This window comes from Papio anubis, chromosome 5 (assembly GCF_008728515.1).
Source record: "Papio anubis isolate 15944 chromosome 5, Panubis1.0, whole genome shotgun sequence".
In the NCBI taxonomy this organism is placed as follows: Eukaryota; Metazoa; Chordata; class Mammalia; order Primates; family Cercopithecidae; genus Papio; species Papio anubis.
Window position 1 is genome coordinate 76358194 of NC_044980.1, and position 288358 is coordinate 76646551.

General features: G+C 37.5%; 2 protein-coding genes, 1 long non-coding RNA gene and 2 pseudogenes across 15 annotated transcripts; 3 read left to right on the plus strand and 2 right to left on the minus strand.

Moving 5' to 3' along the window:
• The first annotated feature begins 19502 nt into the window (after positions 1-19502).
• Positions 19503-130755, plus strand: VCAN (versican). 7 transcript variants are annotated; one of them, XM_021939521.2, is made up of 15 exons: positions 19503-20056; positions 31519-31594; positions 37997-38371; positions 41458-41632; positions 41717-41844; positions 60274-60567; positions 67456-70416; positions 85102-90354; positions 93612-93725; positions 96042-96155; positions 101472-101630; positions 103003-103085; positions 120833-120977; positions 128430-128612; positions 128758-130755. In XM_021939521.2, exons 2-15 carry the CDS (start codon positions 31525-31527, stop codon positions 128883-128885), a joined length of 10182 nt encoding a protein of 3393 aa, XP_021795213.2. In that variant the 5' UTR covers positions 19503-20056; positions 31519-31524; the 3' UTR covers positions 128886-130755. The 7 variants fall into 7 exon arrangements, with proteins under 7 accessions (XP_021795213.2, XP_021795219.2, XP_021795218.2 ...); XM_021939527.2 differs by lacking the exon at positions 85102-90354; XM_021939526.2 differs by lacking the exon at positions 67456-70416.
• Positions 130756-186689: 55934 nt separating this feature from the next.
• On the minus strand, positions 186690-270272 carry HAPLN1 (hyaluronan and proteoglycan link protein 1). 7 transcript variants are annotated; one of them, XM_021939534.2, is made up of 5 exons: positions 269454-270272; positions 221434-221559; positions 200808-201176; positions 192937-193239; positions 186690-190283 (listed from the first exon to the last, which is right to left on the minus strand). In XM_021939534.2, exons 2-5 carry the CDS (start codon positions 221531-221533, stop codon positions 189994-189996), a joined length of 1062 nt encoding a protein of 353 aa, XP_021795226.1. In that variant the 5' UTR covers positions 221534-221559; positions 269454-270272; the 3' UTR covers positions 186690-189993. The 7 variants fall into 7 exon arrangements, with proteins under 7 accessions (XP_021795226.1, XP_021795221.1, XP_021795224.1 ...); XM_021939529.2 differs by having other exon boundaries at positions 200808-201179; XM_021939532.2 differs by lacking the exon at positions 269454-270272 and adding an exon at positions 222544-226360 and having other exon boundaries at positions 200808-201179.
• LOC101010590 lies at positions 246232-247015 on the minus strand (annotated as a pseudogene).
• Positions 252565-252660, plus strand: LOC116275088 (annotated as a pseudogene).
• On the plus strand, positions 259045-260361 carry LOC103885219. The gene is made up of 2 exons (XR_648165.4): positions 259045-259284; positions 260170-260361. It is a non-coding gene; the product is annotated as an uncharacterized LOC103885219 (long non-coding RNA).
• Positions 270273-288358: the final 18086 nt, after the last annotated feature.

Sequence of the window (288358 nt, forward strand, 5' to 3'; positions counted from 1 at the left end):
ATTTGGATCGGGACTAGACTTTTGTGGCAAGCTAAATTTTACATGATAACAAGACCACCTCAAAGCTAATTTACTAAATATGCTTATGAAACATGCTTTACACACTTTATACTTGTATGAAAATTTCATAAAGCTACTTTTCTATATCCCCTTCTCTTTAAGAAAATGGAGCATTTGAAATATGAAAACTTTTAATGCTCATTTTTTCCCATAAGGAATCCTATTCTTGTAAAAATCACCGTGTTACTTTTGTTGGTAAATGTTAGGTCTATACTTTTTAGTAACAAATAAACTGAGGTCTCTTAGTTATCTTCTTAGGCAATCCCTGGTTTTACTTTTATACATTATTGACTCAATTTGTAAACATTGCATTAACTTTGTAGAAACCTCAAAGATAGTTTTCTTTTTTGTAAAGGCTAGAATTTCCTGAAGATTTTGGAGTTTCAGTTCATGTTTATTATGACTACCTCAGGGACTGATAGGAGTCTGGAAACATGGGTAAAGTATTACAAAAAGTTCTACTGAGCTTATTTCAAGAACATTTCTATCTGTGAGGACTAATACCAAGGCTGAAGCTATCGTGTTGTATTACTTTAAAGTGTGGTGGAGAAAAAGGAAAAAAAAATGGTGAAAAGGAGCATTTAATTGAGGAAGAGCAATGGAACAAAAACATCAATTGATTTTTCCATGTTCTTGCGTAACACTGAATGAGGTAGCAGCCAAATTATCAAAATCAAAATACTATGTCCCCAGAACAGTTTATCAGAATGTCCGGGATGGGAAGGACTTACAGAGCACTTAACTAAGTTTGAAGCCACTTAAATGTGATAAGTAATTTTGTCACACACTCTCCCTCCCCTTTGGAAAGAGGGGTGGGAGCAGAGCCTCTGTGTTCTGTTCAACTTCAGTTTAGCAACGAAGAAAAAATAAATACGTGACACCCTATAGAAACAGTAACAATTCTCTGGGAAAGTTACAATATACTGGCTCTTTGGGAATTCAGTTGCAACTTTTTCACAGAGTAAGTAACGCTTGAACCAGAGGGCATCTCAGGTCTGAGAAGAACAAAATATATCACAATAAATCCACATTATTGTGCTTTCACAAGATATATATAAGCTTGCTTGTTATAATCTCACTCCTGCTCTCCCTGCTCCCCAACTTCTTTCTTTTATCTCCTCCAAAAATCATGGAAATGTATGAGTATATAGATGTATATGGTATATGCTACATGGGAATAGCAGAAATGAATCCTGTCTTAGCTGCTTGAGACAGTTTCCGTCTTCTCTGAGCTTAAGTTTCTCTTCTATAAAGCTGAAATAATATCTATTTTTTTCAATATTATGAAGATTATGCTTGGCCTGTAATAGGTGCTCAACGATTGGTGGCCATTAGTATAATTATTTTTATTATTGTCATTATTGTTTCATTGGAGAGTGAATGGGAGACATTTAAACAGCTCATGTGAGAATTTAGCATCTTTTGTATATTTTGATCAAACACTTCCCTGTAAATAAAATATCTTGGTTTTGATAACAGGGAAATAATGTGACAATTAGATGTGTCACTAGAATAGAAGGCAGATATTAATGCCAACCTTGTGTATTTATACCACTAGAACATCTTTTTAAAAACCTAATGATAGTTACCTTATTTGAAATTTGAAAACTACAACTAGAAACTTTTAAATGTAACCATACCCAGCATTTTTTGTTAAAAATCATTCTAAAATCATTATTTTAAGATGGCTAAAGGTACAACCCCATGCCAGCCACTAGCAGCCAAGTGAGCCTAGCCCCATATCGCCTTAGGGTAGAAGTCTTCCTGCTTCCCTTCCAGCCCTAGGAATAACTAGAGACCATCTCAGCCTTCAAATGCAAAGCTGATGTTCAAGCAATAGTAGTTGAAAATACCTCTACTAATCGTGACATATGATATAGTAATACAGTAAGGTTCTGTTTGCAGTAATACAGCATTAAATATGGGTAGGAAAATTGAACCAATGAAGAATGCATGTTTTATAACTATTCTATTTCCTGTGGAACTTCGCTGCACAAAGGGAAAAGAATTGGACTTTTCAAAGTAGGAAACAACTCCTGTAAATTAAACTATGAATCCCACTGTGCTTTTAGAAAAGTATTGCTTAGGTCTGCGGAGGCAAAATCTGATTTCACCATTGCTAGTATTATGTGCACGTGTTTTAGAGCAGCCGGCAGATAAATTCAGGGCTTTGTTGTAATTCTTTAAATATAAAATGTTGATGCTATTTTTTTGTTAAGGCTGCAGGGTTCATATGATATATCCTACTGATAAAAACTATACTTTGTACTTGCGTACTTAAGCTACAAATTAATTATTTCAGTACTCAACTGCATCTCCCAATTAAAGTCTAATTTTAAGGGCAGAAAATAAAAATTGACCTTTCAAATAAATGGATCTCCAAATATCAAGTGATTTAAGTGAACTAAATTTGAATCCTATAGTTAATCTTTCTTCGTAAAAAAAATCTTCAGTCATTTCTGTCAAAATTGGACCTCCCAAATGGAGTTACTATGTATCTATTTCCATCCTGAAACCACACATTTGGTTCACAAATCAAGTAATTAGGAGTACAAAGGGATCTTGGGAAGTGCAATCACTTTACTGGCACATGCAAGTAAAATATGGATGCTCAATTTCCATCTTAATGCATGCAAATGATAGACCCACACATAAGGGCCTTATAACCATCCCTGTGCACAGCCTTTTGCTTTGGCTATTAGGTTGAAGGCAATATCCTGTTACTCTGAGCATGTTGAACAATGTTTTGCAAGAGAATTGCCTCCAATTCTATTTTTGTTCAAATTTCTAACTTCATTTCTAATCAAGATTGATTGTCATACTTAAGGCATTCTTTTGCCTAAGAAGGTTGAGATGTTATTGTATTTCATTTTATAATGAAACCAGTATATTTTTCTTTTTGGGTTCTATAATCCTTGTAGGACCTTGGATCCAGTGTTTACTATATGTGTGGTCTAATCTTCTTGGGACCTCCTGTCCTCATCTGAGAAATGGGACTGTACTCGGGGTTGCAATGTACAAAGCACAGAGGTTGTGCACTCTGTGAAAACTGTACAGTGATAACTTTATGTTGAACTCTTCAAGGAATTCCTAGATTGTTTTCCAAAGTGGCTCCATCATTTTATATTGCTACCAAAAGAGCGTCAAGATTCTGCTTTCCCCACATTCTCACCAACACTTGTTATCACCTGACTTTTGATTTTTAGCCATCCTAGTGGCTGTGAAGTTGTGCCTCATTATGGTTTTGAACTGCATTTCCCAGATAGCTAGTGATATTGGGCAACTTTTCATGTGCTTAGTAGTCATTTGTATATCTTTTTGGGGAAATGCCTCTTCAAATTTTTTGCCCATTTAAAAATGTGATAATTTGTCTTTTCATTATTCAATTGTAGATTTCCTTATATATTCTGGATACAAGTGTTTTATCAGATAGGTAATTTTCAAAATTGTTCTTCCATTCTATGGATTGTCTTTCCACTTTCTTGAAGATGTCCTTTGAAGTGCAAAAGTTTTTTATTTTGTCGAGATTCAAATTATTTATTTTTTTCTTTTGTTGCTTATGATTTAGTATCATAGTTACAAAATCCATGTCATGTGTTAAAGTGGCACAATGACATATTTTGAGAAACCCTGGTCTAGTTGTCAGATGGTCCTTGAGTTATGCAGTTCATTCTTTTGGAATGTGATCTGGATTTATTAGAAGCAACCATCTATAGAAAGATTAGCCTAAGCAAGATCCTGGCAATGAGACATTATATTCTGTTTATTCATCCATTGAGTGACTACTGGAGCACTGCAGGCATTATGGAAATTAGAAAGAGATGCCAACTGTGGCAGATAGTGTCCCTTGGGTGCAAGTTTTGGTGGGTTTTTGTAACAGGCGGGCCCATCCTCTGGTTCACTGTAACCCTGTGCTGGGCCAATGACCTTAACTAGCAGAACTTGAGTGGGTTTTCAGGCTGTGCTCATCTCCTTGGCCTGACACATTTGTGTAGTACTCAGACTACGCACACATATGTGCCCACACATGCTGGTCCTGGCCACTTTATTGGGTACTTTATTTTATCATCTCATCTAATACTGACATTAACCCTGTGGTGTAGATACCATTTTGTCAATGAAGAAACTCAGTTCAATTTGTTTTCCTTAGTTGAAAATGAGTAAATCACAGAGCGGAGATTCATACCCTCTATGTCTTCAGTTCTAATATTCTTTCCATTATGCCTCTCTCTCACATTCTAAGGACACTCAAATTTTGACACCTTAAAGCCTATTAAATTCCTTCAACTGAAACCACCTTAGGAACTGCCTGACATGTCAGGAACCTATTTACCATGCTGAAGTCTACACTCAGTGTTCTACTCCCTTTGTGTTGCTTCCCTGTATCACACACCTGGCTTTTCCATTCATGACTACCAAGTATTAGGCAGTGTTTCTCTTCATCTATTGCCGAACTGTAGCAAGGTCTCTTTTACATCTGTGAAGTTGCCAAAATACTATGAGTTGGAGGAAATCCTGAATTTGTGTAGGGGATTGCCTTATCTCCAGAATGCCTGGAAGTTTTTATTCAAATGTGAATGTGATGGTTAATGTTAGGTGTCATTGTGACTAGACTGAGGGATGTCTAGATGGCTGGTGAAGCATTGTTTCTGGGTGTGTCTGTGAGGGTGTTTACAGAGGAGATTGGCATGTGAGTTAGCAGACGGGGAGCAGGCATTATCCAATCGGGCCAGTGAGCTAGAACAAAGCAGGTAAAAGAAGGGGGATATTCAGCTTGCTTAGCTTCCTTTTCCACTATCTCTTCCGAAGTGAGATGTCTTTTCTCCTCCTGCCCCTGGACATCAAACTCCAGGATCTTTGGCCTTTGGATTCTGGGACTTGCCCCAGTCACCTCCTGGGGGATCTCAGACTTTTGACCTCAGATTAGGGGCTGCACTGTCAGCTTCTCTGGTTTTGAGGCTTTCCAACTTGGACAGAGCCACACTATGGTTTGTTTTTTTTTTTTTTTTCCTCATCCCCCAGCTTGCAGACAGCCTATTATGAGACTTCATCATTATAATCAGGTGAGCCAGTTCTCCCTGATAAACTCAGACACACACACACACACACACACACACACACACACACACACACACCTCTTTCTCTCTGTCTCTCTCTCTCTCTCTCTCTCTCTGTGTGTGTGTGTGTGTGTGTCTGAGTTTGGTTCTGTCCCTCTGGAGAGCCCTGATTAATACAGATTTGAAGCACAGGCATAAAAATACACAAGGACATAGATAGAAAGTCAAGGGGCTATGGCAGAAGAGACTAAAGGAGAGGATTTTATAATTTCTTTCTTTGTAGGGAAATCTTTTTTTTTGCTAAAGAGACACATGTTGCTGCATTTTGGAAAACATGCTTTTTTTTCCTTGCCAATATATTTTGCACTGCCTTCTACCATATTTTATTCTTCTTTTGTGGAGGAGCCTGCCTCTTTTCTCTCTTTTCCTGATGGGAGAAGTGAAGAAGAGACTCCAAGAGAATATTTCATAGATGATAAAGATGTATGTAAGAAGTGGAGCTCAGCATATCTCCTCAGGAAATGAATTTGTCAATCATCCTTGCACCTATCTGAAAAGAAGTAAAAGTATTTGAAGAGAAGTGACTGGAAGGACAGCATGGGTAGCCTGTGCTCCCCCTGTTTGGTCAGACAAGTATAAGGATTGGCGTTTTTCATTTTAAGGGCTAAGTGACAGAGCCCTGCTCATTCCCCTGGCCAGATACATTTACGCAGTACTCGGACTGACAGAAACTAGACTAAAGTGGCCTTGCTCTTGTCCCAAGGGTGGCCTATTAGAGGAGGGGACTACAGCAGCAGGGGATATGAAGCATGTCAGCTGGGGTAGAGTTAAGGAAGACAAAGGAAGAAGAAGCATGGTTGCATTTCCTAGGGCAGAAAATTGTATAGCAGGGATATGTCTTACGTGTTTCAGGAAAGTGCACATGTGTGTCCTCCAGGTGATCAATACTGGGACATCTGCCACACTAGCAGCATTGGCTGTGAGCACTGTTATCCAGGGAAGAATCTATAATTCCAAAGTGGATTACAGCAGCTGCCAGGTAAGTAAGAGAGTCCTGTCCCTTTCATTTGTCCCCACTTTGCTACTTCGTAACAGAGAAGTTGAAGCCTAGGAGACTGATATCAGCAAGATAGGAGAGAAGGAGATGCCAGCTTTTATCCCTCCACAGAAAAACAAGTAGACAACTATTCACAATCAAAAATATCCTTGGAAGGGATCCAGGTTTCAATTACAAACCAGCAGCAACACAGTGGAGCAAAAACTGGAGAACGACTGCACAGAAGGGATAGCTGGAGAGACTGGCATACTTGAGACATCTGGAGATGGCTAGGTTCAAAGAAGAAGAATGGGGGCTATCAGTATCAGTCATGTAATGGATTCTACCCTTGTCCCCTGTAACCTGCTTGGCAGAGGACACCAGTAGCTTTCACAACGAAAGTAACCTCCAGATAGGGAGATGCTGCTGAGCTTGCTACACTCCCCAAGAAGGAGTCACTGTTGTGCCTATATGCTGCCTTTCTCAATCCTGTGTGTACTAAAGATCCTTAAGCTGTGGCCACCCCATGCATATCTGCACTCCAGATCCTTGCTCTGTGGTCACACCACATGTTCCTTTGCCCCAGACACTGGAGCCACTACTGCTGCAAGCTTGCCCATCCCTTGAGCTCATAGCTGAGGCCACTCTGTGTGCATCTGTACTCTGGACCCTGGCTCTGCCACCTGAGAGGGTCTGTACCTCAGATGTGGAAGCCACCACCCACACCTTGGATCCCATAGTCAATGTCACTCTGCACACAACTGTCTTAGACCCTGCCTCTGTGGCTGCTGCAAGAGTACTGGCACTCTAGATACCAGAGCTATCACTACAGCAGGTCTATCTGTGTCCTGATCCCTGGAGCAGCAGTAGACCTACACGTGACCATGCTGCAAACCCCAGTCTCCACTGTCACTCCACATGTACACAAGCTCCAGCCCCTGACACTGTGGCTACTCTATAAAAGTGCACATCAGACACCCGTGCCACCCTCACCATGAGCATATGTGCAAGCCCGACCTGGTACCATGAAGGATCCCCTTGGCCATGAATTCCCCTGTGGGAAAAGTAGAGATCAAAAGAATCTCAGTAGCCTTTTTCATCGAAAATTCCAACTGCCCTCACCACCACTGTGGATATCCTCAGTTGTGATCACCAAGGACTCCCACAGTTTCTGCTGATGCCAGCTCAGCTGACGGAATCACATGAAGGCTATGCCTCTGCACCCTCACTGGAGCCAGAACTGTTGCACCCTATCCATCTAGCACCTTCACACCAAACTAGAGGTGAAGGTGTTTTCCCACTGAAACTAGCCCATAAAGTCTGAAAGAGGTGAAAACTCCATTAAATTCATAGATACCTATGTAAAGCAAGAATAACCATGAAAAACCAAGGAAATATGTAACTACCAAAGGAACAATAATTTTCTAGTAACCAACCCCAAAGAAATGCATACCTACAAATTGCCTGACAAACAATTCAAAAATATTTGTTTTACGGAAGCTTAGTGAGCTACAAGAAAACACTAATAGGCAACTTAATGACATTAGGAAAATAATACATGAACAGATGGGAATGATATTAGGAAAACAATACATAAACAGAAGGAGAAGTTCAATAGAGAGAAATACAGTCTTGAATGTAATGTATGTGTGCATGAATGAATGAATGTATAGTCTTAGTGACAGGGATACATTCTGAGAAATGTGTCATTAGATGATTTGGTCATTGTGCAAACATCATAGAATATACTTACACAAACCTAGGTAGTATAGCCCACTACACACCTAGGTTATATGGTATAGCCTAGTGCTACTAAGCTACTAAATATTGTAGTCATCTGTAACACAATGGTAAGAAATCATGTGTCTAAACATAGAAAAGATACAGTAAACATATGATGTAAAATATTTAAAATGGTACACTAGTATAGGGCAACTCCATTATAATCTTATGAGACCGCCATTTTATAAACAATTCATCACTGACTGAAATGTTGGTATGTGGCATATGACTGTAATAAAAAAGAGCTAAACATAATTCTGAAGTTGAAAAATATGATGATTGAAATGAAAAGTATAATAGAGAATATAAACAGAGGAAATAATCTGTGAACTCAATGACGGGGCATTTATAAATATCCAGTCAGAAAAGAAAAAAAAAGAATGAAAAGGAATAAAGAAATTCTTTATAGGACACCATAAAAAGTGCTAACATTCACAGTATAGAATTTTCAGAACTAGGAGAGGAGAGAAATGTACAGAAAGTTTATTTCAAGAAATAACAGCTGAAAACTTTTCAAATCTGAGGAAAGATATATACATGAAACTCAAAAGTCTCCAACCAGGTTTAACCCAAAGAAGACTTCAGAAAGACATACTATAATCAAACTGTCAAAAATCAGAGACAGAGAGAGAATCTTGAAGGCAGCAAGAGAAGTTCTCACATGCAAGTGTACCATTATGAGGCTATCAATGTACTTTTCAGCAAAACCCTTGCAGGCCAGGAGAGAGTGAGATATTATTTTCAATGCACTGAAAGAAAAAAAAAAAACTGCCAGCCAAGAATACTTTATGTGGCAAAATTTTCTTTATAAATGAAGGATAAAGACTTGCCCAGACAAACAAAAGCTGAGTGAGCTCATTATCCCTATTCCTTCCTTACAAGAAGTACTAAAGGGAATCCCTCAAGCTGAAATGAAATGATGCAAATCATTAACATAAAACCATATGAAAGCACAAAACTCACTAATAAATGTAAGTATGTAGACAAATTCAGAATATTCTAATACTGTAATGGTGATGTATAAATCACTTACATTTGTAGTCTAAAGGTTAAAAGACAAAACTATTAAAATAAGTATAACTACAATAATTTTAATAGATACACAGTGTGAAAAGATGTAAAATGTGACATCAAAAACAAAATGGAGGAGGGAATTAAAAGCATAATTTTTATATGCTATCAAAATTAAGTTGTTATCAACTTAAAACAGACTGTTAAAACTATCAGATATCACATATACATCTCATAGTAATCACAAGGCAAAAACCAATAATAGATACACAAAAGGTAAAGAAATCAAAACACATCACCACAAAAAATCATCAAATCACAAAGGAAGACAACTAAGAAAAGAACAAAGAAACAAAGAATCTGAAAAATAGTCAGAAAATAATTAACAAAATGGCAATAATAAGTCCTTCTAAATTAATAATGATCAGGAATGTAAATTGGTTAAATTCTCCAATCAAAAGACATAGAATGGCTGAATGAATAATGGATTTTTTTTTAAGAAGAAGAACACCCACCTATATGCTGCCTAAAATAGGCTCATTTAGCTTTAAGGACACACACAGATTGAAAGCCAAAGGATGTAAAAAATATTCCATGCAAATGGAAACCCAAAAAGAGCAGGAGTAGCTAGACTTAGGCAAAATAGACTTCATCAAAAACTGCAAAGAGAGACAAAGAAAGTCATATGTAATAATAAAAGAGTCAATTCATTAAAATAATATACAATTATAAATATATGTGCACCGAACAATAGGGTACCTAATATATAATGCAAATATTAATAGATATAAAGGGAGAACTTGACAGCAATACAATGATAATAGAGGACTTTAGTACCTCACTTTCAGCAAGATTGATCACCCAGACCAAAATCAATATGAAAACATTGGACTTAAACTACACTTTCCTTATTGATTTATACTACATAAATGCTGCAAATTCTAGCCAGAGCAGTTAGACAAGGCAAAACAATAAAATATATCCAAATTTGGCAGGAAGTACAAAATTGTCTGTTTGCAGATGATATGTTCTTACACAGAGAAAACTGTAAAGACTACACCAAAGAAACTGTTAGGACTAATAAGCAAATTCAGTTTCAGTATACAAAATCAACACACAAAAACCAGTTGGGGCTGGACGTAGTGGCTCACATCTGCAATCCCAGAACTTTGGGAGGCTGAGGTGGGTGGATCACCTGAGGTCGGGAGTTTGAGCCCAGCCTGACCAACATGGTGAAACTTTATCTCTACTAAAAATACAAAAATTAGCCAGGCATGGTGGCACACACCTGTAGTCCCAGCTACTTGGGAGGCTGGGAAAGGAGAACTGCTTGAGCCTGGGTGGTGGAGGTTACAGCGAGTTGAGATTGCACCACTGCACCCCAGCCTAGGTGACAGAATGAGATGCCATTAAAAAAAAATCAGTTGAATTTCTATACATTAACAACAAACTATCCAAGAAAAAAATTAAAAGGCCAACTTTATTTGTAATTGCATCAAAAGGATAAAATACTCAGGGGTAAAATAAGACAAGGAGATGAAAGATCTGTATAATAAAAACACTAAGACATTGAAAAAAGAAACTGAAGAAGAGAAAAAACCATATAGAAAGATATCCTGTGTTTGTGGATTGAAAGAATCAATATTGTTAAGATCCTCATACCACCTAAGATGATTTATAGATTCAGTACAATTCCTATCAAAATTCCAGTAGTATTTTTCACATAAACAAAAAAAGCAATTCTAAAATTCAGTGGAACTACAAAAAACCCCTAATAGTAAAAGCATTTTTGAGCAAAAAGAACAAAGCTGGGACATCAAATTTCCTGATTTTAAGTTATATTTCAAAGCTATATTAAGCAAAACAGTATGGAACTGACATAAGAATGGACACATAGACAAATGAAGCAGCATAGAAAGTCCAGAAATAAAATAACTGATTCAAATATGGAAACAATCTGTTTCCACTGAGAGATGAATGGATAAAGAAATATGGTGTATACACACACACACACACACACACAGACACACACACATATGTGTGTGTGTAGTAGTGGTAGTAGTAGAAGAATATTATTCAGCCTTGAAAATGAAGGAAATCCTGCCAGTTGTGATAAGATGGAGGAACCTGGACAACATTATGCTAAGTTAAATAAGCCAGACACAGAAAGACAAATACTGCAGGATCTTACTTATATGTGGACTCTAAACAGTTGAACTCATAGAAGCAGAGAATAGAAGGGTGGTTGCCAGGAGTCAGGGAATGGGAGAAATAGGGAGATGCTGATCACAGAGTACAAAATTACAGTTATAAGATGACTAGATTTTGGAGACCTAGGTACAACATGGTGACTGTAGTTATTATTTTCTCTTTTTTTTAACTTGACCATAGTTATTAATACTGTACTGTATACTTGACATGTGCTAAGAGAGTAGATCTTAAGTATATTGATATGTTAATTAGCTGACTGCAGCAATCATTTCACAATATATATGTATAGCAAAACATCACACTGTACACCTTAAAATATATACAACTTTTACAAGTTAATTATACCTAATTAAGACAAAAGAAAGCAGTAGAAGCCTAGAAAAAGCAAGAGCAGAGGTCCCAGAGCAGACTGCCAAGGCCCCAGTCCCACTCCAGTGTTGGGGAGGGAAAGGAATTGTAAAAAGCAGACTTCTCTGCCCAGTTCTTCTCCTCTGAGCCACAGGCATAGAAGCTTTGCTGGAGGGAAAGCCTTAATTAGTACATGAGATTAGCATTTTACACTGTAAAAACAGGCATTTATTAATTAAAAGTGTTCAGATAGTTATGGAATCTATCCAAGATTCAAGAACCTTAATCTCAACAGAGGAGATATTTGACATACCAGTTTAGGCAGTGATTAGAAAGAAAGGAAATTCCCAGGTTTTAATTATTACAACTCCTTGAGTGGGATCTACAAAATAACCTGGTTTTCAGCAATCTGAAATTTTTACTCAGCTCTGCTGTTTCCTACTCCCTCCCACGGCTTGCCAAATATCACCCATGCATCTGTTCCCAACATTGTCTTCTCCTCAGTTTTTCCATTTGCCATAGAAACTTTCAGTCTTGATTAGGTATCTCTGGGTCATCTGAGGAAAAAATTTCCAATTGTAATCAAATTTTTAGCTCATTCCTCAGGTTCATACATTCTTGAAATCTCCTTCCTGACTTCTCTCCACCTCCTTCCAAAAATGCAACTGTCTATGCCACAGTGTATAGGTATTTTCTATTTCATTTACAGCCTAATGTACCTATCTTTATGAACAGTGGTAAATTGGTCTTTTAGACCTGAGAATACGTTGTCTCAAGATATCAAATCATGTGAAGTCTATTGGTTAAGAATGTGCATGAGGACTACAGAATTAACAGTATTATTGCTTAAGACACTCTCAGGAAAATGCAACCACAGTTACCACTTGGGTTGTTAGGGCTTTACCTCCCTCAGCTGCAAGGGGAAAAGAGACTTTCTTGGTCCCTGGAACAGGGGCTGAAGAGGAGCCTGGGCTGCTGGTGGCACATGGTAAGTACCAAGAAAAGGAGCTAGGTAGGGCTAGGGTATCCTGCCTACCTTCTACATTTTGGTTTCAGCGTTCCTTGTTTCTTCGGAAATCTTGGTGTATTGGTCCCTTTCGTCTTCCTTGAACTTTCCCCGTCATTGCTTTTTCCCCTTCTTAAGCCACTGCAGGACACACTGCCTCTTGGGAATTCATAAGGGTGTTTATTGATAAGAAATGAAAAGAAGAAGAAGAGAAGGAGAGAGTGGATAAAGGGTACAAAATGAGTACCATTTCTACTCCCTTCCCATCCTTCTTGCCTTTGATCATTTAAACTTTTAAATGTTACAATTGGCATCCCTTGGGTGGGAGTCAGCCCACAGACTAGTTTTGTCTGGCCTGTTTAACATTTTAAAAGCTGGAAATACTGGACCAACAGCCCACATTACAATTGGCTGGAACTAAGCAGTAATGAGTCTTTAGATGAAGAGACTCCTCTCTATTCTCTATTGTTTACTTCTCTACTTCACTCTTTTATGATATCCTCATGGCCTCAGTAAGTCATTTGAGTTTGCAATGTTTCTCAAAGCAGAGAGTATATTGTATTCCTGTTTTCATCTCTACTCTCTAATGAAATTCTCAGGTGTAGAGCACTCTCAAATGATGTAGTCATTTTACATTTTATCTCTCTCTCTCTCTCTGTGTGTGTGTGTATACACACACACACACACACACACACATACACACATATCTGAAGTAAGAAGACTTTGGACTAGGGTAATTTATAGCCCTTCTGGACCTTAACTATCATGAGTTGAAAGTTCATTTATGATTCCTGGGACAATAGTTTTCAGGCCTTATCTGGATAATTCTTCCCAGGAATTGAGATGAGAGGGAATCAAACTAGGTCTCTGGGAGGGAGAAGAAGCACTGAGACTCAGGCTGGGGATTTAGCTATGAGGCAGCCCTGGGTGTATGAAGGTAGCAGTAGGGATGATCCTGGTGGAGGAAAGGAGCTGAGAGAGGAAGGAGTTGATGGAAGAATTCATACTTATCTCCAATATCCTAAGACTTGTCACCTTATCCTCCTCCAACCAAGGTAGCAAAGCCTGCAACCCTAACCAGGCTTGGTAGTGATGAGAATATTGGGAGTCACAGCAGATGTGATTGGTACCCCACCTATAGTCCCTCACCTGTATCATTTTTGGGCATGCTAGCCCAAGTTCTAATTGCAGCCCCTACCTACATCTTTTAGCTTATTGCTTTCAGTGGTCCCTTGTCCTTTGTGGAAATAAATCAGAGCCCAGTCTGCCTGTGCACAGGACAGAAATTGGACAGGATAAACACTCCCTGGAGAAGCCCTCCACAAGCAAGTGTATAAATACTTCAGCTCCCTCACCTCTTAGATGGGATGCTTCTGAGGTGCATGTCTGTTCTGTACTGTTCCTGAGCATTTCTAATGGGAATAAGCTCCACTTACCCAGAGTGCAACCTGCTGGAAATGCACCTTTTGCCATCCTCCTTCCCTTCTCTGCCTCATTCCCCACTTCCTTATAGATGGTTGTTGATCTCACCTCTCAAATAAACTATTTGCATTTGAATTCTTCTCACAGGGTTTGTTGCTGTGGGAATCCAAACTAAGATAGTTAACCTTGTGAGATGATATGGGAGGGAGGAGGCAAGAAAAGACAGCTGCCACAAGACCGAAGATAGAACAAAAAGTTACCAAATGAGTTGTAGAAATGGGGATAGGAAAGGTCATTACACATTCTCAAGTTCTTTTGTGAGGGAAGCTTATAGATTGCATATTATATTTTAAATCATATTATTTTAACTTTATGATAACTAAGGAGGAGAGTTTTTCGCACATTGTTCTTTTCTCTTGTTTTCTAGTGACTACATTTGACACTGGTGCCCAGTAGTCAGAGACCATAGTACCCTTAGAGTGTTCAATTTCCCTTAGCTTCTTTTCTTCTTAGGATGACAATCAATGTTTTTCTTTATCGTTCTCCTTTTTTTCACATAGTACAAATGTTTGACTATGTGTAAAATGTTGTCATTTTGCTAACTATATTGCATACACCAATGTATATAGTTGGTAAATATATATACCAACATGTTAGTAAAATAACATGTTGTTATTTTACCAACTATATTATAAGAAAATAAGAAACATGATTTTGTCATGTGCAATAAAGTTAGTGTGTGGGATTCAGTGTTAATCACATATGTGCATGAAAAAGATTTTCCACTAAGGGAGATAGATTTGCTGAACTATCATCCTTCCTTCATCCATTTGTAGTCAATGGGATGTTTTTTTAAATGATGTCTAGCTGAACCAGCCAATGGAGACAAAAATATTTATGTATAATTTTCCTCTAAGTTCACTAGTCATTTTGTAGATCAGTTGTAACTTTGGCTACTCCAATGAGTTAATTTCTTTCTAGAGAGATTATAAACTCCTTAAGGATGGAAAATAATTGTTACTTTTTTGAATAATGCCTACTATCTAAAACAATGCACATAAAAGGTGCTCAATAAACTTTTGTTGAATTGAAGAGAGAAAATATAAAAAATTGAAAGCAGTCTGTTTGTAATAAGTATTTGCTGAGTCTTACAGATCTTCTTCTCTTTTTTGGGGGGAATTATTACAACAAATATTTGACCTTTGATTTGTAGGGTTAAAATGTGATTTCTCATATTTTAATGGGAGCAAGCATTAGTCCTGAAATTCTTTTTGTCAATAGAAGAAAAATGGAATGTATGCTTGCTACTTCTATGTGCTAGTTGATACCCATGCTGAACACTTTTCTCACAACATAGAGGTTTCCTTGTTTTCTGTCTTGCATTCTACCTTTGCTCACCACAGAGACATTAATGATGGCATGTGTCTTTTTGCATCATGCAGCTTTCCTTATGCTCCTTGTCTCGGTCCCACTGTAGTCAATTAAATACATGGAAACTGGTAGTCACTGAAAATAAACAGCAACTGCAAAAGTTTTGCCTCTTAAGAAACCTTCTGCATTGTATTCCGCCCTGCCTCATTGATTCTAAGATCTCTACCGCTTCCTTGTGTTCAGAAACCAGACTCTTCAGTTTGTCTTGCTCCAGTCAGACAAATGCTTTATAAAAATGACCTATATTTTTCAGACTGTGGGGAGGGAAGAAAAAGACTTTGAGAAAGTGACTAAGGAGGGAGTAAGAGTGATACAATCTTTGATTCAATTTAGTTGGACTGCGTTCTTTATGCCTTCATCTTTTTCTTTATAAAAAAGATAGCGTTTTTGATGCTCTGCTCCAGGCAGCCTCCCAGGGTGAGTGCAGATGTGCTGAGCCATTTGGCTGCCTTGAGGACAGACTCAGAGAGCCTCTCTTCTCACTAATGAAGTCATCTCCTCTCGGCAGCCCGGCCTCTCCCATCACTCCATGTTGGAACTTGGCTTTGGCTTGCATAGTTCTGTCGTGATGTAGATGGTCTTTCAGTTAAGTTCTAGAGAAATCTGCTCAACCATGAAGAGGACATTTACAGCATAGGAGAAAAAAAATTCATTAAAACAAACATTTTACTGTAACATTTTGATTTGGGGATTGGCGAGCAAAAACTCAATATCTGATTTCTGGGGAAAATCTAATGTTTTATGGCTTTCTGAGGAAATTTGTCTGTGTTTAATTTATCAGACCAATTTTATACTTCAGGTTAAAGCACAAAGAGATTGCCACCTTCACCTTGCCTTTTGCAAGATTTCTTTTTTAAGAATAAAAAGAAGGCAACAAAGACCTTATATTTCTGTATTTCCTAGAAAGCCAAAGAGAATTCAAAGTGCTGGATAAAATGTCTGTCCCTAATCTGTAGTGTTTTACTTTATTTTATTTTTTTAAAATTATGACACAATCTTAGAGGATGGGCTTCCTTTTTCTAGGGTCTTTGAAAGTTAATAAAAGTACATTTTTAAATCTGTAGCATTATTGCATCATCCAGAGAGGATAATTTGCTTCATCGTGCCTAGGACCAGTCAGATCAAGGAGTTGAAACTAAGCTCTTTGTTTTCTGAATTTGAATGGTACTGGAATCTTGTCATCCCTAGAGCAGCAATAGATGATGCCATGTCTAAGAGCAGTTCACCTGATCAATAAAAAAGGAGAAGTCTGAAATGTGATCCTAAAGAACCTCAGAAGGAGGTTTAGATGAAGATAATAAAATTCCCTGGAGACACATTTGCCATCTACACCTTTCCTCTCCAAGTCATTGGCTTGCTGCCCCTGAGCTCAGCCAAGATCCCAAAGACAAGATCAAAGCAAGGAAGCAAGGCACATAGCTTCTGGCTTATGGTTTCTTTCAGACACAAGCATTGTGAATGAAGATCTTGCTTTATTTATACCTGGGATCTTGGAGTTTTCATAAAGAATATCCCCAGTACAAAGACATGATTTAAAGGGGGACTCACAGAATAAGATTTTAATTACTGTTAGATTCATACTTGAGTGTAATGGACAAATAAATACAATTTTAGTTATAAAACGTGAAAAAAATATATTTTCCCATTCAAAAACTTCTAATAGTTTTGTCAGGCATTGGAGAATCAGAAATAAATGCTCTCTCATTTTCTTTCTCTTGATGAAAGAAAGTCAGTAAAAACAGTTACATAGAAATAATAATACAACCGTAGACTCTATTCTTAATATACCCGGTATGTTTTCCTTTTTCTTTTTTATCCATTCTCTATTTTAGATAGCTAGAGGGGAAGTTCTGCCCTAGAGACAGAAAGAAGATCTCCATGGGATATAATTTCATTTTAGTTATCTGATAACCTGAAGAAGTATTTAATTTTCTGAATAATAATGTTACAAGTCAAAGAAGAGAGAAGACAGGCAGTATAAAGCTTTTCAACATTGTGCATATTCTAATTCCTTAAGTCAGCTCTGATAAAGTGCCTTTGTCCCGTAGAACTATTCGGTCAAGGGTTGTGATATCTCTTGGCATTAAAAGAAACTGTAAATTTTGGAGGACTAGAGAATCAAATTTGGCAACATAAATGAAAACATCCCAGAATGTAAAAAGTATCTAACCCATCACTTTCAACCATGTTCCATTATGTACAGATGGCATTATTTATAGAGAATTTTAACTATTAACATTTCCCAAAAAATGGGCATTAATCTGCTATTACTTGCTTGTTTCTGCTCTAGTTCTCCTTTGTTGAAAGGTTTTACTTAACTGTATCATAAAGGGACAAAAGGATAACAGATAATAAACTTTTCTGACTGGCAGATCTGTCACTCACAAAAACGCCTTGGGCAGGTTACTTGAACTCTTTGAAGCTCAACTAGATTTACTCAAATTTAAGAAAGAGAATAAAAATCCGTATCTTGGAGTGTTTCACAGAAAGGTCTACCTTAATGTCTGGAGTATTTATTTCCATGAAGATTCATTTTATTTTATTTCTCCCCCTTCCTGAATCAAGCAATCTTGAATCTAAAGTTGCTATGAGAAGCACTGAAAAGACCACTGGACTATTAATGGTGTGACCTTGGGACAGTCACTTTCTGCACCTTAGTTTGCTTACATGTTATACATGAAGGTTGAAGTCTGATTCTGCTCTGTGACTATCATTCTAAATATCTGATGAAATCAAATTTCAATGTTTGCAATGGTAGTACAATAAATTTACTAAGAATAAATAATTCACTGCAAAAACAAATCGATTTCCAAATGATGTAACTGATAGTTATGTTACTCACGGCAGTGAGCTGATAAATAACAAAAGAAATGAAAGATGCACATTGTGAGACCTGAAATCATCCTGACAAGTCTTCTACCTGTTTATCACTTAAAATCAATGACCACGCTGAATGCCTACAAATTACAAAATATAAAAGAAATCTTATAAATGTGCATGCATAAGAGTCTAGGTTACTACAAGTTTTAAAGTGTAAGTTTAAACCAAACTAATCAAAGGAGTTGAGAGGAAAAATTGGCTTTCATCTGTAATCACTACTGTTCTGAGGTCCTATGTTTAATATAATTTTCTAAGTAGAGGCTTCAGAGAGAAGAGTTGTGAGGATGCTTTCTTATTTGTGTAGAAGGAAAAGTTTGCCACCCATTCTAGTATCCCTAGTGTTATACTGATGTGCACCTTGGATTTATTTTGTTCCTATTGTATAAACTCATACTTGACTTCAAAGAAAAGGAAAATCCAAAGTCCCTCTTTTCTAAGGGGACAGAAATCCTTTGTATCAACTGTTTGACCCTTTGCTCTATAAGGTCCTATTGGAAATCTTTTGTAGCACAATGCACGGGACTCTTCTATGTGTTGATGCCGTTTACACAGTGGGATGGGCCTCACTGAAGAAAAAAATCGCATAAACGCATGAAAGATTATGGTCTTATTTCCTGACAGCATGAAAGGTAATTGATACTTCCAAGAAGTCCCTGTTACTCAGGAAAATTATCAAATATTGTACTCAGAGATACTTGGAAAGACTGAATGAAAGGAAGAACGAAGAAAGCAGAATCTAGACTTATGTGGGAAGAGATTTGTGGCAGAGGAAAAGTATTCTCTTTGAATTCGACAAGGGATTTGCCTGGGGGAATTTCCTGTCCAGCCCTTTATTACCAGGGTCTTTTGACGCCGGGCTCCCCATTGGGCAGTTCCCTGGGAGTGCAGTGGGGAATTCTTACACTTTCCCTCTAGGTCTCCGAAGGATCTCGTTTTCTTAGTGTCTCTTTCAGGTTGGCAGGAGCCTTGAGCCTGACACTTCCCTTTGATGGGACAGGCAAGTTCTGTGGGCGCGTAAACACGCTGTAACCAAGTTCTTTGCTGATTTTACAGTTTTGTATGCTCCCGAGAAGAAGTGATCGTACTCAATTGTCTATTGCTGGCCTGCCCCCTAAGAGCCTGGGGGCTCCTTTCCCCTAACCCAGAACTAGCTGCACTGGGGGCGCGGAAGTGGGGGTGGGGAAGGAGTGGGAGGGCAATGGTTTCCGCGAGCAGAGCGATGTTACTGAGTGAGTGCCTGAATGGGGAGTGCTGCTGTCCCCAAGCCGATTGGTACTTCTTGTCAGGAAGAAACGCCAAGAGGTGGGAGTGCCTGGGGAGGGAGGCAGGCGGTCCCTACCGCAGGCGCGGGGAGCTGCCTTTCCGCCCCTCCGCCTGCTTTCCAAGCCTGGGCTCTTAGGAGTGGCTGAAGCTGTGGAGCGCTTTTGGAGCCTGTGAATGAACCCTCCTCCTCTCCCTCCTCCTTCTTCTCTCTGAGTCTCCTCCTCGGCTCTGACGGTACAGTGATATAATGATGATGGGTGTCACAACCCGCATTTGAACTTGCAGGCGAGCTGCCCCGAGCCTTTCTGGGGAAGAACTCCAGGCGTGCGGACGCAACAACCGAGAACATTAGGTGTTGTGGACAGGAGCTGAGACCAAGATCTTCGGCCAGCCCCGCATCCTCCCGCATCTTCCAGCACCGTCCCGCACCCTCCGCACCCTTCCCTGGGTCACCACTCTTCCTATGTGACCCGCCTGGGCAACGCCGAACCCAGTCGCGCAGCGCTGCAGTGAATTTTCCCCCCAAACTGCAATAAGCCGCCTTCGAAGGTAATCACGTTTCTTTTGTTCCCCCCTTAAAAAACAAAACCAAAAAAACTTATAGAAAAAACCCCGCGATCTTAGAAAAAAGAAGTACATTGCAATTGGTAGAAGGCTTTAATTAAGGCAAGGAGCTGTAAGGCGAAGTTAAGAAAATGTAGGCACTTAAAAAATGCAGGTAACTTTCAAAAGGGCTTTTGGGGAGAGGGATACAGAGGAACCTTGGTGTTGAAAAAGATTCAGACAAAAGAAACGCAGGGTGGAGTGGGGGTAAAATGACTAACGGAATTGGGGGAAGGGAGGGAATAAATTGTAGAGAAATCATAGAAAAGTGGTGGGTTCTTGAGCTGGAGAGAGGAGAGGGACCTTTGGCGCTTTGATTTTTTTTTTTTTTTTTGTTCTTAACACGCTCGAGGCAAAAGTTTGAATGGGGACTACCAAGACTTGCCACAGACAAGTCCCCGAAGCCGCCTTGGTGCAGGCCACCTGGTTTCCCAGCCCCTGGTGTGTGGTCAATGCCTGGTGTTCCTGGAAAGCCACTCCCGGGCAGCTCCTGACAGTGCGACCCGGCGCCCAAGCAGCCTGGGACCTGCGCGGACCTGACCCCTTCAGACCGCAGGCAGTCTGGGAGGAGGTCTGGCCGGGGGAGGTGCAGGATCCCCGCCGTGTCTCTTTGACGACTTGGGGACTGTCACGGTTCTCTCCCGGCGCCCCTGGGTTCTTTTGTCCTGCGCGCGGTGCGAAGGGGCCAGCAGGCAAGGAGCAGAGGATGGGGGGTGGGGTTGTTGGAGCCCCGCGGAGGTCTGGGAGGCCCCTGGGCGGGAAAAGCCTGTTCTGAACCGGTAGGGATGTGCAGTAATTTTTCTCACCCTGAAGAGCGAAATGGGGTCTGTCGCTCCCATCTCAACAAGCAAACCGGCACCCAGAGAGCACTGCAGACAAAGGTGGCGCGGGGACCCGCATCAGGGGCCTCTAGGTCCAGTGCTCTCGCCCAGACTACAGGAGTCCTCCGTTTCCTTACATATCCCCCACCCCCTCCTAGTTCTCCGCTCTAGTTGAGCAACTTTACTGGCAGGTCTAGCGGCAGCGGCGCGCGCGTGTGCCGGGAGCCCCGGGGGACGTCCTTGGCTGGAGCGCCCCACTGTCCTGCAGAGGCGTGGGCGTTGTAGGGCGACATCCCCGGTGCATGCGGACCGAGGGCATCCGGGTTGTCCTGGCTCGTGGTCTGTGTCACTGGGCGTGGAGCGGTCTGGGTGTTAGGCAACGGAGAGCGGGGTACAAAAATAGTGTCATAGCCTAAACTATTTGCTCTCCAATCCAACTGCGTCTCGGCAAGTCCTGCATGTCCCTGGAAGATGCTGCGGGAAGGGGGAGAAATCTACACGGTGCCTGGAGAGTTGTCCTGCTGCGCGCACACCCGCGGCAGAGTCTCTCTCGGTCGCGTTTCTCATCTTTGTGTCTCCCTCTGTCTCCATCTTCTCTGCCTCCCTTCCCCTCTCCCAGCCTCTGTTCTGTCTCTCTAGCTTCTGCGTCCCCTCCCCCACAGCTGACAAATGAATGGCTAGTGTGAAATCCCTGCCTTCCCCGTCCTCCAAGGCAGCAGGGAGGGAGGAGCGAGGGAGGCGGTGCGCTCCTTCGGATCTGCCCCCAGTTCAGCGCACAGGACTTGCAGAACCTAGATGTCTAGGAATTGGGAGTTTTGCGGCGGGTGTGGGCGCCCCCTAATGGAGAAGTCCCGCACGGGTTGAGAAAAACGAGCCCCCCAGACCTAGCGAGCAGCTTTCACAACCTTGTGTTCAAGGATGGAAGGCCCTAGTTTCCCCTTAAGTCATTCATTTTGCACTCCACAATCTGCGGCGTACATCTAGGGGTTTGGAGGACCCTGAAAAAAGGTCTTGGTACGTGCAAAGTGCAGAGACGCCTTCTCGCGAATCGGCTGGAACGCACGCGGCGCCCTGAGTCGAGTTCGCCGCTTAGTGGACTAACGCACATGGCCTGGGTGGGGCCAGGTTTCAGAGGTCTGGACGCGCCACCCTGTGCATCTTTAAGAAAGATAATACAAATGCCGCGCTCTCAAAACCCATAACCACTTGAACCCAAGGCTAGGGCCCCGCCCCAGGATATTGCAAAAGAAGGGCTTCTAATCCAAAACTTAAACTTCCTCAACTTAAGGGCGCGCGTCAGACGCGAAAGTTGAGAGAAGGCGGGCGGCGGGAGGAAAAAAGAAAGGGAAGGAAGGGAAGTGGAAGGAAAGAGGACAGTGGAGGGGAGGGAAAGAAGAAAGGAAAGGAGATGGGGCAGATGGCATTCAAACAGCCAGGAACGGATCGGAAGGGTTCGTTTCGGGGTTTGGGTCTGAATTTTGAGACTCGTTTTAGGATGCTCTTTTTTCTTTCCCAGCGGCAACAAATGTGACTGCAGAGGCGTGTCGGGATGGAAGGGTGGGAAAGAACCAGACGAGCGGAGGTGGGCCAGTCCCGCCCAAAGGGGCTGGGTCTGGGAGCCGCCCCCACTCGCTCAGCCCGCGCGAAGGGAGGACCCGCAACGGGCGCTACCCGCAGCGGCTGGGTTCGCCAGCCGCCACGTGGGTTGGAGCTTCGGCTCCCAGCCCGAGACGGGTGTGACTTCCTGGGCTCGGAGACAGCAGTACAGCCGCACAGGCGGTCGGCGCAGCCGAGGCCCCCACCCACCGAGGCCAATGGGGGCGGGGCGGGGAAGGCGGGGCGGGGAAGGCGGGGCCCGGCTTAGCCGAGAGAGCCGAGGGGCCTCGCCCGGAGGGCTCCGGGCCGGCTGCGTCTGGAGCTGACCCGAGTTGCATCCAAACCGCGCTAAACACTCTTATTAAAAGGCTGTTGAAGGTTTTTGTTTTTGTTTTTGTTTTTGTTTTTGTTTTTTTTTTTTAAGTTTTTTTGCTTGCTTCTTGGGAGTGGTAGGAGGGGCATAGTGCTTTTGTTTTGAGGCAAGGGAGAGGTTAAAATTTACTCCAAGCAAACTTTTATTAAGAAAAATGAGACGACTTTGTACTGTGTTCCATTTGTTGACTTTTTAAATACATTCACGTCAGTCTAAAGATCATTTTTAGTCAATTAACAGATTAATTTAGTTCCAGACTATCATAAAGAGTTCGCCTGGAATGGCAAATATTGCCATTCGACAAGACTAATAGAATTTCATGGGGACAAATATGGAAGGGCTGCGAGTGTCACTGAGGTTTCTGTGCGTCAATGAGGAGCCTTAGCGGGGACCTGGCAGGGACTGGAAGCTCAGCACCTATTTAGGGAGTGGCTGAGCTGCAGACCTGGACAAGCTTGGCGCAGACGAGACGGTGCTACTTAGAGCTGCATTTTAAGTCCTCCCATTTTGCTCTATATTGGAAAAACTGGGTTTTAAAGATCTCTTCTATCACCTCAGATTCTGTAGCTAACATCCACGTCTTTTTCTTTTTGTCTGCTGAAAGCTGTGACCTAATTGTTTTAAGTACTTCTTGACAATTTTGCCAAACCCATCCTGAAAATACATAAAGTCCTAAAACAGGATGTTGTGAGTGTGATATAAAAATAGGAAGGTACCAATGGAAGCAACAATTAGTGTTCTGAGATAGAAGCGGTTCCCAGTTTGTAACTTGGAAATGTTAAGAGCAAGTACATCAGGGAGAAGGTCTCCAAGAGTCTGACTTCTTGCTCTGGGCTCTGAGTAAAGAAAGAAGTATGTTAGAATTGTATTGTCTGCCCGCACTAATATTGCAAAGGGTTCCAATGGATTCCAATGTGTTTGAGCAATTACTTCCTCCAGCACCAAGTCCACAGTCCTTAATCTTCTTGTGAGAAGATTAGGTAGGAAGCGGGATGAGATTCAAGACAATCATTTAGGATTTATGTCAGAACTCAAAGTTTTGTTTCTTTTGGTAGATAAAAACAGAGTTGGTTTTAAATTGTATTTCCTGCTTTCAAAAAAACGAGGTTTGAAAGGAAACCCCCTAGATTTACATAGGTTTACAGATGTAAGTTTCTTCTTTTTCCCTGTGTTTGCAAACTGGAGGGAGATGCCTTTGATATTCCAGAATACCTGTATCTATACACTTGTAAATTCTGGTTGGAAAGGACTGAAACAGCTAAACCAAAGGTGACGATGATTAATGTTAAAGATACTATTCATTGTTCTCCTTTGTTGCATTATTAGGCTTAAATACTTTGGAGTTAATGATTGGTCACTTAATTGAGTAACAGAACCTTTGAGAGCACAAAGATCAACTAACTATCTCCCAAAGTCTGGCAACTAAGCCCTCTTTTCCTGGTGGGATTTAAACACTTTTGTTGACGTCATTCATGGACAAACATCGGTAAACACTGTATTTAAAATGGGATATTGCCCTGTGATGGAGCAGAGCTTCTCAAGACACACGGTTCTTTTGAGGGAAAGAATTAATGACTGTATGTAGTAAGGTATTTTTTCACCACCCACCTAGAGAAACCAGTTAGGACTGACAAACACTCATTGTTGGGAGTTACTTACTCTGGTCTGAGAAAATATACTGATTGTTACATAGGTCTGTATTTTACCAGAAAACACAAAGCATGTACTCTCCCTGATTTGGAATCAGAAAAAGGGGGATTAGAGATGAATGTCTTGGCCAAGCTCCATTTCAATTAGCGAATTTTTGCCAGTTTCCTCTTGTAGCCTAGACTTGGTAAATTACATATATATAAAGTCTCTCTCTCTTTCTGTGTATGTGTGTATGTGTGCGTGTGTGTATGTGTACAGGGTTTTTAAACACTGCTAAGTTCTTACCATTGAATGTGTTAGAGGTGGTTGTATTTCAGAGGTCAGTACAAAGAATCTTTGTTTAATGTGTCAGTTCTGTTTTCTGAAACACACCTCTGGGTAGATTTACCATCTATAAAAGGATACAAATGTATATACTTTCCACATATATATACATCCTACCTCATTCTTCTAAGGATTTTAAGAGGTGTTTATGTCTGTAAAATGAGATTACATATTTTACAATAAACACATATATTGATACAATATTTTTATTATTAAATTATTGATTTGATATTACTTGAGGTATAGTGGAATGAGCACTGGACTTGGAATCAGAAAGTTTGAGTTGAACTCACTAGCTGAGAAAACCAAGCAAAGACTACTTTTGGATGTTTAATGTCATAATCTATTGAATGAATATGCAATTATAAAGATCAAAAGAGTAAGTACTTTGAAAAACTATACAATAAAGGGATGATAATATATTGTGTCTGTGGGATTCATACTGATCTAATTCTATAATTTTAATAATAACCGCATTACCCAAGCCATGTAGTTTCTACTAAATCTATAAAATAAATCAGAGAGGGGCATATTGTTTTAAAAATTGTTCAGTTTCATTAATCAGAAGACAGATTCCAGAAATTGACTTAAATGAAGTTGGACATTCAGTGGAAAAGAAGAATTATTCAATAAATGGTTTCAAGACCATTGATGGGTCCATGCAAAATAAGAATCAGTCTCTACCTGATTTCTCATCGTAAAAGAAATGTAAGATGAATCAAATATGAAATGTAGGGAATAACTTTTTTAAAATGATAAAAGAAAATCATGGGATTAAAAAAATAAGTTAGGAATAGAGAAACCTGTTCTAAGCAAAACATGAAACCCAGTGCCATTCTAGGAAATATTGATAGATCTAAGTAAAAATTACACAAAAGCAAATAACACATTTGGAAAACATCTATGACATATGAGAGACAAAGAGCTAATAACTCTCGATAGTCCATGGACTTTTATAAATAACTTTGAAAAGTTCACATCTATCAAAATATGAACAAAAAATTATGTACAGGTAGTGGCAGAAAGAGACATAGAGTTTTAAAATTATATTAAAAATCACTCAGCCTCATCTGTAATTAAATAAATAGTAATTAAAACACCAGTGATATGCTACACCATTTTTTCACCAGAGGTGTAACAAAAAAATAATTTTTTTTCTTTTCTTTTTTTTGAGATGGAGTCTCGCTCTGTTACTCAGACTGGAGTGCAGTGGCACGATCTCAGCTCACTGCAACCTCCACTTTCCAGGTTGAAGCGATTCTCCTGTGTCGGCCTCCCTAGTAGCTAGGATTACAGGCACCCACCACCATGCTTGGCTAATTTTCGTGTTTTTAGTAGAGTGGGGTTTCACCATGTTGGCCATGGCGGTTGATCTTGAACTCCTGACCTCAAGTGATTCACTCACCTTGGCCTCCCAAAGTGCTGGGATTATAGGCGTGAGCCACTGTGCCTGGCAAAAAGAAAATAAAAAAGTTTGATGCAAGTTTGTGTTGGCCAGGTTGTGGAGAAACTGGGTCTCTCATATACTATTGTATAAATGTAAATAGGTTCCTCTACTTTAAAAAATAATTTGGCAATCACATGTTTTTGATTCTTTATCAAAATTTTTAAAAAGATGTAGATACTCTTTGATCCAGCAATTCCACTTCTCAACATTATTACATGGATGGATATTGGTACCAATGTCACCCAAGACAAATGGACAAGGATGTTCTTTGCAGCATTGCTTCTAAGAGCAAATATCTGGGAACAGTGTAAAGGCTTATCATAGGGAACTGTTTAAATAAAAGTTGCTGTATTCCACCTAATGGAAAACTATGCAGCTGTCAAAATAACATGGAAAAATTGTATTTGCTGATTTGGAACATTCTCCAAAATATAATGTATTTTAAGTGAAAAAATTGATAGACAAAACTGTGTATATAGTATACATCTAATTATGTAAAATGGGTGTATATTCATTCTTTTAACAAATATTTACTGAGTGTTCTAGGCATTGTGGATACAGGAGTGAACAAAACATCAAATACTGCCCTGTTGGAACTTTTATGATGGTAGGTAGAGAAAGGCAATTCCCAATCACATATGCAAAATGGTGATATGTGCTAAGATGAAAACAGAGCATGGGAAAGGGAATAGAGTGCAGTATGTCTTAGGTAGAGTAATGAGAAAGGAGTTCACCAGACAGAGAACAGAGGAGTGCTAAGAGGTGACAATGTGAAAAAGCTTAGCCAAGTCCAGGATCAGGAATCCAGTTTCAGGTTAGTAATAAATTCACATGATGCTATTACTTGTATGAAGTAAATTCATGAAATTTCACACCTAAATCATGTGATTTCTCTCTGCATTACAATGATTCTTTCTGTGAGAAAGAACTGAGGAGCAATATGATACATGATACTCATTACATCTACTTTGTAGCTGAGGTATCCTAGAAAGTTGGTTGTCTGGGGTAACTAGTTAGCAGAATGGTGGACAAAACCACCGTGTGTCTGTGTCCTTAAGTCACCCCTTGTCAGCTGATCTTCCCCCAAATCAAGGGAGAATACTAAATATCGATTTAATAGAATCTTGGCTTTCTCTCTGAGGCTGCCCATCCCTGGTGTGTCCCTTATCCTCCCTGCAGACATTTCTCATGGATAGGAGTTCTATTGACCTTGTCTTTTATGTCTCCCAGGCAATTAAACAGTCTCAGTACCCTGTACCTGGATTGTTCAATGACTTTCTTCCCTTCTCAATGACTTCACTGGAGTAGAAGGCTAAATATAGGCATTCGCTCTCGTATCTCTCCGGTCTTTCCATGCAGACAGACTTGTTATCACTAGTAGACGGTGCTTATAAGAGGGACATGGAAAAGTGGAAGAATGGAAATAGGGATTTGGAGTGGTGCTAAAAACAAAGAAAGAGGCTTCTGAAAGCTTTCCATTTAATAAAATCAAACATAGAAGACACAAGATGTAACTTAATGACCAAGGATAGGGGCATAGCCTTGAGAAAATTAGAGAAGTGGAATGAATGCCTTGGACTCCAAGGAAGAAGGAATGGAAATGTAGTTCTGAGGCAGCTAACATCAATAAAGCCCTCTGATATATTTACTATGGAAATAAATGATCATCTTTTAATTCAAGGGTTGCAAACTTAGGTGACTGCAGGGTCGAGGCATGGAGTGGAAATGGGTAAGAGACTAAGTGGGGGCAGCAATGGCCGTGAGCACACAGACTCAAGGGGAGAGACTGCTGCTTGGTTAATGCTCATGATCAGCCAGCTGAAATATAGACTTAATGTTGCTAGACCTTCTGAGTTTTTGAAAGAAGTTAGAGATCTGATATTTAGTGTAAACGGTCTAATTTTTAAATTGAGTAACTCATTCAAACATATTTATGCAACTTAGTCAAATGTATTTAGAGCATGTCTGATCTCTTCCTTGTATTCTTACCTAGTCTTAGGGGTAATCTTAGGAAAAGTGATGTGTATACTTGTTATACCTATATAGATGGAGGACCATTCTCCTGTCCCCAACAAAAGACACTTTTATAAGGATTGAGTGTGGCACAAAGAGTTTGTTTTTAGTATTTAAATTGAGTAGGAAACTCAAATGCAGAAGAGCCTTTCCTGGGTCACACCTTTGGTTTTTTTATATGAGATTTGACTCTCTAGATATTGACAAACATCATATTATTGGGTCATGGTAAATCTTCAAGTGGACTGATTCAAAAGCATTCAAAAGTATTTCAGGTGTTAAGGAACTGTTAGCACTGAGTTTCAAAGGTGTTTCTGCATAAGAAATAAAGGCACTGATCATGTATTTGATTTACAAACATTCCTCAAGGATCTATTCTGAAACTGGCACTGAAGAAATATTGTGGGAGTTATTAAGTTGAATGAAGTACTAGCTCTGCCTTCCAGAAGCCTACTGTTCTACAGAGGAGATTAGACGTGTTTACAGATAACAATTTGAAGTACATAGCAATAAGTTATAGGATGATTTATTCCAAGCATAAAGTGTATAGTGCTACTATAGTGGTAACCTAGGTTATAATTTTCAAATGTAAGAGCCCCAAATGCTATTCTTTTTACTCTTAGTGATATGAAACTATGTTAGAACATCTACAGAAAGTCTGAATTAGTAATTTTAATAATAAATATTGCATACGGATATATTGTATATGACTGAGATTTATTTTATATACATTATTATATCAATTCCTGTGATCACTTCAATAAGTACTAATTTTCACAACTAAGTAGCTACAGAAAATGATGTTTAGAAAGATATAGTATTTTACCTAAAGTCACACAATATAAGTAGAAAATGCAGAACTTGCATTCTGGGCTATTTGACAGTGGATCCCAAACTTTTAAAATTAGGCTTATAAAGATTTCCTGGAAAAAAAGAAAAATAAAAAATAGAGAACAAATTTTCCTGAAGAAAAGTAGGACATTATTATTTATAAGTATAATTAAAGAAAGAGTTCTTATTTGAATTCAGCCAATACTCATGGAATGCATTTTCTTTAGCACCTTTTTATGATAAAATACAATCTTTTACTTTGGCTGTGCAATTGATACCTTTATTTTTCCTTGAAATATTGTAATAGCATAGAGATGTGGTGTATACTTCCTGCTTGCTGTGCTGTCTTATAAGAAATCCAGAAACGTAGAAGCATTATGGCATTTCCCAGTTAGTGTTTAACAAAATCTATCACTAGATCCTAGTGATTATATGATAAATAACAAACTTAATTAGCAGGGTTAATTTAAGATTATCAACCATATGTTTTTCATTGTGAATTATCAGTTGGTCTATAGATGGAAAATATAGGATGTATAATGTATTAGCTTTAAAAAAGCTCTTCAGGAAATATCTAGAATTATATAATTTTAAAATTTTGTTTTGAAAAGGTCTAATTTTCATTTCAAAATATATGAAGAAATCAAATGCAGAAAAATATTAAGAAAACAGGTCTTAATTAATTAAATACTGTACAAATCCAAGCCCAATTTATGTTCAAGTGTTCAAGATCAGTTTTGTAATTTATGACTAATTCAGCATTTGCTTGTTTTCAATCTAGGTTTGCTAAATAATATAGAATTTATTTTCCAAGGAAGTTATTCAGGGTCCCAACTAAAAAAATATATATCAGTTAGGATGCTTTCAGCTGTAAGGAACAAAAAGTCACGATTTTATTGGGTTTAAACAATAATGACATTTATAATCTCATATAAAATGAAGTTCAAAGGCATGGTCCACTTTGGGTCTAATCCTTAAGGACTTACGCCTCGCCTTTGCTGATTCTTTCTCAGCTTCATTTCCAGAGGTATCTCACTTACTTATGGATGCAAAATCCCTACAACAGTTCCAGCAGAAATATTCCAGCATGATAATGTCCAGGGAAGAAAACTGACCACCTCTTCCTTTGTTCTCTTCTCAGGATGAATCTATCTTTCCCAGGGGCCCTTCCCTGGAGGAAGAGATCCCCTCACATCTCACTGGCCAAAACTATATTATATACTGTTCCAAATCCAATCATTGGAAAAGGGAATGGGACCTCTGTAATTGACTTAGGATATCAGGATCATCCCTTGGGCTGCGGTTTGACCCAGGTCCTCCAAAGTATATGGCTGAGGGTAGGCACTAGAATGGAACCAGAGTTGTGTTAGAAAGGAGAAACACATGGCTATTATAGAATAGTTCTAAATGTTACCAAGGAGGGCACAACTGTGGAGACCAAATAATCTTTTGCCATTCTTCTGAAGTTGGCACTTTGATTTCTAGATGGTTCCCCAACACTGGTACTTATCCTCCTAATTATAGCTGCCTTGAAATTTGAGCTTGAAGGGAACACTCTGAGACCCAGATTGTTAAATGTCTTTTCCAAAGTCATGCAATAAATTAAATGGCAAAGCCAGGGCAGTTTCTTGACTCAGTACAGGGTATTTTCTTTCATTCTTTAATCTTGAGACTTTAGAACTGTTGGTACCACTTAAAAATTCATGGCAAGAACTGGTCACTTTTGTAATTAACACCTCCTTATAATACATTTATTTTGTTTGTTTAGCCAGCTAGAAACTACATGGAGTCTGTGCTTTAAAAAGTCTGTGCTGAAGTCCTTATTCTCTGGTTTGGTATTATGTGCATGAACCACCAGTTGGTTTCTTCTCACCTTACACTTGATGAAGATGTCTTTCGTTCAACATCTCTCTCTATTGCTCCCCATCTTCTTTTGCTCCATTTATGATCAGCTTTCTGTTTCTAAATAGACTTTGTGATCACCCATTTCTCTTTGTGCCAGCTCCTAGCCACTAGTTACTTGAGCTGTGGTCTCTATTGTTCTTCCTACAGCCTACCTACTTGTGGTTGTCACACACACATCCACATTGTTATATGTTCCCAAACTGTATTCTGGAATGATTTTGGCAATGGCTGCATTGGATGAGATTCAAATTAATAAAGCGTTGAGATAACTTCTGCTATTACAAGTTTCCTCCTGTTTTTATAGTCCAAGAGGAGCTACTTCTTCTACTCTTATTAGTTAATACTTAATACTACCCTTATTACATACAATACACAAAAAGCGTGTAATTTATTACCTGCTCTAAACCTGAATGCTGGTGATTTACTTTGTGTTTTTCTTAATTTCTAGGCCAAGATGTTGATAAATATAAACAGCATCTTATGGATGTGTTCAACCTTAATAGCAACCCATGCGCTACATAAAGGTGAGTGTGCTAACAACTTCTTTGGTGTTAATTGAAATAAAAATGTAAGTGCTGGAGGATGAAATGGTAATGTGGAATCACTGGAATAAAAGATTGATTTTTAAAATCTATTAAGTGCTGAAAACTATTAGTTAAAATATTATTGGACTAAAAACATTAGTTTTAAATAAATAAGTCAAAACAAAATAATAAATAGGATGCTAATGATGCAAGTGAGCTTTCAGTAACTTCCCTGATTACTTTTAGGCTTTGCAAAAAACCTCGTATATGGTATTGGGCATATATTAAAATTCTAACACTATTTATCAAAAACTTTCCTATGCAAAAAAAGAAACACTATTAAACACCCAGTGGGCTAGAATTTGAAAAGAATTGAGAAGATAAAGAGAAAGCTCACAGCCATGTTTTTGCCCTTACTTCCCTTAATTTTCTTTTTTTAAAAAGCAGTTGGATATGCTTATGCCCTAGTTTTTTAATTTGAAATTTTATATTCTTCCAATGAGGGTTCTACAATTCCAAGTTTATTATTTAATATATTCAAAGTGATATATCAAGGAATTTGAAGAAAGATACTATCCAAGATTTTCACTCATCTGCTTCTGTCTGTCTAATGTACCTCTCCAGACTCAGATTCCATTTCCTCCTCACACTTATGTGTCAGACTCACTTTTTATGGTTCTCTAGATGAATTCCTTTTGCAAAAGTTTAAGTATCACTCTATCTATCATCCATCTATTTATTTACCCATCCATCCATCCATCATCTATGTATTCATCCATCCATACCTCTAGCCATCCATTCATCTGTCCAAAATCTTTCCATCTGTTCGCTTATCAACATCTATCCATTCATCCATCCATCCATTCATTCATCCATCCCTACATTCATCCATCCATCCATTTCTCCCACTCACCCATTCATTTGTTCACCCATTGATGATATTTTTTGAATACCTTCTTTGTGCCAGATATTATTCTGGGTATCCAGGAATATACACATGAAGGACTCAAAATTGACGTATCTTTCATTAACTTATTTCTCTAGTTATAGGAGACCAGCAATAAGTAAACAAACAGTCCAGGTACTTTCAAATTGATGAACATAAAACAGAGTGACATCATAGAGAGTGGCCTGAGTTGGAGGAAGTTGACAAGACCTCCTTGAGAAAGTGACACTTAAAGTGAGATGAGAATGATGACGAGGAACCAGCCAGCCAAGACCTGTCTGTAAATTAGGAAGAAACATAGTGTGCTTGAATAGCAGAAATGTCACTATAGTTGAAGAGCAGTGAGTGATCAAGGGGAAAGTAGGAGACATGAACAGAGAGATTAGCAGAAAACAGCTCATCTAAATAATAATAACACCCAACACTTGAATAGAACTCCCTATGATCCAGGAACTGTTTTAAGTGCTTAACATTAACTTACTGAAACATCCACACCCATGTATTCTATTGAGGAAACTGTGGTACCAAGAGAGACTAAGCAGCTTGCTCGAAAGCCCATACCCAGTAAGAAGCAAATCTTGGAGATGAACCAGTTCATGGGAGTGTGTGCTCTTTACCACCATGTTATACTTCTTATCTATATGGAACATTGTAGAGTTTTAAAAAGTCTAGATTTTCTGCTCAGGAGGCTGAAGCAGGAGAATCACTTGAACCCGGGAGGCAGAGGTTGCAGTGAACCGAGATCGCATCATTTCTCTCTAGCCTGGGCAACAAGAGCTAAACTCCGTGTCAAAAAAAAAAAAAAAAAAAAAAGTCTAGATTTTATTCCAAGTGCAGTAGGAAGCATTGAAGGGTTTCAGCAAAGAAAGATGTGAGTTGATGAATGTTTTACAAATTCTATTTTTGATAATCTATGCAGATTTGATTGTAGGAGAGCAAGAGTAGCAGCAGAGATATCATTTAGGAGGTTATTGAGGTAGCCTGTGCATGACATGGGGGGACAGGGGTAGTTTAGATCATGTAGCAGTAGAGATGAAGAGAAGTGAATTGGATATGTGGAGATGGAGGAGTCAGATCCACTGATGGATTGGATGAGGTGTGTAGTGAGGGCATGAGAGGAGTCAAGGACAAATTGACTCCTGGGATGGCTCTCCTTCTCCTTTTTGCCTCCGGATTCCCCTTTCTAGCCAATTTAAAAGCTCCTCCTTGGCTGGGTGCAGTGGATCATGCCTATAATCCCAGCACTGTGGGAGGCCAAGGTCGGAAGAGAGATTGAGCCCAGGAGTTCAAGAGCAGTCTGGGCAACACAGTGAGACCCCATCTCTACAAAAATTTAAAAAAATGATGGCTTGGACTTGTAATTCCAGCTACTGGGAAGGCTGAGGCAGGAGAATTGTTGATCACAGGAGGTCGAGGCTGCAGTGAGCCCTGATCGCACCGCTGCACTCCAGCCTGGGCGTCAAACTGAGACCCTATTTCAGTAACTAGTAAATAAATAAATAAATAAATAAATAAATAAGTAAATAAATAGATAAATTCCTCCTCCATGTCCCCCTTGTCTCCTGTGCTGTTACAGGTATAATAACATCTACCATGCTCTTGGGATAAGTAATTGCTTTTCTTCCCAAGTAGACTACTGTAAGCTGCAAAAAAGCCTTTCATCTTCTAGCAGAGTGCCTGACACCCTGACAGCACTTAGTCATTTTGGGTGTTGACAAAATGAGTGAATAAATAAATAAATGCCACAGTGGATCACCCGGATGGTGTTTAGAGTCTAGGCTCCACCAACTGGATCATGAAGACACACTAATCAGATGGTGAAGCCTAAGAGTTGTCTTCCTCAAAGTTTTTGGGAGGTGAAGGTGAAGGTCACAGAGAGGAAAGGACAACAGCAACCAGCGAATATGGAGAAAAGGATATGAAAATGGGAGTGGCATTTGGATGGGCAATATTGGAAGGGAATTTACAGGGGAAGTAGTAGGTGACCATCCCTCGGCAGAAATTTAGACTTTCCACTTAAAGAAAGAACTCACACAACAAAAAACAACTTGTGGTGTAGCTCCTTTACAGTGTTTACAAAAATAATTTTGATAGCCAACAACATTGAGTAATTTCCGCATGTCTGTACCTATTCTTTGTAAATCCATGATCACTGTTATTAGATGTAATTAGTTTGGGACTAATTTCAGGAGAATTTTTTTATACGAGAGGTGAAAGTTGCAAATATACGATCCATGTAAAACAGATATTCTGGATTTATAGTGGAAAACACAGTAGTAACTGGTTGTTGAGTCAAGACAAGTACTTTCATCTTAAGGTTTTTTCTGTTTATTCCCAGTCACTGACGAGGTCAACGACTAACATAAATGAACACCTTGTCTATTGTTATGGGCTTTATTTTAACCCAGGAAGAACTATTTCCTTTAACAATACACATTATATTATCTTATAAACTGTCCTAATCTTTGATTATCTACCATTGACCTAGTTATTTTGATGTTCCCCTTATAGTAGGAAACAGTCATGCACAGTTATGAATAAGTGAATGAATTAGATAGTGATATTTGTCACTTGAAAGGGTGATAAATTCCCATATTCTCAATCTGACATTTATTTGGCCAAGATCTGTGGGTGTGTGTTTGCTCAAACTGTGCAGATGGAATTTACATCATCTTTACTCTGAGGAATCTACTGACAGAGAATGAGGAGTAGTTGCTTATTCATTATTTAGTGATTTCTCCCTTACTGTACTCATTTGGACCACAAACCATCGGTAACAGCCAACGTTTTGTTAGGATTCATTTTTATTACTTGAATTGTCAGCGTTTCAGACAAATTCCTGCAGGTAGCAGATTTCTTTTAAACATGCATACTCTGTAAACATTATACTCTGAACTACTGAATTTCTTTCTTAAAATATTTAGATTTAGTGAATTTCATTTTTGTGACCCAGTGCATTAAGACCGGAGATTTAATACACAAAAGATTTGACCACACAGCTTTTTGTTAATCTTGTTAAGATTGTATTCACATGAGTATATTATTTATATCCAACCAAAGCTTTTAATTTTCTTATGTATATAAACATCTAGAACAATAAACAGCCCTTGGGAAATTGCTTTTTAACACTATTTTGTTCCAACATACCTTTTCTTTACAGCACAGTTGTTTAGCAATACTCTATGTTTCAGAAACCTCCCTATTGGATAGATTGGGTTGAATCTTATGTCTGCCCCTGTATACTTAAAATTGTGAAGATAAATATAATTTGGTAAGAAATATTGAAGAATTGGAAGACATTTATTTTAAACTAATTTTAAAGGACACGATAAAGAGTTTCAAAATTCATACCAGAATTGAAGTTGATGATAAAGCTGTTTATTTTTCCATTTAAAAATAGTACTTTATTTGTGGCAAAGTTAGTCATCTAAATAATTCTTCAGGAAGGAAGATGAGATTTCCTAGAACATATGATGAATATAAATTTGGAGATTTTTAGATCACAAAATTCTCACCCTTTCTCTTCTCAGAACCATATCTTTGTGTTATCATCATCTCCCTAATTAGGTCCAAATTAAAGGAATATGAAATAGGTAGAAGGTACTTTCAGAGAGTCCTCTGTGAACCTTATGGATTTATTAAAAAGATCATGAAATTACTAAAAGATTTCAGTTCAGATAGTAATTAAATACTTATAGAAATAGGATGCATCCAGACTTTGAAAAGGAACTGAAATGAACACTTCTTTTGCTTAATTTAGGGGCAGAGGAAGCACACCAGAGCTAAAAGATTCCTTGATTAGGTGTCAGGAGGCATGTGTTCTGACTCAGGTCTCTCAGCAGCCATCTGGGAGCTTATCCTTCCTCTCAGTGGAGCATCCTTAATAAGGAATTGGACCAGTTTTACTTTACAGTTGAGCTAAGTTAGAAAATTTACTTTGTAAGCCAAGGAGGCCATTAAAAGTGGAATTATTCCCTTGTAATGATATTCCAAAATGATAACAGTCTTAGCAATATTTCAAAGGATAATTTACTACAGCTAATAGCACACTTCATTTTGTTTTTATTTAATTTCATTAAGTGCCTTAAGTCTGTTTTGGATAAGCTATATGTAGATTAATAAAATAATAAATGCATGATGACAATGGTTATTATACATTTGAAATAAATTAATGATTTATATTGTAAGTACATTAAATATGATACTATATTAATTATTTTGGATTTATTTGCATCACATGAAATATTTTATAGGCCAATCTTTTATTAGGTTAAAATTTTAATCTTTAGCAACATAATTTTTTTTCTTAAAGGGTATAATATCTCCATAGTATCTTCTTGCAATTTTCAAAATGCTTTTCTCCAACTGTGTTTACATTGAGAATCCAGTGTTTACATCGAGAGTGATATCATTTCCAATGCATGCCCATGTTGAGATGTGTGTTTCCAATATGTTTGACCACTAGCAGAGTGTTAGATATACATCATTTCGTTGGTTAAAAATCATTATTTCATTTCACCTAGAGGCTACTATTAACTTGTTGACCATATTTTCATGAAGTGAGCATTGTTTGTGCATTATCAACAGCTTCCATTATTACTAACATGTTGTCTAGCTTAATTAATAGAGGCTGGAAGATAGAGAGGAGAGTGGGAAAGAAAGGGATGGATTACTCTAAGAGTGAAAGAACGTTTATTTTGCATGTAATGGTGTTAAACTGTAGCCAATATATTCTTTATCATTAACAGTTTAAGAGTTTAAACAGAAGGACATTCTGCAGATAAATATTTTAGGAGGGTTAGGTGAACAGAAACCAACCTTTCCCCACTGTATAATTGAAGGTAATATCTCACTGCAAAGTGATGGTAGCTGGATTTGTTATAATTATGAAAGCCTTTGGTTCCAACACAGGACCAAAGAGCATCCTTCAAATGTTAGACTTTCCCTGGTTCCAGTCCTATGAAGCACTTTTTATTTTCACTTCATATTTGAATTTTGTTTTCATTTCCTCTATGGTAATGTGGCAGTTATCGTAACAAACATTTTTTGTCTTTTGACCTGTAGACATAATTTTCATCTTTCAGCTGCTCTTCTTAATGTTGGTCCAGTCCTTTAAACCTGCCCTACGGATTCTAGTCTGCTCTTCTTTGCCCTTAATTGCTTGATCTCTTATGCTTGCCTTATTTTATTGCTTATTTTGTTCATGTTAAACACTAAGTTAAAAATATTTTAAAATGAATGATGCGACGTACATAGAAATGAGCATTATTAATCCCTGTTGTTGTAAAACATCAGTGAAATTGTATGCTATTCTCTTTATATAAAGTCATTCTAATTATTTCACATGTTGAAGATGTAACCAAACTATTATAAGGGCTGCTTATTCATTCACATATTGAATAGATTCAGTTTGGGTTTTTTAAGATTGTTAATTTGGTATTTTCTCTTTCCTCTAGTCAAAGTGGGAAAAAGCCCACCTCTGAGGGGCTCCCTCTCTGGAAAAGTCAGCTTACCTTGTCATTTTTCAACCATGCCTACTTTGCCACCCGGTTACAACACCAGTGAATTTCTCCGCATCAAATGGTCTAAGATTGAAGTGGACAAAAATGGAAAAGATTTGAAAGAGACTACTGTCCTTGTGGCCCAAAATGGAAATATCAAGATTGGTCAGGACTACAAAGGGAGAGTGTCTGTGCCCACACATCCCGAGGCCGTGGGCGATGCCTCCCTCACCGTGGTCAAGCTGCTGGCAAGTGATGCGGGCCTCTACCGCTGTGACGTCATGTACGGGATCGATGACACACAAGACACGGTGTCACTGGCTGTGGATGGTAAGGCTTTTAGTATCTGCAAGAAGGTAGTATAACATGACACCTGGTTCAGAAGCATTGTGAAATAGCACTCAGAAGTAACTGTTGTTTGAGGTTTGGACGAGTGGAAAAACACCCATCAATTCAGTAGCCCATGTCTTTCACCAAAAATGAACTGGTATTCATTCAAAGGTCAAGGCAGGTGCATTTTTGGCAACCGCTTCATTGATTCCATGAAGGAAAGTATTGTGTACTGAAAATAACGAATACCTCAAGGCATGACACATAATTTAATAATCATTACTTCAGTGTTGAGTCTTATCAGTGATTCTTTTTCAAGACTCTAAAGGCAAATCTACATTTTAAAAATTATTACATATGTGTGTATGCACATGTACATACATATACACACATACATATACATATATACATGAAAACCCTTTCCCCCTTTTTTCTCTCTTAATATGATCATTAAACTATTTGAGTTTGCTTTTAAGAAATTCTATCTTAACTTACATTGAAGAAATAAGGTATTTAATAAAAACCCTGGTACATATCAGAGTCTTAAAAAGGCCAAGACTTAATAAATATTTGAACTTGATCAAACAGAAATTTAGTATATTTTTTAAGATTAATATCCTAGTTGTTATCCATTAAGTATTGCAGTGAGACATTTTAGTTTCACCCTCTTTTCAGGGGTGGTTTATATGTCATTTGAATTTAAGTTGGGAGACAAAGCAAAGAAAAATTGCTTTAATTGGGTACACACATAATGCTGTAGCTCTTGGAAGCGTAATATTTTGGCAAGTTATTAAGCAAAATTCTAATACCCAGACATGATGGAACAGATTTTCTTCCAATCCTCCATTTCCCTATAAAATATTTACCTTTCAGAAATATATACAAAGGGTTTTATTAAAAGTCTTTCTTGTGTAGCCAAAAGGAAATACTTTGAATTTCAGATGCAACACATTAACTTTCTAAATACCCTTTTATATTCAAATTCTATTGCTTCCTCCTATAAATCTATTTTTATGTTGTCTAGGCATCCACTAAGTATCCTGGGTTCTTCTAACCTTTTTATCATTTATTTTCGTTAGCCTCACCACTGTGATTTCTCTCTCTCTCACTCTTCTGTTTACATATCACTTTTTAAAATCCCCAAAGGAGTTTAACAACTTCTTACAATTTTTCATCATTAAAGAATTAGCAATGGATTTGCCCCTTGCCCCTCTGAAACAATGAAAATCCTCCACTTAATCTCCTTAGCTCCATGGGGTCTTCAAATTATTCCAGCAACTGCAGATACTTATACAGATTGAAGTTCCCTGCCTTGGTCGAGGAGGCCTCTTTGTGCCCCTTTACTGCCAATCTTCAGTGCACATGGAAGATTTTTAATTACCAAGAAGACGATTTGAAGCTTTGATCAACATTAAACTAATCTAAATCTATTCAAATTCTTGCTTAAGCCTTAGAGATCATTTTAAGCTATCTCTTATATTCACCAGATAGCACCATATGTATTTCCTGGCAATTTTAGAGAGGTTCTATGAAGGTACAAATTGCCATTTGATTATTATTATTATTTTTTTTGGCAAAATCTCCTATTTGAGTCATAAAATATCAGAAATGAGAAAATGAATGCTAGTTGTCATTGCATCTACTTAGTGCCTGTGCAGGTCTTTTTGTGTTGGCACTGATCTGAGGTACTTATCTATGAGATGGGTAGTCTTTTCCCCTGTAGTTATATTACTGTAGTAATATAACTTGGAAGACAGAGACGATCTGATGACAGAAGGATGAACACGTGGGAGACAGTCTTATAGCTAGAAGTCAGGCTGCAGAAGATAAACTGTTGTCAATCCCAGGAAATTACTAGGGATAAGAAGAGCGGCATGTATCTTGGAAACCACAGTTTATTCCATATAACAACAACAAAAAGTGTTCTTAAGTGGGAGGACTCTTAATAAAATCTCATTCATAAGACCTGGTTGCCTCAGTTTCTATTTTTCAGTGACTTCTCTGGCACATTAGTTCAATCCACTTTGATGTCTTGCAGAAATGAGTCATCATATTTACTCCAGCTAAAAATGGAGAGACTCTTGTTGACATGGGAAGAGAGGATCCAGAGCTCCACCCCCTTGCTTGCTCTATCCTCATCCCTTTGAAAATTTCTTGAGCCTTGGAGCACAATTCAGAACCACTAGTTTATACAACCCCTAAAATACAACAAAGTGGAATTTGAGGCAAGTATCAGGAGCTTCTACTAGGAAGAATTTGATAATTTATTTCAGGCTTTCTTTGGATAAAAATTATACATGTTATCTGTCATAGCAGAGACGCTACATTATGCTGGTCAGGTAAAGAATATGATAAACATTTGAATGATACATGGTGGTCTACTCAACATTTGAAAATCCTTTACCTAATTTGACCTTCACACCAATCAAGTAACATACATATTTTTAGTTCCACCTTATGGGTCAGGAAATTAAAGCTCAGAGAAACTGACTTGTATAAAAGTAAGGAGCAAATTAGGGATTGGAACAAGTCTTCTCACTCATAAATAGTCCAGTGTCTTTCCCACTCTGGTACATTGTCTCTGAAGGTAAATATCTCAGTGTTTTATATTTGGAGGAAGTGGTGTTAGTGAATATTTTTATGAGACAGGTGAGTGTTTCATGCATAAACATTGGGTTGACCCTGGATAAAGTCCTGAAGTAAAAGTTGATCTTGTGGTCCCTTTAGGTCTTTGTATCTTCTGCAGAATCTACTCCCTTTAGGTATCTGGTGTTCCCATGATAGACTGAATACTACCTGCAATCAGGACAACTATTGGGATTCAGTGACTTAAATCTCTTTCTTGGATCTAGGAGATCTGCTAGGAAATGTTCTGATGGAGCAGAATGGGATGTCTACATGAATGGCATTTTTGGAGTCCCTCAAATCAACATGATTTTGCATAATGCTGCATAAAGTAAAAGTAAATGATTATTATGATATTACTGTGTATCCAACTAAGTTGATACATTACTCCAATGAGAAATTTTGCACAGTGCAGTGGGAGATTTGAACAGGCTGGCAATTGTTTGCTGTTGTCTTTGCAGGGGTTGTGTTTCACTACAGGGCGTCAACCAGCAGGTACACACTGAATTTTGAGGCTGCTCAGAAGGCTTGTTTGGACATCGGGGCGGTCATAGCAACTCCAGAGCAGCTCTTTGCCGCCTATGAAGATGGATTTGAGCAGTGTGACGCAGGCTGGCTGGCTGATCAGACTGTCAGGTAAGAGGTCTGGGGGCCACAGGCCTTCATTATTAACTTGAGAGTGAGAAGAAAGTGCCACTAACTAGCCATTTATTTCCCCAGATATCCCATCCGGGCTCCCCGAGTAGGCTGTTACGGAGATATGATGGGAAAGGCAGGAGTCAGGACCTATGGATTCCGTTCTCCCCAGGAAACTTACGATGTGTATTGTTATGTGGATCATCTGGATGGTAAGATGTTTGAGTTTCTGTATCTTTGTATGAACTGAGAAAATTGAGGGAAGACCAGAAGTGCATTGGAATAGAGCAATTCTTCGTGCTTGTTTGGATTCCAAACGGTGGCATTTTGTTTATACGACTGTATGATTTTGTGGTAAAATAAGCCGAAATTAAAGTGGAAAGGGAAGGAGGAGTATGTAAATGGTTATGCAGGTTAGAAATGTCTTCAGTTAATGGCAGGTTTTCTTACAGTCATGCTGCTCTTGGACTGTTTCCAATACACTTTTAGAGCATTGAGAATAGAAAGCTGTAAGGGTGGTACCTATTCTGGTGAGAGCATAAGATAAAAATCATATGAAGACAATCCACAGTGAATCCAAGTACTGATAAACACCCCAGAGCTAACTAAATAACTCCGTAAATTAGCCCAGCAGGAATTTTCAAGTTTCACTTCCTGTTTATTTTGTTACACTAATATTCAGAGCAATCCTTCCTTCATTCAACCAATCAATACATTAAACCAGTTAACACATAAAAAATCACCTGCTGTGATTTTTATAGGTACTCTGCTAGTTGTTAGAGATGTGAAGTCAGTTAAGATATAGCCCTTCCTTCTAAGTTGCTTACAGTCTGATTTTGGCACTGTCATTTCTCCGTTGCCTGAGTTAGATTCTTAAAGACAAATTTGAGTTCAATAGTGCTGACATCTAAAGAGCATGGTGCAGCTTTATTATAAAGGCGCAGGGGGGCGGGCATAGTGGCTCACGCCTGTAATCCCAGCACTTTGGGAGGGCTAGATGGGAAGACAGCTTGAGTTCAGGAGTTTGAGACCAGCCTGGGTAACATGGTGAAACCATGTCTCTACAAAATACCAAAACTTAGCTAGGTGTGGTGGCATGTGCCTGTAGTCACAGTTACTCAGGGAGTGGAAGAAGTGGGTGGGGGACAGGGGGGCTGAGGTGGGAGGCTTACTTGAGCCAGGAGATAGAGGCTGTAGAGAGCCGAGATTGTGCCACTGCATTCCAGCTTGGGTGACAGAGCGAGACCTTGTCTCAACAAATACATAAATAAATAAAATAAAGGCACATGGAATAGAAGTTTCTACAAGTTTTTATTTTCATTTGTATTAACAGCTATTATTAGAATCCTAAAGGTATAGATAATAGTGTTAAATTAAATTATACTTTTAATTTTGACTAGGTGCACATAAAAAGAATGATCTGAATTTTCTTATGTTTAAAATGAGGAGGCTGGACTAGATAATTTCTATGGTCTCTTTCAACCTTAAATTTCTGTGGTTCCCTGATTCTGTGACTTGAATAAGCAACCTTAGAGCCTGAAAGCTAGAATATAAGCAGCTGGTATTTTCCTAATGTCTTGACTAAATTTGCATCAGAAGGCCTGCTTTCAAAAAGGGTGCTTAGGTGTGGTTCTCTAGAATCTTAGCATTCTTATTTTCACTATCACAGAAGATTGCCAGATGTATTTTCTAAACCAAAAGTGCAGATGTGAGCAAATCTTATTTTTGTATATAGGAAAAGGGAAAACATAACATCCAAGCTATGGTTGAAATATATAAAACTAGAGCTTTTCTCTTGCGTTTATTTTAATTGACTTAAAAAAATATAATAGAAGATGGTTGGTAGGAGAATCTGATTAAATAATCTAGGAAATAAATTGGGTTGCTGCTATTTTGGTAAGGTGGGAATTTGTATCACTGTTGTTTTAACTTAGTGTAATATCTGCAAGGGTGATAGTTATAAATAATATCTGAAATGCTAGTAATACTAGAAATGATCCAGAGGTAGCTTTTGCAAAAGTATATGTAAGATCTAATTAGCCTAAAAGCTCTTTACCAAATATTATTTAAATGGTGGGCTTTCATGGCCTGATTCAAATATGAATAAGCATCCCAAGCCAGATCCCTTGGTGGCAAGACAGGCTTATGTACCCAGGAAGCTACCAGCTAGAGAGCTCTAGAGAACCCCCGTGTGTTTTTCAGTTTGCTCTGATAGAGGTACTATCAGCTCTCAGCTCTCTAAAGCTATAGACTGCCCACATTCAAAATTATTTTTTCAAGCCCAGAGAGGGATTTTATAGAAGTCCCAGAAATTTCAGGGCCTCTGCAAGTATTGTTTGAAGAACTTTTGACAAGTCTTGGTGGTGGGAGTCCTTCCAGGGATTTCCTAGTCACACTGTCTTCATTGAATGATGGCTCCCCACAATCTGCTCATAGTATCATAACCAGTGTTCAGGAACTGGACTCTGTCAGAAGAGGAGCTCTGAGGATGAATGTATATCTCCCATGATGAAGGACTTACTAGTCTTATAGACATCCTCTCCCAGTTCCATAAACACAGTCACTTCTAAGGAAGCCCGTTTATGTCCCAATGTAACCAAACTGTAGTTTATAAAGTTATTTTGGATAAATCTACATATTTGGTAACTGAAAACTTGTAATGTGGAATATAGCATGACTTTACTTAGGGTCTTTATACCAAATCAACAGAATTTTAATCTTTTTGTTTTAAGATGTAAAACTTGGAAGAGAGCCGGGCGCGGTGGCTCAAGCCTGTAATCCCAGCACTTTGGGAGGCCGAGGCGGGTGGATCACGAGGTCAGGAGATCGAGACCATCCTGGCTAACATGGTGAAACCCCGTCTCTACTAAAAATACAAAAAACTAGCCGGGCGTGGTGGCGGGCGCCTGTAGTCCCAGCTACTCGGAGGCTGAGGCAGGAGAATGGCGTGAACCTGAGAGGCGGAGCTTGCAGTGAGCCGAGATCGGAGCTTGCAGTGAGCCGAGATCGCGCCACTGCACTCCAGCCTGGGTGACACAGCGCGAGACTCTGTCTCAAAAAAAAAAAAAAAAAAAAAACTTGGAAGAGAAATATAAAAGAGTCAGTTCAAATATTAATTCAAGCACTCGCTGAAATTTGTGTCAGCAAAGTAACAAGGCATTTATTTGTTTCATAGAAGAAACTTGACAAATCTGGAGGATATTCACCATGTTTACAATAACATTGTTCCTGACATTTTTTTCCTCCTTGTTTATTGACTCTTGGACTAAGTATCAAATCTTTGGACACTGCTCTTTTCTTTCTTGGCTTGAAAGTGAGCAGGAATGGGGGTGAAAGGTAACTTTTATGGCTGATGAGGTAAGAGGAAGATCATGAAATCATTCTTGTAAGGCTTCTTTCATTTCTTAACTGAAGTATATGTCTTCCCTTTTGAAGTAAAGACCATTGGCTAATCTGTGAATTAATAAAAAATTCTTGTGGAAAGTTGACTACATAAAATTACATCTGGTATTTCAATTACCATGTTGATAAAAGATTATTTGAAGGTGAGTCAAGATTCCTTGTAAGAGGCATTGCTAAATTCATGAGTCAAATAATTCCCACCTATATTTTATTGTATTTGGGGGAGCCAAGTGTGTGTGTATGAGAAATGGTGGGGACAGTAAAAGATTTGATGTATTCAGAATGCATGTGATGGAACACACACACACAGGAGTTATGAACCAAGGTGCAATTAATTTAGATCAGAAGCCGTATATCCCAGATGGTCTGATGAAAAAGCCAATTAAGTATAAAATGAAACCTTGCTCAAAAAGGCAATTAATTTTCTGTTTTAATTTAATTATTTGTTGTGAAAGATATATAGTTGACAGAATGTTGACCTGTTTTTTCTCCTTTCTTGTTTTATAATGTCATATTTTCCTGACATATGTGTTTCTCTATAAAATTTAAATAATTGCACTAAATTAAATCCTGCCAGTTTTGGGGGAAAAATCTAGTAGAGTTCTTTTCCTAAGGTGGTGATTATAACAGTTATGCATATTCAATGAATACTTAATTCTGCTTTTCAAAATAACCTATTAAGTGTTAAAGAGTAATTACATTAGCTATATTCACTAGTAAACATTTAAATATCAGCTTGTGTTCTTAGAAATGGTCTGGAAATTATGATGGCTTATTAGACATGATTCAATCAGTAATATAATGCTATTATTAAGAAATTAATGAAATTAAAATTTATAAATGAGAATCTAGAAATTAAGATCCACAAAATAATCCTTATTAGGAATTTTAAACTTTGTTTCCCAGTAAGACAGATTTGGAAAACATTGGGAGGGTTTTAAGGTAGAGTTGAGATGATTAAATGGCTCAAGAAATTAGGTAAAGGATCGGAATTATTTAAGAATGAAATTAATAGACTGACTATTTATTTGGCTTCCTGATGGTAGCAGGTACTTTAAAAAACAAGTTTCTTTTTTAGGCATTTAATTTACCCCACAGATAAATTGGAGGATTGCAGATGAGGTCCTACTACCTTCTTTCATTGTTGACCCACTTAGTTTCCTTGCAAATGAGTCAATACTTCCAGTCTTGTCCCCAGACCTGACAAATGGTTGGTTCAGGAGTTTCTTTCCCTTATGACATAGGCCTATCCTCTTATGGCCTGCATTTTCTATATAGCCCTGCCTTTTGGTATTTACTTCACCTGGGTTAACTACTATCCTACTATTCCAATTCCCTGTTTTTTTACACAAACTTCCCAGCACTTTGACAGGCCTATACTGTGGGCACTCTCTTTCATCTCATATTCCCTCCTGAAGACCTGGTTGATTCTTCTCATCTTTATCATCTCTGAACCTTGAATGTATGACTATAATTACCCTCTTGCAAATATTTGCTTATACTTCTTTCTCTCCTACTAAACTATGGATTTGGGGAAAGAAGGAAACATACAAGTTCATTTTTGTATGCCCAATATTTCCTTAGCATATAGTAGGTGCTCCATAGGTAGAGCTGAATAAATGAGTGAATTAATGAATTAGCTTCTAAACCATTAATGCCTCCCTACTCACCTTACTTTACAATTGCTTTCTGGATAGTTTCACACTTCTCTAGGCTCCATCAGTATCTTACCAGCTTCCTGATTTTTTTATTGCTTTAATTTTCTTATTAGTTTGTTTAATTTCATTTTTGTTCTCTTATACATACATTGTAAGCCAAAAGTCTTGTGGGACCTATGGGGCATGAAAGAATACCAAAAGAACTAATAAGTGAACAATGAAGATGTTAATTTCTAGTTTTGCATGTTTAGCCCCCGAATTCTCTTCTGAATTTCATACCCATATTTCTAGTTTGTGAATCACTTTTGAGTTTCATTTTTGGTTTTGGTTGTCACATATAGTCCCCATCACTTTAAGAGTACTTCGGGGGATCTGTTTTACTACCATCAAAACACTTAAACATCATTGCCATGTAATTCTCCTACTTAACGTTGTGCGTTGGTTTTGTTGGCTTCATCCACAAGCATATACTCTGCCTGGTCTTCAAAGCCTAGACCTGCTCTACTGCAATCTATTCACCCTTGGTTCCCACACTCTTCAGTGTGACCCCACACACGTGCATCTTGCCCTTCACAGACCCTTTGCTTGCTCCTGCTTGCAAGTCTGCTCTGTTCCTCTCAGGGAACACACACCCGTCATCCCTTCAACATTGTGATTTTGCCTGTGCTTGAAGACTTACTGCTTCCAGGATCCCCCTTTTGGCTATTGCAGCTCACACTGAAATTTCTTGACTCTGAACTTCTACTTTACTTAGAGTTAGTTCCATGTGATTTATTGCTTAATTGCTTTCTGGTTTCTTTGTGTTCATAAAATATAAAATGTTATATGTTTGTTTTATTTCAGCAAAATTATTGTAAGCTCTAGTAGAGATAAGACCGTAAACTTCTATATCTTTCCCAACTGCAATCAAGAGCCTGTTCCAATCACAGACACATAATAGTTATCCAACAAATAGTTGGTGGTAATTGTAGTATTTTTCCAATCTTTGTCTCTTCTGGAAACTGCCTTCCACCACCACCTTGCCATTTATTTATAACACTTGAAAAAATGCTTTGCATTATTTACCAAATTCAAAAAGATCTACTTTTTACCATTATTTAATCACCATGATACTATTTTTTTCTCTTTGTATTTCTCCTCTCACTCTTTTCTTTGATGTCTCTTAGAAATTACTCCTTCCCAGAGATACTCCTTTCTGGCCTCTCATGATAATTTATTTTCCTTGCCTTCCATTCCTTCCCAGCAAATTGTCCTCTCTGGGATTGCTTTTCTTGTATTAATACCTATTCATCAATTATAGGTTATTATTTTTACTGTTTCCTGATGTCAAAGTCCAAGATGGCTTTGTCACCTCTGTGACTTACCTAATGCCTCCATATCATTCTTGTGACTCACCTAGAACCAAAACAACTTTTGCATTTTTGTTACTTTATGAGCTCCTTTAGATATGAAAATCTAAGCATTTAGATAAACATCATCAAGTAGGTCTTAAAGCAGGGTTAGTTCTAGCTTTTTAGAGGTTTTGATTGAACCAAAATCAGATATCAAATCTGGAAATTGTGTAATTTTTTTCCTATAGATTCTCAGATTGCCTATTAATTTTAATGAGATTTATAGTATGTAATCCACAGAATACTTCACTGATGGAGGTTATTTAAGAATTAGTGATTTGTGTCCTTACTGGGCTTATTCAGTTAAAAAGCCACATATCAGCTTGAAGAGCCTCCTGCACACTATGATTCCGCTGATGGTTAAAATAGTGATTCTTGATTTCAGAATCTCTTCACATTTGTTGCAGTTGGGCCTAGAAGATGCCGAAAACTTTTTATGCTCTGTAGCTTCCTATATAGACTTTGGAGATTAACACACCTTGCTTGGAGTTGCTTCTGTGTACAGTGTTTGAACAGTCTACCTAAGAGCCAAAGAGGAAAGCAATTAAGCACAGCATGGGGGGAGCACCTCTGGAAGATGATGTCCTTATTCAGTATAGTGACTTCAGTAAGATTGACTGTGAGGTAGCTTCATGAGTAGAATGAGGAAGGAAAACATCTACTGTATGGTTGGAGTATTATTTAACTTAAATCTTATGAAATCTTTGTCAGGAACTTTTTAAAAGAAACCTCACCTTTGCCTGTAAGGAAACTGAGGCACAAACATTAAGTGATTGGATATGCCTTTTTTTCTTCTTCTACTGCCATAAACTCACAGGACCACCAAAGATTCCCCAGTAGAGCAGCAGACAGTCTTGCAAGCCAAGAAGATAAAAAAGTACCCTCAAAGCTCCCCCAAATCTCTGATATCTCATTAGAAAAAATCATAATTCTTATTTGAGCAATGATTGCATTACAGATAGGATTACAATGATTGGGATTGCTGGGTCAAATGGTAACTCTACTATTAACTTTTTGAGGAAATTCTAGGCTGTTTTTCAATGTGGCTGTACCGTTTTACATTCTCATCAGCAGTATATTAGGGTCCTGATTCCTCCACAGTCTTGTTAACACTTGCTATTATTTGACCTTTTGTGTAGCCATCCTAATGAGTGTAAAGTAGTATCTCTGTGGTTTTAAATTGTATTTCTCTCATGGCTAATGAGCTCCAACACCTTTTTATGTGCTTGCTAGTTATTTATCAATCTTCTTGGTAGAAACGTCTACTCTGAAACTTTGCCCACTTATAATTGTGTTGTTTTTTTATTATTAAATTGTGAGTGCTCTTTGTATATTCTAGATTTGCATGTCTTCTCATGTAAATGATTTACAAATAGTTTTTCTGATTCAGTGAATTGTCTTTTTACTTTCTTGATAAGGCCCTTTGAAGCACAAAAGTGTTTACTTTAGATGAAAAGTCCAATTTGTCTATTTTTAAAATTTCTGTGCTTTTGGTGTCATATCTAAGAAAACATTCCCAAATCTCCAGTCATGAAGATTTATCTCTGTGTTTTATTCTAAGAGATTTGTAAGTTTTAACTCTTTTGCTTTTATTTTGATCCATTTGGAGTTAGTTTTTGTATATGGTGTGAGGTTGGAGTCCAAATTCATTCTTTTGGATGTGGTCCCAGCACCATTTGTTGAAAAGATAATTATTTCTCCATTTAATGACCTTGGCACCCTGTTGAAAATCAATTGACCATAGGTAGATGGGTTTATTTCTAGACTCTCAATTATATTCCATTGATCTGTATGTCTATCTTTATGCCAGTACCACAATGTCTTTATTACAATTGCTTTGTAGTAAATTTTGAAATTGGAAAGTGTGAGGCCTCCAACTGTGTTCTTCTTTTTCAAAATTGTTTTAGTATTCTGGATTTCTTGAGTTCCCATATGAATTTTAAAATTGGCTTGTCAATTTCTGCAAAGAAGCCAGCTAGGATTCTGATATAGATTGCAATGCATCTCTAGATCAACTTGGGGTATATTGCCCTCTTAGCAATATTATGGCTTCTGATCTGTGAACCTCAGATATCTTTCGCTTTTTTAAAGATATTCTTTCATTTTATTCAACAATATTTTGTTCTTTTCAGAGTATAAGTTTTGCAGTTCTTTTGTTAAATTTACTTGTAAATATTTTACTATTTCGATGCAAATGCAAATATAATTTTCTTAATTTTGTTTTTTGATTGTTTATTACAAGTGTATAGAAATGCAATTGATTTTTATATATTGGTCTTGTATCTTGCAACCTTGCTGAACTTGCCTCTTAGTTCTAATTGTTTATTAGTGGATTCCTTAGGATTTTCTTTATACACTCTCTTTCATTTTATAATCTTACTTTACATAAGTAGAACGGTCTTGACATAAACTCCTTGAAGCATGTGACAGTCATTTGCTTTAAGGTTTTTATGTCAGGGTCTCCTGGTGTTCTGAATCAAAAGAACTTCTTTGGAAATACAGTCGCCATTTACCTCCCAGCTGTGAAAAGCCAAAAAAACCCAAACTAGGCTGATCCTCCTGTGTTGACCTGAGGTCATTCTGTGCCTGTCAAACCAAATAACACGTTCAATCTTTTGTATATTTTGAAGACTCAGAAACCCAGAAATTTTTAGAACCTCTTTCTCACTCTAATTAAAACCTACTGCTCTGTCAATGGGAAAGAATGAGTCCAGACATTCTGAAAACCGTACAAATGTGTTTACGTTTTAGTGGGGGCTTCCTGTATCTTTAACCTCTTCAAATTGACATAGGTAAGATCTTGTGTAATAACACATTTGCAAATATGCAGATTCATTTTCAAATGAATACAATCTGATTTAGAGAATATTAACTGACTATCATAGTAGACTATGGATAATTCTCTAATAATTAATTACAGGTTAACATTTTTAAAACTCAAAGACTATGCTTTAAGTCACATTATGCTCTACTTTAGCCTAATACAAGGGAGAAATTTGGAGGGGGCCCTCCTAGCTTTCTAGTTTCATTACTCCCAAATTAGAAACATTACCAGCCTAACACTAACTGTGGGGTCTAAAATGAAGTTATTTTGGCAGCCCTAGAGTTTTCTTGTCTCAGTTAACAGAAGATTGGCCTTTGTGCAGGTTAAATAATCAAATCTTAGAGGAAATTGACTTGCTTTTAAATTATCTACAAATGTTAGCCCTTAAAAGATTATATAGCCGTATATATTAGCTGTTAACCAATCTATGTGAAGCTGATGGACTTTGTGATTCAGTGGATAATAAGCATTAGTTTTTGCTGCTTTGATCTTATGTTTATCAATACAGACCAAAATACGACAGAGAGAGAGATAGACAGAGAGATAGAGAGACACAGAGAAGAAAAAGAAAGTGTTGAAAAAGCTTAAAAGTCCAACACGTCAAAGCTAATCATTTTGTTGAATTGTTGCTATTACCTTGATACTTGATATATTCTGTTAGCGATTTTATCATATGGGTATTTAGAAGTTCATTTCATGTAACTACTTCCTGCTTACTCATCCCATTTACTTTTGCATCCATTTATTACTTATATACCATTTTGACCCAGATAGCAAGGAAATGTGAAAACATTTAAAAATCTTGAACTTTTATAGTAAAACAACAACAACAACAACAACAACAAAAAGCCAAAAAACCAGGGAGTTCTGGTCCCAAATTTCCAAAAGGAAATTATAAATTAGTCTACAAGAACTGATTTTTAGACCAAATAGTGCAGTATAGTAGAGCTATAAGCACCAATGAACAGAAGAAACATAATCATGTATCACATCACCCAGCAAATATACTCTGCTAGAAAACTGGTGAGATCTCAGCTTTGACTGCCACAGAGAGCAGCCCATCTGCTGCAGTCCAGGAAAGAACTGTGTAATTATCTGTGATTAAGTCCTCCTTTCACCTTGGTGATTGCAAGAATTGTCAGTGGGGGAGAAAGATCCTATCCCAGTTTTACTCTAGACTCAGGCTTTTTAATCATATTGTTGAGTGACTCCTGAGTATAAACTAGCTTTTGAACACTTTGGGTCATTTTTAATGTTTTGATTTGTTTTCATCATTGCTTGCCATTTCAGTATGTGTCATGTTTGAGTCAGTCAAGAAGCAGCTTTTCCACTTAGCAAACAGAATTGTGAAAAAAATATACATGGTCCACTTTCTAGGGAGTCTTGTAGCAGCTATTGGTCAAATTAGAGTATTTTTTCTCTTAATTTCTGATGTTAATTCCCACAATTAAGATAACTTTAGTTTGTGGAATGTCATCAGATATTAAAGTCTTACAACATGTCTCCCAATTTCTTCTAGGGCATCCCTGGAAAGTTGAAATAACAGGAATATGTCAAAGCTATATGTATTTAATTTGAAATTTTGGAAAACTATGGCTTAAGATACTGCATATGCTTTCCATATGAATATGCAAATTATCCTATGCATGAAAGGCTCTGTTATATATCATATTTTATATGTACACTAATCTGAATATATATGTATGTACCTTGATGAATTTTTTTTTTTTTTTTTTTTGAGATGGAGTCTCTCTCTGTTGCCCAGGCTATAGTTCAGTGGCACGATCTCAGCTCACTGCAACCTCTGCCTCCTGGGTTCAAGCAATCTTCCTGCCTCAGCCCCCCAGTAGCTAGGATTACAGGCATGCACCACAACGCCTGGCTAATTTTTGTATTTTTAGTAGAGACAGGATTTCACTGTGCTGGCCAGTCTGGCCTCGAACTCCTGACCTCAGATTATCCACCCACCTTGTCCTCCCAAAGTGCTAGGATTACAGGCGTGAGCCATTGCACTCATCCTGATGAATTCTTATTATAACAATTTAACTTACTTTAAACCTGACATCTTAAGTAATGCATCACTTTGTTTATATAAAATATATTTGGTATATTTCCTGATGTATTAGTCCATTTTCATGCTGCTGATAAAGACATACCCAAGACTGGGAAGAAAAAGAGGTTTAATTGGACTTACAGTTCCACATGGCTGGGGAGGCCTCAGAATCATGGTTGGAGGTGAAAGGCACTTCTTACATGGTGGCAGCAAGAAAAAATGAGGGAGAAGTAAAAGCAGAAACCCCTGATAAACCTATTAGATCTCATGAGACTTATTAACTATTACAAGACTAGCATGGGGAAGACCGACCCCCATGATTCCATAACCTCCCCTGGGTCCCTCCCACAACACATGGGAATTCTGTGAGATACAATTCAAGTTGAGATTTGGGTGGGGACATAGCCAAACCATATCATTCCACCCCTGGCCCCTCCAAATCTCATGTCCTCACATTTCAAAACCAATCATTCCTTCCCAACAGTTCCCCAAAGTCTTAACTCATTTCAGCATTAACCCAAAAGTCCAGTCCAAAGTCTCATTTGAGACAAGGCAAGCCCTTTCTGCCTATGAGTCTGTAAAATCAAAAGCAAACTAGTTATGTCCTAGATACAGTGGGGGTACAGGTATTGGGTAAATACAACCATTTCACATGGGAGAAATTGGCCAAAACAAAGCAGTTACAGGGCCCATGCAAGTCCATAATCCAGTCTGGCAGTCACATTTTAAAACTCCAAAATGATCTCCTTTGACTGCAGGTCTCACATCCAGGTCATGCTGATGCAAGAGGTAAGTTCTTATGGTCTCAGGCAGCTCTGCCCCTGTGACTTTGCAGGGTACAGCCTCCTTCCTGGCTACTTTCATGGGCTAGCATTGAGTGTCTGCGACTTTTCCAGGCACACAGTGCAAGCTGTCAGTGGATCTACCATTCTGGGTTCTGGAAGATGGTGGCCCTCTTCTCACAGTTCCACTAGGGAGTGCCCCTTTAGGGACTATGTCTGGGGGCTCCAACTCCACATTTCCCTTCTGCACTGCCCTAGCAGAGGTTCTCCATGAGGGCCCCACCCCTGCAGCAAACTTCTGCCCGGGTATCTAGGCATTTCCAAACATCTTATGAAATCTAGGCAGAGGTTCCACAACCTCAGTTCTTGACATCTGTGCACCCACAGGCTCAACACCATGTGGAAGCTGCCAAGGTTTGGGGCTTCCACCCTCTGAAGCCACAGCCTGGGCTGCACACTGGCCCTATTCAGCCATGGTTTGAGTGGCTAGGGCACAGGGTACCAATTCCCCAATCTGCATACAGCATGGGGACCCTGGGCCTGGCCCATGAAACCACTTTTTCCTCGTGATGGGAGGGACTGCTGTGAAGGTCTCTGACATGGCCCAAAGACATTTTATCCATGGTCTTGGGGATTAACGTTAGGTTCCTTGCTACTTATGCAAATTTCTGCAGCTGGCTTGAATTTCTCCCCAGAAAATGGGTTTTTCTTTTCTATTGCATAGTCAGTCTGCAGTTTTTCAAAACTTTTTTGCTCTGCTTCCCTTATAAAACTGAATGCCTTTAACAGAACCCAAGTCACGTCTTGAATGCTTTGGTGCTCAGAAATTTCTTCCACCACATACCCTAAAACATCTTTTTCAAGTTCAAAGTTCCCATAAATCTCTAGGGCAGGGGCAAAATGCTACCAGTCTCTTTGCTGAAACATAACAAGAGTCACCTTTCCTCCAGTCCCCAAGTCCCTCATCTTTATCTGAGACCAACTCAGCCTGGACCTTATTGTCAATATCGCTATCAGCATTTTGGGCAAAGCCATTCAACAAGCCTCTAGGAAGTTCCAAACTTTCCCACATTTTCCTATCTTCTTCTGAGCCCTCCAAATGGTTCTAATCTATGCCTGTTACCCAGTTCCAAAATTGCTTCCACATTTTCAGGTGTCTTTTCGGCAACATCCCACTCTACTGGTACCAATTTACTGTATTAGTTCATTTTTACACTGCTGATAAAGACATACCAGAGACTGAGAAGAAAAAGAGGTTTAATTAGACTTACAGTTCCACATGGCTGGGGAGGCCTCAGAATCTTGGCGGGAGGTGAAAGGCACTTCTTACATGGCAGTGGCAAGAGAAAATGAGGAGGAAGCAAAAACAGAAACCCCTGATAAACCCATCAGATCTTTTGAGACTTGTTAACTATCATAAGAATAGCACAGGAAAGACTGGCCCCCATTATTCAATTACCTTCCCCTGGGTCCCTTCTACAACATGTGGGAATTCTGGGAGATACAATTCAAGTTGAGATTTGGGTGGGGACACAGCCAAATCATATCACTTGACATTTTATTTACTGTTTTCAATTAGAGAAAAATAAAACATTCTCTCATGGATAGGCAACATTTAGAAACAAGTTCCAAATCTGTGCTGTAATTACAACTTTGATAATTGTCCTATCAATTTAGCTGCTTTGATGAGGCTACTCCTGGAACTTATTAATAAGATGCTTGTTTTCCAGGAGAGCAACTATCCGGTAAATCTAAAAGTACATTAAATTCTTCAGGAACAAGTATCCAGGAGCAGAGAGAGAACACAACCTAGTTCTATGCTAATAAAATAGGCATTTTCTCTCACTGAATGCTGTGCATTCCCCGTCTAACTCTAAAGGTTGTACTGTGATTAAAAACTCAGGAAGAACTTTTATTATTCTCATCAGTGGTAAAAAGGTAGCTTTACGATACCCTCTGGGTAGGAGCTTACACAGCTGGGCCAATTAAATCATATTGAGAAACACCAACTAAGCAAACTTGCCTATTTGATTTGCCTGATTTCCCATGTTTGCTGTGATCAGTGGCTTTCTCTTTTGTCCATTCCTTGGGTTCCTGATTTGACTTTCCCTCTAGGCATTAGATTTTATCTTTGGAGGCATCCTTCTATGACCATTCATTTTTGGACCAAGCCTGGATTTACAATTCTGTTACTGGTCCAGACTTCATTTCTATCCAGTTTCATTCCACTGTGCTATAGTTTACAACATATAATTTGACTTATAAATAATTCCTGACTATGGATTTAAAGACTGAAAATAGATCAATAGAAACTTTGAAAATGTTAACATCTTCATTTCTTTTCTCAGTGTGGAAATAGATAATGTTTAGCTTAAAAATCTGCATTTTTTTTGTGATATATGGGGTTGAAAGACTTATTCCTGGAATTTATTGTTGAGGAGAAAGCCTGTTGCTATCTGCCATACCTTGGTTTACTTTGTATAAAATGAGCTTCTTTTTAAGTAATGAGCTCTATGTTCAGCTTAAATTGCTGTCTTAGACCCTTCATCAGAGTTCCCTGCTCTGCCTCATTCCCCTTTTTGCTCACTTGCAGTCTTTGGCATAACCCTGGGAGGCAACTGGCATCATATATACTTTGCTTTGTTGTCTCCTGCTTCAGTTCTGACTGGGTACCCAGTCTGCTCACTTTGCTTCTATCTTAAACAGGTTGAGACACACCAGAAACTTAGTACCAAGTTATGTATGTTGTAAGTTAATTGAGATTCCTCTTCTTGATTAAAATACACGTCTTTAGCGCAGTGTTTTCCAGAATATTCCATAAAACAGATTTGTGTACAGATGTCCCTGCTTAATAATAGAGGGTTGATACATGGAAAGGACAGAAGTTTGGACATTTAACTTATCACATTTGGTATAGATTGGGTGTTAATTATAAGAGATTAAAGGCATACTCAATTCTATAGTGTAAATGCTTCACTGTATCATTAGGTTTTTGAGGTGAGCAAGGTAATGTTCGCACTAAACAATTATGATTTAGGAAAGCTTAGATAGTTATTTTTTAGAACATAATTTAAGTATTTTTTTCCTTTTCTCATTCTGTAATAAAACAATAATTATTGCTGAATAAAATAACTGACCACACATTATCTTAACAGAGTAATTATTTTAATCCTCACCTTAAAGTAACTCAATTGATTCTGGTTAAATCTTCCTTTTTTCATCAGAATTATAAAAATCCCAGTGGTAATGTTTCTTGCAATATGTTTTATAAAAATTTTATTTGGAAAGTTTGAAAAATTTCTACACATAATTGAAAAGATAAGTTGGGCACAGTGGTGCCTGCCTGTAGTCCCAGCTACTCAGGAATCTGAGGCAAGAAGGATTGCCAGAGGCTAGGAAGTTGAGGACAGAGTGTGCTATGATCATGCCTGGGAAAAGCCACTGCACTCCTGCCTGGACAACTTAGCAAGACTCCATCTTTTTTGAAAAGGAAGGAAGGAAGGAAGGAAGGAAGGAAGGAAGGAAGGAAGGAAGGCAGGCGAATGGCATTGGGGATAACAATTTAATCAGAGTAGTAAAATGATCATTCTATGGGTATCAAACAAATAATTGAAAATTGTATACTTCAAACAAGTAAATTAAATAATTGATATTCTGATATAAAGTCAGATTTAACAAGAGTTTCTACATGAAAAGTTTTGTAAGTAGGTCAGAACTGATTTACTACTAATAAGAGAATTCTCTTTGTAACAGGCCAGCACCTACTGAAGCCTTTCTTTTAATACTGCAAACATGTTTGCTGTTTAAAACTGGGAAACCAGCTATCCATGAAATCATGCTGCCATTTTTTCCTCATTAGCCCTTTGGTCTGGTCTTCCTTGGAGAAGTTGATGTCCCCCAATAGATAGACTAACAGTGCAGTTGGAGAAGCAGAGTTTTACTCAATTAATTATATTTATTTGCCCTGCTGTGGTTGGCCAATCACACTTCTTACTTCAGAGGAATGGTAGTTTTGCCTTAAGGTAGGAGTATCTCAGGAAATGCAGGAAACTAAGGCAACACAACTAATATTCCAGCTGTAATAACAAGTCCAAGGGTTCTACCTCTTAGGGAAAACTATTGGCACACTGCCTTCTTTACACTTGCAGCCCTTTCAGGCCTCAGGCAAGTGTTACTCTGAGGTGAAGGAGGCTGTTCAGGGTGACGTAATTTCTCTGCCATTCTCCATGTTGCTTTGAGCCAAGTCTATGGTGAGATAAAATGCCTGTTTCAGGCAGCAGCCATCTCTCCAAAGCTTTGTAGCAGAGTTAGCTTTATTTAATGTGCTGTTAGGAAGGATGGGGGAAAAAAGAGACCTAGCTTCTTAATAAGAACTTGAAGTGCCATTCATTTAACAAATCTTATTGAATACATACTATGTAACTGGCACTGTGACCCTTATGCTTTTAAAATTTATTTGGAAGGGAGACACTGTGAGAGCAGGGAGGGGGAACTTTTTCTTTGAGTGTATTGTTGTATTTGAGATTACTGTCCTTTGCCAGACTAGATAATTAAGAATAAAAAGCTATGTTCACCTCTACCATTTCTTTCAGTTAGGTGAAAGTAATTTCTCTCTCCCTTCTTCAAATAGCTCTCACTGAAATTTGGCCTAGTTTCCTCAATAGCAGTTTTAGATATATAGTGAGAAAAGCTGATATGTGTGCTTTGGCCATTTTCCCCATGACTAATTTTTCTTGTTTTGTAGTGCTATCACCCACTCAGAGAAAGTAATAGCACTATTCATTTTAAACAATTGCTTGTTACATCTGGATTTAGTCAGATGAAGATCCAAATCTTGACAGCTCTTTGGATCCCAGTTGTCTAATATATCATAGAATCAGAGGTCAGCCTCAGTGAGATGGAAATAGGACTCTCAGCTACAATAGTGGACTATCAACATTTTAACTTTCTATTTCAGTTTTCATTTCTCCTCTTGCCTGCAATATTGGCTTAGGTATTCTCTAATTCTGCCTCTGTCTTTGGTTACTTTTGCTCACATGTGAAAAACATAATTTAATTTGTGTTGAATTTATTTCAGCAAACTGTTATGTTAATTAGCTAAGTAAAAGTCCAATTTAATAAACTCTAAAATTTCCAGAATCTTTCATTGTAACATGTTAAATGATAATGAATATACCCTCTGCTAATTAGACTTAGTAATAAAAAAAGCAACTGTCCAGCCTTTTCTTGTTAATCAGTCAGCAAATTAAAAAATCTGTTTAACCAATCGCACCACTTTGGGAGGCCGAGGCGGGTGGATCAGGAGTTCAGGAGTTCGAGACCAGCCTGGCCAACATGGCAAAACCCCGTCTCTACTAAAAATACAAAAATTAGATGGGCATGGTGGCAGGCGCCTGTAATCCCAGCTACTTGGGAGGCTGAGACAGGAGAATCTCTTGAACTCGGGAGGTGTAGGTTGCAATGAGCCCAGATCGTGCGACTGCACTCCAACCTGGGCGACAGGGTGAGATTCCATCTGGGACCCGAGCGGGTGGCGGAGGGGGGTAGTATTTTTTTTCTCTCTCTCTCTCTTTTTTTTTTTGATACGGAGTCACGCTCTGTCGCCCAGGCTGGGGTGCAGTGGTGCGATCTCAGCTCACTGCAACCTCTGCCTCCCGGGTCCAAACGATTCTCCTGAAAAAAAAAAAAAAAAAGTATCTCGACCTAGTTGAAGCCCCTGCTAGCACTTGGGGTGTCTTTGTAAGAATTAGCAAAAAGTGCTCCCTCTGCGCAGAGCAAGTGAAACAAAGGCTTTCTCCAAAGAGGCTGCAATTTCTTTGGCTGGCTGAGAGGGAGGCGACCTTGGCCCTCCCTACACACTGGGCCCGGTGCTCCTGTGCAGGCCACAACCTTCCTGACCATCATGGCAGCCCTGTTCCTGGTACGGGAAGGCAGGAAGTAGAATTCCGTACCGCTCTGAGCTCTTTCCATCTTCACATTTCTGGAGGTTTTCTTATTTTTATTTTTTATTTTTATTTAATGGCGTTAATTCTTTTTGTTGGTAGTTATAAATGAGAAGGAAAGCCGGATAATTACGATTGGATTTTAGGATAAACGAAGTGGAATAACCGTGGTGGCAGTTCAATGCAGGGTTTCCCCTCCAACATGCAATGTTAGGAAGCACATAGCAGGCTTTAAAAAAAAAAAAAAAAAAAAAAATTCCTGGATAGTAATCTAAAGAATCACTCAGAAGGATTTGTTTATTTTTAAGAATGTATTATAAAATGTTATTATCAAATGACTGATTCTATGGCCAATACACACACACGTACAGAATAAAACTTCTCTGGTATGTGTTATTTATGATTATGTATTCATAATTACAACGAAGCTAAGTCACCATTATGTTTTCTGCTTTAAAGTATCAGAAGCTGCTACCTTGCCATGAAAAAGTATTACATGCTTCTCCAATTGCTCCCCCACCATATTTATCCAACAGGAAAGGAATGAATAATAAAACTTTGGGCTTTTTTTCCCCTCTTCTTTTTCCAGGTGATGTGTTCCACCTCACTGCCCCCAGTAAATTCACCTTCGAGGAGGCCGCAAAAGAGTGTGAAAACCAGGACGCCAGGCTGGCAACAGTGGGGGAACTCCAGGCGGCGTGGAGGAACGGCTTTGACCAGTGCGATTACGGGTGGCTGTCGGATGCCAGCGTGCGCCACCCTGTGACTGTGGCCAGGGCCCAGTGTGGAGGTGGTCTACTTGGGGTGAGAACCCTGTATCGTTTTGAGAACCAGACAGGCTTCCCTCCCCCTGATAGCAGATTTGATGCCTACTGCTTTAAACGTAAGTGTTTGATACCTTTTTAAAAATTACAGATTAAAAAAAATGCTTCGAAGCATGCATTGATGTTCAACTAGCCGTTGGAATGGATTCCATGTCTTGCAGTTTGTGCACGGAATGGAAACAGTTCAGTGATTTTCAAAAGCAAGCAAACTGAACAGCAGTGATATGGTTAAAACCACAGGAATTTTGACAAATGGATTTTTAGAGGGGTGAGGAAATATCAGGTTAAGCTTTAACTGTGCTCTGTTCTGTCCAGAGCCACAGAGCATATTTCTGAGTATTTTATATTAATTGCAGTCCCTAAATTTTGCAATTTGCTTATTGGTGCTACAGTGCTGAGGCCAAGTGAGGCTGAGTTAAATCCTTAAGATTGTTTATTTTGTCTTTGGTATCACTCTCTTTCTTTGAGATGGCAGAGAATTTAAATTTTAGTAATTACAGGTGAGTACTTGAAGCTGACATGGATACTCAAAAAGTCGTAACTAAAAACGAACTATACTATCAATAAAAATCTCCATTTATTTCAAGTAATGGAAATTCATGCCTTCTAATCATCTGTAATATCATATTGAAGTACAGTATGTGTTCTTTGCAGCCTATAACAGAGTATCTTTAGTTAGGTTTACTAATTAACATTGTTTTTTTAAATAATGTTTCTCAACATTCATAATTATTTTAATTTTCCAGATGTCCTCAAATAATGTTAGCAATAGTCACATGATAAAGTATCATAATTGTAGTATGCAAATTAAACGAGCAAGTAATCTAGCATCTCATTGGAATATTTACTGAACCATCTGTACTGTGCTAGCTAAACAAAGATCTCCCAGAATTTTGGTGACCTTGGGTATATCCAAGACAGAGTTAGGTTATGTTGAAACAAATTTGTAAACAATTTTGACTAAATTTCCAATGTATCTTGTTACAGCAATATGTCACTAAAATGAGTACAAAATGTACTAGCTTATTATATAATTGATTTCTAGAGTGAAATACAAAGGCATTTTTAAGCAACCAAAAAGACACAGACTGTAATGTTGTAAGTAGTCAGTAGAATGGATGTTCGTGCAACCAAAAGGTTTGTTTTCACACTTTTTATCTCCTACTAAGAAGCCTCTGCTTGGATCTCCTCCCTTAGACTCAACTTGAGTGTTAAAGCCATGTGTTGTGTATTAGCTTGATACAAGCTGGTCAATCCATAAAGGCTGTAGAAATGCTAGCTTTTGTTCTCAGGCCCTGAAACAACAGAATTCTTCCTTAATCATTTTCAGGAAAACAACAACAACATAAACCTTATCTCTAAAAGTAGACAGATGTACATTCCTTTAAGCCACATTGTCACAACAATGATTTTTCAAGTACTTCAGGCTCTAAAATCAGTTTTACATTACGTGACTGACATAATTAAGGCGCAAAATGAGATTGGTATGCTGTGGGGAAGGCTTGGAGAGGTTAAATTAGGGAAGGAGTAGAATTATCCAGCCTGACTTCCTTATTTGATATTTTCTTGTGCTTTATTAATAAAACTGGCACCGGAAAACTTTTAAACAACGTTTTTCGTCTCTCTGTGGGTAAAATTTAAATCAAAGCCTGTCTATAGCCACAAAGACTATTATTAAAGAATTTATCCTGATGTGTTTTAAATTATTTATTTAATTGAAAAATACACATGAAATAACAAGGTACTTATGTTTAAATAGAGTAACCACCTACTAAAAATCTGCACAAAATTCAAAAAATGTTTAAAAGTTTATATTCATTTTTATCTCTCTAATTCATTTCATGTATATAACTTGTAAATATAATGGATTCATATTTTGCTTTCTTCCCCACCTAAGCATGTGGCTAGATTCTTATTTATTTCCTACTTAAGATGTTATTATATTCAGAATTCATTCAGTACATAGAAAGTTAAAAGAGTTTAGCCATATAGAAACCTTTCTCTTTTTTTTGAGACAGAGTCTCGCTCTGTTGCCCAGGATGGAATGCAGTGGCGTGATCGCTCACTTCAAGCTCCGCCTCCCGGGTTCACGCCATTCTCCTGCCTCAGCCTCCCGAGTAGCTGGGACTACAGGCGCCCACCACCACACCTGGCTAATTTTTGTGTCTTTTTTAGTAGAGACAGGGTTTCACTGTGTTAGCCAGGATGGTCTTGATCTCCTGACCTAGTGATCCGCCCACCTCGGCCTCCCAAAGTGCTGGGATTACAGGCTTGAGCCACCGGGCCGGCCTAGAAGCCTTTCTTAAACCACACATAATGCCAATAGTTTTCCAAAATTTCTAATTTATTTTTCAAACTTTTTTTTAGTGTGTGGGTATATATATACACACACACATATATACACACATATATATATACACACACACACACTTTTTTTTTTTTTTTTTTTGGATGGAGTTTTGCTCTTATTGCCTAGGCCGGAGTACAATGGTGTGATCTCAGCTCACTGCAACCTCCACCTCCCGGGTTCAAGTGATTCTCCTGCCTCAGCCTCCCAAGTAGCTGAGATTACAGGCATACAGCACCATGCCCGGCTAATTTTGTGTTTTTAGCAGAGATGGGGTTTCACCATGTTGATCAGGTTGGTCTCGAACTCCTGACCTCAGGTGATCCACCCATTTCGGCCTCCCAAAATGCTGGGATCACAGGAGTGAGCCACTGCTCCTGGCCTAGTATATATTTTTAAATAATTTGAAAAATATTTTCGAAATGACTTAATTGATGTCCACCTTTCCCACATAGTCAAGTAGTGACTAAAGGGTAAAATTCGTAAGAGTCATGGCCTCAGCTACAGTTCCAAAAGTGATTTCAGAGATATACAGCTGGCTGGTTATGTAGAGGAATTTAGAAATATAACCATATTTTTCTTGTTTGCTTCTACCAAACGTAGAAAGTGTTTTTTAAGTCACTTGGTGAATGAACAATGCCAAATCTTACTTTGCTTTAATTCCCTTTACCTCACAAAGTCACTGACTAAAACATTCACAACGACAGATAGAAAATATAAAATTAGGCTTTATTCTTTTCAAATAAATTTGAAAAGTAGGCAAAGTAATGTATTTGTAAGATAAAGTTTTCCTGTATATCTTCTCCTAATGATTAAACAATTTAACGTATTTATTTTTTTGACTTCAGAATTTAGCAAGTTCTGTGAAAGTTGGAGAGTTATACAAGGCTTTGAAAGATCATTTCATACATCCCCAAACTTAAGTGAATCAAAACCGTTCAAGACTCATGATCATCTCTCACCGAATGTTATTAATTATCTCCAGAGAGGGAGATGGAACATGTTTCCTAGAAAACTCATTCTAAAATTCCATGACCTGCACTCTCAGATAATTTTTCTAATTAAGTACTTTGCATTTGAATTTGAACCCATGTTTTCATTTTTGAGTTGGAGACCAAAATCTGAATAACAGCCCTTTCTATTGTTGATCACAATTGTTTATTTTTCCCTCAGCATCTTCTCCAACTGAAACAATTTTCTTGTTTTACAGTTTCAACCTCCAAATTTCTAATCATTGATAGGTTCTTGCTTTGAAGTTTCATCATTGTTTTTCACATTCCTCTATTTATGATTAAGCTTGGAAATCAAAATGGTGGTCCAGAGAAGGCTACATTAATTCCCACCACTTTCTATCCTATCCTACATACTCATTCGCTGTTAAAATTGGCCTGCCCTTCTAACCTGTGGTTAGTTCATTATCTTTTTTGTGTGTGCCCTAGTTCATAATCTGACCACATGTGTCAAAACTAACCTTTCCCCAATTGGTATGTTAGAAATGTTTCCTGTTTATTGAATTTGAATTTGTTAGCATTCCATCACTCATATAAGTTTAAAAAGATAGTTTGAATTGTAATTCCACCGCTCCAATCTTTACAGTTTTCTAACCATGTTTACATTTAGTTATGTATAACAAATTTAATATAGAAGAACCAAGTTAAAATTAGTCATTTCTCAATAATGTAGATAGCATGGGAATGAGTTAAATTGACTATCATGCTGCTAATAGGGGTTTTAAGTTTTATTAGGAAAATCTGTCTCATGTCTCGCAACAGAAGCAGAGAAGATGGCCCATAGGACAAAAATGCCATAAGTACAGTGATGTGAAACATCTGTGGGCAGACAGCTGCAAAGGTTGGAAAGGAACTTTTGTGGGAAAAGAATTGTGTTGATTTATGTTGGCTTCCTCAATAATAAAGTTGAAGGAATGCTGGTAGTTTTCCAGAACCAAAACGTCTCCATGTGAATGCACCTATTGGAAGGACACTGTTAGAATAACCTGGAATTGTTTTTATCTTTACAATAGTCATCATGAATACAGTGGTATTTATTCTCAAAATATCTTTGTAGATTTGTGCTTTATAAAATTATTTCCTTTTCTGGAATGGCTGAAACAAATGGCACAGATCCTCAGATACACTGACTTGTGATCAAAATCAGCTGTTAAGTTGATGAAAAAGCCACCCAAACTGAAAAGGAAGTCTGAGGTTTTCCATTCCAAGTAGTAGAATTAATTAACTTAATTAAAAGCAGACCTTTTCTTTTTTTAAATAGGGCTCTAAAATTATGGAAAACCCTTGTTTTTGGAAACAAAGTCACATAAATACTGGCTTTCTAGAACAGATTCTCTAGGACATATTGCTACTACTTTATTACACAGCAGGACTAGAGGAAGGAATGCAACAGCAAACTCCATAGTAATAATTGACAATGAAATCCAGTTATTTAGTTTTAAAAATATGAGTCAATATTTAAAACACTATAAACATATTTTCATAGCATTGTAGAACGTTGCTAGCAGAGAGCTTGGATTGGAACATAGGAAGCCTGGATTCACAGCCCCTTATGCAGTTGTACCTGTTTCTAAGTTAATTTCATTAGCCAAGGAAATACTCAGAGGGAAAAAGTAAATTTAGCTTTTTTGTTGTTATTAATAATAGTATGATTAAATTTCCTCTAATATGCTGTTTGCTAAGTATTTATATTATGTTTCCATGGGAACTTTTTCTGTATGTATCTTTTTACTATTTCCCCAAAGAATGCAGTTATAAGACAAACATGAAATTTGGCAGTTAAATGAAGTAATGGTTATGGAATTTCAGAGGATAGAGAATTGAATTAAAATAGTCATCTACATTTTGGGTTTTTAAGTTGTTCATGTCAATCAAAATAGAACAACGCTTCTTCCAGGAAATGAATGTAGAAAAAGCTTTAGTTTAAAAAGGGGAAGAAAAGGTTATTTAATGTTTTTAAACTCCAATTCTTTTTTGGTTTAGTTTTGTTTTAATATTAGAAAGATAAATAATGGCAGACTTTAAAGAATATTTAAATGTATCATAATGTAAATAACCATCAAATGTTCATGATAAAATCGGTGAAGCTGAGCTTTAAAATGGTCTGGGGGAATGACCACAACTAATAACAGCTTGTGCCAGACAAAAAATAAGGAACCTGTTACAGCCCTAGTCTGATTTACAATAAAATCATATCCTTTTATGATTAAGTTTTTACAGAGCAAATGGAACTAAAAGGTAGCCTGTTTTGTTTTTTTGAGGGCTCCTGTTCTGGAATTATGAAAAGTAAAAAAGAAGATACTATAGATACTATGGCTATTACATCTCTTTTCAGGGCAAACAAGCATTTACTCACAAAACTAGCTTTAAGTCCTATGGGATATAGCAAAACAGTAACTGCAGGTTTCTTCAGGACAGTTCTTTCGAGTTCGGTGGCAACTATTAATAGGTTTTTATTTTTAAAAATACTGATTTTTTTTATTAAAAAATAAAACAATCATTATATACTAGGCTGCTGCCTTTTCCCTGTGTTGAGAAAGAACCTTGTTTACAAACTGTTGCTTTTATACACAATTTAAATTTCTTTAAACAAGCCAGGCCATTCTCTGTAAATCTGGAGACATTCTAATGCAGCATTTTATGATGACAAGTTACTTTATATTGCCTGAGCCTGTTCTTACTGATGCTCAGGGTTGTTCTCAGTGATTTGTAATTACAGACCTAAAATACATTATGTGGGTACTTTATTTCCTGTTCTACATTTGTGTTTCAGGCTAAAGTAAGCCTGAAAACAAGATCCTTAGGAGATACAAACAGAGTGTGTAGAACATAGAACAAAATGTAGAACTACAATAAATGCCAACCAGCCTCTGCCAGGCACATTTTATAATTTATTAGAAACAAATCTATACCATGAAGTTGAAAGAAAGATGAAGACACATGTCCAACACCTGGGATCAAGTGAAGAGTGGTATTAAAAAGTTTTAATAATCCTGTTTTTATGAAAGTCTCCACATTATGGACAATGTAATGGTTTATATGTAACTTGGACACATTTGATGTGGCTTTTTTGTTGTTTTGCAATCTGAGGCACATCCTCTCCCCTGAGATAATGCACAGCAACTTCAAAAGAAGGGAGTATGTGGAGAAAGCTAGAGGCAGGGTTCAGAAGCCTCCAGAAGAATAGTACTCAATTCTCCTGTGAGGCTTCAAATTGACACTGTAGTTTCTGGTAAATAAACAATCTACTGTATCCAAAATCTGCATTTATATTTTTGGGAGCTTTTCCTTATCTTGAAACTATATAATATTAATTTTCCTTAACTGATAACAGTCATGCATACTTTTAGGTAAAAGCAATGATAACCCTTATAACGTAAAACAACTGATCAATTTATGACTATTAAGTGTTCAATTATCTGTCCCTGGGTCAATTCCAGTATAGTTTTAAGACTCCTCTCCATGACAGAACATTTCTGGGTCACCCCAAAATACTCCCTGCAAAATACTCAGGAGCACTTAACAAACACTGGGCATACAACTTTTTATTAGTGACTTATCTAATCAACTCTTTGAAATTATTTTTCTAGCTAAAGAGGCTACAACCATCGATTTGAGTATCCTCGCAGAAACTGCATCACCCAGTTTATCCAAAGAACCACAAATGGTTTCTGATAGAACTACACCAATCATCCCTTTAGTTGATGAATTACCTGTCATTCCAACAGAGTTCCCTCCCGTGGGAAATATTGTCGATTTTGAACAGAAAGCCACAGTCCAACCTCAGGCTGTCACAGATAGTTTAGCCACCAAATTACCCATACCTACTGGCAGTAGCAAGAAGCCTTGGGATATGGACGACTACTCACCTTCTGCTTCAGGACCTCTTGGAAAGCCAGACATATCAGAATTTAAGGACGAAGTGCTCCAAAGTACAACTGTCGTCTCTCATTATGCCACCGATTCATGGGATGGTGTCGTGGAAGACACACAAACACAAGAATCAGTTACACAGATTGAACAAATAGAAGTGGGTCCTTTGGTAACATCTATGGAAATTTTAAAGCACATTCCTTCCAAGGAATTCCCTGTAACTGAAACACCATTGGTAACTGGAAGAATGACCCTGGAATCCAAAACTGAAAAGAAAACGGTAAGCACTGTTTCTGAATTGGTAACCACAGGTCACTATGGATTCACCTTGGGAGAAGAGGATGATGAAGACAGAACACTTCCAGTTGGATCTGATGAGAGCACCTTGATCTTTGACCAAATGCCTGAAGTCATTACAGTGTCAAAGACTTCAGAAGACACCACCGACACTCAGTTAGAGGACTTGGAGACAGTCTTAGCATCCACAACTGTTTTGCCTTTAATTATGCCTGACAATAATGGATCATCCATGGATGACTGGGAACAGAGAGAAACTAATGGTAGGATAACGGAAGATTTTTTTGGCAAATATCTGTCTACTACACCTTTTCCATCACAGCATCATACAGAAATAGAATTGTTTCCTTATTCTGGTGATAAAATATTAGTAGAGGGAATCTCCACAGTTATTTATCCTTCTCCACAAACAGAAATGACACATAGAAGAGAAAGAACAGAAACACTAATACCAGAGATGAGAACAGATACTTATACAGATGAAATACAAGAAGAGATCACTAAAAGCCCATTTATGGGAAAAACAGAAGAAGAAGACTTCTCTGGGATGAAACTCTCTACATCTCCCTCAGAGCCAATTCATGTTACAGAGTCTTCTGTGGAAATGACCAAGTCTTTTGATTTCCCAACATTGACAACAAAGTTAAGTGCTGAGCCAACAGAAGTAAGAGATATGGAGGAAGAATTTACAGCAACTCCAGGCACTATAAAATATGATGAAAATACTACAACAGTGCATTTGACCCATAGTACTTTAAGTGTTGAAGCGGCCACCATATCAAAATGGTCATGGGATGAAGATAATATAACATCCAAGCCTTTAGAATCTACAGAACCTTCAACCTCTTCAAAATTGCCCCCTGCCTTACTCACAACTGTGGGGATGAATGGAAAGGATAAAGAAATCCCAAGTTTCACTGAAGATGGAGCAGATGAATTTACTCTTATTCCAGATAGTACTCAAAAGCAGTTAGAGGAGATTACTGATGAAGACATAGCAGTCCATGGAAAATTCACAGTTAGATTTCAGCCAACTACATCAATTGGTATTGCAGAAAAGTCAACTTTGAGAGATTCTATAACTGAAGAAAAAGTTCCACCTATCACAAGCACTGAAGGCCGAGTTTATGCAACCATGGAAGGAAGTACTTTGGGTGAAGTAGAAGATGTAGACCTCTCTAAGTCAGTATCTACTGTTCCCCAACTTGCACACACTTCAGAGGCGGAAGGATTAGCATTTGTTAGTTATAGTAGCACCCAAGAGCCTACTACTTATGTAGACTCTTCCCATACCATTCCTTTTTCTGTAATTCCCAAGACAGACTGGGGAGTGTTAATACCTTCTGTTCCATCAGAAGATGAAGTTCTAGGTGAACCTTCTCAAGACATACGTGTCATTGATCAGACTCACCTTGAAGTGACTATTTCTCCGGAAACTATAAGAACAACAAAACTCACAGAGGAAACAACTCAGGAAGAATTCCCTTGGAAAGAACAGACTGCAGAGAAACCAGTTCCTGCTCTCAGTTCTACAGCTTGGACTCCCAAGGAGGCAGTAACACCACTGGATGAACAAGAGGGTGATGGATCAGCATATACAGTCTCTGAAGACGAATTGTTGACAGGTTCTGAGAGGGTCCCAGTTTTAGAAACAACTCCAGTTGGAAAAATTGATCACAGTGTGTCTTATCCACCAGGTGCTATAACTGAGCAAAAAGTGAAAACGGTTGAAGTGGTAACACTAACACCAAGCATTGGGCCAAAAGTATCTATAAGTCCAGGGCCTGAACAAAAATATGAAACAGAACGTAGTAGTACAACAGGATTTACATCATCTTTGAGTCCTTTTAGTACCCACGTTACCCAGCTTATGGAAGAAACCACTACTGAGAAAATATCCCTAGAGGATATTGATTTAGGCTCAGGATTATTTGAAAAGCCCAAAGCCACAGAACTCATAGAATTTTCAACAATCAAAGCCACAGTTCCAAGTGATATTACCACTGCCTTCAGTTCAGTAGACAGACTTCACACAACTTCAGCACTCAAGCCATCTTCCGCGATCACTAAGAAACCACCTCTCATCGACAGGGAACCTGGTGAAGAAACAACCAGTGACATGGTAATCATTGGAGAATCAACATCTCATGTTCCTCCCACTACCCTTGAAGATATTGTAGCTAAGGAAACAGAAACCGATATTGATAGAGAGTATTTCACGACTTCAAGTCCTCCCACTACACAGCCAACAAGACCACCCACTGTGGAAGACAAAGAGGCCTTTGGACCTCAGGCACTTTCTACACCACAGCCCCCAGCAAGGACAAAATTCCACCCTGACATTAATGTTTATATTATTGAGGTCAGAGAAAACAAGACAGGTAAGTCTTTGCTTTCTAGACTGCCATTGAAGGCAATCCGCATTTTATCTTGAAAGTTACTTTTGGGAAAAAAAAAAATCAACATACCAAATGCTGCCATTAGAAGATAACTGGAGTGTGAAAAATAAATGTTTTAGCTTCATATATTTATACAAGAATTGGAAGAATATGTTAAACAATGTGGAAGAATGTTAGATACAATTTTATGTTAAAAGTCATAAGAAGCCCTGCTTTGTCATCTAATATAACCAAATCATCACTGTTACATCACTTCAGAACATGCAGAACAAAATGTTTTAATTTCAGTGTCTTTTCATACATTACTACTCAAGTGTAGCACTAGACTGTGTTAACATTCCATTGGTCTTTAACTATTAACCTTCAGTACTTACAATGTGGATGGCTAAAATGGTTTTGCATATCCCTAAGGTTAACAGAAAGATATTTAAAGGTTTGCTTTGGTTTTTCTTTTCCAGGATTTTACAGGTTTATTATATGACTTGTGTGGTGGGTAATAGGTCTCTAATGTAAGTGTTATTTTAATGTAAATGCAACATATCCTTATGCTGTTGTTTTGGGGTATTATACTGTGGTTTTATCTATTTAGAGCAAATACAGCCTAGCTTAGTTGTAGGGAGTATTATAGTTTATTGTATTAAATATAATTTCAGAAGGTGGCTATGTATGCATTATCCTTGCTTTCTAAAAACCAGGCTGTAACGTTGTTTATTTTATGATTTAATTATTTTACCGCTAGGAATATTTGTGATGTCTTCTAGTCCACTCAAATATTTTAGCTCTGTGACAGAACCCTTAAAAGCTCTTTGTTTACATTGATTAATATTTGCAGTTGTCATGATAAAATATGATTTATTGCTGTCTAAAGGTGAGACCCCACCATCTTTTACATTTGATGAGCTGAGTTGAGAATATATAGCAAATGCAGTTCAATAAATCAATTCAGGTTTGTCTCTTTCTATTTTAGAAATTAAGATCATGGTTTTTTGTTAATTTGCTATATTCTCATTTTCATATAGAATTAAATGAATAAGTATTCATGTTTTTCTTGACCTGGCTCTGAGAAGACAGAATAGAAGAATTTTTTTTTTTTTAAGCAGGGTTTCTATCTTGCTGTTGGAATATTCCCTTTCAAGTATCATTTTTCTGAAGACTGATGCTATCCTCATTAGAGTGCTCAGGAGTGCACCTATTGGAAACAAACAAGTAGTGTTATTGTCAAGTGTGTTTGCATGTTGTGCTGTTAGTGGAAACTTCATGGCTTCTATAGGTTTCTACTCTCCAGAATTTTCCGTGTGAAAACTTTCTCGTCAGTGAATAGTAGAGAAGAGAACACACCCACAGAATATTAAAATTAATCTCCACTTCCCAATATAGTTTAAAAAGGTTAGGATTTGATCATGATTTTCTTGCTAATGATATTGTTTCTTGGAAATCATAACATATTTCCTCTTTTCTACATCCTTTTCCATCTCTCGGAACTGGTGTAGGAAAGAGAAAATGAATTGCCAAGAAGTCGGAATGAGGATTGCGTTAGTAAGGCTGGAAAAGAGACAGGAATATAACTATGAAAGAAAAAAAAAAAAAAAGTAAAGAGAAGCAAAAAGTAAATGACTACTAACACTTAGTTTCATAATTCAAACAAATACTTGAATGGATATGCAGATTGTTTTTCAATTGATATTATCCTGTTAGTGGAGATAATAAGTTGAGTTGAATAGTATAAAATCCAGTAAAAATGTTCTGCATTTAAAAACTCTTCTAAGTGGGAAACTGCCAGTTAAAGTTAGGATAGTCAAATTACAAAATGGAAAAAGTGAAACTTGATCTCTCTGAAAGAATTGGCAGTCATCAGAAAAAAAGAACTAAGTTATAAATGGTTACTGGAAATGGAGGGTCTGAGTAAGCTAAACCTGAAACAATTTATTACAAAGGTGTATATTTATAAGCGAATTGTGGACTTGATTCAGCTAGACCTGGGAGACATATATAGGTGTTTCTTCTCCTTACTTCTGCTTCTAAAATGTGGAACTATAATCCACCTTCAAATTAATTTTGTTTTGTATAATAATAATGGGTCAGAAAACTGTGCAATACTTGGTTACTTCCGTCAGGCAGAATTCTAATGTGAGAGTGTGTGTATGTGTGTACAGGGGAGGGGATGTATCTATGGAATAATTACGTATCTACCTACCTACCTTCTTACCTACCTACCTACCTACCTACCTGTCATCATCTGTATTTTTATGTGTTCTGTATATGCTGTTCTCCTTAACTAAAAGCATTGTTTATTGTCTTCATAAGACAATGAAGTTTACTCACCTCTAACTGCTCACCTATACTAATATTATTTATTTTCTATGAGAAATTTTATCTTCCAACATTTTGAGCTTTGGCAAGGGAAAATCCTAAAGCAGATGTTCAATTAATGAGTTTCAAGGCAGGTGTATACCTTAATAAGGAAAAGTGCATATGTGCCTGGAGAACCAACCTTTTTATGTATTAAGGCACAGTTTTCCAGACTGGAAAGTCCTTGGTGCGTGTGTGAACTTGTATAAATCTATTCACAGGAATAGAATACACCTTTATATATACTGTATATCCAAGTAAGCAAAAATACCACCCATGCTATTCTAAACCCAGGCATTCAATAATTTTTTGCTGTACTCAGCGAGTCATATAAATCTTTTTTTTTTTTTTTTTTTTTTTTACTACTATGAAACAAAACATGCTACTCAGGACACACTTATGTTATACCTGCTCAAATGGATCTTAATAGCAACTTACGGTGCTGTTGCTAGAGGGCAACTGTAGTTAGCAGTTAAAAAAATCTGAAGGAACTTTTCAGCTCATAAAAGTTTTATGAGCTGAAAAATGCTATGGGGTGTGTTTAACAGTGGTTCAGGGGATACTGAAAACTTTACTCCTGTCTATTTCAGGAGTAATTTGCACACCTGCATTTTGAAAAATTATTGAAAGGCTTTCTTTGTGAACATGCATGAAGGCCAGAATTTGAAGGTGTAGGAAGAGTTGCTTCAACTCTAGACTTTTTTTTTTTAAAGAGCACTCCTCTAAATCATCTAAAATGTCACAAGGTAGTGGAAAAGAACTTCGAATGTTTTTAAAAACTGACAAACAGGTATTTTTAAATCAAAGAATAATTTAGAAATGTATGGATATTAAATACCAACGTTGTTATGCAAATGCTCATAGTTATAACCTTAAAATAGGCAGCTTATTACCTTTTTTAACAAACAAATTCATATATGCTACTTACTATGTGTCAGACCAGGTTGATGCTGTCTTGTTAGGTGTTCTTTTTCCTACTGGTTTTATAACTTATATCTACCCAAATGTATGTGTGCAGATGCAAAGCAATATTAAATTAAATGATAGAAAGATTAAGATGTTAGTAAAATTATTAGTGTAATGCTATTAAAGATTAATTAGATTTTGAGAAATATACAAAAAGCTAAAGACTTATTGTCTAAATATGGTGTTATGGAAAGGATAAAGAACAAGGAACATTGGCTCTGAGGGCAGGAGACATCTGGGCAGATACCAATATTTACATCATTGATTGCAGAGTCATCACATTTTTTTTTTTTGAGATGGAGTCTTGCTCTGTCACCCAGGCTGGAGTACAGTGGGGTGATCTCGGCTCATTGCAATCTCTGCCTCCTGGGTTCAAGCGATTCTCCTCCCTCAGCCTCCCAAGTAGCTGGGATTACAGGTGACCACCACTATGCCTGGCGAATTTTTGTATTTTTGGTAGGGACAGGGTTTCAGCATCTTGGCCTGGCTGGTCTTGAACTCCTGACCTCGTGATCCACCTGCCTCGGCCTCCCAAAGTGTTGGGATTACAGGCGTGAGCCACTGCACCCAGTCAAGTCATCACTTTTTAGAAGGTAATATTTATTTAAGATAGTCTCATATAATTTTTTAAAATCACATATTTCCTATTTTTATAGAATTTTATAGAAAGTTTTAATTATAGAAAAATTATTTTCTGATTTGTTATTATGAGATCCAGGTCCTTTCTTCAAACAAAATGTTATCGAGAGCCCCCGTATCTTGAACAGACAAAAGAGTAGCTGTGTTGGTTAATGTTTTAGGGGGACATGGGGAGCCTCAATCCCTTGGGACCTCCTCCTCATCTCCTGTGGTGGTTTCTAAAATAACATGTACCTAGAACACAGCTAGAAAAAGAATGATATCTAGACAATTCAAAATAAAGCAAAAACAGTGACTCATTCCTGAGAGAATTAAGTTATTAAAAGTAAAAATATTTCAAAAATTGGTCTGATTATCTATATCTTTATCTCATTATAATGATACACATTTAACATTTACCTTTGAATAGCACTATGCATGGTGCTGAATAAAACACATTAAACAAATATTGTTTCAATCTTATTGATGCCTATATGTCATCAAGATAATATATAATGGTATGTCAGAGTCTCACATGTATGTGCAAAACTAAGTCATCATCAAATTCACACTTCGGGTTTGATACTTTCAGACCGCTTTTTCTATATATTATCATGTCTAAACCTCAAAGATAGTTTGTGAGACAACTAAGACAACTAGGGAAAGCAGATAGGCAAACGAAGGTACACTGAGCCTGACATTCTTGGCATTGGGTCTAGCAGCCCTGGCCCTCTTTGGAGCATTTTTGCTATAAAGCGATTCTCTCCCCTGATGAGCTCTGAGAAAACAACCACCCCCTGCCCAGTCGCTTAGGTACTGCCCTGTCTGTCAATTCCTGAAAGAGCAAACTCTGGGAAGACTGGTTTCTCATTGGCATTCTAGTGGTTTGTTAAGAGTATATAATTTAGATTTGGTTGCTGCTAATATGGGGCACTATGCATGCTATTCAGATACCTGACATAGCAAGGAAAGCGCATGCTGAAATTGGTAGTATGTTATTCTGCAGTTCTGGGCAGCTTCTTTCCTGTAGAATTTTGGAGCACATCTCTGAAAGTGGATCGGTCTGGTGCCTGCACACTTCCATGGTTCCTTTTCCTGAGCTCCAACTGTGGCTCTCTGCCAGAGAAGCACATTTTTCTGCAGAGAATTAGGATGGCTTCCCCCATCTCTCAAGGACTGTCCCTTTTCTAGAAAAGAATCAAGTTCCTCTTCTATTAGTCGAATAAAAGGGAGGAGAATATTTGTCTTCCTTTCCTTTCTGTAGTGTTAAGAAAATAAAATGACCGTAATGATTCTAAATTATCAGTGAGCTTAACACTATACTATAGACCAAAGATTACCTTTTAAAAAAGTCCTTTGAGGTGAAATATTTTGTATATATAACAAATAGGTGCACATACAAACACACACATATAGAATCTCAATATTTTAACACTTCTTTGAGTGGTTTTACTAACCCACTAACCTTGAGGAAAAAGTTAAGAAATTGAAAGTGTTTTCTTCAAAAGTTGAGGTTTAACAATAAAAGGCGTTACTTTGATAACCAAAAGGAACTTTATCTTCTTCCTAAAATGAAACAATGCCTATTCTGAAAATGGCACTTACAGTTACAATTTGCCATTATCAAAGCTACCACTGAGGTAGGGACATTGTCTAAAACAAATACCACTTAGCATTTATTGGCAGTTACCTTGAGAGAGACCCATGCACCATCTTCCAGCAGAGCACAGTCAATCAAATCACCTTCAGGTAAAGCTATAGCATGTCTAGTCCTTTGACAGATATTAAAGGTGGTCATAAAAGAAACATAAACCATAGGCTGTGCTCCTAAGGCCTTTAAGTGCATATTGGCCAGATAACATTAACACAATCAAATACAATTGTCATACTAAAACATATAGTGACACAGTAGGTAGTGTGGTATGACCGACTGTGAATGATAGGTGAGGTCAGAAAAGGAAGGAATCAATAATGGCAGGAAGTTACAGAATATTTCATGAGAAGGAGGAGACTTATGCCAGTCTCTGTTGGAGGGATAGATTACAATCCAATTATGAGAGGCCAGTTATTAGCCAATTGCTTCCCAACTTAGGCTCACCAGTGGGGTTAAGGAGGCCCAAGTATAAACAGCTGTTTTTCTAAATAGAGCTTCTAAACAGCTTCTGAAGGAGGCCATGTCATCCCAGCACTATTTGACATGGCCTGCTTCGAAAGCTGAGTACCTTCATAGGCTTCATGCAGAAACTAGTACAGTTTCTGGAAACCAGAGTTATTCTCCCAGCTTCTTGAGGAAGGAGTGTTCTCATACTTTTCTGAGCTTCAGTGATTCATACATTTTGATAAGACAGCATGTTCTGTGGGTTAAGTACATTTACCTTTTCAGAATATATTCCCATGAAGTATCATGGTTCAGAATTACACACTTACAAAGTTAAATGGCATAAAACACTTTGTAAAAAGTGCTTACACTCTCTAAAAGGTGATTTAAAGGTTTATAACATCTCAATTCAAGTGAATACTGAATCAGTAGGATTCTAGAGCAGGTGCTGTAAGTTAGGGAATCTGGAGTCAGTCTCTCCTTTGCTTACGTGCAATGTGGACCAAGGGATTTCTCAGTTTTTCTGTCAGAATTTTTAACATGGTAAAATGGCTATTACTATATGGAATGATATTTCCTAAACTTTGACACATACTCTTTCTCCAAATCACAGGGTTTATGAAACAAAGATACACACGCACACACACCACACACACACACATATACAGATAATATACAGATACATTTTTTCTAATTTGTTTAACAGTCGAATAATGATAATATACTAACTACAGTAGAACTGGATTTTTTTGAAGTAGATTCTAGTTAATATTCTGAACCAACATGGAGATGTAGTTAGTTTGTTTCGTAGGATACATGGAAGACGCAGTTAATGCGGTAGAAAGAGCCTTTGGAAAGAGACCTGGGTTCATTGTCAACATTGTTACAGGAGCCACTCTGTATCCACAATTCTGCGTCCTCTGATTTGACCAAACATGGATAGAGAATATTTGGAAAAAAAAAAAAAAAAGCACCACAATAACAAAGAACAATACAACAATAAAAAATAACACAAATAAAACCCCAACACACTGTAATAACTATACAGCATTTATATTGTATTAGGTATTATAAGTAATTTAGAGACAACTTAAAGTATATGTATATGAATGTATGTATAGGATTCCTGCAAATACCGTGTCATTCTATAGAAAGGACTTGAATACCATGGATTTTGGTATCTTTGGGGGTCCTAGAACCAATCCCCCTTGGCTATTGAGGGATAACTCCATTTACAGTCTGTTTGGTCTTGTATAAATTACTTAACCTGCACAGGCCTCAGTGGTTACATAATTAAAAATTTATAATAATACTACAACCTCACCACATTGCTTAAAGAAGGGGATCTCAGAGTGATTGCCACATGCAAGTCGCTGGGACAGGTATTTCACACATTTAATACTCCTTCAGTGACTAGAAAGCACCAAGCACAATGCCTGATACATAGTAATGACTTAGTACAAATTCATCCCCTATGGGCTTTAAAAATTATTTCATTTCCAACTTCTAAGTACAGGAAAATATAGACTGTTTTGTACTAAATAGGTAAAAGCCAAATGATCTTAAAATTCAAGATCATTTATGCCACAAGGAGCCAAGTATAATTGTACTTTAGTGTCTGCTTGACTGAAATAACTTCTTAAAATTTGAACCTGACATAGGTTGTGTTTTTTTGGGTGGTGCCATTTTGGGTGCAAATCAGAAGCAGCTGCAGCCCTTATTTAAAATTTAAATGTAGTATTGGCTCTATAGGACCTCAGAATAGAATTTATTAGCTTTTTGCTTTTTCTCAGGTGTGAAAGTTGGGCTTATGATTTTGATAACTACCAATTTAATTTTTTTTCTCATAAAAATCATTTTACAAATTCTCGATACATTTCCCCAGGTATTGGGCCTAGCTTCTTGCATATTTATAGAATGGATGGACATTCCCTGCTGTCTTTTTGTTGTTGTCAAGGAAACCCCCAGTTCTCTACACAGGGATTACATTCTTCTTTCTTAATAGCTCTTAGATCGTTCATTTGTGCAATGAATAAAAAATGTATTCACAGGTCCAGACAGTGTTCAGAACTTTTTTGGTGGGTGAGGGGCGTAGCTAAGGGGAGAGACGTGCCTGGTGAGAGGAGCAATAGGAATAAAAGAAAAGGAAAAAGAAATGCTTGCTGAGGTTCCATTTTAATGAGGTAAAGCTGAAAAATTTATGCTTTAAAAAAGACATTGCCTATTTTTGTCAGTTTAGAAAGTGTATAACATTACTTTTCATTGAGGCCAGTGTTTCATGTACAAAAATGTTAGTTATTAAGTGGCTTCATTAAGAGAATGGTTCCAAGAATGGGGCCCAGGTTGGTGGGAGTGGGATGGACGAGGGAGTAGTGATATGTTTTAGTAGAAACTATTTTCTCATTTCTATTGAAGTATTCTGAATTTTTTACAACCTAATTGAGGTGATATAAAATACGAAAATATTCCTTCATCCTGGGGCATCATGTGGACATCTGAGAACTCACTGATTACATTAAAAATGGTGTTCCTTAGAGAGAGTGTGCCAGTATTTAGACCTTTTGAGTATGAATCAGGAGGGAAACACACATCCATTGACAAGAAGATGGATATAATTATTTTTTAAGAGTGATTTGATCCTTTGGAGGAAAATAAATTCTGGTGAACCTTCTAAGTAACTGCTAGAATGATTGGGTAATGTATCCAGCTTTTGATTCTCCATAAATAATGTAAGTCTTAAAAAGGAGATTTTAAACTAGAAAAAAGGAATCTCTGGAGTGAGAGGAAAAGTTTGATTGTATTTCAGTATCTATGTCTATGAAAAGTTGATACACGGTGTCACTGTGTTATACCCAAACTTGCTTATACACATGTATAACCAGTACACAGTAAGTACCGTGACTGGCTTTTAGTGATTTTATCTTTTTACCTTGTAGTACAGTCTCCCTGGTGTCTCACAAGGGTAGTTTACTAACTTTGGCCATGTGCTTCATACAGTAGGTTTCTGGAGGTTTTGTTTTTTTCTAAGATGGGAAAGGGAAAAGGTAATGTATTTTTCTGGAGAGTATATTGGAATATAGTATAATCATCATTTTCACTATGCTGCACTTTGGGATGGCTGTCTATTGTATTTTTTAAAAAAGAAAACAAAATCTTTTTGTTACACATTAAAATAAAATTCATTTTAATAAAGAAATGTGATCCTAATATATCTCTGCTGAGTAGACTGGTATACATTTACATTTAATTAAAAACTCTTAAACTTAAATTGTAAAATTCCCCAAAGAGAACGTGAACTTTAACCAGCTGCCTATGCATCTTAGCAACTATGTTTTGTGTCTGGTAACAGTATGACTGGAAGACTTGTGCTCTGTCTACAAAACTTTCTTATGAAGTACTTAAAAATACTTGGTGAATAATTTGAGGTCAGCTAGCAATAAAGCTTTGTGTGAAATGTCATTAAAAAAGCCTATTAACCATGGTACTGGTATATTCAAGTCAAGCTGTTAAAATACATTCATATAAACATAGAAAAGATTATGCATACACTCTGTGGAGTTCTGTGGTTTGACTCTTGAAATCCAAATAAAAGTTATATTGCTTTTTGAGTAAAATTCTAGAATAGAGCAGTCTTTTATAAGACTAAGAGCTTCATCTAAGAGCTTGGAATGTCAATTACACCATTGGGTTGCTCTGTTCCTGCGAATAGAGCAGATCACCATTTCGGAATGAGATACCTCCTCTCACAATAGCACAGGTGTACCCTCCACCCCCTTACTATATACCACAAAGAAACGTTTCTGGTTTACAATAATCTCTGTTGAGATTCTCTAATAACGTGTGTGGTGGGTGGAGGTGGTGACAGGAAATGGGGATGAAGAGGTAATTTCAGAGGAAGAATAAACTAAGGGGGCAAGTAGGATTTGGTAAGATGCAAGGGGTTAGTGACAGACATTTGGGTGACAGGGCAGGGAAAAATTTATCTGCATATATTAATAATGATAGGTTTTATATCCCACCTCTCCCTGCTATGAGATGTTAAAAGTATGGGAAGAAATAAACTATACTGATAGAATAAAATTTCGATTGTATGTATAAGAAATGTCAGCAGAAAATTTTAACTTTAAAACCCTAGGTAATTAACATTTCTCTCTCCTTCAAACTGATATTAAGGAATCCAGCCAGGTGCAGTGGTACACACCTGTAATCCCAGCACTTTGGGAGGCTGAGGCAGGAGGATTGCTCAAACTCAAGAGTTTGAGGCTCCCTGTAATGGTACCCTTGCACTCCAGCCTGGGCGACAGATCAACACCCTGTCTAAAAGAAAAATTCAATAAAACCATTTGAAAGTTGTCATGACTTATTTAAAGAATAATAATGGTTGCTTGATTGTGAGACTATTACTTTCAGAAAAAGGAAAAACATAATTTCAACTCCCATTTTGCATATTTTTTGAAATTACAGAATTCCCGTTTAGTAGACAGTTTTTTTTCTGGGGATCTAATATACGACATTAAGACTGTGGTTAATAAAATTGTATTGTATGAGGGATTTTGTTAAATAAGTAAATTTCAGTTGCTCTTCTCACAAAAAGATGGTATATATGTTAATCTGCTTCCTTTTACCATCTATATATATCCCATAACATCATATTGTAAACCTCAAATACACAATAGAGTTTATTTTAGAAAAAGAAAATTTCTATCATACTTATTAAATGAGCATATTATTTTATTTATATGTAGATTTTCTTCTCAATTACTTAATTTATTTTGATGTGCTGCCAGCTTCTTGATGAGAAACGTAAGATGAAACTGCATAATACATTTCTGTTTTCTATCATTTCGAAGGCAAATCAGATCAAATAGTTGCGAGGTGGGTGGAGAAAGGAATCCTAACCTAAATTCAATGATTGGTACATTTGCAATAAGTACATTCAGGAAGTTTCCCATTAAAATAGGGGAAAAGAGTGTAGTAAGGCCAGTTCTCTAACTTACTGGCAGGAACATTTGTTTTAGAGAGAGAGAGAGAGAGGAACGGGGCAAGAAGAGACTTGGAAAGTACACTTGGGTCTCTCTGAAGTTGACAAGAGAGTGTTTACCCTAGGGTCTGATACATAACAGGCACTTAGTAGATTTTGCGAAATCAGTTAGCGCCTGAAGAGATACTACATTCAGGGCATGCATGGTTGTGGTTGTAGTGAATTTCATTTTGTGTGCAAAAACCAAGATGAAGCAATGCTGTGTTTGTGCAATGTATGCAAAGGTTCAGTCTCTGATATGCTTGTACTGCTGTGATTGAAACATTATCATATTTATTTAGGTTGGAAAATGGAATTTACTACATCAGACAGTTGGGTTTTTGGTGCAAAATTCTGGTATGATAGTCTAAAACGGCAAGGAAGTCCTTATAGATCTATGAGCAATTGGAAGTGTTAGAGTTCTTGCTCTGAGTAGAATATGAACTAAAAGAATACTGTACTTTGTTAATTGGAGCTAAAATCAGAAACTATAAAGTGAATGCCATAGTCTTTAGTAGAATTAAGTATTCTTAATATGAGTTGATAGTTAGCTAAATTATTGTATAGTGCTGATTTACAATTAGAGTTCTTCTTTATTTTCTTTCCTGGAAAAACAAAACAAACAAACAAACAACAAAACATTTCAGTGAGCATTATGACCATCCATCAGTTTCTTACCATACTGACGTGTGACATGTTGGCATGACTTTGTGTCTTCTCTCTCTGCTTTTCTCCACCCCACTTTTTTTAGAGCCACGAACATACTTGACAGAACTTCCATCTGTAATTACTCAATAAGAAGATCATGAGATATGTCTGTATCAGTCTTATTTTTTTAAAGTAAAGAATTTACTTAGAAACCCAAGTAAATCTATAATAGGAATGAGTGTTTTTACCCTATTCTTGGCCTAGGAGTTTGTAAATATACAATATTGATCAGATATTTCCTTATTTATCCTTGTGTTTGGCTGGAGAAGCCTAGCTGAATGGCTCGTTTTAACTTCATTATTTACGAAAGGGTACAAAATATGGTAGAGGTTCTTTATATGCTTGACACTGACCCATATTTCTTACTTAAAATCTTTTTTCTGTATTTAAATGAAAGTTATGGTGTCACCAAACAGGGTAAGTAAGAATTTAGTGTATCTGTGTCTAATATTTCTTAATCATCAATTCTAGTTTTATTTAAGTCTAATGAAGCAAAATAAAAGGGTTGCTTGCATGTGAAATGATAGTATGAGCAATTTAAGATATGCACATTTTTAAACTCCAGTTAAATCCCACGAAATCGTACTGAATAGTTTAACTGAGTCTGGCTTAATTCAACTATATTCAAATAGTTTTAGCAATGAGAGACTCCTGGCTTAGATAAAAATTGTTGATGTGAATATTTCAAGAGATTCTTTAGTACAGAAGGCATTTTAAATGCTGCCTCTCATATAGTTTAAACATTTTCTTCACATTCTTTTTTCATAGCATAAAGTTTACCTTCAATGCAAACTGTATTAAGAGGATGTTATCATCTGAATATTTTATGGTGTCCTGTTTTAAAACATATACACCATGGATACTATATATAAGATCAGAGTAACAACTTTAGTGACCTAATATTGCAGAAACCTAGTCTTTTTAATTATATATATTTTTAAATGACAAGGCATTTAATCATTTCCCTGCACTTGGCAATTACTAATAATTGCAACATCTGTGTCAGAAGTAATTTGTTTTCATTTTATGTTTTTATAATACACTAGAGTTATATATTTATCTCACTTCTCTTTGTGGTAGAAATATTTTCTCATTCATTTGAATATCCATGTGCTGTAGTTTGTGTAGTTAAAAAGCTGAATGTATAGAATGGAATGGAATAGAGAGATAAGAAATGAACTGTAGTGTGTAAAAGTTCAATAGGAAGGGTGTTTAGTTAGGGTAGGAATAACCCAGTCCTACACAGAAGTATTTTAGTGAAATAATTTAGTGAAGATGTGGTGGGATACAAAAGAGAGTTTTCTTTCTTGTTTCTATTAGAATAAAAGGGATAAATGTATATGTCTTCTGATTACATAAAAGTCTTATTGTCTGGGATTTTTAATTTAAAAAAAAAATCAAGGAACTTCTGTGGAATTTGTCTTAGTAGTTCCCACACTTCTATATTTGTCTTGATTCATAAAATAGATTAGCATATAAGCAACACTGATTCCTCTTCAGTAGGGTTTTTTCTTCTCTGATGGAACAGCAAATGCTAGATATTGTTGCTTCTATACATAGAAGGAAATAGCTTCTTGCAACAGGAGCAATTCAGGAGAAAACAGTTGTTTTCTCCCCTTTAGATGATAGGGTGGGAAGCAGGGTTGGCTCCGTCATAATAGTTTCTCCTCAACACTTCTCGGGTTCAGCCTATGCATGTGTGTTATGGATTGGGGATAGTTTGAAAACGAATTCTGCAGTATTATTCCTATGGGCAAGGTGGTGAGTAGTGTGGAATTCTTTGTCTTCTTTATGGATCAGTACATCCACAGGCACATTTTCATACTGCCTTGTCACTAAAAGTAAGGCAGCTGCAGTGACAGGACCCTATCCTGGGACAGTTGAATGCCTCGATCATGAGGCCTCAGAATTTCCTCTTTCCTAGTGCCCAAGACAAGGAGATTTGCTGATGTATTTCTGATAGCAGAAAAGGCCATTGAGCTTAGTGGTTGGTACCATATGGTAATTTACAATCTAGGAAATATTCTGATGACATGTGCTTTTCGAAGAATGCTAGTTAGAATATTTAGATAGGAGTCCTGAACTTTCTTCAGAGAAGATGTTAAGAAGAAGAACTAAAATTGACCTAATCTGGGTCACATCCCATGAAGGATAAAGGTCTACAGGTGTGGAAGGCTCTTTCTGGTCCTTTCAGTGAGCTATTTCCAACAGAGCCCTCCTATCCAGAGCTTCCCACTCTTGTGCATGGGATGTGGTTAAGCTCTTGTCTCAGTGCCACAGTGGGTAGAGGATGCCATTGCAATATGAAAGGGCTATAAATAATACTCTCTTGTTTTTCTATAAAACAATCTGCTCTAGAACAGATTATAAAGGGGCCAGAAGGAATCTCTTCTCATTTTCTTATTGAATAGAGAGTGTATAAATATTCCCTTACATAAAGGACAATTACTTTTTCTATATAGATCATATATAGAAATAGGTCTATAGAAAAAGTAATTAATTCTATATGATATGCCTTGATTTTTAATTTTTAAATTGTTTTTATATGAAATACTCTTAATTTTACTCTTTTTGCAGTTCACACAAAGATGAATTCCTGCACTTCAAGATTGCATTGTATATGTGATTCCTTGCTTCATTTTAAGGACTATGTCATTTTCTTAAATGCGTTGATGAGTCTTTATAACCTGTTTTAATAATGTTAAATTGAATTCATTTTTCTTATTGTTAATACAAAAACAGCAAATTTGAAGACTGAGAACCATATAAGAGGGTGATTGCACTTAATTATGAAAAGATTTGAATCCTTCTTTTTGTGTGTGAGTGTGACCAACCTTGCTATCAATTTCTTCTGTCATACACTGCCAAATTTTCTATTTAAGTATTGTGAAAACTCTGTTTTTTTCAGGTCGAATGAGTGATTTGAGTGTAATTGGTCATCCAATAGATTCAGAATCTAAAGAAGATGAACCTTGTAGTGAAGAAACAGATCCAGTGCATGATCTAATGGCTGAAATTTTACCTGAATTCCCTGATATAATTGAAATAGACCTATACCACAGTGAAGAAAATGAAGAAGAAGAAGAGTGTGCAAATGCTACTGATGTGACAACCACCCCGTCTGTACAGTACATAAATGGGAAGCATCTAGTTACCACTGTGCCCAAGGACCCAGAAGCTGCAGAAGCTAGGCGTGGCCAGTTTGAAAGTGTTGCACCTTCTCAAAATTTCTCGGACAGCTCTGAAAGTGATACTCGTCCATTTGTAATAGCTGAAACGGAATTGTCTACTGCTGTGCAACCTAATGGATCTACAGAAACAACTGAATCTCTTGAAATTACATGGAAGCCTGAGACTTACCCTGAAACATCAGAACATTTTTCAGGTGGTGAGCCTGATGTTTTCCCCACAGTCCCATTCCATGAGGAATTTGAAAGTGGAACAGCCATAAAGGGGGCAGAATCAGTCACAGAGAGAGATACTGAAGTTGGTCATCAGGCACATGAACATATTGAAACCGTATCTCTGTTTCCTGAAGAGTCGTCAGGAGAGATTGCCATTGACCAAGAATCTCAGAAAATAGCCTTTGCAAGGCCTACAGAAGTAACATTTGGTGAAGAGGTAGAAAAAAGTACTTCTGTCACATACACTCCTACTGTAGTTCCAAGTTCTGCATCAGCATATGTTTCAGAGGAAAAAGCAGTTACCCTAATAGGAAATCTTTGGCCAGATGACCTGTTGTCTACCAAAGAAAGCTGGGTAGAAGCAACTCCTAGACAAGTTGTAGAGCTCTCAGGGAGTTCTTCAATTCCAGTTACAGAAGGCTCTGGAGAAGCAGAAGAAGATGAAGATACAATGTTCACCATGGTAACTGATTTATCACAGAGAAATACTACTGATACACTCATTACTTTAGACACTAGCAGGATAATCACAGAAAGCTTTTTTGAGGTTCCTGCAACCACCATTTATTCAGTTTCTGAACAACCTTCTGCAAAAGTGGTGCCTACCCAGTTTGTCAGTGAAACAGACACTTCTGAGTGGATTTCTAGTACCTCTGCTGAGGAAGAGAAAAGGAAGGAGGAGGAGGGAACTACAGGTACGGCTTCCACAGTTGAGGTATATTCACCTACACAGAGATCGGATCAATTAATTTTACCCTCTGAATTAGAAAGTTCAAATGTAGTTGTATCTAATGATTCAGGTACCAGGAAAAGTTTTATGTCCTTGACAACACCAACACAGTCTGAAAGGGAAATGACAGATTCTACTCTTGTCTTTACAGAAACAAATACATTAGAAAATTTGGAGGCACAGACCACTGAGCACAGCAGTATCCATCAATCTGGGGTTCAGGAAGGGCTGACCACTCTCCCAGGTAGTCCTGCCTCTCTCTTTATGGAGCAGGGCTCTGGAGAAGCTGCTGCTGACCCAGAAACCACCACTGTTTCTTCATTTTCATTAAATTTAGAGTATGAAATTCAAGCCAAAAAGGAAGCAGCTGGCACTTTGTCTCCATATGTGGAAACTACATTCTCCACTGAGCCAACAGAACTGGTTATGAGTACAGTAATGGACAGAGAAGTTGCTGAAAATATAAGCCAAATATCCAGGGAAATATTGATTTCAGAACGATTAGGAGAACCAAATCATGGGGCAGAAATAAGGGGCTTTTCCACAGGTTTTCCTTTGGAGGAGGATTTCAGTGGTGACTTTAAAGAATACTCAACAGTGTCTCATCCCATAGCAAAAGAAGAAACAGTAATGATGGAAGGCTCTGGAGATGCAGCATTTAGGGATACCCAGACTTCACCATCTACAGTACTTACTTCAGTTCACATCAGTCACATATCTGACTCAGAAGGACCCAGTAGCACCATGGTCAGCACTTCAGCCTTCCCCTGGGAAGAGTTTACATCCTCAGCTGAGGGCTCAGGTGAGCAACTGGTCACAGTCAGCAGCTCTGTTGATCCAGCGCTTCCCAGTGCTATTGGAAGGTTTTCTGGTACAGCTTCCTCCATTATTGACGAAGGATTGGGAGAAGTGGGTACTGTCAATGAAATTGATAGAAGATCCACCATTTTACCAACAGCAGAAGTGGAAGGTACGAAAGCTCCAGTAGAAAAGGAGGAAGTAAAGGTCAGTGGCACAATTTCAACAAACTTTCCCCAAACTATGGAGCCAGCCAAATTATGGTCTAGGCAAGAAGTCAACCCTGAAAGACAAGAAATTGAAAGTGAAACAACATCAGAGGAACAAATTCAAGAAGAAAAGTCTTTTGAATCCCCCCAAAACTCTCCTACGACAGAACAAACAATCTTTGATTCACAGACATTTACTGAAACTGAACTCAAAACCACAGGTTATTCTGTACTAACAACAAAGAAAACTTACAGCGATGATAAAGAAATGGAGGAGGAAGGCACTTCCTTAGCTAACATGTCTACTCCAGATCCAGTTGCAAATGGCATGGAATCTTTTACAACTCTCCCTGAAGCTACTGAAAAGTCACATTTTTTCTTAGCTACTACCTTAGTGACTGAATCTATACCAGCTGAACATGTAGTCACAGATTCACCAATCAAAGAGGAAGAAAGTACAAAACATTTTCCCAAAAGCATGAGACCAACAATTCAAGAGTTAGATACTGAGCTCTTATTCTCTGGACTGGGATCAGGAGAAGAAGTTTTACCTACTCTACCAACAAAGTCAGTTGATTTTACTGAAGTGGAACAGATTAGGAACACATTCTATCCCCACAGTTCTCAAGTGGAAAGTACCTCAAGTGACAAAACTGAAGACTCTAACAGAATGGAAAATGTGGCAAAAGAAGTTGGACCACTCGTGTCTCAAACAGACATCTTTGAAGGTAATGAGTCAGTAACCAGCACAACCTTAATAGAAATTTTAAGTGACACTGGAGCAGAAGGACCCACGGTGGCACCTCTCCCTTTCTCCGGGCACATCGGACATCCGCAAAATCAGACTCTCAGATGGGCAGAAGAAATCCAGACTAGTAGACCACAAACCATAACTGAACAAGACTCTAACAAGAATTCTTCAACAGCAGAAATTAACGAAACAACAACCTCATCCACTGATTTTCTGGCTAGAGTTTATGGGTTTGAAATGGCCAAAGAATTTGTTACATCAGCACCAAAACCATCTGATATGTTTTATGAACCTTCTGGAGAAGGATCTGGAGAAGCGGATATTGTTGATTCATTTCACACTTCTGCAACTACTCAGGCAACCAGACAAGAAAGCAGCACCATGTTTGTTTCTGATGGGTCCCTGGAAAAACATCCTGAGGTGCCAAGCACTAAAGCTGTTACTGCTGATGGATTCCCAACAATTTCAGCGATGCTGCCTTTTCATTCAGAGCAGAACAAAAGCTCCCCTGATCCAACTAGCACACTGTCAAATACAGTGTCATATGAGAGGTCCACAGACGGTAGTTTCCAAGACCATTTCAGGGAATTCGAGGATTCCACCTTAAAACCTAACAGAAAAAAACCCACCGAAAATATTATTATAGACCTGGACAAAGAGGACAAGGATTTAATATTGACAATTACAGAGAGTACCATCCTTGAAATTCTACCTGAGCTGACATCAGATAAAAATACTATCATAGATATTGATCATACTAAACCTGTATATGAAGATATTCTTGGAATGCAAACAGATATAGATCCAGAGGTACCATCAGAACCACATGACAGTAATGATGAAAGTAATGATGACAGCACTCAAGTTCAAGAGACCTATGAGGCAGCTGTCAACCTTTCTTTAACGGAGGAAACATTTGAAGGCTCTGGTGATGTTCTTCTGGCTAGCTACACTCAGGCAACACATGATGAATCAATGACTTATGAAGATAGAAGCCAACTAGATCACATGGACTTTAACTTCACAACTGGGATCCCTGCTCCTAGCACAGAAACAGAACTAGACATTTTACTTCCCACGGCAACATCTCTGCCAATTCCTCGTAAGTCTGCCACAGTTATTCCAGAGACTGAAGAAATAAAAGCTGAAGCAAAAGCCCTGGATGACATGTTTGAATCAAGCACTTTGTCTGATGGTCAAGCTATTGCAGACCAAAGTGAAATAATACCAACATTGGGCCAATTTGAAAGGACCCAGGAGGAGTATGAAGACAAAAAACATGCGGGTCCTTCTTTTCAGCCAGAATTCTCTTCAGGAGTCGAGGAGGCATTAGTAGATCATACTCCCTATCTAAGTATTGCTACTACCCACCTTGTGGATGAGAGTTTAACAGAGGTGCCTAATGTGATGGAAGGATCCAATGCCCCATATTACACGGATACAACATTAGCAGTTTCAGCATTTGCAAAGTTGTCTTCTCAGACACCGTCATCTCCGCTTACTATCTACTCAGGCAGTGAAGCCTCTGGACACACAGAGATCCCCCAGCCCAGTGCTCTGCCAGGAATAGATGTCGGCTCATCTGTAATGTCTCCAGAGGATTCTTTTAAGGAAATTCATGTAAATATTGAAGCGACTTTCAAACCATCAAGTGAGGAATACCTTCACATAACTGAGCCTCCCTCTATATCTCCTGACACAAAATTAGAACCTTCAGAAGAGGATGGTAAGCCTGAGTTATTAGAAGAAATGGAAGCTTCTCCCACAGAATTTATTGCTGTGGAAGGAACTGAGATTCTCCAAAACAAAACCGATGGTCAAGTTTCTGGAGAAGCAATCAAGATGTTTCCCACCATTAAAACACCCGAAGCTGGAACTGTTATTACAACTGCCAATGAAATTAAATTAGAAGGTGCTACACAGTGGCCACACTTTACTTCTGCTTCTGCCACTTATGGGGTCGAGGCAGGTGTGATGCCTTGGCTGAGTCCACAGACTTCTGAGAGGCCCACGCTTTCTTCTTCTCCAGAAATAAATCCTGAAACTCAAGCAGCTTTAATCAGAGGGCAGGATTCCACAGTAGCAGCATCAGAACAGCAAGTGGCAGCGAGAATTCTTGATTCCAATAATCAGGCAACTGTAAGCCCGGTGGAATTTAATACTGAGGTTGCAACACCACCATTTTCCCTTCTGGAAACTTCTAATGAAACAGATTTCCTGATTGGCATTAATGAAGAGTCAGTGGAAGGCACGGCAATCTATCTACCAGGTAAGATCACAACATTGATAAATCTGTTTTCAAACCTGGAAACAGTCCCTTGGTGCTAATATTTATATGTATATAATTTTTAGTGTGATGTTAAATCAATGGAGAGTTTCATGTTATTCACATAACAGCAGGCCAGGCCACAGTATTGAATTCATAATGAGATGAAATGACAGTAAGTATAGATTAGTTTTGGACGTTAAAGTAGACTTTGTATTTTACTGGGTTTTAGAAATAATATACAATTACAACATGGAAAAGATGAAATTATTAATGTTATAAAAATTCAATTTGTTTTTACTCACAACTAGAGTATTGCTTTGTCATATGTCTCATAGTTATACATCTTAGGTTTAAAAGTAGATAAAAAGTCCTATTTTTAAAAACCCTCTCATTGATGGATGCTATTGGTGCAGTATCAAAATCTATCAGACCTTTAACATTTGAGAGTAGTAAATAGCTCTAATAACTATTTCAGAGTTTGTGCAGTATCAATATCAGCTCATACTTGTATGCAATGTCCTTGTTTAAGACAGTTTACATAATGCATCAAACACAGTGCCTACCAGTAGTGAGTAGTCATTTATTATATAAACATATTGCCTATTGAGAGAAGTTTTCTGTTTATTTACTGAATGTATGGAAAGCATGAATTTGATACTGATTCATGTAAGCCATCTCTTCTGATTGTCACAAAAAGGCTATATAAGCCCTATGTGAAAGGGTAAGAGGTGAAGATTCAGAGAGGTTCAGTAACTTGCCCAAGGTGGCACAGCCACCTTGTGGTAAAGGTAGGATTTGAACCCAGCTTAGCTCTACTCTAAAGTCCATAGTCCTTTCACTGCTCTTTGCTGGTTTCAGTATAGTATAAAAATAAACAATTGATATTAAATAATATAGGAACCAGGAATCTTGGAATATTTACTTTGTAGAATTTATTTTCGTCTTAATCTAGCCTGAGAATGTTAAAAAATCAGTTCTAATGGTGTTTTCCCAGAATGTTATTATTTAAATTAACAATGTTAGTGGAATCCACAAATAGACATCACCAGCTAGCTGCTACCTGGAAAAAGAGAAAAAAAATCCGTACTTTAATGTCTGTCTTGGTTGAAAATATATGTTTTATTTTAATTAATATGTTTTATGCCATGACTACCATTAAAATTATTCTTCTGATCATATCAATGTTACCTTTTGTGCCACCAATGCTTTATTTTGATGTGCTTCAGAAAGAGTAAAATAGTCAGAAAGTACAATGTTTAATAAATGGCTTGAAATATTTTGAGGAAAATTGATCAAAGGTAGTTGACATTGGGTTTTTTGTTATCACTGTGTTTAATCTGTAAATGATAATCTAGTAATTTGGCTAATATTTATCGTTTTTTAATTTAGGTCAATATACTTCAGTTTGTTAAAAATATGCTATAAAAATAACTGGTAATAACTAGGTACATATAGAGTTAAGTTTGACGAATGAGAAATATGTACCAATTATCCAGTGTGCAATATTTACCAAGAATTATAGTTTGCGTCTTCATTGCAAAACAAATGGTCTCTTTAGCTTCATTCAGTAAACAGCAGCTCATATGGGATTACCTGGTCTATCTTTGCAGATTCAGCTTTCAGAGGTTAATATGAACTGTTTAGGGGCGAATAACATTCATAAAAACAGAAGTTTCCTTTTAATTGGAATGACTTCCAGTTCACAGACTCATTCAGTCCTTGTCTCATAGTCTCAGCATGGTGTCTAGTGTCAGTGGTGGGAATAGTAGTAGTACTTCTTCACATTTGTGTGGCACATCACAGTCTGATAAAGCACTTTCACATAGTGTCATTTGGATTCAGCACAAAGGGCAGCATGTGGCTATGGCGTGTGTTAACTGCAGCCTTGTCGTCCTGGCAGCGTACTTGTACTTTCAGATCCAGAAAACTAAAAGTGTTAGGGAGGTTTCAAACAGTTTTGGAACTACAGGAAAATGTGTCTTAGAAAATTCGGGGAAGTTTGTGGAGCAGTTGATGTACTCATCTGAGTTAACCTAATTTTAATGTGAATCCCAAACGTGGGAATGAGTTCCTATCCAGGTTTATATTCATCCAGAATTTACTTAACAGTCAGAATTTGAGTTTGACTTTCTGGTGTGGGGAAGCCTCAGTTATCTTTTATAGCAGTACCTTGTTTATCCTAATATTCTTTAAGCTAATGTTTCATAAGAAGTTAGACATCTTTCTTCTTTTACGTGTAATTATTTCAGGGTTTCAGGACTTAAGATTCTTGAAAATATGGGTGTATTCCATAGATAATCTAGTTTATTTCAATTATTTTGTAAAACTTTCAACTCTCATTTGGATCTTTGAACATTTGGAAATGTAAGCAGTTCTGAAACAATATACAAAGAATAAGTATAAACTCAATGAAAATACACTTACCCAAGCAATACTGCAGCGTAAAATATATGCTTCAAGTGGTATAAAAGTATTTGCACTTAGAAAATATATTTAAACTGTTTGTCCTCATAAATTTATGTCTTCAACCTTCATATTTATCTCCCAGGAGTGTCAGTTTTATTTGTATTTTAATAAGAAAATTATAATAAAAACTTGGTGTTTCATTTTAGGTGAGGTTTTTGTATTTGGGTTTGTTTTTCTACAGTAGAGTTTAATCCATGTGTTGCTTTTCTTCAAGTATAGTTTAAAGGAGTACATTTGGAACGTGTTTTTGGAAAAAGCATATTAATGTAGCAGAAGAGACTTCAGTGCACACTTTCGAAGAAAAACAGTTTCTGAGCATTAAGTGGTAAAAGGCAATAATAATTCAAATGATGATAACAAGCCAACCTGCTAAAAAGAATGCATGTTCTGTGTATCCAGCCATTTCACATGAACTAACCCCATTTAAAAGAATACATTTTCCATTCACTGTGCACATATGTGTAATCATTTTTGACTAAAATCAATTGCCATTATCATGCCAACTAAATCTGCAGTAGAATATATTAGTTGCCAGATACAGTACAAAAAATATCATTTAAGAGTAATCATGATTGAATCCCAGAAATGAATAGATGCAATTTGTAACAATTAGTTATAATGCCAAGAAACACTCCAGAGAGTAAAGTTAATGTTAATTTTTATATGTAGTAACTCTAAATTGCTATGGTAAAGCCTATAATATGGTAGCAATATGGGGCATTTTATGCTAAAATACACTGAAACATTAGAGATGGGCCTAATTGCTTTTCTTACTTTCCTGAATATGGTAGGACCTGATCGTTGCAAAATGAACCCGTGCCTTAACGGAGGCACCTGTTATCCTACTGAAACTTCCTATGTATGCACCTGTGTGCCAGGATACAGTGGAGACCAGTGTGAACTTGGTAAGATGGTACTTGACTGAAAGGGTGCAGTTCTTTCACAGAAGATATATTGGGGGAGAATTTATGTTGTTGAATCAATCAGAGATTTCAGAGAAACCCATGTGTAGATTAATTATATGTTAAATGAAGTTAAAATCTGAGGGTAATTAACTAGGGGCTGGAAAATGGGTACAGATGTTCAGTGAATTCTGTTAACATACCCAAGACTCAGTGAGGCCTGCTGAGTCTTTTTGTGGTTTTTACAGGTAGAATTTACCAATATAAATATGCATAAATATTAACAAAAATGTACATCTATCCCCCAAATCTGCATATAAATAAAAATCAATTTCAGTATAAAAATCTTTTTAGAAAGCTAGACTTAAAAATTAGGAAAATAATAAAAGGTAGAGACCTTAGTCCCTAGTTTTCGGGTAAGTTTTTCTTGTCATTTGGAATGGGAAAGACCCTTCCCTGACTCGCAGGAACCAGCCCAACGTGCCTCTGCCTCAGGGAGCTGTGCAGTTGCTGGTTCCTGCCTCTCTTTTGGTTCCAAGGAATATAATTGACCCTTACATATTCTTATTTAGGCATCCTTCTCTTTAAAGAAAAAAGAAGGCACCAGTGTTGATTTGGCTACATATAGACCTCACTTCTGAGAAAAGAATGATGAAATATGTTGTCCAGATGTTCCTTTTAGAGATATCATGAAGGTTTGCTTGATTTGCTTACAATGGTTGAGTAAAGAAAGCTCACCAATAACACTTTAAATTATACATAAATATTGAGATACAATCCCAACATTCATATTAAAAGAGTACTTAAAAAAAAAAAAAGTCAACGAGGCTGGGGCGGTGGTTCAAGCCCATGACCCCAGCACTTTGGGAGGGCAGGGTGGGCGAATCGCTTGATCCCAGAAGTTCGAGACTAGCCTGAGCAACATGGCAGAACACCACCTCTGAAAAAAAAAAAAAAAAAAAATTAACCATGCCTGTAGTCCCAGCTACTTGGGAGGCTGAGGTGGAAAGATAGATTGAGCCAGAAGGTCGAGGCTGCAGTGAGCCGTGTTCATGCTACTGCACTCCAGGCTGGGTGACAAAGCGTCTGGCACTCAGCAAGCACCATAAACATATTTGGTATTATTACTACATAATAGCATCATTACTAAGACCATTTCTTTAGGTAAGAATACATTATATGACTGAGAAATTTAACTTGCTTTGTTTATTCATTTAAAAATATTCTTAAACATTAAATTTTTAGTGTAATTGCAAAATGCTATGGAAATAAAGTCACTGATTTCATCAGGGGAGATCATATGTAGAAAGATTAGAATCTGTGTAGAAAGATTTATTTGATATAGATTTTAAAGTTGGGAAGATTTGACAGGTGGTGGAGGGAGATATGGACACAACAAACAAAAGCACAGAGGCCAAAAACTACAGAAGGCATTTGAATGACAGCCTGGATCCAGGTATGCCTACTTAGGGGTTTGGGAGAGAGAGACATATTGGGAGACAGTACCAGAAAGCAGGTTGGGTCTAGAAAGCCCTGACGGCCTAAGAAGGTCCTGAGTTCAGGATACCAAATAGTGTTACTTCACACTCTAGTCAAGTGATTCTGAGACCTTAGCAGGCATCAGAGGGCTGGTAAAACAGATTGTTGTCTCCACCTCGAAGTACATGATTCAGTAGATTTGGGGTAGAATTGGAAATGTGGATTTTTAACATTCTTAGGTGATGCTGATGCTGTGGTCCAGGGAGCTCACCTTGAAGACTGCTGCCCTGGGCAATTGGGATCCATGGAATGTTTGAAAGTAAAAGAATAAAATTATCATGACTGTGTTTTAAAAAGATGACATTTAGCAGAGTGATGGATATATTGGAGAGGAAAGGGCCCAGGGATGGTGAGGCCAGTTAGATACTTTGAGTATTCCATGTGCGAGGTAATCAGAGAATGAGCCATGATTGGAGGTGGGAAGGCTGGGGGTGTTGGTTCTTCATTCGTTTTGGGGCTTATCTGTTTCATTTATTAGCAGTGGAGACAATGACCCTACTCTGAATACCTTTGACATTTTCTTAGGGTTGCTAAATTTAGGGAATAAAAATTCAGGATGGCCACTTATATTTGAGTTTCAAGTAAAAAAGGAATAACTTGATAGTATAGGTTTGCCTTAAATATAGCACGGACATACTTATGCTAAAAAATTGTACTTTTTTAAAATCTGAAATTCAAATTTAACTGGCTGTCTTGTATGTTGTCTTGTAACCTCACACTAAATGGAATTCTTTGATACTTTTTGAAAGTATTTTGTGAGCTTTTACTATTTTGTTTCAGATTTTGATGAATGTCACTCTAATCCCTGTCGGAATGGAGCCACTTGTGTTGATGGTTTTAACACGTTCAGGTGCCTCTGCCTTCCAAGTTATGTTGGTGCACTTTGTGAACAAGGTAAGAGTGATTGCAACATTTGTGTGATGAACATTGTTGATGTTTTTTAAGCAATTTTGGCCTCAATGCATATTCTTTCCTGCAGTGGAAATTCACATTTCCTTAGGTTTCCTTATTCATGGATAGTTCAAAATATCTGAGTCATAGTGTTGACTTGATTATGGTTGTTTAGCTGATAGACTGGAATTGCAGGCAGGCACACTGAGCTGAATTTAAAGACATCCAGCCAATAGAAGGAATATTGTCATATGTATTTTTCTTGGGGACAAGCTAAGCACTGACTTTACTGTGGCTCGTGTATGAAGGAGTACTGAATTCAGTGCTAGCTGTTTTTATTTTCTCCTTCTAAGCACTTGAGACTCAATGGACTTATTTTTCATAGTCAATCATATCTGGAGAATGAGTTGATATAGTTGTTAGAATACATTTGCCTTGGCACATGCTAAGCAGAAGATATTGTGAATCTGCTCACCAGGAAATTTTCCCACTAAAGAAAGATTGACTTTTTCTGAATGAAAGAAAGCCCTATGTTCACGATGGCTTGAATCTCATGATCCCTGTAATTTGCATTTTATGGCCAACCTGAGAGTATATTTTGGGTGGTTAATGGGAGCATTTCTTGGTCCATCAATAAGAAACAGATTGCGTGCTAAGCACACTCAGCTTTGGAATGTCGATTTCCTCTACTTAAACTCGTACAGTGGTTTGGCTTTGATAAAAGTGTTCAGTGCCAAACTTCCATTCCACCAGACAAACTGAAAATGCATTAGACACTCAGGCACATTGGTCTGGTCCCACATTCTGCTTCATGGTGTTAATCTGGACATCACTGCAATGAATGCAAATCCAAAAGGAGCATGTATTGAATTGCCATTCCAAGTGGATGGATGATGGCTACATTTTTAGGTGTTGGTTTTTTCTTTTTTTATTGCATAGGGTGAATCTGTTTGTTTTAGGTTTTGAATATAAAGATAGACCAAGCAAGATCCTCTTCTTAAAGTAGAAACATTAGAAAGATGGCATTTGTTGAAGAAAACAAAAGCCTGAGACAGTTGAGACATTGCAATATGTTAAACATGATTCTGGCTTCTGTTAGTTCCAAGTACAAGAAGCAATTCAAAAAATCATTTGTTCAACATGGCACCTACTGTCTTCCAGGCACCGTTCTGGGCATTGGAGATAGAAATACGAACAAAACAAGTCCCTGATCCTGGTGACTTAGCATAACTCTTGGCAGAGAAGAAAATGTAATACTTTACAGACTATCAAATGCATCCTGGAACATTTCATTTGGTTGGCGTGGCATTTCTATGCATTAAATGGGCTAGAAATTAAGGCTCAGAGAAAAAAAAGTGATGTGTTTAATGTCACACAGCTAGTAAATCATACAGTGGGAAAAGTGAACCTAAATGGCTTAACTCTACAGCCCAAGTTTCTCTGAATATCTTCACACTTCTACAGTAACTCTCAAAGATAAACCCTGTATTTATATGTTTATCTGATGGATTGAGTAGTAACAGATTTTTGGAAGGGACTTTGGTGCTGTTGACCTTTTCTCTTTCTTTTCAAAAGAATATTGAAAGTAAAAATTGTTAATTAATTTTATTTCTGGTGCCACCTAACTTTCACGTACTTTCTATTTTATTTTCAAGCAAGTTTGATTTTCATGCACATTCTTTGCTGAGCAACATCGATCCCAGTCTGTTTATGCAGTGCAGCTGTGCTCCTGTGATTTATTGCCAGGATACTGAAAGATTTTTTTCTCCTCTTTTCAGGTTGCCTAAGAACAAATGTTTTCTTCATTAACAGCAATTTTGTTGTCTAAACAATTTTCTATCCAAAGTTCGGTGATGACCGTGTCAGTGTTCCTTCAGCTGACATTTTCTGTTCTCTGCACTAGTAACTTCCCAAGTCACAGTTACTCTGAAATGGGGGACACATTTTGGTGCAATAATTACAGATACACAATCTAGAAAAGGCTATTGGAACAGTAGAGAGGCAGTTCTGGCTGCACAAACTGCCCTGGCCAAAGTCAGTGATACAGCTTGCGTAGTGAGAAGCATAGAGGATGGGCACTTTCTTAGGACTTGACAGCTATATGTCAGAGATGTTGAAAACATTACCTGTACAGCATCAAAAGAATACATTTTTGGTGAAATTGTTTGTGATAGTTTCACCTTCTATGTTCCAGGAGCTGTGCACACTGCAATCTGGGTTTGTATTGTAATCTATCGAAACAACCTATTTTTTTGTAACCTCTTTAAAACCTATAGGAGTTTTAAAGCATAAGATGTCTTTCCATACATTGAATGATTTTTAGGAAAATGTCATCCACAAGGGTTGCCTTTTAATAAATAAAAAGAGTTTCACATAATTTTTAGGTAAGGTTGAGAAAACAAATAGACTATTTCTATGAATAATATCTCCTATCAGAATAGCATCCTGGGAGATGCAGCTTGATACATTATCCTTCATTACATATTTGTTGAATTCATGAATAATACAATTTAAGTGGCCAGGCATGGTGGCTCACGTCTGTAATCTCAGCACTTTGGGAGGCCAAGGCAGGTGGATCACCTGAGGTCGGAAGTTCGAGACCAGCCTGGCCAACATGGCGAAACCCCATCTCTACTAAAAGTACAAAAATTAGCCGGGTGTGGTGGTGAGCACCTGTAATCTCAGCTAATCAGGAAGCAGAGGCAGGAGAATAGCTTGAACCTGGGAGGCAGAGGTTGCAGTGAGCAGAGGTCATGCCACCACACTCCAGCCTGGGTGACAAGAGCGAGACTCCATCTCAAAAAAAAAAAAAAGAAAAAATATGTAAGTGAATCAATGTGGATAGTTGGCTTTATTTTTTTTTACACAAAAACTAGATATATTTATAATCATTGGGAAGCTATGATTTAGATAGTACAAATAAATACATTCTCCCAGTTTGGTTTTAACAGAAACTCTGCCTCTGTTTATTGGACCTGTGTTCTGATAGGAACGTATGCATCTGCTAACTGAGACTGGCATTGTTAGTAGTGACGTCGTCACTCATCTACATTTTGTGATCATCTGGGTTTTCTTGTTTAGGAGGAAAAATACTTAATGATAAACTATTTAGAAGACAAAAAGGGCTGGGTGCGATAGCTCACGCCTGTAATCCCAGCACTCTGGGAGGCCAAGGCAGGTGGATCACCTGAGGTCAGGTGTTCAAGACCAGCCTGGGCAACATGGGAAACACCGTCTCCACCAAAAAATACAAAAATTAGCCAGGCATGGTGGTGCATGCCTGTAGTCCCAGCTTCTAGGGAGGCTGAGGCAGGAGACTCGCTTGAACCCGGGAGGTGGAGGTTGCAGTGAGCCAAGATCATGCCACTGCACCCCAGCCTGGGTGACAAAGCAAGACTTCATCACACACACATATACACACAAAAGACAAAAAAGGGGAAACCAAACTAAAACCAACTGGGGTAATAGCAGATAAGAAAGGGTATGTAAAAAAGTTTTTTCTGATGTATTATTCAAGAGGTTAAGATCCTCCAGAATTGTACATGGTGTATCTTAAGTTAAATGATAATGTCCATGGTTAAGGAAAGTTATATGCCATTACAAATCACATTATTTACATTGGCATAAGAATGTTCTAAAAAAATGTTTGATTCTCCTCCTCTGTAAACTAATACCCTCATATAGGAAGAGCTGTGTTCTTCCTACGCCTCTCACCTTACCTCTAAATTCTTACAAATGAACTTCCCCAAAGTGAAAACACTACATCCAAGTAGCCAAAATTTGCTTCATTTTGAGGCACTGAGTGCTACTTTTATACCAAACCATCTAGTTGTGTCTTGAGTCCTTTCCTATGAGACTTGGTGATCTCCAAACAACACTTTAATAAACGCAAAACTTCCAGTGCACATTACTCAAAAGAATTAGTCAGCTGGCTGCAACTAAACAACAGGCCTGATAGACTAAACTGAAATAAATACTGCGCTCAGATAAGCTGCATCTGTTGTGTGAGTATGGTTTTAATCACTGAAGCCAGGAAAGAAATGAAATCTTTCAGAATTCATACTTTCCCACGGTTATAGAAAGAGGAGTACCAGGAATGAGAGTCAAGAGACAATCCGAGTTTCAATCTGGCCACCAAAACTAACATATAAAGCAAACATTAATTTAGTACAGTCGTGTTTTCTTCTATTAATCAGCATATTTGGGTGGGGGGAGATACTTATTAGGTCCCCTGGAAGGTTTTCTTGGTGCCTGAAATTCTATAAACTTTGCAGTTTTGTTAGTTTTTATATGCAACAACTTCAATATAATTGTGGGGTGTATTTTGTGAAAGTCAAAATTATTTCTACTGATTATGATTTAATATATAGTGTAACCCCACCTGTGGATGAGTGATTCTGTGGGAAGACTGCCAGTGAAGAATACAGTTGCTGTGAACAAGGCTACTTTCCTGTGGAATTATGTAAAAATTGGCAACCTAGAAAGTGTAGCTGATACTGCCAGTGTAAAATTTAGATATATTTGAAAAATATTTTCATCTCACTGGAATATCAGTTATAGTGTGCTTATTGTGAAACACACACACACACACACACACACACACACACACACACACACACACACATGTATATGACCTGGTGGAATAGGGGAATGAGTTAAATAATTTAGTTTATTTTATTTTTAATAAACTTAAAATCTTGATGCATTTTCATTGGGCGTTACCTATTTTACCTTTCTTTTTAGGAAGAAGGCATACAGCTCTAGTTATATCCCAAAAGGTACCTATTCATAACGGATTTTTTTCTCTTTGTCAGTTTCCTATGACAAGAGCCTGTGACTTCTCAGATATCTCTTTGGGAAGTGGGAGAGGACTACTTCCAGAACCTTTGAAGTTGTTATGCAAATAGGGCATTCGTAATCCTATTAGCCGGAATTCTTATCTATCACTTGAATGAGTCTCTTAGAAACGTTGTGTTGGTAAGGAATTAGCCCCAGTTGCTTCACAAGTAAGTCAGCCAACACTATAGCCGCCCAAGAGATTTTGGCTGGCCCCTCTTCCAGTTTTCTCTGGCTTTAATCAAGGAAGTTGCTGTTAGATGCTGCCTTTGCAGTCCAAAGATATACAGCCATCCACTTCGCACGAATCAATTGGGCTAACTTTATAATAATTTCTTTGTCATCATGACCAAATTTTATGAATCAGTTACTTCAGGGACATTGCACAGATACTGGCTTGGGTATCCTATTAACACTTGGATCAGAGTGCCAAGTTTGAATGATGTGTGTGTGTTTAATAAGCTCCTGCCTGTTTCTTCTCAGACACCGAGACGTGTGACTATGGCTGGCACAAATTCCAAGGGCAGTGCTACAAATACTTTGCCCATCGACGCACATGGGATGCAGCTGAACGGGAATGCCGTCTGCAGGGTGCCCATCTCACAAGCATCCTGTCTCACGAAGAACAAATGTTTGTTAATCGTATGTACCAAATAGACATGAGTTTCCGGGAACTTCACTCTTTCTCATCACTCTCTTAGTTTTGTCTGCGTGCAAGTGAAAAGAAGTAGCTTTTTCAGTCATAATACAACTTATCAAATCCCTCATCTGTGGGTTACTTAAAATCATCTCGCCTAAGTCCCCCATTTTGGGAAACATTCAACTATAATATATGTAGGCATTGGCTAGTCGGCCGGCAGTAATGGTTGAAACACTTGCTATAGGTTGAATCATAAGAAATTGCTATTTGATCATTTTTAAATTTACAAAAACAGCCAATTCTTATGGCTCAATAGAATTCTTACTGTGGTTATACTTTCATAGTCTCTATTTTGAATATTTATATGCCTGTCTAAAATTACAGTTACTTTCAGTTATTTTTGTCCTGCTAATTAAAATTGAATTGTTAATAATAGTACCCTAATCTTACCTTTTGGGCATATTGATTCTCATTCAAGTTTCTAAATATTTTAAACTGTGGAAAGTGAGCTCCATCCTAAGAACTTGAATAGGTGGAGATTGAAAGCTAATGAAACGTAATATCAGAGCTGTTTAATAACTCCTTCAACTGCAGCAAAAAGGAGGGCAAATGGTTTTCATGTAGCAATATGTAGAAATTTGTTGCTCATAAAGCATTTTTTTAGGAGATAGTGTCTCACGATATTGTCCAGGCTTGTCTTGAACTACTGGCCTCAAGTAATCCTCCCACCTCTGCTTCCCAAAGTGCTGGGATTATAGGCGTAAGCCACCATTCCCAGCCTCATGAAGCATTGTTTGATGTTCTATTAAATATTTTCTCATGATGCCTACTATCTTTTAGAAGTTTGTTAATTTGTAATCTGGATAGAGGTTCATTTAACTTTACTGTGTGATATCCTTGCCAGTGACTCACCTTGTGGTAAAAGTAAATATTTTTGAGGATAAATTTGTAGTACTGTCAAGGTGTTCACTAATTAAAATGCTTTGAAAAAAAACACATGGCTTCCAAAATGAGGGTAGCATGGATAAGATCTGGCACATTTCACTGGGCCACTGAATTTTTGCCAATGGCATCACTTAACAACAACAACAGAAAAATAGAACGTTTCTATCATGATTGAGGATGGAAAAAAAATTAATTATAGTAAATTGCTAGGGAAATTATTGTCTATGTCATACTTTAATGCTTTACAGTGTTTGCACATTAACTTTTTCATTTAAAGCACATTGGGCAGAAGAGCAAAAGATAGACTAGGAGAGATTTTTATGAGCAACTAAATAAACATGATTCATCCTGAAAATAATTTTCTTTGATATATTTTCATCCATATATGGAAAAGTAGTACCAATATCTGTGTGGTTTCCTATACCTTAGGTGTGGGCCATGATTATCAGTGGATAGGCCTCAATGACAAGATGTTTGAGCATGACTTCCGCTGGACTGATGGCAGCACACTGGTAAGATGTCCTTGAAAATGATGTCAAGTTCTACCTTCTGGAAATTTGGTACTGTGCACTGATTGCACATTACAGAGGGTGCATTAGACTGGAGACAAGTGACTTGCTCAAGGTCACTCAGTGAAACAGGGAAGGGTTAGAAGAGTTCCAAGCTAACTGATCCAACATCCAGTTCTCTCTTCGATGGTTGTGGTTCTCTTTAAAAGAGGAGTGTACTAGATTTCCATCAAACCAGAAAACCAGACAATTAGTAGAATTACCTTGGGTCTGTCTTTCAGATGGTTATCTTTGCTTTTTCTAGCTTCAGAGCAAGAAGAGAAGAATAAATGTAGTAGAAAAGTCCTTTTAAAAAAATACCGTTCCCTCTTAAAAATGGCATTGGAAATCTGCTATAAGGCATGGCACATTTCCAAGCAAAAATATGCATTTATTTTTATCTTAAAGAAGATTGTTGATATGATCTTATGAATCTCTGCTGACTAATTACGTATTTCAACTGGTTTTCTATATTTTGAAGAAAGAAGTGACTTGGAAATGCTGGCCACAACTTTGAGAAGGCTATAATAGGTTCTTAGAACAGGTGAAGCTGTTTTGAGTCACTTCTACTAAACTCAAATAAATCTAATTTTTTAGAAAGCGTTCAAATGCGATTGGCTATACTAGTGGTACTCAGTGCTGGCTGTTCATTAGAATCACCTGGAATATGTAATTAAAAACTGGTGCTTAGGCCTTATCCCAGGTCCATTACAGCAAAACCTCTAGCCGCTGTATTTTCTCAGTGTTCCACAGGCGATTCTGAAATGCAAAGTTGGGATCCACTGGGCTAGATAGTAAGTGTAAATTAAATTCTAAATTAGAAACAAAGTGTAAAAAATTGAAGATAATTTTAAAGGCCTTTTTGTGTGTGAATTACTTAGGTACTTCAATTTCATTCATTATCTGCCACTTGTTTGGATTTAATGAGTTTGGCAAAATATAAGGTTCATTCTAAAACAGATGCCAAAGTAATCTCTGCTTTTGGAAGTTCTGCTGTGTCTTAAGGGAAGCTGCTCCGTCATGGACACACTACTCACTTTATCTATGTGTTAGCCACTGTATTAAGCCCTTGCATATGTTTATTCCCCACAATAACTGTTACAAGAGGCATTGGGTTTTCCTTCACCTGTTTGACAGGTGAAGAAAGGAAAGGTCAGTTAGACTGAGCTATTTGCCTGGAATCACAAAGATGTTAACTGATGAAGCCAGAATTTGAACTTAGGCTTGTCTCCAAAGCCACAGTTTCATCTGACCAGTACCTTCTTGGCTTTAAAAAGAGTATATCCTTTATTAAATTTTTGCTTCGAGCAACCCAAAATAAGACCTGAGTTTCTCTCTCTGTCACCACTGTTTATGTTTAATCAACAGTTTCACTGTTTGTCATTGAAGTTCTTAAGTAGGTTCTTTGGCAAGATGTGAGAAAAAGAGGGAAAAGTAGGTTGTTCTTAAAATATGTTCCCAGTAAACTATAGGAAACACAACCTTAGAATCAGTAGTCTCAGTTTCTTCTATTGATAATTGTCCTGGCTGGATGTATTGGATGTGTATTTGCAATTGTTGCCTCTTTATGTTTTCATTTTGCTGTACTTAGGGGGATAATACTGGTCCATTCCATTAATAGCGATTGGTATGGCATGAATCTTTACATTACATTCATTTTAACTGAAGATAATTTTGTTCTTATTAATTTCTAAGTGAACATATGATTGAGATTATTTCTATATATTATAAACTGTTTTTTATAATTTTATTAACGTATATCATACAGTGTATACATTTAATGAGTTTTCCTTGTTAAATGTGTACTTCATTCTCATGGAATACATTGGGTTTCAGGGTGCCACTATTACGCCTACCTCCCACAAATTTCTCTTATTTATAGCCCAGTGAAAAGTGCAGGGTTTTGTGAGCCCCCATCATGTATACAGAAGCTGACTTGCCCAGGACTCAGCTGGCCATTTCTATCTAGTTACTACTTACTTGTGCTTTGCAGATGCAGCCCATAACTTATCCCAAAGTGTACCTATTGTCTGGGTTCCTGTAGATTCCAGCCCTGAGCCTAGAATAGCTGCATTTGACCAGGTGGAGTGTATGAAAAATCTCTTTTGCCTACACATTGACTTGACTGAACCAAGTCCCGTCTATTTCTAATCTGTCATTGGTTACACAGATTTGATGTGTGTGTTTTTATTCTTAGCATGTATGTGTGTTACTAGATGTTTATTCTGGTCTCTCCCTTAGCAGTTCACGTCTTTCAAGAAGTGATTCTTTTCCCTGCTTTTTATTTTTCATGGTGTCTGAGATAAAGTGTTATCCTTTATTCCTGTGTGCTTGGTTAAAGAGACTTCATATTGGTCTATATCTGGCAGCTATGTGGGTTCTGTAGAATATCTTAGGAAATTTATCTTCCCTGCCAAGTGCCATACAGGTGAGCTTGATTCATCATATGTCATTATTCCTCTATGCCAAAGCAAGGCAACTCAACTAGTTTTTGTCTGTGGCCGTTAATTTTTAATGTAGGTACACAAATACTCTGAAAAACATAACAGTTACCATTTCCATAGTCTAGAATGGTCCTAAACGTGGTAAATTAGTGAGCATTGCACCTTGTCAAAAAATAAATATTGATTTTCCTCTGAAATTTTCCTCTGAAACTTCCAGAGGAAGATAACATAAGCTAATATAGATAATTATACAACGTAAACAAGAACTTTACTCTTAATTCGTTGGCACTTTCACTTGAAATGTAAGGATTATGGAGAATGCACCGAGGGCCTCAGTTTGAAGAAGACACGTGATGAAATGTATTAACAAGCAAAGTTTATCAAAGAAATGACACAAGTAAATCCAGAAAAAAACTCTGACAGACCCTTGGTTTCTTCTTAATTCACTCTTTGTGTAAAATAGAAGTGTGCTAAGGAGTGTCCCTTAACTTTGAACATTCTGGAACAGAACAGACCATCTGTCCTAGAGCCTGTCTCCCTCGCATTCGACTGATCTCCTGCCCACTTTCTTGCTTTTGTAACCACCCTTTCCTCTATCCTTTTCCTCTCTGACACAGCCTAGGTGTCCCTTAAACTCCTTTGTAGTTTTTTCTACAGTCACCATCCCCTTAACGGGTTCCATATGTGTGCAGGCCTTTGAATAAAATCCTTCTGCTTTGTTTCGCTGTTTACTCCAAGGTTTTTGCTTTTAAAAATATCCCTAACAGTGAAGTCTTGGTCACAGGGAGCGGTATCTGCTTATACGTGGAATGGTGTTAACTTGACTGTGTGCAATTTTAAGGACTTTGTTTATGTTTTGGAGTGATTTCTCTCCTCTTCCACACCCTCTCTCCCTCCATTTTTTTCTTTGAAAGATTTATTAGAGCTTCTCCGTCTTGGGTGGTAGAACAGTATTAAAACAAAAAGAACCTTTCATATTTACCTTAAAGTATCTTTTGATATTTAGCCTTACAGTCCAGTAAGAACAGACAAGTTTATATTAGGTCTCAATTTCAACGATCCTTTTTACTGAAATAATTAAACTTTGCTTTCAATAAACTTGCAGTATAAATGTATCATATTTAATGTTATTATGCTATACAGCTAGACTAATTCAACTAATATACTAAATTAATGATGTTGTTTGGCTAAATGATCTAAATTGCCCTTATTCTTGAGATTCTGATGGATTCATTCCACATTACTGGCCACTATAATAGAATGTTGTTATCATTGATAAAATGCCAAATTCTTATTTCTGTTATATTTTAAAAATCTATTAATTTTTTTATTTGGGGTGTTTGCCCAATAAATTTCACAAAAGTGACTTCATGAAGAAAATTGTGTCTAGCCTTATCCTTGTGATTTATATTAAGATTATTTTCTTTTAATACATTTCAGTTTTTACTTTGTCACTTGGCTGTCTCCTAACCCAGTTACTCTTTAACTTGACTATTGTAAACTTGAGGATTGCTCTCTATAGCAAAATGCACCTACTGCTTTATTGGAAACCCTAACAAATAACTTCACTAATGAATTGCTTTGCTTGTCACCCAAGTAATATCTTCAAAGACACTCAGTTAAACCATCCAAGTTAAATATACATTAAAGCTGGCAAACTTAAACAAACTTTTCTTATCTAGCTTATATACTATTAGCTGACTTATAAGTTCTTTCTTAAACCAACTGTTAAATGAATGACTAGTCAGAGTGTTTTCCTTCAAATCTGTTTTCCAGTGCTAATGACCTCTCCCTTCCCTGGCTATGAACTCTTCTTGCTCCCTTAAACTTCTTCAGTGTCTGCTCATTGCCTTCAGTATCAAATTTTAATTATTAGTATGGCAGACAAAGCCAATCCATTCCGCCTGCCACTTCCTAAGTGATAGCACCTCAAAAATACTCTCAGTTCCTGGAGTAAGCCATGGGTTCTCACTCCTGGGGGGCTTTGCCTGTACTGGCCCTAGTGTTCAGCATATTCTCACATCTTGTCCTAATTTCATCTCACAAATAGTCAAATACCCTGCATAGCCAAGGGTCTCCTTCCAGGAAGCCTTCCTTGCTGGGTATAACTCAGAGCTCCTCTTCTGTGCTCCCACATCTTTTCTCTCCTCTTCCCATCTTAACTTAGGCCCCTGTGAAATTGACTTGCTGACACTGAGCCTTCTGAGATAGGAATTAACTTTCATCTCTGTTTTTTCAGCACCTAGCAGAGTAGTTGACATAGAATAGATATTTAATAAATATTTGAATGAACAAATGATAATCAGTATACACACATTGCTCAGCCAACTCTACCTTTTGAATCCTGAAATGAACACATTATGTCTTTTGGCTGAATCTCTTTGTGACATTTTTGTTTACCTAAATTAAAGATTTTATTTAAAGTTGTACCAGTATGAAAAACATCAAAACATAATAGATGGGTTTTATGGTGAAAAGACCAAAAAAAAAAAAAAAAGATATTCTTTAAAAATAGAAGTATATAGTCGAACATAGTGCATCTTATAAATGTATCAACCCAAAGGAAAACAAGTGTTTTTACTAGAAATGATGACAATTTTGTCCATGGTTGTCCTAGAAACAACTTTGCAATAAACTTTGGGAATTAAAAATGGAAAGTAAACTTTCAAACTCTGCCACCCCTGCAGGTTTGAGTTATATCAGGGCTGGTTTTCCATGAAACTTTAAGAAACCAACAATTACTCAAAACTTTGGAGGAGGATTTTTTTTTCCAGATAGGCACATATTCCGTAGGTATACTTTCTGAAGAAAAAAGAGTTTTAGAAACCTTATTATTTATATCCAAAATGGAGTGAAACATGGAAAAGGAAATATCACTCCCAAATGTTATCAGCTCATTTTACTTTTTATAGATGCTTTGGCTAAGAATGGTTTGGTTGCATAAGATGGGATAGGGCTTCATTTGTAAATCCACTATCTGAGGCTGTTTATTCAAGTGCAGAGGAAGCCAGACAGGCAGGGAACGTTATGGAATCATTTATATTTATCTATCAGTATACCTCCTGGCAAAATGATTTCACAACACTGTTTTCAACTAAGGACTATAGTGTCTATGGGACAGCCCAATTAAAGAGCTATCAGAAACTCTTACATGCCTTCATCGTACTCTCTTGTCTGATAAACCTCTCCAACAAGTGGTTTAAAATCAAATTGTGGAGCTCAGACATTTAAAGCTGTCATATTGCTTCCTTCTCTCTTGGACCCTCTGGAGTAAGATTCTCATGAGGGGATTCTCTGGGCTCCACATGGCTCCTTACTTGCCTTTCTTCAATGATTCCCCCCAGCGCCATCAAAGCTGACCCCTCCCCACTGTACACTGGTGTCTTCAGTGGATCAGATGCACTTACTTCAAAGGGAACCATCACTTTAGATGGCCATGTGTAGAGGTGAGGACTGAATAAAACTGACATTGCCATTCCATTTTTAGAATATTGAGGAGCTTTTGGAAGATTTAGTTTGTTCTGCAGAAAAAGCCCTGACTTTATTCCTAAACATTTTAAAAATCATTTTCTGCATCCCCTTCACTTTTTTTACTTCTGTCATCTCTATGTTGTCAGGACTCAAATGTCACCCCCCATGAGGCTGCTGGCTTCCCTGCTTCCTGGGAAGTTGTCACAGCTTCCTTCTTTTCACTTTCCATTCCACAGTTGGGAGAAAACAGAGAGACTTTCTCCTCCATTTGTCCAAATGTGGTCAGGAAGTTCTAGAACAAATTACTAAATCACAGATTCATAAATATCTTATTTTCTAGTTCTAACCAACTCATCTTGCTATGGCAGTTATGATATAAACTAAAAAAAAACCTAATTGATAGGATAATTAGTACAATTAATTGTACAATTAATCTTCATAACTTAAATTCTTCTTAAAAATATTTCTGGAAGATAACTCAATTTTGCATTTTGTTTTTCATTTTGGTAAGCATAGTTCAGCTTTGGCAACTTAACACCTACAATTTCCAACACCCGCTTGTCCCCCTTCACCAGTTGATTCCAGTTGATGCACAAGAATAGCTAGATGTGTGGATTTGACTCTAAATCCAGAGGCCCCTTCTTCTTTCATAAATAAACACATCAGTCTGTCAAGCAAAGTATTGTGAGAAAAGCCAACTTTGAAAAAGATAGAAACAATAAAGAAATAGCCCTTAACCTAGGAAGAGACACTTAAAAGGGGCAGAAAAAAGGGAGTAACAAATCACAGACCATAAACCATTATTCTTTTCCTGCAGCAATGTATCATTATTACCCTTTCATAAACACAAACGTTCCTATTCCCCTTCCTCTCCCAGATGTCTTGGACATTGTAAAGAGAATATGGAGTATTAACTAATTCCGGTGCTTTCTAAGCTTGTTTGTAGGTTTCTGCTCGTTTGAAAGAATTTCACATGATTTGGCAGAAAAACAATGCAAAACAGAATCTCCACAACAAAAATTTAAATTTTCCTTTTCCTACCTGAAAATCTTAGAAGACTTTCTATACAATGTTTGCGGATGGATGTGTGTCAGCTGTGGTGTGACTTTAGCTCTAAGTCAAATACCATTTCTCTGTGAACAAGTCACACTGCATATCAACATTAATTTAATTACGTTAAACTTCACAGTCTTTATTGTATTAAGCCAAAAGCCAAAGAAAACATATGCTCATTTCTCATCCTTTAACACATTACTCGTGAGTGGAAGAATTCTCAGATTCCTTTCTGCAAAAGACTACTGAGTTCTTAATGAAAATTTCGACTTGTGTTGTAGTTTAATTTAATTTGGAATCAAGAACTGATTCTTCCGATTCTAAATATGAGATATTGTGAGTCATAGAGTAGTCCTAGAACACAACCCTACTCTCTGCCTTGTCTTTCAGTTCAGACAACAAGTGGTGGGTTGAACAGCTGGCAGAACCATATTTACTCACTACTGGAAATTCATTTTATAATTGACAAGATTATTATAAAGAATAAGAAAAGGAGATTTAGTGCAGTAGCATCTCACAGATGCTTTTCCAACAGTCTTCTATGCAACCTTAAAATCACGTGCAGATATTTAAATCTAATTGCTAATTAGTTTAAGGCAACGCATAACCATGGAAAAGGCCAAAAAAAAAAAAATGTTGAATGAGTTTTGGCAGTCTCTCCTTACATTTGGATCGTTAGCCCTTCATGACTGGAGACCTGTGCAAACAAGCTTGGGGTAAAGGAGCCTACTGGCACCATTCATTCTATGGATTAAATGCAAGTTGCTCTGTGGGCCTCTGCCTGAGGCCCCCTCTCTGACAGTGGTCTCACAGTGCGAGTAACTCACATCCTTCTGAAAATGCGTTGATAATTACTGCTTTGTAGGGCAGTGAGCTCACACTATTACACAAGATTAGTGCTGTTCTCAAGAGCTGGCCAGATTGTCTTTCCCGCACAGAGGTTTGCCAGCTAGGAAAATAATGGGCATATTGCCACTTTAACAACTATCAGGAGACCCCAAGTTAGTTTTTCTTCCCTTCAGCATATTCATGTTTGTAGGATCCAACTCCAGGCTGCCAGCATAGGGTAGTGACACCAAAACAAACGGCTCTTTCTCCTTTAAAACAAAGCTGCTCTTTTCTTTTCAGTTGTCGGTCAGCGAATTACCCTGTTCAACTAAAAGACAGCAGCAAAACCATAACCTCCCTTAAAATATAAATAAATAAGGACCCAGACTAGACTAACCTTAAGCAAGTACAAGGATCAGAAGAAGGTTTATCTTTACCTTGCAGGGAAGTCATTTGCCCCTAACAAACAAGACAAACTTAAATGCCCACTCCCCCTCCAGACTGCAAACAAATGTCTATTGTGTACGCCAGCCATCTAGGGATAAAAAAGTCATTTTAAAGTTACCAAATGTTTTGATTTCTGTAATAAGTAGTCTTCAGAGCCTCTTTTCAGATAACCGTTTGACCTGTGTTCTGAAAGGCTGGTGCTAACCCCAAGTGGTTATTCTGTTTGTTATTTAATGAAAAGATGGTTTCTTATCGGCGTATGTTTAAAACAGGTACCTGTCCTCTTGGGAAAGTGTTTTCTATTTGGAATTTGCTTTCCTACTTCGGCGGTTATCTGCTTGCCCTTGGCATCCAGTGTGTTTGGATTGAATTTTGTAGCTCTGGGAGTACGGCAGTGGCCCAGGTGATGAAAAGAGTTTGCACACAAAGAAGTCAGCTCTTACTGCAGGTGTCACGTTTTCATAGCTAATCTAGACAAATTGTTACTGAAAAACAAACTAACTGTGATTCACACTGCAGACATTGCATTTGTGTGCTTGGGTGTTGATCTATGATCTGACCTGTCCTAAGGATTTTAGGTGGATGTTACACATTTGGCTTTGGTTCTGATGCAATTTCACCATTGATGTAAATCACCTGATAATTTTAAAAGACAGAATGGAAAAGAATCAACTGCTGTAGGTGAACATTTTAGTCAGAAAGAAAATCCAGATTATAGATAGAATGGACTTCAACAGAATAGAATGCAGTCAGGTTGGTAAATACTGGTTCACTGAGGTCTGTCTGCTTGCAAAGTGTTCTCTTTGTGTTTTCACTCACCAAACTGAAAGAACATATCCCAGACAATCTTTTAATTTTTTTTTCCTTTTTCTTTTCTTTTTTTTTTTTTTTTTGCTACATGGAGTACATAATCACGATTTGGGGGGACATATTCTAAGTTCTCTTTTGTTAAGTGGTGTAGCTGTTAATTCATAATGTAAGAATAGATACATATCACCACCTAGTGGTCGTATTGTATTTTGTGTTTCAAACCGCATTCGCAGAACTCCACCCAGATACACACAGGAATAATACTATCTGTAAATCAAGTTCCTGTAGCTTTGAGTAGTTTCTAAATTCTAGTATAAATTGCATGATACTGTGATCCTGAAAGTTAAATGTGAAATGAGAGGATTTTTCAAACGCAGCATGAAACTAACACATGTAGTGCTTAGTAAAATCCTAGCAACTAAGGCATATATTAGGACTTATCTGTCCAGTGTTTTCACTTTATACACAATAGTAGAACCCTCGAGAAAGTTTTCCTTGGCCAGTTTCCTTGGGAGGTGAACCGAGAGGGCTTTTGCAGGGTTTTTATAAATGAATTTTTTGGTTTTTTTTACTGTGAACTAAATTAGCACTGTTTGGAGGAAAAGAGAGTAAGTGAAGAGCAGTGACTGAACCGTTCAAGAGAAGAACTTCCAAATCATAATTTGAAGTTCAGTAAGTTCTCCTGACAATTAAAATAATATATTGTGAATGGCTTGACTAGACACATGTCAAGAATGGTTTTTCCCAAAGGGGTGTGCTTAGCAAAACCCATAAAATCTGTACAACATCATCTTTAGTTGGTCATTCAAGGTAATCTAAACTATGGCGAATTTTAAAAAACAAAAAGTGACTGCATCTAAGCTGAAAAATTGTAGATAATATATGGATAGATAGAGAGTTGGAAAGTAGGCCCTTGGCAGTTACAGAGTCAAGATTTGCAGTTTCAGTTATACATGAGATCCTGAAGGTCTGCAGTATGAAAACATTTGTACTTTTTACTCAGGCACAAATTTGAACTGTACCCAATGACTGGCTAGTGTGTAAAAACTCTCGGTGAGCTCTCAAGTCTGCCTATTGGACAGCTCAGTTTTCCCATTGCAAGAAGTAGGTTGCTGTCTACTCTGCTGACCATTTTGGTTGTTCTCTACTGTATTTATGGCAGGAAATTATCTGCTACACAGATGTGTGTTAATAGAAGCATTACCAAGTCTTAGGTCTTAGGCACTTCTTTAATGCCAAGAAGTACTGTATGTGTAGGGGTGTGTGTGTGTGTGTGTGTGTGTGTGTGAGTCTCAAATTTATGACTCACAAAAATAAGGACTTTAATTTTGTCTAGTGTCTATGAAAATTCTGTCTCTTTTTATTTATATTGTACGATTTAGGAGCCAGTAGAGAGGAAAAGAAATAGAAAGATTCTAAACAAAGACTCTGACTCTTCTGTAGAACCAGTGTTCATTGATTATTTTTTGTGGTTATTTGACCAAGTTAAGGAATTGTGAAACCTCAGTGAAAAGAACTTGAAATGGGTTGAGTATTATAAAGAAGCGCTAGTTATTGATTAGGTTGTGATAAGAACAATTGCTCTTAAAACTTCTTAGTCTTTTGCTCATAGATGAATTTGCTTCTCTGTGTGATGTGCAAGGGCCAGCTGGGACTTGACTGTGACAGCAGTGACTGATACTGGATGGTCTGGTTTCCTTTCTTCAACTGAAAGTAGTGCTAAAGATGAACCCAAGAAAACTCATTTTTTTAACACAAAGAAGGAAAAAAAACTCCTGATTTATTTCTAAGTCTTATCTATTTCTGAAAAACTGCTTTTGTTTTGTTTTGTTTTGTTTTGTTTTGAGATGGTGTCTCACTCTTGTTGCCCAGGCTGGACTGCAATGGTGTGATCTTTGCTCACTGCAATCTCCGCCTCCCGGGTTCAAGTGATTCTCCTGCCTCAGCCTCTCCAGTAGCTGGAATTACAGGTGCCCGCCATGACACCTGGCTAATTTTTTGTATATTTAGTAGAGACGGGGTTTCACCATGTTGGCCAGGCTAGTCTCGAACTCCTGACCTCAGGTGATCCACCTGCCTCGGCCTCCCATAGCGCTGGGATTATAGTCGTGAGCCACTGCACCTGGCCCTGAAAAACTGATTTTTTTTAACCTTTGCAAAAAGGCAGTTATCCATCACTGCATAAGGAAAAGGTCTATTAGTGTACATTACATTTGCATCATCAGTTTGTTTTGTTCATGCTTGTGATGCTAGTTATCTGCTGAGATTTTAGGTCATCGATCATGGCTACCTGGTACGTATTTTAAAAGATAAAAGATATCTCTGAATGACAATTGGGACTTCCTAGACACTGTGTAATTAGAAATTCTCCTTGAACAGATGTAAACCCCATCTGAATTTGGTAGATTGTTGGTAACTTTCAAAAGCAGAGACCTCTCTCCACCCACCATCATCTTTTTTTCCTTGGTATATTGATTGAATTAAGTTGGAGACTTGCAAAGAACTGGGAAGGAGAGAAATAACTCTCCAATCATTCTGAGTGAGAAAAATAGTCAAATCACTCTGAGACATGTAGAATTGAGGTCACTGTCTGACGGTTAAGGATGCTGGCATGGACAGAAGTCATGTGCACTGCAGAAGACCTGCAGGATGAGTCTTCTCTTTTGTGTTATTGTGAGACAGAAATAAATTTTTGACAAATACAGATTATTTGGAACAAAATAATCGAAACATTTAGAGTTCAATAGACTTCGATGAATAGCTTCAGTCTGCTCTGAGTTTTCACCCTCTGTTAGGATTGGTTCACAATGAGTTCTCTAGTTTGTGGAGAGAATCACACTTATTAGCTGTTAGATTTTGTCCAGGGTTTTTTGAACCATTTTATTATTTTGGCAGCTGATTTGCTTGAGTTCAATTGGGGGAAAAAGAAAGAAAAACAATAGCTGAAAAGTGACTGATTCCTGCTTAATTGAAATAGTTGCCCTTTTTGGCATGTTATTACAGACCTGGAGAACTAGTTAATTAATTGGACTCTAAAAATAAAGCAATTTTATCATATATTATCCAGCATTAAGCAGTTATATACTAGATATAAAATCATTATCTCTTAATAAAATGCAAGAAAAATGTACATCTGAGATGGCTTTCCTCTACATCAACTATTTGCTTTTTTTTGTTGTTTGTTTTGAGACGGAGTCTTGCCTGATCCTCCAGGCTGGAGTGCAATGGTACGATCTTGGCTCACTGCAACCCCCGCCATCCAGGTTCAAGTGATTCTCCTGCCTCAGCCTCCTGAGTAGCTGGGATTACAGGCGCCCGCCACCATGCCCAGCTAATTTTTTGTATTTTTAGTAGAGATGGGGTTTCACTATGTTGGCCAGACTAGTCTCAAACTCCTGACCTCGTGATCCACCCGCTTCGGCCTCCCAAAATGCTGGGATTACAGGCATGAGAAGTACTGGGATTACAGGCATGAGACACTGCACCCAGCAACTCTTTGATTTTTATGTCACGATTTCCTCTGCCATCAGAAGAGAGTGAAAATGCAAAGTAATTTTAGGGTTCTCTTACAGGTATAGTAGTGATCTAATTCTTGTCCCTGGGAGGCAACAAGAGTTTGAGGTATGTAGCTGAACTTGAGTCCCTGAGGCACAGACAAACATGCAAGGGAATGACCAGCATTTATTTTTACCTAAGGGGTTAAAATGAATCTCCCTAACCCATGCTGGCTTCTGGGAATAATTCTTAGTTTACACATTCAGCCCTAGAAGAGGGTTGATCCAGGATAGATCACTTAGGATGTTTGCTCATAATTCCAAGTGAAGAACAAAGAAATCCAGATGGGAGGTATTGAGTTTTCCCCTGCTAATTCCAAGAATCTGTATTCCTATATGTTTGAGATACCATATTGTGCGAGAAGATCTGTTACATTCTTATAACCCATAATTGATTCCCTGAGAAGGGATTCCTTCTTAACATTTAACTTTAGTGAAAAGAAAAGTACATTATTGAAGCTAAAGTTGAATATTTTTTTTTATACTCTCTCCCTGTAAGTAATGTTAAATAAGGCTGTAAAGAATTCAGAAGGACACAAAGAAAGTTGTTAAGAAAACTGGAGTTTTCTTTGCTAAGTCAGTTTGGCAATAACATGAAGCAAAATCAAAGCATCCTAGCCAAGATAAATCTGCACAATGGAATGATCAGATATGAGGTAATAGTGTGACATGCCTGTGGGTATCAGACATTCTTGTAAAAACCACAGAGCTAAAATTTAGTCCTGCACCATTAAAACACAGCTCTGCCAAGCAACAACAGGAACACTCGTTTTAAGTCATTGCTGCAAGCCAAATGTAATTCTCACCCAAAACAATTAAATCTTTTACCAGAGGCCTGAATCTGGGCAATTTGAGCCCTGAGAATCACTTTAGTGGCATGGAATCCGAATCTCATTTCAGTGTGAAAATGAGATGGTTATTGTTCAGATCAGGAGGAAGTGTCAGCTGCAAAATACAGGGCAGTCAGGTGACTTTAGTAACTTGAAGTGATATTTGTTAAGACTAGATTTAAAAATGATTAGCTAAGAAATTTGTATTTTTTGTGAGAAATGCACATATCATTTTATAAAGTTCATTTTTAGCAATTAGAAAAATAATGCTCACTCTAGAGAACTTGGAAAATATAAAGAGTAAGAATATATAGAATAAAATATTATCTCAGTCTCATATCACTCAAACATAAACTCTGGAAGATTTTGCCGCATTTGCTTTTGGTCTTTTATATGCACACACACATGCAAACACAAACATGCACACATACATCCACCCATACACACAGCTGTATCTGAGAGCATGAGTAAACTTTGGATCATTATAATATAATAATTTAACACTTCTTTTTACTCTCCCCCATTTCTTCATTTATTCTTCAAAGAAAATGTTAAATGGTGATACAATATTCTATTTGTCTGGCTATATCAATTTATCGAACATATGTTTACTCTATAAATTGTTTTCCCTTTACTGCTAATAAACATAGTATTTCATATAAAATGTCATTCACATCTCTGATTATTTTTTAGTACAGAATTTTAGAAGTGGAATTTTGGAGTCCAAAAGCAAGAACTTTTTGAGGCTCCTGATATGCATTGCCAACTGTTTTCCAGAAAGGTTATTTACTTCCACTGGCTATGTCTGTAATTGCCTGTCTCACCTATTTGCTAGCAGCAAGTAGGATGTTTGATTAGGGATTGGTGTGGATTGGGAAGAATGAAACACCCTCTGTGGTTCATTATTTCTAAGTATCAAAACTATTTATTAAACAACTGGCCGGGCGCAGTGGCTCAAGCCTGTAATCCCAGCACTTTGGGAGGCCGAGACGGGCGGATCACAAGGTCAGGAGATCGAGACCATCCTGGCTAACACGGTGAAACCCCATCTTTACTAAAAAACACAAAAAAACCAGCCGGGCTAGGTGGCGGGCGCCTGTAGTCCCAGTTACTCGGGAGGCTGAGGCAGGAGAATGATGTAAACCCAGGAGCCAGAGCTTGCAGTGAGCTGAGATCCGGCCACTGCACTCCAGCCTGGGCAACAGAGCGAGACTCTGTCTCAAATAAATAAATAAATAAATAAATAAATAAATAAACAACATAAGTATGTGCCAAACATAGTTTCTGGCACTGAGGAGACAGTAATGAGCCAATGAAACCAAAGCCCTGTCCTCAATGAGTTTACATTCTACTAGGGAGAAAAAAATGCAATCAGTGAGTAAATTATATAGGATGTTAGAATATGATAAATGTTATGAAGAAAAAGAAAGTAAGAAAGGGAGATGGGACAGTGTAGGTTGGGACAAAGAATGAGGGAATAATGGACAGTGTACACATAGTATTAGGATGTTGGAAAATTTTCCACCTTTGAGGACATTACTGGTTTCCTGTAAGAGACTAGTTGGAAAGTAAGCTAGAAAATATTGAGCTCCTAAATCCAAATTTAATATTCGGCGAACTCTGGAATCGTTGACCATAGAGAGTACTAAATATAGATTTTGTTAGTTTTAGTGGATTCCTATTCTTTGGTTTTAAATTTTTATCCTACTTTAACTCATTCATTACAAACAACTTAGTTCTGTATCAGCAACAGGCAGAACATGACATATCTCTGCTTTGTTGATTATCTACTAAAGGAGAGTATCAAAAATGTAAAAAGGAGGCTTGGTGAGTGGAGGCTGAGAGATGATGAGGGAAATGAGCAACGAAAAGGAAAATACGGAAAGAATTAGAAACCCAGTTCAGAGCCAAGGTGAGTTCCTGGTTGCAGGGAGACCTACCAGTCAAGGAGTACCTCAGTGAGTATGGTCCCCTGAGCATCTTTTCCGGGCCATTTGGAGAGTAACACAGTGGGACCATTTAGGCTGTAAGTTGGATTTAAATTTGCCTCACTTCTGGATTAGGTTTTCCCCCGAGAAATAAAACCACCCTTCATGCTGTATTTTGGCAAAAAAAAAAAAAAAAAAAAAAAACTTCCTTAAGGGTCTCTTGGTTTTTTGCAAGTTTATCACTCTTCAAAGACTCTTTTTTTTACATAGCAGTGATCTCTTGTCTCATGTCTTAATTCTGGCAGGGTTGAGGAGGACACAATCTAAAAAGACAAAAAGCTAGAAGACTGAAAGAAAAGCAGGTTTTCAAACTTTAGGTCTTTTCACAAATTATTTTATCTAAGATCTAAGGTTTTTTGTTTTGTTTTTTTTTTTTTTTTTACCATATTTAAAAGTTTTGAAAACCACTTGTTCTGAGAAGAAAGATTACAGACATCCTCTAGTATATTAATTATACTGTTTTGGTTTTTAAACTAGAGTTTATTGGTATACAAATCTCAGTTTCATAGGTAGGAGGAAAAGATTTAAAACACAAAAGAAACATTTGGTATTGAAAACACTGCAGATAACTAAGTATAGTACTCTGGTAAATACAGTAAAATGGATCAGACATATTATATATTTTAAAAGACATAAAAATAGTGATGGTGCTGTTGGGAGGAAGTAGGTAGTAAGAGTGATTGGACCCTCCTTTTTTTTCATTTTTGCATTCACTGATGCTCTGAATTGAGAACAGTTGCCTTAAATCTTATATACACTTTAATCTCTGACTTTCTCTTTGCCAAATAAAGTCACTTAACTTATTGTCCCAAACCATAAACTTACTTTAAACTTAATTCAAGGAAAGACTAACAGATCTGTAGGCCCAGAAAAGACAGTCATATTAGCCATTGTCACATAAATTTAAATCTGCATTTCTAGCGTGTTTTGGAAGTTTGTCACCACTAATGTTGTCATGCTAGACATGATAAAGCATGAGAGTAGGCAAAGCATGGTGAGAAAGTGATGCTCAAATTGACCCAGAAAGGCACTGAACAAACAAACTTGTCTCATACCACATTCTAGTTAAGAGGACCCAGGACTAGGAAACTGGTCTCTTATTTATAGGGCAATATTATTTTCGTCTTCTCAAAGTTTGTTATTTTTGAATAGGCACAGCGACTATGTTTTTTACATAATTATTATTGCCAGGGAGGCAATCTTTTAAGTGACAAAGAAATGAACCTAAACCAGAGAGTCCTGGGTGCGTAACATCTCTAAGGTCCAAATAATTCCCTATTGTGCTGGATTGTGGTAAGAGATAATGCATATTAAGTACCTAGAAAAGGGCTTCATCTATTGTAGATGCTAAATGAATGACACATATGATGGAAGGCAAAAGATATTTCCAATTGTATATTATTGCTCAGAGTAGGATATATATATACACACACACACACACACGTATATATAAAGGTAACCAGCAGAGAAATGTCAAACCCATAAAATCCTTTTCAATGATCTCAACATACATTTCACAAAAAAAAATCTATAGTAAGATCTACTTTTGAAGGCGTATCTTTTTATATCAATATGCATAAATGTCATAAATGTTTCTACTAAAAACATTTCATATTAAATCATAAAGGACAACTCAACTGTACGGTACAGATAAGAATCACATCTAAAACAAACTAGCTCTGAAAAGCTGTATATAAAATGATTAGCATAGGTATGTCAGATAGATACAAAAAATAAGTATTGCAACTATCTCAACTTTTTTAACCAAATAGATGAATTTGGGTGAAAAGCAATTACAATAAATGAGACAAAGGTACTTTATAGTAGTAAAGATAAGAAAAGACAGGCTGAAAATTCAATTGAACTATCATCACAATTATATAAATTTATATGTGCACATAAGAGGTAGAAGAAAACAAGATTAAAATGATGAGATTTTTTTTTCTCTAGTTCTACTTCCATTAATTTTATTGAATTAATAATATGATGAAATTTCCTAAATTGAGGGTTGATTATATACTTAGAAATCTAGAATAACTAGACCAAAATTTCTTAATGATATCTCATTGCCAAATTGTAGACATTTGTTGAATTAAAGACTTTGAGACACATATATTTTCTACTCACAGTTTAACAGTCTTTTTCTTTACCACCAAAATAATTTCAGCTATATGAAACAACAGAAATTGTTGAGTCTATTGCAATTAGATTGTGATATAATACCGTCGTTGCTCTTATGTTACTATTTGACTAGCAAGTAGTTACCTTCTCCCTCCATTTTGACAGCAATACGAGAATTGGAGGCCCAACCAGCCAGACAGCTTCTTTTCTGCTGGAGAAGACTGTGTTGTAATCATTTGGCATGAGAATGGCCAGTGGAATGATGTTCCCTGCAATTACCATCTCACCTATACGTGCAAGAAAGGAACAGGTAATGATTACTCCGTTAATAATGTGTACTTAATCTTCATTTCAGTTATAAAGATAATTCAGGAATTTGTGATTCAAATTCATTGTTTGAGACCTAAACTGGGTATGTCCATGTATGTCATCTCTCGTTGCTCTGGAATAGTTCACTCTTCCAAAACGATTGAAAAGTTTGTTTTCAGCAATGTTCTCACCTTAGATTTCAGGTCCTTAAAGATAACAACGTGGCATTAATGTAGGAATGCTGCCTGGTAATATCTTTAAGAAGAACAACTGCCAGCCCAAAGGACAATAGACCTTTTTATTTTTATTTATTTATTATTATTATTATTATTATTATTATTTGAGATGGAGTCTCTCTCTGTCATCAGGCTGGAGATCTTGGCTGGGTGGTGGGATCCTGGCTCACTGCAACCTCTGCCTCCCGGTTCAAGCAATTCTCCTGCCTCCGCCTCCCAAGTAGCTGGGACTATAGGCGTGCACCACCACACCCAGCTAATTTTTGTATTTTTAGTAGAGATAGGGTTTCACCGTGTTAGCCAGGATGGTCTCAATCTCTTGACCTTGTAATCTGCCAGCCTCGGCCTCCCAAAGTGCTGGGATTACAGGTGTGAGCCACCGCTCCTGACAGAATTCTTTTTTTTATTTTGATGAGTAGAACATTACAAAATAAAATGCTTGTCTATATTTTTAAAATCTAGATGTCTAGCTTTTTTAAGAAATAAGAAGACCTGGTACCATGTGGCCCATATTCAAGTTTGTCAGTGGTTTCAAGTACTAGAGCTGAGAACCACTGCCCTCCCTTGGTTGGGGCTGCAATCTCCATTTATTGCAGTCCTCATTGAGTCCTTCCTTTGTTTTATGTGAGTCTGTGCCCCAATCCTGAAAGACACAATCCCAAATGCCATAATCCTAAATGCTGAAATCCCAAAGGATTAAAAGCCTGAAAATAGAGTTCTGGAAAAAAACAAATTTTAAAGACATTTATTTTAAAGAGAAAAAAATTTTAAGACATTTATTTACATTTTAAAATGATGATTTATTAGAGAAACATATAAAAACATGACAGCGTGCTTCATAAGCCACTTTAGACAATAAAATAAATAGACCATAAAAACATACATATATTTTCAAGCATAAGCACTCAGGTATACTAATGGCAGTTGGGGAAAACCCAAAATGTATGAACGCACATCACTCTGGTTGTAATTATGTGCACCAGCTTTATAACGGTGGTCATGTGAAATACTATGATGAACAACATAAATCTTTTCACAAGATTGATAAAAAACTGAGATGGGTTACCACCGCACGTTCAGTCGCTCAAAGAGCCAAGATCTTGAGAAATCTTATCTTTCATAAATGGAGATGTACAAAAGAACATCTCTTCATTTATTGAGGAAGTTTCAACCTTTTTATGTTGAGAACCAAGGAAGGAAGCTGAAGCCAGTAGTGTAACTCTCAGTCTGAGACCGAAAGCCTCAAGACCTGCGGGGCCTCTGGTGTGTAAGTCCTGGAATCCAAAGGCCAGTGAGCCTGGAATTCTGATGTCCGTGGTGGCAGAAGTCTGTCCCAGCTCTCAGAGAAAGACCAGCTCACCTTCTGTATCTGTTCTCTCTGGGCCCTTGGTTGATTGGATGATGCCCATCAACAATGAGGGCAGATCTTCCCCACCTCATCCACTCACACTGACACATTAATCTTCTCTGGAAATACCCTGAGACATGCCCCAAATAATGCTCTCTTAGGTTTCTAGATATTCCTTAATCCACTCATGTTGACACCTAAAATTAAGTCCACAAGTCTACCCCTTGCAGCTTGGCACCCACATGCATCTTGTTAAACCATTATTTAAATTTCCAAATAAAGACAATGACAAGGTAATATAATGATTCCTCCTGACCTGATATAACTATCCTGCATACAACCAAAAATGCACTAATCCCTTCCCTAGAATTTGGCTTTCAGGATTTCAACATATTTCAGAATTATGATTTTGGGGACTTTAGATGTTAGGGATTTTAACCTCTACGGATTTTGGTCTTTAGGAATTTCAAAATTTGGGATTATGACTTTTGAGATTGTATCTTTTGGGATTATAATTGGCACTGTTTTTTGCCAATTATAGGCATTTGAGTTTTTTAATCATTCCCTTAGAAAGCATTTGAGTTTTTTAATCATTCTCTTAGAAGTTTATTTTATGCTTGTAAACTATGGAACACAAATGCCATCCTTATATCTGTAGTTGAATATTTATAAGATAAAACAAGAACATGTGTAATGTAAATTTTATGAGAATTGTTTAGTTAACATTAAACAGAAAGTATTTTAAAAGCTAATTTTTTAAAAGGTGTGTTTATCATTGGCCAATTTCTAAAGCACGCTGTACAGACTTTTTCCCTAAACAAATAGAAATTCTGTAAAATATTTTAACCTATTTGCAATTAATAATGGTGTTATCACATGAATATTTAGTCCCTAGACCCAGACTTTTCAAATAAGAGTACAAAGTACAAATATAAAATATAAACCTATTTGATTCATTTGTCTTTGGATACAAAAATAATAAAGCTAAAAATCACAATCTATAAACATTTTAGTAAAGATTTAAACCCCAATAATGAGAAATTCTATTAGAAGAAAGAGAACACTAACATACACAAAGCCTGAGTCTCATGAAAGTCAGCTGTTAGCAATGAGTACGTTACTCTGCTATTTTCTCGCCCAAGGTAGAACGTATTCTCAATACCTTTTCTACATGAGAAGCTTTCCTGACCATATCCCTTACTTCAGCACCTTTGCGATGGGATTCGTAAAAATAGCAAATCAAGTATTTTCTGTTTTTCTTTTTCCAGCATAGAAAACTTTACTAAATTGTTCGTCTCTGTCCAAATGTCATGTTTGCCGTTTGTCTCCAAATGGTCCCTGGAGTCATACTTTTCATTTTATGATTTATACATTCTTACATTTCCTATTTTATTTTTTCCTATAGCAGGGTTTCTCAACAGCAGAGCTATTGACATTTTTGGTCAGATAATTCTTTATTTTAAGAGGCTATCCTGTGCATTAAAGCATGTTTAGCATAATCCCTGCCCTTTATATACTACATGTCAGTAGCACTTTTACATCCCCTCTGCCTTGTAAAAGGCAAACATGTTTCTAGACATTGCCATATGTCTCCAGAAGAGGTAAACTGCCCCACGTTGAGAACCACTACCCTATACCAAAAAAGATTCACAAAAACACCATGATTGTTTACATTTCCCAATGGAGAACAAATTTTATAAAATACTGATTCTACCTCATTAAAGAAGAAGAAGAAAAAAAAAAACCCTATTTTTGTATTTTATCTCCCCTACTCACTGATTTTTATATTTGTGCAGTCAATTCTTTGCTAATCAGTACTTTGGGGAAGTTTGGAAATGTTTATAGGCTTTTTAAAAAGATACCCTTTTCTGTTTTTAGATATTTTAAACCTACAGACCTACGTAGTTCTCCTTTTAATTAACTATTAAATACTTGCAAAGAATTATAATATATATACAAAAGGCATATTTTTTAAAAGAACACCTCAATGCATACTCTCCATACATCTGTGGAATATCCCTTGGGTTCCTCTCAGTCCCATCCATTTACTTCTCAACTCCCACTGAGATAATGACTTAATTCCCTTGCTTTTCCCTTTTCTATTATGATATACACTTGTTTCACTAAACAATAAATTATTTAGTTTTTTACATTTTTGAACTTTAAATAAGTGGAATCATACTATATATATTCTGTGCTTTGCTCTTTTTTTGTTCAGCATTATGTTTGTGAGATTTATTCATGTTGATGCATGTAGTGGCATGTTCTTTGTTTTCATTTCTGTATTGTATTGCTTGTATGACTATACAACATTTTACTTATCAATTCTCCTGTCAGTGGACACTTGAGTTATATTCACTATTTTTGCTTTTATAAATAATGTTTGTATGAGCATTCTTGAACTTGTTCTTGGTCAACTTTTGTGAGTTTCTGTAAGATATATTTCCAGGAGTGAAGTTGCTGAGTCATAGGATATGTGTACCATAAAATCTACTTTAAAAAGCCAAATTTTTTTCCAAAGTGGTGGTACCAATTTTCACTCCCACCAACAGTCTGTGATAGATCCTGTTGCTCTACATCTTCTCCAGCATTTGGCACTATTGGACTTTGAAATTTTTGCCAATCTGGTGGGTATAAAATGTAATCTCTTGTGACTTAATTCACATTTTTTGATACGTCTCGCTGAATATCTTTTCATGTATTTATCAATCACCTGAAGATCTACTTTTGTAAAGTTTCTGTTCATATCTTTTGGTTATTTTTGAAAATTGTTTACTTATAATCTTATATATACTAATTTGTAGGAGTTCTTTTTATATTCTGGTTACTAATCCCTTGACAATTTTATATGTTGCAAATATGTTCTCCCAGTTTGTCACTTGAGTTCACCCTTACCTTATATTTTCTGATGAACAGAATTCTTAATTTTATTGATTTTTTTTCTTTATGATCTAATCTTTTTTGTATTTTAAGAAATCTTTACCTACTGATAACCTACAGGTCACATTGGCAGGCTTCCAAATTAATCCACCTGGGGGAGGTCTTATGATTCATGGTTTACATCCTGTCCCTGAGTAAACAGTTTTATCGTGAGTTCCTCAAATCTTATCATGAATTCCTTAAACTGTTGACATACTGATTAATATGTAGCCTACTGACACTGGAAAAACACTGATTTGTTTGTGAATCATGAGGTTTTACTGATTGTTTTGCACATAGAGCATTTTAGCTTGTATTTTGTAATCTGTAGCCAATGATTATAACCTCTGTATTGTACCCTCCAATGAAAATCATAACTCGGGTCTGAGGAGTTGGCCTCCCTTCTGAACTTCCCCATAAAAGCCTTCCAACCTGTAGCAGATTCTGGAATATGCCCAACTTTGTGTTGTGTCTTCCCAGGTAGATCCTCGCATTTGGCTTCTAATAAACCTTTATCAAATTATTTCTGCCTCAACAGCCTTAATTTTGGTTGACACTATCCTGAAGTCATAAAGATATTCTATAGTTTCTAAATGTTTTATAGTTTTGCCTTTTGTGTTTATATATTTCAACCATCTAGAATTTATTTTTAATGTATTCTCTGAAGTACAGAACCAAGTTTATTTTTTTCCGTATGAATACACAAGTGTTCAAATGAAAAGACTACACTTTCCCTCTGCTCTGCCATGTTGCCTCTTTCAAATATCAAGCATATATGTATAAATCTGTTTCTGGTCTATTTTCCTGTCCTTGCCAATACCACACTCACTGAATTATTTTAGCTTTTTAATAAGTCTTCATATTTAGGTTTAGAAGAAATCTATACAATTATTTCCTCAAAAGTATAAAAATGACTTCAAATTTGTTAGCACCAAATCAAGTATACTGAATTATTGAATTGATCATTTTTAACCTTCTCTATCACTTTGGTCTTATTCCATCTGATACTTGCTATTAGCTGGACCCTAGTATAGGCTTTTCATATTACAATAAAAGAAGTGTGCACCATGGAATACGATGCAGCCATAAAAAGGAATGAGATCATGTCCCTTTCAGGAACATGGATGGAGCTGGAGGTCATCATCCTTAGCAAGCTAACACAAGAACAGAAAACCAAATGCTGCATGTTTTCACTTACACGTGAGACCTAAACAATGAGAACATAGGGACACAAAGAAGGGAAGGACAGACACTGGGGCCTACTTGAGGGTGGAGGGTGTGAGAAGGGAGAAGATTAGAAAAATAACTATTGGTTATTAGGCTTAGTACCCAGGTGACAAAATAATCTGTAAAACAAACTCCTGTGACATGAGTTTAGCAATATAACAAGCCTGTGCATTTACCCCTGAACTTAAAAGTTAAAAAAAAAAAATTGTGCAGGTATCCAGATTGAGGTCAAGCAGAGGTAAATTAGAAGAAGCAAACATTTAAATTAAACCAAAATTTGTCATTGCAAAAGAATATGGTTGTAAACAGTCTTCTGAATATGCAAATATATTTAATAACTGTAAACTTTTAATATTAGAATGTTGGCATTCAAATGTTTGGTACCAAGGTTTCTGATAATCATTTTCCCACTGAATATTTACAATATTTCATGAGAGAATGTGGCATGTTTTTGTGGGCCTGTGGTGTCAGAATTCTTAAACAATAGAAATTTCCACTTAGGGAAAATTATATTTAAGTTACATTCATATTAAAGAGATAGAGGAAAATACAATAATTTAATCAAAGTTGACTTTTTAAAAGTATATCATTTAAAATAAGTGTGCTAATGTTGAATAAAACTATGTTAACACAAATTCAATTAAATCAATTTTCCAAGTTTTTGAATTTTAAAATGAAGATATCTTTTACTTCTACTTCTTTTTTTACTTATATTATTGCTGTTTGTTGATATTTATAATTTTTCATTGTAAATTTAAAATGATCGTTAAGAATTCCAAGCTTTACCCTCATTTACCTGTCTCAAGGGTTTAAATTTATATTCATTAAGGTATTTATGACATTCAGGCATGAATATTACGATCTCTTTTTCTTGTACCAATACAGAAGACAAAATAGAGCAAATAAACGTAAATGGAACTAAAAGATATTTGTATTTAGGAGTCTTTGTCCATATTTAAAAACTATAATGTTATTGTAGATTGTAAGGTTTTTGTTTGTTTGTTTTGTTTTGTTTTGTTTTGTTTTTTGAGATGGAGTCTCGCTCTGTCTCCAGGCTGGAGTGCAGTGGCACAATCTTGGCTCAATGCAACCTCTGGCTCCTGGGTTCAAGTGATTCTCCTGCCTCAGCCTCCCAAGTAGTTGGGACTACAGGTGCCCACCACCACTCCCGGCTAATTTTTTGTAATTTTAGTAGAGATGGGGTTTCACCATGTTGGCCAGGATGGTCTTAATCTCTTGACCTTGTGATCCACCCCCCTTGGCTTCCCAAAGTGCTGGGATTACAGGTGTGAGCCACCATGACCGGCCTGTAGATTGTAAGTTTCTATAAGGAGGTAATAGTAATAGTTAAATTCATTATTGTCCCAATGAAGGTAATTAACAAATAAAAACTTACAGATGGTGATGAAGACAATATGCTTTTTAATTTGGAATTTTCGTCAGAAAAGTGGCCCTTCCAGAGGGGTAGACGAATGTATGACCATTTAGCCCTATGGTTGTTTAATAAAACAAATTTCAAGATGGCATAATCTGAGATTTAAAGTAGGCCCAGAGCCTCAACATTAAATTTTTTTCTTGAAAAATTTCATATTCTTAATTCTGAAAGATTGCTTTTGATGAAGTTGCTTACTTTGGTACCATAAAGAAAGAGAGAAAAATAAGAGACTCATATTAGCTGAAATACTTAGATTATTTGGAAGTAACCCAATTTGCTTTCCTTTAGTTGCTTGCGGCCAGCCCCCTGTTGTAGAAAATGCCAAGACCTTTGGAAAGATGAAACCTCGTTATGAAATCAACTCCCTGATTAGATACCACTGCAAAGATGGTTTCATTCAACGTCACCTTCCAACCATCCGGTGCCTAGGAAATGGAAGATGGGCTATACCTAAAATTACCTGCATGAACCGTAAGTGGTCCTTTAGAAAGAATGGACTACCGTGCTATAACAACTACTAGACACCTTCATTTTACGGCTGTGGTATCGGCAGTTTAGGGTATGGAGCAAGTAATATTGTTGTGTTTTCTTTTTTTCTTTCTTTCCTTCCATGTAGCATCTGCATACCAAAGGACTTATTCTATGAAATACTTTAAAAATTCCTCATCAGCAAAGGACAATTCAATAAATACATCCAAACATGATCATCGTTGGAGCCGGAGGTGGCAGGAGACGAGGCGCTGATCCCTAAAATGGCGAACATGTGTTTTCATCATTTCAGCCAAAGTCCTAACTTCCTGTGCCTTTCCTATCACCTCGAGAAGTAATTACCAGTTGGTTTGGATTTTTGGACCACGTTCAGTCATTTTGGGTTGCCGTGCTCCCAAAACATTTTAAATGAAAGTATTGGCATTCAAAAAGACAGCAGACAAAATGAAAGAAAATGAGAGCAGAAAGTAAGCATTTCCAGCCTATCTAATTTCTTTAGTTTTCTATTTGCCTCCAGTGCAGTCCATTTCTTAATGTAAACCAGCCTACTGTACTATTTAAAATGTTCAATTTCAGCACCGATGGCCATGTAAATAAGATGATTTAATGTTGATTTTAATCCTGTATATAAAATAAAAAGTCACAATGAGTTTGGGCATATTTAATAATGATTATGGAGCCTTAGCGGTCTTTAATCATTGGTTCGGCTGCTTTTATGTAGTTTAGGCTGGAAATGGTTTCACTTGCTCTTTGACTGTCGGCAAGACTGAAGATGGCTTTTCCTGGACAGCTAGAAAACACAAAATCTTGTAGGTCATTGCACCATCTCAGCCATAGGTGCAGTTTGCTTCTACATGATGCTAAAGGCTGCAAATGGGATCCTGATGGAACTAGGGACTCCAATGTGGAACTCTTCTTTGCTGCATTCCTTTTTCTTCACTTACAAGAAAGGCCTGAATGGAGGACTTTTCTGTAACCAGGAGCATTTTTTAGGGGTCAAAGTGCTAATAATTAACTCAACCAGGTCTACTTTTTAATGGCTTTCATAACACTAACTCGTAAGGTTACCGATCAACGCATTTCATATGGATATAGACCTAGGGCTCTGGAGGGTGGGGGATTGTTAAAACAACACACATGCAAAAAAAAAAAAAAAAAAAAAAAAGAAATTTTGTATATATAACCATTTTAATCTTTTATAAAGTTTTGAATGTTCATGTATGAATGCTGCAGCTGTGAAGCATACATAAATAAATGAAGTAAGCCATACTGATTTAATTTATTGGATGTTATTTTCCCTAAGACCTGAAAATGAACATAGTATGCTAGTTATTTTTCAGTGTTAGCCTTTTACTTTCCTCACACAATTTGGAATCATATAATATAGGTACTTTGTCCCTGATTAAATAATGTGATGGATAGAATGCATCAAGTGTTTATTATGAAAAGAGTGGAAAAGTATATAGCTTTTAGCAAATGGTGTTTGCCCATTCTAAGAAAGGAGCGAATACATAGAAATAGTGTGGGCATTTCTTCCTGTTAGGTGGAGTGTATGTGTTGACATTTCTCCCCATCTCTTCCCATTCTGTTTTCTCCCCATTATTTGAATAAAGTGACTGCTGAAGATGACTTTGAATCCTTATCCACTTAATTTAATGTTTAAAGAAAAACCTGTAATGGAAATTAAGACTCTTTCCCTAATTTCAGTTTAGAGCAACTTGAAGAAGAGTAGACAAAAAATAAAATGCACATAGAAAAAGAGAAAAAGGGCACCCAGAGATTGGCCCAATATTGATTCTTTTTTATAAAACCTCTTTGGCTTAGAAGGAATGACTCTAGCTACAATAATACACAGTATGTTTAAGCAGGTTCCCTTGGTTGTTGCATTAAATGTAATCCACCTTTAGGTATTTTAGAGCACAGAACAACACTGTGTTGATCTATTAGGTTTCTATTTTTCTTTTCTCATTACAATGCACATAATACTTTCCTGTATTTATATCATAACGTGTATAGTGTAAAATGTGAATGACTTTTTTTTTGTGAATGAAAATCTAAAATCTTTGTAACTTTTTATATCTGCTTTTGTTTCACCAAAGAAACCTAAAATCCTTCTTTTACTACACTGTGACTGGTCTGGTTATTTACAACTTTAAATCCTAATGTGCACCAACATTTTTACATTCTGGTTCCATCATGGAGAGCAAGCTTCTAGCCTGGATGAAATGATTCTGTGGCAAGCAAAGAAATGATTATATATATACCCGCAAAAGTTGCGATAATAATTCTGATAATGTTTTTATCTGAATACTATGTATTAATTTCAAATATGAAAAATATGCAATGGAAAAAGTGATAGCTCAGATCACAGAAATCTTCCTAGGAACCAAGGCAAGTGTTTCACATGTAATATATCACAACAAGCTTATGAAACAGGGGTCATCATTACTGATTGATGAGGGATCGGGCATAGAGGGCTCATTATTTGTCCAAAGTCATGCAGTTAGTGTGTAGCAGAAGCAGGAAATCCCTACAGCCTACACAGAATTTCCAAGAAAAATATAAAATATTATATCCCTGATTGTTACACATTTAAGAGGTTAATTTACTGGTGAGGAAATCATATGGAAATAATTATCAGAAACTGTCAAAAATATAAAGTTATCATCCATTCAGATATCCATCCATTCCTTCAGTTTTCATTCATTCATTACTTAAGTATTTAATGTGTGCCAGGCACTGTAATAGGCTCTGAAGATTCACCAGTGAATGAGGTAGACAGGATTTTGCCTACATAAAGTTTTTATACTGGCTGCATCCCATTGAAATTATCATAGAACCATTCTATTCAATATCTTTATTGATAATCTGCAAGAACCAATCAATACATTTTATGCTCTGAAGTTATAGCAAAGATATAAAGGTCAAAGGTGAGCTGAAAATTATTTTAAGGTTCTTTCTAGAAATGTCAAAAATATACAGGGAGTTTGGCATGAATAAGTGTGGAAGAGAAGAGATTATTTTCCTTTCTGAGCTTGTCCTTTTAGTGTGCACTCTGTCATATCTTTTACATAGAATTTAAATATGATCCAAGGGAATATGTAAGAATTTATATTAATTGTGCATATATACCCTTCTTAGATTATTGCTGGATCTAGGTACAAATAACAGAATCTCTGGGATGTTTAGAATACTGGGACAGAGTGAGACATTAAAAAAGAGTTACACTAGTCAAAGTCAGCAAGAAGTAGTTCTTTGTTCATTTTTAAAGGTTAAGTGTCATATCAGAGGGAAGAATGTGCCCCTGCGTTGGAGGCTATTTAAGAAAAGGTGGTCTTCCAGGGTAGCTGTATTACTGAAGAGGTAAGAGAGACTGTATAAGGAGGGATGCATCATTTTAATGTGATAGTAAGTAGACCTTTGCTGATCTTAAGTAAATTTTCAATGTAGTACCAAGAGTAGGAGCTGAATTAGCCTTAAGCTATTTGCCCGGAAATCATATATCATGTACAATAAACTCATGGAGCTTGCAAATAAAGAGAAAAAAAATAAAGTAGTTGTAAAAAGGTTCAGGGTTAATTTTGTGCATGACTTGTTCATGACTATTTCCTATGAAAAGAATCTGTGAGAGAAAATATATTCTAGATAAGGGCAAAAGATGTTATTATCAAGTGACTAAAGACTCAGTGATGAATACAACATTTGTAAAGTGTTTTCCTTTATGTTTCCTAATATTAGAAATGCAGTGAAATTGTTTCTGGAAAAAAAAAAAGGTCAGCAATGTATCTTAGCACTGATATTGGTGCATCTTTCTTTTTACTGTATTGCAACTTGCATTTGCTCTAAACAAATCAGAATTCACCCAAATGATTCTTTTCTGAAACAAGTCTAAACAGAACATTATAAAGGTCCTTGAGTGAGTCATTCAAGATTGTATAATCTTTTCCCATTATTACTCATTTCTGTATGTTTAGATCCCAGCTGGACAAGAAAGAGCAAATGCCAAAATAGAACAAGAATGGTTTTGTTGAGGTGTTTACAGAATAAGCAAAGCCTGGGTTTTAATTGGAATTTAATTCGGAGTTCTGTCTGAGTCTATCAAATGATCCCTGTTGAAGATTAAAAGTTTACTGCCTTAGGCAGTAAGTCTTAAATTATTTTTGATAGTATTTATTCTAAAATTTTAAAAACTGTGTACCTCTCACAGTTTAAGTTGTCAACAAAAATTTTTTTTTCATCGTAAAGTTAAACAACGATAGAGGATGTAATTTTTGACCTATTTTAAATATTGCCATTCTAAAGCTATAACATCACTTTCAGATATGTTCAGTGGAATCTAAATAATCTAAATATCATAGTAGTTTGACCCCCTACATCATTCTTTTAAAAATAGTCTTTATTAACAGTCAAAAATTTTTTATTTTTACTTTCTTAGGATTAATTTTAAAATTTAAGTTCCTCTTATAGAATGTTATCAAAAATTATATATTTATATGCTTAGAAGTCTTCTATTAAGCCATCAAACTTAAGTACATCAAAATTTGTAATTTAAAGTTTAAATTTTTTTTCCTTGTGAACATAATCCTATAAAAGTTAAAATTTTCCTGAACTGAGTTATTTTTGTAGCTTACTAATATACAATTGATCAAAACAATATAAAGCTATTATAACGTTTGAAATATTACACAAATTGTAAAATTTTGTTGGAAATATATCTTAATGAGATAATTAGGGCTGTTTTTCCCAGTTTGCATTTCCATAGGGAAATATTCCTTAAAATTAGAATGTGGCATAGCTTAGCACATTTCACTCTCATTTTGTTTGATAGATTTAAATACCGAGAAAATCTGTTTACATAAGTAGATGAAAATGATAGTTTTATTGTGCACTGCTACTCATTTTTTAAAGCAATTTCTGAGTTATATGCCAAAAATCACAGTGATCTCTCAAAAGTTATTTTCAAATTACCTCTCAGCTGACATGTCAAGTCCTCCTTAATTTTTTTTTTGTTGTTGTTTAATAAACACTTGGTTTGAAAAAGGATTTGTCACACTGGCTTCAGAATTATTCAGTGTGAGTTGTCTTTTATTTGTTCTAATTCTTGCATTCCATGGCAATGTATCCTAAGACTCAGAATGGATAAGAGGTATGTTTCATGTAGTGGTTTATTTATTTATTTATTTTTTATAAAGTAGTAAAGGAGCAATTGTCTAAAGTATTGGTCCTCAAAGTTTGTTCCCTGGAACAACAGCATTAGTTTCACGCAGGAACTTGTGAAAAATGCAAATCCTCAGACCTTGCCCTATTGAGTGAGAGATTATGGGAGTGGGGACAGCAGTATGGGTTTTTGCAGACACTCCAGTGATTCTCATGCATTCTAAAGTGTATGAGAACTGGCATAAAGGGGGATGCAAAAGCAGAAGCAGGAGCCTCCACCACAGACACCTCCCTAGGCAAATGAGTTTTAGAAAAGCATCCAGGTGGTAATCAAAGTTCTGGAAATGACTTCACTTTTGTATATCCCTTGGAAAGTCTTAGGGCACTCACACAGTAGGAGTACTACCCTGGGAGTATACTAAGTTTTCCCCTGGTTTGGAGAAAGCTGCTTTAAGATACAGAGTCCTTCAAGTGCTTTCTGATTTTTAGTATGTCATCTGTCCATATTTATGACCTATGTGTTCTACTAGTCTGGTGGTGATTACTTCCCAACCTTTTAATGGGCCTCTGGTTTAAAAGAAAAATGTGAGAAAGGTTTTCTTTACAGGAAAAACTGAATAAAGCAGCATGATTAAAAATACTAATTTCTTAAAGACCTGAAACAAAGTTTTAAATGTAGGAATTAAGAGAAATTTAAAAACAGAAATAGAAGCAAAGAAGATATATTGTAATCTCTCTTCAAGAGCCAACCAGGAAAAGGAACCTCAAATTCAATGATGAGCCTTAAAAGAGGCGTAGGTGGGAGAATCCTTTGGAGTGCACTGATCTCTACATTGCTTCAGTTCCCAGATCACCTCATCCTCTCCTATATTCATAAGCCAGATTAAACCCATTTTTCATATAATAATACATATTGAGCACTTACCAGGTTCCAGGCAGTATGTTAGGTGCTGGGGATACTGTCATAAACAAGATTAGCTGAGTTTCTGTTTTTAGGGAGCTTACAGTCTGATGAGAAAGATTAGTAATGGCATTAAAGTAGGAAGAGTCTGATTTCTCAAAATGCGAAAGCCTCTCTTCTTGACCATCTTTTTTTTTCCACTCTCCATCTTTGCCTGATTCCATTCGTAACTGTAGCTTAAATCCCTACATGATTACTTCCGTGTCCAGTTGGTTGGATTCTATAGGCACATGAAGATCTTTATCTTTCAAGTTGAACTATTATCTCTCTGTCTCCCCCAACCATTTTTTATAACTAGTAGTCATTCTGACTCCTAATTTAATGCCCATGTTTAATCAATTGCCAAATTCTGTAATTCTACCTCCAAAGCCTTCTCATATCCATTCTCTTCTCTCTATCCCAACTGTCCTCAATATCTCACATAGCCTTACTATCTCTAGACACACTGCTTTCCAAATTACCTTTCAAACTACTGCAGAGTATTCTTTAAAATGTGCACATCAGAGCTTGGCATTCCCCAGCACAGAATTCTTCAGAACTTAATGCCTACAAAATAGAATCTAATTTCATATGCATAGACTTTGCCTACTTGTCCAATCTAATATTCTGCAAAATGCTGTGAACAAAACCCCATACAATTTGATTTCATGTCTTGATTTAGAAATCGTAAGTGGAAAAACTATCGAATTTAAGTTCTAATGTTTTTATTTAATTGATCACTTTGGTTTCCTGTTCAGTCTCTGATCAAATGTCAGACTCTTCTTGTAGCAATTGTATGGGAGGCAGAAATGGAAGACTGAAACTGCCATTTGACTCAGTAGGACATAGGTGTGTCTTTCCAGGTAAACTCTGCACTCTTCTCCTGCTCTGTGCTCTGAGATACTGACAGTATAGACTGCTCCTATTGGGTTCAGCCATGGAGAGCATTGCAGGAAATCAGTACCAGAGAGGATAACTTTATATCAGTGTGTAGCCCCTTGGCTCCTCCCAGTCCTGTGGGATTGCCATGGGCTGGTGGTACTCTATAAATAAAGTTATTAGATCCTCCTGGGCAGCAGTCTCCACAGAGTCCTCTTTGCCTCCTGGTTCCACAGCTTCTCATAAGACCTTTCAGGACTGGCCTAGTAGGAGCTCTCCACTGTTTTTGGCCCCACGGATACTGTATTATGAAGTGTGATTTCCTTAAGCTTCTCACTTTTGTAAATAATCCCTTTATTAAACACTCTAATTTTATTCGTGTCATGTATTTCCTGTTGGATTCCTGGCTGACAGTGTTATTTGATGCATTTCTTCAGGGGAAATGATGGAAGTAACCCCATTCATTTAGTTCATAGGATAGGCATACTGCATTGCACACTGGTTCCCTTGGGTTACTTCTAAGGCGTCTTATTGTGTACTTATATGAGGTTATAGCTTTAATTCCTTTCTGGTAACCATTATACACAAAGCATGTGATTGTTGTAACTGTCAGCCATTTTTCTGCCTCAGCTATGCATAAACATGGCCACACTGCAGACTTCTTGGTCTGAACGTTGTGTTTTCTGGCTTAAATTTCCAAAATAAAATGTATTACTCCTCAACTTGAGTTCACAATCAAGGTCAGTTTTCAATGCTTGTTTTATAATTAGGAGGAAAAAAAAGAGGAGTGAAGTAGTATAGGTGCATAACAAGTTTCTCTGAGACTAAATTCCAGTATTTTTGGAACTTTATGCTTTATGGTTACCCACAGAGAAAGTAGGATGAGAAGGAAGGAAGACATTGCTATTTTAAACCTGACAACAGATATTGTTTCTTTGGATAGAAGTATGCCTTTATCCTTCAGAAATGAATTTTTCCCTCTAGTTTTGGAGAAGTCATCACAGGGGAGGTCTTCAAGTTACACAAATTTAAGACCAAGTTCATACTTTGGGATGAATTGGTAAAGGAGAAACTGAGCTGCTCTGCATTAAAAAGTAGATGTTGTTCTCTTCTCGTACAAAATGTTGTATCTTTTAGATGAAACTTTAATACATATTCTGTTCGTTTTTTCTGGGGTCTTGATGCCAGGGTATGATAAATTCTTGGCCAAGGCTTTCTGTGTTGAAGAGGAAAGCTGAGTCCAGCAACATGGTGGCAGATGTGCTGAAATCAAGAGAAACCTCTCCTAGAGATCTGTGCAGAGGCCTATACACTCTGGAAGTAGTCTACTAAAGTACAGTGTTTTAAGTGTGGCTTGGTTGTGTTAGAATTCTTTACGTTTCCTTAAATTCTCAGGATAATTTAGTTAAGTCTTGACTATGCTTTTCAGAACTAAGACATGGACCATGGCTTCATTTGGGTAGGGTTGAGCAATAATAGATCAGCAGCGGTCTTGGTAAGCCTCATAAAGATGGTTGGGAATCACATGCGTGGTATGCGAAGGCTTGCTGGGGTCAGAGTGATGTGCAGGGCAATTTATGGAATAGGGCAGCGTTCCTTAACAAAATGTGCCAAGAATATTTTGTGAGAGGGGCCTCATATGATTTTTAAATTTTTGGCAGGTAACGTGTGTTTTTGAGAATGCTGTTTTAGCGATAAAGGGAAGTGCAACTTCTTAAAACTAAATTTGGGAATATCTATATGATTCAGGCTTTCTTATAAGTAGTATCTTCATTGCTTAATATGTGGCAATATTTTGACTTTTAACTTTGAGTATCTTCTCCTTAAACATGAGGTAAATTAATAGATAATTTCATTTTGGATAAGGATATGTCATTCAAAAAAAGTGATTAGGAAAATTGTTAATGAACATAATAAGTAAAGAAAATAAAAGTAACCCAGCAAAAGAAGTAGAAGAAAATTAGTTCCAATGGTGGGAGAAAAAATAAAATAGAAAATTAGTAAAGTAATTCCAGACGAATGAGAGTAAAACAACAATATCATTGTTTTGGAAAAAGATTGAGGAAAGAAAGAAGACTTTCAGGGATTTTAGAGGCTCTAATAATCTAGGTTGAGCCAAAACATACCATTAAAAAGCAGGCTTTGGGATTCAGTGATGCTCTGATTATGAAAGGAGGAAAGATGAAAATGGTAAGTGCAACATTTAGCATACAGAGTTGAGGAAAATAGAAATACTATAAAGCATTCATGTCAACACAGTAGACAGTTTACATGGAACACCAAGAAATATTGGAAGCTCGCTACCAAAAGGACTAATGTTAGTGAAGGGCTTGGGAATTTCGGATTTTATAAGAATGAAACAAATTTAGAATTATTTTTTATTTAAATGAAGGTTTGAAAATACAAAAATAATAGCCCTGCTTATCCACAAAGGAGGAAGTTCAGGATAGAGATTAGACCAAAGGACGAGAGATGCTGAAACAACTGAGAATGAATGGGCCACTGTGCTAAAGCTGGAAAATATGCAGCTAGGCTGAAAATAGCATGGGCAATTAGTACTTATTGAATATTGCCTAAATCATAACTCTCCATTGCACACCATGAAAACATTCCAGATATGTGCTAAATTATGTCCTTGCTCTTTTGTTGTTGTTATTGGTAATTTATTGGCTAAGTAACACCTGTTCATTGTAAACTTGTGGGAAAATACAGAAAAGCACAAATAGGAAAGTAAATACTCAAGAGACTGTTTCCTTCAGATCACTACTTTTAACCCACATGGATCCAAAGAGTGCTCAATAACTGTATGTAGAGGGAACTATTTATTGGGTGCCAGTCACTCTCCTAAGTGTATTGCCATCTGTTTCTTTTCACAAGAAAGTAAACTCCGTGAGCACAAGGCCTCCTCTGTCTTGTTCATCACCATGTTCCTAACACCTGCAATAGGGCCTGGCATGCAGCAGGCACTCAATAAATATTTATTAAATGAAGGACTAAATCACCTCTTCCAGTGTTCCTATTGATTTTATTGTCATGCCTATTTTTTGCTGATGAGGAAACAGAGGTACAGAGAGATTATGCTGACTTCCCAAAGCTGCTTAGTGATGGGAGGTAGAGCTAGGATGTACACCTAGAAAGTTTGACTCTGGAGCTCATTAACGCATTTGGTTATTACTCCGTAGGTAGTGGGGAGTCGGTAGAAAATAAGGTCAACGTGATGGTATTAATAACATCACACTGGGCTGGGCGCGGTGGCTCACGCCTGTAATCCCAGCACTTTGGGAGATGGGCAGATGACGAGGTCAGGAGATCACGACCATCCTGGCTAACACGGTGAAACCCTGTCTCTACTAAAAATACAAAAAAAAATTAGCGGCCGGGCGCGGTGGCTCACGCCTGTAATCCCAGCACTTTGGGAGGCCGAGGCGGACGGATCACAAGGTCAGGAGTTCGAGACCACGGTGAAACCCCGTCTCTACTAAAAATACAAAAAAATTAGCCGGGCGCAGTGGCGGGCGCCTGTAGTCCCAGCTACTTGGGAGGCTGAGGCAGGAGAATAGCAGGAACCCGGGAGGCGGAGCTTGCAGTGAGCCGAGATCGCGCCACTGCACTCCAGCCAGGGGAACAGAGCGAGACTCCGTCTCAAAAAAAAAAAAAAAAAAAAATTAGCTTGGTGTGGTGTTATGCACCTGTAATCCCAGCTGCTCCGGAGGCTGAGGCAGGAGAATCACTTGAACCTGCGAGGCGGAGGTTGCAGCAAGCCGAGATGGCGCCACTGCACTCCAGCCTGGTGATGAAGCGAGACTCTGTCACAAAAAAATAAAAAATAAAAATAAAAAATAACATCGCACTGAAACTAAAACAGAAACCCCTTACCTCCATAAGACAGGTATTGTCAATAACCTATTACATTATTCATTGAGCAGTTCTGTCAACCAGCAGCATCAGAAGCTGAGGACAGAAAAAGAAAACTGTAAAGCCATTTGTCTCTCACTACTCTGCTCCAGAAATACGCCATCCATGGTTGTCTGGCACCTAAATTAGTGGCTGAATGATTTAGCAAATATGAATCACAGAGCCTGTTGGGATTTCTAGAAGTTCACATAAATGAATGTTTAGAAAAAATATAGGTACAATTTGTGTCTATTTAAGACTGCAGAGTCAGAGTGAATGTCAGAGTCATTTCATTCTGGATTTCAGCACATTGTGACTTTTGTTGTTGCCTATTTTACCAAAATAAATATTTGCCACTTATTTTGGGATGCTAGGAACATGCCAGGACATCAGTGGAAATGTCTAGAACAGAATCGGAAGTTGTTTTCCAGCAAGCTGTGGACAAATCTCCATGCAGCCATTTTGCATGATCCTGGAGATCAAGAAATGCTTGCATGAATTTTCAAATACAGTTTACATTTTAGCATTCACAGGAGTCACTGATATGCCTATGGCATACCCTAGTTCACATAAGCATACAAGTCTGTGAATTTCTGAAGTGAATGGAGATTAAATAAAACAATCCAACTTTTACTTTCAAAGAAAATGTAGCAGAAAAAAATGACAACGTGTTCTAAGTTTTGATAAACCTTAGGAATGTACTTCAAATTAGTCTATAAATGTAAGAGCACAAATTCATTCCTTTGTTCATTTAGTTTTTCATTCATTCACAATGCTTTTTAAGCACAAACTACATTTCAGATATTATTTTATTTCTGAGATTCATTTCAGACTTTGTTACATTGTTACTACAATAGGACAAGACTCTTCTGCGTTTTAGTAATTGCTCCTCAAACATGAAACATTCAACCCTCCAGAAACGACCTGACAACATCCAACACTTATACTGGCACACTGAAAAGATATGTTATCTGTATCAGGATTAAATACATCACAAGGTAAAGCAAGCTTTGTTGGAAACTAGAAATAGCCTGTGAGTTCAAGTTGGAAATAAATGTTTGGAGGCAGGAAGGAAGATTGGTATTCAAGCAACAAGTAGTTGTAATAATAAGTTCGTAATAATTCTGTGCCAAATAGGGACTCTCTATTTGAAACTATTGCCTCAAATATTTCATTCAATGTCATGTCTTATGCCTTCTTGTAAGTTGATTTAAGACGTACTGAGACAATGTCAAAAAACACAATGTTCTAGCTGAACTTTCTTTTCTTGTGTCTTTCAGTTCCTTGTTTAGGAGTTGGGAACTGGTTACTTACAGTCAAAATAGACAGGAAAGCCCCCTTGAGTATCCCGAATGCCACTGAAAGATTCCGAGTTGACCTGTGGACTGGGGCAAGGCAGGATTGTCAGACCACAGTCAACAAAGGCAGAGCAAGTGTGGTAGAAAGCAGATGGGCCAGAAATCAGAAAATGTAGGATCAGGCCAGCGCAGTGGCTCACATCTGTAATCCCAGCACTTTGGGAGGCTGAGGCAGTTGGATCACTTGAGGTCAGGAGTTCAAGGTCAGCCTGACCAATGTGATGAAACCCCGTCTCTACTAAAAATACAAAAATTAGCCGGGCATGGTGGCAGGCACCTGTAATCCCAGCTACTCGGGAGGCTGAGGCAGGAGAATTGCTTGAACCCAGGAGGTGGAGGTTGCAGTGAGCAGAGATTGCAGCACTGCACTCCACCGTGGGCGACAGAATGAGTCCCTGTCTCAAAAAAGAAAATGTAGGATCATACCCCAGTGTCTATCCAGTAACTGAGGGACTTTTGACACCCAGCCCCTGAGATTTAGTTTCCTCAGATAATGTGGCTGGCTCCCAGTTGGACCTAAGCTGGTGGTTAGGATTTGGTACTGTCTGACAAACTGTGAAGAGGTCATTCTTAGGTATCATTTTTATGAACACATGTTTTAGGGGGTTTTGGTTTAGCTGAAAACTAAAGGAAAAGATTTTTCCTTCTTGTTTCCTTGGTGGAAAAGTGAGAGGACAGAGGTCTATCCTATGTATATCTACCACTTAAAGCAGAAGAAGAAGGAACTACTTTTATTAGAGATTGAAACCAAGACATATGCAGCGCTGTGCTTCACAACATGAGGGGCAGAATGTGATCTACAGTCATAGGGCAAGAGGCAAGGGAAATTGTGTGGCTCTGGTACATGAGGGCTTCAGAGGACATGCCAGGGCATCAGTGGGAATGTCTAGACACCCAGACAGAACCAGAGGCTGCTTTGGGAGCTGGAGATGCTGTTAGGGCCTCTGCATAGATGGAATCAAGAGTCAGAGGATTAGTTATTTAAGTCATTATGATCCCTTCAAGGCTGTTCTAGTGAAAACGGGGTAAATGAGGCTAAAAGTGTTTCAGACATTTTCGTTTAGTAGTAGTAGAGCCCTTTCTACTCACAATGAAAGCGTATTCTGAACACAGATACATAATACAGATAGAAGTAGAGCTCTCTGTGTTGAAATGGTAAGAACCTGGAGCTATCGACTTCGCTCAACCAGCATCTCTGTTTCTGACAGCTCCCTAAGTGCTTCCAATTTGCAGCCAAGGTGGAGGACCACTGCCTTAGAGAAATGCTTCTCAAACATTAATGTACTTACTAGTCACCTGGGGATCTTGTTAAAATGCAGGTTTCTATTCAGGAGGTCTGGGATGGGTTCTGAGACTGCAAGTCTAACAAGCTCCCAGGTGATTCTGATGTTGCTGGTAGGTAAAACACACTTCGACTAACAAGGTCTTGGAGCACTGGTTCTCTCACGTTCGTGGGCATAAAAATCTCATAGGGTGCTTATTAAAACAAAGATTATTGTGCTTGGCTCTCAGAATGTTGGATTCAGTAGGTCTATGGTAGGGCCTGGTAATTTGCATTTCTAATGTGTTCACAGGTGATCTAGCTCTGGGCATGATCACATAGGGCAATATTTCCAAAACCTGGCAGAACTTGGCAACCCCATAATGTATACTCATGCTTGGCACCGCCACCCCTCCCCACTTCCCTTGGCCCTCCATCCCTGCCTCTTGCAGAATCTGCTTTAAAGGCTCCTTGGTGATTCCAATCAAACCATTGACATAAGGCCTTGTAGGTCACATGAGGACTTGAGATTCCATTCTGAATACATACTGTATATTCATTGTCTCTGCTTTTCAAAATAATTCTTGACTGGATTAAAGATATTTTAAAACAGATCACTGATGAAATCCTAACACCCGAACTATACATTTTCATCTGGTTCCCTATGAATTATGTCATCTGAATATTATCTGATGAATATTATTTCAGCAGATTATTTCATCTGAATAATCCCCATGAGGTAGATACTGCCTCCATTATCTCTTTTATTACAAGTGAGGGAGACTTAGAAATGTTGTTAGCCAGACGGTTCTTTAATTCCTGTAGAGAAATAGATTAAGAGGTTCAAAATTGGTTAATTTTGGAATCTACTCATGCCAAACTAGCTATATTGTTTTCCTCCCACTTTCTATTAACTTGGGTCTGTTCCATTATGGGTTATGTGGCAGAAGCTAATTACTGGGAGCCTGTAATTTGAAGTGACAGGTAATTGAAACTTCAGTCTCTATGAATATCTGTGTAATGCATAATACATTATTAAGAACTAATTATTTAAAACACAAATGAAGCTGATTGAAGTCAGCTGCAGGAATTGGTGGTTAATATTAAAATTGAGCTACAGATAATTAACTTGGGTCCAAAAAAGCTCATTTCAAGCTAGCTAGCAAAAATTATTTTTTGTCATTTGTTATTAATTATGACATGCTAATAAGCCTAATTTTATTTGGTCCATGTACATTTGCCTCATGTACTCAGGATAAAAAGCAGAATAGAAGTTCTAAATCCAAGAAAGGAAGAAAATAATCTATCCCACACTTGTATTAATATTTAACTTTTTGTTGAATTAATACTCTGAGGTTGCCAACACAAACCTCAGTGGAAATGGTGATTCTTTTAAAAGAATATTAAATTGGATTTCAGTTTCAAATGGGATGTTATTATTTTATAAAATTTTATCACCCAAATTTTTCTAAATGGAATATCTAATTAGAACAATAGGATGCATATCCCAATAGTTTATGTATATACACTGTAAAAATATATGCTATATAAATAATATATAACATATTATGATATATCATAATATATTATATAACATATGATATATAATAATATATAACCTATTATATATGATATATATCACATATAATACATTATATATCATATTGAGATATAATATATTATATATTATGTATCATATTATGATAAAATATATTATATATTATATAATACATTGTATATTATATCATATATATAATATCATACCTAATTTCCTTCTTGGTTTTTGTTTCTGGAATTGTCCACCTGAGGCTTTGTATCCTGCAGCAGCATATGATGATGTATCTTGTATAAGCACAGGAAACAAGGGAAGATTTTTTAAAGTATAGTTGAAGTAGTACCTATTGATAAACATATTTCTGTGGTTTGTGGAAGAGATCCCAGAAGTGTACATTTCTCCAGTACAAATACGCCATAGTGCTATGAAGATAGCAGCTCTAACTTCCTCTGCCACCTATCTGCAACTTTGGGCATTGGGAGCAAAATTAAAATCCTTGCCCATTAAAATCCTTGTGGGGCTTTAGAACTATAACCTCTAGTACTTAGTTTTCTTCAAGAGCAACAATCTCCAAGGCTAGCTACCTTGAGGATTTATAAGTTTAGTATAGATAGAAATGACAGATTTTCCTGCCCCCAGGTCTTCTTGTTGATTATTGAAAAAATATAAATTATTTTCCTCATCAAATATTTAGGGGGAAAAAAAAACTGATAAAGATAAGATTTCTTAAAGGTCCCCTGGCCAAGGTGGACACTTTGGCAGTAATTTTTTTGGTAGCATTTGACTCAGTTGATCTTTCACTTAAACTCCTCCTGTAAACATTTTCTTCATTTGACTTCCAGGAATCAAATTCTCCTGGATTTTATTCTATTTCTTAGACATCTTCCTTGCTGGTTGCTCCACATGTTTTCTATTTATGTTTTCTCTCTTGTTGATATTATCCAGTCTTGTATTTGTAAATGACATAAATGTGTTTATGAGTTGACCTAGACCTCTACATTGAGCTCCAAACATAGCCTACCCTACATCTCCACCTGGATGTTAATAGGGATCTCAACTTAACACACCCAAATACAAACTCCTGATCTCCCTCCTACTTGCTCTGTCCATCACCTTCCCTATTTCAGCACCACGACTGCTACCACCCTGGTCCAGGTCACCACTATCTCATGCTTGAGTTAAGCACTAATAGCCTACTAGACTGTTGGGTCCATTCTTTCTCCACTTTGGTTTAATTTTATCAGGGCAGCTAGAATGAGCCGATTCAAACCCAAATCGGACTATGTCACTTATTATTGAATGTCTCCAGTGGGTGCCCATCTATCTCAGAGTAAAAGACACAATTGACCCCATTCCTTCTGCTGCTGTTCTCCCTGCGCTCACTCTGCTAAGGCCTCACTGGTCGTCTTGCTGTTCCTGTGCATGCCAGGCCCACTCCCTTAGTGCTTTGTGCTGCTTTTTGGTCTGCCTGGATCAGTTGTCTTTCAGATACCTGCTTGGCTTTTTCTTTCACCTCCTACAGAACTTTGCTTTTAAAAAAGTGCCACTTTCTCAGAATAAGACTTACTTTTTTTTTTTTTTTTTTTGAGACAGTCTCACTCTGTTAGCCAGGTTGGAGTACAGTGGCACGATTTCGGCTCATTGCAACCTCTGTCTTCCAGGTTCAAGTGATTCTCATGCCTCAGCCTTCCATGTAGCTGGGATTACAGGCATGTGCCACTATGCCCAGCTATTTTTTATTTTTATTTTTAGTAGAGACGGGGTTTCACCATGTTGGCCACATTGGTCTCAAACTCCTGACCTAAGTTGATCTGCCTGCCTCAGCCTCCCAAAGTGCTGGGATTACAGGCATGAGCCACTATGCCCAGCCAGTACAACATTTCTTGAACATCTATTTAAAATTCCAACCCCCTTGTTCAACATTCGTCTTCACTGACAACAAGAACAACTGGCCCCTTGTAGGCACCCAATATTTGTTGAATGAATGCATGATTATCTCCCTATACATAATTCTTCTGAACATTTGAGCAATGGGTGACCCATGTTTACAGAACTGTATCTTACCATACTCTTTCTCCATATTTCTCATTGCTTGTTTGTTCTAAAAGCTAGATTTCCATTTTCTATTTCTTTCATTCAATAAATAGTTATTGATTTATTTCCATGTGCTGGACCTGTGCTAGGTGCTGAATAATACAGTAATGAAACAAACATTGTCCCTATTATCAGAGAAAGACATCGAATAAATAACACAAAGACATGTAATATTATAAATTGTTGTAAGATGTTGTGAAGGAAGAAACAATGTACTGTGAGGAACAGTAACAGTGGAGGGAGGGTATTTACTTTGGTGGGATGGGAAGGCCACCCTAAGGAGGTGATATTGAAGCTGAAGTGAGTTGTGAAGAACCACAAGAAACCAATAAAACAAAATATGAAGACTGGGTTGGGTGGGGGAAGTACACATTTCAGGGAAAGAAAACAATCCTATAGGAAAGCTCTGAGAAAACAAAAAACATGGCATATTTGAAAAATCAAAAGGAAGCCAATGTAATTAAGGTGGGGGATTGGCAGTTCCTGTAAGTTCCACAACATTGTATAATGATTAAGGGCTTTGATCCCTAGAGGCCGACTCCCTGGGTCAAATTCAGGATTCACCTCTTAATAGCTTGTCATATTTGACAAGTTATTTACTCCGTGCTTTAGTTTTCTCATCTGTAAAAGGAAGACATAGTGCTTATCCCATATGGTAATTGTGTTACTAAATTAGTGATTGGATGCTAAGTACTTAGGATATCTTCTGCAATGTAGTGTCTTAGTCTGTGTGAGCTGCTATAACATAATATCTTTAATTGGGTGGCTTATAAACAAAAGAAATGTATTTCTCACAGTTCTAGAGGCTGGAAAGGCCAAGGTCAAGGTGCAGGCAAGTTCAGTGTCTGGTGTGGACTTGTTTCCCAGTTGCCTTTTCCTGTGTCCTCACATGGTGGAAGAAGTCTCTTTTATAAGGGCACTAATCCTATTCATGGGAGCTCCAACCTCGTGACCTAATCACTTCCCAAAGGCCTTGCATTTGTCACAATCCTCCCTTTCTTTCCTACCCAATGAATAACAAGGGTGTTCCAGAGATTTCTGGTAAATAAGATTTTCACAAGTCAAGTCTTCTAATCGACTCATTAACCAAAATACTTCAACAAAGCTTTTAATTCAAGTTAGCACCTAAAAGCTAAACACTGACATCAGGCCACTAGAGTGAACCCAGTAAAGTGGAACATAACTTTCAATATTCTATTTGCATCTAAAACTCGTTTTGCTAAAATAAAAAAAATTTACTAGTTGATATCACCAATTTGCATTAGCACTGGTTGTTCAGTCTAAATTAGTTTTCTTTTTTGCTTCCAGGATACCATTATATTTTTCATGCCTTATTTCTATAAATGTAATAAAAATATATTAAGAGTATCCATACACAACTTCTTGGCCGCAGACTAGGTCTGAATGCAGAATTGGCAACACATATTAGAACAATTACCAACAAAAAAGTCTTTTTCAAAGTTCTTTATGTGTTTCCCTTTCATGACACAAAGGACTAAGCAATGCATTATTTTCTATGCTATAATAAAATCATCCATTTTTAGCATTTTAACTGGTGGAGAAAATTATTTTGCCCTAAATGAAAATAGAAATTCTAAGTGCTAGTAGATGAATTCATATCGAATTATCTAAATTCTCTTATGGAAAGGCAATACTGGGATATTTAAGTTGAAATATTCTGCCTAGAAATCAATGCACCAGAAGCCTGATTTTCTGTAGAGAAAGTTCCTTATTGTTGTAAAACATATTCCAAATTTCTGTGTATAGATTTATTTAATAAATTTTTACATTAATCCAATTTTAGTATTTAAATATATTTTCAGAGGGAAGGGGAGGGCCCTCTCTTTGCAATAAAAACCTTGTGTTGACTCTTAGGATAGTTAACTTCTTGCAGACACTTACGTTGTATGTTCCCTTTTCTAACAGTCAGATTTGTAACAAGCTATCTGGTATAGTGACAAATAAGCAAGAATTGCCCAAATCACCATGGAAGATCAGGGCACATCTTGCATTTTGCGTCCCCCAGAAGCATCTACTCTGCAATCTGCTCTAGTTGTATCATTTTTCTTAAACCAACCAGATCTGAGATAACAAAGATGAGTCCTAGGGAAAGAACAAGGAAATTTTATGTAGATTATTCTAACTTTGCATTTTATATCTTCTATATTACCCATGGCATCCCAAAATAGTATGATACTGACTTAGGGTAATAAGGGCCTGGAATACAAATGGAGAAAAGACAAAATACTCTACATGAACTGCCTGTACGTGAAATACTCCATTTGTAAGAAGTCCTTACAAAGAATAAACAACCATTTGTAGTTATAAAAATTATGTACAAGGACTTGAACAGTTCCCACCAGGATAGAATAATAGAGACCAGATTTATTCTTTTAAGCAAGAATTAGCAAAACAAAGTATATAAAATAATGGTTTTCAGATATTGAACATCATGCAGCACAGGACAGTGATCTCTGCAAGAAAAGAAAGCAATGTGGCAACTGAAAAGATGCCTTTCTATTTGCATAGATGAAAAGAATATCGCCGAGAGAGAATGTACCACTGGAGCAGGGGCCAGAGGGTGAGAAGGATGCGACATGGTACAGGAGAAAGCAATCCTTAAACTCTGGCATCAGCAAGACCTGCCCTTCAAGCTCAGCTCTTCCATTTACTTAATACACACAGCAGGCATCCAAAAACAGGAGAAAATGTTTATCAGATATCACATTTGAGGCAGAAATTATCACGGAGGGAAAGAATAATGAATTCAGAAATAAAGAGAAAAGGTTGTAGAATAGGCCATTTTTTCCCTTAAATATTGCTTCTGCCCTATTCTCTCATCCCTTTCCTTCCTATACTCCAATTAAACAGATTTATACCTTTTGATTATGCTTTGTACATCTCTTACTTTATGTTGTTTCTTCCATTTTTGTTTCTCTTTATGCTTCTTTTCTGTATATTATTTTTCTTCTGTTTTCTGGTTTACTGATCCTGTTTTATATTGGGTTCAGTCCATTGTAAAACCCATCCAATGATTTGTTAATTTCAAATACTATATTTTTCTATTCTAAAGCATCCACTTGATTTTTTTTTTATATTTCAATTTTCAGCTTAATTCTCAATCTTTTCTACTATTTGACCAAATTTCCCTCTAATGCCTAAATCACTTCTCTCTCTCTCTCTCTGTCCCTCTCTCTCTTAGTTTTTAGTAAACCTAATGTATCCTAGGTATTGGCATGCCTCATAGGTTTGGATATTGTGAGTAAAAAACAAAGAACTGTAGAAGTTCTTATTGATTTCTCCCAGAGAGAGTTATTTTTAGTTCTGGTGGTCAGATCTTATTAAGGTGTGATTTTATGCTCTGTTAGGGTTAGGCTAAAGTTTTCTGCCTTATTTGATCTTACGTGTTGCACTTAGTTCTTGTGAGTTTTTTCCACTTCTAGTGCCTGCCCCATCTGAGTGTCTAATAAAGTTTTGTGATGTTTATTGATGCCTCTCTACTTTGGTGGAGCTTAACCTCTATAACCTCTGTTTTCTCAATGCTGTATGCTGCGGAAGTCTGTGATCAGTTTTTTAGCTTCCCAGCTGCTCTGGGTTTTGTAGAGTCTCTCTAGACCATGTGCAGCTTATGTACTGACCAATAGCTTGTGGGGAATACATATATCATTATCTGAGCTTCTTTTCTGAGTTTGACTCAGTCTCCAGAAATTTGCTTCATAAGCCTGGGCCCTGACCACCAATATCTGTCTCCTCATCCCTGCAATACTTTCTACTTGGACCCAATTTTCACAGGGTTGAATGTGGGAAAAAATGCTTTAGAGAAAAAGCAAGGGGAAGTGTGGAGCTCGCCTTGTATGTTTTGTTTCTCTCAAGGGTTATAGCACCTGTATTGCTTTCTCTCCAGTATCAAGCAGTTGTTTTGTATATGTTACCCAAAGCATATGTTTTGTATGTGTCTCATTAATCAAGGACAAGATTCTCTATCATGGCCAGAACTGACTCCCCTTTACTCTTCAACTTACTATAATTTCCATCCTATTATTCCATTTAAGCTGTTCTTGATAGGGTCGCCAGTGACTTTCATGGTGCCAATCCAGGGTGTTCTTTTCAGCCCTTATCCTACTCTATCTCAGTAGCATTTGACACAGTTGACCACTTTCTGTCTTTTTTTGGATTTCATGCCATATACCCTCAGTTTTTCTTTTATTTCAGTGGCCATTCTTTCTCAGTCTCCTGTCCTGACTTAGCACTCCTTTACCCAGCTTTAATGCTGGACTTCCACAGCCCTCTGATAGGAGTCTTAGGTGCTCTTGCGTCCCACTTTACAATCCTTCCATAGATGATCCCATTCAAATCCATGACCTAAATTTATCTCTTCTCATGATTGCCACAATATGCTGAAACGTTCAAATTTATATTTCCAGCCCAGGCTCCACTTCTAAGCTTCACAACTTAGATCTCATGGTCTACTTGAGATCTCCACTTGGATGACTTACAAGGATTTCCAAACTTAACAGGTCTAAATCTGAACATTTTTGTGCTCTATACTGATCCCTTGCCACACTTGCTCACCCAGTTCCCCATTTCAGCAAAGGACATCTTTCTTCCCCTTGTGTCTCTTGCTCCACATGTGAAATTCATCCTTGATTCTTCTCTCTCATTTGAATGCACTAGGTTTCAGTACCTTGTATTTTGGTCAGATTTTCAACTTCATGAGAGTCCCATAACTTTGCTGGCTGACGACCTGACTGTTGTTCTGCCCTGGACCAAGTCCACAGTTCTGGAGCCCTCAGAATCTTTTCTGTTAGGGTACTTGAGGGCATAGGGGCTGTGAACCCTGAAATCTCACTGTATCGTAGCGTAGCATAGCATAGATACAGAAATTTGTAAGCAAGACCAAAGTAATAATAAATATTAATTCATGTCATCTATGCTGTGTTTTAGATGGTTAGAACATTTAGGATTAATTTTTAAATGATTTCTAAGAGTTTTAGAAATGTGGAGAGCTAGAGAGATGGGATAAAGATAGATTCTGTAAGGCTTGTCTTATGGAACAGAGTAACCGTTTCATGAAACAGCATTTGCAATTTCTGAAACTCTATTAACTGGATGGACCATCAATTTATGTTTTACAGATTGAAATTTCAGGCTTTTATCACTCATAGATAACTGAAAGCTTTAGATTTAGCATGCCCTCCAGTCTATTAAATGTCTTAAAAAATTAAAATGCTTGTTAAAAAGAACAGTATATTTTAGCTAAAGAGTTCGTAGAGAATGATCTGAATCGGGGGTGTCCAATCTTTTGGATTCCCTTGGCCACACTGGAGGAAGAATTGTCTTGGGTTACACATAAAATACACTAATACTAATGATAGCTGATGAGTTAAAAAAAAACAAAAACAAAAACAAATCACAAAAATATCTCACCTTTTAAGAAAGTTTACAAATTTGTATTGGACTGCATATGGCCTGCAGGCCACAGGTTGAGCAAGCTTGGTCTAAAGAAAACGATATTTTTATTTTTATTTTTATTTTGTTTTATTTTATTTTTTGAGACGGAGCCTCACTCTATCGCCCAGGCTGGAGTGCAGTGGAGCGATCTCGGCTCCTTGCAAGCTCCGCCTCCCGGGTTCACGCCATTCTTCTGCCTCAGCCTCCCGAGTAGCTGAGACTACAGGAGCCCGCCACCACGCCCAGCTAAGTTTTTGCATTTTTAGTAGAGACGGGGTTTCACCGTGTTAGCCAGGATGGTCTCGATCTCCTGAGCTCGTGATCCGCCCGCCTCGGCCTCCCAAAGTGCTGGGATTACAGGCGTGAGCCACCGCGCCCGGCGATATTTTTATTTTTTGTAAAATTGCTTTAGAATCCCTAGATACAGCTTTAGGACCCACTGACCCTGGGTAACCTTGAGCAGGCCACTTACCTCCTCCATCTTCATTTTCCTCATTTATGAAATGGTGAGCACGATGGCTCTTCATGGGCAACAATAAGTAGCAGTGGATACTTCCCCTGTGCCAGGCGCTCTATGAAGTGACCTGCATCTGATTCCATTCTTACAACTACTCCTCTAGATAGGAGGTAAAAAAAAAAAATCATCTTCATTTTACCTGAGGCTTGGAGGAGATAACTTGCCAGAAGTCACACAGCTAGTAAGTGTGGCATCCAGACAGTGTCTCCAGAGCACAAAGTTTCTAACCACCACTCTGAGATGATCATGATCATTCTTTCCCAGTGGGCGCTTATGTCTTACTTACAGAGTGACGCTTAATTTTGTGTCAACTTGACTAGGCTGTGGGATGCCCAGATGCCTGTTTCGTGTTGCTGTAACAGATTACCTGAGACTGCCTAATTTATAAAGAACAGAAATTTATTTCTCACAGTTTCGGAGGCTGAGAAGTCCAATATCAAAGAGCCAGCAGACTTTTGTGTCTGGTAAAGTCCTGGTTTCTATTTCCAAGATGGTGCTTTGAATGTTATGTACTTTGGAGGGGAAGAATGGTGTCCCTCACACAGCAAAACGACAGAAGAGAGAGAGCCCACTCCTGCAAACCCCCTTTATAGTGGCATTAATTTATGCCCTTTAAACTTTCCATTAAGGCCCACCTCCCAACACCATTTCATTAGGGGTTAAGTTTCTAACACATGAGCTTTGAAGGGAACAGACACATTCAAATCATCGTGCCAGATATCTGGTTAAACATTATTCCTGCATGTATTTGAAAGAGTAGTTGTGGAAGACATTAGCATTTGAATTGGTGAACTGAGTAATGCAGACAGCCTTCCCCTGTGCACTCATTGGGTTGAACATCACCAATCCAATGAGTGCCTGAGTAGAAGAAAAAGGCAGAAAGAAGTCAAATTCTCTCTCTCTGCCTGACTGCTGGAGCTGCGACTTTGCTCTTCTCCTGTCCTTGGGCTGAGACTTACACCGCTGGTGCTCCTGGTTCTCAGACCTTCCAACCAATGTTTATACCACTGGTTTCCCAGCATCTCCAGGTTGTAGATGGCAGATTGTGGGACTTAGCCTACTTCTCTATCAATGTATCTGTCTAAAACTGGTTCTGTTACTTTGGATGACCTTGACTAATAAAGCTTTTGTTGTTGTTGTTGATGGAGTCTCATTCTGTCACCCAGGCTGGAGTGCTGTGGTGTGATCTTGGCTCACTGCAACCTCCACCTCCCAAGTTGAAGCAATTCTCCTGCCTCAGCCTCCTGAGTACCTGGGATTATAGGTGCCTGCCACCACACATGGCTAATTTTTGTATTTTTAGTAGAGATGGGGTTTCGTCATGTTGGCCAGGCTGGTCTCAAACTCCTGACCTCAAGCGATCTGCCCCTCTCGGCCTCCCAAAGTGCTGGGATTACAGGCATGAGCCGGTGCGCCTGGCCCTAACAGAGCTTTTAGGCATTGGAAAGCAGCACAGATTTCAGTCAGGCCTCTGCATTTGAAAACTGTCTGCAGTTTTGTCTATAGTGGTCTTTGAGATTGTCCCCTTATTGGAGTGAGACATCTCTGTTGACTTCTAGTGCAGTTTCGGTCTAGCCTGATTCAGCAGCTCACTATCTGCTTCTAGAGATGAATAATAGGAACTTAGACTGGCCTTTGTTCCTTGATTTTTGGCTCATCTCTGTCATTTCTTTCTTTCTAGGATATATTTGCAATTATGACAAAGAAATCATGCAGACTGTAAGCATTATGTTACCTCTTTAGCATTTTCTCCACTGAATCATGTCCTAGTTTCCCTTGGCAACCATACAGATTAACCTCTTACAAACCAGGTCTCCCCATAGTTTTAGCATTTCATAACTGAATCCTGTTTGTCAATATAATTGCATGTTATCCAGAATCCAGATTATTCTTGCAGTGGTGTTTAGGGGACAGGATATTTGTCCATTTATTATTTAATACCTTTTCAATCCTGATGGTGAGAAGAACAGACCAGGAAGAAGGGAAGGATGATAAAGTGTCAGGGTAGTGTGTTTTCAGACCAGCAGGCTTTTGTAATATCTATTTAATCACTGTGTTTGGTTGGGGTGGATGGGGATTTGTCTACTCCTCCACACAGGGCCAGTAGAATCAGTAAATGTTAGTGTTAGAAAGGATCACCCAGCATTCCAGTCACAAAAGAGATGAGGACATAGAGGCCCCTAGGGGCTCATTGCCTTTCTCAAGGTCCAGCAGTCAATATACATTTGATAGGACCAGCTTCCCTGGCACCAGTGCTGTCAACTGTGTGTGGTGTCACCTCTTCCACCCCCAAACCACTAGAAAACTGAATCTGTGGACTGGGAGTCATACCTTTTGTGTTTCTGAAAAAGATACGTTCAAGTCCTCACCCCTGGCACTGTGAGTATGACGTTATTTGGAAATAGGTTCTTTCCGATGCAATCCAGCTAAGGTCATATTAAATTAAGATGAACCCAAAATGCATGGACTGGAATGCTTACAAGAAGAGGAGAGGACACGAAAAGACTCACGCAGAAGTCCATATGAAAATGGAGGCAGAGATTGGAGTGATGCACTCAAGCCAAGGAATGCTCAGGATTGCTGGCCACCACTAGGGGCTAGGAAGAGGCAGGGAGGGAATCTCCCTGAGAGTCTTTGGAGAAAGATGGTTCTGCCACCACCTTATTTTAAACTTCTAGCTTTCAGTCTATGAGAGAATAAATTTCTGCTGTTTCAAGCCACCCAGTTTATGGTTATTTGTCATGGCAGTCCTAGGAAACACATACAAGGTGGCTATTACGTATAATTTTATTTTTCTGTAATTCAACATGACATTTATTTTTGCCTGAGTTCTTCCAGGTTAAGTAGATACTTAAGCTCGGTCAATTTAGGTTCACCAGGCTGGGCATGGTGGCTCATGTGTGTAATCCCAGCACTTTGGGAGTTCAAGGTGGGTGGATCATGAGGTCAGGAGTTCAAGACCAGCCTGGCCAACATGGTGATACCCCATCTCTACTAATAATACAAAAATTAGCTGGGCATGGTGGCACGCACCTGTAGTCCCAGCTACTTAGGAGGCTGAGGCAGGAGAATCGTTTGAACCTGGGAGGCAGAGGTTGCAGTGAGCCAAGATTGTGCCACTGCACGCCAGCTTGGGAGATGGAGTGAGACTCCATCTCAAAAACAAAACAAAACAAAAACAATTTAGGTTCACCTGCCCCTTTCTTCTTCCCAAGGTGGTGTCTAAGCTACAAACCCTTCACGCTTGTCCCACCCAGTTGTTGGGAGATACTCCTGTTTGTGTCCCCATGACCTCTACAGGTCCAATGGCCCTAGTAGCTTCCAGCATATCACAGGGTACCTGATTCTCAGACAGGCAGTTCACACTCCTGTACACCTAGCTGTGGTGCTATAAACATTTTCTCAGTGAGAGTTTTCGTTGTCATGACAGCTCTGCCAGGGACGAAGGCTTTGGGTCTCCTTTCCCAAGACCACTATGTATTTCTCTCATCTTTACCCTACCTCTGCAATCATGAAAAATAATTAGATCCAATTTTCCCCAACCTCATTTCTTAGCACGCTTCCTATACTCTTTATCTATGTTCTGAATTCTCTTTCTTAGACTTTTAGACCACAAAACGCCAATATTTGACTGCTTTTTCAGTGTTCTGTTTTGTCACATCCCTCCCCTGAGGCAATGACTGCAGAATATTTGCTACAAGGGAGAATGGGAAGGAAAGTGAAAAATACTGATGGAAAAACAAAAAATATTAATTAGTCAAAACTATTTTCTAAATAAATGTGATATGGGAGAAAAATACAGTCCTGAAGCCAAAGAGACATGGAATCAGATACCGATGATGCTACTTTCTAGCTTACTAGGGCAAAGTACATTTTGTCTCTGTAGGCTTTGCACTCCCATTTACTCATATGGGGAAATTAAAAGCCCCATCTTCTAGAGTTGTTGTGAGGATGAAATTTAGTGAGATAATACATGCAAAGTCAAAGTGTCTCCCAGGCCGGTGTGGTGGCTCACACCTATAATCCCAACACTTTGGGAGGCCGAGGAGGTCGGATCACTTGAGCTCAGGAGTTCAAGACCAGCCTGGGCAGCATATTGAAAACCTATCTCTACAAAAATACAAAAAGTAGCCGTGCATGGTGGCATGTGTCTCTAGTTCCAGCTACTCAAGAGGCTGAAGTGGGAGAATCTCTTGAGCTTGGGAGGTAGAGGCTGCAATTGAGCAGAGGTGACAGAGTGAGACACTGTCTCAAAACAACAACAACAACAACAACAAAATGTCTCCTTTCAGCAGAAGCATAAAAACAAAACAAAACAAAACACCTAGCCAATATTGTTGCAGAAATTATTTAAGACTGAGCTGATTTCCCAGTTCTTCCTAAGTGGTTCTTTAGGAAGACCCATAAAGCCTCCATAAAGACACCAGCTATTGAGTTTGAATATTCATGTTGAATGTGGTTTCCCACCGGTAAACAAGATGCTGCTATGGCAGATGTCTGGCTCTTTAATTTTCTTCCTTTTGTGAAGGGAGAAATAACCTGATGATGAGAGCTAGATTTTCAATTCATTATTATCTTTATTTTTGAGCTTTTGTGCACTTTGGCCCTTGTGCTTTCCTGTATCCACGGGAATACGCTATAGACAGAAAAACATTTTATATTTTAATCTGCCTGGCTCTTAAATTGTAATGCTATTGAACACTCCTCTAAGGAATTAGGTGTGCTGTAGTGCTTTTTCAGGAGCTGACAAAACCCAGGCACAGCTGGTGTTGACTGCCAGATTTTCCTTCTCTAAGAAGTTGTCATGCAGAGGCTGAGCCACTAGATGTCACAAATGGGGAAGTGTTCTGCCCTGCTCTCTGCGGTTTTCTCCTGCAAGGAGAGGGTGAGACCCTATACTCCTTCTTCAGCTGGAGTGATCACCAGCATCTTACCAGTGACAGGCTGGGAATGTCTGTGGTCCATCTTTATAGCCAGGAAGGCTATACATCTTCTCTATCCATATATACACACACACACACCTATATATATATTTAATATATGTGCTTATTATATATATATATATATATATATATATATATATATATATATCTCCAAGATGGAGATTGTTTGAGAAGACTTGACTTGGAATACTGGCTATGCAGGATAACAGGAAGATAAAATGATATAATTGAGGCAAAGACTACGGAATTACCACCCTAGGGATTTTTTGTATTGTCTTGATAAGTGGTTCCCACAGTGACCTATGACATGTGAGGGACTGTGCTAAGGCCTAGGAAAGAAATGGCAACAAAACAGTGGGTTAGTGCAGAACGCAGAAAGGTGGACTATAGTGAAATCAGAAACACAAAGACATGTAGTGAGTTTTCCTATAGCTAAAGATATTTACCTTGAAGAATTGGCCTTTCAAAATTATTTCTGTTTTATGTTAATGTTGAAATCCTTTTATTTTATGAAATGATAATATTAGTAGGAAGACGTTTTTATTTTAATATTCTTATTGGAAAAATTAAAACTTGGCAGCTGTATTATAGTGTTCTTTTTTTTTTTTTTTTTTTTTTTTTTAATTCTCTGGTCTTTAAAGTCTTCAAGTCTGGGGGCCCTTGATATCTCTAAATGTCTATACTCAGAACTGAAGATGCCTCCCACTACAGATTATTATCCTCATCACACCCACTTCTCAGCCACTACCACTGGAGAAGCCAACAGAGAAAGTAGAAGGAAACACCCTCCAGATAAATTCAGATAAAGCTGAAAATAAATAGAATTCTATATTGGGTAATGAATAGCATTAAAGCTTTCCCTAGGGAAACAGTTTCACTAAAGTACAGGGTTTTGACAGAAGATTGTTGCTACGTATTAAATTTGGATCTCTAAAATTGCTTTATAGAACATACTTTATTTTTTACAGAGTCCCCAGTGGAATTTAACCTATCCAGTATTTTTCTGGCAAACAGTTCCGTGGGGTGGGGTGGTATCAGATTGGATAACTCTCTATCTAAAATAACTGACCCTATCAAATGAACACAAGGTTCTCCTTCCCCGTCATAGTCCATTTGGCTCAGATCATTTAAGAATCTATAGACAAACCTGTTACAAAAGGATGTTTGGCTAATGCCCATGAGAATCAAAAAATGATCTACAAGCCAGGCCTGGTGGTTCGTGCCTATAATCCCAGCACTTTGGGAGGACAAGGTGGGTGAATCACCTGAGGTCAGGAGTTCCAGACCAGCTGGCCAACATGGTGAAACCCTGTCTCTACTAAAAATACAAAAATTAGCCGGGCGTCATGGTGCGTGCCTCTAGTCCCAGCTACTCAGGAGGCTGAGGAAGGAGAATTGTTTGAACCTGGGAGGCGGAGATTGTAATGAGCTGAGATCATGCCATTGCACTCTAACCTGGGCAACAGAGCATGACTCCATCTCAAAAAAAAAAAAAAAAAAAAAAAAAAAAAAAATCTATGAATATCCTAAAACTAAATGTGACCATATTAGTGTATGTACCAATAGCCCTCAAGTAGAGAACTTGCTTTTATACTGGGGACAAATGTTTAAGAAGTCAAGAATATGCATGAATGAGAGGAAATGGCTCTTTTCTCTAGAATGGTGAGCAGGACAAAGAGTGAAAAGAACTAAGCTATTCAGGACAGCTCTGGTGTACTCCAGGATAAACTATACTTCATGATAAGCATCTTCTTGGTGCCTACAAACATGAACAACGCTGGACAAAGAGCAGGGCTCTCCTTGACTGGAGAATTCTAAAGGAAGCAGAATTGGCATAGGCTGGCAAGGTAGTGGTGCACAGATTATTCGAGTACCAGGCACAGCACTGTGTACCTGGACAAGTGTCCAAAAGAACAGAGTAATTTCCCCAAGACAAGGAGATATATGTGACGTGAAATGGCTCTTTAAGGAAGGCTTATTGGAAGTGTTCAGAAAATGGTCTTTAGCTGTCATCCCTTCAGGAAGTGACTGTGCTCCAGATGTTCACATCTTGCCCAAAGACACATCCTTCCTAGGGCAGCCCACGTCCAAAGACTGACTGCTATATAAAGGCTCAGAGTCATTTCACCACAATGTGGGACTACTCTGAATGGTCATTTGAACTCCAGGACTCCTCAAGGAATCAGCTGAAGCTGTGCTAGTCTGAATCTTTTTGTCCCTTCAAAATTTATATTTTGAAAATTAGCCGAGCATGGTGGCGGGTGCCTGTAGTCTCAGCTACTCGGGAGGCTGCGGTAGGAGAATGGCATGAACCCGGGATGCGGAGCTTTCAGTGAGCCGAGATTGTGCCACTGCACTCCAGCCTGGGCAACAGATCGAGACTCCGTCTCAAAAAAAAAAAAAAAAAAAAATTTATATTTTGAAATTTGATTCCCAATGTAATAGTATTAAAAGATGGAGCCTTTAGAAGGTGATTGGATCACGAGGACTCCACCCTCATAAATGGGATTAATGCCCTTATAAAAGGGGCCTCAGAGAATTTGTTTGGCCTCTGTTATGTGAGGACACAGCAAGAAGGTGCTATCTATGCGGCAGAGAACCCTCACTAAACATTACATTTGCTGGTACCTTGATCTTTAAATTTCCAGCTTCCAGAACTGTGAGCAACACATATTTATTGTTTATAAATTACCCAGTCTAAGGTATTTTGTTATAGCAGCCCATAAAGACTAAGAAGAAAAGGGGTAGCAAGAGTGGGGTGCTGATGTAACAAATACCTAAAAATGTGGAAGCATCTTGGGAACGGGGTAATGAATAGAGGCTGGAAGAATTTGGAGCTGCATGCAACAAAAAACCTGCCTTGTTATACATGTAACATTAAGGTGGACTCTGGTGAAGGCTCAGAAGAAGAGGGGAGATGTAGAGAAAGCCTCAATCTTTCTAGAGATTACCTAAAAGATGGCAGGCAGGATGTTTGTGGAATTATGGATGGTAAAAGCCATTTGGATGAGGTCTAAGATGGAAATGAGAAATATTTTATTGGAAACTGGAGGAAAGGTGATCCTTGTTATAAAGTGGCAAAGAAGTTAGCTGAATTGTGTGCATGTCCTAGTGCTTTGTAGAAGGTAGAACTAACTGATGAAAGAAGATATTTGGTGGAATAACTACCTAAGCAAATTGCTGAGGTACAACATAGCTTCTCTTGACTGCTTATTGTAAAATTTGAGAAGATTAAATTTATAGTAAAACATGAAGCGGAACTTATGCCTGACCATGTTGTAAAGAACAAAAAACATGTTCAGGACAGAATACCAATGGTGTAGTCAACCTAGCCATTGACAGGGAGATTAGATGGAAGGAAGTCACATGCTACTTATCAAGATGATGGAAGAATAACCCTGAATGCATTCCAAAGATCACTGGGCTTGCCACTTTCATCACAGGCCCAGAGTGCCAAGGCCCTGGGGACAGAATTTTGTCAAAAATGGAGACTTAGGTGCCCGTGGGGCTTTGGTGCTCATCCTGTGCTGCCTAAAGTCTCTGCTCCTCTCATTGTGGCACAGCACTCCTTAGCCGTACCATGTGGTTCAAGGTGATTTAAGTGTGGCTCAGGCCACCGCTCTAGAGGGCAGAGATGGTAAACCTTAGCTGCATATGTTCAATGCCATCTCCAAAAATGTGAAGAATACACAAGCTGTGCAGCATTGCTGCCTCCCTTTAGATTTCAAAGGATGCCCTGTTGAGTCTTGGGGCTCTGGTGGAGAACTGCACTCAGGAGTGAGGTCACCACAGAAAGCCCCCACGAGGGCAATGACTAGTGAAGCTGTAGAGGCAGGGGCACTGCAGAGACTCCTTACTAGGGCAATACCTAGTGGAGCTGAGAAAGTGGACTCACCCTCAAGAACCCAGCTCAGTAGAGCTAGCTGGGTGCAACTCCACTCTGGGAGATATGCAAGCACAAAACTCAACCCAAGAGAGTTGTGGCATTGGCCACACCCATCAAAGCCATGGGAGCAGGGCCACCTAGAGCCTTGAGGTTCCAACTCCTGCCCTGTGTGTCCAAAAGACAGAACGTCAAGCCAAAGAACATTAGTCTCCAGTCTTAAGATTTAATGTTTGCCCTATTGAGTTTTGGACTTGCTCAGTACCTATTAACCTTTTCTCTTTTTCTCTAATTTATTCCTTTTGAAATGGGAATATCTATTCTATGCCTGTCCTACCATTGTATTTTGGAAGCACATAATTTGTTTGATTTCTCAGGCTTGCTGATGGAGGGAAGTTTACCTCAGGGTTGAATTGTACCTTGAGTCTCACCTATATTTGATTTAGCTGATATTTAGGTGAAATTCTGAACATCAGACTTTTGAGTTCATGCTGGAATGAGTTAAGACTTTGGGGCTTTGGGAATGAATGTATTTTTCATGTGAGAAAGACATGAACTTGGGGGTGCAGGGGTAGAATATTAAGGTCTGAATATGTCCTCTCAAATTCATGTGCTGAGATTTAATTCCCAATGTAATAATTAAGAGGTGGGTGTCTTTGAAAAGTGCCTAGGTCATGAGGGCTCCACTCTTATAAATGGGATTACTGCCTTTATAAAAGAGGCCCAAGAGTGCTCGTTTGGCCTTATACCTTGTGAAGACACTGCAAGAATCTATGAACAGCATCTATGAAGCAGAGAGCCCTTACCAGATATTGGTGCCTTGATTTTGGGATTCTCAATCTACAGAACTGTAAGAGATAATTTTTTGTTATTTATAAATTACCCAGTCTAAGGTATTTTGTTACAGCAGCCCAAACAGACAAAGACAGGCTGCTTACTAATCCTATATGACAGCTTGCCTTCCTCCTCTGCTAACTGTTTCCTTTTCCTCTCCTACACAGGCACTCCCTAATAAACATTCCACATGCTAACTCTCCCTCAAAGTCAGCTTCATGGAGAAACCAACCTGCACTGGAGTAACATTCAAGGTTTTTCTTGTCATCTTGAAGCAAAACTGGGACACCTTTTAGCTGATGTAGCTGGAGGAAATACTGGTTACAAGTATAAACAAACAGTGTTACTGTACATAAAATAGTAGATTCAAAAAAATGGTAGCAAATAATGTTTTACTATATTCTAATTCCAGATAACTTGGTGAACTCAGTTCTTTTCAAAATCCAGTTTAAATGTCTGTGACCCTGTTATTTTCTCTGTAGCTTTCTAAGAAAAAAAAATCAATCTCTTCTTTTATTTTGCTTGTAGATCACTTAATACCAGTGTTATACCAAGGGTATGAGAGATGGAAGGGGTTTGGAGAAGAGCAGTCAGTCCTGGGCAGGTAACAAAGGGGTACATTGTGGAGAATTTAAAAACTATAATAAAACTGACTAGAAGCCAGCCTGCTTTGTATTATCACTGTGTTTGTGCAATTTTAAGTGATGTCAGTAACAAAATACTCCTTCCATCCATGGAAAGTGGTTTCCCCTTTCTACCCTCACAACAATTACACACATACGCTCCCTTACACCTTGTTATACTATGACTCAGTGTATGGCATACATCAGCCACCTTGCATTATATTATTAACTCCCAGACTATGAGTTCTTCATGTCAAACTTAAGTACAGCTGATCTTTGCCCCCTCCTTTTCATCTCTGTATGATCCTTATTAAAGTAGCTGACCCGGAGTAGACACCAATAATTTTTAGTTGAACAAATAAAGGACTGTAATTCAGTTCTTCATCCACATGTGGGAGTAGCTAATTAGCACAGAAATAATAAAGTCTTCCATCCCCAAAGCTTAACCAATGTCCCAAATCAATGCCATTATATTTCCCTCAAATGTGTTTCTCTTAGTTTTCCACATAGTTATTAAGTCAAAACTTCACTCTTTCTGGTGATGGGGTTCAGGATACAGTAACCCAAAATATGACTGTAAGAGACCAGAATATTTTTACTAAAATGCCAGGGGTTTAGTTTTGGTCCCATTGTTTGTCCCACAGAAAGCCAATCACCAACGCAACAAATATTGCCAGGGAAGAAGGCTTTTTATTTAGGGGACGTCAGCTGAAGAAGTGAGAGCCAAACCTCAAATTTGTCTCTTCCACTTGACTAAAATTTGAAGTTTATATGGTAGGGAAAGAATATAGTTATGTTCAGGGAAAACAGGAATCAGGGACAAGTAAGAAAGCAATCAAGATGGATGAGGGGCATGGCTTCTCACTGTCTGGATTTCAGGAGTTGCAGTTTTTGCCTGAGAGTTGGTTTCCTGAGGAAGAAACTAGAGCAAGAAAAATTTAAGTTTCAAGTTTTAAAACCAGGGAGAGTCAATTTCTGTGTTTATTAAAAAAATCATAAACACTACTTCCATGGGACAATTGAGCCAGTTTCAATATGCTACCCCAAATAAGTCTCTTTGGCATATGGATTATTTTGAGCTGGTTATTTTGAGAAACTGCTGACTAAGGAGTAGTTCTTAAAGGTTATCCTTTGGTTAGAGAAATTTACATCTATACAGGAAATCTCCATGTATAAGAGTATCTCCCTTTCTGCACCAGGAAAAGGTAGGATAACTAAATCACTAGAGATTCTTAATAGATGGAAAAGGCATCAACTTAAATGTCCAGAAATCCTTACCAAAGGCACCTGGTGTAAGGGGGAAGTGGGCCTGAGTATCAGCATGTGCTCAGCCTATCAAGCAGTGTGTCTGGTGCCATAAGGCGATGTTCTATCTCAAGGTGATATATCTGTCTTCTCACAGATGTCCTGCAGGGTTGACTTTTTTGATTCACAATCAAGAGAATGGTGAGAAGTCTGAATGAGAGAAAAGAAGGGAAAGGGCTAGAGAAGCAGATGGCTAGGACTGAGAAAGGAGGCTTTTAGGAGAGTTAGGGTGAGAAAGGACTGAAGCAGCTCCAGGTTGGGAAGGAAAGGCTAGGCGAGAAATAGGATTTTAAGAAGCATTGCTCATATATAGAACCTGAGCTACTTCGAAATTTCTTTTGATTGCTAGGCTATGTTTTCTTTGTCTGCCATAGTGTTAGCAAAATCACGTTACATTTCAGACTCTATGTCTCAATTTAAGTAGTTAAACCATCAGTTAAGGTCTGTAACTGCCTTCCAGGTCAGTGTGTGTCTGGGACAATGAAGGAATCCATTCATCTTTGAATTCACCAACTATTTGACCTTGAGAAAGTCAACACTTTTTGAAACGTCTACTTTCTTCATCTGCAAACTAAGGTAATAATGGCACCTCTCCCATGAAATGATTGTGAGAATTAAGCAAAATCATGTATGAATGAAGCCCTCCGCTCAGCCTTTGTCAAAGAAGGAGTGCTAAATAAATGATAATGTCCTGTTATTGTTTATGTTGTTAGAATAGTAAAAATCAAGCAGAATTCTTGGCAGTCTCAAAGAAAAATTATGTGTCCTAGCAAACTAGATGGGGCCAAGAAGAACCCCTGGGACTAACTGAATTACAGTGACTGGAATCAAAACATTCTACTCCTTGCAGTGGTTCCTGTCATCTGCAGATGCAACATATTTTTATTTCTAACTGCAAACATGTCATATTTTCCCTAAATAGTAGTTTCCTATGTTAAGCATTTCATATAATTTTAGCATTATTCTGTATCTCATTAGCTTAAATATTTTTCTTCCATATTCCATCTTGTGTGCTTGCTTCTACTCAATCTTCCTTCTATCAAAATAATACAAAGATTGTAAAACTCCTCCAAATTTGAATTCAGTGATGAAAATGAGCTTAACATCCCACCTCTTTTCTCTCATAATCATTGCCCTTTCTCTCCTGCTCCTAAGCTTATTCCTTAGACATTTCACCTGAGAATGACTTGCTCCTCAAGATCTCAGCTCTTTCACTTTCAGAGGTAAAAGAGGGAGAGGCCTTTAATCAGTTGAATCTTCTTGTCTCATAAGGAAGCAATAGCAATAACAACAAAACCACATTGCCTTAACAGCTAGTTGTAATTAGAAGGCAGATACAACTTAAAATAAAATTCAAACAAATAAACAAAACACTAGGACAAAAGCTCTTTGAGCCATAGTGGTCCAAGGGGATGCTATCTGTCCCTTTGTTTCCTTTCACTTTCTTCTACAGCTCGCTCTTTGCTTGTTATATTGCAGAGTTCTGTCCTCTCACACCATTTCCATATGTACGTTGTTCTTAATCAATGGTCTGAGGACAGTAGCACAATTTCTGCCTGGAGTCCATGAATTTCAAAACTTTTAACAATGTGTGTGTGTGTGTGTGTGTGTTCATGTGCACAGGCAGATATTTTCTGGGAAAAGGATCGTATCTATCAGCAAAATTCCAGATGCCCCTCCAAAGTAAGTCATACTTTGCAGGACTTAGGTGGTTTATCCAACCCTCAATTCCATTTACTTCTGTTTTCTTCCTGCTCTTCTCATTGCACATGTACTATTTTTATACACTAATGGTTCTATGTAAACATTTTAGATTTCAAAGCAGATATATTTCTTGCTTTTTCACTACTATCTGAGAGGATTTTCTTTTAGTTCAATGCCTATATAGTAGGCATTTCGAGTCAAATGGCATTTTCAAACAGTGCAGATGGCTGGTGATACATGAGAGAATTAGGCATGACTCCTGCTGTCCAGGAGCTTATAATATAACAGGAAGGCAGATAATGTTAAAGAAAAACAACTACAGTAGCAACAATGAAGAATTAAACATGGAGAGCTATAAGAAGTATAGATGAGGAGGTTCTAAATCTGCCCAGGAAAGTTAGGATAAACCTGTTGAAATAGGTGACATTCAAATGTGTCTGGAAAGGCCTTGGTGAGTTTTATAGGGAAAACAGGTAGGAAAGAACATTCCTGGCAGAAATGGAAACAACAGTGACACAGTTTTGCTCTGTGTCCCCACCCAAATCTCTTCTCGAATTGTAATCCCCGTGTGTTGAGGGAGGGACCTAGCAGGAGGTGACTGGATCGTGGGGGTGGTTCCCCCGTGCTGTTCTTGTGATAGTGAGTCCTCACGAAATCTAATGGCTTAAAAGTGGCACTTCCTCCTTTACTCTCTCTCTCTTCTGCCACCATGTAAGATGTGCCTTGCCTCCCCTTCACCTTCTGCCATGGTTATAAGTTTCCTGAGGCCTCCTCAGCCATGTGGAACTGTGAGTCAAATAAACCTCTTTCTCTTGTAAATTACCCAGTCTCAGGTATTTCTTTATAGCAGTGTAACAGTGGACTAATTCAAACAGTTAGTTTTGGTATCTGTAACAGTGGACTAATACAAACGGTTAGTTTTGGTATCTCTGAGGCATGAGGTGAATGTAGTTGTGGTGGGACCTGGGACTGGAAGGGAACACTGGAGTCACATGAACGATCCCAGCTGAATGACCCGGGATATCAAGCCAAATCATATATGCATATATATTGGGGTGTGTGTGTGTGTGTGTGTGTTTGCATATGTGTGTGTGGTGTGTGTTGCATCCTTACCTATGTGCCTATGCAGAGAAAGTATACTTTAGGTAGAAGTCTGCTAAGTTGCCAAGCAGTTCCAAGGCTGTGGAAAGCAGGAAGGCAGAGGTTGAGCAGATACGGACCATTCAGGAACTGAGGAATGCAGCTTCTGAGGCCTAGAAATACAGGTCCAAGTTCAAGTTGGAGATAGAGACAATTCCCTGAGGCATGAGAAAGGACCTGAATCTGCCAGAGGGTAAAGAAGCTAAATTTGTTATATACTATATACTATTTATATAGTATATAAATTTATATAGTATATACTATTTATATAGTATATAAATTTGTTATATACTATATATTATTCGATTCTATGAACATTTAAAAAGGCATCATGAATATAGATCCTTAAACATTTATGTTTGTTATTTAAACTGGGATCTTTCAGCTTATTTTATCAGGAAGATTCCTGAGTTTTGTGAAGAGCATTGTGCAGGGTGCACATGGATCAGGTTATGCAATTATATTCTCAATGAAACCCTATTATGTGCTGATAAAGGTCAAATGTGAAATGGCTCTTTTTGTAAAGGTGACTTTCACATAATTCTGTTATACTTTAATAAGTATCATGGTAGTAGACACTTTATTCTGAGCACATTGTAAGTGCTTTCGCAAACAGGCCTACGTGTTGTTTTCACTGATAAACACAGTATTGATGGCAAAGCCTACAGGCCAATTCTGAGACTAAACATTGTAGTTGTTTGTATGTTACAGCACTCTGTGAAAGAAGCCTTTGCCCAGGGCTTTTTAGAGGTAGTTTGGCTGTCAAATAAAGTTACTAAATGGACTTTTAATTTACTGTATATATATTTATATCAGAACCTTAGGATAAGTTTGCAGGTATCTGAAAATTGGCTAATGGAGCAAGATAAATGTGTCTGTTATCACTGCTCAAGGGGCTACATTTGAATCATTGTTTTAATTTGCAGAACTGAAGTATTTTTAAGGAGGTGATGACAAAATAAAATTGAATTAAGTTTAGTGGGCAGAGTAACTGTGGAAAGATTTCTGCTCTAAAAATGGGTTTTACCTAAGGCCCTTTTCATGATAAAGATAAAAAATTTTATAGGCTGATGTTTTACTTGCCATTTAGTTTTTGTTTTTCTTTTTCTTTGCCAAGTAATATCTACTAGTTGTCTTTCATGATGACACATTCTTGTTTCTTCCATTGTTACTTGATGATTTTGTCTGAGCATGTGGCTGGTGCATGGGTTTAAATCAGGAAACCCTAGGGTCTTGCAGGAAGCAGGGTGTGTGTTAATGTTTTATAGGATATCACGGAATGTAGGATTTACTAGAAATGTGGGGAGGTTTTTGAGGGAGCCACCATCTGGAAGTAACTTTTCCTACCAAAACCTACAATACACTGTAGAAATTGTGACCAGTAGAGCCACAGAGAGAAAAAGCCTTCCAGAAAGCCCCAGGAAATACGTTTGCAGATGAGAATTACCAGAGAGTGAACGTCTTAGAGTCTGGCCTTTCAGGGATCTAGATGTATTGGATACAGACTTTCATCAGAAAAATTGAACCGTGTTAATAATGGCTGAAAGATATTTCTCCATCTTTGGTATATTAACCTTAACACAAAAATGTAATACATTCAGTGCAGGCCACTGTAGGACACAGAAGAGGAGAAGCAGACAGTCCAGACTTCAAGCTCACGGCAGAAGAAAACCTGGGCAGAACTTTCTCCAAACCTATCTCCTTGAAGGATAGGGATATATTTAAAATCCAAGTGTGGGGGACTTGACTAGGTTTAGGCAGATCTTTATAGATTTTTGCTTGGGTAGTGGGTTGAAGAAATTATTGTAGCCTCTGGCAGTGGAATTCCTGTTAAAGAGGAAGGTGTCTGTATTGAGGGAAATAATTTGTGAAATGGCTTGGGGTAAAAGATGAGAGCTTGGAGTCAGTCAACTAAAAAAAAAAAAAAAATGGCATAGTGATTGTGCATTAGGAATAAACAAAGATTTAGGGGAGAAGAGATTCAAAATAGAAAAGTAGTGGCATGGATGAATGACACATAGCAAAGACATTTCAGAATGGACATTCCTAAGGTTCACTTTGAAGTTTTGTTCCATGCTAGAAAGACATTCAGTCTTTCCAGCTCACAAAGATGGTTAATGGAGTCTGTTGTGTACCCCCAAGCCTTTGTGTAATTGCTAAGACAACACTTTATTTTGGTTATTGGAGGTGTATGCAAATGATAAAAGAATAAAAATATATGTAAGTGTTCTGACAGTGATAAAGAACACTTTATCTCTTTAAGTACAGTTTTATGTTAAAATGTTAATCAAAATGTTTATCATATACAGTCACATTTTAAAAGCAATTAAATAAAAAATTATATATATAATATCTAGGCTTCATAGGATTAAAGAGTTCTATTTAGAGGTTTTCTGCAACTGTGATTTTCTGGTTTTTATTTTCCTTTTTTGGTAATCCATTTGAAATCCTTTCTGGATTAAAAAAATAACTTTACATAGTGGTTCAATGTGTCTTTATCCTACTTTTTATAAAGTAAGTTATGATTGCTATTTAAAAAGCAATTTATTAGTTCAATGTTACACCTTGTCATAACCAATTAACTTTGGATGCTGGTGCTCTACTTTGATTTCTAAAACTTTATGTATCCCTTACATTGTTAAGTTGTATCCCTTACTTTGTTAGCTAAAAACATTTTGTTCAGAAACGTCACCAGTTAGCAGTTTAACTCTCTACAAAGCTTTCTCTTGTTTAAATAGAAATCATAACTTATGCTTTTATCTAGGGACTACTTATGTAGAAATACAGTTGTTTTAAATTGTGGATAAACCTCATCACATAAAATTATAGGATATTATACATTTCAAAATATTACCATCCTCCCCTAACAAAATTTAGTTATAATCAAAACTACTGCCTTGTAGAAGAACCCTATTAGCTTATTTAGAAATGTTTTTCTCCTAAAGACAAAGACTAGGTCAGTGTTAGTTCAAAAAGATCAATTAGACAGTTGGTGTGTGGCACTCAATGCTAAACACTTTTTATATAAAGATGGTATAAAGCTGGGCATTGTGGCTCATGCCTGTAATCCAAGCTACTTGGGAGACTGAGGTGGAAGAATCCTTTGAGCCTAGGAATTTGAGTTTGAGGCTGCAGTGAGTTATGATTGAGCCACTGCATTTCATTACAGTCTGGGCAACAGAGTGAGACCCTGTCTCTAGAAAAGAGTTTTAAAGGTAAAATCTAATAAATAAAAATTATCCAAGTAGTCACATTTTTAAAAGCAATTAAATCTATACATCTTGGCACATATCAGGTTTTTAAAAATTGTTTTCTCTTCTTTTTAGCCTAATCTTGAGTTGCTTGAGCAAATTTGTTTTGTATCTATTAGTGTTAACCTTAGAAGCTCATTTTTTTTCAGCATTTCACACAGGAGCAGCAGTCCTATATTATCATGATGTTGTTGTCAATACTAAATGTTTATAATGTAATTTGTAATTTCAGGAAGTATTCCTGTTCTCAACATTTTAAAAAATGTATATACATGAAAAAAACTAAGTTTCTCATCAATGTTGATAGAGAAATTGTTTACTTAAAACACTTGTTTCTTCAAGGTATTAATAGTTATTCCCTGAAGCTGTTTGTGTAAATGCATAGTTTTATATTTTTGTTTGACGAGAATGCATAAAAAAGAGCTGTTAAAATTTAAGGTATTTTATTATCATGGCTTATGTGTTTCAGAATCTAGAAAAACCAGTCATTTGACCTATAAAAGAAATTATGAAGGTAAATTAACTCTGTAGAAATCACAAAAATCCTCATTTGGGCATTACATTTCTGAGCAGTGATGGTGCAGACGTGCTCCTTTGATATTACTACAGTAATTGTATAGTATTCCTTATAACAGGAATGATGATACAGGGCTGACTGCTTCTGATTTCTCTGCAGGGCTGCAGAGAAAACAATTTATAAACCATAATTTTTAATGTTTGACTCAAGGCGTGGTCAGGGGATCGGAATTATCTTAAAATATATTTTTTTACTGCTGATAACCACAGGGCTGTTATACCTAAAATAAGACCTGGGAGTTGCTGATGATTAAAAAATTTGAATTTACAGATTTACTGGGTCTCTTCTGTGGCTGAGAAGGAGGAAAATGGGATTGGAAGAAAACATTTATATCAGCTTGGATGATACTGAGTGTCCCAAACCCAGTCCCCACAGCACCTCCTCTGCCAGCAGCAGCAGCAGCAGCAGCAGCAGCAGCAGCATCTCCTTTCTTGATGCATGAAGCTGGTCCTGCTTGCCTGGTAATCTGAAACCGAAACATCTGAAATGGTTACACTGCAAAAGCGGTGCTGACTTTTCTCATGGCCTACCCTTGCTATCTCTCATTGCTTCCAAATGATGGGGTATAGGAAGCCCTACCCGCAAATATGGCATCTTGACATACTAAGAATTTTAAGCTGAAGGAAACTGAGAAAATGAAGAAGCAGAAAGGTTTCCCTAACCTTCTCCTATCTCTTCTCTCCTGACAGGTGTCCTGCCCTATACCTAGAGGATAGGCATGTTACGTAGAAAGGCAAAGAAGAGTCTGACTAGGGTCTCCCAATTTCTTACCATTAGATTATATCCCCTTTTTGTCTAATCATACTTATACAAGAATGTCTGTTCTTTATCAAACTGACCCATAAAAATAATTTTACCTGAGTCTTCGGGTTTTCATTTCTATAGGCTTTCTTGTCACATAAAACTTTGATTAAATAGATTTGTTATGCTATTCTCTTGTTAATGTATCTTTTGTTATAGGAGTGTCAGCCATGAACCTTGCATTGGACAAGTGAGAAAAGATTCTACTTTTCTCCTCTACACAACTCTATATCTAGAGTCAGGTTCCAGCAGGACCCAGGAAGACATACAAAATGTGACTTGAGAGGAGAATGATGACAAAAAGACCTGCAAGATTTTGACAATTCATGTAATCAAAAAACCAAAAGGTAGACACCACCTCCCACTCATTAGGATGGTTACTATGAAAAAAAAAAAAAAAAAGAAAAAGAAAATATCAAGTGTTGATGAAGAACTAGAGAAATTGGAACCCTTGTGCATGGTTGGTGGGAATGTAAAATGGTATAGCTGCCATGGAAACCAGTATGGCAGGTCCTCAAAAAATTAAAAAATGCAATTGCCTCCCAGCACTTTGGGAGACCAAGGCAGGTAGATCACCTGAGGTGAGGAGTTCAAGACCAGCCTGCCCCATCTCTACTGAAAATACAAAAATTAGCTGGGTGTGGTTCTGGGTATCTGTAATCCCAGCTCCTCAGGAGGCTGAGGCAGGAGAATCGCTTGAACCCAGGAGGCAGAGGTTACAGTGAGCCAAGATTGCACCATTGCACTCCAGCCTGGGCAACAAGAGCAAAACTGTCTCAAAAAAAAAAAGGAATTGCCATTCCATTTCAGCTGGATTATTCCAGCCATTCCTCTTCTGAGTATTTACCCAAAAGAATTAAAGCAGGGTCTCAAAAAGATATGTGTACACTCATATTCATAGGAACATTAGTCACAATAGCTAAAATGTAGAAGCAACCCAAGTGTTCATCAACAGATGAATGAATAAGCAAAGTATGGTAGAGCCACACAATAAAATACTATTCAGCCTTAAGAAGAAAGGAAAATCTGACATATACTACAACAGGGATGAACCTTGTGGATATGCTAAGTGAAAGAAGCCAGTACTATGACTTGAATGTTTATCTCATCCAAAACTACTGTGCTTGAAACTTAATCATCAATGCAACAGCATTGGGAGGTAGGGCCTAATGGGAAGTGTGTAGGTCATGAGGACTCTGCCTTCATGAATGTATTAATGCCACAACAAAAAGACATTTAGGAGTGGGTTCACCCCCTTCTGCTTTTCTGCCATGTGAGGAACAGTGTTCCTCCCCTTCCAAGGACACAATGCTCAAGGCACCATTTTGGAAACAGAGACTGGGCTCTTACCAGACACCAAGCCTGGTGGTACCTTGACCTTTTTGTCATACTGGCATTGTTGACTTTCATTTGTGGTGAATTGGGATGGATTTTGGTGAAGGAAATGCACTGGTGGGTACAATTTCTAGGTGTTTCAGGTTCAGAGAGAAATTGTAATGATAAGGGCCGTGAAAAGAGATGGCTGCTGCTGGGTGCCATTGATGAATTAGAGAAAGACAAACAAAAACTGAAGGTAATTACTCATCAATCAAAAGTAAATTGTGAAATTCAGGAGATGTCCTTGGAAGCACATAAACTTTCACTTCTGTTACTGTACGGCAGAAAAAGCTAAGGATCAGGCTCAGGACTTAATTAGAAGAGTAGCAAAACTTCAGAGAAGGTATGTTGAAATTCTACCCCCAGCAAGTCTGTGTGTCAAAGTCTGGGCCACCATAGGGAAAGTATGGGGTCTTGAGAGTGGAGTTTGATGAAATGATGTACTTTCATCAATTCTACCTCTGCTAGTGGAAATTGGATCAATTGCCAGAGTTGAGTCACAATATAACCTGGCTAGGAAAGTGCTGGGTGTACTAGGTAAGGAAAGGTCTGTACCTGGAAGAAGCTATAGGACTTAGCTGACATATACCAGTAGGAGTTGGGACCTGATTAATTGGGCAGGATTTTGAGCATGCTGTATCAGGAGAGTAGAGTGTGAAGTTGGGTCTGAGACAGTTTTTTTCAATATGGGAACAGCCTCCTGTGATACAAGATTCAACACCTTGACAATGACCTGGAAGATACTGTCAGCACTCTCTAACGACAGCTCTTACAAGTTTGGAAAAAATAATGGCCCACACGAAGTAAAGTATAAGTGTCAGAACTGCTGAGGCAAGTAGTGGAAAAAGATGAGATCCAAGGCTTAAAGTGGGCATGCTCTGTAGATACATTAGGTAAGGACAGAAAACACACCAGCTGGAGCTTTCCAGAGGAAACTCCAGGTATGATGGATTTAGGGATGGTAAGTCCTATCACATTACCATTTAACTCACCTGTTTAGCTCATTAAGCTCACAGATGATTCTGTTAAGTAACCGTGCATTATCGTAAGCTTAATAAAATAAGTGACTTCAGATGCAGCTGACGTTTCAACTTTCTTCACTGGAAGAATCAATAGAACCCTGCACCTGATAAGCACTTATCAAGTAAGCAACACTTCCCACCAATTTATTTTAACCTGAGCTTGCCAGAGCAGTTTTCTTTTTTTTGACTAAGACTGTACATCTTCATTGTTTTACATCAGGGCTACATCAAATAGTCTGGGTCTGTGTCATATTTCATTCCACAGAGACATTGATCACCTCTCCATAACACGAGGCATCTTCCTAGGACGTTATTGACATTCAGGGTAAGTTAGAGAGTAACGGACATCCTAGACCCCTTGGTAAGACATTTACATAGCAGAGGGTGAAATATAATCACATAAAACTTCAGATACCTGCCACTGAAACGGAGTTGCAGGATAGTCCAGTGGCCAGGGAATTAAAAGATAGTCTCTCTAAAGTGAAACATGAGTTCTTATACCTTAGATTCCTTATTATTAAGAAAGGGGCACAGCATATGGGAGCAACATATCCCAAATTTGGGTGCATTGCTCCAATTCACTTAATGAGAAGTACATAAAACTATAAAGTTTTGGCCGGGCGCGGTGGCTCAAGCCTGTAGTCCCAGCACTTTGGGAGGACAAGACGGGCAGATCACGAGGTCAGGAGATGGAGACCATCCTGGCTAACATGGTGAAACTCCATCTCTACTAAAAAACACAAAAACAAATTAGCCGGGCGTGGTGGTGGGTGCCTGTGATCCCAGCTACTCGGGAGGCTGAGGCAGGAGAATGGCATGAACCCGGGATGCGGAGCTCGCAGTGAGCCGAGATCGCGCCACTGCACTCCAGCCCGGACGAAAGAGCGGGACTCTGTCTCAAAACAAAAACAAAAAAACAGAACAAAACAAAACAAACCAAAACAAAAAAACTATAAAGTTTAGAGTCCTGGTAGAGACTGAACTCATAACTAATAAATAGAAAGTATCTATGTGGCTTGAAATACTCTTCATGAACTGCATGTTTCTGATTCAGAAAATGATAGAATTGGATCAAGCCATCATCAAATGAAAGGAGTATATAGGAAATTGGGCTTAGACAGGTCTTAAAGGCATGAAGAAGTTATGCAAGTAGATGGCTCAACCACCCAGTGCACCCATTTGTTTGGCATTACCACCCTTGCCTCAGTCAACGTTTGTGACACATTTATTAAGGAAGAAAATATTTGTCTGTTTTATAGGTGATTGTACCAGAAATAGACAGAAGTGGACTGTCATGGTATTATAGTACCATTCAAGAGTGGCTCCCAAGCAGAGAAGGGAAAAGAAATCCTTTCAGTGGGCAAATGTTCATCCATGTATCTTTCTGGTGTTCCTTTTTGCTGGAAGATAATATAAACAGACATATAAACATACACCGCTTTATGGGTAGTGGCTAAGAATAGATCAAGATAGTCAGGGGCCAGATAGCCCCTGAATCTTGGAAATCAGTAAATGAATAAACCTCTCAGAAGTGCTTCATGGGAATCTCACCAAAGTAAACTCACTGCAAAGGAGGCTTTTAATAACCAGGTGGATAGGATGGGCCTTTCTACTCAGATTATTTAGCTTCTCCCCACTACTATTCTGGTGCCTGATCAATGACTTATCAACAAAGAGGTCATGGTGGCAAGAATGGAGATTATGCTGGGTTCAACAATCTGGACTTTCACCAATCCTAGCCTGGCTATCATCACTGTGAATTTAAGTCTGTCAACAGTGGAGAGAAATACTGAGCGGCTAATAAGAAACTATAAGCTGTTAGAACCAACCAGCAACCTGGTTCCATTATGGAGGGGGAAGCAACTCATCCTCACTGGAACAGGTCATTGGGTTGTATCCAGTTTTCATACTTCCTCAGATTTTCTTGGCCCCACCCATCCCACTTGTTTGCTCAATGGAATGCTCCAGTCTGGTCATCACTACCATTGTCTCATCTCAACTCCTGCATGCTTTCCCTTCCTTGAATGAGGGCAAAGGGGAAGCCTACTTTTCCCATCATGTTCAAACTAAATTGAAGCAACCTGCTTTGGAGCATGATATCTGGCTCCCCAGTGACTGCCCAGAGGCACTAAGTAGCACAACTTGGAAGTGTGGGGGAGTTAAGGCCTCAAATGGTGAATTCTGACCAGCAAAAGATAGGGAAACAGAAAGAAGCGGCAGCATAATGAGTGCATATTTGTTTGCATAATATTGGTGGGAGCATGTTGTTGATCCTATTTGTCGTTGTTTAGAAGCTCAAGTATACATAGAAGAGTATACATCTATGTTGAGTAGTCAAAAGGAAGGCTTGCTTTGGCTCTGGTGGTTTGGCAGTCAATATTGATTTTAATCACCTGTGTTGCCTTCCTGTGTATTGAAAACTAGAAAAGAATTTTTTAAAGGTACATTTCCAAGTCTTCCTTGCCATGATGTTTTGCTATATAATTTAAGTTCCACTGAAAAGATTCAAAAGATGAAAATATGGAGAAAGTCATTTTTCTGATTTTTTGACTTTCTGTTGGCAAGGACCATTTGGCAACATTGAGATTTTTATGCACTGCTACGGTTTCTAGTCACTAATTTTCATGAATATTGAGAGCCAGCTGCAATTTGCAGCAGTGGTTTTCTCCCTGTGTCACAGCTGTAGCAGTGTCCTTAGCATTTGGCATATAGGAGAAACTCAAAAAGTGCTTACTGAATTGAACTGGATTTCATAGAACTTGTAAAGAAAAACAAAACCAAATTTACGCTGTAGTCCATAAGTGCCAGGGTAGACATCATTTGCAGCCAATAACTGTATTCATCACATTTTGAGCCTCCCTTATTTGTGTATTTTGTTGTTTGTTTTTAACTACATATGTATGCTGAGAAAGAGAGTAAAACAGGGGCTGTGTGCTCCCTCACAATTCAGAAGGGGCTTCCCTCCTCTCCTGCAAGGCACACAGGTCTCCTCTGTTCTGGATAGGTCGGGTAAGGGGCTGGGCAGAGTCTTTTGGTACAAACCATGGTGGATGATTGATGAACAGGCAGTGGGCTGAATGCTGGCAATTGGTGCTCCTGACAGGGCATCAAATCTGTACTGATTCAGCACACAAACCACTTCCTAACACTGATAGGGACTACTTAGAGTCTTTCTATTTCTTTCTCATCCACTCTTCTGTTCACATGGCAGCTCCCTGTTCTCTCCCCTCTCACTCAGTGCATCATTTTTCTAGTCCTGGAGAGCAGTGAATTCTCTCTGCAAGCATGCATCTGAATCTATTCACCTCCTGTTAGACTGGAAGGCTGCTGAAGAATTGAATATTTTAGCTTTCCTTCATAGGCTCTGCATGGGTGACTTGTATCTGCCTTTAAAAACTTGGGAGAGGAAGCCCTCAAGATGTGAGTGAACAAAATCAGTATTTGGTAGAAAAGACACAAACTGATAATTCAAAATATTATTCTACTACAATGTGAATTGCTGTATTGTTTGTTCTTTGTGAGTTGGCAGAACATAATTTGAGAACTGCTAAAATATGTAACATCACTTAACTAGACCCATTAGGAAATATTTCAGTCAAAGCTGGTCTGAAGTATTGGTCTGTTTTAAAATCTGTGTGCCTTCGCAGGTTCCACTGAAACAGGTTACACTCATTTCCGCTTAGCAACCATTTATTTAGAATGCTAGGGACAAGTTGTGGTCTTGGAAATTTATCTTATGATCTCAATTTCTTTCCATATTTACCAAGGTTAACTCATATTAAATCACCCAATAAAACCTGAACAAGCATCAATAATATTTTCTCCTTACACAATTTGCTTTCTATTGAAGGCTACATGAAGAGGAGAAGCTCAATTATTTTAAGATAAAAATGTTAGATTAGGTGGAACTCTGCATATTTGCCAGCCATCTGGTTCAGTCACAAACTCCCCAGGAATCCTGAACATATTTGCAACCAAAAATAATTTGAACTTGAATGACTGTTAAATTGGGATGTAAAATGTGGTAACCCAAACTATGCACAGATACTTACAAAGGACCAATTAATAGATTTATTTTGAGCCTTATGCTCTGTGATATTTTATTTTCTTCAGAGATAACTAAAAGGATGCAAATATTTGTTAATAATTGAATAAAAACTCTCCCACCTGTAAAATATATTATAAATTTATCCAAAGTGTCTTCTGCTCCAAGGTTAGCCAGAAAGAAGCAAAAACAAAATCAAAAACAAGAATTGCATTGTGTGTAATCTTTCTCATTTGCCAGTTTGCAGGGAAACAGTAGTTAAGTTCCTTATGCAAAGGAAACTCCTATAAAGGAAACGCAAGGTCATTCATGATTAGTCTGGAGATGACAAAGTAACAAACCTAATTTTTGTTTGTGGAATTATTTTCACAATTACATCAGACACACCTCTTCAGCTATCAAGCTGCAAACTTGATGGAAGGTATACTGTGAATAGTGTAAATGAGAGCACATGCTGCTGGAGCTATGAAGGAAATAGAAAACTGTGTACAATATTTCATCTCAAGAAACTGGTGATGTTTCTGTCAAAGGCGTTTGAACCAGAACAACTCCATCTTGAATAGGAGTTGGAGAAAATAAGGCTGAGACCTACTGGGCTGCATTCCCAGACAGTTAGGCATTCTCAGTCACAGGATGAGATAGGAGGTCGGCACAAGATACAGGTCATAAAGACTCGTATCCTTGCTGATAAAACAGGTTGCAGTAAAGAAGCTGGACAAAACCTACCAGAACCAAGATGGCAGAGACTGATCTCTGGTGGTCCTCAGGGCTACACTCCCACCAGCGCCATGACAGCATACATGTGCCATGGCAATATCAGGAAGTTACCCTACATGGTCTAAAAAGGGGAGGCATGAATAATCCACCCTTTGTTTAGCATATAATCAAGAAAAAAACCACAAAAATGGGCAACCAGCAGCCCTCAGGGCTGCTCCGCTATGCCTATGGAGTAGCCATTCTTTTATTCCTTCCGCTCTTTTATTCCTTTACTTGCTTTCACTTTACTCTATGGATTCATCTTGAATTATTTCTTGTGAGAGATCCAAAAACCTTCTTTTGGGGTCTGGATAAGGACCCCTTTCCAGTAACATTTCTGTGCCAGAGATGTCATGTATCAAAATGCAAGTCACCAAGTTCTATGCCAGAACACAGCTGACCTTCAGTTTATAGTAGTACGTCCGGCAAACACCAGTTTTAGATCTTGTTAAAATCATTGGTAAGAACCTTCCCCCCACCTCATTAATTACCTAAACTGCATTTACCTTCGCTAAGGAACTGCAGACTATACCAACACAGGCCACATGCTGTGTTCCAGGATTACCATTTAAAGATAATTCAAACTTTTCAAGTATGTAATTGAGAGTGAATAATTTTGAGATATTGACTCTAATTTTGAATCCTGGAGGGAGGATCTTAAATCAATGAAAAAAAGCTTCACTTGCTACAAGAAGATTTGCTAAGGTAGGAAGAAAATATTTTCAGTTCAAATGTTACTGGTCTTACATATTAAAAAACTTTAATCTAGCCAACAGAAAATTTCCAAAGGAGTATGTGTACCTTGAAATTTACATTATATTTCGTTTTGCAACTCAATAAATGTTTGTGAACTTACCATGGCTCAAATTTTGGCTGCTGAGCAGGAACTATTTAAGTTTTAAGTTGATCACCTTATTGAAGAAGAAATAACTTGCTTTGTGCAGAGCATGATATACTTATTATAAGCTTCCAGGCTTGGGCAAAAATTGCTATGTGGTACACTGTATACAAAATTGCTATCTGATGTCCTGTGATGGCAAAGGCAATCACAAATAATGAAGGTGATAATGATGAAGAAGATGATGATGATCATAATTGATGATTGCTGATGAAAATAACATTATCAAACCCTTACTATCTGCCAAACACTCTTAGAAGCACTTACACACACTAATGAGTTTAATCAGCAAATAATCTTAACCAATGAGGTAAATGCTGAGATGAGCTAGTTTTTCTCTGAATCTCTGGCATTGGTAAAAGAACTGCTAATAAATAAGAAATTAGGGTAGCTGAAATACCTAGGCACTTCCTGGAGAAGCTCAACCTTGATGGAGCCCATAGTGGGTGGTTGGCTTAGGAAGGAGCATGCTTATCTGGCTCTGGTGACATTAAGGCCAGAACTTGGTTGTGGCCACCTCATAGCAATGTAATAAAGCTCCACTGGGGTGCAGTATAGCTTCTTTAGTCCCCTTCTGTCTGATCATTCACTTTATAACAAAAAACTCAGCCAGTTCTCTAGAACAGTACTATTTGCTATCTTGGGGATGTACAGAAATGTGTGTCTTGTGTTTTGAGTTGTCACAATGATTGGAATTCGGTTATCACTGGCAATGAGCTACTGGAGGAATGAGGGATGTTAAAGTGTCTTAAAAGCTAAGATAGTCTCAGATGGTAAAGAATCATTTTATCCAAAATGTCCATGGCTCTCCTTTGAGAAGCAGTGATGATGGATGATTCAGGCCCTCCTCAAGTGACATCCAGACTGGCTTTTACAGTGGCAGAACTGGAATAGAAAATGGTGTGGAAGGGAAGAAATTACAGAGTCAAATCTGGAATATTTTCCCTCAATTAAAAAAAAAAAATTGTTAGGCTGCAATGAGAATGTACTAGTATTGCAGTACATTTATTTGTTCAATAATTGTTTTGGAATACATCTTTGCGGTGGAAACTTTAGAAGTAGGAGGGAAATATGTTTGATGGACGTATTGAATGAATTTCCTTTCAGGCATATTATTATTATCATCATCGTTATTATTATTATTATTATTTTGAGACAGAGTCTCGCTCTGTCATCCAGGCTGGAGTGCAGTGGCACAATCTTGGTTCACTGCAACCTCCACCTTCTGGGTTCAAGCGTTTCTCATGCCTCAGCCTCCTGAGTAGCTGCGATTATAGGCACACACAACCACATCCGGCTAATATTTTGTATTTGTAGTACAGATGGGGTTTTGCCATGTTGCCTAGGCTTGTCTTGAACTCCTGAGCTCAGGCAACCTGTCCACCTGGCCTCCTGAAGTGCTAGAATTACAGGTGTGAGCCACCGTGCCCGGCCCTCAGGCATATTAATCGATTGTGCATAGTAGACATCATACAGACAGCACGTATTTTATTTATTTGTTTATCTGTTTATTTATTTATTATACTTTAAGTTCTGGGATACATGTGCAGAACGTGCAGGTTTGTTACATAGGTATACACGTGTCATGGTGGTTTGCTGCACCCATCAACCCATCATCTACATTAGATATTTCTCCCAATAGTATCCCTCCCATAGCCCTCCACCCCCGACAGGCCCCAGTGTGTGATGTTCCCCTCTTTGTGTCCATGTGTTCTCATTGTTCAACTCCCACTTATGAGTAAGAACATGCAGTGTTTGGTTTTTTTTCTTGTGTTAGTTTGCTGAGAATGATGGATTCCAGCGTCATCCATGTCCCTGCAAAGGATATGAACTCATCCTTTTTTTATGTTTCATAGTACTTCATGGGACAAAGCATATTTTAAAATTGCTATTTTGATTATTTGCTTTAGAATGGAGTCTTTCAGAGCCTCACATCAATAGTGTATACTTATAAATTCTGGGCTTCTTTAAGGCTTCTATATGTAAAACACCATTAAATATTTACCTCTCTTTAAATATTTAAAGGAATAAGCTTTAATTATATTTCCAGTGTTCCATTTATCTTTGCATTATTCCAAACAAAATTGGAGGGAATTTATTTATATTACATGTCAAAACTGTCTTGTGAAGGGATGCTTTAGCTAATATTACAGAAAATGATAAGCCAAAGTATGACTCTTTGGTATGCTAAGTACTTTGAACTAAAGGAGATTAGAAGGCCTCAGAAACAGCCTCAGAAGCAAAGTCTCTCGCTGACCTCTTGCCCTCCTGTCTCCTGTCCCTCCTTCTCACTTGAAGTGAGTAATAGAAACTGGAATTCATCTTCCTCTTCCCTAAAGCAAACCATAAAACCTCAAAAGGTCACTCTCTGCCTTCTCCTTCAACAGTCTCATTCCAGCGGGGTCCTGCCCCATACCCAGAAGGAAGGAAAGCCTCACAGCCAGAAGAATCTGCATAGACAGGCCTTGTGGGTTTCCAGCCTCGGTCTATTACCATTAGATCATACTCTCTGTCCAATCACATTTCTATACGGTTATCTGTTTTTTATCAAACCTAAGCATATGATAAGTTTCCCTTGGGTCTTTGGGTCTTTATTTCTGAAAGCTCTCATGTCACATAAAACTTTGATGAGGGCCGGGCGCGGTGGCTCAAGCCTGTAATCCCAGCACTTTGGGAGGCCGAGGCGGGTGGATCACGAGGTCAGGAGATCGAGACTATCCTGGCTAACATGGTGAAACCCCGTCTCTACTAAAAATACAAAAAACTAGCCGGGCGTGGTGGCGGGCGCCTGTAGTCTCAGCTACTTGGGAGGCTGAGGCGGGAGAATGGCGTGAACCCGGGAGGCGGAGCTTGCAGTGAGCCGAGATCACGCCACTGCACTCCAGCCTGGGAGCACAGCGAGACTCCGTCTCAAAAAAAAAAAAAAAAAAAGAACTTTGATGAAATACATTTATAACGTTATGCTATTCCCTTGTTAACTTGCATTTTGTTATAGGAGTGTCAGCCATGATCCTTATGATGGGCAGAGAAGCTATTACACCTTTCTGCCCTTCATTAATACGATGTAGGCATTTCTGTAAACCAGCTGTCGTAGAGACAGCTTTTCTCCATGGACTTTCTACAGCATTAGGCTGCAGTCTCTAGTCACTGTTAGGCTGCTTACCTGCCCAAGAGTTTTCAGGTTTCCAGAGTACATCCTGAATAGTGCTCTCCCACCAAAATGTCAAAACGCTGATGTCTGAAATTTATTCTCTGACCCTTAGAATGAAGTCAGCTCTGAATGAATTTGTCATACTTCATCAGTTTTCTATATTTTTTGATGACAACTAAGTGTTATTATATTTTTAGTGCACCTCTCTAATTAATATTTATCCTTTTTAATTTGGTAAGATACTTGCTTATTACCCTTTCTTTAGATTAGTCTTCCCAGTGGAAAAGATACAAAATAGGACTTTATTTCTTTTGCACAGAAGTATGCTTGTCTGAAGCCTCTGTGTCTTTAGCTACGTGTCTTTTCTTTGTGTGCTCTAAAACTAGAGTAGGAAGAAGGCAGGCCCTAGTCCCCCGGCACAAATGCTGGGCCTTAACTTGTGTCTCTGTGCTCTGTAGGAAAGCCACAGAATTCAGGAATCTAGAGCATGGCTGAAGGAGTTATTAGGCTAACCCTCCTAGTGGGATCATCCAACATTTAAAGAAGTTTATTATTGAATTTTACTGTTCATATCTCTCACCTGTATCAGGGTGAGTTATAGCAGACTCCAATAGCTATACTATCCCCACAGGTCAGTTTAAACACTCGCTAAATTAATTAATCAATCCTGGAAAATATGAAATGTATAAAACTGTCTTTAAGAAAACTATAAGTGATATTCCTAAAACTCTGGGTATGATGATCTAATTTTGATTAAGAACTATAATTTATTCACATACATAATGATAAATATGATATTTTAAAACAAAATTTGTGTCATTTTGTCCCTAGATATTTGGATTATGAATTATAATAAATTTTCATTTTCTTTTTGTGCTTATCTGATTTTTTTCAATATTTTTTCTATAAATATGTATTCAGTTACAAGAAAATACAAATTGTCAAACTACCTTGATAGCACTATGCTAGCCCTTGCAGTGAGGTTGAAGGATTATTAAAATAACATTATGTAGTCTATGCTTTTAGAAACTTATAATTTGATTTATTGACCAAGGACATATGCAAACAAAAATTGAAGTAATTATATATTAAAGATTTAAAGAGTATAAAAAACAATAAACATATTTTGAGGTAGTATGTAATGATAAGTGACAACGAAGTTTCTATCTTTAAATAATCTTATTTATTTATTAGAAAATAAACCTTATAATGTATTTTGATCCCCTTTGTTAGAATGAGAAAACTGAGGACTGTTTTTCGATCTGACTTGTAAACCTATATATAGATTATAACATAATAACAGCTAATATTTACAGAGTGCTTATTGTGTGCCAGGAACCGTTCCATGTTTTCCCATGAGGTTAAGTATGATACAATGGTTAAGAGGGCGTTTCCTTGAAACTTCTGCTTAAGTCTTCACTTTGCTATTTAGAGAAGCCATGTGAACTTGGGCAAATCATTTATCCTGACTGGGCCTTCATTTCTTCATTTTGAAAACTAAGGCAATAATATCTGTCTTACAGGGTATTAAGTGGATTAAATAAATGGCATACATAAAATAGCGCAAATGTGGTATTGTGTTAGCTATTACCACAATATATTAACTCATTCAAATTTTATAACAGTATCAGGCAAGCATTAATGATATCATTAATATTAATATGTCTACTTTTAGATGGAGAAATCAAGGCCAAGAAATGTTAAATGATTTACCCAGAGATACTAGGTGGCAGGGCTAAATTTGAACTATGGTACTATCACTCTAGTGTCTATGCTTGGAACCACTCTATTGAACTGTGTCTTCCAATTATAAACAGTCCAATATCTTTAACGTTATGAATAAGTTGCCGATAAGTAACAAGTAATGCATGTCTTCATTATGCCATAAAATAAATATGCTTTTGATTATCTACGTAACACATGGTATTAGAGTTTTAATAAGTAAAGAGTTGTCTCTGGTATTTGGTAAACTAATTTAATCAAATCATATATTATTAGTGAGGAAAAGGGTAGAATTCTCTCTCCTCTCTCCTCCTTCTACCCTCTCTCTCTGTCTGCCTCTCCATTCCACACTCCCACCCATTCTTCTACCTAGCTAGAATTGTGTTGCTTTTGTTTGCCTGAGGGTCAGTGTTGGTAATGGAAACCTCACAGTGAATTCACATCTTTTTCTCTGAGATATAATTGAAATCTCAGAAGTCATTGACTTCAATGTGGAGTTCAAATTCTTATTCCAAAATATTTTGCATGATTATTGCCATACCCTTAACATTTCAGTACTTTATATGGGAAAGGGTTTGATAATATAAATGGTTTAAAATAGTTTTATTTGAAGGAGTAACAATAATAGGGTAGGCACATAATTTATTTGACATATATTTGCTAATGTAATCAGAACTATCACTGGAAAAGAAGGCAAATCAAAGCAATTAAATACTTATGCTTGAAGAATATTCTAAGTTCAATAAAATTTAAACCAATTAGAGAGTTTTTAAATTATTTTAAATTGTGAGTCATAAATATCAACCTAATTATATATCTGTGGAATGGCTTTGTTTTGTGACCCTAAAATAGTTAAATCCAGTGGTTCTCACCCCTGGCTGCATGTTAGAATCACGTTAGAATGGGGCATGGGGGTTAAAAATCCTGATCTCCACTTTACACCATTGACCATAATCTGTGGGGGAGGGACTCAGACCTCATTTTTCTGCAGATTCCCAAGTGATTCCAATATGCTGAGTACAATTGCTTTAACAGATTCCTGAATGTTCATGTACACTGAACTGAAAGTTTGGCTCTTCAAAGGCATTCTATTAGAATAGCCGAATTTGCTTCTCAGCCACTTGAAGTTTGGCTCTCATCGTAGGAGCAAGCATCTTCCCATAGAGAAAGGATGTTCAATTTGGCAGAACTCTGAGCACAGGAAGAACCATGAAGGACATTATTTATCTTTTCCCTGGGCTTGCGGCAATCATTACACACGAACATGTTTATTTATTAGAATAATAAATGGTTTTGTTTTTAGATTCACATGCAAGAATCTCAGCATCTTCAAAGAAGGACCTTTCATAGTCTCTAAAATCTCAAACTCACTTGTATTTTACCTTTCCTTGCTCTCTGCATGTATATGAATTTTGGTAGGCAGAATTTTCATTAATTAAAATCGAAGAAATATTTTTTTCAAATAATGTTTTAAAAGACCCAGATATTTCCAACAGATGAAAAGCCGGCAATTGGGTCCCTTGCTTTGAAAGAAAAATGCAAGGATACAATATTCTTAGAAGTCTATTTCTTTCCAAGAATCTTACATTTGTTGTTAAAGCCAATAGCTTCATTGTCAGGTAATAGCAAATCAGAGCTTTCTCTCTACCCTGGGGGTACTCTCCTGAATAAATGGAGCTCAGGCTGCTGTCAGACACCAACTAAATTAAAGAGCCATCTTTTAATAGCTGAAGCATGAAGCTATTATCTTCCTGAATATACCACCTACTGGGAAGCAAAGACTACAGAACCATCTTAAGACATGCCTCTAAATAATCCTAAATGGAGGGCTCAAGAAGTAGAGATAGGAAAGGAAATATCTTCTTCTTACACTTCTGGTGTCAGTTTCTTCTTAGTTCATTTTCTTCCTCATATTCTCCAATAATCTGGGCTTTTATGACTCCTCTTATACATCTACCATCATAGACAGGGTCCATCCTGCACAAGAGTAGTCTTATTATAATATTAAGCTCTGTCACTCTGTAGGAAAGTAAGGACATCACAATAGTTTACTTTTTTATTTAAACATTATGAAACTCTGTAAGATCCTTCAATATTAGTATCAAGCAAGTTTCATATAAGACCAGGCCATAATATACAAAAATTGCTGGCAAGGTGAAGATATCATCCATCTGTGTAAGAACTGAAACACTGAAAGTAAATGATTTAATTTCATATTATTCTTGGACTTTTTTCTTCTCCAAGGCAATTAATGTATTGCAAGTAAGTATGGGAAAAATTTTAAGGTACATTTTTATGTACCTTAAAATTGTCAATGTCAATGACAAACTCATTTAGGTGTGTTTCTGTTCAAGTCATTGCACCAGCAATAGATCCTTGCACTCAAGAATTCATTTCTGTATATCAGAAAAATCCAGAAACTATTTTTTATGTTGAAAATCCAGAGCAGGCATGGAAATATTGCAAAATATATTCCTTGTTATTGGAAGTGTAAAGTGCTAGAGAGAAGAACTTAAGTATGAAAAGAAAAACCTTTCTTTTAATTCAGCACTCATGATTAAGTTATAAAGCATTTAAAATGTGTTAATCTAATCAACAACACCATAGATTTCTGGGATTGCTGAACTGGTGGGCAAAATAAATTATGCTTTGAGTCATACACAAAGAGAAAAAAGTCAGTATATTTTGGGATAATACTATAGTTGATTTAGCGACATCATATATATGCTTTTTTTTTTTACTTTGCAAGAGTAGTAGGAAATGAAAATTGAACGTATTTACAATTTGAAGTCAAATGTATCAGGACAAGAATGATTAAATGCCTTTTTTTTTTTTTTTTTTGGAAATAATGTATTTACAGAGTTTGACACAAAGAAAAATAGCTAAGATTCTACAACTCAGAAGAATTAAAAGATACTTCAGTAACACAAAATTGACTTTTAATGTACCAGTTCATTGTATCTTACAGAAAATGAAAACATTTTTTTTTTTTTTTTGGTAATACAGATTGATTCTTCTCCTCAAATTTATACTTGATGTCTATTAAATGCCTTTAAATATTGGTTTTCTTTTAATCAGGTGGCTTAATGACTTTTGTATTTTTCATCTCTTTCGTTGTACATCCATTGCCGCTCTGGCAGTAGTGAGCTATGATACAGTTAACTTCTTAACAAAACGATGTCAGTTATCCATTGATATTTCTTAATGCATTCTATGCTAAAAACTGATAAGTGATTCCCTTTTAATCCTCCCCTCCTTAGTGGTCAGCTACTCCATGAGACCACCATATTCTTTGGAGTACTAAAATCAAGAAACCCAGAATGGCTGCCAGCAACCAAATTGGAATCTCCTTTGAGTCTACTTCTAATTGCCAAAATAAAAAGTGACTATATTATTGCATAAAATAACACTTTAACAGGTACCGGCCCCCTTTCCATGAGAGAAAGTTTAAATTTACAAATGCCATATTTGGCTTAAAATTACTGTGATACAATATGGCAGTACTCATTTAAAGATGGCTTCCAGTGTTAATGTGAACAACTTATTTTCACTCTTATATTGTCTTTTTATTTGAATTGCTTCTTTTTGTTTGGGTTTTCCAATGCAGATGTCTCAGTGAAATGTGCAGATATACTTTGTTCCTTACACGGTCACCAGTGTTAATTATGGACAAATACATTAGAACAAGGGTTCCTAGCCCAGCCTCCCATCTAATCTCTTTGATACTCTTGGAATCTAAGTCTGAGGAGCGATTTCTGAATTAGCCAGTGTTGTACCAAACTTTCTGTTAGAAATTGTATTAGAATAACCTTTCTTTTTCAGACATGCTCAATGAGACATCTTGGGTAGTGAAGTAGGAAAATAGACATTTAGTGGAAAAACAGCAAAATGAGAACATTAAAAAGACTAATTCAAGTAGGAGTATAAAGGGCATGGAAATTCTGATCCTTTGAGCAAAATGAGAAGACAAAAATTCTGCTCAGCAGTATTCATTGTGTTAAGATTTTTTTGTTTTTTACACGAATGGAAAAATGATGTGTAATTGCCATAGATTTTAATCAGCTAACAGTCACTCCAGAGATTTTGATCAGCACCAATTCCTATACTAGTAAGTATTTAAAAGTTAAGAAATACTACTACATTTAACATTATAAAGGTAGAGTTCCGGACATAACTGAAAATTAGATGCTTGCTTCAATAGAAATTTGTTCTACTTGTATTTCCAACAAAATTATCAGAACATACATAATAACAGTTCAAGTATGGACTTCTTCCAGTGAGCTAGCCCCCATATTTGAGGTGTTAAAGTTGTTATTTGGGAGCAAGTCCCCTCTTTAAATAACATATCATCTTATCCTAGACCATTTAGGTATCTTCTTTAATTTAGAAGTGTAAGTTCTATTTATACCACCAGTGTTTGAGTTTAAACCTTACAAAATCTTTGGATTTATAGTTTTGTACAGTTTGCATATCAAACCTAACTTAAAAATGTGCATGCATAACATTGTCATCTTTTAATATTAAAGCATCTGAAAATTTTCAGGTATGTTTTTGATCAAAGAAAGGACCTACTTTTATTACAGTATTTTGTCTGAATAATATATGATTATAGTTATGGTTTCATGGACTTCCAATTGTTCTATACCTTCCACACACGTAACTCTATCTTTATAGAGTAAATTTATTAGAATTATTACAGAGCCTTAAATGCAACCACAATCCATTCAGGAAACAGATTTATTTACTCATGTTCATGGGAGGAAAATCTACATAAAAACATTCATGAAAGCATACCAGCTATGTCATACTTGGATTATTATAGTAAATCCCATTTATTAGAATTCATTGTGAAACAATGGGAAACCATGAAATGTAATTTGAATACAAATATTGGTCCCTGTGGGGTCTCAGCAGTCATAAAAATATAGGAAAACAGAGCTTTATTTAAGATTGGAGCTGCTAATGTGGAAAATTGTGTTTTGAAGCTGGACTTAACCATTTATTCAAAACCCTGAAGATTTTAGTGTAAACTCTTTGATGACAGCTTCAGCATTTAATTTAAGCCAGCAAGGATGACCAGCAAGGAAAGTGACATCATTAACCACATTTTCTATTTGGGATAAGGTTTAGAACTACACTGTTGACTTTTCCCCCCAAACACAGGCACTAGTTGGGTTTTCTAGTGTATATACAAATAGGAATAATAAGAATTTTGAAAGTTGGGTCTTTGTTTCTGCATTAGGGATTCCTTTTATAATGTAATTGATTTTCATATAATGTAAATATGGAATATTAAATAAGTTTAAAGTTATTTTTATAGGACAATAACATTTCATAGGCTAACAGAAAATCAAGCTGCTAAATTTTACAATTTTTCTGTCCAGCAGTTTATCTATATAACTGCCCTGAGTAGATGCTAAATGCTGCTTAGCAAATGGCCCTTAGAATTTAAATACAACTCAGTAAAGCTACTCAAAAGATAAAACAATTCCTCTCAGACATGTGTAATTTTAATTATAAGAAGGTAGAAGTCTTTCATTGGTTAAATATTATCTGCTTATTTATGTGTCATACTTCATATAAATGGGATTATTAAGGAGTTTTAACTGTGCTTGTTACTATGGATTGGAGTTCATATGAAATTTTTTTTTTTTTTGGTCAAAAAGGCAGGATTTTAAAGAGTAAAATATTCTGTCTATTGGAGACTTGAAATATTAACTTTTAGAAAGGTATAGATTGTTCCCTTGTGAAACTGAGTTTTGTATAACCTCTCAGTTTATGTAAAGAAGCCTGTATTTCAAATTTGTTGCTCTAATTTGTTTATTGTAGTGCATTTCAAAATTGTACAAATGTGTAAAGTTTGTGCTTGTAAAACCTGCTGCTCTGAGTAGCTTTACTTTCCTTAATTTAATCCTAGCAATTCTCAAGGTATTGCATGCCCCGTTCATGAAAGGATACTTTATTGGGATGATACAGCTTAAAGAGTTTGGCTCTAAGTCTCCTTACGTAGAGCTTCCCTTAAGTTTATATTAATTTATAATATATATTGAATGATAGTTTTACAAAAAACAAATCAATGAATTGATCTTTATGAAAATGACTCTTTACAGTAAGTAAAAAAGGGTTATCACAGTTTTGGTAACTTGCATGAGTTCATATTGGAAAAAAAAAACACCTTTCACATGTTCTTTATGACTTTAAAACTGATGTGCTCTAGGGGCACATTCAGTTGTATGCTCTGAAGCAGTAGACACCATACAGCTTATGCTTTTTATCTGGGAAACCCACGAAGCGCACTGCAGCCTCAGTAGGACTGCAGCGCCTTCTTGGCCTAGAGATAGGGTAGCGGACGCTGCCATCCGCCAACCAGCCCGCATCACAGCGGTCATATCCAAGAAGTTTCCAGGCAGCAAATATCTGGCCCACTTTGGCAATCTGAGCACCATCATTGAGACAAGCTTGTACCGCTTCATCATAGGTCAGTTTGGTGGGGTGGATCAGATAGTAAAAACGGCCTGTAGAGAGAAGGAGACAGAGTCAATGGGCTGGTCTTCAGTTAAGCCACACAGAGATAGAAGGAGCCAAAGACGGAAGTGTTTCTCAATGAAGGGGGATATAGAGCAATGTTTGTAAAGTTTTGGGAACATAGAAATGTCAATTAAATGTAGTGTCCCTAGGTCACTTCCATTAAATTAGTTTTTCCCTTGCCCCTTAATATGTGTCCAGACATGCCCCTTTTATAGCTTTAAAAAGAAAAGGGAAATGGCAGATACAGTTTCTGTTAGCTAATTAGTGACTAAAAGAGCCCTTCTGTGGCACTAGAGAAGACAGAATTCCATGTTAAAAGCAAGGGCTATTTAAATTCTAGCTGTAGCAACACTGAACCCCAGCACAAGTTTCTGGAGAGGCAAAATTTGAATGTGAAAGGATCAAAACACATTCCTGACATAAAAGTCCATTTAAAAAAAATCAAAAGCCCTCAAGTCCTTTTCATTACAGGTATCAATTAGACATTATTCTCATTCAAAGACTACGTATGAAAATGCATAAAATACAGGAAGTCACTTGCCACAGATAATACGTATTCAGAATGTAAACTTAGTCTGTGTTGGTTCACTAGCAAAGAAGACAAATTTGTTTAGTTTTTTCAACTTCCATTTGTTGAAACCCTGACACCTAACTATTTCTCAATTTCACTAGAAAGACAAATTAGTCTCGATCACTTATTGAACAGTGTTAATTACTGAGATTCCTTCAATATGTATTAAATATGTGTAAAATGTGTAAAATATGACTTCAACTGACTGAAAGTGATAAATACATACAGACTGAAGATTTTCTTATGCATCTTAGTTTTTGGTTGAATCTAATCAGCCTCTCTTACCTGATTAGAGATTGTAATATGATGTTCCCCTGCCCCTCATTAGATATAGGTTACTGAAGTATAAATTAATGCTTGCCAGTTCTTTCTAGACTGAGATGATGTGATTTGGAGAAAGGGTAGTGGCCACTGGAACATTAACCAGAGGTTAAGTACCATCACCTATACCAGAGTTCAGCAAACTATACTGGAACATTAACTAGAGGTTAAGTACAATCACCTATACCAGAGTTCAGCAAACTATAGCTCAGGGGTCAAAAACTGGCCTCCTACCTGTTTTTGTAAATGAAGTTTTATTGGAATACTGCCATCTCCATCTGGGTTTAGTATTTTGATGGCTGTTTTTGTGCTATAACATACACACTTACAATGAGCCGTTGCAGCAGACACCATATGGCCAGCAAAGCCAAAAATATTTATGATACGGCCCTTTATAGAAAAAGATTGTTGGCCAGACACAGTGGCTCACGTCTGTAATCCCAGCACTTTAGGAGGCCAAGGCTGGCTGATCATGTGAGGTCAGGAGTTGGAGACCAGCCTGGCCAACATAGTGAAACCCCATGTCTCCAAAAAAAAACAAAGCAAAACAAAACAAAACAAAAAAACAAACCACAAAGCCAAAAAACAAAAATTAGCTAGACGTGGTGGCACACACCATAGTCCTAGCTACTCAGGAGGCTGAGGAGGGAGAGTCACTTGGGAACCAGGGAGGTGGAGGTTGCAGTGAGCCCAGGTCATGCCACTGCACTCCAGCCTGGGTGACATACAGGGTGATACCTTGTCTTAAAAAAAAAAAGAAAAAGATTGTTGACCCTTGACCTATAATCTCTTTCTATTTTTCCCAAAGCATATCACCAGGGACCTAAAATATAAATGATGGGGCCAGGGCTTGCTTTGTAGGTGTGTGACCTGTGTCCTCACACAGGGCGCCACATGGAGAAGGGCTCTGCATTTAGTTTAATGCTCTGCTGTCACCATCTTAAAGTTTTTAACATTTTTGAACAAGGAGCTCCACATTTTCTTTCCTTGTTTGTTTGTTTATTTATTTATTTATTTATTTTTTTCTTTTAGAGATGGGGTCTCACTATGATGCCATGTCTGGTCTCAAACTCCTGGTCCCAAGCAGTCCCCTTGCCTTGGCCTCCCAAAGTGCTGGGATTACAGGCGTGAGCCACTGCACCCAGCCCACATTTTCATTTTACACTGGGCCACACAAATTATGTGGCTGGCTCTGAACAGAGCAAGAGAAGGGTTGAGAGGAGTATGAATAAAATGAATCAGTCATCAACACTGCTGCAACCTTTCCTTCTGCTTTCACCTTGAGAGATAGTTCTACTTTCTTTTTCTTGCTTATTCCCCACTTTGTCCTGAGTTCTGTTGATCATCTATGAATAAGTGTATATGTGATTGTGAGAGGGACAGCATGGGTAATAATGAAGGCACACTTACTTTGAGAGAACCATATCCTACGGAGGGCACACACTGGCAGCATCATCTTTGACAACAGGTAACAGACCTCAAACCACATAACAGTTTCAACTATTTCATATAAAAATGGGATGAAATAAAATGTAGGAGTACTGAGAATATGTACTTGTGCTTGACTTATGTGGATATTTAAAAATTATGACACTCAAGAACTTTTTATATCTTTTAAGACTAGAGCAAAACTTCAAAGCTTGTTTTTGTTTGTTTTTCTAAGAAGATAATATTAAAAGCCAAGTGTAGTGTTATAGTATGGAGTAGTCTCTGAGACAAGAAAGAAGGCAGTACAGTTATTATCTTACCATTGAAATTGGATGTAAAACAGAAAACATCATATCTGCTTTTATCTTTATCCCAAAATCCGTAGTTCCTGACTCCAGGCACCGTGTTCTGGCCCCCACAGGGCTCTCTGGGCTTTGTGATGGGATATTGCACAGAGCCGTCACTAAGCCAGCCGGCGTTGCACCAGTCCAGCCCGCCCCGCCAGGCGTCGTACAGCTGGTCGAAGGAGGCGATCACAGCATCCTGGTCCAGACACGCCTGCTGAGCCTCGTGAAAATTCAGATTGTAGCGCCCCAGTCGTGGAAAGTAAGGGAATACCACACCTGTGCAAAGGAGAAAGCAAGGAGTCATTAGAAGCCCCAAAACTAACAACTCTGAGCAAATCCCACCTAGCTGGTGAAAAACACAACAGACCCTCCGTCAGATGAGACAGTAGTTTTTCGTCAACTAGCAACTGTTTCTCATGATCCCTTTCCCCTTCAAGCAGCCTGTCAGTTCTGAGAATCTCATGATCAGCTTTTTTGTTTGATAGCTTCAGTGATTTACTGCTTTGGCTATGAATTCAACTCAAACCTTAAAATTCGCCTTTCTGAAGACATCTGTCCGCAGATTACAGTTTCCAAATAGCCCTCCCTGAGAACTTACCATTTACTGCCAGTTTCTAGCCCTATAATGGGTTACTACTGAGCTCCGTCACCCAGGGAAAAAGTCAGTATTGAACACTAAGAGTTGGTGGCAGATATAGAAATAGTCAGTGTTGAATACTAAGAGCGGAGGGGACGTAGTGCTCAAAGAGAAGGTATTTATCAAAATTCACAATGTTTTTCTTAGTAACTTTTCCTATATAATTAGTTATTAGTTTTATGTAGTCTTTTAAATGTATAAAGAAGCATATTAACAAATGATTCAAATGTAGATAAAAAACTCTTTTACATGGTCTTCTAATAACTTGCAGATAAGTAACCTTCACTTAGGGGGGATTCTTATTTGGAGAAACTTGAAAGCAAACTTGTCCAACCCATGGCCCATGAGCCACATGTGGCCCAGGACAGCTTTAAATGCAGCTCAACAAAAATTTATAAACTCTCTTAAAACATTAGTGTTAGTATATTTTATGTGTGGCCCAAGACAGTTCTTCTTCTTCCAATGTGGCCCAGGAAAGCCAAAATATTGGATACCCCTGCTAAAGTGGATTCCTTTGCATATCTAACAAGAACATAATTAAACAATCTTATTTCACATCAGACAGATCTGTACGGTGAGGCACGCTTCCATAGAAAGCATCATGATACTCTTATATGTTTACTTCTAATGTAGCCCTTAATGCTATTTTTTTCCTGCCCTTAAATAGCACGACTAAAATAAGGGCTTTAATTTAAAAGTATTTCCATTACTATTTTTCAACTTCCACATGTGTATATTGCAAACTGAAAGTAAGGGGTTTGAAACATTTTTATTATAAACAGGAAAAAAAAAACTTCTCTAAGCTTGTTGTATAAAAGGTAGGTACAGAATAGACATCCATTGATTGACTAATGCCAAATAATTAAGTTAAATATTTTGAGGACAAAAGTTCCTTAGCAAATGTGAACAGTGTGACTTAGCATTTGATTTTGCCTGGGAAGATGTATGGCTTTCCAAAACATTTCTTTTGGTCAAATACTTATGGGAGGTGACTGAGCTGTCTCACAAAACTCTGCCCAATTTCTTTAAAGCCTAAGGATTACCAAATAAGAAAGCAAAGTTACATCACTTGCTGAACTTTGAAAAGGACTACTGTGTCAGAGTATTTCTCCCATGGTTATTAAAAGATAACTAATTTAGAATCATTATTCAAGGGCTTGCCTTGAATTTTTGAATATAATTAGAAATAATTAGTATTTTAGCATGTGGAATGCAAACATTTGTCCCACTGACACAGTAATTTGGTGAGTTATAGCACATGTGCTATTTTACGAGACTGCAGATGCTATTCAAGATGAAGTACAAACTCACTAATAGCATAACCATATACAGGAAATATTTCTTTACTAAATTGTCCTAGAAGACACTACAAGAAGAAATTTCAATGGCCTTAAATCAAGTCACATCCACTGAAGGCCTCCGTAGGACATGTTTGTCCCTGTAGGGCAATCCAGCTGGCACCATCCATGAAAGGCAGAGATCCAAGAAGGCTTCCTGATCTCATTCTGCCTTCTCAGGTTCTTGGCTGAAGGATCTATAAGCTGAATCAGAGCCAAAAGGAAGGAGTAAAAGCCTCTCTTGGTTGCCACTAACTCCTGTGGTGATGGGGAGGGAAGGCCTGGACATGGTTCTATCTAAGGAGGGCTCTGTCCAGGCACTGAGCTGGGAACCCAGTAAGTGCTGGGAAAAAACTATTATGGTGCCCTGATCCTTCGTATCTTTTATCCTCTTTCCTCGGCAACCCTGGGAGTGCTGATGAAAAGGAAAATATTCAATTTATTCAGTAGACATTCCCTTTTTGGCTAGATCTTAAAGTGACAGAAAATCTCAAAGTGTCTGAACCTGAAGAGAGAAAGAAACCAGTGGGGTTGACTTCCATTTCCAAAATGGCTGAAGATGGTAATATTGGAGAATGCAGAATATTTTAATTTATATTAATTTTAAAGACCTGGAAAATCTTTCAGGTTTAAATTCACTGTAGTGTATTTTGGTAGACTCTCATAAATATCGGGAAATTTTTTTCTCTAGTAATTTGTCCTTGATTAACCACTGAGCATTACTTAGATATGATTGATTTAGTTCCACATCCAGTGCTATATATTTTTATTTGAATTGTTTTCAAATTTAACATAATTTCATACAATCATGTTTTAGAGTCAAAGTGAAACTTATGTTAAAATTTTAGTATTTTTCAATTGTAAGAATTGTCAACTAAGTGTTGTATCAGCTCAAAAGATTTACTTAACAAATGTGAATTACTGTTTGATATGCTGGAAATAACATATTCCAAGTAAATCATGGTAAAGCTCTATGCTTTACTCAAAGTTTGAAAACTTTCCCTATATTCTACAAATTTCACTACACATTTCAACAGCAAGATGTCTCTTACCAGCAGGACCATTTTTGGAACTTCATGATTGTTAGTATTCTATTTGTTTACTTGTTATACTTCTGGCTAGCTAAGATTTTAACATCCAATTGCAGCAACCTTCTTGGCTCTGTAGAAAAAATGTGCAATTCTTACAGCTGAATTATGGAGCAAATGGTTGCTTTTATCCAGTGTTGCAAAAATAAGAAAAGTTAAACTTTTATGGATGGGAAAGAAGGTGGTATGATTATCCAAGAAATAATTGACTAATTTATCCTTCATACTTATATGTCAAAATATAATCAAAAGGGACATGTAAAAGTTAAAGTAAGTTTTAATAATTATATAAAGTAAATATTTCTAGTAATAAAAAGGCAGAGACCATATAGCATAAATAATATTACCTTCCTTAGTGCCTGTCATAGTGCTTATCAGTGCTATGCACATATCTGAAATTGTATTTCTCTTTCTGATAGTTCTCAGACTATAATTTTGTATATTTAGCCCCATTTTCACCAATGGAAGATGAATACAATGGAAGTTTGGAAGCATAAGTGTCATGTTTTTCATATCATTATTTGTGTATTTATTGTTTGCTGCGCTCAGTTGAATTGCTGATTCTGTAGTCCAAGCTTCTCCCTCAATTCCTAGGGACACTCTTTTGTTATATCTGTATAAAGCTTGTTGCTTGTTGGGTGCTATTTCTAGGTAGGTAATTGGTGGCAATCAGAGGGCTCTGCCCTATCCAAGATTCTGTATGAAAATACTGTGTTTCCATATCTAATTCCAACTCAAATGGAGGTCAGTCTTTGTTAAGGATTTACAATTATTATTATTTTTTTTTTGTCAGTGTGATTATACGGACAGTTCTTAAACAACAACTGACAGCAAGGCACTGTGCTTGGTACTCTAGGACATAGGTATGGGTGTGGCCTCTTCCTACATTTGACAGGATATATATCTATATATATCTATATATATATGATTTGAACCCAAGACAGAATAAATATATGTAGTTTGGAGATATATATATATATATATATGGTTTGAATCCAAGGCAGAAAAAAAGCTTGCAATACAAATAGGAGCTATATAATTTAGGCATCATGAAGAATAATTTTTTTTCTAATTGGTAAAATTCCTTAGTGTAAATAGCATTTAAGCTGGTATTAAAGGACCAACACAATTAAAGATAATGTGCAATTACAGTTGGAAAAGCAGCTCAATCAAGGCATTTAACATGAGATGCTTCCCTGGCCCTTTGGTGCATGTTAGAAGACTGACAGGGAGCTTGAATACCACTGCCTGACTGGTAGATAGTCACATGTAAGAATGTAATTGATCATTAAAAAGGTTAAAAATGAGAATGAGAGCTAATAAATGATAACCAGAAGGCATGTCTTTTGCCATATGTGGTTCAGCACAGATTTCAAACTCTTACGCATAAAATCTGCTGCATCTTGAGCGTCTATCCCAGAATACGTGGAGATTGTCCTTAGCTTATGTTAAGTTTTCTCAAATTTTATTTTTATGGCTTTTATTTTATTGTTGTGGCTATCTTAATTTGTTGTAATTTTACTTTGAAATATCAATCCTCATCTTACTCTGAAGTATATTTAGATAAAATAATATCCCATCTGAGTTTTTCTTGAAAATTATTCTGTGGTAGTGGGAGTAAGAAAGCAAACTAAAATAAGATTGGCTATATCATGATACTTTTTGAAGCTGGATAATGATATATGGATTCATTATACTATTCCTTTTACTTTTCCAAATGTTTGAAATTAGGGACAATGAAAAGTTAAAAATTTTTATCCCACCCTGTCACCAATCTGAGACTTAATGCAGGCAAGCTGGAATGCTGTTGGTGGTATCTGTTGTTCACATATTTGCTTTGAGGAATTTCTCTCTCTTATCTATGGTGCCCTCTCTCCTGTTTTTCATGCTCTTTAGCTTTTGAAAGGCTTACCTTCATGGTCCAAATCAAGTATCTCTCTTTTTTTTTTTTTGTGACAGAGTCTCGCTCTGTCACCCAGGCTGGAGTGCAATGGCACGATCTCAACTCACCGTAACCTCCACCTCCTGGATTCAAGCGATTCTCCTGCCTCAGCCTCCAGAGTAGCTGGGATTACAGGCGTACACCACCATGCCAGGCTAATTTTTGTATTTTTAGTAGAGATGGGGTTTCACCATGTTGACCAGGCTGGTCACAAACTCCTGACTCCAAGAGATCCACCCACCTCAGCTTCCCAAAGTGCTGGGATTACAGGCATGAGCCACCGCGCCCAGCCAAGTGTCTCTTTCTTAAGAATGGTTTCCATGACTCCCACATTGCACGCACACTTTTTGTATTTGAAAGTACATTGCATGCACACTTTTTGTATTTGAAAGTTTAAACACTTTATTTCAAACATTCTTTTACTTGTAAACTATTTACTGAGCATGAATTTTGTTCTTGGCTCTTGAATGTCCTCAAGTAGATCAAGTTTAACAGACAAATTTACAAATATTTACAAAACAAAATGTGATTAGAACTATAATGGAAGTCTACATAAGGTGCTATGAGAACATCACGGAGGAGGGAAATTTAACAGCTACCAGGAGCACAGGACAGGTCCTAGCTTATTGCTCCAATAACTTTGGGCCTTTCAGAATTTTCTGAAGCCTGAAGCTGCCGCATGCTGCTGTTTTTTTTTTGTTTTTTGTTTTTTTTTTTTAAAGCCTCTCCTCTACCAACAGAAAATTTCTCCTTCTTGCAAACCCTCAAATCACAGTGGAGTAGAGCATAGGCTTCATCCAATGCCTTTGGTATCAAATTCCAGCTCTAGCTCTTACTAGAGCTAGCCATGTTATCTTAGAAAAAGTGTTTGTCTTAAGCATCATCTATAAAGAAGGTTGACTGAACATGAACAAACTAAGTAGAACATATGATTATAGAAATTTGTGCCCACTTATTTTACTGACTTCTGCCTTATTTCATTAAATTATTTGAGAATCTTTAATGGACTATACGTTTGTTGAATGAAAAGAGCAAAGATTGGAATTCTTTCTATCTCATGACACCAAAACAACACTTGTAAAAATATGTATCAATTAAATGGTTTCTTGGACCGCATTTACTTAGCTCATATGCACATATGCTATATGGCAGGGAATGTTCCCTAAGCGTGGAGAATCTGGAGATTTGCAATGGTGCAGAGCCTAGGAGAAAAAAAATTGTTTACTTAGTCCCCTTTCAGCATCCCTAATTGTGTCTTGGAGGTGACTTGATTTGACCCTATAATGCATTATGCTGAACATAGGCTAAAGCTTCTTTTAAACAATGACCTTATTTTTATTGTGTTTATTTTTATTATTTCCTTCTATTTCTGGTAAGTTATACTGGTTTCTTTTAATTTAGAGTTTAATTTTGTAAAATAAACATAGAGAGATAGTAAATATTGCATGTGAATTACTTAAGTTTAGGTAATATTTTGCTATATAAAGATAGGGTTTTAGAAGAAAAAGTAACAACAGATAATAGATAATAGAATTATCTATTACAACAGATAATAGAATTCAAACTCATTTGAGGATAAGTGACCTGCCCCAATTACAAAACTGATACCGGCAGAGTTGAGGTGAACCTAAGCCTCTTAATATTACTAGCTCAAGGCTCTCTCCAACCTTTAATGCTCCTCTGATAAATAGTTTTAATTAATATTTGATGACCGACTGTCTTCTCTAAGTCAACTCCTTCCATCCTGAATAATGCCAATGTTCATGGATATTAATGTGAATCAATAAAAACTTAAAGCACAAGGTGGCATGTACTCAGGGCTGAGAACTATCTATGAGAGACAAGGAAAGGTCACAAAAATGTACTTTACAATGTTGTGCAATTTATTAGATGTATAAAGCAAATAAATCTCCATACATGTGATAGGATTGTATGGGATTCAAAAGGTCAAATAGTCAGTGATACGTTAGTGGACCAAACAGATCTATTTTTCCAAAAGCCACAAATCTGTCCTCGGGGGTAAAAGGAGCTTCTAGCAAGCATACACTTAAGAGTTTTATGTAAACAAGGAAGGAAGGCATTCTATCAATGCTGCCAAAATCCACCCTTCAGTGTAAAATAATGCTGAAATTTATGAAAAATAAGATGTCTTGTGATCCATGAGAAACTAAGGAGAGGAATGTCTCTAGACATTGGGCAGAGGGGGGACACTTTTTATTGTACGGCTTTGTACACATGTTGGTTATTAAACCTATTGGATGGCTTACTTATTTAAGCAATAGAATTCTCCCACAAAATGCCCTGACCAAATGGCTAACAGACTCTGAACCCTTAGAAAATCACTTCTTTAGAAGAATATTTAAAGCTAGAGGTTACTTTTTTGTTGAATTAAGGTTTTGCAGTCATTTTACAGAATACGATTACATATATTTTAGTTAGCAGATGTCCTTTACAAAACATGCCATTATTTTGAAACTGAGATAATTTTAGAAACATCATACAAAGAAGTACACAATCTGAATTTCTCAATAACGATATAACGGAATTTAAATTTTGAGTAGCATAAGGCAGTATCTGAAAACCGTTAATTCAGTTCCACTGCACGTTTCTCCTAGTTACAAACAGCTTCAATTTTGCACATAAGCATTGTGTATACATTTCAAACATGAAAACTGGAATCAAAGGCAGACTATAGAATACAAAAGAATAGAAAAAGATGCTGGGCAAGGACTTTCGGTTTTTCACTTTATTACTGTGGTAACCACTAGACATTACTCCTCATGAAAAAACGCAACTATTAATGATCATTTCTACGTTGAACGTGACTTATAGATACCTACCTTGTAAGTCCAGTGCTACCACAGCAGTATCGTCTTCTAATCCTTCAATCACCTCACACTTATATCTCCCATAATCTTCCAGAGTGAGGTCTGTGATGACCAGAGAAGCATCATTATCACTGCCTCCCTTCAGAAACACCCTACCCTGGTAGCCTCCATAGGTTTTTTTGTGGTATCCCATGGAAACAAAAACATCCACTTCCTTGAGGTAATCCGAAGTTAGCTTGGTCCACTTAATTCGGATTTTATGGATTCCTGAGCCAAATGCTGTAGGGTCTCGATAAAATTTGCATGGCAGTGTAACATTGCCACCTCTGTGTGAGAACACCTTGGCTTGCTCTGCTTCCACAAGTAGACGGGGGCCATTTTCTGCTATAATTAAAAAGGAAAAAAAAAAAGAAAATAACTACTAATATACTTTCAGACATTTTTGTAAAATGAAATACGTTACATATACAGGATATCTGACAAAGGATAGCTTTGGGTGGTTAGCTTCTCTACATAATCTCTTTTGAACCAAATAGAAAGTGACCTCTAATAACTAGAGGGTATCTCTAAAGTAGTCGTGTATTTTAAACCAAAGGGAAAGAAGTTACATTATCGTCAGTAAGAAATATTGGATATAAGACTTCACAGTCATTTGAAGGTCAAAGATTTCATAATAAATTCTATTTATTATCGTTTCAATTTTTTTCTTCTACATTTACATATCAAAAAAATAGAAACAAGACCAAGAGAAGTGAGAGAGTTGCATGACGGGTTCATCAGTATAAACCCAAACATTTCAAGGTAAGGTAAACCCAGCTGGGCTTTCTAATACAGTAAGTTTGTATTGTACTTACAGGCAAAATATGAAGCAACATGATTCACTTTCATTGTACTGTTCTGGCCAAAGAACTCAGAATATCCTCACATTTATGACTTCTAGTCAAGTATACACCTGCGTTAGGCTATTTTGAAACCTTTCAGGAAATATGTATTTCGTTTTCACAGAAAGATTAGACAAAGGTAATTTTAGTAAACGCTTTTGACAAATTCCAGAAGATTTTGAAATGTATTCCTCAAAATTTGAATGTTAAAAGCATATCCAAAGTTATACTTCTTTTCCAATTAACCAAATAATTATTTCCTTCTTTACCCCCTTAAATATCCTTCTATTCTCTCTCTTTGCTTTCTGCTATGTCTTATTTTGCAGTTATCTTATTACTTCCGCCTTTCCTTTCCTTGTCCTTTTGTTTTCCTCCAAGGACTTTATTGCCTTCCAAAGAGCACCACAATATCCTGAGTCTGCCAAGTCAGCAGGTCTGCCGTTTTCTACATACCAGCTGTTATTTTCAGATCTTGGCTTTCTCTGGGGTTTCCCCCTGGCTAGCACATTGTGCTTTTGACCTTGACAGTGTCTCTTGAGGATGTGCAAGATTTGAAAATGAGAAAGCGATATAAGTTTTCCTGGATATGGATATCTTTGTGTCCATACACAGCTTTCAAAGCTGCCAAAGCTGCCCTTCACACAACTCTACAGACCTCCTGCCGTGGGCAGATAGGTGTTGAATAATCCTTCACCATGAATCATTTAAGATGTCCAGGTCACCGAGAAGAGTAGCCATGTTGAGACACACAGTTATTGAATGGCAAATATAGGATTTGGATTTTAAAATAGAAAGTGTCCAAAAAATAGACATAGCATCTCTTTTTTTATCACACAGCAATCAGAATTAATATTTTTAATGAGCATATCATTTCATTTATAAATGATTTCCAAGCCTCAAAAAGCTGAAAAGTTTAGCAAAGCCATCAATACCCCTCACTTTGAATAGATAACGAAATGCAAGGATAATGGCTTCATTTAGTATTTAGTTAAGAGGAATCACAAATCCAGCTCATTAAGCATTTCCTTTATATTCCATTCTTGAGCTCATTATTTAGGACCATAGAATCTCAAGATATAAAAGATAAATCTGTGTAATTCTACCCTACATACAATTTTTCCCAGGCAATATCCACAATGCCTGCATGCAAGTTCTACTGAAACATCTCTAGTGTCTTCTTTCTAGGAGGAGGAAAAAGTGCTGTCGACTAAGTTTTCTCAGTAATGCCTGAGGGTCATAGGAAACATTTCCTTACCAGTATCTTCTGGGGGGCAAGGGTTGGGGGTGGAAACTTCCCATACTGGAACATAGTTTAGATAAGACACATAGCTACAAGAGGTCTCAGTTTCATTATTCTTTCAAGTTGTTTGGTTAAAAGTCAAAAATAATGCCCAAATGCACTGGCATAGAGGATATTATACAAGTTGCGAACAAGGGCTCTAATGTGACATCGACCTTGGTCTAACCTCACTTCCTCAATTTACTAGCTCTGTAGCCTTGGGCAAGTTGTGCAACCCCTAAGCCCTAATTTCCTTATATGTGAATTACAGATACTATTACCTACAATATACAATTAACTTAATACACATAAAGGGCTTAGGACAATGGCTGACCAATATGAAGTGTACACTGACTACTAAACTGTTCCTACTGCATAGATTTTACACAGTATTTTCCAACTAAGATACTGCCCAATATAGAGCATAGTTTTGTCATATATTAGTCTTCCATAATTTCACTTATTTATAAAGTTTTGAATCATGTGGAGTAAAAAGTAAATACATAAAATGCCACCTGTGAGACTTGGAAATAGGAGACTTGGAAAATTGGGAGGTTCAGTGTAATCATAAACGGTTCCAGAATGAACACAAGGTCTAAATGTTTTATAAATTAAAGGGTTAAGGCAAAGATCAAAACTCTTGTATAAGGGACTCAGACTTCTAATTTTTTTCTGTGGTTAACTGTAAACCATCTTGCAGTATTTTAGAAGTGTAGGCTTCTGATTTTGTTTGTGTTTTACTTCTACTCCAGCATTGTGACTAGAGGATGACTTGCATGGTATAATGTTGAAAATTAAGCAGACACCAAACATCCACTGACCCTCACCCAAAATAGTTTTTTAAACAAGCCTATCAAAATGTATAAAATTCTACCATTCTCATTTGTTTTGGGGTGTGTGTGTGTGTGTGTTGAGGTAATAGATGCCAGAAGTCTTTGACTGAAATTCAAAGAACCCTAGCAAAGATATGTAATGTATTTACTGACTAAGGCCATTAAGTTTCCTTAGGCTAAACCTCCAAAAATGGCCTTGAGAATAATGGTTTTGTTTGTTTGTTTGCTTTTAGAAGATCTACACTGCAGACTATATAGCACTGAGCATTGCTGGAGAAGTGGTCTGTTGCAGGCTCTCCCATGCCTTAGCTGTTGGACTCTGATAAGTCTACCTCATGAGAATCTTGAGCTTGCAGTTTTATGGTGGTGCATGCCTGTAGTCCCAGCTATCAGTAGGCTGAAGCAGGAGAATTGCCTGAACCTGGGAGGCGGAGGTTGCAGTGAGCTGAGATTGCGTCACTGTACCTCAGCCTGGGCAACACGGCAAGACTACGTCTCAAAAAAAAAAAAAAAAAAAAAAAAAGAACTGTTTGATTAGCAGGCTGTTGCACAGCAATTGAAATGCAAAAGATAAAAATAAACCTTGATCATTAGAATAAGTATTGCTTGTTTTTTTTTTTTTTAATAAAACTATGTAGCATACAACTGTCCATTTCTCCTTTCCCTTTCAGTATGAAAAGGTGCACATAAACATTTGCATAGTGTTGAAGAGCTTAATTTTGTCCATAAATGAGGCTGAATGTTGAAATTGGGGAAACTGCAGATGTCCAGTGGGGGACAGAAATTTTTTAAAGTGCAATTTACAGGTAAATAATTTCCCCATTTCCATTAGTGACAATGACTTGAAAGATCTGATGCCCTTCAAAGCTCAGAGTTGTTTCCAGGGGAAACAACAGGGCCTGGTGAGAACACTAATGGGGACTCACTGAACCGCTGGGGCCTCGTTATTATCTTACAAATTCTGCTGTGAAATCCAGAGGACATCATTTAGTTTCACCAAATAATAAAAGAAATGGCCTAAGCAAACAACTGATCTTTATACTTGCTATGAAATTTAGATGAAGACTTTTAAACAATAGGACAAACACAACTGGAGAAGAAAAACAATTTAAAACTATGACATTGAACCACTGCCTATTTTTCTTAGTCCAAATAAAAGCATAAAAATTTGTTTGGCAGTTCATACCCACAGAAATCTAGGTGACAGGAAAAAGGAAAGGGTGCTTTGGATCAAAGTTTATGTGTGTTTTTGGCTTTTTTTTTTTTTTTTTTTTTGAGACAGAGTTTCACTCTTGTCGCCCAAGCTGGAGTGCAATGGTACTATCTTGGATCACTGCAACCTCTGTCTCCCAGATTCAAGCCATTCTCCTGCCTCAGCCTCCCAAGTAGCTGGGATTACAGGTGTGTACCACTATGCCCAGCTAATTTTTTGTATTTTTTAGTAGAGATGGGGTTTCACCATGTTAGCCAAGCTGGTCTAGAACTCCTGACCTCAGGTGATTCACCTGCCTCGGACTCCCAAAGTGTTGGGATTACAGGTGTGAGTCACAAAGTTTATGTTTTTAATCCATACAAAGTCACACTTTAAACTTAGGTCATTTGTAGTTATATACTGTATGAATCATCATGGGAAACGATGACGGTACATGAAATTGGGAGCCATCCTGGAGAAGGACAGGGATGATCAGCTGTCAGGGGCTTCCTCACTCCTCTCCAGAGAGCCTTTCCCACTAGAAAGCCGCCTTTTTCATCCCTCCCTTCTCATGGTCCTTACACCACTCATTTTGAAAGTGAAGCCCTTGGGAACCTCCCTGATACAAATCAAAATTTCAATGTTAAAAAATAAGTTTATCTTTTTAAAATGAATTGAGGATGGTGCAAGATAGCCAGTCTTGATGTTGGTTACTTTCTTCACCGGTGTATGGATGAAGTAGCCTTGAGACTTTTGGATTTCCTAGATCAATAATAATAATAATAATAATAATAATAATAATAAATCCAACTGGGGAATGTGTTTAAGATGGCTAAATAAGAACATTAAAAATAATCTCTCCAGCCGGGCGCGGTGGTGGCTCACGCCTGTAATCTCAGCACTTTGGGAGGCCGAGGAGGGCGGATCACGAGGTTAGTAGATCGAGACCATCCTGGCGAACACGGTGAAACCCCGTTTCTACTAAAAATACAAAAAATTAGCCGGGCACGGTGGCGGGCATCTCTAGTCCCAGCTACTCGAGAGGCTGAGGCAGGAGAATGGTATGAACCCGGGAGGCGGAGGTTGCAGTGAGCCAAGATCTCTCCACTGCACTCCAACCTGGGCGGCAGAGTCAGACTTTGTCTCAAAAAGAAAAAGAAAAAAAAAATCTCTTCAAGAAAAAACTCTACCACCATCATTTAATTTTGTCCATTGTGGTAAAATATATATTTTAAAAATTGCTATTTTAACGATGTTTACATGTGTAATTCAGTACCATTAATTACTTTCACCTTGTTGTGCAGCCATCACCACTATCCCTTTCCAAAACTTTTCATCATCCCAAACAGAAAGTTAATTTCTTTCTGACTTTCCAAACTGATAGACATAGACTCAGTTGTCAGCTCCATAATGAGTTATATGAAAAAAAAAAATGCACAAGGGTTTAAAAATACTTTATTTTGTGACATTTGTTAACACTTTGGTGAAATTGGATGTGTAATACTAACACTTTGGAAGCTGTTATTTTCCTTAATGTAGCCAAAGCCTGCAGGAGAATGAGCAGCCAGGATGGATTTGTGTCCGTCACTGTGCTTACCATAGTCTATTGCAAACAATCACTCTACCTTGTTTACGTTCTTTCTCCAGCATCAACATAGTGCCTAATGTAATAAGTGTCTGTGACTGAAATATACTAGTGCTGCATACAGCTGGGACCTAGCTGTGTCAGTAAACATGGATATTTGAGCTTGCTTTACACCATACTACCTCTCTAAAATGAACACACTTTATAAAAATAGTTACGCACATTAAAGACACCATATTTAAGTAGAATATGCAATTTAAACATTTGTCTCTCATTGTACTTCACACGTTACATTTTTGTAGGACACATAATTTGGAAAATAAAGAGTGCCTTACTTATTAACCTTTAACTTTATAATTATTTTGTTTCCTTCAGACTGGAAGAAATCTAATTTTTCCTGAAACTGCTCACCTGGAGTCAGAAGAACCTATCTTTTGGTCACGATTCTAATGTGTCTAATCAGATCGCATCAGAAACCTTTCCAGGTGCCCACCCCCATCCATGCTGACCCCCTCCCTTCGCATCCAGCCTTTACTCTTCTTTCAAAGAGTTCATTACTTTTATCAGAGACCAAGTTTTAGCTTGCTTCCTAGCTATTCTTGAATGCAGAGGATCTTGAGCCTCTAGAAGGGAAGACAGTAAGAAGGGTAGTAGAAAAATGATCTCATTCTTGCCTTGTGCCCTCACCTACCTGATTTGAATTTGAAACCTGGAGCTGGGTGCAGTGGCTCACAACTGTAATCCCAGCATTTCGGGAGGCCAAGGCAGGTGGATCACCTGAGGTCAGGTGTTCAAGACTGGCCTGGCCAATATGGTGAAACCCTGTCTCTACTAAAAATACAAAAATTAGCCAGGCGTGGTGGTGTGTGCCTGTAATCCCAGATACTTGGGAGGCTGAGGCAGGAGAATCGCTTGAATCTGGGAGGCAGAGTTTGCAGTGAGCCAAGATTGCACCACTGCATTCCAGCCTTGGGTGACAGAGCTAGACTTTGTCTTAAAAAAAAAAAAAAAAAATCTGGAATTTTTCTCTGGCACATCTTTGCTTTCACCTGGAAGTTTAAACTTTGACCTGAAGATACAGAGGAATATGCGTGCTTCTTACCATTTGTGAGAATTCAAAAGTTTGTGTAGTTTGGCATAAAGTATATCTGAAAGGATTCACACGAAACTAACAGCCTTGGTAGACTATGAGAAGCTGTGGGGAAAAGTGGGTAGAGGAAGGCTTGGGACATCTTCACATGTACACTTCCATAGTAAAATAATTTTGAACCCTGTGAATGTACCACCCATGCACAAACTAAATAAAAATCTTATAAAAACAAGTGTAGAAGTTGAGGGAATTTAATTAACAAATAGACAAACAAAAACCGTTTATCTAGAGTCTCTGGAAATACACACAAGAAGCTGGTAGCCATAATTATATTATATTATTATAATTGAAGGATTTTATTTTCTCAGTATACCTATTGCTGTGTTTACTAAAAATGTGATCTTTAAACATGTATTTAAAATATGAAATACATGTTTCATCGCATTTCCCTATTTTTTTAAAGATACTATTGCCAAAGATAGTAATTGTTGTCTAGTTTTGAACCATATAGGGAAAAAACCTAACGCTGAATATAGGATAAGGGGAGATTGCTCTTTGATATAAAGTGATTGGTGCTGTTTTTCATCATCGTGACCCTGCTGTTTGGTCTCACAGGCTACGAGATCGTACTCCTCCCATACAGCCCATTTCCCAACCCTGCCAGGGGCTACCTTCTCTGTACCCACTGTACAGTCTTCATGCTCTGCTCTTTCCTATCAATCTGCAGCTAAATTGTGTTTTTATAATTTCTCAAACAGCATGTTTTGCCTTCCTGTTGAGATATGCATTATCACATGTGATATGCTATGAAGCATTCTTGTAGGTATTGACCAAATCCATCATCTTCTCTTTCCTTAGAGCTAAATGGATTATGTGATGAGAAACTGCTCAATACCAAAGGATATCTAAGACAAACCTTTTCCATGTAATCTTATAAATGTGAGCCTCTCTGCTTGAGATGGGCATCACGAGGCCCCAAGGAGCTCTAGGAGGTCAACTGAGCACAGTTTAAAAATCACTGTTCTGAGATGTACACCAGAAACTCTGTTAATATCCTGATAAATATTCTGTTTCCTCTTAATTCTCTTTTCTGAATCGTTTTTTCTAGCAGGAAGAAGTAGAGTGTGAGGAAGAAGTCTAGCTCTGTTCTGTTGATAAAGTTCTTTGTGGCTTCTGCCTTTCTACATTCATTATTTCATTTCTTTTCTCAGCAGTTATAGAGTATTAGTTAAGCATATGGACTATACCTTACATTGTGTCACTTAACTTTTCTGTACCTCAGTTTCCTCATCAGTAAATGGAAGTAAGTCATCTTCATCCCTGGGCTCTTATGAGGGTTAAAGGAAGTAATTCACATTAAGAACTTAACTTGGTGCCTGCTCTACAGTGAGTGCCCAGCTCAGGTTGACTCTTACTAGCAAACATTTACATGTCCAAAGTGTGCCAGGTGTACAGAACAGCTTCTATCTTCTACACTGTCTTCTTTACTGTGCTCTTCCAGAAGGCAATTCCTAGAAAGTACTGGTACCTGAGAAGTTCACATCTCATCAACTCTTGAGGATTGCCTAATCTAACGGTTCTTAGCAAGGCAGGAGTGCATTTCAGGACTACTATTTTAGAAGCCTTTTTAAACAAACTTATCACTATCTTTCCACCTATGTCCATGTCTTTGTTATCTATATCTATGTCATTTATATCTATACCTGTGCCTGTATCTATCCATCTATATCTACATTTATATCTACCTATATCAATAGCATTCAAATCCTATCTGCCCCTTCCTCTATTTCCTTGGGAGTTTCAGAGAGTTTGTCTTTGGGGTGGGTGTGGAATGTATGTATTTGCAGCTGCCATCCATTCCTTGCTCCTCTTACCCCTGTTAAGAATTACAATGGTGGCCTGTCAGAAAAGTTTCTCTAAAGCCCAAGACCAAACTTTCTTTTTCTTAGTGATTTCTCCTGAAACATAGTTATATAAATTGAATGGAATAAAATGGGGACCATTTTAACCTATTGTGTCATGCAAAAGATGCCATGAAAAGGCTTTGATATTGCTGTATGTTCATGTATGGGTTTGGAGCACTGCCTGCATTTAATCTCATCCTCACCACCTAACAATCACGTGACCTGGGACAAGCTATATAACCTCTCTCAATTTCGGAGTTTAACCATCTTTTTTTTTTTTTGATACAGAGTTTCGTTGTTGTTGTCTAGGCTGGAGTGCAATGGCATGGTCTCAGCTCACTGCAACTTCTATCTCGGCTAACTGCAACCTCTGCCTCCCAGGTTCAAGCAATTCTCCTGCCTCAGCCTCCCAAGTAGCTGGGATTATAGGCACCTGCCACCATGTCTGGCTAATTTTTGTATTTTTAGTAAAGATGGGGTTTCGCCATGTTGGCCAGGCTGGTCTTGAACTCCTGACCTCAGGTGATCTGCCTGCCTTGGCCTCCCAAAGTGCTGGGATTACAGGTATGAACCACCATGGCCGGCTGGTTAACCATCTTTATACCATCTTGTGATGAGTACTTAATGAGATGACCCAGGTAATGAACTTTTTATGAGAAATACACATGGTAAGTGATTTTAAATGTTAATATTAATTTATTACTATTGTTATCATTGTTAATTCTGATGGAACTTGTTATAGAAGTAAAAATAATCTTAGTATCTTTGTCAACTTAGAGTTGCCTGCTCTGGTTAATAATTTTCAGAATTTAAATTTATCTGTATTATCAAAGATTTATGGATAAATAACTAGCATTTAATTTTTATGTTTTAGACCTAGAAAACACAAACCAGGTTATCATAATTATAGAACGATTAAAGAACACAAGAAAACGAAATAAAATTAGAATATTTCACTAATGTGTTGAGTGACATTCTTAATATAAACATACTCTTCAGGATTTTAACTATATTAGAGGTTTGTTTCAAAGGATATGGAGAAACCAAAACATTAGCATGAGTCATTCTTCTTCATTAGGCTGTAATTATCTACCACTCCTTAATTACTGGAAATGTGCCTTTATGTGGTAAAGGCGTAGCGCTCAACTCTACTTGTCTCCGCTCAGACCACTTCCACTTTGTGGTGAAGTGTAAGGTTAAGTAATTTGTAATTTGTAGAATGACACTGTTGGTTGTATACACTGATAAGGCTAATATCTTCACTTAGTAAAGAAGACGTCAAGATAATACCATTACAGGAGTCAATCCTGGAGGCAATAGAGGATAAAAAAGGAACTGTGATTTTTTTTTTACCTAACAAACATGAGTCAGTAGCCTACAGTGGGTCAGGTAATAAGTTCAGTGGGTCAGGTAATAAGTTTAGTGCTGAAACAAAACAAAAGGTAAGTCAAACACAAATGCCCAGGTGGGCAAGGCTGAGGGGAGTGAAGTGAGCATCTGGGCATGGTGAGGATGATAAAGAGTGGAAAAGGTTGTACCTATTGTGGGGAGCGCAGGCCCTGTTCTAAACAGGCAGCAGATACAGGTTCCCAGTGATGCTGTCCTATGAGGACGAAAGCTGAAAAATAGCAGGCCTTAGGATTTTTCAACAGAGGCTAGAAATGCATCTTTAATGCAAAAATCTCCTATATCCAAGTGCTTGCAACTAATTTAAATTTTTAAAACATCGTATGAGAAAAGTAATTCCACACATCAGTGATCAAGGTTCAGACTCTGGGAAGTGAATATGTGACCTCTGCATTTTCCTTTATCCTAGCTGTTGGTATTGGGGGTCTTCAAAACTCATACCAGGTCTGTCTTCTTCCCTTTGCCTGCATATCCCCCCTCCCCAGGTAATCTCATCTGGTCCCATAGTGATAAATATCACTTATGTGCTGATGATTCCAAAATATTCTTGCATTATACTTCTTCCTGAGCATGAAACTAGTAAACTCATCTTCCTGTTGGTCCTATATTGAATGACAAATAACTAACTTGAGTCCCCTGTCCCTTGCCCAAATCTGTTCTCCCAGTCTTTCTCAATTTAGTTTATGCCTCCATCATCCATTCTTTAGTTCATGCCAAACTCTAGCAGCTGAGCTTGATGTGTCTGTTTCCCTTAATTCCTACATCCAATCTATCAGTAATTGCTGCCATTTCTTCCTTCACTTTTTTTTTTCTTTTCAAATTGGTTCATCTCCATCCTTTTCCACTGCTACCATCCTGGTCCCTGCCACCATGATTTCTCACCTGAACTCTCAAGATCCTCCTAAAAGGTAGCCTCGCCTTTACTCTTGGCGCCCCGTAATCCGTTATTCACATGGACTTTTATAAATGTAAATCATATTGTGTCACCCCTTGCTCAAACCTTTTAAACATTTTCAAATGATTTTGGAATAAAGTCTGAACTCTGTACTCTGGACCACTTATAAAGTACTGTGGTCTGCCTCCTGCCTACTCTCTGAAAGCACAACCTCCACTCTGACGGGCTGCAGTCTCTTGGGCTTCTTTTGGTTTGAAAGCCCAAGGCCTGATAGCCTATTCCAATCTCAGAGAATTTGCATTTTCTACTTTTTCTACCTGGAATGCTCTGCCTCTGGTTTTTGATATGACTTTCTCCCACTCATTATTCAGATCTCAGGCTGATGTCCTTGCTTAGAGAGCACCTCCCACACTAGTCCTCAATGGCGAATGAACGCCATTGAGCTCACTGCCCCCTCAGTGCTCTTTCACAGTCTTTTTTCCCTTAAAAACACTTTTTTTTTTTTTTTTTTTTTGAGCCCGAGTCTCACTCTATCACCCCGGCTGGAGTGCAGTGGCGCAATATTGGCTCTCTGCAATCTCTGTCTCCTGGGTTCAAGTGATTATCCTGCCTCAGCCTCCCAAGCAGCTGGGGCTACAGGCATGAGACACCAGGTCTGGCTAATTTTCGAATTTTTAGTAGAGACGGGGTTTCACCATGTTGGCCAGGCTGATCTTGAACTCCTGACTCAAGTGATCTGCTACCGTTGGCCTCCCAAAGTGCTGAGATTATAGATGTGAGCCACTGTGCCTTGCCAAAAATAACTTTTATATTTATTATTTATATGTACATTTGTTTTCATTTATTTATTCAATTATGTATGTAAGCCAAATAATGAGTTATAAGAAAAAAGGCCGAAGTTCAAGAAGCTTTATTTTGGAACACACTTTGATTTTAATATATTCTGGGAAGTCTATAAGATGCTGTTACTATATGCATCTTTTAGAATAAGGTATTCTGTTTATACAGAAACATTTAAATGAAGCATTAACTATCTAATCAGCTTTTCAGTGCTTCCATACTTTAAGCTATTAGGACCCTTTGTTAATGACTGTGATAAAAGTCAAAGCAAAATGAGGATATAAAGATAATCATATGCAGATTTTTGCAGATTTAAAGTCTGACAGCATAATTGACAACATTTTTCAAGATAAAGTAAGAAGTAATTGTTCATAACCCATGTAATACTGGAGAAGAAAATTTGAAAATTTAAAACTTTATAATTTACCTCTCTGTGCTGAAGAAACCAAAAAGAAAAAAAAAAAGAGAACAAAAAGCCTTGTATAAAAGTGTTCATTATTTTTTGCTAGCAATATTATTAGTCATAGATAATCATGAAATCATTCTGAACAAATATAGTCATCTACAAAGAAAATATATTTGTGTCATATATCTTGTAATGTATAAAGGCTACATTACACATATCTTTGACTTACATGTCTTTCCTTTCACCTGCTCTTTCTCTACGCTTCAGTAACTCTGAGCCAAAAAGACAAACATAATTTCCAATACTTTCCAGGAACAAGCTAAAGCAGGGAGGGAAGCAACATTTCAAATAGACTCAGCTAGAAGTGGAAATCTCCTCTCTTCAAGGGTATATTTTCAAAGCATTTTTAATTTGAACTTTCAATCCCTCTTTAGAAATAAGATAGGACTCTTTGCTCCTACTTTTTTACTGAGTCTCCGTTCTTGACTGTAGTAAAATGCTTCTTGTTCTAACATACTTCATTAGTTTTATACTTGATGGATTACGGCCTTTCTGGGTTTTCCAAATCCAAAATGTCTGTTTTTCTTTTGAGTCGACAGTGTTTGGAAAAGGTAGGCAGAATTCTTATTTAATTTATTTTGTTCAATACACTCCACAGCACAATCCGCAAGCATGTGAAAAATTACTCCACCCACCTTAGATGTGGTGATTAGTCACTGACTAACAGTGAAGTCAAGTAACCAACATGTTGAATTAAGCCAAGATTAAAATGGTACCATTTGTACTGACTACTTGATAATCATTCTTGAAGGCAGACAAGTCTAGGGCTAGTGTACTGTGACAACACAAAATACACAAAATATTTTTGAAGTAATTTTATTTTGAATGATTTCCTATGTTTTTAATGTTTTCATTGGAAATAAGAATATTTCTTTTAAAAAGATTTCATTTCTCCCCTTGATACTATTAGTGTGATAACCTCTTGATTGAATATTTTAATTTGTTAGCATTTTGGTGTTTGTATTCCAAAAGACTCTTCTAAAATGGTAATTTTCCACTTTCCACTTAAAATAAAGAACATAATCAATAAAGAATCTAAAACTATTATTTATTGATATTTGGTAAAATCAGAGCATCATCGTGTTGAAATCACTGTAACACTAAGCCATTAAGCTATAGTTAGTTCTTTAGCTGAGTCAAGGTTCTTGCAGAGCTGCAACCAAAGAGAAAGCCTTTACTATTTAATAGGGTTTTCTTGGTATTTGGGAGAGTTTCCAAATAATCATTGGCTTCACACATACTATGCTGATTACAGCACAAAGGATGACACAGGGAAAGCAATGTCTGTTTAGTATGAATTTGTTGCTACCTGCAAAGATTATTCAATACAAGCTTTTATACCTGGAAATATTATAGAACAATACTGCTTTAATAGTTCACAGAATAACATAGAATTCAGCATTCTAGATTTTTCAATATCAAGTTTAGAAATATTCTTAAGATGTATTTTATGAGTTCAGCTCTATTAAGTGATTTAACATTTAATGGATATGGTTCAAAGTTCTAAATAGTAAGCTCTTTTAGTTTGGTAACTAATTACTCTTCTCTCTACATTTGCACCTTCATTTAACACTTATTTTATTTTTTCTTGCTTGCTTGTTGCCTTGATAATATTGTCAGTAAACACACTGAAGAGATGGTTTATATTTCCACGGAGAATAACCCAGTGTTTTGCATGGAGATGGCCAATGTTCAGCAAACGGCTGAATTCTGTTTTCTCAAAAGGACGCACAAATGCAAAGAAGACTAGGAATGGGCTAGCAATTATGCATACTGACAGAAGCAAAGTTGGTAAGAAAATATATATTTCTGTTACCATGATTAATAACTCTTTATTCTTAGTAATGACTGTCTCTCTCACTAGACTATAAGCTGTTGAAGGCAGACACTGTATGTTTTGTCATTATATTCCTAATGCCTCCACATAATTGCCTAACACATTTGTTGAATAAATAAGTTGTCTATGGGTGTATACGCATGGGTGCAATATATGAGTATTTTTACATATGTATGTATATTCCTACATATATACTTTTGTTCTTTACTTTTAAGCTCATTTATTGTATTAATATGGTGATATTCTAAGTTTGATCAAATGGCAAGTCTATGTTTAATGCAGTAGGTTCTTATTATCATTTTTGGTTTCATGCCCTCTGGTAAATTGATAAGAAATTTTAGATTTAGTTATCTAATATGGATGGTGTGCTAATTTTTATAATTCCATGATGGAATTCTCTGATGTTTTATAGCTATTAGTTTTTAGACAGAATTATTAACTCTCTCTCTCTCTTTCTCTCTCTCTCTCTCTATATATATATATAGACACACACACACACACACACACACACACACACATTTCCCCCTATGATTTATGAAATATTTGCAGAATTTTTCCTGGTATTTGTAGATTTTGCATTGGTGACTGCAAATAAGATATTCTGCCTCAAAAAGACAAAAATAAATTGATTTAACTTTTCCAAACAGACTCAGAGAGTTCAAATAAGTTTTAGGTGGGAGACAAAAATTAAGACTGAGTAACACATATCCAGTTCTTCCATAAAACTTTGGCTGTGCAGATGGTTTGTGATCATACATTATTAAATTCACCTCCTCCTTGTGATACATTTTATACCACCAAATCCCAACTCTGCAATTATTACATAAGGAACAGTATAGCATTGCAGTGACCAAATGTAAATCCAATACTCTTCAAAGCTGCCTACATGCATGAGGAAGATTGCTGCAACCTGTCTTTGGTGGACTCTCATGGAGTATCAGATGCTGCATGTTATGTGGGAGCCATGCACAAGACCAAACAAAATTTGCTACCCAAATTCATAATTCTCTTGTTCATCTGCTGCTTCTCATTCCATGAATTGAAAATATTTTCCTGGGATTTGGAAAGGCTGAACCAAAACTTGATTAGAAAAAATAACTGGATTTTGGTCCTGGATTTATTTAGCAAGCATGTATTGATCACCTACTATGTGCCAGTTATTGGGTTTATGTGACTGGGATACATCAGACAAAGATTCCTGCCTTTGCAAAGCTGTTCTATATTCTTGTGGTAGAGACAGATGACAAACAATTACATAAAAATAAGTAGAGTATACAGCCATTGCTACAGAGAGAAAGAAAAGAAGGGTGAGAGAGATTAGGATACCAGCGGGTGACAGATTGCAGTAGTCAGGATGACTTCATTAAAAAGGTGAGAAATGAGCCCAGATTTGACAAAAAGGATGGGGTTAGCCAGATAAATAGACTTTTATCAGCCAGGTAGCCTGGGACAAGCAATGCAAAGCTCTGAATCTTGATTTCTTCATTCGTGAATTGGAGGATTGGTCTAGACCATCTCCACCAAAGTCCTTTTAAGTTCTTAAATTGTGTGAACTATGATATAGCTGATGCCAACATTACGGAGTGAAAGCAGTCATCTAGCTAACGTTCATTAAGTGCACACAATGTGTCATGTGCTGCTAAATGCCAGCGATGTCACAGCATTCAACAAATGCTCATTATGGTAGTGACAATTTAGAAGTATCTCATTACATTCTTCATTCATTTGCTCACTCACTTAATCAACAAACATATATTAAGCACCCACTATGTGCCTGGCACTGCTGTATAGTTGGAGTTAGTTATAAAGCTGAGAGACAATCTGATGAGGGAGGGAGGCATGTTAGCAGGAAGTCCATGTGAGGACTGAGCCAGATCTGAAGAAGGGGAGGCAGGTTCAGGACACACAGCAGGAGGAGGAACAGTGAACAGGAGTGTGCACTTCTGCCAGTGGTTCTGGATAGACATTATTTTTTTCTACTTACAGACACAAGCTTCTGGCAATTTCTTCTTTAAGCAAACCTACTTGTTTTATTTGTTGACAAAAGTGACCATTACTTTTACTTATTAAATAGAAGGACACAGTTTTCATTTCTGGGATTTCCTCTTGTTCTTCCTTACAAAAATTTAAAGTAGTGGATCTGTGCTCACATAGTAAGTACATTAAGGGAAAATATTATTTATGTTTGGAAAGCTTTAATTTCTACCAGGAAAGTAAAAATGGTCAGATAATGTTTAATGTGACTGGGGAGCCTAGGCACGGTGGCTCACGCCTGTAATTCTAACACTTTGAGAGGCTGAAGTGGGCTGATCACCTGAGGTCAGGAGTTACCAGCCTGGTCAACATTGCAAAACCCCGTCACTACTGAAAATACAAAACTTAGCAGGGCTTGGTGGCAGGCACCTGTAATCCCAGCTACTTAGGAGGCTGAAGTATCAGAGCTGCTTGAACCTGGGAGGCAGAGATTGCAGTGAGCCAAGATTGAGCCATTGTACTCCCGCCTGGGTGAGAGAGCAAGACTCCATCTCAAAAAATAAAAATAAAAATAATACAAATGGGGAAATTTTAAATTGTGAAATTAAAGAAGGCAAAGAAAAGAACTTATAAAATGTTTACGTTATTAGAACTAAGGTGATGGCCGGGCGCGGTGGCTCAAGCCTGTAATCCCAGCACTTTGGGAGGCCGAGACGGGCGGATCACGAGGTCAGGAGATCGAGACCATCCTGGCTAACACGGTGAAACCCCGTCTCTACTAAAAATACAAAAAACTAGCCGGGCGAGGTGGCGGGCGCCTGTAGTCCCAGCTACTCCGGAGGCTGAGGCAGGAGAATGGCGCAAACCCGGGAGGCGGAGCTTGCAGTGAGCTGAGATCCGGCCACTGCACTCCAGCCCGGGCTACAGAGCAAGACTCCGTCTCAAAAAAAAAAAAAAGAACTAAGGTGATGATATGGTTCTGTTAACAAATGTACTTTGAAAAGTATGACTTTTTTTGACCAGTATTTGTAGTCTGTTTTCTATTTAAAAATCAATTTTCCATAACAGGGAGGAAGCAATAAACATAATGATAACAACCACCTGGATAAGTATCAGCTCTTGGGAACCAGGCACTGTACTAAACACTTGCCACATATTTTCTCATTTAATTCTCACAAAGCTCTGTGGAATAAGCAGGCATTAGGCCCAGTTTTACAGATGAGGTAACTGGGATTTGGAGAGATTAAGTAAATTTTCCAAGGTCTAAGCTAGCTAGTGGCATTACAGGAAAGACTCAAACTTGTCATCAGAAGACATCTGCTTGAACACCAGATGCGGGAAGCACTGACTCTGACCTTGATGAAGTCAAGCAGTTACATGTTCATCTATTTTGCTTTGTATATTGGTTAATGGGCAAATGGTCATAACATTTCTCTCTTATCTATAAATGTCTTCTAAAAAGTTGTGTTTTAGAGAGTGTATTCTTCATCTCTGAAATTCTACTGGTAGTTGAAAGGCTACACAAAGTTTTTGGACCTGATACAAATATTGTAAATATTATTCTTTCTGTGTGATTTGATACTCCATATAAAACTCTTCCTAATGGTCTCAAGTTTCAAAGGATTTAAAAGTCAAGTAGCCACATTGTGACATGAGGAACAAAATCCATTAGTTTAGAGTATAGAGAGGGTATTAACAGTGGCCCCTCTTCCTGTAGAAGTATTTGAGAAGATAACTATTGCCTACATTGAGGACAGTATGTTATATACAAGCTAATATCTCGATTGCATATTTTTAGTAGACTTTGTGGACAAATGAAGTTTGCTTTCCTGTATGACCAAATTATTTCAATGAAAAATGAAAGGAAATGGATTAGTGCATGTGAACTTTTTATCTAAAGCTAAGTCTTTTTCCATGGGAAGCTGGGAGAGATTTTTTTCATTACCAGAGAAATGTTTTTCACTAGAAACACTTTGCATAGGGGTCTACACTTGCTATTTTCTTTACTGGTCATCTGCTTTTTTTCCCTTCTCTCTGTTTCTCTCTCTCTCTCTTTGTAATATCCAGATTAAACTTTTTTTGTGTGTCTATATATCTATAAAACCTCTCCCAACAACATTATGAGGAGGCCTTCAGAAAAATAATTAACTAACTCATACACATGGAACTCAAAAATGTATCATTAAAATGTTGAGCATCTGTATCAAGGCAGCCAAGAAGAATTTGAGGATGATTTGCACTATTTTCCCAATATTGTTCAGACCTTGGGAACTTGGTATCTATAAAATAGAAATTTAATCAAAAACAGGAGAGAGTAAAGATGTTTTTATAGTAACGTGAATTTTCAACTATTTTCTGTCACTAACAGAAGCTCATACTGCTTATCAGCACCATTCAAGAATCTGAGATTGAGATAGCTAATTTAATCATCTGACTAAATTCTTCAAAAAATTCGTGAGGATTTCAGCTCCCTAAAATTCCTTCTGGGCTATGTTTGATAAATAAAAGTTTTAAGTACAAGAAAATATGCAGTATTTCAAGTAAGCAACAAAGCAAGTAAGTAATCTACTTTGTTGATTCTTGTGCTATCTGATTTATTTTTGCATTGTAAAAGACAACTGGAATTACGGAAGGTCACTTGGAAGCAGTTTCTCTGAAGAACTATGGGATTTGAAAATTCAATCTGAATGCTATCATAAAAAATTGTTGGGAAAAAAGTAATGAGAACAGGTATTTGGTTTATGGGCATAATATCATAATCCTATGACTCAAATCACATTTCAGCATTAAATTTCCACAAGCCAAATACAGTTCTATTACTTGAAAGCTCTTTAGCAACTCTTCGAGGCAAGCCTGCACTTTCTAAGAATATGAATTTACAATTAAAATGAAGTGGACTATCAAGCCTTTTTAAAAATGTGGACAGTGTATGCAAATAATCTGGATGATCCTGATATTCTGGGTCAGAAATCCCTTTGCACTAAATTTCAACAGAGGAGATGGGAATGGAAAGGCTGGAGTAACGGAAGTTTTCCTGCCTGAGATAACTTGAGTATGACTTATAGGAGTAATTTTTCAAATGTTAGTACATTTTAAAAATACTGGTCTCATACTCTGAGTGCAATTTTGATTAAATGGTTTGTACACAGTTTATAATACACCCTTGGTATCTGTCATCTAATAACTTGAAACCACGGCTTAAGTTTCTATTGCATTGGATATAAAACTGGCATTATTAATAATGACTAGGTATTACTATTTTGGCTGAATTGAATTCTGTCACTAGAAGGTAAAAGGGTATTATTCCTTATTAGAAATTTCTACGTGTAAATATCATATGGTCTTTGGGAAACAGCTCTGATTCTACTATATATCACAGAAACAGCTGAGTCAGCAGCTTGCAGAGTAAAATTTATGATTACGATTTCTTTTCTCAGTTCAACAGAGAAAAAAATAAATCTGTTGGAAGCAAACACAACTAAAAGAGATGTGTCTAAAATAGCTGGACATAGACAAATTCAGAATTCTATTTTGGTAGTCATAATACGTACAGGAAAATACTTCTAGACAGATTTACACTATCATTTGACCTTCACAAGTCATACTTTTCACAGTGAATGCAGTTTACTGAGGCTACGCTTTTGACCTTGAAGATATAACTTAGAGTTTTATGTCTTTTGGCAAACTTATCATGCCTCTGGTACCCTGATTGAGTTTATCTAAAATTATCATCATCTGCTTAAACTGTTAAGTTCTATAATTCCTTTTTTAATTATTCAGCATCCAAGGGCAAGGAGAGAACTGTTCCTCTTATTGCATAAGTCTCAGCTTTCTTAATGCAGGATGTCCCTCATCTGAAGCTGGGACTGAGGAAATAGCTGCATTGTACTGCAGCCTCAAATCTTGCTACAGCTCTCAGGCTTAGGATTCAGCTGCGCTGAACAGAAATGTGGAGGGGCAATGTATTGGTCTATAGGAGCTAAAGCTTTACTGAAGCAGATTATAAGAGGGTAAAGTACTTTTTTCCTGGACAATAGCTTGTCTAATTTTCATTTTATCTATACTGTTTCTCTTAATGATTAAACAGTTACTGTAACAGAATGACCTTATATCCTAAGTTTTACTTCCTATTTTCTCTCTCTGACTTGCATTTAACTGAACTTTATGCCCTCCATTTTACTTGAAGATAGCAACTGCACTTGACAGCCTTGAACGATTACAACAACTCACTGCAGCTGGACATTCTTAAGCTACTCAACTTTAATTGTCCTCAATTCTTAACTCTACTGTAATGCAATAGTGCTCAAAAGGCAGGGAACACGTTTGCCAATTAGCAGAAAGGGAAAGAAAAAGCCAATGCAGCAGAACTAAAATTAAGAAACACTAGCCCAGCATCTCAACTCTAAGTCACTTGAAATTAATTAGGCTTTGGTAAGAGAAGCTGTGTTTCCTTACCTTGGAGGTGAATAACTCTGTCATGATCCAGAGTGTAGTTGTCTGAAAGATGATCAGCCCAGCAGATTGAAATCAGCACCAGAAGAAGTAGACTCTTCATCTTTATAGCCCAAAGAATCTTCTTCACTGCGAGAGCATCACATACAAAGAGGCTTGTGAGATTTGGAGCCCTTTGGAGTGTTGCACTGCACAACTTATTACCGCCTTATCATCATAGAATGGGTCTGTAAAAATATTTAACCCAATCTTTTCAGAAAGTTACTGTAGCTGCCTTTGAGAGCTGAAGACGGCAGCTTTGAACAGTTCCAGCTACCATCATGCAGCCAGAGTCCAAATAGTGTTTAACTCTATCTTTGCAGAACTGTAAATCTAGAAATTTAAAACCCTGTAGTTTTGATACAGAGAATTACAGCAAGTAACAAAGAGATGTGGCAAAAACATAAACAGACCCTTAAAAACATTTAAGCCTCTGAATTTGCAACACAAGTTAATAAAACAGCAATGTGTTATGTCTCTATATGAGTGTTTATCACTTGGTCTAATTAGAAATTGAATCTGAAGCCAGAGCAGATAATATTTGCATGAAACTTGACATCATCATTCATTTTACATGTGGCTTCCTAAGCAGGTTAGACTTGCCTGTTCCAAATAGAAAAGAGGACAAAAAAAAAGTGCCCGATTAAGCAGAAGCAGCACATTTGTTAGAGATTCACTTACCATCTTAAATACTGCTTGGGTCTATGGTGAATAGTTGACAATTATGAACAAACTAGGTTAGAGTTGTGCACGCTACCACTGCAGTCATCCTGATTGATTTTTCATTCATTTCAACCTAAAATGCTGACGCACCAACTTAGAGTGCCAGGTAGGGTCTCTGCAGTCAGCAGAGCCACGGTTGCAGGGAACGTCCCTGCCAGCCTCCCAGGGCAATTAGGCAAATGAAAAGCTGAAACAGACAGGGAGGCACAGCTCTGGTCCTAAGTGAAAGAGGCAGAGCCATCACTCGCCTGTCCTTTATCGAAAGACTGATGTCTTAAAAGGGGACATAACCTCTTCCCTCCCAAAAGTTTGTCATTGGAAGGACCAAAAGTGATTCTAATTGATACGAACCTTATAACCTTTGCAGTATTTGGCCAGGCAAGAATTTCAGTGGAGCTTCTCTGTTTTAATGTGGAAGCCGACATGAAAATTAACAAGGACCTTCTTTTTCTCTCATGCACACAGCAGCCTTAACAATACTGGCTATTTTTAAAACTGAAATTGCACAGTACTGGCTTCTCACACTAATTTGTTTTTTCCAAGAAAGCCTGACTGCCTGGAATACTTATTAAAGAGCTCTGAGTCTGTTCCTGGAGGTCCTTGTAGGAGAGCCTCTACTCCAGAACCGAATTCACTTATTCACAGAAGTTCTCCAAGTCTCTTCTGAGACTGAAACACATCTCTGCATTTTCCCCTGTGAAGATTTGCACTACTGTGAAGCTGATGGCTTTAGTCTTTCACGTGTGCTTTAAATCCTTTCTTTTTCTTCATTATATCACAGAAAGAAGATGGTAGATAAGCAAACAAATTGCGAATTTTTTTTTGCCCAGGAAACCAAGAATGTTACCTTCAAAATTCTACCTGATTTACTAATCTTATTTTCAGAAGTTCACTTTCTTTTTCCTCTAAGGACTTTTTTGAAATGCTTATTTTTTTGTTGTTGTTGTTGTTGGTGGTTTGTAGTCACTAACTTTTGTCCAAAAAATTACAGTTTAAGATGTTACCTATTTTCAGCCCAGGATTGTGCTTTGGGTGAACAAATATAAAGGTGGCCTTTTGGAATTTGGAATATAATTGAGATAACTGTAAACACAAATATGAAACAATAGACAAACAGTACTAGAGGTGTGATGTGCTCTCTGCTTGTTTACAGGAATCAGAGAAGGGGGTGCTGTGGAGGAGAGGGTATAAAGAAGGTGTATAATTTAATGATCAAACACAGGAGACATTCTAGATGAGGAGTCAAGATGAGCAAAAGTGGAGAGTTTGCTAAATTAATGTTCGCATTAGTGTGGTCATGTGTAGTGTAATTTATAGGAAGGTGCATATGATACACACACTAGGTTAGAGTTGTGCATCCTACCACTGCAGCCACCTTGAATTTCATTCATTTAAAAAAATATGACACATCTGTCTATATATCTCCTTTAATTCCATACCATAGTATTTAAAATTATACTACTAAGGGTCCATTCCAATGCGTTAAAGTACTGACCATCCAACAACCTAATTTAAAATTGCAAACATCTTGAGTGCTTGTGAGGGAGTCCAGGGAATAAACAAGGATAAAAACACTTTTCATGGAATGTCTACTGCTCGCCAGCACTATGGGCATCATTTTGTCTGCAATGGCTCATGGATTCCTTAAAACAATAATGTGAGACAAATATTTCCATTTCTTGGGATACACACAGTAATCTTGCTGGAAGGTACACATCTAGTAAGTGGCAAAGTCCATATTTGCCTTCAAGCAAATTTAATTTATTATTTCTTTTGTTGCCTTTTTAAATTCAAGCTTTTAAACTTACAACTACTATGATCTTAAAACTTTGACTTGTGCTATGTATGAACATACACATTTTTCCCAAGGCTTACATATTGAGAAGGCAGTCAGGTGGTATTTTTCTTAACATGATTTGCCCTGCCTCATTAATTATAACACTCTGGTACCGTGACAAAGTCTTGATAAAACCAAATCGAATAAAGATTTGGAAGCAATATACCTTATCCAATGTGAAAGAGTAATAGTTTGATAGAAATGCAGACACACATACACAGAGATACACAGAAAGATAGATACATACCATCTTTGAAAAATTCAAGTACGTTGGACATGTGCAGTAGTTTGTGATTAGAGGCCTCTATCAGTGAATACTTTGGAGTACCCTGTGCTGGCATCAATGCAATCCAGGGAGGTGAGAATGGAAATTATCTTTGCTACCCTGGCAAGCACAACAACCATCTCACCAGTAGACAGGAAACCAGAAAAGTATACTTTAGGGTTCCAGTCTTCAGGTGTCTGAGCCATCAGATATACAAAACAAGGTGCTCCACACCAGACTGAGGTCATTGAAGTCAAGGGCTGTGCCAGGGTTCTGTGTGCTGGTCCCAGTAGAAAAGGACAGCTCAGGCATAGTAGGTGGTCATGTGAGTGAATAAATCCGAGTCCTACTTATTTGCATTTTGTAATCATGCCTCCTCTCAATGTCTAGGTATATTAGGTAAAAATTTGCATGTTTTTATATGAGCTAAAATTTAGACAATCTGGGGGACTTTTACACAACCAGCTATTATCAGCTACTGAATGAGTGCTCTCAGTTCACCTGCAATTCACATATTGAAGGTCTCCTTTCACAGCCTTACAAACCCTGATGCTCAAGCAGCCAGCTACAAGATGAATCCAAACTGAAATGTCTATGTTCATAGTCAAAGACAGATGATAGGAATGTAATTTTACAGTCCTGCTTTCTTGATAATCGAACAACGATTTGGAAGCAATATATCTTATCCAATGTGAAAGAGTAATAGTTTGATAGAAATGCAGACATACTAGTATCAACAGTCTAATACCAAGATGGTCAACTGCTATTTCTTAAGTGTCTACTACATTATCATTATCATGATCATGTTAGGTAATGTGGAGATAAAAGCAAATGAAAGGCATGTGTGCTACTTCATGTGCCTTGAGAGCTAACACTATGTATTTCCTGAACTGCTATTTCTCAGAAAAACTCAGTTGAGGTAAGTATGTTGTTAGACACATTTTGCAGTTCTAGAAGTGGAGTCTTAGGGTGGTGACGTACGCAGCATGTACAGCAAGGAGCTGGTAATCTGGGCAGTGTGACCCCAGAGATGCATTCCCAACTACCATTATCATTGTCCCAGGTCCCCTGATGAGTGCTGTCGGCTCTCTCCTAGCCAGTCTTGCAACCGCTTTAATGCTTCTTGCAAGCTTGAATTTTCCTTGTCATATTGCATAGTTCTGTGAAAGTTCAAGCTACCAAGTCAGCTTAAAAGCTTTTCTGATGCCATGTACTGGATGTCCAGCCAAGACCTTTTCATTGTGGTGAGCTTTCAGTCTGGACATGGGCAACCTGTTGTTCCCTTACCCTGGGCATGATCCTTTGGCAACCTGACAAGCTGGGAAAAATCATAGATCAGAAGGAAGAAAAGTGAGCTCTATTCCAGATCTCACAACCAGTACATCAGGTCTCAATTTCTTCACCTACAAAATAGAAATAATGACAACGTGTCCCTGGTTTAAAAGTATTCTTGAACAAGTATACAAATCACAAATACTAAGGTATTGTTATTAAGTTGGTAAGGACTGCCTCAAACTTGATTGATTGTTATGGATAAATGTAAGAAAAATAGCAAATCAAGGACATCTCCATCTCAGAGACAGATGAAATCCTCCCATAAATCTGCTATTTGGAATGAGTTCAGGAGTCACTTCCCAGCAGCAGCAGCAGCACTTGGAAACTGCTAGAAAATGGAAATTCTTGGTCCCCTGATACACTGAATCAGAAACTCTGGGGGTGGGGCCCAGCCATCAGTATTTAGCAGTCTCCTTCCCCCTCAGTGATCCTGATGCCTGCTCAAATTTGAGACCCACTGGTCTAAGTTTTTAAGATTACTGGGCGTTCTTCTTCTGGGTGTGGGTTTGAGCTGAGACTTCCCAATTCTTGGAAATAACGCCATGCTTATGTTCATTTTTCCTCTCTCTACTTTTCCTCATTTTTCTTTTTATCTACAGTGCGTGTGTGTGTGTGTGTGTGTGTGTGTGTTGTAATTAAAAATGTTACTTTAAAACACTGGAAAGGAATGCATATAACATATTAGTCATTTTCTAAAAATAATAGGCAGATGGCTGAGTATTTTCCTTTTATTTTACAAACTATATTGTTGCTACATTTGTAAGAATTAAGGCGAAAAATGTATAATCAGAACGATTCTCATCCACAAATGGTTAACAATTTAAACAATATATTTGTCATTATAAACTATTATTTGCCATGGTTTATTTCCTGTAAGGTTAGGATAATTGTCATTTTACTGATGGTCTCGGAAATATCTAACACTGGCTGTGGACTTTGGATGATTTCAGCAGGACTGGCAGTGCAGGTCCCTCAAAGCATCACTCTGGGCCCACTGCTCTTCTCTGAAGCCAATACACTGCTCTTATGGGCTCAATTATCAAAGGGTAGAAAGTGGGTGGAAATGGAGTAGAAAAGAGGAAGAAGGTAGAGGAGATTTTAAGAGAGGACAATTAAGAGGAAGAAAAGGTCACTCAAAAATCAAAGGAAGGGCAATAAAAAAGTAGCAAATGTATAATAAATGGTGAATATTTGGCAGATTGCCTCTAAGTTTGAAGAAATGAAATGTCACAACAAAATGAATACTGAACTACAATTCTCAGATCCAAGAACTTCTTAACATGGCTTCTCTATGAGCAATATTTGTTATGGAGTTTAATGTCAAGTTTTTCTTACGAAGATTTGGCAGGGTATGGAGAAAAAGATTCAGTGGCAGAAACAGAAATGAGCAAGTCAACCATAGACTTCCCAGTTTTTTATGGGGGCAATATATACCACCATATTTGAGTGATATAAGGACATATATTTCAGTTTAATATTTATTAGGCTTGCCAATGCCTGAAGTTACTGCTAAAGGAATCTCCAAGTATACCTTAGCCACTTGCATAGAAACTGCTTAGATTTAGAGCAAATCATTTAAAATGACTGCTTTTTGGAGTATCACTTAGCTGTGGATGTTTCCACAATTTACTTGTGGTTTCTTTTCTAATTAAAGATCTCAGAAATCTCACTTAATCATGAATTTGTACCATGCGTATAAAACATGGGAGGCTGAACCTAGGATCCTCATGACTCGGAAACCTGCATTCTTAAATGTACAAATAATTTATATTCCATTTTCTCCTCCATGTTTTGAAATCAGCCTATTTCTATCCTGTTTTTCCTCCAAATTTTTTATTCTCTTTCTAAGCTTTTTCTGTTTTACTTTCTTGCTTTTATTTATCCATTCATCACCTCCAAATCTTTCTCACCCACTGTTACATAATTTATTCTTTTCTCTTTTCCCTATATTTCATATTTATTACATTATTTGATATTTGATGTGGTCGTAGGATTATTTATCATCGAACCAGGCACAGAGTAAGTAGGATAACTACTTACAACTATACTAGTAAAACAGTAACATGTAAAGTGGAGCTATCCTGGGGAGTTGGGGAAATACGGCAATGGGTACAACGGAGGAAAAGTAGAATTTAGTTTCATTTCTTCATCTACCCCTTTTTAGCTGTGTGACCCTTGAATAAGTGATTCAACTGCTTTAAGGTCAAGTATTTTTTATCTGTCAATTAAAAGAGTTGACGCCAAATGTTCAAGCTCCATGTTAGTTGTTACGATTATGATTTAATTTTTTCTTACTGGAGATATCAGATTGTATATTCTACTTATGTTGCATTTTAGGACTGTCCTCATTAGCAAATAAATTCATGGATTTTTATTTTTATTTTTTTTATTTTTATTTTTTTTAATTCATGGATTTTTAAAGGGATAATATCAATAATGCTTGTTTAAGTAGCAATTCAATTTACTTCCTGTTTTTGGCTGTTGCTCTTTGCTAGCTCTCTCTCAGAGAATATTGACAGAGTTTGAGACAAACTCAGCACCTTTTCACCTAATCGAAGTGCATTTGCTCAGGCTGCTCACTGGCCCCTTAGAACCTGCTTTAGATAATCCTTGAGATGGGGGTTAGACTTCTCCAAAACCAGCTTTTTAAGTGGATTCTGCAGTTGTTTTGTTTATTTATTGATTTTCTAAAACAAATATAAAAGTCCTATCTGAGCAAAAGCACACGTCGTATTTTGTGTTTATAATGTTCATGTCCACAGCCTTTAAGCAAATATTTAGGATATATGGGGAAAGTAGTACACAGATATATTAATAAATGTAGGGATCACGTATTTCTTGTCTCTGAGTAACTAAAAGTCTAGAATACCTATAGATAATATTTAGCATGTTTCTGTAGGTATTCTCACTATCTACTAAAAAATTTTTCAGTTACATGAGATTTCATATAGGTTTTTATGGGCGTGTGTTCCATAATTAATAGCCTGTTTCTGGACCAGATAGTAGAGGAAGTCAATAAATAAATATTAAGCAATACATTTTGATGATGATGGTGACATTAAAAGGAAATAAACCCCTTATCTTCCCCTGTGTTTATCTCTGAAAAACTGATCCTATTTTTTATGCCCTAAAATCATAATTTTACCAAAGAACACTAAAAACTAGACAACCAATATGAATATTACATTGTGATGCTATTAAAAATGCATCCTCCATAGGCTGCAGTAGAAAACATCTATGTTCTATCATTGTACATAAAGATCATCAAAAATAAAATTACTTCATGAACAATTCTTAAAAGACAATTAAATCTGTCAGAATATAAATAAGTAATGTTGCCACTTCTCATGCTAACTCATAATTTCTTTGTGGCTTAATATGTTAAATGCTACCATGGTATATTTGCTTTATAATAAATACTCTTTAATGGATATGCTTGTTAGACATACTCATATAGGAAAGATATCATTTTATAGATTCACTCATTCTTGATTCTATGATCAAAAATCTGATCAATAACAAAGCATTGTATTAAATAACATAAAGTTCGACCTTGAAAATATTTTTCTTAATGTGTAAAATCAAACGACTCATTATTATGGTCAGTAATAGTAAATGAATTTTGAACATTGACAAAGAATTTGGCACTAAATTAAGGACTTTACAAAGGTATACATGACTTATTCCCTAGTGAATTTGAATTTAAATAGAATGAACCTAAACAGAGGCATTTTAAATTGATCAGAAGGCCCCTTGTAACCAATTATGTATAATTTTGTCTGGAACACTCTAAAGGAATGTTCGGGGAATTATCAACAGCTTAGATTGCTATCTCATTGTTTCTTATCAAGCACAAATAAAAAATGGACAAAAACAAAACAACTTTCATTTAAAATTATTCTTTTACATCATTTTATTTTAATTAATTAATTAATTATTTGAGACAAGGTCTGTCTCTGTCACCAAGGCTGGAGTGCAATGGTGTGATCACAGCTCACTGCAACCTCGACCTCCTGGGCTCAAGTGATTCTTTCACCTCAGCTCTCCAAATAGCTGGGACCACCGTCACGTGCCACTGCACCAGGATGATTTTTGACTTTTTGTAGAGAGGAGGTCTCCTTATTTGCCCACGCTATACATCATTTGAAATATATAGAATAACTCTCCTCTTCATATTATAATGTACAAATAAAATTGAGAATTTTTAGGAAATTTAGAATTGGCCAGGCGCAGTGGAGGAAATTTAGAATTTAGAATTTTTAGGACGGCTTTTAAATGTAGGTTATATAAAAATGAGTTTAGACTCTTGTGCTCTTATGCACACAACTAAATGAATACAAACCTCTTAGTTATAGGTTTTATAATTTGAAACAAGAGTTTTTAAAATAAGATTTCTAGCACTAGGGTTTATACAGGTAGAAAATTGATCATTACATCAGTTTCAACTAAATGCATTTGAAAGTGTTTCTAATTGAGACAACAAAACAATATTTTAAGACTCAATTTCATTACAATTTTTAATCTCTTTAAAAGTTCAAAATTTCAACAGCTCTCAGTTAAACATTATATTAACATTGGATCTAAAAATACAACTGCAAAACATCTACATAACAGCTTTGGTGCCATCACAAATGTGGCAGTAACAATTTCTCTACATATTGCAAAAACACTAAGCTCACCACTGCATCCCATGTGTCATTCTAAAGTAGTTAATAAACAACAAGAATCAGGCAACTCACAGATATTTTAAATGATGACCAGACTCTGAGAAGGCATAGAAAGATTTTAAAATATGGGTCAACTCTGATTTTTGACTACATACAATGAAAAGTTTTATGATCATTGATTTACTGTGGTACCTAGTTATACTAATTCATAATAAAAATAAAAATAATATATTAATAGTTGTTAGCAGCAGAAACGTCTGTTCTCTCCAATGTACTTCATGCAGTCAGTCCTCATCTCTGTTGGGTGCCTCTTTTCATGTATCTTCCAAAATCCTTAAGAAAGTTTACTATTTGTCCCCATCCTACGTCAAAACATGACCTCATCAGAATTCAGTTCATTGGTTTATAAGTAACAAAGTGTGTTCTAGCCAAAAGGGCTGTGTCTACACAGCTCAAAAAAGGGAAAATACAATATCTTCCAATTAATTTAGCAAATATTGACAACTAAGCTCATTAAATTGAGTTTCCAAATTGGCTTTGTGATGCAGGATATAGCTCAATAATTCATCCTAATAGGTTTTTAAATTATAGTGATCTTTGAAGGTGTTTTTTAAGCTTTTAAAACTAAGTAATTCTCATTTACAGCTTCTTTGGCTCAGGAATTTGTTCGTCCTGAAAACACATGAAATCATTTAACCAAATTTCTTCATAGGCATGGAATTTTAGCTAGAAACTACTACTCAAGACTTCAAAAATATCTACATAATTTGTAGCTTTCTTTTACGAAGAACAATGGCATTTAAAACTTTCACGTAAGTATAAAAGCTTGCCATTGACTCAGAACTAAATAATCATAGATGAGCAAAATACGTAACAATATGGGCACTATTGTCCTAAGAATGAGGGAAGCTGGGTATAAAAAGTCTCGGGTTTTACATTATTCTAAATACTACAAAATTATCAGCTCCACACCTCTCTCACAGATCCTCCCTTTCAACCTGGCCTCCAAATTCCCATCATTACAGTTACCAATACAAAGTTCCCCAAGGTTGTTTCCATTTCAAACGTGCTCATGGTTTTGTGAAGTATTATAGCAGTGAGGGCAGTGTAGAGGTGGCAGGGTTCCTGGGTGAGTACTAACAAAGTTAAGAGGAAATGAGCAGCTACAAAGAACTAAGCTTCTCTCTTCCATAATTTTCATAGAAAGCCATGGTAGTGCCATGAGCAATTACATAAAAGACTCAAATTCTCATCAGTGTCCGACAAATGACAGTTGAGGATAATGTGCCTGCAGTTGAGGATAATGTGACCTTTGAATAATCTCTTATACCTCATTAACTTTAGCAGATACACAGATACATTTAGATCTGGATGATGAAGTGTAATCCTAAAAATACAGAACCTGGAAAGCAAGGGAAGTGGTGACATTATGCACTTCAGAAAGGAACTGCTATTTTAAAATTGTAGAAAAACCTCACATACACAGCTGCCAGTCATCACCCTTAGAGGTTAGTAATAACTGCACACCTCAAAATAAGTCTTAGTGAGCACAGTACTGCAAATACTGAGAGAATACTGACCATATAAATGTCATGGGAAATATAACGTAGATCTGAGATGGACTTCTAAAAGTGTGCATTCTCAGCAGGCAATTGTTTAAAAAACAGGCTCCCTACTGCCGAGAAGCAAACAGAAAAGAACAGGAACAAAACAAAGAGGGAGAAGCAGAGTGCGGGGAGGAGGAGGGGGCAGAAGGAGGAGGAAGATAGCAACTGAAAAGAGGCCAAGGAGTAGTGTTTTTTAGTGGTAATGAACATCTACGAAGAGACCAGCAGCACGTCCCTTGAGAATGGGAGCAATGACTTGAAGGATAGGCATTACAATAGGGAAAAAAACCCACCAGATATGCAAGTAAACAATCTGAGCATATCCAAAGAGAGAAATTCCAGCCTTATATATCTCAGGGGTGCCTAAATTATGTGCTGTGCCATATGAAGCTGTCATTCAAACAATTATCCATTGAGAATCCATCTTATACCTGGCAAGTAGAAATAAGGCTCAGCTTCAGATCCCAAAGCAGTTACCCTCAAGAGAGGTTGGGAAGCAATATAAAAGAACAGGGTGGCAAGTACATAGAGGCATAGTCAGGATACTATTGGGAAAAGAGGAGGGGCTCTCCAGCATGCAGTCGGAATGGTGTCCACTAAAACTGTGCAGAGTGGGAGACTCAGCAGGCACCTAACCCAGCCTGGCTGGCGGGATATATAAACTGTTTCAGAAAGGTGATCGTTCAACTGTACTGAAAGACAATGAGGAGATAGAGAAGAGGGGAAGGGTTTGCTGCTTAATCAAATGAACTGTGAGGGAGCTTGGCCTGCTTGTGTGACTGCACGGAGCTCGTGTAATTGGAGAGTGGGGTGATTATAGTAGAGTGGCTGGAGGTGAGATTGGACAGGGAGTCAGGGGCAAGACAAAAAAGCCTTGAACATAAAATTAATGAGAACTTTCCCTAGTGCAATCAGGCCTTCTAACCAGTGCGACACCACTGCAGGTTACTTACCTTACCTTTACATACCTCATAAGAAGATATAACTGTGTACAAAGTACACAGTACAAAGAGGGATCTTCTCAATCTGCCATGCATACTCTGTTTACTAGGGAAGATGCATGTGGAACACACTTTTAAAAGACTTTCCATTTTTTAAAGAAATAAAATGTAAAGATTTCAAAATACAATGGGTTAGCCTTTAGCTACTAGATTCTCACTTATTCTTTAGTAAGGGTATACTAACATAGCTATTGTTATAAATTCAATGATCAGTGTAATCATTTATACATCTAATACCCATTTTCATAATGGGTTATATCAAAAGATTGTCAAGCCACATACTTTAAAATGGTACTGGAAAAATGGTATGGGATTTGATAGCAGAAGCCAGCTCATTGTCTGCATGTATAACTACTAGAATGCAAGCTCCAAGAAGGTAGAAACTATGTTTATCGCTATGTCCTCTGACACACAGTAGAAGCTCAGGGATGCTATGTATGCATCTATGACTTTGCACTGCACACTGCAGGATAGATGGAAGCCCCCAGAATTATACAGTATACAACCTGCGCAACCATATGCTGCAGACTTCTAGATATTGTTCAGTACACAACCTGTACAACCATATGCGGAAGACTTCTAGATATTAGACATCACACACACACACACACACACACACACAACTTATTGACTAAATCATCACATTTCATACAAATGTAAAAAAATCATTTGATTTTCAAACTATTAATGAAGCATCTAAAACAGTTTGACCCCATGCTAATGTTACAAAAGTGTAAACTTCCTGAGGACAAGGACCACATTTTATTAGTCTTTATACTCCTGGATTTATTAGTCTTAATCTTGAGTTTTCAGTGAGTGTTCAATGAATGAATAAGGAGACTGGCATTTCTGTAGTTCTAAACATAGCTGTATATGAGCGTGAACTAGAGGTAACTGGAATTATCTGAAGTATTTACTAAGGGAATTCAGTTACTCCATTATTGGAGTTGATTGGTGTGACCTTTTCTCTCTTGTCGGTGCCTCGATCTGAACTTGTCAAGGGCAAATCTTCCAAATATGTGCTGCTTATTTGAAGAGAATAATGTACTCTGATAGAAAAGGGCCATTTTTGGCCAAGAACATATGACTATCTATACTTTCTTGCAATTATTTCCACACAAGTTCTTGAAGTCCATTTGTAGGAGAACATAAAGCATATGGGTTTTTTATTTTCACCATCATTTCCTACTCCATTTCTCTACCCTGGCACACTGGAGATTATTTGAAATTGTACTATCACCAATGACAGAGCCAAAACAACAATTAGAGATATAAAATGTAGCAAATAGAAAAAAAAAACAACAAAGGAAAGGTCAAGACTTGAGGCCAAATTACCAATCTCATTTCCTCCTACGTGCTGATTTAAAATTTGCTTAAGGATTGTCCCCTTTGATCCACTCCTGGCATAATTAGCCTACCTGTCTTAAAAAGAGAAAATTATGACAGGTAAAACAATGAACAGCTGTTGCTAGAGGTGAAAAGGTAGAAGAGGGAACAAGACCAGCCTGTCAAATAGAATCAGTTCTAGTGAGGCTTTCTGAATTCTGCTTGTCCTTTCTTGCCGGGCTTATGGAAACTTCCTTTGTCTTGGCTGAGAGACAAAAATAGTGAAATCTACATATGTTCATTCTTATCTTAGTTGGCAATAGGAATAGCAACAATAAAGTAAGAAGGATCAATGTTGCTAGTTTTCAGATAGTATGTTCTAGTGATGAACTAATTCAGAGACAACCATGCCACCTCTTCATTCTGTTAATGCTGACTAAAAATGTTATACATCAAATTCAATGCACACACACACAAATGCCTCATCCCCTTCACCGTCCAGCCCCCAGCACCTGCCGTCCACCTGCCATTTTGGAGACAGCAAGTGAATTTAGGGAAGTTCTCTAAATCCGCACTGCTGGGCCAATGGGTGGGAGTAGACAGTACAGCAGGTGGAGTGCAAAGTGACAGAAAACAAAAGAAGATCACTTAAATTTCAGGGAATTCAAGAGCAGGATGAAGTTTATTTCCTCCACATCTGGAAGGGTGTGTTGTTTTTTCATTCCTGAATTTCAAGGGAAGAATTTTCATTCTGTAAAAATGCCGTTGTTAAAAATAAACAACAATAACAGCAGTTAATAGGTGGAACTGACTGTTTGAAAGTGAAGGTGACACGTATTTTGGAATATAGAACAAGAGGAAATGCCCTCAAAAATTACAAATATGTAAAACAAAACTGGTATAAGGAAGAGCAAGTGGTATTTATAAAGCAAACCCCTCCCCAAAACCCACAGGAAATAAGGAAAAGAAAATGATTCATTTAATTTCAGTGCTGGCGTAGTCAAAATCAATTTATAAAAACTGCAAAAAATGGCAAATCTTCTCTCAGTATGTAGTGAATGGCCTAAGGACACATCTGCCATTCCTCTCATGGAGGAGAATAAAGTAGTCTTCAGTTAGGAACCTCTTGACCACAATTTGCATTTTCTAGTGATAGTTTAGGAAGGTCTTTTCAAAATAAGCCTGTCAGCAAGAGAATAAATTTCTGTTCAGGCGTATGCATAAACAATATAAATAGCTACTTGCTGGCATCATATTCAAAACATTCATTCGACAGTGTTTTAGGAGCAAGTACATAAAATGCAATCTGTGTCCCCAAATATTTCTCACTATTATAGCATCTAAACAAAGAATAACCACTTTAAATCTCAATCTCAGCATTTGGTGTCACACTAAGTGATTAGATACTCAACTTTGCTAATTAGAATGCAACTTACTTGATGAGAGCAATGTCCACATTGTATTATTAATCCTTGTATCTCCAACACATATGCTGAAAAAATTTCTTCATAACTATTTTGCAAGTTATATCTGTTAATTGTAATGTTTTGACATATTCTATTCCTTCATTTATATATTGGGGGAAAAATGAGAGTATCAGAAAGATGGAATATACTTTTGATTTTTGCTCTTTGGTGTTAAAATATTTAAATACTGGAAATGCATTTATATAGAACATTCTGAGTTATTGTTCGTATACTGAAACATCAAAAGGCTGTTTTTACTCTCTTGGTTTTCTTAAGATACAAGCATTGGATAGACAAGAATTTCTATGACACAAAATAGGCCAACTGGGATGAGGCAAATTTGCTTTCACATCTGCCCATTGCTTCCTTTGTCTCAATCTCTGTCTTTTCTCTTTTTAGAACACTCTGGTATCGAGGACTTTCTAGCTACTCATGCATATACACTTCCAGGATTTCTTGTCAGACCGAAGTGTTAGCTCCTTCCTGACCCTCTCCCATTGAAACCATCATTTTCTTTCCCTTTAGTCTTCTGATACTCTCTTGCTTCTCCACTAATGCCTTTGACTTAAAGGTTTATTTTCTGTAGTGTACATTTTAGTTATGGGGGAACTATTTTGTCCAAGGAGACATCCCAGTGATCACTGACACACCATCCACTTTGGCTACCTCTCATGAGGCACCAGGCTCCACATATCTCGATGTAGCAGCAGAGCTCCTGCCATTCTCTATTTAGTTCTCTTCACATGTTAAACTTTTCAATACCCACAATAGATCTGGCATGAGCTGACTGGCACAGTCCCCACTTTAAGAAGTCCTCATTCTCAATCGTAAAATGAAGTTGCTTCAAAACACTAGCGTAATTGCCAAATCAAATTCTTTCCAATAATTAAACGCACATGAAAAGCAAATGGATGTTGACCTCTTTTGTGGGCATTCACAATTTTGGAAAATTTCCTGTGCTAGTATTTGCCAAATGCAGCTTTTGATTCTTTTTTTTTTTTTTTTTTTTTTTTACTTAGGAGAATGGGTATTTGAGGAAAGCTTATTTAAATGGAAGACATTAATAGAGACTGAAGAGAGAAGACACAATAACTCTAGAAAACGATGCATTCAGGGCAACGGTAGACAGAAAAAGAACTCTTCTATCACCCTCTGCTATGTACAGTGAGAAAGAGCTACTAAAAATTCCTCTAATAAAGCCATAAACAAAGAAAACTAAACTGAAGACCATGTCAATATTCATTTGCCAACAATGACCATTTGGTCCATATTTGATGAGGCTGAGCAGAACCATGGGAACTTAAATTCAAGGCTCGGTGTTGAGGCTTAAGTACAATTCTTAGTACATGCATTGTATTTGCATAGGCAAAATTCCATTTAGAATGAACTTGCCTGGAGGATTCACAAAGCCGACAATAGGCACATGGTCTACCTTACTTAAATTTACTCAGTTCATTGGCCAATCAATCCCAAATATTAAGCTCCTGTTTGTAGGAAATTTCCATTTTTCATGATAAAATTATTTTGACTATCCTTCCTGTTCAGAAGAGTGGGGCGAGGAGGGTTATGGATCAGTGGATTTAGCTAATACCAAAGTTGAATATGCTGAGCACCTAAATAATGACTGTCCTCTTTGTCAAATGGCTACATACACATAGCTCTTGTATTAATGAAAATCAAAGTTATGGGCATTTGCATAAGGAAGATTACTAATATTACTGGCTTGTCCTATGTTTCCCTGGAAATATAGGTAGCTACCTAAATGAACATTTTCATTAATAAAAGGCCTTATAACTGAACTACAATTTTTTTTCACTCCCCAGACAAGAAGAATACAAGGGAAAAAGGAGTCTCTGGAAGGGAATTAGAGTGCCCACAAAACCAACTTCAACAACGTTATTGTTTTACCTAAGGCAGGCTGCAGTGGAGTGATAACATCAAGGGCACATGCGGGGTGATTTTAGACTAGAAAGTGAAATCAAATGTGCAGAATAGGTTAAATAATGGCCAATTTTCTCAGAAAGAGAGAGTTTTTTTATTTACTACATATCCCCAGATATTTAAAATTTATTATACAGTTATTTTACTATAGAAGGTTGTGTGTGTGTGTGCATGCACCTATAAAAGTAACCAAATCAGATAGTTTACACACATGACCCAAATTACTGGCTAATTCTAAGCCCGAATATATAAACCTAAATTTTTTTCTTTGGATTTATATAGAATTTTTCCTTCTGAAAGGTCAGAGATAGGAAATTGTATATGAACAAACAAAATATCTAATTGCTATTCATTCTTTCTTAGCTTCAAAGCTAAAGAACTAATGTTATTTTACATTTACAGTATTATTAGTGCACTGCTTTCTTCAAAGAGCTATTTTCTAGAAGACCACCCAGAAGTTTCAACTAATTGAGGAGGCAATCTTCAGTTTACTTAAATAGGAAGGCTACGTGGGACACATTCCTGGCATCAGTACTCCTCTGTCATATCTATTTGTGCTGGATATAATGCAAACAGCAGTGTTAAATTCTGAAAATACCCTAGACTGTTTCCCCCCTTCAAACAACCAGAGCAAAAAATAGTTAATTTCAGATACCTTTTTCAGAAAGATTGTTTTATAATCTGGGCTTTGAAAATTCCAGGAAAAACGAGCCACCCAAGGCGATCATAAAAGCCAAAGTTACAGATGTGGAAACAGGTTTTTTAGTAGTGTGATGGATTTCTGAGACTGGGGAAAGTGTAAGATGTTATTTGAAGTGGAGCATTTAAACCACAGAATTAGCTGTTTGGTCATGGGAGAAACATCTGTAAATGGGAACTAAAAGGTTTTATGAACGATTCTTTGAGAAATATGTTGGAATCTAGAATAAGTAAGATTCGGGGTAATTTATATGTGGAGATACGTTAATACTGTTTTCACAAATTTCATTGTAACATGCTATGGTTTATTAAATGGGTTTATATATTTAAAAAGTCACATATTTTTCTTTTCAAATAAGGCCTTTCCATTTTTATCTGCTAATTTATGAATCCGCGCACCCCCTGATGTTCTCTTCCTTAGGGAAAAAAATATCTGACGTAATTTCAATATTGTTAAAGACATTGAAAACTATTTATATAACTATTGTATATTCAAGCATATCATTATGATCAATTACTAAATCTAGTCCTTTAATACTATCCTGAGTATTTTATTAAAATAAGTCATGTATTTTTATTAAGTTTTATATGCATGCATGTATTATTTTAGAGAAACTAGAAAAATGAAGAAAAGTAAAACTATGAAAATAAAACCACCCAGGACTTCTGTTTCTGATCCAGATGAAATAAGAGGCGCAGCATTTACCCTTCTTTCTTAAACAACTAAAAAGATAATGGACATAATACAGGGAAAAAAAAGACACTCAAGATATTAGACATCAGGCAAAGAACAGTAACTTCTGATTAATAGAAAACAAATGAGGTGAGTCATATAATTGTCCCAATTTATTGCCTAAAGAAAGTTTTCATACAGTACAGGAAGAAGGAACCTACCTAGAGCCTGTTCAAAAACTTGAGTTGAGGCGATGAGAGCCAAGAGTTCTGAAAATTGACGGTTCCTAGAGGTTGCAAGCCACAATAATAGAGATGAGAGGAAAGGAGAGAGTGATGCAGACTTAACTTGGGATATTTAGAGTTTTCTCCTAGAACATTCAGTTGAGGACTGACCAGTGCATATGTGTGAGAAATCTATCCAAGTCTAAGGAAAAAATGATCCTAAAGGATTAGTCTGCACCCAGCACTGGCAATAGCACCTGTTTCCAACAGGCAGTCTAAAAAGCCTCATAATTCTTGGAGAAGGTTTAAAATCTTAAGAAGAATCTTTACTCAATAGTGGAGGTAAAAGTAATACTAAACTTATGACAGCTCTAGGGCCACCTAACACAGTTTAAAAGAGTGACCTGAAAGAATCAAACTGTTTCTAAGTACATTAACCATATCTCTGAACAATGTATAGTAGTATTTGTAGGGATAGGAAGTATCCAACCTTAAACAAGTAAAATTTAAAACATACGGAATCCAACAGAAAGCTACTGGGCTTGCAAAGAAGCAGGGCATACCAATAATAATAATAATAATAATAATATGAAGAAGAAGAAGAAAACTTAGTCAATGGACAGACCCAGAAATTATAAAAATGATAGTAGATACACACAATAGAAATAGATAAGAACATTAAAATGCTATTATATTCATACTTCAAATGTTCAATAAGCTAGAAGAATTATTGAATATGTTACATAGAGGCACGTAAAAGACATTTACAACTGGTCTATATAAAACATTTAGAGATAAAAATGACATTGTCTAAGATAAAAAAAAAATTGAATGGGATTAATAGCAGGTTAAACAATTCAGAATAAAAGAGTGAAGTTGAAGATGTTGTAATACTCAAAACTGTCCAAAATGAAGCAGAGAGAGGAAAAATGGCTGAAAAGTAAAAAGGAAAAGAGCATCTCTAAACTGTGGGACAGCTTAAGTGGCCAAAATAATATGTAATTGGAGTCTCCAAAAGAGAGAAGGGGCAGAAAAAAATTTGAAGAAGTAATGACTGAAACATTTTAAATTTGACAAAAACTATAAACTTACAGACCCAAGAAGCTCAGCAAATATTCTAGCACAAGAAACATGAAGAAAATTAAACCAAAACCCTCAATAATGAAATTGCTTAAAGCCAGTGGTAAAGAGAAAATCTGAAAGAAAGGAAGAAAAAGACCCATTACTCACAGAAGAATAAAGGTAAAGATGAAGGCTGGTTTCTTACCTGAGACAAAGCAAGCAAGAAGACTGTGGAATAAGATCTTTAAAGCACTGAAAGAAAATTGTCCACCTAGAATTCTTTATCCTGCAGAAATATCGCTCGCAAACAAAGGCAAATAAAGACTTTGTTAGACATACAAATCTAAAATAATTCATCAGTAGCCTACATAGCAATAAATATTTAAGAAACTTCTTCATGCAGAAGAAAAATGATAACAGTTGGTAATCTGGATTTATGCAAAGAATGAAGAGCACTGACTACACTAACTATAAGTAAGCATATTTTTCTCATTATGTAAATGTTTTTCAAAGATAATTGACACGTTAAGGTAAAAATGGTATGAATGTATGGTGGGGTTTTATATTTAGAAGCAAAATGCATGACAATACTTGTACAAAGACCATGTCTAGGGGATATAGAAATATATCATTGTAAGATTCTTATAATGATACTTTATGTGAAGTATAGTTGTCTCCCTTATCTTCAAGGGATACATTCTAAGACACCCTGTGGATGTTTGAAACTGTGGATAGTACCAAATCTTACATATAGTATGTTTTTTCCTCTACATACATACATATGATAAAATTTAATTTATAAATTAGGCACAGTAAGAAATTAACAATAATAAAATAGAGCAATTATAACAATATACTGTAATAAAAGTTATATGAGTATGGCCTCTCTCTCTCAAAATATTTTGTTATACTATACTCACCTCTTTTCTGACTGTCATTGACTGCTGGTAACTGAAGCCAAAGAAAGTAAAATTGCAGATATGTGAGCAGGACTACTGTAGTAAAATATCACCTGAAAGTAGACTGTGAAAAGTTAAGGTATATACTATAAAACCTAAAGCAGCCAGTAACAATTTAAACAATGACTCATAGCTAATAAGCCAACAAAGGAGACAGAATGGAATTTTTGGAAAATATTCAAATTATTTCAAAAGAAGATAGAAAAAAATGAGGAAAGATAATGAAGAACAGAAGAGGCAAATAGAAAAATTAGCAAGATAGTGGATTCAGAGCCAAGCATATCAGTATTTCAATTAAGTGTAAATCATCCAAAAACCTCCATTGAAAGGCAGAGATTGTCAGATTGGATTTAAAAGAACCACTATACATATTTTTAAGATACTCAATCTAAATAAAAAAGACAAGAATATATGACAAGTAAAAGGATGGGAAAATACATAATATGCTAACACTAACCAAAAGGGAGACAGAGACACTATATTAAAATCAGACAAAATAGATTTCAGAATAAGAAATATCAGCAGGGGAAAAGAGAGCAATTTCTTAATGATAAAGTGTCCAATCATCAGGAGAATATTACAACATGAAAAATGCATGCTTCTAATAACAGAGGTTCAAAATACCTGAAGCAAAATGAGATAGAATTATGAAAGATTAGAACTTCCCTTTATCAACAATTGATGAAATAAGTAGACAGAAAAATCAGAAAACGTACAGAAGACTTGAATACTGTAAACCAACCTCACCTAATTGATATTTATAGAGCATTCTACTCAACAAGAGCAAATACACATTGTTTTCAAATGTATACCAACCACTTACCAAGATAAACTATATTCTGGGTCATAAGATGATTTTCAATAAATGCAGAAGTATTTACATGAGGCAAAATATATTCTCTAAGTATAGAATTGAGGTGGAAATCAATAACAAAAAGATATGTGGAATACTTCTATCTGTTGGGAAACTAAAGCACAAAATTTTAAGTAACTCAAGGGTCAATGAAAAAATCAAAAGGGCTATTAAAATTATTTTAAACTGAATAAAAATTAAAACATAGCATACCAAAATCTCTGGGATGCAGTGAAGTAGTACTTCATTTAAAAAGTATCCCCTAAACACATATTAGAGAAGAAAAGTTTCAAATCAATGACTTCAGATTCCACATTAAGAAACTAGAAAAAGAAGAGGATATGAAACCCAATGTAAACAGAAGAAAATAATAATAATATCAGTGTAAAATAAGTGAAAACAAAAGATGGTTCTTTGAAAAGATCAATATAATTAATAAACCTCTATACAAGCTAATCTGATAAAATATAAAAGACATGAATTATCAATATAATGAATGAGGTAATATCTCTATCAATTCTATAGAAATAAACAATAAGAAAATGTTATGAAACTTAATTTTAATAAATTCAGTGAATTAAATGAAATAGTGAAATTCTTTGAAAGATAAAAATTGCCAACACTCACACAAGAAAAAAAATAGCCCAAATGCCCTATATCTATTTTTTAAAAATCAAATTTTTAGTTTAAAAATTCCCATGAATAACAACAAAAATGAACAAACAAATAACCAAAACCAGTTTCAGGCCTGAGTGACTTCACCAGGGAATTTCGCCAAACATTTAAAGAAGAAATAATATCAACTTTACACAAACTCTTAGATTAAATTGAAGAGGAGGGAATATTTCCCAATTTATTCTATGAGGTTAGCATTATTTCAATACCAAAATCAGACAAAAACATTTCAAGAAAAGTAAATTATGGATCAATTACCCTCACAAACATAAAGGTAAAGAATTTTAACAAAGTTTAGCAAATCTAATCCAAAAAGATATAAAATGGATTAATACAAAATAGAATTTATCCCAGAAATTTAAGGTTTTCTTTACATTAGAAAATCAATGTAATTCATTATATATATATTTTTGAGATGGAGTCTCGCTCTTGTCACCCAGGCTGGAGTGCAATGGCGTGATCTCGGCTCACTGCAACCTCCGCCTCCCAGGTTCAAGCGATTCTCCTGCCTCAGCCTCCCGAGCAGCTGGGATTACAGGTGCCCACCACCATACCCGGCTAATTTTTGTATTTTTAGTAGAGATAGGGTTTCGCTATGTTGGCCAGGCTAGTCTCGAACTCCTGACCTCAGGACGTCTTCCTGCCTCAGCCTCCCAAAATGCTGGGATTACAGGTGTGAGCCACCACACCCAGCCGTAATTCATTACATTAAGAAATAGAAAGATAAGACACATCAATCAAACAATTGCTCGACAGATAAAACAGATCACTAAATAGATGTGTATATAATTTATTTATTTATAATATATTTTTATATATACATCTATTTAGTGTATCTATTTTCCTGTATCTATTGAGATGTTTATGTAAATATATATCTCTATATCTCTATAAATATATCTCTATATATTTATATTTATATAAACATCTCAATAGATACAGGAAAAGTATTTGACATAATCCAACATCCATTCCAAGTAAAACTCTTAAAAAAGAAGCAATAAAAAGGAACTTCCTCAATCTGATAAAGGGCATCTACGTTCAACCCACAGCTAACATCATATTTAACGGTGAAAGACTAAATTATTTATTCCTAAAACCAGAAAAAAGGCAAGCATTTATGTTTTTACCATTTACTTTAAACATCCTACTGGAGGTTCCCAGAGAGTTGAATTAAGGCAAGAAAAAGAAATAGAAATCAAACAGATTGGAAAGGAAGAACTAAAACTTTTTATTTACAGATGACATGACTACACAGAAAAATCATATAAAATCTACAAAAAAGTTACTGTAACCTATAAACTAATTTTGAAAGTTGCTGAATATATGATCCATGTGCAAACATCAATTATATTTTTATACACTGGTAATGAATAATCAAAAATTGAAATTTAAAGAATACCATTTACCAAAGCATAAAAATATTTAGGGAAAAGCAGCCAACAAATATGCAAATTGTACTCTGAAAGTTACAAAGCATGTTCAGATAAATTAAATGAGACATAAATAAATGGCAAGATATGGTATTTTCATGAAACAGGCTCAATATCGTTAAGAGATTCGGTCTTCCCAAGTTGACCCATAAATTCAATGCATTCAAATCAAAATTTTAGCCCACATTTGGTAGAAAGGTACAAGGTAATTTTAACATTCATATATAAATGTAAATTCCCTGGAATAGCCAAAACGTTTTAGAAAAGGAATTTACAAAAGAAAGAACAAAGTTGAAAGCACAAAGAGTTGTGCTACTTGACTTTAAGACTTATAATAAAGTTACAGTAATTAAGAGAGTATGGTATTTGCAATGTGGTATACAAAAAGACCAGATACAAAATTTTAAAAAGAATTTCATTCATATGGCCAAACTGCTCTTCAGAAAGGTTCTCAAGTTTCATTCCTACCAATAGATTGAATAAAGAAAATACTCTTGCCTATGTATAATTTTATTTAAATATATAAATTTGATAGACAAAAATTTGCTAGGCTTATGTTTGTATTAATTTGCTTCGCTCTAATTACAAATGACATAAAAAAATTTTGTCCATGGTCATCAGTCACTTACATTTCTCCTTTTGTGAATTGCCATATTTTAACTGTTGCCTATTAATTGCTATTGAGTTTTGAAACATTAAAAAACTAATGTAATTTGTATGCCATGAAATGCACTCTTTAGGCATACAATGCAGTGGTTTTTAGTACATTCCTCAAGTTGCGCAACCATTACCACTACCTGTTTCCAGAACATTTCCATCACCCCTAAAATAAACTGTGTACCCATGAGCTGTTATTGCCTATTCCCTCCCCCAGCAGGACTCCTGGCAACCAATAATCTACTTTCTGTCTCTATGGATGCCTATTCTAGATGATTCAATGAATTTAATGATTTAAACAAATTTAATGATTCAATGAATATTCTAGATGATTTAATGAATCTATTCTAGATGATCCAACAAATCATCTAGAATAGGCAAATTCATAGAGACAGATGTATTGATTGATGTAAATTGAATCATATAATTTGTGGTTCTTTTATGCCTGGCTTCTTTCACTTAGCATAATGTTTTCAATGTTCATTCTGTAGCAAGTATCAGTACTTCATTCTTTTTATGAGTGAATACTCTTCCATTCCATCTATATAGGTACCACATTTTATTTATCCATTCATCAGTTGATGGACAATTGGGTTATATCCACTTTTGGGCTTTAATGAATAATGCTGCTATTAATATCCATGCACAAGTTTTTGTATGAACATACTTTTAAATTCTGGGCATTATCTACCTAGCAATGGAATACGGTAACTATATGTTGAACTCTTTGAGAAACTGCCAAACTGTTTTCCAAAGCACTGCACTATTTTATGTTCCTGCAACCATGCGTGAGGGTTCCAACTTCTCCACTCTCCACATCCTCACTGACACTTATTATTGTCTGCCTTTTTCATTATAGCCATCCCAGTGGGTATGAAGTGATAGCTCATTTGAGGTATGATTAGTATTTCCCTAATGACTAATGATGTTGACTGTTTTTTGATGTGATAATTGGCCATTTGTACATCTATTTGGAAGAAATATCTATTCTGATCTTTTGTCCATTTTTCAATTGGGCTGTTTATTTTTAATTGTTGAATTAGAATTTTTTTATATATTCTGGGTACATATTAGCATGTGATTTGCAAACATTTTTCTCCCAATCTTTTGGGATGTCTTTTTATTTTCTTGATATTGTCCTTTGAAGTACTAATGAGGCCTCATTTATTAATATAACTTTGGTTGCTTGGCTTTTGGCGTCATATCTAGGAAACCACTGCTTAATCAAAGGTCATTAATATTTACACTTATGTTGTCTTCAAAAGTTTTATTGTTTTAGTTTTTATATTTAGTCTTCAATCTATTTTGAATGAATTTTTGTTTATTTATTTTTTTAATTGTTGTTTAGTTTTTATTTCATAGTCATAAACTTAACTCTGCAATCCAGCTAGGCATGGGAGAGAACAAGGAAAACATGGAACCCAAAGGGAACTGCAGCAAGAGCACAAAGATTGTAGGATACTGCGAGCAAATGGGTTGGAGGGGTGCTCTCCTGAGCTACAGAAGGAATGGTCTAGTGGTTAAGATAAAATACAAGTCAAACTTATTCGAGTTGTCCACAGTCAGCAATGGTGATCTTCTTGCTGGTCTTGCCATTCCTGGACCCAAAGCGCTCCGTGGCCTCCACAATATTCATGCCTTCTTTCACTTTGCCAAAGACCACATGCTTGCCATCCAACCACTCAGTCTTGGCAGTGCAGATGAAAAACTGGGAACCATTTGTGTTGGGTCCAGCATTTGCCATGGACAAGATGCCAGGACCTGTATGCTTTAGGATGAAGTTCTCATCTTCAAATTTCTCCCCATAGATGGACTTGCCACCAGTGCCATTATGGCGTGTGAAGTCACCACCCTGACACATAAACCCTGGAATAATTCTGTGAAAGCAGGAACCCTTATAACCAAATCCTTTCTCTCCAGTGCTCAGAGCACGAAAATTTTCTGCTGTCTTTGGAACCTTGTCTGCAAACAGCTCGAAGGGGACGTGGCCCAAGGGCTCACCATCGACGGCAATGTTAAAGAACATGGTAGGGTTGACCATGGCTAGTATTAGGGGACTTTCCTGGGCGGCAGCGTCTGCAAAGCGGCCGAATTTTTGTTTATAATGTGAGGTAGGGTCCAACTTCATTCTATGTCTGTGGCTATCTACTTATCCCAGCATCTCAGGTTTCCACTGAGAAGTCTGCTGCCAGACATACTGGAACTCCATTGTATGTTATTTGTTTCTTTTCTTTTTCTGCTTTGTAAGCAGTATACTTTCCTCGTTGAATTTTCTTGGTACTCCTGTCAAAAATCTGCTATTGATTTTTAAAAACTCTTTGCATATTAAAGATACTGCTTCTTTTTCTGTGGCATATGTTTAAAAAATTTCCCTTTATTTTGATTTATAGTTTTTATGTCTAGAATTAATGAACATTTATGGAACTAAATCTATCAGTGTTTTCTTTAATGAATTCTTCTGCCATTACTATTATAAGAAATCCACCTATAGTTCCCCTAGTAGTAGTTTATGAAAATAATATAAATAGCTACCAATTGTTCATTACTTTCTATCGTGCTTTACATCTATCATCTTGGTTTTACATATATAGTATCTTGACTACAAACACTATGATGCAAATATTATCAAAAATTCTATTTTATAATGGATAATAAAACTCAGGGCTTAAGTAATTTGCAGAACTGATACACAGTAAAAATCTTAATTAGAATTTAAATTCAGGTCTACTTGACTCCGCAGTACAATCTCTAAAATAAGTGAAATGAATTTGAACTTCATCAGCATGGATATAAAAGGTTTCTTCAAAATTCTTCTAATACAATATCTTATACATGATACTCAATTCTATTTAAAGAGCAGCATTTTTCTATTAAGTAGAAATATAATATTTTTAGCAGAGAATATACTATTTTAAATTTTAAAAAAACTTATTAAATGTGTTTTTAATTCCCATTTAGTATATAAGATATGAAACATCAAATTCACTGTTGTGTATAAATTATTAACCATTGATGAAAAAAAGTGCTAAGGCAGTAAAAAATGAACTTTGTCATACAAAGAGTACATTAAATGAAGAGGCTTTGAGAATGTAAAGAGTCAAACATAAAATATGTATATAAATAAATGCAGTATACTTTACCATCAAACAACTATTGAAGGAGACTATTTTTCTCAAATGTGTCCAAAATGTTTGTTAAAACTATACAGTGACTCTACTTTATTAGGGCAATGTACATAGTGGCTGCTTGCTCTGAATGATGCCTTCCAGCAAAGATGTCCTTAAGAAAGAAGTGTACAGTTTAGATTGTAAATCACCAAGGCCCAGGATGCCACTGTTTTACTTCTAGCAGAAATCCTGCGGGCTAGTTAGAAAACTGCTCTGCTACTGAGAGATCTTTAATCAAAAGGTGTAAATGTTCCCCAGAGCATGAATATAATTATGTTAAGATCTAAACTCCACAGTCAATATACTGAGGCATTTTATGTATGCTTACATGTTTTTCCAATTGTGTATCAGAGCCCAGATGATAAAAAATGTTTTACCACTCATTCAAATCTAACTTTTCTGTCCTCTTCACCAATATGCCAAAAATTCAGATTTGTGATTCATGGGAACATTCTGCTACATAAATGAAATGTGTACACAAAGAAATACCTGATTTCTGATATATTGAATATTAAATCAATCCTGCTCCATAGTTTCTGAAAATAAGAACAACCAATTACACTATTGATAATAATAGGAGCATGAAGCAAGCTACACTTCTACTTTAACATTGAGAGCAGAGTACGGAAATACTTCCTGCTGGCAAACTGAAACAATTGTTTTATTTAAAAACTACGCCTTCACACCTGTAAGCCCAGCACTGTGGGAGGCCGAGGTGGGCAGATCATGAGGTCAAGAGATCAACACCATCCTGGCCAACATGGTGAAAACCCGTCTCTATTAAAAATACAAAAATTAACTAGGTATGGTGGCTCATGCCTGTAGTCCCAGCTACTCGGGAGGCTGAGGCAAGGTGGAAGTTGTAGTGAGTCATGACTGTGCCACTGCACTCCAGCCTGGGTGACAGGGTGAGACTCCATCTCAGAAAAAAGAAAAACAAAAAACAAACAAACAAAAAAAACACCACCTCCACCACAACAAAATTTACACGTATCTACTCTGATACTGCATACAAATAAAGATTTTTTTTTTTAAGAGAAAAGCATGGAATTCCAATTATTGCCAATGTGTCATGCTTGAAGGACCCTTTTCCCATGCATCAGTTTGAGGTGACAATTACTGGTTTATAGCAATATCCATCACCATTCAAAATTTAGAATATTATTATGCAGGAGTCACATACTGTTCACCTCTCATCCTCACCATGGACACTGTCATCCTGGTGTAGGCAAGGAGGAATAGAGAAAGGAGAAAATTTTGCAAAGGAGGAGAAAAATTTGCCAAGAATATATAGTAATATAAATTAAGGTCACATTTTGCTTTATACCAATTACAGTAAATTGGTATTTTCCTTTAAATGTTTATGTCTCAAACTCTCCCTTCAAACTATTTTGTTTTACTTTTGGGCGACTAATGTACTACCATTCATAATGACTATTAGACTAAGCTAGGTTTCAATTTTTGCTGTGATATATCAGTTTAAGGATGCAGATAGTGAATGATGGCACAAAGCTCCTCTCATTCTGCTCTCTGAAAATTAATTTGAAATAGTAACCATATGAAATGAAATTAGGACACAGTAAAATAGTGCAGGTGATTAATGCCTTCTATTTTCAAAATAAAGTTTTTGAACTCTGCATTAACATTTATTTTGCATTTCTCTCGTGCACTAGCTATTAGTTTAATAAAAGGAGACCTTTCCAGTGACAAGGATATTATCTTATTAATTTCTCTAATTCTGTTACACTATCAGTCAAGAGGTTTACTTTCAAGAGATATTAATATAAGCAAAAGTTTTCCTTTTAGTCTTATAGTTTCAAGGCTCAAAGCCTATATATGGGTAGTAAAGCTAATACTAGACAAATTGCAATGTGACTTGAGAGCTAGAATAGAACCATCTGCAAAATTTGGAATGATGTGACCAAAATAACAAAATTTTACAGGAAAATCATAATCCTTTGGATTTAGAAATAAATGGCCCAAATATGGAAAAGCTATTAAACTTATTTCGTGTAGCTTCACAAGGCAAAATTAGACCAAGTGGGTGGAAGTTAAAAAATCAAATTTTGCACAACGTCAGGAAGAATTTCCTAATAAGTCATCTAAAAGTGAAATGAATTGCCCTGTGAAATACACAGTGCTTTCTGCCACCGCAGGTGTTTAGGCAGATCAACAAACATCTGTCTATCGTATTACACAAGGGATTTGAGAGTAGGTGGTTTGGAACACATTTGGTCCTTTGATCTCTATAATTTAAAATCTGACCTTTCAGCTCAGAATTTTGAAGGATGTAAAGATGGATAAAACAAACCATTAACAAAGACACTATAAACTAATAACTAAAAGAAAACTAATAACTAAAAGACATTTCAACAATTGATTATATTCAACACACAAAAAACTGTATGAGGCTGGGCACAGTGGCTCAAGTCTGTAATCCCAGGAATTTGGGAGGCCGAGGCGGGAGGATCACTTGAGGTCAGGAGATCAAGACTAGCCTGGCGAACATGGTGAAACCCTGTCTCTACTAAAAATACAAAAATTAGCCAGACGTTGTGGTCCCAGATACTTGGGAGGCTGAGGCAGGAGAATTGCTTGAACCCAGAAGACGGAGGTTACGGTAAGCCAAGATCGCTCCATTGCACTCCACCATGGGCGACAGAGAGAGACTTCAACTGAAAACAAATAAACAAACAAAAACAAACAAAAAACAACTATATGAAGTAAGGGAGGTACACATAAAATATTAAGAGAGAACTGAGAAAGAGGTGATTAATTGCAGCTAGTGGTACAATACAAGGTTTCCTGAAGGAAGTGTTACATTAATCATGAGAGCATGAGCCATGTTTCAGGTGGGAGGGATGAAATGATAAGGGATTCTTGCTTGAGAGAAGTGTATGGGCTCAGAATTAGAGCAGTATAACTGCATAAATGTTTGGGAAGAGAAGTTAGATATCCTGAGAGATTTTAATGATTTGAATATTTGTGATAAGTTTGGCATTTACTTTGGTTGCCAAAGTCTGCCTTTCACGGCTTAAAAAATAGATACAACATTTTCAAATATCCTACATAAATTATAAACTTTTCAGTCATCATTTTTCATTTTATAATTTAAAATAACACTAGATAGTGATAAAGATGGATATGAACATCTCAAACTGCTTCCAGAATTTTGTCTTGTTAACAATAAGACTGTACAGCATCTGCAAAAGATTGCAGGAACTGAGTCCCCACTAAAATTTATCTCAGCGCAGCATCTTCAGGGAGCGAGGCACACCGATAATCCCTCTAGGCTTGAAGAGTTTGGTCTTTCAGAGAAAGCAGGCTGTGAAGATAAGGGTTACCCAGAACATAGTGAAGCCAGCCCACTGATTTTTGGCATTTCTTAAAGTGGAAAGAAAAGGAAATTTTCCAACTAGCTAATTTTCTTACTCGTTTATCTAGTCTTTTGTTTCTGGAAGCTTTTCACATGCCCTCTTTTCTTCCCCCCAGCATTTTTCTTTTGTTTTGAGACAGTCTCAACCTGTCGCCCAGGCTGGAGTGCAGTGGAGTGATTTCAACTCACTGAAGCCTCCGCCTCAGCCTCCCAAATAGCTGGGACTACAGGCATGCGCCAACACACTCGACTAATTTTTGCATTTTTAGTAGAGATGAGGTTTTGCCATGTTGGCTAGTCTGGTCTTGAACTCTTGACCTCAAGTGATACTCCTGTTTCAGCCTTTCAAAGTACTGGGATTACAGGTGTGAGCCATCATACCTGGCCTCCAGCAATTTTCTTATGCCATGCCTGGGTGTGGGTGTTTTACTTTTTGGTGTTTATTCTATTCTTTCCTTTTTTTTTTTTTTTTTTTTTGAGACGGAGTCTGGCTCTGTCGCCCAGGCTGGAGTGCAGTGGCGGGATCTCGGTTCACTGCAAGCTCCACCTCCCGGGTTCACGCCATTCTCCTGCCTCAGCCTCCCGAGTAGCTGGGACTACAGGCCACCGCCACCACGCCCGGCTTTTTTGTATCTTTAGTAGAGACGGGGTTTCACCCTGTTAGCCAGGATGGTCTCGATCTCCTGACCTTGTGATCCACCCGCCTCGGCCTCCCAAAGTGCTGGGATTACAGGCATGAGCCACCGCGCCCGGGCTTTGGTGTTTATTCTATTGGGGCATTGTAGTGCTTCTTGAATCTGTGACTTGTTGGACAGCCACAGACCTTATTTCTAAAATATTTTTTCTGCCCCATTTGCGTTTACTCCTTCTGAGATGCCTGTTTCTATATCTCACATGTCTGTTACTACCACTAGCCCCTGCTCCTGGAAGTTTCATTTTTCTCTCCGATTTTAGCCTGGTTATTTTTGTCAGACCTATTTTCCAGTTTACTAATCATCTCCTCAATGTTTCTAAACTTTCCTAAACTCATGTATTGAGTTTTTAATTTTAGTCATTACATTGTTTTTAATTCTAGAATTTCCCATTTGAATGATTTTTTTGTAGTTTCCAGTTCTTTTTTAAAATTCTCTATTTTAATATCTAATTTCTGTGCTTGCTTAAGTAGCACACACACTAAAATTGGAATGATTAGCATGGCCCCTGCACAAGGATGACATACAAATTAGTAAAGTGACCTGTATTTTTTCATAAGTATTATCAGCATAATAGACCAAGCTGAGGGAAGATTCTCAGAACTTGAACACTGGCTCTCTGAAATAAGACAGTCAGACTTACGAGGACTTACAAAGAAAAAAGAGTGAAGAAGAATGAACAAAACCTCCAAGAAGTACGAGATTACGTAAAAAAACTAAATCTACAAATCATTGGCATTCCCGAAAGGGACGGGGAGAAAGCCAACAATTTGGAAAGCAGATTTCAGGATATCATCCTAGAATCTGGTGGGGGGTCTCTGTATTTCCTGAAGTTGACTGTTGGCCTCTCTGGCAAGTTTTGGGAAAGGCCCAGAGAGGCCACAGTTAACTTCAGGAAATACAGAGAACCCCTGCAAGTTTCTACACAAGAAGAACATCCTAAAGACACATAATCATCAGATTTTCCAAGATGGAAATGAAAAAAAAGAGTGTTAAAGGCAACTAGAAAGAAACAGCAGGTCACCTAGAAAAGGGAAGCCCATCATACTAACAGCAGACCTCTCAGCAGAAACCTTACAAGCCAGAAGAGATTGGGGTGCCTATATTCAACAGTCTCAAAAAAAAAAAAAAAAAAAAAAAAAACACACACACACACACCCACTTCAAGCAAGAATTTTATGTCCAGCTGAACTAAGCTTCCTAAGTGAAGAAGAAAAAAGATCCTTTTCAGATATGCAAATGTTTAGGGAGTTCGTTGCCACCAGATCTGTCTTACAAGAGATCTTGAAAGGAGCACTAAATATGGCAAGGGAAGACTGCTACTAGCTAATACAACAGTACACTTAAATATATAGGCAAGTGACGCTATAAAGCAACCACACAAACAAGTCAGGGTAACAACCAGCTAACAACATGACAGGATCAAATCCACATAAATCAATACAAACCTTGAACGTAAATGGGATAAATTTTTCACTTAAAAGGCACAGAGTGGCAAACTAGATTAAAAAGCAAGACCCAATAGTATACTGCCTTCAAGAGAGATATCTCACATGTAAGGACACTCATAGGCTCAAAATAAAGGGATGGAAGAAAATCTACCAAGAAAATGGAAAACAGAAAAAAGCAGGAGTTGCAATCCTAATTTCAGACAAACAGACTTTAAACTAACAAAGATCAGAAACTAACAAAGAAGGGCATTACATAATATAAGGTGTTCAATTCACCAAGAAGAGCTGACTATCCTAAATATATATGCACCCAACATAGGAGCGCCCAGATTAATAAAGCAAATTCTTAGAGACCTGCAGAGAGACATAAGACTCCAACACAGTAATTAAATGGGACAGTTCAACATTCCTCTGACAGTATTAAGACAGATTGTCAAGGCAGAAAATTAACAAAGATACTTAGGATCTGAACTCAACATTGGACCAAATGGATCTGATAGACCTCTACAGAACTGTCCATCCGAAACAACAGAATATACATTTTTTTCTCATCGACGAATGGCACATTCTAAAACTCAGCCAATAATTAGACATAAAACAATGCTCAGCAAATGCAAAAGAACCAAAATCATACCAAACACACTCTCAGACCATACTGCAATAAATAAAGAAATCAAAACTAAGAAAATTGCTTGGCCAGACGCAGTGGCTCACGTCTGTCATCCTGGCACTTTGGGAGGCGGAGGCGGGTGGATTACATGAGGTCAGGAGTTCGAGACCAGCCTGGCCAACATGACAAAACTCTGTCTCTACTAAAATTACAAAAATTAGCTGGGCATGGTGGCACGCACCTGTAATCCAGCTACTCGGGAGGCTGAGGCAGGAGAATCACTTGAACCTGGGAGGCGGAGATTGCAGTGAGCCGAGATTGCGCCATTACACTCCAGCCTGGGTGACAAGAGTGAAACTCCGCAAAAAAAAAAAAAAAAAAAAAAAAAAGAAAGAAAGAAAGAAAGAAAGAAAGCAAATTGCTCAAAACCATGCAGTTATATGGAAATTAAACAACATGCTTCTGAATGACTTTTGGGTAAATAATGCATAAAAGGCAAAAATCATGAAGTTATTTGAAACTAATGAGAACAAAGACATAACATACCAGAATTTCTGGGACACAGCTAAGGCAGTGTTAAGAGGGAAAGTCATAGTACTAATTGCTCACATCAAAAAGTTAGAAAGATTTCAAATTAATGACTAACATCACAACTGAAAGAATTAGGGAAGCAAGAATAAATCAACCCCAAAGCTAGCAGAAGAGAAAAAAACAATCAAAATCAGAGCTAAACTGAAGGAAACTGAAACACAGAAAAACACTCAAAAGATCAACAAATCTAGGAGTTGATTTTTTGAAAAAATTAATACGATAGACTGCTAGCTAGGCTAATAAAGAAGAAAAGAGAGAATATCCAAATAAACATAATTAGAAATGACAAAGAGGATGTTACCACTGACTCCATAGAAATATTAATAAAAACAACCATCAGAAACTACTATGAACACCTCTATGCACACAACCTAGAAAACCTAGAAAAGATGGATACATTTCTGGAAACATGCACCCTCCTAGGACTAAACCTGGAAGAAACTGATTCCTGAAAAGACCAAAAACAGGCTCTGAAATTGAATCAGTAATAAACAGCCTACCAACCAAAAAAAAAAAAAGCCCAGAGCCAGATGAATTCACAGCGAAATTCTACCAGATGTACAAGAAAGAGCTTGTACCATTCCAAAAAATCGATAAGGAGGGACTCCTCCCCAATTCATTCTATGAGGCCAGCATCATCCTGATACCAAAACCTGACAGACACAACAACAACGTCAAAAAACTTTAGGCCAATGTCCTTAGTGAACATTGATGCAGAAATCTCTAACAAAATACTTGAAAACGGCATCTAGCAGCAAATGAAAAGCTAATCCATCATGTTCAAGTAGGCTTTGTCCCCACAATTCAAGGTTGGTTCAACATATACAAATCAATAAATGTGATTCATCACATAAACAGAACTAAAGACAAAACCCACATGATTATCTCAATAGATGGAGAAAAGCCTTTCAATAAATTTCCACATTGCTTCATGTTAAAAACTCTCAATAAACTAAGTATTGAGGGAACATACCTCAAAATAGTAAGAACCATCTATGACAAACCTGCAGCCAACATTATACTGAATGGGCAAAAGCTGGAAGCATTCCCTTTGAAAACCAGCACAAAACAAGGATGCCCTCTCTCACCACTTTTATTTAACATAGTGTTGGAAGTCCTAGCCACAGCAATCAAGCAAGAAAAAGAAATAAAGGGAATTCATATCGGAAGAGAGGAAGTCAAATTATTTATGTTTACAGATGACTTTCTATATCTAGAAAACCCTATAGTCCTGGCTCAAAAACTCCTTCAGCTGATAACTTCAGCAAAGTTTCAGGATACAAAATAAACACACAAAAATCACTAGCATTCCTATACACCACCAGGAGCCAAGCCAAGACCCGAATCAGAAACACAATCCCATTCAAAACTGCCACAAAAAGAATAAAGTACCTAGGATTATGGCTAACCAGGGAGGTTAAAGATTTCTACGGTGAGGATTACAAGACACTGCTCAAAGAAATCGGAGAATACACAAACAAATAGAAAAATATCCCTCCCATGCTTATGGATAGGAAGAATCAATATCATCAAAATGACCTAGGGCCTAAAGCAATTTACAGATTCAATGCTATTCCTATCAAACTACCAGTGACATTCTTCACAGAACTAGAAAAAACTATTTTAAAATTTGTATGGAACCAAAAAAGAGCCCAAATAGCCAAGGCAGTCCTAAGGAAAAACAAGAAAGCTGGAAGCATCACATCACCCACCTTCAAACTACACTACAGGGCTACAGTAACCAAAACAGCAAAGTATTGGTACAAAAACAGGGACATAGCCCAGTGGAACAGAATAGAAAGTCCCCAAACAAGACTACCCACCTATGACCATCTGATCTTTGACGAAGCTGACAAAAACAAGCAATGGGTAAAAGACTCCCTCTACAAGTGGTGCTGGGATAACTGGCTAGCGATATGCAGAAGATTGAAGCTGGATCTCTTTCTTAAGCCATATACAAAAATCAACTCAAGATTAATTAAAGACTTAAATGTAAAACTAAAAACTGTAAAAACCCTGAAAGATAATCAAGGCAATACCATCCTGGAAACAGGAACAGGCAAAGATATCATGACAAAGACACCAAAAGCAATCACAACAAAAGCAAAATTTGACAAATGGGATCCATTTAAACTTCAGAGCCTCTGCACAGAAAAATAAACTGTCAACAGAGCAAACAACCTACAGAATGGGAGGAAATGTTTGCAAACTGTACATCTGTAAGAACTTAAGCAAATTTACAAGAGAAAAACAAACAATCCCATTTAAAAGTGGGCAAAGGACATGAACAGACTTTTCCAAAGAAGGCATACATGGGGCCAACAAACATATGTTAAAAAGCTCAATATCACTGGTCGTTACAGAAATGCAAATCAAACCTACAATGAGATACCATCTCACACAGTCAGAATGGCTATCATTAAGAAGTCAGAAAGTAACACATGCTGGTGTGGTTGTGGAGGAAAGGGAACACTTATACACTGTTGGCGGGAGTGTAAGTTAGTTTAAACATTGTGGGAAGCAGTATGATGACTCCTCAGAGAGCTAAACCAGAACTATCATTCCACCTAGCAATCCCAGTACTGGGTATATACTCAGAGGAATATAAATCATTCTACCATAAAGATACATGCACACGTATGTTCACTGCAGCTCTATTGACAATAGCAAAGACATGAAATCAACCTAAATGCCCATTAATGATAGATTAAATAAAGAAAATGGGATACATATACACCATGGAATATTATGCAGCCATAAAAAAGAACACAGATCTATGTCATTCATGCTGGAGTACATATGGCATGGAGCTCGAGGCTCACTGTATCCTTAGCAAATTAACACATGGAAAAGAAAACCAAATACTGCCTGTGTTCTCACTTAGTAAGCTAGGAGCTAAATGCATGAGCAACTCATGAACTATAATTTTGATTAGGGAACATTAGCACAGACTGGGGTCATCATGTTGTTCAGGGTGGAGGTTGGGAAGAGGGAAAAGAGCAAAAAAAGTAACAATTAGGTACTAGGCTTAATATCTGGATGATGAAATAATCTGTATAACTAACCCCCACGACACGAGTACCTATATCACAAACTTTTACATGTATCCCTGGAATTCAACTAAAATAAAAGTTTAAGTAGTGTAAAAGTATTTTAAATGTATTGAATAACGTATTTCCACACTGAGCATATCTACTAGTTACATAGTAGATATTCTTCCCTCTGTTACATTAAAAATATTTATACTTTGAAACAGCAGAAGGAGTATGAAAGACTATTTCTATAAAATATCTAAAATTATACAGTCTCCTATTGGTCTATTCCTATCCTTCCTGTCCTTCCTATCCTTGGCTTTTTTTGGTCATTGAATCCTGTTAGCTAGTATATTGGGTAATTTTATTTAATTAATTTAATTATTTTACAAAATTTCCATTTTTATTTTAGATTCAGGGAGTGCATGTGCCGGTTTGTTGCAAGGGTATGCTGCATGATGCTGAGGTTTGGGCTTCTACTGATCCCATCGCCCAGACAGTGAACATACTGTATTGGGTAATTTTAGATGAGGCTGCTTTCCAGCTAAGAGCTCAAGCCGGGTCACTAAGAACCTTGCAAATCACTTAAAGTAATTTGGACCTAATTGCCACAGCAATGAAAAGACATTGAAGCACTTTAAGTGGGGAAATATTTTCGTATTTACATTTTAGAACAGTGACTCTAGCTAAAGTGTGAGGGAATAAATTAGAAAGTAACAAGATGGGAGACATAGAGACTGATGGGTGAGATTTGCAGCAATTCAGTAAGAAAGGATAATAATGAAGGGCAAGAGTTATGCTAATGGAGAGAGATACTTATGAGACAGAATCCGTAGGATGACTCCCATGTCCCTGTTTTTGAAAACTGAGTGCCGAGAAAATGGTGCTATTTACTAAACTAGATAAAATTGGGGTGGTTCAAATTCAGGAGAAAGAAAAAGAGTTCCTTATGGACTTGTGGAATTTGACATGTTTGTGAGATGTGCTAGTGGAGGTGGTTTAGACACTCAGGAGAAAAGTCTGGATAGATCAAAAGATGTGGATGTTGCCAGCACATAGCTGAGTGCAGTGTGATGCATCGGCATAGATGGAAGCGCACAGGGAGAATATGTGGGGTGGGGACAAGCATCTTGGGCAGAAGCCATTGGAATACAATCAGCCAAGAGGCTGGTAGACTTCTCTTTAGAAGCTTGAAATGGAGACTGAGATAGAGTAACCAAAGAAGCCTGAAATCTAGGAAAGAATGACGTCACAAAGCCCAGGGTAGAGATTGTTGTGAAGGGAACATGGTCACCAGTATTAAAATGCCACTAAGAAAGCACTGAAAAAAAAGTCATTGTTGACCCCACTGAGGAGCATTTCAATGGAGTAGCTGTGGGAGAAAGCACGTGACAGTAAGCTGAGGAGAGGATGGGGGTGAGGAGACAGACAGTGAACACAGGTAGTTCAGAAAAACAAGTGGCTCTCATGAAAAGGAGAAAGATTGATAGAAGGTATGTGACATTAGAAAAGGTTTATGTTTTTAAGATAAAGAAGATTTGACTATAATGAAATGCCAATTAAGAAAAACAGGCTGAGCGTGGTGCCTCACGTCTGTAATCCCAGCATTTTGGGAAGCAGAGGCGGGTGGATGACCTGAGGTCAGGATTTCGAGACCAGCCTGACCAACATGGCAAAACCCCGTCTCTACTAAAAATAGAGAAATTAGCTGGGTGTGGTGGCAGGCGCCTGTAGTCCCAGCTACTCTGCAGGGGGAGACAGGAAAACTGCTTGAGCCCAGGAGGCAGAGGTTTCAATGAGCCGAGATCACACCAGAGCACTCCAGTCTGGGTGACAGAGTGAGATTCCATCTCAAAGAAGAAAAAAAGAAAAATTACCAGAGTGGGAGAGGTTGACAATCCAAGAGAGAATAGATCTAATAAATAGAGATTTCTCCAAGAAAAACGGAGGAAATGAGATCCAGAGCTCGGGGGCAACATCCACACTGGGATCTTTGAGGTTAAGGAGATTTAAAATAAAATTATTCTAACAGAAAGGAAAAAAGAGATAATATTTTGGGGGTACAGATCAGAAGCTAATTTTAGGTAAGACAATGACAGGGTGGCTTCTATTTTCACTGTGAATTAGAGAGGCTTGGACATCTGCTATGGGGAGCTCAAGAAATAATGGACATTTAAGAAATATGGTAAAACTGCCATATAGCATGAAAGATCCGGCTGACATCAAATACCATATAGTTCTAAAGTTGTCCCATTCTGCAGGGTGATATTTACTTTTCTTAGCAGTTCCCAGAAAATTGGAGCAAGTGTGGAGGAAGGGGGCAGTTAGATTCATCATGAAAAAAGATTTTGTTTGTTGGATCCCTTTTCAAACAACAGAACAAGGACATGGAAAATGCTGGCAAGTATGATGGACAACAAAAAAAGACGTGAAGATGAAAAGGAATGAATAGATACGAGGAATGAAGAAAATCTGAGGTAAAGATTCCAGTTCACTGCCCTGGACCCGTAGTTGAGAACAACAAATCTTCTACTTTGGGTGATTGCTATTATAAATATTTTTAAATTATACATAAGCGACCGGTTTGCTTGGAACAGTCTTTGTTTATGCCTTTTGTTATCATGATTAGTAAGCCATCCCCTTTGACTCTTGAAAGTGTTCTGGTTTGACTAATACATTTTATTTTCTTTATATATAAAGAGAGATGACACGAACTAGGCTTGGTCAAAGGAAAATAATGAGTTCAGTTCTAGAAATGTTAAGTTCATGAGGCTATGGGAAATTCAGATTGAAACGTCAAGGAAACTGAACATACATACAGACACAACTAAATTTATCCATAAAACATAAATTCAGACAGTACTGAATAAATTATAATTTAGTGATTGACTCAAGAATGATATACTAATTTGCAGAGACACTCAGAAAATATTTGCATTACATACTTGAAATTATTTTCTGTGTATTAAATTATACAGCAATTTGGATAAAGTGAAAATATTAATCATGTGAGGATGAGGAATCATGTTAACATTGGCCAAATGGTCAAGCTGGACTTTTACATTGGGTAATACCTCAAAGTGTCACAAGGTGGCAGCACAACCACAACATAACATGTAATTAACAAGGGTCAAGATCCTTTCAAGTATTCTGCAGTTAGAATTTATACCTGTTGTACATTATACATATATTTTTCTGAGTGTGTGGTCCTTAATTTAAAAATGATTATTTTGTTTTATCGTTATTGCTGCCTCGAAAATGGAGCATATAGAAAGTTTAATTTTCTAATATGTACGTTATTTTAAAATATTTTAGCTAGAATAAAAAAACATGATCATGAATATACATTGATGACATTCTCAGGATAATTATTAGCACATAGGGTATATAATGTCATAGTTATAAATGCTCTGTAAGTTTGCATCTTGATTAATATATTTTAGTTCAACAATTTTATTTAGATCTTTTAAATATGTCTATCTCACTAGTAAAATAAAATCTGTAACTTTTTTCACTGACCTGTAGAAGGAGTGTTCAGAAATTTAATGAAAAAATTGTTGTTTGTAATATTCTAGTTATAGTAACTTCAGTTAGGGGATAGGGTTGCCAGGTTTAGTTAAAAAAAATACAGAATATCCAGTTAAAATTGAGCTTTAGAAAAACCAGAATTTTTTTGGTATAAGTATGTCCCGTGAAATATTGGGGACATACTTAAACTAAAGTTATTCAATTATTGAATTATTTTTTGTATTTTATCTAGCATTCCTATTAAGGGGAGGGTGGAGAATTTGGGGGAAAAAAAAAAAAAAAAAAAGGAAGTTGTCAAGAAGTCCAGAGAAATCCAGGATTATGTACTACAAATTGGACCTATGATTTAGAAGTCTTCAGAATCAAGGAACTAGAAAAAGAATTATAAATAGACTTGAATTAGTCTGCATTCTGTGGTAAACTCATTTATATGGTAAACTAAACAACATGGGCTATGGTTAATCAAGTACTCTGGTGAATTACCATCTACACCACACATTGATTACTGATTTTTAAACAACAAAATGCAACAACATATATTTAAAGTTAGTTCGGTATTGGACAAAATGCAATGAACAACTGTAATCTAGACATTTTGGGGTCTTACCCAGGGTTATCATTATGAAAATCTGTCATTAGAGCATCAAGGCACGGAAATACCATTTTAATTTCCTTTAATTCAACAAACATGTCTGGCACCTTCTATATGCAGCGGACTGACTAGGACTGTGAGATATAAGGATTAATGAACATTGCTGTTATCCAACTCAGGGGACATTTATAGTTAATAAAATAAAAAGTTAAATTCATGCATAAATAATGTCAAAACTCATTCTTACTAATTTTTCCCTGGGTTTCAGCTCTTGATTAACTGCTTCTCCCTTAGTATATCCCTGGGATGATCAATCCCCTGTTCTCTTCCAGATGATTTTCAACTGCCATTTTAATGTCAGAGTCTTCCAAATCTCCATTTCTGCCATGACTTCTCCCCTGTACTTAAGAAATGTACATTCAACTCCTATGAGTTTTTGGCTGTCCTGTTGTCACTTCTTCCTGAATTAGACTAATCATTTCTCCCAGAAACTTCTATTCTTCTCTATTCCTAACCTTAGTCAATTGCATCCCTCCTCATGTAATCATCCATCCTTAAAACTGTCACACTATCTCAGACTTCTCGTCCACATCCAGTCAATGCACCCTCATTCAATCATGCCTACACTGTTTCAATGATCTCTAAACGGGTTTCTCACCTCTAGTCTTGCTTTCCTTAAATTTAGAGATGTACTGAAATTAACAATTAATTTTATTTACATGATTAATTTTATACTGTAGTGATTATCATTTACATCTTAAAAGAGTTTATAAATTTAACAACATTGATGGGTAAGAAAAGACATAAGGAAACAAAAACAGAGCTGGGGAATGGCTTGGGTTTGGAGGTATTCAGGCATCTGAAATACAGGCACTTGGGATAGAAAGTCAGGACACCCCTGACTTTCTATCAACAGGATGTCAGGCATTTGTATCTCCAAGCCAGGTGAATAATGCAGGCTAATGACCCCTCTCCTCTAGGCTGCTGGAAAGACAGGGAAGGAAATCACCTGTGTAAATCAGGGTCATCAGTCCTAGAAATTTAATAAGCTGTAAGCACATCCTTATGTTGTAAGACCAGAACAATATCTTACAACAGCACCAAACGATGGTAGCATAATCTAATGGGGGTATAATTAAAAAAAAAACTTACATGAATTAATGAAATACTTAATAAAATACGGCTATGAGTATGCTGTATGCTAATTAAACATAAAGTTATGTTTATGAGAAGATATTTAAACAAATGACTCTGATTCATGTCACCTTTATAAAGCCAAAGCAGATTTTCACTATTTTCTTTTTTTCGTAGTTTTCCATAAGCTAAGATCAGCATCAATGCTGAAATGTCTCTGAAAACAATTTTACTGTACTTAGGTACCTGAGCAAATATTTTTAAAAGATGTTGGCTTTGACCCGTATTTTCAACATGATGACTGATTCCTTTGCTTCTCCTATGCATGTTCCTTTTTCATCTCCACGACTTTGAGGAATTCTTGGACCACGAATGTGGATTCTCACTGCTCCCTCCCATGAAACCTGGATATTTGGGGTGGCATAAGGGCTCAAAATTGTAGAACTTAAGAAGTTATGGAGGCACTACCTGTCCAGGGGCCACAGCTGAAGCACTGTCATGAAGGGCTGAGGGGATCTAGAGCAGAGGTCAAGGCAGAGTGAACAGGAATGTTAACACAAGATGGATGCTGGAAGCCCCTTGGGGCAAAGGGAAGAGGGGAGGTGGAAGAACAAGTTGATCAGGCTCAGCTAAAACGAGCCAGTAGTTAACATGGTCCTTCAAATTTCTGGAAACAGGCCTTGAGGGAATCCGTCTGTTCTCACACAAGGAGTGGGGATAACTGAAAGGCTGAAGACCTTGGGGGATTGAATCAGGCTTAATTACACCCTTTGGTGTAAGGATGGAAAGGCTCCCAGATGTTTTAAATTCTTTTTACAGAAAACAAAACATTTACTTTAAAGAAATAAAGGACTTAAAATGTAAATGCATGAGTGAAACTCATTCACACTTAAGTGTAATGCATGAGTGAACTTCATTCACAATTAAGTGTAATCAAGAAATCAATAAACCAGAGAACTATCAGATCCTCTGGGAAGCAGGGGTAAAGAGCAGGAGTCTCTTTATGAGATAGAGGGGTTAGAATGCCTGGGTAAACGCAAAGAAAGGGAGCCAGGAAATTAGGAAGGCAAATTTCACCTACTTGGCAAATTTTACTAGTGATTCATGATGTGTATCCATCTGTCTCCTCCACTGGTTTGTGAACTCCTTGAGCCAATTACTATGCAACACCTAGCATGGTGACTGCCTGGTGCAAATGGTAAGCACTACATTGTTCTTGCTTAATCTGAATTTTAGTTTCAAACTGGTGGACAACAATTCTGTGCAAATGCATTTTTGCGTTTCCTGTCCATCCAAGCAGACATATTATTGGAACCCTAGGCCTCCTGGGGTTCTGGAGTGTCAGAGCTGCCTTTCCAGGCCCATCTGTGTCCACACAACCAAGAAACAAAGCTCTTATCCACTCAGCTCAGCATTCGCACACAAGGGAAAATAAGTTTTAAAAATGCATGCTCAAAATTTTCTTAATACCAAAACTATGAGGCGAGAACTTTTTGGTTATTTTTGTTACTCAAAGTACACTTCGGGACCTTGTAACATTTCAGGTTTATGACATCAGTTTTGACTTTCTAATTATTTTAGAATGGACTTTCACAGTGTAAAGTGAGGGGGAGCAGATGGCACTAGCACAGTGCCTGGTAAACAGCCAGTGCTCAATACATTTTTGTTGAATAAACAAACGAACAAATGAATGATCAAATGAGATGATCCCCCAAATTCAAAATAACAGAGTAAAAATGAAAAAAAATTCACAGAGTATGAATGAAGACAAAACCACGGATTATCCATAAGACTTGGTGAAAGGCTTAGGGAAATCCAGACTTACCATAAACATAATTTGAATATTATTTAATTTAATTGAATATTATAGTAATTGGAATTTAGTAAGCAATAGAGTAAATTGTGTTCTTTTTGGATGTTAGATTGGGCAGAAGGGAAAATTTCTGTTGTCTTGAACAGATGGAGAACCAGTCCTTTAACTTTAGTAAGTTTTCCAAGATATTTTCACTCTGAATTTTTCTTTTGGTTTTGCAAATAGTCTCCTGGGCTTATAGCAATACCCTGATCTCAGGTGTCACCCCTGTTAAGTTGTAAAGCAATCAGTGGATTCTCAAAATAGTCAGCAACATTTGATACTTAAATTCTGGCTATCTCTGGGACGCATAGCTAAAACCTCTTAATACCAGTTATCCCCTTCCATGTCTCTATCAGTGGGAGGAGTTATTATGTGGAGCAAGGGCAATATAACTGTAAGCATCAGACCATTTCAGAGAGCTTGACTGGTTTTCTCTTGTAAAGTTTGTTCTTGTCTAGTATGCTTAAGTCATCCAAAATCATTAAAACTTCTTGTAACATGGTAGAAGACTTTAGAAGAAGGCCGGGCATGGTGGCTCATGCCTGTAATCCCAGTACTTTGGGAGGCTGAGGCAGGTGGATCACCTGAGGTCAGGAGTTCAAGACCAACCTGGCCAACATGGCGAAACCCTGTCCCTACTAAAAATACAAAAATTAGCCAGGCATGGTGACACATGCTTGTAGTCTCAGATACTCGAGAGGCTGAGGCAGGAGAATCGCTTGAACCTGGGGAGTGGTGGTTGCAGTGAGCCAAGATCACGCCATTGTACTCCTACCTGGGTAACAGAGTGAGACTTCATCTTAAGGAAAAAAAAAAAAAAAAAAAAAAAAAACTAGAAAAGTCCATGATTAAACTTCTACTTTAAGGACCTCTTTTAGGCAGTCTCTCGCTAACTCTCTCACTAGAATGAGTATGCAATTCATTCTAAATCACAAGGATGATCCAATGAAATTATTAACAGAAAGTTTTTTTTTTTTCCTAATAGATAATGATCTATTGGAAATAAAGCTTAAAATAATCTGCTTTATTTTATATGATTGATGTGCTAATTCCAAACAGTACCTCCAATCAACACAGGTTATAATTTTGTGATATTAATGAAAAACAACTTAATGGGCAGGTCTCCTTCTTTCACTGTGTGGGTTTCCCTGCCATACAAAAACCAAACGCTTCTAAAGAGGAAACTTCCATTCCACAACAGCAGCCCTAAATCTATTTGTCGATTACACCTGAAAAACTCCCCAAGTAACAAATTCATCATTTTTCTCTACTGAGGCATTTTACCTTCCTATATGAATTTCACAACTTGTCTTGATTCATGCTGATTGTCCTGAGAACTGTTGCAATTGTCACATATATTGCAAAGAGCTAATTGGAGTAATAATTCATATATCTTTTAAAGAAAAGATTTTTAAAGCTGTCAGTGCAATACTCAAGTGGATGAATCTTCTATGGTATCCTAATACTTCCTTCAAGTGGTGGTTTCCCAAGTAATTGTTTTTGTCTAGGATTTTTTTTCTATTAGATCAACTTAATGGAAGCCAGGTTCCTGCTTCAAAACTCCATGGGAACAACAAGTATAGATGAAGTTGTTTTACATGCTCAGTATTAGTGTTTGAGAGCAGTATTTTATAAAATAGACCTCATTACTCAAAAACAACTTGTACTACTATCCTTTTCAATTTAATGAAATAATCAAAGAATATGAAACACAATGTGCAGCTGCGTGGTAACCTTTTAAGCTAGTGGTTGTTTACCCAACTAAATTCAGTAACACTAAACCTTACAGAAGGAACAGTGATTTAAGATGGTCAAACGCTTTCCACCATTCCTTGAACAATTCCATGACCTGTCTGTCTAAAACAAATCCTATATTAGAAGTGAGTTGCAGTTATGAAGCTATATCCTTGTGGAGGCAGAAAGTTAATGGTAAAGTATCCAATAAAGAGTAAAGTGATCTTAAATACAACCACTAGGGATTTCATAAACTGTTGAGTTGTACCTTAATTTTTAACTTATATAAACATCACTTGCTTTATTTTCTACCCTGAGCACCTATTCCAATGTCTGGCACGTAGTTAATGTTCAACAAACGTCAACCAAAGGAGTCAAGAGTATTTTAAGAAGCCGGTGAGAAAGCCTTATTTGACTTATCCACTAGGTGGCACACAGGGACCATGCTTCACACAGTTAACCACCACAGACCCTCCCATTCATAGTGTAAATAAAGAGATGCATTATTAATTTATACCACCTCGTCCTCTCTACTCCTAATAATTGTTTAACCAGCTGTTTCCTCTAATCCTCCTTAAACACTATTGATTAAAATCCTAAGTATATTCAGGTTTCCATCCTTTCCTACTTCTCCCAACAGCATTTTGTTACCTTTAAATGACAGGCTGAGTACACTTAAACTACATAGCCTAAGTACTATGGTTACTAATCATGGCTGCAGGATGTCAGAAAATTAATCTGAAGCATTGTCAAAGTTATTTTCAAATTTGCCTTGTATTTTGTCAGAATTTTAACTGGTGAGATACCATTATCTTAAAAATGCACTCTGAAAAATAAAATGTGCATGGGGCAAAAAGAAGTGAAAAAGAAAAGTAGTATTTTCTAAGGAAGGGAGTCATTTTCTGAATGTAACTCTTGTTCATCTTTACAAAGATGAAGTGCATTGCTACCTTAAGATTCAAAAGACTTCTTCAACTGTTCAGAAAATACCAATATTCCACACCCAAGATGCTAAAAGGTAGGATTGTTTAGTAGATCGTTTACACATAAAGTATCTTTCTGCGTAATCTGAATGTATTTTTCCTGGATGTGTTACTTGCTCCCAAAGGAAGGAAAAGGAAGCGAAACCACTAGGGATATAATGAATTGATTCTTCTCTGTGAAAGTCTCTTCAGTACTTCTAAATTACAGTGTCAGTCATTCCTCTGAGAGACAGGGCCTTGCTGAAAATAAATGGCTCATTTTATAAATAAGAACATAATGTTTCCCCACCTTCTTGTTTCTCATAGAAAACCCAGGCCCATCAGGCATTCCTGTTGAGAATACTGGCCTCTGGGTACATTCCTCCTGTAGACCAGTGGTCTGTAGAGGTTGTTGGTTATCTCTTGTTCATTTAATTAGCCTTAAGCAAAATTACTTCTTATCTAGTTCTGTTTCTAAGCTGTTTCCAACTTAGTGGAAGAGGTCATCAACAAAAATATAAATTCATTTCTTAGCTGAAACAATTAAATTTTTTAAAATGAGTAGTATAAAAGTGTCTAAAGACTAAAGCTAATCTCTGAAGGGTCCTTTGGTATACATTATATTTTACTGAATGGAAGGAAAACTTTCATTTTTGTAAGTAAATGGAATTTGGTAACTGATGTAAGAATTATGAATCATATCACATTAAAAATTCTCCAACGATAACTACTATGATATACTTTTGATAGAACAATATTCCCATTCCATTAAAATACTGAAATGACTGAAATGTGTATAAAATCTCTGCAAATTTAGTACACAGAAATAATCACATAGAAATAGTCACCAGAAACTGTATTTGTAATGAATAAATATTACATTCATTTAGAAATTAATCCAGAGCCTTAATTTCTTAAGAACTATTAGCTTCCAAGAAGCCAACCAGTATGTTTGATTTTATGACATCACACTGGAACATGCACAGGAACACTTTCCACCCTAAAAATTCCCAAATGTACTGGCCACTCTGTGTATTTTTCCAGTGATAAATGAAAATAAAGCAACTTATTCTCAAATTAATAAGCCATCTTATTTTGAACACAATAGTCACATTCAATGGAAGAAAACTACTTAATCGAAGCCCAAACAAGTTTCGGTTTGTTTTGGTGGTGAACGGTCTCAACATATAAATAATTTCTTTAAGCAACTTTTAAAAGTAATCTTAACTATGACTATAAATTCTCTTCAGTGCATTAAAATTATCCATCAACGTCATCGTATATATGAAATGCATCATTATTCTATGATGTTAATTTCATAATTAGCTGGAGAAGCCTGGGCCAAAACCGGCAACATTTCTAAGATTATTAATCTAACAGGTATTACCTATGCCTTAAAGTAACTTTCTTTTTCACAAAACCCTATATATTCTCTAACACAAAATTCATAAGCCTGGCTGGACATTCCCATTCCTCACCTTTCCCTTCAGCCTATACTATCCTTTTTTCCATCTCAGGTGCTATAAAAATGGTTGTTAAAATACAGATAGAAAAGTCACCACTTGAACACCATGACACTACCAGATTTGCAGTAACACTAGCAGAAGCCAGCATACTAGAGTTAATTCTGTCGCCAATTCTAAACCGAGCCTGTTTATTGTAGTGAAATATTTTATCCGACAATATGAAACTTTTTTAAAAGTTGAGGTGTCATATTAAATTCAAATGAAAACTAAATTCCAAAGAAAACAATAAAATTTGTATAATGTATATATACATTACATGTGTATTGCCCTTTGAAATCTTAAAGGCACAAAGGTATAACCAAAAGAGGGGGAAAATTTTTGCAAGTTTTACCTTGTCCTGAAATCCAGGAGTTCGGATGCTCTCAAGTTCTGCTTAAGTTGGAAGCTGGAGATCAAGTGAAGCTAGCGCTCTTTCTCCTCACCTTAAGTTTGTCTCTGGGCGAGTGTGAGTGTGTGTGTGTGTGTGTGTGAGAGTGTGTGTGTGCAGAATGTCTCTTTGTGGCGCTGGATGGCAGAGGTCCTGATCCTGGGAAGAAGGAGGCACTTTCTCACCAAGAGCACAAGAAAAGCAAAGCGTCACCAGGAAAGTTCTCCTCCCAGATCCCCTAATTACAGCCTAACGTGCACTTCATGCAAACTTCAGGGAGGAAGGGAGGGGCAGCTCTGTGCCCAGACCTTGTAAAGCAGCAGCCTCTTAGATGACTTTCCCCTCTGCTCAGATCTCGAGTATCTCGCTCTGGGGTTCAGGAAAGCCGGCCGCTACAACCACACAAGCCCCCACCACACCACACCTCCCAAACCCTCACCTTCACCACTCCTAGGTCTGTCCAGAGGGGATGGGACATGGGGTCTGTGGAATGATCTGCGGGACAGCGATGTGAGCACACTCCTCAGGACAGTCAGTTTGCGCTTTGTTTTATTAGCCTCTGCTTAAAAGAAAAATCCAAGGGTCGGAGAGGTCCTCTCTTTCCCGCCTTCCCCTCCCCAAAGGAAATCAAGGATAACAGACAATGATGATAACGGCACATAAAACTTCCTAAACCGGAGATGGCCTTCCACCCAAATCAGCAGAAGCATATTTTCTGGTTTACTGGACTCAGTATTGGTGTTGAGTTTAAATTTCTCTTAACAAACAACTGCTATTGTATCCTTGGATGACAGAGCTCAAAGAACCTGGATTTATTTATAGAATGAGGAATGCGAGGGAGAGACGGGATGGGTGGGGTTGGGCTGTGGATCCATACCCAGGATTAGAACCAGATGGGCACAGGGCGCCCGCGCGCGCGCGCGCGCACACACACACACACACACACACTTACACACACACACACACACACACACACACTCCTGAAATAACCACTGGGGAAGATGCTGGGACACGCGGGAAAACGCCTCCTGAACAAATAGACATTTATTTATAACTCCTGGGAGAGTATATAGGTCCATTGATTCCCGCCTTGAGTAACCAAGGGTTTTGGAGAGGAAATGGCTTCATATTTCAATAACAGAGCCACCTTTGATGGAGTCTAGGAAGGGGAAAAAAAGAAACACACCGCAGGAAGCAAACGGCTGTTGGAGCAGCCGGGAGGAGGGAGTGGGGCTGGCCCTGGGACTGAGGACAAGCAAACAAGCCCGAGGGGCCCGCGGCCAGGGTGGAGGCGAGACGCAGGACGTCCCCGAGTCGCAGCGAGCCGGGCCAGGTGGCGCGGGGCGCTGGGGGCGTGCGGGGGATTCGTGTCCGTGCTCCCAGCTCCAGTCGCCGGTTCGGGCGGCGCGGCGCAAGCGGAACTGCGGGCTTCTCAGGGCCGCAGCCGCCGCTCGGGCTGGGGCGCCGGTGGGGTAGAGGGTCCCGTGGGCCGTAGGGAATGGGGGAGTCGTGAGTGCATGAAGTAGTGGGGCAGGAGGATGGGCGGGTCTGGGGCGTCCTAGAGATGCAGGTGGGACGGGAGGACCCGCGAGGCAGCCAAGATGCTGGGGAGGCCGCCGGGACAGGGGCTCTGGTTGGCAGTGCAGGTGGCCCGTGGGCAGATGAGCCAGCACGCAGGGCGCTGGGCAGGGCAGCATCCAGGATGCTGGATCCGAATCGCGCGGGTGGCGGCGAGCGGCGCTATTGTCTTAAAGATAAAGCCTAGACCTCGGGGACTGCCTCCTCCTGGACTCTGGAGAGAGGCAGGAGAGATTGCAGGGGGAAAAAGGGTTCTTCCCGCGTCTTCTGAGAGATTTCACCAGTTCTTGCCTCCGGGCTCCCCCTTACCATTCTGTCTTTGGTAAATCGACACGTGCTTCTTGGAAAGGTTTCATTTCAAAGACAAACCGAACACTCACACACCCTCCCTAAATGAAGACAGTTATATTCAAAATGAATTCTTCATCAGGCAGTTCAACACTTTCTTGGAATTCCAAAACCGGGGTGAGGGCCCTTCTCTTATTTTTCTGTTTCCCCTCCCGCACAGGGAACAGGCTAAGGGTTTGAAGTTTTACGTCCCTAATCTAGTGGCTATTGAGGCAGCTGTTATGTAGGGCTCTACATTAACTGCCAGTAAAAATAAGATACATCTCGGGTTTTCCACTATGCAAAGAGTTTCTATGCTATTAATATTTCTTGTAAACGTTCAGGGTGGTGTGTATTTTAAAACGAATTAGACTTAAAAACAAATATCCAATTTTTATATTAAAGCACCATAAAGGTGGCGAGGCTGGTGGTGTGTGGCTATGATATCATATAAAGACAGTTTAAATACCGATCTTGTTCCCTCAGCTTAACAAACTAATTTCTGGCGATTGCCTGGAGCGTAAATCAAATCAGCTGGTTCATGACTGGCACTTGTTCCCCTATTTTGTGGTCTGTTCTATACACTTATTCCGGCACAGCATTAAGAGAATTTAATGTATTCTGTTCTGAAATTGTTTATTAACCACGCAAGACAAACTCTTTTGCAACTTAGTCACACCATTGTGAGCTACGCTAGCTGTGTTTTCAATTTCAGGTATGGCCCCAACCATTGAGATAGACTTCCAGAGATAATGACAGCTACTTACCTCTGAGTCATCCTGTCCCTACTGGTCCTCCCCTATTTCCAGCCTTCCTTTCCCCATTGCCTCCTTACTAGTCCTTGTTAAAGATCCCCAGTCTTTTTAATCCCAAGTATTTAACCTGTCAATAGTGTGTGTATGAAGCGTTATTCAGGCTTAATTTAATTGACGTTATATACATTTTTCCATTCGTTTTGGGGTTCACATGGTTTTCTAGTTATTTAAAATTTACATTGGAATTAGCTTTAAGAGTCTCTAGAAAAGATTTTTATGTTCAGTTAATTAATGTTCAGCCAAATTGTGCTTTATGGAGGCATACATTACTTTGATTAGCCCTTATAATTTTTCATCAGGGCACAGGCATTATAATAAGCCATGGTAAAAAATCAAATCAAGTAAATACAGGAATAAATACAACTCTATTTTCATGACTAAATATTTTACAAAGACTTAAATTGTAAAAATAATTTTTGAAGACCAAAATATCTTCTTAAAGAAAACCATATCAAAAAAGTATTCTGTATTTGAAGATTTCCTGTATTTATTAACATTAGTAATCCATGTAGAAATCCATATATTTCATTTGATAAATCAAGTTTAGCCTAAAGCTGCCTCCTTACATATTTTAAGTTTGGCCTAAAGGTTTCTCTGTACATTGTGAACTATAACCTAAATGGAATTGTAAACTGACTGAAGCCTACTCCTGTGCCAACACTGAGTTTCAGCCAATCACATGTGGTCAACTGTTCAAACCCTGTTCAAATAAGGCAAAGGCGGAGCTATAACCAGTCCGGGGGTTTCTGTAACTCATTTTCCTTTTTCTTCCCATAAACCTTCTACCACGTGGCTGTGCTGGAGTCTCTGAGCCTACTCTGCCTCTGGAGACTGCCAGAATGGTTCTTTGCTTAATCAAACTCTTTTACATTTAATTTTACTAAAGATTTTTTTTTTCCTAACACATAGCATATTGAGGTTTGTTTTGTTTTGTTTCGTTTTAATTTGGAGAAGGCAAAGAAGCCATTTTCTTTTTAAGTTTCAAGAAAAACCAAAGTTTTTTTGATTTTTCAGTAATATATTTTGATCTATTTTTCATTCTTATAAAATACTCTTATGCTAAACAATATTTCAAAATACGCTGACATGTATATTATATATAATTATATATATCAAAATATTCTATATATAATATATACAGCCTATTTTGAAATGGTGTTTTTTAACATAATACAAGAGTATTTTATAAGAATGAAAAGCAGGTCAAAATGGTGTTATAAAATGTAACTTTGCATTCTTTTGCTGATTGTAAGACAATTTGAGTAATTAGGTTGAACCAGATAAAATGGAATATTCAACCTTTTTTGACCTACCAAAAAGCAATTTCAGCTGGTTTTACCTTATACAAATTTGAATATGTACATAGCATAAGTGTAGCAGGAACATTTTCAACACTTAAAAAATATTGATATGCAATATCATGAATATTTAATATGTAATAAATTCCCAAGCAGAATAGTATCTCTGCTAGCATATTACACTCGTAACAAAATATACATTTATATTCAAAAGAAGATTATCTAAATTCATCTCCTCTTCAAACTCCAAAAGAGGCTGCCCTTATCCACTAAATTCCAGAGAATTGCTTCCCTCTGAGCTCTTGTTTCCTGGAATTTTTGCCTTAGGCTAATATTATAACTGGTTGAACATCTGCTAGGATAAAGGTGCAGCTTTGTGCACTTTGGAGGTACAGAGGGGAGGAAAGCCATTTGACCTTTCCTGTCTGAGGGCTCAGAACTTCATTAAAGCACCTCCTGGGATTGTAGGCATCACCATGAGAAAGACATCATTTGTAATTAAGTCCTTCCCACTGGCTATATTCCTGTTGAACTCGATGATTAAAATACAAATTCAATATTCTAAATGGCCACAAAGCATTTGATAAAAGGTTATTTTGCTTTTAATGCAATGGGGGGGAGGGATGACTTTCCAAGAGCCCACTTTTTGTGCTCACTCTCAGAAAGTGTCCAGCAGACAGACTCTTCAAAAGGGCACACTAAATAATTAGGCAATAAATTGTTCAAATGTTAAGAGCAGAGCTCTTCCAGAAGCTACTGAGGCCAAATGAGTATCATACCAAGTGATAAATATCCTTGGCTCCTAAGAAATAAATGCCTGCTTGTCCCTATGTTTGTCTGTTGAATTGGTTTTGGGTTCACAGCATCATCCATTATCTTTCTTGTAATTTATCGTTCTGTCAGTGTGTTTCTTTTGTCCAGAACAGCTGAACTCTTTCTTCATTTCTTCAGTAAATTGGTGAGTATTTCATTATTGTCCTGATTTTACTAATTTTGCAATAGGACCTACCCAGATTCAGTCCCATCTCCTTTGTCAACTTTTTGTTTCTGTTTGTACCTTAAATGAATTTTAAAACATAACTTTGTAATACTTTATTTCTTTTAAAATATCTGACACAAGTATGACAAAATATTAACATTTTTCAAATCCGATGATTGAAAACATTGGTCTCATTTTTTTTTCTATTTCCTGTTTGAGATACAACTAAAAAATATATAAATAAAAAAGATATAAGAAAAAAGAAGAAAAAAAAATAAGTAAGGCTCACCAGAATGTCAGCTCCATAGATCAGACATCTTTGGTTGGTTTGGTTTTACTGGCCTATAGCAAGCACAGAGAACAGTACCTGGCACTCAGTAGGTACTCCCAGAGATAAGATTTGAAGATTTATGGCACTCATGTCACTATTTAGAAGTTGAGATGCAAGGTCACGTAAGTAGGGAGTGAAAAAGCTGGCATCAAACCTAAAGTCTGCAATACTTCCCTTGTCCTGTGTTGCCTAGAAAGGCTAGATCCTTCCATGTTTTTTTTTTTGTTTTCTTTTTTGAGACAGAGTCTTGTTGTGTCACCAGGCTGGAATACAGTGGCATAATCTCGGCTTACCACAACCTCTGCCTCCCGGGTTCAAGCGATTCTCCTGCCTCAGCCTCCGGAGTAACTGGGACTATCGGCGCGTGCCACCATGCCCAGCTTATTTTTGTATTTTTAGTACAGACGGAGTTTCACCATATTGGCCAGGATGCTCTTGATCTCTTGACCTCGTGATCCTCCTGCCTCGACCTTCCAAAGTGCTGGGATTACAGGCGTGAGCCACCATGCCCGGCGATTCCTTTGGTGTTTTTAAAACACAGATATATCCATGTTTCTCTGCTCAGAAATGGTAGAGATTTCAAGGTAAAACTTCCTCTGTGTTTATGAACTTCTCAAGGGCCGAACTTTTAATACTTACCTCATTTCTTACTTTTTTTCGTTCGTTCTTCTAAAAATAAAAACAGGATACATGTGCAGAGCATGCAGGTTTGTCACATAGGTATGCATGTGCCAAGGTGGTTTGCTGCACCTATTGATCCATCCTCTAAGTTCCTTCCCCTCACCCCATCCTCCACCCCAAGACAGGCCCTGGTGTGTGTTGTTCCCCTTTCTGTGTCCATGGGTTCTCAATGTTCAACTCCCTACTTACCTCGTTTCTAGTGTCCAGCACAGTTCAGTGTGCAGAGTGAATTGTCCTCGTTTTTGTGACCATCTGTAGTAGAGTTTGTGTGATTTGGCAAATGATTAACCCTTCTTCTGTGTGCTTGCTGATAATCCAATTCTACTTAACTTAGAGTTTTTAAAGTAGTTCTAGGAACTTGAATCATCACTGGAGATGAATGTCTTTCTTTCACAACATCAAATATTGGTTCCCTTATTGATGACAATCAATCCAAGTAAGTGATCCTTATATGCAGTTCTGTCTGTTTGGGAGCGGATTGATAAGAAACCAAAAGCAATGGCAACAAAAGCCAAAATTGACAAATGGGATCTAATTAAACTAAAGAGCTTCTGCACAGCAAAAGAAACTAACATCAGAGTAAACAGGCAACCTACAGAATGGGAGACAATTTTTGCTGCCTATCTATCTGACAAAGGGCTAATATCCAGAATCGACAAAGAACTTAAACAAATTTACAAGAAAAAATCCCATCAAAATGTGGGTGAAGGATATGAACAGACACTTCTCTAAAGAAGACATTAGTGGGTCAACAAACATATGGAATAGAGCTCATCATCACTGGCTCATTAGAGAAATGCAAATGAAAACTGCAATGAGAAACCATCTCATGCCAGTTAGAATGGTGATCATTAAAAAGTCAGGAAACAACAGATGCTGGCAAGGCTGTGGAGAAATAAGAATGCTTTTACACTGTTGGTGGGAGTGTAAATTAGTTCAACCATTGTGGAAGACAGTATGGCTATTCCTCAAGGATCTAGAACCAGAAATATCATCTGACCCAGCAATCCCATTGCTGGGTATATACCCAAAGGATTATAAATCATTCTACTGTGAAGACACATGTACACTGTTTACAATAGCAAAGACTTGAAACCTACCCAAATGCCTATAAATAATAGACTGGATATAGAAAATGTGGCACATATACACCATGGAATACTATGCAGCCATATAAAAAGGATGAGTTAATGTCCTTTGCAGGGACATGGATGAAGCTGGAAACCATCATTCTCAGCAAACTAACATGGGAACAGAAAACTAAACACCACATGTTCTCACTCATAAGTGGAAGCTAAACAATGAGAACACATGGACACAGGGAGGGAAGCATCACACACCGGGGCCTGTCAGGGGTGACAGTCTAGGGGAGGGATAACATTAGGAGAAATGCCTAATGTAGATGATGGGTTGATGGGCACAGCAAACCACCATGGTATGTGTATACCTATGTAAAAGTCCTGCATGTTCTGCACATGTATCCCGGAACTTAAAGAATAATAATAACAAAAAAGAAAGAAAGAAAAAAAGAAACCCTTAACAAAATTGGGACTATTATGGGAAGACTTGGGGCAAATGTCTACTCATTAGGGAGGGACTCCAAATTATTTTCGAAGACTTATTCCTGTTACTTTTGGTGTTTCATTCAATAAAATCTGGTGTATCTTATTGACACACCCATACAGATTAATGCATAGGAGTAGCCAGAACAAAAAAATGAGATATACCAAAAAAGTGCTTAGGATAAACTGTAGTCACTGAATCTGAAGATCTTTCTCAGTGGTGACTGTTCAGACTGGCACGTTTTAAACTTCGATGAAATCTGAAATGTCTTAGGATCTAAATTTTAAAATTCATGCTGTCAATGGGGCAAATTATTTTTGTGCTTAGGAAGAATCCTGAGAATTTGGCAACCTCTTTGGTTCTTGCGTTTTGCGGATTCAGAATTAGAAATGGTCCACTTTTAGTAAATGTTGGGCATAACTGTCTTCCTTTGGACAGTCTCCTTGTTCTTAGTGATGCCACAGTAAGCTTCAACCTCTTGGTCCTGCTCAGTACTATTTCTATTTTAAGAAATATAAAATTTAACTAAAGGAATTTCTAAAATTTACATAAACATTTTTCCCTCATCACCATATGTATTCACTCCTAAAAACTCATGTTTTTTAAAAAACACGTTTACGTATCTTTCCCCATTCCTGCCCAAATCTTTATCTTACTGTTTTTTCTTTTTTTTTTTTTTCTTTTTTTTTGAGAAGGAATCTCACTCTGTTGCCTAGGCTGGAGTGCAGTGGCGTGATCTCGGCTCACTGCAACCTCCACCTCCCGGGTTCAAGCAATTCTCCTGCCTCACCCTCCTGAGTAGCTGGGATTAGCTGTGCACCACCATGCCCAGCTAATTTTTGTGTTTTTAGTAGAGACAGGGTTTCACCATGTTAGTCAGGCTGGTCTTGAACTCCTGACCTCATGACCCTCCTCCCTCGGCCTCCCAAAGTGCTGGGATTACAGACGTGAGCCATCGTGCCCAGCCTGAGTCTTTATCTTGACTCCTCCCTTCGTTGGATTGTGTCATAGAGTCAGTTACTGGCTGATTTAGAAGAGCTAATGGTGACTTTGGTCTATGCATTTTTGTGTTTTGTGAAATGTCTGTCTGTGATTTCTGAACTGGTGTTTCGTAAGTTATTTTCCATTCAGCCATTGCTAGTTTGTTGCTCTTCCTGATTACTTTCACCACTAAGACATTTGGATAGGAAAGAACCATTGTCTTTACAAGGATTAAGCACGTATAAGATTGCCATGAAACCCACTTCATGTTGCAGGAGGTTCAACTTTTGAATAAGATTCAACCTTTGAATAAGATAGAGTATTAAATATTTGAATCTATATTAATTGTGCATTGCTTTCTAAAGGTTTTTTATTTTAAACATTGATTTTTTAGTGGATAGAAATTGTAATTATTTATAGTGTACAATATGATGTCTTCACATTTGTCTACAATGTAGAAGGGCTAAGTTGAGCCAATGAATACACAGTTGTCTCACAGAAGCATCCTTTTTCTGTGGTGAGAACACTTAAAATCCACTTGCTTACATCATGCGGTCTTTGATTGTCCTAATATTAAGAAACTTCTTGGCTGGGCACGGTGGCTCAAGCCTGTAATCCCAGCACTTTGGGAGGCCAAGGCAGGTGGACTATGAGGTCAGGCATTCGAGAACAGCCTGGCCAACACAGTGAAACTCCTTCTCTACTAGAAATAAAAATAAAAATAAATTAGCTGGGCATGGTGGCAGGTGCCTGTAACCCCAGCTACTTGGGAGGCTGAGGTAGGAGAATCGCTTGAACCTGGGAGGTGGAGGTTGCAGTGAGCTGAGATCGTGCCACTGCACTCCAGTCCAGGCAACAGTGTGAGACTCCGTCTCAAAAAAAAAAAAGAAACTTCTTTCTCCCTCACAATTTCACATTACTATCTAGAACACTATTTGCTACTTTTATACTACCTTATATTTTTATTTGTATTTTCATGTATTTAGTTACTTTATTGGGTGCACCACAAGGTCTCTAAGGGCAGATATTATATCTTTACATCTGCAGTTTGTAGCACAGAGCCTTGTGGTTAAAAGCTGATCAAAAAATGTTTATTCCTATCTTTGAAGATGACAATGAGATTCTTTATATTCAGGAAAGAAAAGAAAAATAAATGAAGAAAGCTAGTTATTGAACAAACTAGTTCAGAGTGTTTTACATCTAACAGCCAAAGGCATAAATAATAAATCATCAAAGGTTGATTAATAATTTTATCATTGTTATTGATCACATAGAATTAAAAGAAATATAATACATATTTTTCTTCCATGCTTAGCTGATACATATGATTGTATAAATGTTAATCAACAAAAGTAAAATGTTTATTCTTTTAAAAAGCTAGGTTGAGCTTAGCAACAAAATTAGGTTATTGTCTTAGGATTACAATATCAGTCACTTAAATATTGGCTTTTTCACTTATATTTATAAAGTTCTTCTAAATTTAAACTAGTTCTAATTACCAGTAAATTTAGTTCTTATTGCCTTTTCTTTTTGCTCTTTTTTCTTATAAGCTTCGCAGAAAAGTTTGTCAAGTCTAACTGGGCTAGAGTGATTTATATATAGACCTTCTCAGGGTAAAATGGGTGAATTAGCTAATGCATCAAGGTTGGCATAGGGGAAGACTGCTCAGAAAGCCTGAAGGGTAGGGCTTTGATTATTTGGAAGTAATAGTAATAGAAAAGAAATAGAAAATAGTCCAGAGTTGTTAGAAAGACAGAGAGAAAGACAGAAATATATGTATCAGAAGTCTGTGAAGAAGAAGTTTGAAAGGGAGACATTAGTAAAGTTCCAAGTTTATGAGCAGTTCTACTAGAATAAAATATTAACATAAATACTTAAAAGCACATACCTCTTAGTAAACTTTGAATTAAGTGGTTTGGAATAAATGTCTAGAAGGTTTTGACATTTCACATATAAGTCTGTGCTAAACTTTATAGGTAATGTCTAATTTTTCTGAATATCTCCGTAAATACACCATTCTCTCTTTATATCCAAGTTTTAGGCAGGGGCTAGGTAGTTTTTTTTAAAAGAATAGCTAAGGTACATATCTACATCTCCATATACATACATATACATATATCTTTCTTGCATTGAGGTCACCAGAAAGCTCACTTTTGGTTTATTTTAAGTACTGACAAAGTAACAAGACTTTGGAAGGAGCCTTTCAATAGTGGATGTAGAAATAGCCCTACACACATTTATCTTGAACACTTCCTTTCACAGACTTGTCCAGCCAATTGCTTATACTGCAAATTGGAAATCTGCGTGTTTTTCTTTTTCTTTTTCTTTTTTAGCACGATCTAGTTGTTCCAACATATAGCTAAATTAAGGCATGAAGGCTGAGCTGGAAGGAAGGCTCTAAGAGCAACAGAAGAAAAGAAGAGGAAGTATTTCTCCATTCATGCCTAATTACTGCTACCCTCACTGCTGAATACATAGTAATTCTTCCCTAATACTGACCTAAATGTCAGCTAGAGAATACTTGCTGGTACAAGTACCTGCTGAATCTCTTGTAAGTTTAAAGCAGGTAATTTGGGTACATGGAAACTACAGAAATGATGCAAAGTTGGAGTGACTGTCTCTCAGCCCATTCAGGAAAACAGTTGTTGGTAACTTTACAATCTGTGATCTCTATGAAGTTTTTCCCTATTGATGTCCTTTACTCTAAGCTCTCCTTATCTCTCCTCATCTCCTTCCCAACAAATAAAAAGAAGGATAATTTTTTTAGAATTAAAAATAAGTTGCCAGACCAAGTGGCTCACGCCCATAATCCCAGCAATTTGGGAGGCCAAAGTGGGCAGATCACTTGAGGTCACAAGTTGGAGATCAGCCTGGCCAACATGGTGAAACCTCATCTCTACTAAAATACAAAAATTAGCTGGGCATGGTGGCAGGAGCCTGTAATCCCAGGTACTTGGGAGGCTGAGGCAGGAGAATCGCTTGAATCTAGGAGGTGGAGGTTGCAGGGAGCTGAGAGTGCCACTGCACTCCAGCCTGGTGACAGAGCGAGACTCTGTCTCAAAAATAAATAAATGAATAAATAAAAATTTTAAAAAAACTTAAAATGATCTAAGTAAATACTTCAGTGTTTTGATAAATAGCTGTTCTTGTGGCAGTGAATAAGTCTCATGAGATCTGATGGTTTTATTTTTTATTTTTTTCTTTATTTCTTCTAAAAATAAAAATGGGATACATGTGCAGAATGTGCAGATTTGCTACACCAGATATACGTGTGCCATGGTGGTCTGCTGTCCCTACTGACCTGTCCTCTAAGTTCCCTCCCCTCACCCCCTACCCCCAACTGGCCCTGATGTGTGTTGTTGCCCTCTCTGTGTCCATGTATTCTCCATGTTCAGCTCCCACTTATGAGTGAGAACATGTGGTGTTTGGTTTTCTGTTCCTATGTCAGTTTGCTGACGATGATGGCTCCCAGTTTCATCCATGACACTGCAAAGGATGTGATCTCATTCCTTTTTATGGGTGCATAGTATTCCATGGTATATACATACCACATTTTCTTCATCCAGTCTATCATTGATTGGCATTTGGGTTGGTTCCATGTCTTTGCTATCGTAAATAGTGCTGCAATGAACATACATGTGCATGTGTCTGTATAGTAGAATGATTTATATTCCTTTGGGTATATACCTAGTGATGGGATTGCTGGGTCAAATGGTATTTCTGGTTCTAGATCCTTGAGGAATCGCCACACTGTCTTCCACAATGGTTGAACTAATTTACATTTCCACCAACAATGTAAAATTGTTCTTATTTCTCCACAGCCTTGTTAGCATCTATTGTTTCCTGACTTTTTAATAATCGCCATTCTGACTGACCTCGCCCTGTGCCTGGAGATGTTACTCAGGGAGGCTGGAGAGCAGCAAAGATGGGTGTCTGCTCCTTCTTCTGGGACCTCTGACCTAGATGGGCACCAACATGATGCCAGTAGGATTGTTCCTGTATAAGGTGTCTGACAACCCCAGTTGGAGGGTCTCACCCAGTTGGGTGGCACAGGGAGCAGGACCCATTTAACAAAGCACTTTGCCCCTTGGTGGAGAAGGTTTGTTTCGCTAGGGGAAACCCACTCGTCCTCGCTGCCCAGATTCCTCAGAACTACCAAGAGAGTCTAAGTCTGCTGGTCCACACAGACTGCCGCCACCCCTCCCCCTAGGGGCTCAGGCCCAAGGAGATCTGAATTCTGTCTCTGAGCCTCTGCCTGGAGTTCGATTGGAGATCCTGCAGGGAAGCCCCACCCACTGAGAAAGGATGGGTCGGTGTTGGGCCTGAAGGGGCACTCTGATCATAGACTGCCCCAGCCGGTGTGTTGGGCTGTGGGGACAAGACTTAGGACTAAGCCATTCAGTCTCCCTGGCTCCAGCAGGGGAAAAGCACAACCTGGAGCTATAGGAATGGGCGCCACCCTTCCGCCTGCCCAGGGAGCTTAGCATGTTAGGTAGCTGCCAGTCCCAGTGCTGGCTGGTGCCCCTCCCACAAGGAGCTCAAAGGGCTTAGACAGCAGTCATCTGCAGCCTGTGCTGGTCGCCCCTCCCTCTGGGAGTTCAGTAGGCTTAAGGAGATTCCTTCTGAGAGGCTGTAAGGATCTGTGCGTTCTGGGGTTGGGACACTAAGCCCCAGTGGTGTAGGTTCGCGAGTGGGATCTTCTGATCAGTGGGTTGCACAGTTCCGTGGAAAAAGCACACTTTCCCTGGTTGGGTAGTGTGCTCACTCACCACCTCCCTTGGCTGGCGTAGGGAGTTCCCCTTCCCCCTGTGGCTCTCAGGTGGGCCACTAGACGACACTGCTCTTCCTTCTCTCCGTGGATCATGCCAGCCTTCTAGTCAATTTTGATGAGAGAACCTGGATACCTTAGTTGCCAGTGAAGGATTCACATTCACATGCTTATTATGTTTTTTTTTAATGGGAGCCTGCCATCGCTGCAGCTTCTAGTCAGTCATCTTGGCCCCTCCCCCAATCTGATGGGTGTATACATGGGAGTTCCCCTGCACTAGTTCTCTTGCCTGCCACCATGTAAGATGCTATTTCCCTTCTTATTCTCTTTCTGCCATGATTGTGAGGCCTCTCCAGCCATATAGAACTGTGAGTCAATTAAACTTCTTTCCTTTATAAATTACCAAGTCTCAGGTATGTCTTTATTAGCAGCATGAGAACAGACTAATACAGTAAATTGGTACCAGTAGAGAGGGACAGTACTCTAAATATAACTGAAAATGTGGAAGCGACTTTGGAACTGGATAGCAGGCAGAGGTTGAAAGAGTTTGGAGGGCTCAGAAGAAGGAAAATGTGGGAAAGTTTGGAACTTCCTAGAGACTTATTGAATGGCTTTGACCAAAATGCTGATAGTGATATGAATGATGAAGTCAAGGCTGAGGTGGTCTCAGACAGAGATGAGGAACTTGTTGGGAACTGGAGTAAAGGTCACTCTTACTATGCAAAGAAACTGGCAGCATTTTGCTCCAGTCTGTGGAACTGAGAGATCTGTGGAACTTTGAACTTGAGAGAGACAATTTAGGGTATCTAGCAGAAAATATTTCTAAGTGGCAAAGCATTGGAGAGGAAGCAGAACATAAAAGTGTGGGAAATTTGCAGCCTGGTGATGCAATAGAAAAGAAAACCCATTTTCTGGGGATAAATTCAAGCCCACTGAAGAAATTTGCATAAGTAACAGGGAACCTAATGTTAATCTCCAAGACAATGGAGAAAATGTCTCCAGAGCATGTCAGAGACCTTCAAGGCAGCCCCTCGTATCACAGGCCTGGGAGGGAAAAAATAGTTTCTTGGGCCAGGTCTAGCCCCCACCTGCTGTGTGCAGCCTAGGGACTTGGTTCCCTGCTTTCCAGCAGCGCCAGCTGTGGCTAAAAGCGGCCAAGGTACAGCTCAGGCTGTGCTTCAGAGGGTGCAAGCCCCAAGTGTTGGCAGCTACCATGTGGTATTGAGCCTGCGGGTGCACAGAAGTCAATAATTGAGGTTTGGGAACCTCCACCTAGATTTCAGAGAATGTATGGAAACACCTGGATGTCCAGGTAGAATTTTGCTGCAGGGGTGGGATCCTCATGGAGAACCTCTGCTAGGGCAGTGCAGAAGGGAATTGGAGCACCCCCATAGAGCCCCCACTGGTGCACTGCCTAGTGGAGCTGTGAGAAGATGACTTCTGACCTCCAGACCCCAGAATGGTAGATCTACCGATGGCTTTAACTGTGGACCTAGAAAACCTGCAGACATTCAACATTAACCCATGAAAGCAGCCAGGACAGAGGCTGTACCCTGCAAAGCCACAGGGACAGAGCTGCCCAAGGCCATGGGATCCCACCTCTTGCATCAGTGTGACCTGTATATGGGACTTGGAGTCAAAGGAGATCATTTCAGAGCTTTAAGATTTGGCTGCCCCTCTGGATTTCGGACTTGGATGGGGCCTGTAGCTCCTTCATTTTGGGCAATTTCTCCCATTTGGAATGGGTGTTTTTACGCAATGCCTGTATCCCCGTTGTATCTAGGAAGTAACTAACTTACTTTTGATTTTACAGGCTCCTAGGTGGAAGGGATTTGCCATGTCTCAGATGAGACTTTGGACTGTGGACTTTTGAGTTAATGCTGAAATGAGTTAAGACTTTCGGGGACTGTTGGGAAGGCATGATTAGTTTTGAAATGTGAGGACATGAGATTTGAAAGGGGCCAGGGGGGAATGCCATGGTTTGGCTGTGTCCCTATCCAAATCTCACCTTGAATTGTAATAATTCCCATGTGTCAAGGGTGGGACAAGGTGGAGATAATTGAATCAAGGGAGTAGTTTCCCCCATACTGTTCTTGCCGTAGTGAATACGTCTCATGTGATCTGATGGTTTTATGAGTGGGAAGTCCCCTGCATATGCTCTTACCTGCCACAATGTAAGATGTAACTTTGCTTCTCATTCTCCTTCCACCATGATTGTAAGGCCTCCCCAGCCATGTAGAATTGTGAGTCAATCAAACCTTTTTCCTTTATATATTACCTAGTCTTGGGTATGTCTTCATTAGCAGCATGAGAAAGGATTAATAAAGTAACTGAGTCTAGTGAGATTAAAGAATTTTTCCAAAGTCACTCTGGTATCCTGATAGGTCTGTGAAGTTTCCCAGCCACCCATTTCTGCATGTCAGAAAACTTAAAATGCAGTTTCAGTTGATGTATGTCTTCTAGAATGTAGCTAGGAGTTAATTTTTTCTACCTCAGTGATCATTATATCTATATTATGGAACTTAGTATAGTTCAATGGATTAGCTAGGTATTTATTGGTCTCTTTCATTATGCTAGGAGCATATTGCTTGTTCATATCTTATTCATTCTTAGATCTTCCAACACTGCTTCCCAACTCACCCCAAGCACAGTGCTTTATTCATGTAGGGGTAGAAACAAATTTGTTGAACTGAATCATGTTAAAACCGTAGAATACATATGTTAGCATGAAGAAATTGGGAAGTGATTTCAAGTCAGATGTTCAGGTTTATCTTCTATAAGAAATCGCAATGTGTTTTGATTTGGGACTCAACTTGACTCATTTTGTGGTCGTTGGTCCTTCCCTCCTTCCTCTTAATTTCTGCTTTCAGCATCTTCATGCTTCACCATGCAAATACTTAACCTATCCTATTACTTAGAAATTGCCATGTCTGAATCCTGTCTCCAGAAGGATATCTGGAATGTTTCTCACACCTGTGTCTTCTTTTTTTTTTTTCATTTGAAATATCCTGTTATTACTTGAATCTCACTCTTTTGTAGTAGCATCCTGGTTGCCTTCCCTGTCCTTTCCTCCCCTTTGTGGGGGTCTACTTCCACAAGCCCATAAGGCTATTTCATTCCATCTTAGGTCTGCATATAGCATTTCCTTTATCAAAAACTTTTTTGACAAGGCTTTCTGGAGAGTTGAGCTCAAAAAACCCAAGATGTGTATTTGATTTTGTGACCTAGATATTAAAACCTACACTGCTTTACTGTATTTGATCTGAGAATGGCATTCTTTGCTCTTTGAATTAATTAAATTGTTTGGAGGCAGGAGAAACTACCTTTAGATCAACTTGATTGAATACGGTTGTTCCTCAGGCTCTGGCAACTCCTAAAATACATTTTTTTGATTACCTAAATTACTAGGCATAAAACTTTCTTAAGTAAATAGGCCTCTGCTGAATGGAATTTTGTACTCCAATTTCATAGACAGTCACTCTGCTTCATTCCTGTATATCTAAATTTATAAAATGATAGACAAACATTTGCGGAGTAAAAAATATACTTGAAACTTCTGTATTATGGTTTGATGACTGTGGATCTTCTTGTAGCTATTAGGTTTAGTATTATTTGAGTATTTTTTATCATTTGGATATTATTATCAGTGTGCAGATAATTTAGAAGCCCCTTCCCTCAACTGGTGTATCACACACACACACACACACACACACACATATATATATATATATATATATAAACCCTAAATGTGTACATTGCCTTACTGAGTTTTCACTTTTAATGCCACCGGATAATTTAAGAAGCTAGTAGTAAGCTTCCATGATATCTCATCCCAAATGAACATTCATAGTCCTAACAATCACTAAGAAAACACAGAAAAGCACAAATTTTGAGCTTTTAATACATGCTGTTTCATTCAAAATATATTTTAATATATTCCCTAGCTTCTATATAGCTCAGCAGAAAGAGAGGGTATAAATAAAAGTTTTGAAGTAAAATAATTCAGTGTGTTAGGAGTATATTCCTGATACTTTGATAGACTAAAGCTTTGTTTCTGTTTAGTGTTTTGATGAGAAGACTGTTTTGGGGAAGGTTTTTGTTGTTTTCATTCCAAAATGAAAGTTAATTTTACCTCAAACCATGAATTGGGTAGCCACAATTAATAGATCAATAAAATAAACAATAATCTCTTAATGTTTTAAGTCAACTTAGCTTATATTCCTGCATCAAAATGTTCATAAAAAATTATGGGCTTGTTTGCTTTATTCATTCTTTGTCATGCATTGGAGACAAAGTTAATAATTAAACTTGAAATGTGTGTGTGTGTGTGTGTGTGTATTCTTTTATATATTGGTAAAATCATTCACTATAGAAGTCTTTATATCTTCCTTTTCAATACAACACATGTCCTTTCAAGGAAAGTTTTATATCCATGAATCATAGATGCTAGGGAAAGTTACAATGGGGCAGTAATTTTAGAATCCTAATTGCCTGGCCAGATAAATTTTTGTTGATTTTTCTCAGACATCAGTTGATTCTCTCCTCCTAAAAAGTGTTTATCAGCACATAGGTAAAAAGAACTGTAATCATTTCTGGTTTTATTTGCACTAAAGAACTAGCTTTTGGGAAAAATCATCCACTTAACCTGTCAAGATAGTAAAAAACTTTTGCTTATGCTGTCTCTGAATTTCAGTCTCTACAAAATTATATTTTAAACTGAATTAAGCTATTATATTTGTAATATATAAGATCACTACCTACCTCATTCTAGTCATTTTTTTTATAATTAGCAGTACAGTTAGGGATAAACAAGAACCAGAAAAGATCCTCAATTATCTTTTACTCCGTTATTTTCTTATGGTATCTTTCATATGAGGAATAATACACTGTAGAAACTGTAATAGATTTTTAGGTAATGATAACCAAATTTTTCTTCTTAAGAAATATAGCTTCAGCTGGGCATGATGGCTCACACCTGTAATCCCAGCACTTTGGGAGGACGAGGTGGGTGGATCATGAGGTCAGGAGTTTGAGACCAGCCTGACCAATATGGTGAAACCTTGTCTCTACTTGGAAAAAAAAAGGAATTAATACAAATACAATGTCAAGAAGTTCAAAATACTTAGGGAGTATATGACAGAAAAATTGAAGCTATATTTCTCTCTTTTTTTGTAAGATGGAGTCTTGCTCTGTTACCCAGGCTGGAATGCAGTGGCACAATCTTAACTCACTGCAACCTCCGCCTCCCGGGTTCAAGTGATTCTTGTGCCTTAGCTTCCCAGTAGCTGGGATTACAGGTGTGCGCCACTACACCTGGCTAATTTTTGTATTTTTAGTAGAGATGGAGTTTCGCCATGTTGGCAAGGCTGGTATAGAACTCCTGGCCTCAAGTGATCTGCCCACCTCAGCTTCCCAAACTGTTGGGATTACAGGCGTGAGTCACTGTGCATGGCCTATTTTTATTGTTGTTTTGATATTTGTCTTCTCTGGTGGAGTTTAAGTTAGTTAATCCATTTTAATTCACTGCTTTGTCTTTGGTGCTTGTGGC

Bases quoted from the DNA above. Each gene is read 5' to 3' on its own strand.
- VCAN (XM_021939521.2), top strand. From the start codon at position 31,525: ATGTTGATAAATATAAACAGCATCTTATGGATGTGTTCAACCTTAATA. The intron at 60,568-67,455 runs GTAAGTGTTTGA...TTATTTTTCTAG, and splicing joins TGATGCCTACTGCTTTAAAC to CTAAAGAGGCTACAACCATC. The intron at 128,613-128,757 runs GTAAGTGGTCCT...CCTTCCATGTAG, and splicing joins TAAAATTACCTGCATGAACC to CATCTGCATACCAAAGGACT.
- HAPLN1 (XM_021939529.2), bottom strand. From the start codon at position 221,533: ATGAAGAGTCTACTTCTTCTGGTGCTGATTTCAATCTGCTGGGCTGAT. The intron at 193,240-200,807 runs GTAGGTATCTAT...TCCTTTGCACAG, and splicing joins GGTAGCACTGGACTTACAAG to GTGTGGTATTCCCTTACTTT. The intron at 190,284-192,936 runs GTAAGATAATAA...TTCTCTCTACAG, and splicing joins TTTTACATCCAATTTCAATG to GCCGTTTTTACTATCTGATC.